Source organism: Cyrtonyx montezumae, unplaced genomic scaffold (genome assembly GCF_038088225.1).
Source record: "Cyrtonyx montezumae isolate F1298 unplaced genomic scaffold, pur_monq_1.0 scaffold_3, whole genome shotgun sequence".
NCBI classification, from domain to species: Eukaryota; Metazoa; Chordata; class Aves; order Galliformes; family Odontophoridae; genus Cyrtonyx; species Cyrtonyx montezumae.
Window position 1 is genome coordinate 91,053,921 of NW_027072034.1, and position 288,358 is coordinate 91,342,278.

The 288,358-nt window shown below is 39.9% G+C and overlaps 4 protein-coding genes across 9 annotated transcripts; 3 read left to right on the top strand and 1 right to left on the bottom strand.

The window, feature by feature from the left end:
• The first annotated feature begins 3,633 nt into the window (after nt 1-3,633).
• On the top strand, nt 3,634-65,470 carry DUSP16 (dual specificity phosphatase 16). Of its 4 annotated transcripts, none has more exons than XM_065742317.1 (8): nt 3,634-3,752; nt 32,524-32,601; nt 38,215-38,813; nt 39,946-40,084; nt 53,513-53,676; nt 59,410-59,569; nt 60,217-60,340; nt 63,598-65,470. In XM_065742317.1, the coding sequence occupies exons 3-8, from the start codon at nt 38,583-38,585 to the stop codon at nt 64,772-64,774; spliced, it is 1,995 nt and encodes a 664-aa protein (XP_065598389.1). In that variant the 5' UTR covers nt 3,634-3,752; nt 32,524-32,601; nt 38,215-38,582; the 3' UTR covers nt 64,775-65,470. The 4 variants fall into 4 exon arrangements, with proteins under 4 accessions (XP_065598389.1, XP_065598388.1, XP_065598390.1 ...); XM_065742316.1 differs by lacking the exon at nt 3,634-3,752 and adding an exon at nt 3,924-4,069; XM_065742318.1 differs by lacking the exons at nt 3,634-3,752; nt 32,524-32,601 and adding an exon at nt 3,925-4,069.
• A 4,344-nt stretch (nt 65,471-69,814) lies between these two features.
• On the bottom strand, nt 69,815-127,510 carry BORCS5 (BLOC-1 related complex subunit 5). 2 transcript variants are annotated; one of them, XM_065742382.1, is made up of 4 exons: nt 127,403-127,510; nt 126,277-126,420; nt 87,852-88,009; nt 69,815-72,526 (listed from the first exon to the last, which is right to left on the bottom strand). In XM_065742382.1, exons 1-4 carry the CDS (start codon nt 127,458-127,460, stop codon nt 72,296-72,298), a joined length of 591 nt encoding a protein of 196 aa, XP_065598454.1. In that variant the 5' UTR covers nt 127,461-127,510; the 3' UTR covers nt 69,815-72,295. The 2 variants fall into 2 exon arrangements, with proteins under 2 accessions (XP_065598454.1, XP_065598455.1); XM_065742383.1 differs by lacking the exon at nt 127,403-127,510 and adding an exon at nt 127,336-127,393.
• Nucleotides 127,511-131,353: 3,843 nt separating this feature from the next.
• Nucleotides 131,354-137,365, top strand: MANSC1 (MANSC domain containing 1). Its single transcript, XM_065742303.1, has 3 exons — nt 131,354-131,567; nt 132,395-132,535; nt 136,131-137,365. Exons 1-3 carry the CDS (start codon nt 131,354-131,356, stop codon nt 137,117-137,119), a joined length of 1,344 nt encoding a protein of 447 aa, XP_065598375.1. The 3' UTR covers nt 137,120-137,365.
• A 13,854-nt stretch (nt 137,366-151,219) lies between these two features.
• On the top strand, nt 151,220-272,621 carry LRP6 (LDL receptor related protein 6). Of its 2 annotated transcripts, XM_065742310.1 has the most exons (23): nt 151,220-151,575; nt 165,336-165,729; nt 203,225-203,422; nt 219,716-219,912; nt 220,635-220,766; nt 228,751-229,147; nt 229,649-229,820; nt 242,209-242,425; nt 243,713-244,002; nt 246,177-246,403; nt 248,967-249,151; nt 250,746-251,072; nt 254,643-254,845; nt 255,979-256,190; nt 256,379-256,569; nt 261,149-261,358; nt 262,818-262,943; nt 264,308-264,544; nt 266,057-266,167; nt 267,901-268,131; nt 269,137-269,273; nt 270,393-270,490; nt 272,037-272,621. In XM_065742310.1, exons 1-23 carry the CDS (start codon nt 151,521-151,523, stop codon nt 272,326-272,328), a joined length of 4,839 nt encoding a protein of 1,612 aa, XP_065598382.1. In that variant the 5' UTR covers nt 151,220-151,520; the 3' UTR covers nt 272,329-272,621. The 2 variants fall into 2 exon arrangements, with proteins under 2 accessions (XP_065598382.1, XP_065598383.1); XM_065742311.1 differs by lacking the exons at nt 151,220-151,575; nt 165,336-165,729; nt 203,225-203,422; ... (2 more) ...; nt 228,751-229,147; nt 229,649-229,820 and adding an exon at nt 204,326-204,331.
• The last annotated feature ends 15,737 nt before the right edge of the window (nt 272,622-288,358 follow it).

The window sequence follows — 288,358 nt, forward strand, 5'->3', positions numbered from 1 at the left end:
TTACCCTCAGTCATACATCTTCTATTCCTAATGGTTGCTGTTCTCCTAATTCTCACTCCTGTTGCTGCTTGCTGACAAATCTGCAGCTGCCATACCCTGTTCTGTATGCCAGTAGAGCTAGCGGTAGCTAAAAATGCTATGAATGTTTCAACGTAGGTATGTCGGCAACCCTTCTATTTTTAGATACTTTGAAGAGCTGTCTGTAGCAGATATGTCTGGTACAGCAGTCTGCTCTGAAAGCAGATTAGACCAAACTACCCAATGCCTCTGAAGCTGTCCATAAAAAGGTCATCACCTCACTTCCCATCTGCTGACTTGGGTTTCCCCTAACCCATTTCAGCCCAAACAAACCAGTTCAGCTGACACTAACTACTTAAAGTGTTTAAGCTACTCTAGCTGACTTTGGCCAAAAGAAGTCTGGGAGCAGGTTGCACGAGCAGCTTACAAAAAGGTAGGAGAGGCGGTAACCTCTGGCAGAAAATGTCTGTGACAGCTGCTGGGCAGCTGGCTGAGGTCTCTTCAACAGCCTCAGCCTGTGGGGGAAATAAGGACCCACACAGGGACCTTGAAGTGTGGTATACTCTGTGCTTTAAGTTTGATTCTCACTTATTTCACAAGAAGTGCCACTGAGAAGCCACTCCTTTCCACTGTGCAGAAAACATGATGACGTTATTCAGACTGTCAATCCTTATTCCCATGTTTAATCACTGATAACTGATTAACCAAGTGAACTGCCACAAAACAAAAGCAATAAAAATATTAGATGGAAAAGGAACAAGAAGTTGGGCGTGCTGGCTTGTACATGTAAATAAACAAAGTGTATAATTTCAAGTTCTCAAAAGTATACATCCATTTTTCCTCTCTGTTCCACAAACAACAGGGGCAGCATGCAGCTATGCACTTACAGTCACTCTTGACAGAAGCCAAATGTGAACTTCAGGGCACTGGGGAGTGTCGAAGTTCAAAAGCTGTGATAAAGTCTATTGGATAGCCATTATCATGTCTTTTGCCCTTGTTTCACCTCATGCTGTCATTTCAAGACTTCTTACCTTCCAAGCTAGATAACTAGATTCTAGAAATTACATTAACTCTTTCAGCACTGCTCTGCCAAATAAAAGGGGAAGAGAATGTGTGTTGAGACCAAAAAGTTCTTTGTCAGAGAATTAGTAAAACTTCAGAAAGCTGTGGAGGGAAAGTCAGCTGGGCAGTCCCACTCACAGATGGTTCAGGTGTGCATCTTGAATTGTTTACAGAACTAAGGCCCGATCTCTGTTTGTGAATGCGTTTCAACTCCTCTCCAGAAGCCTACTGTGCAAGCAGTTGAGAGGAAAGAAAATTTTCAATAAAAAATATCTAGGCTGAAGTTAGACCAACATGCAGACGAATTACTGCTTTCATGACTGACCACCTGCTGGCTGAGGCATGCTAACTACCAACATGTGCATGCTTAGCCTGCTGCAGAGATGAGGCAAAGACAGTGGCCCTTAACAAAGTAAGGGCAGATGCATTTGAGCCTGCCAGACTACTTGTTTGTGCACTACCTCAGCCTGCAGAAGTAAATTGTAGCAGTGGTTCAGTTGCACCTTCTACTACATTAGGAAAAGAAATCCTGTCTCTGCACTGGAAAAGCTTTACCTTGCTATCCAAGGTTTTTCTGTAAATATCATTTTCTAGCTACAAATGAAAATATTCCAAAAGACCACAAGTATTTTTTTATGCTTGTTGTCTTACAATCAGGAAACTTTCAGTTTCCCCATTAAGAACAAACTCCACATACATAACACATGACAGGTTCAGATGATAAAAGGGAAGAGAGAATTCAAACCTCTTTCTTTCTCAGCGTACAACGCTTTCTGGTGCCACAGCTATTTGTTAGGATAATGATACTGGAACTACTTGTTCTTGCACTGCTCTGATCTGAATGAGCTGGGGCACTGGCTTGAGTTTCCCTGGCACACTCTCGGCTCTCCTTCTTAGAAATGGGTCACTTGTAGATCCATTAGCCACTAGTTACTGTGCAGGGGCCTGCAAAAGGAATCTTTTGGGCTACTGGTTACTTGAGGCATGGAGGCAAAGATGCTCTTTAGCCACTGCAGTATAAATCCATACAAAATAGTAAATGCATCTATGCAAATTGCTTTATCACAGCTCCTTCACTGCCTCTGATCTTTCTTTGGTCAATGTCTTACGCAGATAGGGCTTCATTTTGGACTCATCTCTTCACCAAACATTCTGCACTCTATCGGAGAGGGTACTGCTGTTCAGTATGCTTGCAAGAGGAGTTCCTCTTGAGAAACAGCTTGTAACATCTTAATGTCAGACCCTTGTCAAGGTAGTTTTCAGTCAGTTCTTCCAGGACAAGGACTGTCAGAACATAATTCATTTGGAACAATTCAAAATACCAACCATCCAAAACACTTTCCCAGGAGTAATAAGCATAGGCCTTTCCAAAGGTGCTTTGTTTGACAAGACAGACACTGGAGTGTGTGAGAATCTGAATTAATCTTCTTTCTCCTGCTATCTTCTAAGGATTTGTGCCACAGGGATGCAAAAGCTGGCAACAAAGACTAACCAGAGCTTGAATTCTAACATGTAAGGTATCTCACGTACCCAGCAGAACTGACAGATGATTGTGATGAAGGTGGAGATATCTCAGGGCGCAGTCGGGCTGGACAGAGACCATCCATTTGCTAGTACTGAATGTAGGCACATTAGACAAATGTTTCTGTGTGTCTTGAGCCACAGTGGCACAGGCCACTTGACCGTGGGCAGAGCTCTCTGAGGGGACTCACGGCTTGTATCCATCCCTGCCGCGGGCTTGGGCCCAGAGGGGCCATGGGACCTTGTTGGTCGGGCACAGGGCCACAGGACGATAGGGCACGAATCCATGCCTTCCCTCCTCGCCTCGGAGACGGTCGGGGCGCAGCCCGCAGAGCACGCGACCGTCAGCAAAAAGCAGGGCCGGAACCGCACAGCGCGGATAAGACACTTCCATCCCAGCGCAGCGGGGCGGGCGCGGCACCGCTTTTGAATCACCCTGCTGCCCTGGCTCCTCCCAGGGGCCGGCTCGGGCAGCTCGAGGGGGAGCTCGAGGCGGAGGTCTATGTGCCGTCGCGGTCCCCTCGCGACTGGCGAGGCCTCGTGATGGGATCGTAACCGGAGCTCCCCGGCTCGGGTGCGCCCGCGCAGCGAAGCCGGCCGTGCGCGGCCGCGGCCGTCCGGGCTCCTGGCGAAGCACCGCTCCCCCTCTTCGCCTCTCTCCTCCCCGCTCCCTCCCCCCTCGACTGAGTTCATTCACTGGGATTGGTTTCAAGTGACGCCATCGCTTTATTTTTACACCGATGACCTCATCCCAGCAGCTTTAAGTTTACTGACCAGCAAAACTCACTGTTTCTCCCTTCCTCGTTCTCCTCCCTGTTTGCTCTGTACCCATTTAATAGTAATTGTTCGGATCCTTTTGGGAACTGAAAGCTTTGAAAAAGTAAATAACCAAAAACCTCCAAACTTCCTCCCCCCACCGTCCGTTTTTAATTCTCATCTAGGGAGACGGAGGAAGAAGGGGGGGAAAAAAGCTCCCAGTATTTCCTTTTTCTCCCTTCCTACCTTCACACTTCCTTCTCCTAACAAGACCGTTTGCTTCCATTTACGCATTTATCTTTAATTTCTGTTGCTTTTCGCATAAAAAGAAGGATGAATTTTGTATGGAAGAGGTGCTGGAAGGAGACGGAAAGTTGTTTTCCGGCGGCAGAGCGGTGAGAGCCCGTTCCCAGCTCTCATCCCTGCCGTGGGGACTGACTCGAGACACACAGACGGGAGCGTGGGGGGGAGGTGCCGCAGTAAGTGCTGGCAGAGGCCGCCGCCGGGACCCCGCCTGGGCCGGGGCTAGGGGCCGGGCCCGGGCGGGGAAGAAGAGGAGGAGGAGGAGGAGGAGGAGGAGGGAGGTGAGGGACGGCTCCTGCCGCCCGTCCTCCTCTGCCATGCCCTTCCTCGCCGCCCCCTCACCTCCGTAGGAGAGTCAGCAGCCGGCAGGTCGCTGCCCCGCACCGGCAGCTCCGACCGCCTCCTCCCGGTAAGGAGAGGGGCTGAGAGGGAGAGGGGGACAGCAGCTCTTCCCCGGCCTCCTAGCGCACCGCCCTGCTCACCTCCGACAGGGGACCGGCCACCTGCCTGCCGCGGGGCCGGGGAGGCCGGCGGCCTTGGAGCGGAGAGGGCCGTGTAGGGGTGCGTGAGAGACCGCTGCCTTCCGCAGGGCTTTGATTAGGGCGTCCGGGGTGCGCGTCGAGGAGCCTCGGTGCGAGCGGCTGCGTTTCGGAGCTCGGCGGGCAGCGCTGTCTCCGAGGACGGTTTTCGTGGCTCAGAGCGGTCGAGGATGCTTTTTACAGCCTCGCGGGACTCCCGGAGAAAAATAGGAATTCTGGATTGAACTTGGGAAACGTTTAAATTGAGTCAGTTGACAAAATGGAGGGCTGCTGCGGAATCAAAGAGCGAGGCAAATTGTTAACCTGACAGTGCGATCGCATAAACCAGCAGCTCCGTGACCGGTGCCGGGACACGGCCCGACAGATACCGTCCTCGGATCTTATTTTGCTTCTTTTGTAGAAGTCGTAGGGAGGGAACATGAGCTCGGCGCACATCAGCGCGTGCAGAACAAGGTGTATCGGACGTGCCTGTGCCAGAGCCTCACTGGCGGTAGGATTTTTCAGTGTCCGGATAAGTTGTGTTACATGTCAAGTGGAAGGGTGTATTTGAGAAAGCAAAACCAAGGAAGATTTAGTTTACTGTTGTTACAGTTGATAGAAGTAAAACTCGATCTTTTGGTTTTCCTTCGAGCAAAGGGTGTAGTCATAGTAAGCTGTATTGTCTGACCTATGACTTCTCTTTTTTGTTCAAACATTCCGTGTATATCCAGCAGAATAAATAGATCTGTCTGCACTTTTTAAACTAAAAGTAGTATGAACCATTCCTTCTAATAATGTGCTTGGGGGGAGGGTGGGTTCTTTCTGTAACCTTAAAAAAAATAATAATAATCCCAGACAGATTTTGTATTCGTTGCTTTAAGTTTAATGCTATTCCTGGCAGCGTGTGGCTTGCTAGATGCAGAACTTACAAAGTCACAACTGACCAAACAGGACTTTGTTTAGACTCTTGTGTTTTGAGGGAAGGTGGAAAAAATAGTAAGGCTTAATTTCTTTTTATGAGGTTCATCTTGCCACCCATTGGAAATTGAAGCATTGATCACGGTTGGTTATGTTGGTTGGCTGGGGTTTCTATTTGAATGTGGAGGAAGTATGCAACAGGACAGTTGTATAGGTATTTTTAGCTTTAGTTTTGTATCAGTAAAGATATAAAGAAAAACGATATTCAAAAGTAAATTATGTATTTGAGTATGCACTGTAACACTGTTAGGAATGAATCTAAAAAAATGTTATAAATTCTGGTCATTATACTTGTTTAATACAGTAGTGCTTCAGTATATCTTAATACACTGTTTCCATGTTCCTTTTAAATGAACAAACAAGGAAAAGCAGCAGAGAAGTTGTTGGTCCTCAGGCTGATTAGAGGTGGAAGTCGCAAAACACTGTATTGGTTTAATACATGTGCGAAGGTCCAGAACGTCCTACCAAGCACTAAAACTCTCATCCTATGTGTATAGATATATAAATACATTCCTGCTCTGGTTGATCTTGTTTTTTTCTTGCTACCTATTACCTAAGCAGATAGAATGGAACAGAATCAGCTTCAGTCACACCAAAACAACCTCTGGAGGAGAAAATGAGCTGAAGTTATTTTTGTTTCTCTAAAATGTATGCTCTTCTAAGTGAAGTCAGCTAGCCTAGCAGGGATGTTTCTTTTAGCAGGACTAGCTACAATTGACCATAGGAAGAGTCTTGGCTGTTTAGGAATGTGTTAAATAGATTTCTCCAGAAGCTCCCCCTGCCTAGCCAGTGCTCTCAAGATACTCTCAGGTTCACACTAGTCACCAGCTATGGCTGCAGTTGTGGGTGTGTGTCTCCGTGTGCCCTGCTCCTTTTTGGCCAGGTGGCCCTATGCCTGCCTCTTTGTGGTCAAAAGCTGCCAGTGTGGGGGAACGATAGTGTAGAGAATTGCTGGAGACTGCACAGTGGGAACTGATATGCTGCTCTGCTGCCTTCAAGAACAGTATGAGTGCTGCTCCAGAAGTAATGCCTCCTATTTTATTATGTCATCCCACAAGGCTGGAGGTAGATGTTGGTGGTACAGCAGCAGAGGCTGAACTTTTCCACCAGTATTCTGCTATGTTTTGTTGCTGTGTGACAAATGGCAGCAAAGGGCTAGAGATGGAAATGCACACAAAATCAGCGTGGGTCACTGAATTATACCACGTGGAAAAAATGGCACCCATTGACATTCATTGATGCTTTCTGACTGTTGATGGAAACTAAGCAGTGGATGTCATTGAGCCAGTGGGTGCTACATTTTAACACTGGCGTAGTGACAGTGGGTCAGCTCTACTGGTATAGAGTTTTACATGCAGGCTCTTGTTCATTGCTCATGAAAATGCATAGCTAATGGTTACTGTTGAAAAATAGTATTCTGGAGCTGATAATTTGCTCTATCATGTAGTGTTATTTTGCTCTTCATATTTGTTGTAGTTTCCATAGGAATAAATAGGAGGCATTAATTTCAGAATGACTTACTATAAAGGATCACAGGTAGGCCTGATGGAGCTATTGGAGGGCAAACACAGTCATGTTAGATTTTTCAGAGTTCATCTCCTTTCTCCCCAGGCCTATTCAGGAATAGCTGAAGTGTTTGCGAAATGACAAATTTTCCAAGAAATGCAGTAAGTACTCTCAAATCACTTTTTCCTCAAGGAAACCAAGTCAAGATGACAACTTTTACTTGTTAGCATGCCTGTTGAGTTTTCTAGGGCTATTCTTTCATATAAGAATTGTCAGGAAAGCATCATGGTTATTCTTGACATGCTGAGCATCTTTAATAGCCAGGTTTGTATTGCCAAAGGCCAAGTGGTGGGTGGACTGGCAAATCCTCTCCTTTTTTGTTCTTTTTAATATTTTTCTATAATATTTTCTTTTGCTTAACTTCCTGTAATAACATGGGGTTTCTAGTTTTCTTGTTATTTTATCAGCTTAACAACAAATTTCACGCAGTCTTGTAGAATTTTGTCTGTGGCTCTGTTACAGTATTCCTAGGTCTTATTTAAGAGGCTGGTTTTCTAGGTAGTAGAGAAGTATCCCTGATGCATCAAGTGATATATTCTCTCCCTGTGATTCTTTACAGATTGCTCCCAGGCTTAGTGTAGTGAGGTGGAGAGTTTCTGTAGAATATTTTAAATGTTTTAAATACCAGTGTCAGTAATATTTTTGTGATTTACTTTGTTTCTCTCTTTGTAAACCAAAGGTGGGTAATGCAGTACTCTTTGGACAGTGGGTTGCTTGTGCGTGTGGTCTCTGCTTTCTGAACAACTCAAAAAACGTGGATGATAGGTGGCCTGGCAATGTGCATCTGGGCTGGGCTAAGGCCAGTGTTACTGGAGTCTAGAAGTCCTTCATGTGAGGGAGAAGTGAGCAGTGCATTTTCAGACTGCTTCCTAGAGGTTACCTGAGGGCCTATCCTCAGATATGAGTGGGTTTTTTTTTGTTTTTTGTTTTTTGTTTTTTTTTCTCTTGTATCACCAGTACAGTGGCATCACTGCCCTAACGTAAAAGTAACGTAAAAGCCACGTGAGATAGAACTGTCTTTGGAGGCTGAGGAGGCAGAGGTATAAATGGAGATGCCTGAACTCCTACAGGGTTCCTGCTGGTCAAAGGATGCCAGTGGAACGGAAATGTTCTTGTTACTGCTTCTCTCCTTGATTTTATCACATATTTAGATTGGTACTCACTTGGTAGCTCCAAATAAGAAATCTCCGTTATAGTTGCTCTGTAGCTTCCCATAACACCTGAAAGAAGCAAAAAACGCACAATAATGGTAAAGTTTGGCATCTTACCTTCTTGGTTTGTGTAGTTTTAATAGAACACTTCTTGGTTTACTTATGTACAGGCAGCTATCATAATCTTCTGTAGAGGTAATGTTGATCACCTGTAAATTACAATTGCTCAGTGATCAAAGAAAATCTGCATACTGGATGTGTGTTTGGAGGGCAGGAGGGAACACAGGCATGAATTCGAGGCCTCGAGGTTCCTTTCACTGCTCTATGTGGTCTGCTGCTGAGCCAAGGCTGACCTACTCAGAGTTGGCTCTGAGAAGACTGGCGTCTTTCCATTTTGTGTCTCGATGAAATGCTTCTGCAGACAAAAAAAAAAAAAAGAATCATTGGGCAGGCTAGGGAAGAGGGGAGAGTGTGGTTCCTCAGTGACAGGCTGCAGGCATGTGAAAGAACCTGGTCTGAGACTAACTTGCCGGAGATCGTACATTGTGGCTGCTCTGTTCTTTTGCGGTGTGAAGCTGTAACATTGTGCTGCATTGATATACCATAGGAACTTCTGAAACAAGATCCTTTGCTTGGGGGAAGTTGGTTATCTCTGCTCCTTATTTGTCACAGTATGACCCATGTGTAAGGCAGTGTGCAGCTTCTCTGTGGTTTGTTCTTTTAACTGATTTTGCCCTATGTAATACAAGTTGTCAGAAACTGGGATCAGCTCCTTGCATAGACCTCCCCAAAAAGTTTATGCTTTCATTTTTTCTTAAGCTTGAGCTAGAAACTTCTACAAGTTTTCACCAAATAAAGATGCACAAGCAGAGGTGTTCAGAGGTTCTCATTATTTCAGAATACACATCATCTTTCTTTTGTAAGATTTTCTTACACGCCGCTCGGAGTGTTAACCTGCTACAAGGGTGAAATTCTTCTAATTTTCTTCACTGGATGCTCTGTTACACTTTTTCAGCAGAAAATCGTGGTAACAGATTTCCAATATTGAGACTAAAATAGAGTCATTTTTCATCTTCATTAGGCTTCCTGTTGTTTTGCTTTATTATAATTATGAAATAACCCTGTTGGACTAAATGACAGGCTTGTGGTTTGTGCAAGTGCTCTTTTTTAGGCATCCTTACCAGCTTGTCGTAGTGTCTTTGTCTTACTAAAGGCATTGTGGGAGGTAAGAAGATGGGAATGAATGTGTAATGTAGCAACACTGGAATGAGAAATTTACAGAGAGCATAAAATGAGGTGGACAGCAGAGACCAATTGTATGAAATTCCTTGTATGCACATGTTCTTGAGTTAGAATAGCTGGTATGTATTCAGCCTGCCAGATTAGAAAGCTTTGGCTCTGCATGTATAACATAGATGTTTCTCTCAAAATAGGAGAGCAGGTCTCTCTCCCCAACAGTATTCCAGATAAAACTGATTCATTACTGCATTTTGCTCCTACTGAGCTCCTAGTAAAGCATGTTTGAAGGCTGAATATTTCATAATGTTAGAGGCATAAACACCATGCTTTTAATAGCCCACATGGTGTTTTTGCTACTTGATTGCTTATGTGAGTAAGAATCATTCACTCCAGACTTTAAAGACACAAATGCCATGTCAGGACCTGTAAGATGATGCTTACAAGATAATTATTTTCTTGATAGTGTGTATTTTGCTGGGCCTTATGTAGTCCTTTAAGTATGGAAGCTATCTGTCTTCTAAACACTCTTCCAAATACATCCAAAGATTCTGACAGCTTTTCACAGCTTGCCATCCCACTGCTGAAATAAGCCTTAATTTCAAGCACTATATTAATGACATCTGGACTAAGTATAACACCTATTGTTCTTACGGTTCCTACAAGTATTTGGTTGCAGGTGAGAACGTGCCTTTAAGTGTTGGAGTTTCATACATTCTTTCTTCAAAAATGTTGCTTGGGAATACTCTTTTCCCTTGCTTTCTAGAATCTAAACTCCAGAAGAGCAGGAGGGAAGAGATCTGGTATGGGAATAGGCACTCTGATAAAGTCTGTCTTGTAACCCTATCATTCTTAGAATGATACCTTTCTGAAATAAGAGGAAGCAGAACATGAACTTCATCTTGGTCTTAATAAAGACTTATAAAGCTGTGCTAGATTACTGTGCTAGCTGTGCTGGATACAAGAAGGGCATGCTCCTAATCAAGGACAGGTTGTGGAAGTGTCTCTATCCATAGTCTATTCAGAGTTCTTTACTGATGGCAACCCTCTTCTCATTGTAGTGGGACCAAGTACCTTTTTCTGTTGGTACCAGACTAATCCTGCACTCTATCAGCTTCTTAGAACCTTGTGTGGTGAGTTGTCTGAGGTCTTACTGGAGAGATGTAATCAACAATAATTGGTCTCTATGTTCTATGCTTCTGGTCTCATGTTTCAGAAAGACACATCAGCTGAAGCAAAACAGGTAGTCTTTATGAGGGCTGAAGAATCTTATGTTCTTCTAGATAGGGCATCCCTTGCTACTTTGTTTGCTTCTTACCATTCCCTCCCCCCCCTTTTTTTTCCCCTTGCATGTAACTTTTCATCTGAATATGTATATTTATGTATTTTTTTTCTATCTTCTTCCTGTCAGTGGAGTGAACTCCCCTGCTCAACCCTTCTGTGGCATCACTGCTGAAAATACCACCCCTTTTTGTGGATGACACATTGAGAGCGTGCTGACAGCCTACCACTCTTCTGTTTTGTTTGTTAGGTGATCTCTGCCAGGATGCCATCCAATTGATGCAGCCTGTTTCCTCACTATAGCTTATTTAGCATGTTTGCTGTGATTTCCAGGTGGACATAATTGAAGACGTCTGAAAAAATCTCTTCCTCCAGCCCAGACATGATTATATGAAAAGTCCTTTTGTTGCCTGTTCCTTAGAATATTGCTGAAAGAAAGTTAACTTCTTCAAGCATAAAGTGGGTGAGAAAGAATAATAATACAAATAGACAAATAGCATGCAAATGTCTGAGCTACGAATCAGGACAGCAAAAAAAGTGTAATTAACCTGCACTGTTGCACATTTTGCCAAGAGACTCTTACCTTGACAAGAGCACATCTTTCTGCCCCCTCAAATATATGGGACTGGAATCTTTTTCCCTGGCTGACTTGGTGAAGTGGTGAGACTTTCCAGCTCACTTGCAGGTGTGACCAATGCTGGATGGAGGAAGTGTGCAGTATCATTACACCCCTCTGCCTTATGTGTGGTTAAACCTATAGAAAAACACTGAGGAAGCTTAGACATTCTGTTCTCTGACAGCCTTCTACAAATGCAAGCTATTAATGACCATTGCCTTTAATGGACAAAAACAGTACTGGCAATTCCTTTGTGCTCTTTATTTAATGGCGTAACAAGCAAGCACATTAGCTATTTTTATTCATACAGCCAGACATAGGCCAGTATGGCAGAACGGCTATGAAATGTCTGCATAGCTAAGTGGGAACACATCTGCTGCTGAGAACTAAATCTTTTTCTTTTAGTTACGGTATTTTGAGAGGGTTCCACCAGTGATTGTCTGATCTCTCTGTTTGAGCTGTGGTGTAGATTTTCAAGATTTTGCATTAAAATAGGCAGAACATTCTTTTCAGTTGAGAACTTTGTCAACTGTTTCAGTCAACAATGAAGATGTAATGCAATCAGAGAGGTAGGTGGGTGGGTGGTGAAGGGAGAGTCTGCTCAGGTTAAGGGTTTGGTTCTTGTCCTTTCAGGAAGCTTCTGGATTATCTGTTATGTGACAGGCGCACAGAAGGTGCTTAGTACAGTGAAACTGTTAGCAAATGCTAGTTTACAGAGGTGCCATGTTTATTTTGTGAATTTTTAAATGCTGTTGAGTCCTGCAATTATGATTTTTTCTTTTTTTTTCCTCCTTTTCCTTGAACAGGCTATGTACTTTAGAAGAAAAATGTCTTGTGTGGCTTAACAATGCAAAAAAAAATAAATCAAGTTTTCTGATAAATTAAGTCAGAATATTTCAAAGCCAAGAGTTGTTATGGGGGTAGAGGAAGGTGAAGCCAAGCACTTTCATTTTTTTGGGGTGTGTGCAAGCTGAACAAGTAGTTACACCACTGTACTGACATGTGATTATACAAAGTAAAAAACTTGATGCACGTGGCAGATGTTAGAGGTGCTAAGGAAAGAAAAAAGCCCAACAACAGTAAATAAATAAATAGATAGATATTATGTTTTCCCTGTTTGGAAGCTTGTCTGGCACTGAAGTAGATATCTTGTCGTCACACATTTGTGCATATCTTTACTTAAACAAATTATAAAGCATTCTTAGAAAAATCTTGTTTATATCCACTAAATTAAGGAGATTTTACTGAGTGCTTAATATTTGTTCCAGGTGATAGTACTGCTTTACACTGCAGCCAAACGTTTTCTTAGTTATTTTCTTAATTATCGCTTATTTACCTGTGGGGATTTTTTGTTTGCTTGTTTGTTTTCTGTTTATATTGCATGCAAGTGTAACTTCCTCCTTGAAAGGTCTCTCTCTTTTTCAGGTGTCAATTGTTATATATCAAAGCACAGCTGGAGAAGTGTACCTCTTGGTAGAAATTAGCTTTGCTTTTTCGAAGGGACGTGCGGGACACTTGTTGCATAGATCATCTGCTTTGTGATGTAATTAAACCACCACCATGTAACCACCTCTCTCAGCTTAGCCACAAGTGGTAAAATAGGCCAATTTACATTAAACTTTTAACTCAAAATGCAGTTGCATCTTCTGATGTATGCGAACAGAACTGTGACCCTTCTGCTATTACTCAAAATGCTGTTGAATTGCATTAGAGAAAAAATGTTCTGGCATCACTTTCTGGAGCTGAAGTTTCAAGCAGTGCGTTGAGTTGTGAAATCTCTGTGGTATCAGCATTTTTGTCACTGGAAAGAGAGTAAAATAAATAAATATATGTAAAGAGCACTAAAAAAAAGTGATATGTGCATGTCTCCGATATGTGTCATTTTCTCCTAGAGGAGGGAGACATGCGTATGGAACAGGGAATAATGAAAAAGAAGAGATATTGGTCATATATTGAAAGAATGCTCCACAGGGGCTAATAAAGGAAAAAAAGGAGGAAAATGATGGCAACAGAGATGAAAGTTATTATTAAAAAAAAAATAAAATCTGCATTGTACATAATGATGATCCTTTCAGGTCACAGGAAAAACACTTCTAATATGGCTACAGGATAAGACTTTTTCACTTTGGCTAGTAGTACAGAGCTTGTTCTACTACCTAATGGAAAAATTATTTTATGTATGAGGAAGAGCCATTTGACAGAAGATGGATGACAAGTTTTAGGAAGTATAGGGAAAAGTGCATCTTCAGCGAGGTCATAATAGTAAATACTGTTTGTCTGTCTAGAGAATACCTTCTGAAGATCTAAACGGTGATGAGTTGTGTATTTTGCCTTCCTGAATATGTATTTTAGATTTATATGTCATGTAACTGAAAATACATATTCAAAACTATAAATGCTGGTTTGGAATAAATATGTGGTAGCTGATGGGGTGTAATACTTCATGGATCTACTAGGCATTTATAAATATTTAAGAATGAGTCGATTCCAAAATGTTTTATCATACAAAGGTCACATTTTCTTTTTGGAAATTTGTAAGTTTTTGAGACCTAGTCCTTAAATAGTGCAGTCTTGAAAAGAAAGTCTTTCATTGTGACTGAGGGTGGGAAGGAGTGGGGAAAATTCTGTCTACAGATTTCTGTTGTGAAATGACTTCATACTGCTAGTGAATTAATGTTGTATATTATTTTTAATTAGATGTATATATAGGCAGTAATTCTAGATGGAAGACAAGCTCTTATTAAAACAAACAAACAAAAGAGGTTGGCTAACTTTGTGTGTTTCTAAAATGTGTCCAGTTCAAGAAGCTGGGGCTTTCTAACTATGCTCTAGGTACAAATGTACAAGTTTCCTCGTGTTCCTTAGGTTTGTTTTCTACCTCTTTTGGGTTCTGTTCTGTGCTCCCATTGGTGTGAAAACTGTGCAAGCACAAGCAGTAGGTGTCCCAGGGTGCTTTCATCTGAGTGCACAAAGTAGAGAAAAAGTAGTGGAAAGGCTGTTGTTGAAGTATCTTGATCCAGCTGCTCTGTTAGAAAAGGTTACCAAGTCAAGCTGCTTGTTGTAACTCCTCTGCCTCTGGTTGCTGCCCCAAGTGTGTTGCTAGCGTAGTTCTTGTGGCTGTTCATACTTCTCTTAGGGCTAGGTCAGAGGATGAACTTGTGAGAAGTCTGTTTTGCTTTATTAACTAATCTGTACATGTTCTGCTTGAAGCAACCCACAAACCTGCTGTGCAGTCATGGCCTCTAGATGGTCCTTCATGCCTATGGCAGACTTAAAATGATGTGCCTTTTGAATGCATTGAGAAGTCTTAGAAGCAAAATACATCAGTGCAGTTATGCCCATTGCATCCCATGGCAATCTGAAGAGGACTGTGGAAACTCAAAGAAATGCCTTCCCAAGCTTCTTTTTCTGCCAGGACAGCAGTATGTTTATTTGTGATGTGAATTTCCCTTTGCAGCTAAGACTGGAACCATTGGTTCAAGCTAAAATCATAATAACAGCTGTTCTTTTGAAACTGCATGCAGATGGGCTTGGCTTGGCTGCTGGGAGCTCTGTGCTCCAGTGCAATCTCTAGTTGTCTGTGAACTGGACAGTTAAGAAGTGAGCTCTAGGAGGATGCTCTTTCCTTAAAAGTGGTGGACACATGCATGCGTGCATATATGTTTGCTTAACATAAAATTCACACGTGTATATATATGTACATACATGTACAAACTGTGTATACACATGCACACAGATATATATGCACACTGTTCAGAACAGCTTATATTTTATAAAGCTTTCAGTGATTTATTGACGTTTTATATAATGAGAAAATTATATGAATTATATGAAAAGCAATGAATTAAATATCTGTAAGACTGCTTTTCTTCAATATGTCTTCCATAGCTATGTCACTGTATAACAAATCTAGAAGATACAGATGTGTGGTCTTCATGGAATGCTGAGTACGTAGCTTTGGTGGTTGTAGCTGTCTGAAGCCGGCAGATAAATTTTGCACATTCTGTAGCTTTTAGTGCATCTAATTGAATAAGCTTTTAATTTCTGATCGTTGCCTGTTCTTCAAAAGGGATTGGCATGAAAGCCTAATCCCTTTCTACTGAAAACTTGAAAGCATTTCTTTGATATTGTACTTTTTTTTTTCCATTTCAGCAAATTTTTCTGCTTTAAGAATGTCTGGCTAGTAATGCTTATTTATTTTCTACCTGTCTGATCTTTTTTTTTTGTCATTTTTTCCTCATGCTAGTAATTTAAACAGTACCAGTGTTTTCAGAGTTGATGTGGAGCTCTCAGTTTCAGCAGTTGTTGTTTTTATATGTCATCTCTGCCAGATGCTTTGGGAAGAGGTGTTGATTACACCTAGAACTCATTTTAGTGTTTCTGTTCCTCTTCAGGTGGTGTTCCTGACTTCTTTGTAATGATAGCACTGTATTTATATTGTGTATGCTTTCTCTCATTTTGTTTGTTTGTTTTTGTTTGTTTTGAGTGCTTTTTACATTTATTTTGAGAATGGTGGTAAACAGAATCAATGAGGTTGTGTCAAAATTGACAAGATTCTGCTGTTCAGAGCTCCTGTTGATGTATGGCTGCTTGCATTACTGTATTGCAGGGGCAAGCATTTTCTCTATCTTGTTTGTGGTAATGTTGTGTCAGCTACCAACTTCTGTCATTCAGGGAAGAGACGTTTGTAAAAAATTTTTTTTTTCAAATAACACAGACTGAGTTTTACTGACATGCAGCAAATTTACATGAGTTTGTTCACACAAGCTAACTGTAGTAGCCTTCTGTCTTTATGTCCATTCATCCAGGTGCAAAGATCTAGAATTTTTAAATATAAAAATTGCTTAATTGCCATTAAGTTCATCCAGTATTGTTTTTATAAACGTAGACTTCAATTTACCCTTGTTTTTCCCCCCTCTTTACTACTGCTCCTAATTTCTTCAATTTTTTCAGTTGTGAGGAATGGGTAGATGTGTGTGAATGTATAGCTGTGTTATATTTTTCCTGTAATCCAAGCCTTTGGAACTTCTTACTATAGACAACTACAAAGTGGACTTTCTAGAAAGTCTGCATGAGGTTTCTTTAAATAGTTGAGTTGATGTGCTTCAAGATACATGAAAATTTAATGGTGTAAATTTAATGGTGTAAATTTAATGGTGGCTTCAGGTGAGATTGAGAAGGGTGATTCTGTGTCTTCCTCCATTTCATACTGTGTGCTCATTTATGCCTATCTTGAGGTGATCCATGTGTTCTCTGTGGCTGCTTTATAATCAGCTGTTCTAATACTGAACTTTGCTGACTTAATTATTATGATTAATACTTATTACAGGAGAAATTAATGTTTCTACATACATTTCATACCTGTTCTGAAATAGTTCACTTCAGCTTCAGTAAGAATTATATATTTCTGTTATCTGCACAGCTATTACTTTCTGTAATTCCCTCATAAATATTAGGTACATGGTGACTTACTGTTAATTAATCATTTTTATCTTCTCTTCATTATACACGTCAGCCCTGGCAATAGATAATCTTAGTCTATCTTGAATTTATCTTTTGCTGGCATCCTGTGTGGGAGGGACTCTTGTGAAGAAATCTGTTTTTGCCTTTTCAGCTATTACTATCTACTGTTAGTACTGAATTTAATTGTACCCTTACATTTTGTGTACCAGTTCTTAAGATTTTTATTTTTATTTGATACATTTTCCTCCTGATACTCTTTGTTTTCTTAAGGATTTTTTTTTAACCTGTTCATACTTTCTGTACTTTGTGTTTCTTTACTCAGGCTTGGATTCACTTTTTTTTTCTGGGGTATACTTATTTGGCCTGTGTAATGTCATGAAAATGTTGCCATTTAGGCGTAATGACTCTTTTCTTCCCTGACTTCCCATGCCCTTTCCTTGTGAAGTGGCAGGTATAACTTCTATAACTTCTGACTCAGTTGGGACTTAAATGTGAAGCTTTTGATTTCCTCTCTTTTCTTGAATTGAGGATCTTGTGTGCTGACAATGTTTAAATCCTCATTTCTAAAACTTAACGGCATGGTACTTGTTGTGACAGGATTTCTTCCATGAGTATAGTGAACTCAGCTATATTATGGCCACTATTGTTTAGTGATGAACCAACACAAATGATAAGCTGGCTTTCTGACTTACTAAAATCACTGGAGGATGTGTAGAGGGAAGGCTTGGTTTCTCATTTCCAGGTGAAGGAAAAACAAGGAGTCCAAAATGTCCCTTGGCATGTCCTCTTGTGGTTCAAAGACTAAATTAAAATGTAGAATCTCTTGGTCAAATTCTTTTCTAAGCAGTGCTAACTGGACTTAAAGGGAAGGCCCCTTTTCCAGATTAACTCTGTGATTCCTGTTTGGTTTTTGAGAAGTGCAAAAGTTCAGAGATTTTCCTGGATTACAAATGCCAGATTCCTAGTGATTTCTTCCTTCTTTCTTGTGTTCTTCTCTTTCCAACAGCCACATACAGGCTTTTTGAGGCTTGTTAGATTTCATTTTCCCCTAGGAAAAAAGTATTTGTTCTCATTCTTTGGTGGCAACTTATGTTTCCTCATATACGGAGTGTTTCAGCCAACCTCAAAGATTTTGTAACTTCAGTGCCATTTTGCCAGCTCGAGGAGACAAGTAGTAATAGTGTCCTCTTGACTTCTGTGTCAGCTGTCTTCATCTGGGGAGCGTAATTCTCTTAAATTCCTTCCTGATAGGAATTTCTTTCCATTTTGAAAATACATCGTCTGGAATGACATGGCATGTCTGCTAGCATAAAATTGGTTTGAAACACTAAGCACCAGGAACTTGTTATCAAAATACTTGTTTCTTCTTTTTTTTTTTTTTCCTTCTTTTTTGCTAAGGTCATTGTTATGTAATGAAGTGATTGAGAAGTGTTACTCCATAAGTAGAGAAAAGGCATAAGAGACAGTGTCTTTCCTCTAAAAAACTCAGTGCTGTCCTGAGACCCAGTTACTCAAAAACAAGTTGTAATGAAAATACACTAAAATCCTAGGCTTTAGCTTGGTTGTATCAAATACTTGGTAGAACTCCAAAGTGGTAAATAACTTAGTTATTTTTTATGGAGTACTAATCTTGTTTGCTTTGGCATCTAAAACTGAAGTCACAGCTTATTTTTCCTAAATATACACTTTCTTTTAGAGTATCCCTTCTATGTAGTATTGGAGATATATATAACAGAGTCCAGGAGGCCAGTCGCAGAGCAAGGATTCTGCTGTGTTAGAACAATGCTAACTTCTGACTGATGTAACAAGCACCAGTTGGTCATACCACCAATGCCACAGTCTGTATGAACATTGTGGCAAAGTAGTAGATTTGAGGCAATATTCTGAAGGACTGTGAGGTCAGTGGACCCTCATGTACTCTTGTGCAGCTCAGGAAGGAAATAAAGAGTTGTTCATCTGGGCAAAGGGCGTGGTTTGGAGAATTACATCTGCTGCGGTGTTCTGAGTAGGTGTGAACAGCATAGTCAAGGCCAAACGAAATGCTGCTGTGCTATGAACGAAGAGATCTCTTGTCGAGGTGAGTGGTTTTCATCCATGTATGTTGTGAGAATTCTCTTAATACTGATCAGAAAAAAATGGGCAGGAGGCAACTCTAGCTTTGATATTGCATTCCAAGGAATCACAAAGTACTTTGATGGGAATGGGGAATGCAGAAAGGGGAGCTACCCAGCTGTAGCAGATTTTTTTAGTTCTTTCAGTAGTGAACTAGAAATGATTTAAACATGTGGTGACTTCATTTGTAGGTGAAGCTGTAAGCTAATGATATGTTATTCTAGACTGGCTATCTTTTTTTCTTTCTGTTGCCTTTTATATTACAGTGCACAGTGAATGAAGTCCTTAAGAAGCTGCAATGACACTGTAAGTTGTTTCCATTCACTTCTGTTAACAGAATTTATTTTTGTTAATAGCTGCCAACAAGTGGCATGCACAAAATAACATCTTCAAAGTAAGTCTTAAGCAAACAAACAAAACCACCGTTCTGTAACTTCTGGTGTTAATTCCTGTCTTTCTTCTTTTTCCTTTGAGACTGTTTCAAGTAGTGTCCATTTCCTTAATGTGTGATTAAGTTTGCTGTGGAGGTTTTAACAGATCTAAATTTTGAGACAGTAATTTAGCATAAGATGAGGTGTCAAAACTCATCAAACTACAAAATAGACTTTCAAGTGGTGGTTCCTGACATTCCCCAAAACATAGCGCATGTAAACTTATTTCTCTTTCAGGAAGGCAAATTCCTTTCACTACTGTTATCAGTGTGTTCTTTATGAACTTTCTGAAGTAGTGTACACATGTTAAACAGAAGCTTGCTTTCAGACCTTTAAAGATGTTTTTTGGAGAACAGAATTGACAAGTTTTCTGATTTAATTTTCAAATCTGTTATTATCTTTAAAAGGCCCATCAGTTGCTAGTATGTAGTGATGGATTTTAACTGAGATGTTTGTATAGGATGCCATAAACTCATTTATCTCTTAGTGTGGCCATCAACCTCAAAGGATTTAGCTATGCATATATTTTTATAGAGGATTAAGTAACTCGCCCCTGGATTCATAAATAAATAAAACAAAAAATTGTGATGATAATACAAATAAGGTAGCAAAATTGCCAGACCTCCCAAGAAGCCAAACTTATTTATGGTTCAGCTAAAGCTCATGACGCACAAAAGATGGCTCAGAGATGCTCCTTTCCATCATAATTATTCAACTTTCAGGTTTTCTTCATTACTGTGAGACAGTTGGAAGATGTCTGTTTATGTAAATGTGATGGAAGTGTTACGCCTTGGGTCTTCACATGCATGCTGCTCTCTTTGTAAAGTTGTCAGTGCTGTGGTGGTGCTACGCACAATCCCTGCTTGAGGCACCAGCAGTCTGCAGCTGGATTTTGCAAGTTTGTCAGTCTGAAAATATAGTGATCTAATATGATAATCTCATTGCTGGGTTCAGACATGAACTTGCTTATAAGAGAAGCTTTCTCATGGATAAATCTGAATGCATTTAAATGTCTGAAAAGAGGAAGGGATGAATGGGGGTATGATGGGAATTGCCTGTAGCCTTCCTTGATTGAAAGCAGCCTGTGGCAGGCTCTAGGAGTATTTGATTTCATCTTAAAAACATTAGTAGAAGGGTAACCATAGTGAGATTTTGAGCTAACCTGCTCCTTTCTAGTCTTATATTTCCCTTCCCCCAACTTCAAAACAAACAACAAGAAAAGAATATTAATTTCTAAGTTATTTTACCTTCAAAATAGAAGCATACTAAAAGAGTCTTACCTGGACTGTTGGTGGTGGCTTGTCAAGAGGCGCTGATTGAAGTCATGGGTATTACCTACTGCAGAAGGTACAGAATGCAGAGAATAGGAGGATGATTTGCTTGCCTATCTTTGAGTGGGGATGGCACAAGTGTTTTTTTCAGATGTTTTTCTAGGAGCTCATGAGTTTTCTGTTCACTCATTTTGGAATCATGCCTCAAACACCTTTAACTAGCTTGTGCAGGAGAGGATTGTACTTTCCTGTGATTATGAGGTCAAGTGGTGGTGGTAGCAGCGTTGTACACATGTAGGCATAAATAAAAGAAAAAACTGCCAGTTCCACGTTAGATCTCTACCTCTTAAAATGCTGTCTGCAATGGGGCAGTTTGTCCTGGGAGTCCTTTTTGGATTTGTGAGGGAGTAAAGTCCAGCAGGAGTGATTTTGTCCCCTGCTGTTTTCCTAGTTCCAGTCTACTTGAAGCAGAGGAACTACAGCTCCAAAGCTCTCACAAAGCTTCTTAAGAATACTTCTATTAACTGTAATTACCTGTGTAGTATAGTTTGACAGCATTAACAAAGCATGGAGAGCACTTCCTACTGTAAGGTTTAATGTTTTTTTTTAATGACAAAATTCTTTGGACTTGGCATGATCTATCGGCTGCAAATTACTGCAGTGCAAATAGTGATGAGCTGGCATGCAGCGTGGCACCGGTAAACGGATATTTGTGCCAAGGTTTCATAGCCAAACTCTTACCTTTCAGCATAAGATTTTCTTAAAAGAGTGCAAAGCAGATTTGATCTTGGTTAAATAATTACTCTTGTTTGAGTGCTGTCCCTAGGAATGTGGCTATGTGACCTACGATATGTGGTGTAGGAACAAGGAAGCTGCACATGAGCATGGCACGGGCAGTCTTCATGCTAGAGCTTTTTCATTCCGGAACAATCGGCTTTATGGTCTCTTGCTTGAAGGAGTTCTTAACCTGAGATTTTATCTTAAATGCACAACTACTGTAGCATGGCATGAGGGTCAGAGTGCTCTTTGAGCTGTGCCACGGGGGTTGGGATCATCAGAAGCAGGCAGCAGGCTCTGGCTGTTTGTAGCAAGAAAGCAGTGATTCTCTGTGTGGACAAGTCTTTTCACAAAATTACATAATTAACAGAAACTTAGGGGTTGGAAAGGAGTTTTGGAGATCATCTTGTCCATGAGTGTCCAACCTTTTGACTTTCCTGGGCCGCACTAAGTGAAGAGAAATTATTTTGTAAAATATATAATACAGCTAATTTAATAAGTAACAAAACCTCTCTTTTTTTAATATTATTATTACTAAATTTAGAAAAAAGAGAGCAAAAAAAAAAAACCCATAAAACTAGTGGCGTATTTGATCTTGTTTTTGTGAAAAGGCATCAATGTGCACTTCAGTGGAAGTGGTGAGTTCTCATGGTGTTCATCGGAGATTTTTGAGATTTTCCTCTTACTGTACTTCATGCTTGAAAATAGTTGTTCACAGGTGTACATATTACCAAAAAGTGAAGACGTGACTTGTGGTCATGAAGTGAGAGATATTTTTCTCTGATAAGATACATCTTACAAAAGTCTAGTAAAGAGAAATGATCAGTTTTTTGAGTTGAGTAGTTGATTGCCACTTGATACATTCAGTTTGAAAATGTGCAGGTAATGTATTTGTCAACTGAAAATAGAGTTGCAAACATATTAAAAAATAAAAAACCAGCAATCTTGAAGTCTATTCTCAAATTCCTTTATCAAAATTGCCATAATGTTTCATTAGAAATGCTGTTATGATTTGAAACATAACAAAGATGAGTATTTTCACCTTGAAGGTGTGTGCTTAACTCATGTGAGTTGTTCTTAATCTCTGTGTTCTGGCACAAATTTCCCTTTTGATTCCATAAATGACATGACTTAATTTTGCAAATCATAAAATCTTTTTAACATTTGACACTAACTTAGCCACCTTCCTTCAAATAAGTAAAAGATACATACTTCTAAGGAACTTCTGGAAGTGCCAATGATTCAATCCATTGGACTTCATGAAATTCACAGCTTTTATTATGATTTGCAAGGCATTATCCATTTTTAAAGCTTTTGTGCACAAATTTTCTTTATGTATGATGCAGCACTATTTCATCAAATGTGAGTTGATAGGCCACAGAACAGTCTTGGCTGAATCATGTGTGGTTAATCTAGTCAACCCCATGCTAAAGCAGATTCCCTATAGTAGGTTGCTCAGGAAAGTGTCTGGGTGGGTTTTGAAGATCTCTAGAGAAGGAGAGTCCATGACCAGTCTGGGTAGCTTGTTTCAATGCTCTGTCACCTTTTAAGTAAGGATGGTTTTTTGTTTTTTTTTCTCATGTTCATGAGGAACTTCCTGTGTTCCAGTTTGTGCCCATTATTCCTGTTGCTGGACATAACTGAAAAGAGGCTGGCCCCCCACTTCACACCCATCCTTTAGATATTTATAGACATTGATAAGACCACTCCTCGGTCTTCTCCAGGCTGAATAGATGCAGGTCTCTCAGCATTTCTTTGCAAGGGAGATGCTCCAGGACCCCAGTCAATTTTGTAGCGCTCAGCTAGACTTTTTCCAGTAGTCTTTTTTTCTTTCTTGAACTGGGAAGCACTGGAACTGGACACGGTATTGCAAATGTGGCCTTACCAGGGCAGAATAGAGGAGGAAGAATCACCTCCCTTGACCTTCTGCCTACACTCTTTTTTAATGTGCCCCCAAATACCACTGGCCTTCTTAACCACAAGGGCACGCTAGTGACTTATGGTCAACCTGTTGTCCACCAGAAAACCCAGGTACTTCTCCACAGAGTTCCTTTCCAGCAGATCAGCTCCTAACCTGTACATATGTTTGCAGTTATTCTTTCCTAGGTAGGTAGGAGCTTTGTTGAACCTCTTCAAGTTCCTCTCTACCCAACTTCCCAGCCTGTCCAGATCTCACTGAATCTTAGCACAGCCTTCTGATCCTTCTGGTGTGTTAACCACTCCTCCCAGTTTTGTTGTCATCAGTGAACATACTGAGTATGCACTTTATCCCTTCATCCAGGTCACTGGTGGAAAGCGTTAAACAAGACTGGACCCAGTATTGACCTCTGGGTAACACCACTAGCCTTCGGCCTCCAACTGGATTTTGTGCTATTGATCACAACCCTCTGAGGCTCTGCAAGTCATCCAGTTCTCATTCCGCCTCACTGTCTGTCTGCTCATATATCCTATACTTCCTAAGCTTACCCACAAGGGCATTATGGGAGACAGCTTTAAAGGCCTTGCTAAAGTTAAGGTAGACACTGCTCCCCCCTCATTCATCCAGCCATTCCTGACATCATATGAGGCTACCAGGTTGGGAAAGCATGACTTCCTTTTGGTGAATTCATATTGACTACTCCAGATAACCTTATTTTCTTCCAGTTTCTTAGAGATGACATCCAGAATAAGTTATTCTATCACCTTCCCAGGGACACAGGTGAGACTAACTGGCCTGTTGTTTCCCAGATCCTCTTCCTTGCCCTTGTGAAGTCTTGAATAACGTTGGCTTTTCTTCAGTCCAAAGGCACCTCTCCCATACTCCATGATCTTTCATCAATGATAAAGAGTGTTTCAGTAATCACTTCTGCCAGCTTCCTCAGCACCTATCAATGTCTGTGGATTTGTGTGCACTGAGTTTGCCTAGATAATCTCTGACCAGATCCTCCTCTGCCACAGAGAAGTCTTCCTTTACCCAGACTTTCTCTCTTACCTCCAGGGTTTGGAATTCTTGAGGGACAGTCTTAGCAGTAAGCAAAGGCGGCATTCAGTACCTCTGTATTGTCAGCCCTTCATTATCAGGGCACGCAATTCATTCAGAGGGCTCACTTTTTCCCTGGTCTTCCTTTTGCTATTGATATACTGTCAAAAGCCATTCTCATTGTCCTTGAAGTCCAGGGGAGCATTATTGAATTCCTTGTGAAGTCCAGGGGAGCATTAGCCTTCCTTGGTGCATCCCTGCATGCCCTGATAACATTTTTATATTTCTCCCAAGTAAGTACTTGGCATCTTTAAAGCCAAAACTTTATCAAAACCTGAGGACAACTGTGAGTTTTCTGGATTCATATCTGGTGATCACATTCATCTTTTGGGGGCGTTAGTGTCCATTTTTTCTCCTTCAGTGTACTTTTCACTCAATTTTGCGTACAGGCTACTGCTGCTATCTGCAGCAACTTCAGTGTACTGGTTGTAAGATTATTCTCCATTTCTTATTCCTATTCTGCATGTCTGAGCAGAAATAATAATACAAACTTAAGAGAGAGCCTGCTTTCTGTGGTGGTTGGTACTGAAGTTACACGCGGCAGTAATTGTAAAACAGATCATTCTTTACCTGGCCGTAGGCATCCCAAAAGGCAAAGCTTTGGTTGTAGATGTTCTGTTTTCCAAACATGTATGTTCTTTTCAGAAAGCTCTTCTGTTGTTATTCTTTCAGCACAGTGCCAGAATGTCGAACCTGGGCAAAATTATACTTTAGGAGGATAGTGAGAAAATGATTAGGAAGAATGTTTAAACCTGGATAAGCATTGTAGTTAAGTACAGGAAAACTAAGCACTGCATTTTCTTTTAGATCTAGGTCACATTTTTTTTTCTTTTGCTGGTTCCTTAGCAGTCTAAGATTAAATAAGATGCATACATTCTTTAAAAATATTTGTGTTTGTACTTCAGTTTTCCCACTTTCCAGGCTTTGAATGATTTAGTTTCAGAAGTGTATACCTGAAGGTTTATTGCTCTGAGACTTTGGGTTGTGGATGCAGAGGAAGAAGCATAAAGAGGAGGCAAGAATGATGCTACTTCCCCTCTTTCCTGGGGATAGTGAGTATGCTCTGTAGCTGCGTTAAGTTCTTCTCCTGTGTGTTTTGACCCGTGCTATAATCCTACCTGTGATTATTTTTTTTTTATTATTTTTTTTTCTGGAAGTGATTTCTCACCTGTGTCTGCATGAGAACACTCTTGGCATTCATTGGTAGAAAAACTGCATCACTGTAGGTGGCAAGATTTATTGCCAACATTTACTCACAAGCAAAACAGAATGGAAAAAAAACCCACGAAGTAAAATGGACAGTAACCACGTATTGCTATTGTATCTATATAAAGGTAATTGTCTATAATCTCACCTATCATCTTTGTTGCTGATATCTTTACATTAAATCTTAGAACTGAAGGAGAATTGGTGTTGTGTTAAAAGAGTATGGGTATTACCTTCTTTTAGCATTGAGAATGAAACTTCTAGTTCTTAATTTTTACTATAATGCAGTACATTTTATTTATAGCTGGAAATGGCCAAATCTTTTCAGCTACCCTTCCCCCCCCCCCCCAACCCCCCCCCAAAAAAAAAGAAAAGAAAGAAAAAGGAAACTGTCATTTTTATATGACAGTATATATATTTCTTTTGTGTGTTGGGAGGAAGGGTGGTTGTTTGGTTTGTTTTTCAAAATGGAAACTTAACAAACAGAGGCTGTAAGAGTTTTGTACAGTGAGGGATTTTTTTTTTGTTTGGTTAAAGCAGGTCAGTTTGAGGAAGATGGGCAATATTTTAGGATGATTTGGACTTTGAAATAAAAGCTGTGAATATAAAGGTAAACACAGGTCAAATTTTTATAAATAGTAAATACTTTAATAATTCAGAGAAAGGCTTACTTAGGAGGATTGTAGTAACATAGTTAACACCTGTATGGCAGAGGGGCCGGTAACTTTACGAATAGCAAATGATTAGTAGGAATCAAGTTGTGGCAAATATTTACCACAAATCTAGTAATTCTGTGATGAATACATGATTTTCTTGTTTTGATGTTCTGTCTTTTATTGTATATTTACAATGGTGTGACTTCAGCCAGACTGTTTTCATAAGGAATATGATTCATTGGGTAGCTTATGACATGTCTCGCAATGTACTTTGAACTTGTTGTTTTCCTGTTCAGGAAGAGGGACAAGTTGGATGTGGAGACGTTTTGGCAGTCTTGGCTTCTGTTGCTGTGTCACAGTTTGGTTCCATTTCACATCTGTGTGTGAGAGAAAGGGCATGAGCCTTCTAGAGGTTATTCCCTTTCTCTCCTTTCTTCATATTAACTAGTTATGTAAAAGATGTTCCCTCTCCTTATTAGACCTGTCTCTATTCTTGGGCAGTTGCAAATGCAACAGTGATAGTGGGAACTGGTTGGATGCTTGTCTTGTGAACCAACTCTAGCATTTTCTTTCACTGAACAGATAGAATTTAATGTGCTGGAAATGGCTGTGATAACGTGCTTTTTCCTGATGCAGAAAAAGATGCTTTCCTAAACATGTTAAAGAAATGCATGTTATAGTGTTGTTCCATTAAAAACCTGTGTAGTATACTTTTGAACATGCTGATGTAATGGTTTGTTTACTTGGTTTTGTTCTGTTTTTAAATCTCAATCTGTACTAGATGGGAAACACTGCATCATGAAGAGGAATATGTGAATCTGGGCTAATACTGCATCTGTCATAGCGTAGTCCCAAGAGGAATTAAACGTTTTTGCTTCTGCTTCAGCTGTGTTTGGAAGGGAGAGTTTCCTTGATGGGCTACAGCAGTGGGAAGAAAGCAGATTAACTGTAGTAAGGATGTATTTTATGTTAAGTATACATAATTAGTGATGGCTATAAACATGACTTAAACTGTGAGAATTATTGTGAGCTGATAAATGAGCTTGCAGATAGCCATTTTCAAATTATTTTATTTATTAATTCAACTTGATGTCATATTTATGATGGCCTTTGCCTTGTCCCACTTGAGGATTTTCTGTGCCCCCTTGTTAGAGAGTAACTACATAAAACGTTGAGGGAGACTGCCTGAGAGTGAGTAGTAGGGTGAACCTAGGAGTGAGTCTCCTACTGGAAGGTGAGAAGTCTTCTCCAGTGTCCGTAAGTCTGTCCGCCCATGATGCATGCTTCCTTGGCTGTGTTGCCTTCTGGGGCTTCCTTCTGTGCACTGGGGAATAGTGGGCTGAATTAGTTTAAAGCACCAGTTTCCCAGACCTTTTAATTACAGTTCTGGTTTGGTTGTTATCTAATAAAGTTGAAGCCTAGAACAATAACCAGGATATGGCTACTCTTTAGTTGGTAAAGTTTTTTGTTTGTTTGTTTGCTTATGTTTTAGAGAAAAAGCAAAAATAAAACCAACCTCCTGCAGAAAGCAAAACTGCAGTATTTAATGGAAAGCCAGTATTACTTGAAACTAGAGCGACATGCCTGAGTCAGTGAAGTATGAGCTAAGAATCTGGCAGAAGCCTTTAGCACAAAGGAAGGCTGAAAGTCTCTCAGGAAGCGTGTACGCTGCTAAATGTGGCACGTTTGAACATGAGACTGACATCATTGTGAGTTCATAGTAGTGAAAGAACTATCAGCCACAAATCAGACTGACCTAATTTTTAAGTCACTTCTAAAAACTTAATAACACAGTATGTTGCTTGTGCAAGCTGTTTATGTCTAGCTCAGTCTCTTGCTACTTAATTTAAACTATAAGTTAGCCCTCTAAAATGTCAAAGGAGTTGTTCAGGAAGGTGTTTGTGTTTGAGGGGTTCTGCAAACTTGCAAACTTCCTTCCTTGGCTCTTTTTCCACCCTGACCTCAGCCTTCAAATAAAGGAAGTGATTAAGGACCACCCATCATATACCTTTATCCTTTAGGATCAGTTTCCTGGAGGTACAAACTTAGGATTGCATACCAAAACCTAACTTAGTCATATGAGCTGCTCATGTGCAAATTTCTTAGTGCAACTCAGTCTGAAAATTGTCAGAACACTTGCCATAGGTATAAGCAGGAATGTATTTATGGTCAGTAAGATGTTAGAAGAGTGATCGGTATTACTTATAGGTGAATCCACGATCACTGAAAAGTAACTGGTGCTTCTTCCATTGCTGAATGCCTAATAAAAAGATCCTGCATTTTGAAGGTTGTATCTTTCCTTCTGTTTGTTAGATAACTCCAAGTGCACTGAAGTTTTTATCTGTCTTGTCAATATGTTGCTTCAGTTACCGCAGAAGAATATTGAACCCTCTTAGCTTGGGATTCCTTTGTCAAAAGTCAGTTCTTTTCTGGCTACTACTTGAAGGACTGTGTAAAACAGAGCATCTCTAGAAATTCTGGATAAATATAAAATGTTGTTTATATGTTTGTATGGAACTGTACATGCATGTAAGCACATTTCAAACAGGTATACTACAAATGCAACTTAAGTTTTTGTTTTTCTCTGCTTTTCAAAGTCCTGTAGGAGGCCAAGCAAGTTCTTGATGAAGTTGCTTGCAGCAGTTCTTGATGAAAACCTAAATCATATGGTAATGGCAGAGTTTACTCACCTTGTTCGGCATTGAAAGCATGTGCAATTTTAGATTTTAACACCCTACTCTCTCTTAATTCTTGCTAACTGAATGTGATGGTGGTCGTGTTTTGTCAGAAGTTTGTGAGGGGGATTAAAGTGCTTTGTGCTAGTATTGCTCTTCTCCCTTGCTTGAAAGGTAGTGTTTATAATGGTGTAAGAGCTGCAGCTCAGGAATGTAAGCCACCTTTTGCTTTCTCCTTCCCCTGTAAAAAAATCAGTATGGCCTCCCTTTTCAGTTATGGAGTTACTGTGCAAGAAGAGAATGTTTAAAAACACTTGTAGAAAGAAGCAGATTATAAGAGTTAGCTTTATGAGTACAAATAGTGTATGCAAGCGTGTTATGTTGCTGGTGTGTGCTATCAGAAGCATTTCACTGTGGCAGTCAGCTTGGTTCCCAATCCACATCTCGTTTGTATTCTGCACCTGATGTGCAGTTCTGCCTTCCTTATGTGTCTTCACCCTTTTCTGCCCCACACAGCCCATGGGCACTGATTGCTGGCAAGGACTCAAGGCTGGAAACAGTTCTGCCATGCTGGCTGTGAGCTGTCATCCTATGCCATGTATCTCTGGGGTCCTTCTCAGGAAGAAACCTGGTTAAGCTGATCTGCTTTACTGCATGGGGCTGAGCTCACGCCTGTATTTAGATGTTTTGTGTGGCCCAGAATCCCTGCCAGTGGTTTCCCCTTGGGAGCCACAAGTGCATGACTGCTGTGTTACATCTTGTAGGGTTCTTTTCTGTGTTTTTATCACTTAATAGCAAGCATTGTGCAAAATATTAATATGACTTTGAGCTGGCAGCGTTTTTTGGCGTGAAATTGAGAACAGTTTTAACACAGTGTGTAAACTTTGTAAACTGGTAGATGCTTCTCTATACAGCTGACAAGACACACGGGCATTTTCAGACACAGGCGGGAAGAAACAAAGTATTAATGTTGACAGTTTAAAAAAAAAAAAAAAAATCCTTCCAAACTTTCTCATGCCCTGATGTGAACGGGTTGAATGCGCATGTTGCCTTCCGGGAGAACTGGTGTCATTTCCTCAAATGGGTGAAAGGCCATTGCATTTTAACCCATAGCTTACCATAAAAGCAGTTTACATGGCTTGTGTCCTTACAGGAGGTTGACTCACTGTGAACTTTAGTCATTTGGTTTTAAGGAAGAGTCATTAAAAAGTCTGTTGTAAGAAACTCATCCTTGCCTTGCCCAGGAGCTGTTCTGATTTGTTTCCCCAATAAAATGCCATCATTATCCTCTGCCTTTAATCTGTCCTAGTATTTGTATGGAAGCTTCAGATCTGTCTTTCTGTTGAAGAGTTACCACTAAGCAGATCAGAACTGGATTTCATTTTATTTTTGGCTCTTTATTTACAGGTCTACCTTAGTTAATTGCCTGTGTTGGAACATCTCCCCCTTAATGCCTCTTGCTAGACAAAAGGCATTAAAATTAAAGGCTAACCATTATCTGAAGACGCTGAGGTCCTATCTTATCTTCTCTTACAGAAAGCTTTTTAAGGAAATAGCAAGGACTTTTAGAACTGCTAGGCTTGGTGTTTATTTAGCAGTACTCTTTGGAGCACTTTCAAAACTTTTTCTTAGCAAGCAGATGAGCCCACAAAGTACAGCGGCACTGCTTAAGTTGGTCTGTGTAGAGCAGAGAATGCTGCCAGGGATTCAGGGCATGCAGGTGGTGTAGGAGATGGAAACCTTGTTGTCCTGAAACTGGCTGCTGTAAACAAAGAGTAAGGGAACAGTGGGTTTTCAGCGACTTGAAAATTTCTGAAGTAGTTTAACCCTTTAGGGGATTGAGTTTGTATCTTTGAATTGCCCGCTAAACTCCAGCTGCTGCCAGAGACCAGCAGGTGTGGAATTTGCCACCTGCCGCTACTAAATGATGGATCCTGTGTGCAGGAACCAGATAGAGTTCATGGTACATTTTGTAAGAATAGGTGACTGTTCTCCCAGCTTGAGTACAGTTTGTAAAGTTTCACTCACATAGCTTTGAGTTGGATCTGTTCAGACTATACAGAGTAAAGCAGCTGAGTTTTAAAGCTTGGTAGCGCTTGCTGAACAGACTAACAGCTTTTATGCGAGGTGCTTCATACAAGATTAAACCTTCAGGGAAGAAGAGATACCAAGGTCCTTAGAAGGATGCTGTGGTGCTTGACTTCTTAGTCACTCCATGACTTTTGCCTATTTTTTTGAGAGCCACAGCTCTGTAGCTGTGGGAGGAATACGCTCTCCTTATGACTAAACTGGTTGGGTTAATTCAGCTGCAGCTTAGGGGAGGCCCTGAGCAAGAAAGGAAAAAAAAGCCTTCAACTTATAATTCTGGAAAAGAAAAAAAGGTATTTAAATAAGGCCTGGAGGACCATACTTGTCAGAAGTAAGTCAAAAGGCAGGTAATTCACTGTAATTTAAAGGATGTGTATTTCTTTTCCCAAAGTCAGCAGAAAAAAATCCTCCTCTCTAAATGATGAAAGACTTCTTTTTAAACTCTCTCCTAAGCATGAGTAGCTAAAGTTTCCCCCCTTAAACTTGGGTGGCTCATTCATATTTCATTCAATTATAATACAGCAACCTCTCTTTCCCTCCCCCCCTCTTACCACCAAGGCTAAGAAGGAGGAGGGGAGATATAAAATGTTTCCGAAAATTACAGGAAATGTCTGTTCCTTTAACAGCATTGCCAGGGAATTTCCAAATATGCTTAATGCTTATGGCTGAACTTGCAGCAGCTCAGTCTTCAATCATGAGTGGATTGTGTTCTAAAAATATGACACCTCATTCCAGTAAAATACACTGAAATGAAATGTATGCTTTTTTTCTCATCTACTCTTCAGAATTAATTCTGCCGTGTGGTGAAATGAGGGATTTGGGGGCTGCTTTAAATTCCTGATTTTTTTTTTCTATTCAATAAAGAGCGGAAAAGTATTCCATTATTGCTTGAGGTGGTAGTTAGCATGTAGGTCCCTCTCATGGCATGCATCCCATCGAGCCAGAGTCTGGGCAGCAAACTTCAGTTACCTGCCTGGAGGGCTCTGGCCCAGTGTTCTGCTGTTTGTGTTGGCAAAGCTTTTACAGCAGGTATCTGAAGACAGAAAGGTACTTCTTGTACCTTCTTTGTCACTGGTTTTGAATCTGCTCACCAGCTTTTATAACATGCTTTGCCCTGTGCAGCAGTGGCTCTGCACAGTTGTGATGTCACTTGCAGTGTGCTTGAGAGCCGCTCCAGGGTTTCATAATATGGCAGTGCTTGGCAATAGTTTGTTAGTGTGGTTCATATTACAGTGATTAAGAGAGGTTGTCATCTCTTGGTAGTAATGATTTGAATCTTGCTTAGCTGGCCAGGAAACAGTTTGGAATTGGCACTAATGTGTTTATTTTTACTTCCTCGTGTGAAGGTTGTAATTCAGTTTGTTCATGTAGGAACAGCAAGTGCTTTTCATGGAGTTTGTCTGGCTATGACTACATGAAACAATTGGTGACATCAGTGTTACCAGTTTCCAGTGCTGGCTTTTTAGTGTGTGGGGAGGTGGCGTTAACTAGCAAAGATATTCTGTTTTGTTAGACTTCGTTCATTCAAAATACAGCTGTAATTAGACTGACAGCAATCTCCATTGTTGCATACTGAGCAAGATTTTGTGAATTTGCTTGAATTCATGCAAATAACATCACCTATGAAGGCTAGTTACAAATTAGTTATCTAGCAGAGATGAACAAAATTTTTTATTTCAAATGTTTCCCTTTTAAATTAGCACTAGCAATTAGAGATCTCACCTAGGTTTTTATGTTTAGGGGATTTTTACAGCGACTGCACAGAGTATGATTTCCATTTTTTGACTTGTAATAAGGATTTTTCTTCTTCCTGTTTTAGGTGTTTCCCTCAGCTGGCCTTTGTGTGCAGGCTGCCCTTTGTTCTCTTCAGCCCATTTAGAATTTGTCAAAAGCATAGGTGAGTAGTTGCTTTTAACATGAAACAGTAATGAATTACAGGCTGCAATAAAAGCACTCCACATTTTCGGTTGATCTGACTTAGATGCTGTATGGGAGAATAGTCTTATAAATCCATTGAAAGTTTTCCTGGTTGTCCAGTGTCCCAGGTGATAGGAAATGAAAAGCATTACTTGTTATAGCACTTGTTTGAAATGAATTAGTTAAGCTTGTCTTCTAGATACCACAGAACTAAATGCTGTCAATCTACAACGGGAAAAAGTATTTTGAAATAGAGCTTCTTGCTTGAATGGGCAGAGAAGGCAGTCCCCACAAATAAAGCATTTGAGCTGTAGAACAGAGTGATGTAATGCATCAACGGCATGTTCTGACACTTCTCATGAGCGCATATTCTGTCAGGCAGGTTTCCCTGCTATAACATAAGTGTTTACTATTCCACAATGAATGTCAAACTTGTTGGCTTCTTGGTAAGTGCAGATGATTGTATTCTAGCTCATTGCTTTGAGCTGGTGATGATGCATGAGTGTATTGTGCAAGAGCATTGCACAAATTTGTGGAATATGTTGGGTAGGTCACCTAAACATAGTGGTGTGGGGATTTTTTCTTCTTTCTTCATTTATTTATTTAATTAATTGATTCTCAGAAGAACAGATTATCTTATTTCTATTACTATTATTTTATAAAAAGAAATAGCTCACTGTTTTCTATGTGGAAATTCTATTTATCTTGCTTAGCCTAGCTCTCTGAGAGTGCTGGTGCTGAAAATGTCATGGATAAATAGGTGTAGAAACAAAGAACTTAAAAATCTAAAGTGGAGATCTATTAATGTACCTTATTCTTGGGAAACTGATTACCTTTCTGCCTCCATCTGTTGATGTCTCAGTTCTCTGAGGTGATTGCAATTAAACTGAGTAACTTTACCGTAGAACTAGTAACCAAAACAGACTCAGTTAAGTCGGATGAAAGACAATAGACCACTGAACGGAAATTTTTTGTGCTTTTTTTCCAATTGATTATACTTACCTTATTCATGAAAGTAGAGTGCTTAACCTAAAACACATATGGATACTGTTTCTACAAGAAAATTATTACTGTCCTATTTTGGTTGTGTATACAGATCTGAAGAATAGATCCCTGGGAAGAAGGATGGGAGGGAGAAGCCATTCTGACCAAATAAAGAAAAGCAGGGTGATATTCTTAGCCATCTGTAGCTTTACAATGAGTTAAAGGTTTAATTTTCTTATTTAAAAGAGAAAGAGTGTTGAAAAGTGCTGTATGCCTTGATCCATCCTAAGGAGGAAGAAGCCACCCGGTACCACCAGTGTCTATGGGTAAATTCATTCTGTATTCTCATTGCTGGGCTGTGTTTCACTTTTTCTCAAAGCTGATTTCAGTGTAGAACATCCTGTGACTAGGATGATTTCCTAGTTTGAACATCAGCCACATAATGGCCAGGACATTATAATTCAGTGAAACATCATGATGTCAGTATGTACCATTGCAATCTAAATCACAAGCAGAACGAAGTAAGAAAACAGTCAAGAAATTGACTCTGGCCTTTTTACAAACAATGATTGAAATGAAGCAGATATTTCAACACCTCCTAACAGCTGGATGATAAAAGCACTTGCCAGGAAAGGGAGGAGATCTCTAGTGTTTACCTAAAGCAGGAGACTGCCAGTTTCTCTTGTTTAGATAGGTCCCAGGGAAGAGTCCAGAAGTCTGATAGTCCCAGAAACTGAAAGAGCGAAAACCTATAACTGAAGTACTGTTTTGACAGGATCAGCTCCATCGGGCAGGAGAGGAACAACATTTTTTATCAGTCACAGTAATTTGAGATGACATTACTGTTAAGTTTATTACTTTCAATCCATGAGGAGAGAAGCTTTCCACTGTGCTATTACATTGCTGAATGTTAAAGTAATAGCGTTATTCAAGAGGACTTTCAACTGGTAGCCCGCTTTCATTAAGAAGCATGTTCTTTTACCAAGTAACCAAGTTATGATTAAGTAATAGAATGGCGTAGGTCAGAAGGGACCTTAACAATTACATCTAGTTCCAACCCTCCTGCCATGGTCAGGATTGCCATCCTCTAGATCAGGTTACCCAGGGCCTTATCCAACCTGGACGACAACTCCAGGGATGAGGCCTCCAGACCTTCTCTAGACAACCTGTTCCAGGACCTCATCACTCTCTTGAGTAAAATCTCCTTAAAACATCTAATCTAAATCTCCCCTTTTTAGTTTAAAGCCATTCCCCCTTGTTCTGTCACTTACCAGACTGTGTAAAAAGTTGATCTAGCTCTTGTTTAGAAGCTCTCTTTAGGTACTGGAAGGACACAATGAGGTCTTCCTGGAACCTCCTTCAGACTGAACAAGCCCAGCTCCCTCAGATTTTCTTTGTAGGAGAGGTGCTCCAGCTGTCTGATAATCTTTGTGGCTTTCCTCTGGACACACTCCAGCAGCTCTACGTAATTATTGTGATGGGAGCCCCAGGCTAGGGTGCAGTACTGCAGGTGGGGCCTTATGAAGGCAGAACAGAGGTGTACAATCACTTCCCTCACCCTGCTGGCCACCCCTCTTCTGGTGCAGCCCAGGATGCAGTTTGCCTTGTAAGCTAGGAACGTACACTGCTTGCATCAGACTTTTCATCCATCAGCATACGCAAGTTATGATGGCAGGGCTGCTCTCAATTAGTTTTTATACCAGTCTGTATACTTATCTGGGATTGCCCTAACCCAAGTGCTGCTCCTTGCACTTGGCCTAGTTGAACCCCATTGGGTTCACGTGGGCCCACTTTTCAAGCCTGTCCATATCCCCCTGGTTAGCATTCCTTCCTTCTGTTGTATCAGTTGTGCCATTCAGTGTCACCAGCAAGGGTAAGGGTGCACCTGAGGGTGCACTCAGTCACTGTCTGTGGTAGAGATGTTGTAGAGCACCTGCCCTAGGGCAGACACCTAGGGAACACCAGTCATCACTAGCCTGCATCTGGACTTGAGTTCTTTTAAGGGATTTATGAAACAAACTGAAACTATCATCTAAGAGGGGAGAGTGTGGCAGCAAGCAAAAAGTGCTTAGGAGATTAAAGAATATACCCAAGCTGAAAGTTGCAAATTACAGATTACATATTTCTAATAGCCTCTATTTTGATATTCTGTGGTTTCTAAAGCCCCAGCTGCTTTATTTTCTTTTGTTACTTGAACTTTAAGTCAGCAGTTTACCCATCAAAACAAACTGTCTAGTTCATGAACAAACTGTCTAGCTCACAGAAGAGCTAGAGCCAATTCCCACTATAGCCAGTGGAAAAGTTTTCATTAATTTCAGTGGGTTTAGTATCTGGCAACTTCTGATGCAATAACCAACACCCCCAGAAAAAAATAATAATAAAATAAAAAGAAGGAAAAAAAAAAAGAGATTCAAAACTCATGACCGGACATGTTAAGGGAAATAAAAAAATGTAGAATGCTTTTTGTTTTTTCCTTAAAAAAATTACAACTATGGAGCTTCAAATCCCCCCCCCCACACACACACACACTATTGCATAATATGTAGTCTTCTGATATCTTTCAGCCTCTCTACAAAGAGCCTGAAGCTAGTAAATAATGGCTGCTCTTTGAGGAGGAGTATACTTGCCAATCAAGTTGTAAAGATCTTGTTGAAACATGGAATTAAGTTTGTTGTAATTTTGTTTAAAGTTTATTTATTTATCGTGAAAGTGAAGTATGCACTTATTATGAGTTTAATTCATTTAAGAATTTGTACATGTAGGTTTATATATTATACCTGCTGAATAAAATATGTGGTGACCTCTAATTTCTCACTGCTGAACACAACTTTCTTCTTGCCATAACAGGACTTTCAGTAAAAATTAAAATGAATGAAACCATTTTGAAGTGAAATAAGTCAACATTACAAATAAAATACAAAACTTTTTAACTGAGACTGTTAAAGTGAGAATGTAAAGTTCTGCATATTTAAAATATGTTTTAAAAAAATCTCCATGTGTACTTGTTTGTACTTTAGGAATCTAGGAAAATGTTTCTTCCCGATGTGCTACTGTTTCAAATGTGTAACTGCTTGAAGAAAGAGTGTCAGGGAGTCAGACTTATATCTTTGTGACAGTTGAGTTATTTTGGTTTGTTCGTGCCAGCAGAAGGCAAAGGTAGAAAGACTGCTTCTATCTCAGGCTGGATAGTGTGGGCCACCATTGATGTATGAGCTGCTGAGGTGTGTACTTTCTTGTGTGAGTGGTGATGCATAGTTTTGGTGACCTAAAATCAGTTCCCAAACAAGGAATGTTATGGTGTGAAACACACAAACTTGGGAAATGTAGTTTCTTGACTTTAGCCAGCTCTGACTTCAGTTCAGATTGTTCATTTCAAACCAAGCTGCTATACTAATGAGGTGAGGAGTTTTTACCAGGCTAGTGTGAGCTCCACCACCTCAACAGAAAAAGCCAGCACACCCAGTTTCAGCTTCCTCAGCTCCAGCAAAAGCAGACATGTGAGAGTTTGTGCTCTGGAGCTGCATTTTGCAGGCTTATATAGATGGCCATAAGTAGATGTGTGCAATTACGCTGAGAAACCAAGTGCTCCTGTACTGGAAGGGAAGCAAAGTGACTTCTGCTTTCTGTAGGTTTTATAGTTTCAGCACAAAATGCACTGAGCTGGAAGGTGAGCCACTCTGGTAGCTGTTAGTCAGATGTTTTCCTACATTTTCCTGCTGAGACAGATTCTGTCTAAGTATATCATGGGAGATTGAACAGCCCAACTCAGTACTGCTACTAGATGATAAAACATCTCAGTCTATTCACTGGTCTACGGCTGATGCCATTTAGGTCAGGATCTAATTTCACAAAACTATAGTTTGCTTCAGTTATTATTAGCATGTGTCAAAAATGCACTTCACATTATGATCCCATGGGCTCCAGAGGGGCTGGAGACAATCCTCAGTACCATACCTTGCAGCAGTGTGTTCAGAAGGCGTCTGTTTCAAGTTTGGTGATTAATTCAAATAAAACATACGTGTTCTGATGTAGCATCTTACTTTCTGGTTTATGTTTAACCATTTTCTCAGAGGAGAGAAGTGAATGTAAGCTTGTTGTCCTTTACTTTGGACATTAGTTTACATTTTACATTTACATTCAGTTCTCAGATTTGCAGTGCTGGTTTGTGAAATGCTTTCCAGGGCATTACATTTTAAAAGTGCATCGTAAGTTTTTACAACTTCTTACTTAAACGGTGAAGTGCTGAAATGCATCTAATTCATTTTGCTTTTGAAAGGAATAACAGATTTAGTGTAGTGTCTCTTAATTGCATTCTAACAAGTCTTGAGAAGAGGGAGAGCTAGTGGCAGCAAAAGTCTGCAATTAAGGCAGGGTATGTTGCCTGAAATACAATATAATTGTACAGGCAAGGTTGTTGGAATAGGTTCAAACACTGCAGTTGCAAATTCTCACTCTCATGTTTGAAATATTCAGAGGGCAACTTTTCGGGAGTGCATTTATTATGTGGTAGAGACTGCTGTGCAGTTAGCCTCAACGGTGAACATTTTGTTCTGCACGCTTCATAGCCTCATCTGGTTTGTGTTTTTTTTTTATCTTCCCCTTCTTGTAGGCTCTCAGTCCAGTGTAAAGATGATGGCTGGGAGCAAAGGTAAAGAATGATGTAATGCAGCAGCAGCCAGAAAGCATCTTTTGTGTGAATTGTGCAATGGCTACTCCAGTCATCTTCTGATGAATCAGATGTGAAGGGTTGCTCTGTGGAATGAGCCCTTTGTAACGACACATCAACTGGAAGCAGGAGGAGACATTCAGCTGAAGAGCTCTTTCTGAAAATGGGTTTAACTTTTCTTTTGCCAGTCACTACCAGCATGACCTCATACACTTCTAGTACAATGCTGTGGCTAAGCCTTTGAGTACACAGCCATTACATCATCGCTGCAAATTAGAGAGGGAGGTGGTGAAAGAGGCTTCATTGTTGTCATGGCCGATGAGATGATCAGCACTCAACTCATTGTCGCTGAGAAGTTGGTGGCTTTGCTGGAGAGTGGTACTGAAAAATTGCTGCTGATTGACAGCCGCCCCTTTGTGGAATACAATACATCCCACATCTTGGATGCCATCAACATCAACTGCTCAAAGCTTATGAAGCGGAGGCTGCAGCAGGACAAAGTTTTGATTACAGAGCTCATTCAGCATTCAGCAAAACACAAGGTAGGGCGCATTTTCCTGTTATTCTTTTGATTTTTTTTTTAGAAATGTGCCCTGAGATCAACTTATTTCACCTCAGGCATTTTGATTTGGAAAAAAAAAATAAATAAAATCGGGGGAGGTTGAGGTTTGCAAAGACTTTACTGGAATTTTGAGATGCTGCCATTTAATACTAAGTTTATCTTTGGTATACTTAGTAGCACTGCTCTCCTCTAAACGACAGGTGAACGTGTAGGGTTCTCCAAATTAACGAGAAATAGTATTTTTAGGGTTCTTGTAAATTGTGTAGTTCACAGTCCCTTAAATGTATGCAATGAATGCAGTAAAGGTTCATGTTCTAAACTTTGCTCTAGGACCTGTGGTGCTGAGGATTGCTGGCAAGTGGTCATGCAGTTCAGAAAAAAAGTGTAACTGTCAATCCTGGCTCTTGCTTCCAGTTTAAAGTGCTTTCAATCTTAATTGTTTGATGGATTTTTAAATAGATTTATGATTGAAAAGAAAATAACTAAGATGTTTAAACATAATAAGTATCTAGTGGGGTTTTCTATATCCTTAATCCATTGGTACTTGTTTCAGATACTTTGGGTGACAGAAAGATTTGGTTCTTGATTTCAGATACTAGAAGTTGAAGCCTTTTTCTTACTTTCTTAAGTGTATTTTATACATAAACTCCTACTGATGACTGAAATGCGTGTGGCTTTAGGCAGCTTAAGGTCTCTTTTGTATTTATAAATGAAAAATACTGAAGTAGAAAATGAGATTGGATCTTTAAAAAATAAAACGAAACTCATTCATTGTTGTTTTAAAAAATAAATCTAGCTGAAGGTAAAACATTTACAGATGGCATAAAGTTATCTAATGGTACAAACTACAAATCTGTAGTGTATGCTTCAACTTAAAGTAAATAATCAGTATGAAAACTCTTAAAGGAAGTACACTTGGTCAGGAATAAAAAATAACTAGCTAACTAAATAATACAAATTGTGCATACAGTCATATATGAAATCTATGTATATGAAGTGCTGCATTGCAAGCACATAGAAACCCTTAGCCTGACTTCATGCAGATGATAATGTGGTACTTTTTAAAAGTCATCTTCCTCCTCCCTATCTTACTCTTATTACTTATATTTCAGATTGAAATTGATTGCAAGCAGGAAGTGGTAGTATATGACCAAAGCTCTAAAGATGTGACCTCTCTCTCGCCTGACTGCTTTCTTACTGTGCTTCTGGGCAAACTGGAGAAGAATTTCATCTCTGTATATCTGCTTTCAGGTATGATGTACCATGAGAAAAAAAACCTCTTGAATAAGGAGGGTAAAAAAAAAAGCTATTGTTATAGCTGATATGTGACAAATTCATGGACTAACCACAGCATAATTTCCTTGGTGGAAAATAATCAGCTCTAATCAATACGATTTACACCCTAAAGCAGAAATCTCATCATAAAAGTTCCCTTTCTTCTTCTCCTGTACCTCTGTAGATTAGTGGCATGAAACACTAGTTTGGACGTCATCTGCTGGATCCAGTGATGAAGATGGTCAGTGTCTCCATCCTCATACAGTGGCTTCTGTAGAAAGAGAAGATACCAGAAAAGGAGTGTGTTGCAGCTCCTCAGTGTGTAGTCTGGGCAAACACCAATTGAGCATTTTATAATGATACTATAAGAACTCTTTTCTTATATCTAGTGCATGGTAGTTATCTGTTCAAACTGAAAATGCAGCTTACGCCACATAAAAGATTGTAATGTCTGTTAGGTAATGGGGGTGAATTTAGCCATGTGCAGCTGGTAAAGGTTTGGGTATTGGAGGGAAGACTAATATGTTAAAGGCCTCCTTATTTTTATTGTAACATTTCAAATATATTTCTCTTAACAAAGATTAGATCTTAGAGTTTCCTTTTAGGTTAAATAGATAGTGGAGGGGATGTTGATAAATACAGTAACAGCAGATTGCTAAAGCTCTAAAGAGCTGATGATAGAGAACAAAAGAAAAATGTAAAGAAGCTATTTACTACTAATTCATTACTGCTGAGTGCTTGTTTCAGGAAATACAACCAATTAAGATCAATTCACAGTAAAGTAACATAATGCAACAGAATGAAGTAACACATCTCTTTTTTTCTCTTACAATGATTTTATTCTGATCTTAATCCTTAGGTAATAAAGTAGCTTTCAGTGTCACTTTTTTTAATATAAATTAAAAAAACTAGCTACTTAAAACAAACAAAAGAGGCATTTTGGTGTATGGGGTGAAGGAGGAAGTGCTAGATTTTGTGTTGTACAATGGTCCTTGGAGTTTCTTTGCATGTGGCTAGAAAACCAGATAAAATGTGTTGTCTCAGTGACCTGATGACCAGTGCTCATAAACATTTATGGCTTAGAATGAGAGTAGGGGTCAGTGCACTGTGTAAAAAGAAAAAAAAAACCACCTTTGTACTTCAGTTTTCCCTAAGCCTCTTGATTAGGTTTATTTAAAGCAGTGACCATAAATAAATACTCTGTAGTAGGAAAATATTTTTTGTTGTTGAATAAGCAGCAATTAATAAATTTCTGAAATTCCTCCATCTGTTCTTCCTACCTCCTCCCCCCATTAGTGGGCATGCAGTAAGTTATTTTTTTATTATTATTTATTTAGGTTTCGCATAAAGGTATATTCAGCCCCGAAGGTAGTTTTCCATTGAAGTAACTGATGTAAAGACCTCAGGGGAACCTTTACCAATTAGTTTTAAGTCTTGATCTAACCTCATAAAAATATTTATCATCTGGTGAGAAACGTTCTCAGGAATTTAAATATTTGCTTTGGTTCTTAATTTTTAACTGTACACAAAATACTGAAATGTAGATACTGAAGGATTAACCTACTCCCATCACTGCATCTACTCTGCTGAGTTAAATAAGTCTTAAACGTGGAGATGTGACAATCTTAACAATATTTCAAAGCTGGATTTAGTTTTATGGAATCCTGTTCCGAGTTACATTATTTTTGTGATGTTTCTGCCTGCTCTGTAGAAACAGCTGAGAGGGATTACTGGCTCTCTTTTGATGAATTAGCATTATTAAGGCGGGAAACAGCAAGTCTTGCTTAAATCCTATTCCATTCTGCCGGTGGAAAACATTCACACTCTACTTTCCTATAATACTTGCTCTTCCCTTCTCTTAACCTGGTTTGCTCCTACTTGTGCAAGTACAAATATTAACGACATTTAACGACATTTAACGACAGATACCTTTCAAATGTTGCCAGTGATGAGAGTGGAGATATTTAGGAGTGTGTATCTGTGTGTGTAGAAAACTTACTCTAAAAAAGATTTCTGACCTTCCTCCCCACCACCCCCCAAAAAAAATGAGCAACAAAACAGAAATCCTTACCTTTCTATATTTCCAACCTAAGATTAAGTATTACAATAGCCTAATACAGAAACACTGCTGACTCTCAGTTAAAACTAAAAGCAAGGAACTCAGGCGGATGTGTAACAATGGTAAATGTCTAAGAGGGACCAGATAACTATTACAGGTAATTCAGGATCACTGAAAGAGTTTCACCAAACTGTGTAATAATTTACTGCTGCAAGAACGGCATATTTTGCCAGCAAGCCATAAAGAACATATTTTAATTTTTTCATCATAATTTTGCCACTTAGACTTGCTGTACCTCAGTATTCACTAGTACTGTGAACAGCCCATACAGAAAACGTATAAAATTATAAAGTGTGTGTGCAAAGGAGAGTTAAATAGACTTAGATGCCTTTTGTGAGCTTCTAGATCTGCCTGTTCTCTAGAGCCTGAAGGATGTGATATAGTTATGGCTAAATACTGTCTGTAGAAAGCTTAATTTGTGATCAGAGATGAAGCTTCTGTGCTTCAGTGGGTGAATCAAAGATTGCTGGGAAAGAACAGCTGATCTCACATCCAGGTCAGATGGGAGTTGTCTTGAAAAGGAGTCCATGGACTTCTGTGGACTTTACTGCTTACTATACAAATTATTTTTGTTGTTCAAAAAAAGTCAATAGCAAAGAATAGCAAGCTTCCAAGGTGTGCAGTGTGAAGGCCACATGTGACTCACAGATCACTTACTGAGTCAGGGAGCTGTTCACCACCATTCTGAAACCTCTGTTGGATGTGGGTACAATGACCACGTAGAAGAATTGCATTGAGTGGCAATAGAAATTCAGGAGGTGAATTGTCTACCAATCTCTGCTACAGTTCTGCTTTTGTAAACTGTGAGCAATTGAATGATTTAATGGATTTTGCTTTCACAAGACCTCTGATAAGCTTTTACAGCACACAAAGCTGCTGTGATAAGCAGAAAGGCATTAATTATTAATTATGTATTCAGCAATGAATGCTGGTGATATACAGTGGTAAGTGAATGAAGTCATAAATGCATGAGTATGAAAAAGAAAAAGCAAACAGAATGAGTTCAATGAGACTGGGCAAAGATCTTGGAAATAAAATAGCAAGAGATTAGCCCAGGACTGTTGCAAGAGGTGTTTTAGTTAAAACTCCAAATTGGTGTTTCCCTGTGACCTGTCTCTCACTAACAGTGTGCATATGAAGTGGTAGGCTTGCGTGAAGGACACAGAGAAGGAAACAAGTTGAAGAGCTCTTCTACAGTTCTGTTTATGCTGGTGTTTTTCTTAAAAATATTTGAAATCATAAGTTGATGTAAGGGAGTCTTAATGCAGGAATGTCAGTATCTGCAGAGTATATTTACTGTTGTATTTTCTCTACTTATCTAAAGCCAAGCTAAATGGAAAAGAAAGCAGAGTGCTCTCTGCCTGCTTTGTCACTAGAAAAACTGTCTTATGACAGAGGAGGAGGAAATCTTAAGGATATTCTTTTATAGGTAGGTTTTGTTATTTCCATCTCTTGATGGAAAAACTGAGCTTTTCTCCCTGCTTCCCATGTGCCAAGTAGGAGGATACCTCATGTGAACTAAAAGATGGTGTGAGTTAGTTGCAGTTTCTGCAACTGGTACATTTCTAACACCCTCACATCTATTAACGTTTGGAATCGGAGTTTGTAATAATCTTTGGTTATGGCTGAAGTTGTGAGCAAGTCTTTGGAGAGTGCCTTAAAGAGAAGAGCACATCCTCAATGATAGTTGTTAAAATATTGACATTATCTACAAGTTGGAATAATAATAGGGAGCACTAGCAGTTAAATGTCCTGCTGACCTTTGGAGGAGGAAGGGATGTCAGGTTTCCTTGTACCGTTGATACCTTTAGGAGCAAGTCTAACAAAAAAGGCAGAAATCTTGCAGAGGTGTTGCAGTATCCCTCAATGGATATAGAAAAGTGAGTACCCTTGGCTACAGCAACTCCTCTGCTAATATTCTCCCAACCCTTTTATTTTTAAAATGAAGCTTTGAGTGTTCACTTAGTGCCGAGATTGTTTTAAGCGCTTGAAAAATGGAAGTAGGGTTTATTACTTTCATATGTGTATTCTTTTGCTATCTTACAAGAGAGCAAAGTTTGGCTAACATGAAGCTCTTGTAAGATTTCTCAAACCCAAGAATAACTTGTTAACTTGGCTTTTGTTTGGGAAACCTCTGGATGTTTGTGAAACTTAAAGGACTGCAATCATAACTGAGATTTTTTTTTTATTATTATTTTTTTTTAATGCAGAATGGGTAACTGTGTGTGTCCAGTTTGTTCCCTGTGCTTGCTGTTAGTGTGACTCTACTAATGCTACATGCCACCTGGGTGGGTGGATGGGTCTGACTCCATTCTCATACCCCCAGCCTTGTTTGCTTAACCTGCCTATTAACCTTCTCTTACCAAACCCTCAGGGCAGAGAACTCCCTTCACTACTGTGCTTGTAAAACACTTAAGCACAACAGGGCTTCTTTCTAAACGTTGCCATAATAATAATAAGTTTTCTGAAGGTGAAACTTGAGTCTGTTGAACTAAGTACAGGCAGCGGATGAGAGGGAACTGGAAGGGAAGCGTGGAGGAGGAGGAGCACTGTCCATTGGGATGGCTGTGTTGCTGGTAGGGCTCTGAAGCCCCTGCTTGTGTAATGGAAAATGGCAAGCAGCCCTGCCAGCTGAGCTGGAATGCAGAAATTGTGATGGTCTGCAGAGCTCTGCAGCTTGTCTAAACAGCGTGGAAATGTTGGAGATTCCTAAAACTCTGAGTCAGAGAGCTCACATCTACTCATTATGTCAGGGAAAAATCTATAGTGTGGCGTTTAGTTAAATATTTTAATGTGCAATGGAAACGTGACTGTGAATGTGTTAAGTTATGGCATTAATCAGATCACATGCTCTTATACATTAGTGTTTTGTATATTTTCTATTTTTGCTGCAGTTCTGTTTACTTTTGATTTCTGCATCATTTTCAGTAACATTATACATTCTGTATTCCTGGCACTGATCAGTATAAACAGAATCGACTTCCAGATTGCTATGGGGTTGGAGTCAGGGGGAGAAGGCAGCTAAACATGAATGTACTCCATTGCATACCTTTGTTGTTTACAGTAGTTTGGTAAGGCTTACTTAAAGTTGGTCTAGACATTATGTTGCAGAAGTAGTTGCAAATTTTGTGATATTACTCATTTCTTTATTAGTTTATCAGTGTATAAAATTTATGATTACTGCCCGTAATTAAGAAGTAAATCCTGGATTTAAAGAAGATGGTGGAATATTCTGCCAAATAAGAAGGCTTTAAAATCTCTTTTTTGCAACTCTCTTCTAGTTCATGCATGTTGTCTTTTGTTTTTTGACTGGTCACTTGGGTTTTAGATCTTTTCCTCCACTCCCTGCTCTCTACTTTACTACTTCAGAATAACAGTTTGACACTGTTAACACTGATGAACTGGCAGACAGATCTTGTGGAAACAGGTCGCTCCTAGTCTGCTTTCAAGAGTTCATCGAAGAAGTCCAGCGTCTTTCTTTGGTGTTTTCTGAACTGTCAGAACCCAAAGGAGAAAGAAAAAGAAATGCCTAATTGGAATGAGTTAAGAGTAATGTCAGTGTTTTCACTGTTACCAGTGTGCACTGTCCTTAGGCTTTTCCAGCAGACTCTGTGACCTGTGAAAAACATGTTTGCTCTTTCATCTCTACATCAGGAACAAGAGACAAGATCTCCCTGTGCCACAGGGACAGCTGGACCTACTAGCATATTGTATAGAACGTTTTGTAGGCTCTTCTTGGTGCAGAGTTTTACACAGACTAATTTTGCAGGAGCTGCCATGTTGTCTGTCTCTCTGCTGTCACCAACAAAAGATGTTTTAAGCTTGTTGGTCAGCTTCAATAAGGCCTGACAAAAGGAGTAATTAAATGAGAAAAATGATGGAAGTTCTTGTAAGCCCTATGGAAATGAGCAAGACTGCAGTGGACAGCCTCAAATTAGTGTCTCCCTCTGAAAAGTAACTTCAGGTCAAGCTGCATTGGATTTCCAGCAGGACAAAGCAGAAGTAGTGTGTGGGTTGAGTGGCGCAAGAGGAGTCTTGGAACTTCGGCTGCAATAGCCAGATGAGGAAAACCTGTTCAATCAGTGGTAAAGTGGAACTCTGCGCATCTATCTGGTCGTTAGTCAGTCTTCATTAGTTTGACAATGTGGCCAGGTGCCCTTATCTCAGTTATCAGGCACTTCTCGAGCTGAGTCTCTTCTCCCCTGGTTGGCTTTGCTGCTAGGCTCTGGGTGTGAGAGGCAGAGGTGTGGGCTCTGTCAAGCTTTGCCTGACAAACACTCAAAAACTCAGTGGCAGCTAACAGGAACGTCTCCTGTTTTCCTGCTTCCCTTTCACTGGTGAGCTGTGGGCAGATCAGCTGTTGCACTTTTAATATCAGCCTTAATCTGCCTTATCTCTGGTCTACGGTCAGGTCTCTGTTTTGGCTGTGTTTTGTCAATATCCACTTACCAGATTAGTAAGAGAAACTATTTTTAGGTGATTAAAACCTCAGGGAAAGACCTCTGAAAACCTTTTGAGAGTGGTAAGGAATGATGTTATTGGTGGTTGAAACAGTAATTTTGAAGGCAAGATGTTGATTGTTTTTTCTGTATCTAACGTGTAGGTTGAGGCATAGGATGAATTTATGAGATAATATCTGTGATATATTCCACATGCATGCAAAGGAAAGAATATATATGTGGATGGGGGAAATGAATGTTACTGTAACAGGCACATTTGGCAGAAACATTAGGTGGCATACAGGGCTAACAGCCTTGGTTACTGCGGTATATATTGTGTAAGAACCAGTGAGCTGCTTGAGGTGATCTTTGAAAGGTAGTGGGAGGACAGTATGCGTTCTCTCTTTCCAGCAACATGTGGAAAACAAAGGTATTTAGTGTAGGGAGTGAAGGGGTCAGTGGCTGATGGATGAGGGAAACGTGCAAAGTAGATGCAGTAGCTGACCTGTACAATAACAGATGAAATTCCATTGGACCAGCCACAGTATCATAAAGCCAAAGATGAGTAACTCGTGTTAGTGTGAGGATGGGATGTGTGTTGATGGGAATGAAGAAAAATGCTTAAATTTTGAAAACTGAATTTTAGTATATTGGCATTCCTGCTCACATCTGAATTTTTACAGGTGAAGCCATGCTTCCACCAAGTGATGCAACCAGTGTGAAAGAACCATAAAAATGAGGGGGTTGGGAAAAGCAGTGTAATACGTAATAAACCAAGGAGACATCCTCCCTTCTCCTTCATGTCTCATGGCCTATTATGTTTTCATTTATCTTGAATGGTTTTATTGAGTATTGGATAAAACCATGAAATATTATTTGCACTTTACAACTCTGTATTAAAAGTATTCAAAAGAAAAAAAGAAAAAATTAAAAAATAAAGGAGTGGAGAGTTAACTAACCTTCCATTTGCAAACCATCTCTATTAGTTTTCCTAGCTACTGTTCTTGCAACTACAGTGTGGAAATTGGCAGTACTGTGGAGTGCTCTTCATCTGTTTCCATGTAAAATAAAACAGATGAACTGATAGAAATGCTTGTGGTTATTTCTCTTTACTAATTTAGAATTTGTCTTGAAGGTGGTTAAACTAAATAGTCATAAGTGTCTGGATGGGTTCCATTCCCTTAATGGAAGGTAGCTGTTCCCAAGTCAACAAAAGTTCTCTAGCCATCATTTCTTGCCACCCGATCCTGTTGTCTTTTCCCCTCCTCTTCCTTCTGCTGGCGATGTTAGGAGATTTATTTATACAAGGATTTATGCAATGAATATATAAGAAAGAGTAACATACATTATAGAAGTCTGCTAAAATCTTTTCATCTCTTATGGTTTTGTTCCTGTTTTGTTCCTAGCTGAGAAGGGAGCCAAAGCTTCAGATACTGAGTTTCCTTTAACAATCATACCTTGATGATCGTAATTTTAACACACGTATATAGTTAGGAAACTGCAGTGCCTTAATCATAGGAAGTCTAGTCACCAATTTGCAGAACCATAGCAACAGTGTACAGAACTTTGCAATCTTCTGATGGTTTCTATAAAATCAGAACAAAACTAAATAAGTTGACTTTTGTCAACTTATGTTTCTCAGAGACATAAAGGACAAGCAGCTGAATGTCACAGGCCATTTATCACTGCTACCTTGGTGTCTTGCTTCATGTTGGAAAATGTTTCAGATTATAATGTCTGAAAGTCACTTCTGTCTATTACTTTAAATGCTCCCATAGTGATGGAAGTCACCATTCCTAAAGAATTTTCCCTGAAACTTGGGTAGAGTCTATTGTACAAGACGGACTAAACAGTTCTACTCGCTACTTGCTACCAGCTGAAGAGTATGTGGACTTACACACTTCCGGTCATGGCAGAAGCAGCTGCCAATTTAAAAGTGAAGGAGATGCTCTGTGCTGCTAGTTTTGCTTGGCTGTTGGGGTTTTCTGGATATAACAGAACTATTGCATTAGTGAAAATGGAGGAGTCTTCCATTTAATTCATTGATATCAGGTGTTTTTGTGGAAGAAGAGTGAAAAACTTCACCATTAAGAATGCAAAAATTCTGTGTGATTTCAGATGCTGTGTAGCAGAGACTATTTCAGAGTGATTTGTTGGTCTTTTTTTTTTTTAAATATGCTTGGTAATTGAGCTGATTGTTAAGATAGAGAGAACAGCCTGCCAAGTGCTGTAAGCAGGGAGGGGATACTGTTCTGGTTGAGGCACAGCAAAGTGAATGAGATTTACTAGGTCTTATCCAGGAGATTAGGGCCAGGACTGAGTTACATTCATCAAAGATTGCAATGAAACTTCATCAAACCAGTAGCTCCATTAATGACTTGTAGTCGTTTTATTGTTTGTTTGTTTTCTTTTTTTCCCCACAGTTTCAGCATGCTCTTTTGATTGATTTCCCATTTGCAGAGGCTGCAGTAGTGGGAGAGAGAGGGTGTTGTTCAGAAACTTTCTGTGAAGAAGCACATTTTCTCTTACTAAATAAACAGCACAGTGTTGCCAATAGCCCTATTCCAAATGAGGCAATTAAGAAGGCTTGTAGATAAAATTTACCTTCATGCAAAAATCATCCTCAACCTATGAAATCTGAAGCTAAATCAATCTCATCTTTCTTTTAAGATTTGGCTTTCTACTATTCTGCATTCCCATCTTTACAGTAAATTCATTTTCCAAATGTTTAATTTTTTTTTATTTTTATTTTTTTAGAACTATATGCTCCATTTACAGTAGAAATGTAAAGGTAGTCTGCATGGGTAAGGTTCTTCTCTCATAAGAGGTTCCCTCATGTAGACTGTATGTTATTTCCTGCTTTTAGGGTTAATGGGGTTCATAATATGTCTTTTAAAGTAGAAATGTGAAGTCAGAATTTTTCAGTATGTATATAGGCGCCTTTAAAAAAAGAAAACATAACTATATGAGAGCTGATTTGAAAGTAATGCCTCCTATTCTATTATGTTGGCCCACGGCATCAGAGGCAGATGTTTGTCATATGGCAGTATAGGTTGAATCTCCCTGCCAGTATTCTATTACGTTTTGTTGCTGTGCAACTGATGGCAGCAGAAGGGCAGTCTGACGAAACGGTGTCTGACATGGAAGTAAATATGAAGCAAAGCTGTGTCACTGAATTCCACCATGTGGAAAAATCTGGCACCCATTGGCATTCATCAATGCTTGCTGAATGTTTATGGAGACCAAACTGGGCATGTGAGCAGTGAGGCAGTGGGTAACTTTTATGAAATGGATACAGAAGATGACGGAGAAGATGGATTAATGTTTGAAACAAGTCACCAATTGCTTGCTTTCTGAAGTCAGCGCATTATAGAACCTGCTTAGATTGGGTGCTAATCTGCAATACCAAGTTAAAACACATGCGGAGGAAATAAGGAGTTGCTTGAGAGCATGAGTAAGGATAGTCAGGTAACACACAGTGTCATAGGTACCTGATATGAAAATGTTGTGGTTGTATTTGGTGTTGTAAAGGTACTGGAGTAACATGTTACTGGGAAAGTGTGTGTAGAAAGGATGGCTATTTAGGGATCAGTGTCCCAGGCAAAGCACTGATGCATCTAATCTTGAATCACTTCAAGCTTGCAGTCTCTGTTTTTAGCATATCAATGTATTGCCTAATTTTATTTTATTTTATATTTTTAGTATCCATACAGAAGTGAGACTAATCTGTAGGTATTTGGAATAAATCTTAAAAGAAGCAAAAAACCACAACTTTGCCCATGTTGTCTTTACCAAGAAAGCACAAATGTAAAATTTCTTCTTTGCTTGTGCAATTTCTTAATAAGCAATAAGAGTCACTTCATTTTGGGAAAAGCTCAAGAGTTCCAAAGAGTTTTTAACTCTTTCCCAAGAGTTAAATAAAGAGCAAATTAAAACAAAGATTGATTTTATTTTTTTCTTTTCCCTTGGTTTTATTTCTTTCCATTCTTCAAAGGATTCAACCCTCCAAGCTCTTTAAGGAATTGCTGGGCTCTGCCACCATATATTCCCTAAAATTTATCTAAAAGTTGTGTAGTGACTAAAAATTCAAGGATTGCTTCCTGTAGCAGATGCAAATTATTTTGCTATACATAGGAGAATTTGTAAGTTCTGGAAACTTTCTGTACATTAAACAAGTAGTGTCCGTGTTCCTGAACAGAGAGACTGTAAAATAAGGAGTAAGCCTACTAACAAGAATAGAAGATGTCAGAGCTGAACTTTTACAGTGTCCCTGGTATATTTGCTTCATTTTAGGGTTATGGCTTGTGGTAGGCAGTGCCTTAGGATAGCATCCTCCAGTGAACTCACCAAAGTCCAACCTCACCCTTATGTTGCCTGACCCATTTCCCAGCTTGGAGTTTCTCCTGCCCACTTTCACTGGATTGTAAAACTTACCTGTGTGCCCATTGAACTCATTAACCTGGTAGAAACTACTTCAGCAAGAAATAAACATGTTTGAAAATGACAGGGAGGAGAAAGGATATACGTGTGTGTATATATATATATGCATATATATATATATATATACACACATACTAGTGCTTGTAACATCAGATCACAGAAGTACTTTTCATGGATTACACAGCCAGGAATGGAAGATGGAGCTGTAACAAAGGATAGTAAAGCTGTTGTATTTACTTAATGGCCTGTAAAACCAGTTGCAGATTGTTGTACTTGGAGCTGTGCTTTTGAGCTTTTTAAATCTAACTAGGTCCCAGACCTGTCCTTTTTCTCTGCTTTGAAGAGTGTAGGGCTCTCTTCTCTGGTGAGAAAAAACAGCTCACAGTTCAACTCCTGAAAGGCAGTAGAATCATAGAATCACCAAGGTTGGAAAAGACCTACAAGGTCATCCAGTCCAACCATCTGCCTATCACCAATAGTTTTCTGTAAGCTGTAAATGTACTGTGTTTTCTCTTTTCTACTTCCTAACAGATTGTACAGTAAAATGGAAACTATATGACATGACATGCAGATAGATTAAAAAAAATAAAAAGAAAACTTTGTAGAGTAAATTACAGCTATTTTGTCTTAGGATGATTCCAGAGATGAGCATTGTCCTAGTTGTCTAAAACTACTTATCTAACAATGTAGACAAGTAATTTTTTTCAGTCAGGGGACTGGCATTGCTGTTCAAAAAGCTTTTGTTCTGTAAACTGCTTGTTGGTTTCTTTGTTTATCAGATAAAATGGGCTGTTACACACATGCCTATTACCTTGTTTTGATCCTACACTTACTAAAGACAGAATTTAAAATCCAAAGAATAGAAAGAAGTTGGGCAATGGTAATGCAGGCCTTGACAGAACAGTACATACATTTTCTTATTGCTGAATAATTTTTATTCATGTCTTCAAATTAATAATACAGAACATTGCATTTGCCAGATTTAGCACATTAATACTTTACTTCCTTGATAATAAAACTGTGTCTTGTACTACACGTAATTACTCCTTCTTCTCTTGGAGTTCCACTTGTCTCTATATTTTTAATCTGAAAAAGTAGCTGGGAACTTTGACTTCCATTTGTGCCTCATCCTTACCAATTGGCTATTACATGGTGAAAACTGTCAAAAAAAAAAAAAAAAAAAAAGCCTGTAACTGCTGAGCTGAACAGCTGCCTGCAGTTCTTCTTTAGACAAAATTATATATGGGAATGAACTGAGCTTAGTGTTCATCTAGACTGTAATAAACCAGATAGTTTCTGAGTGAAAATGTTTAGCCAAAGTGTAGGTTGGTTGCTGGAAGTCTCGTTTTGTTCTTCAACAAATGGAGTAGGGCTTGTTGAAGCCCGGCTGGTAGCAGATGTATTATACAGCTCGTGCCATGGGAAGGAAACAGGGGCCTGGCAAGGCTAGAAAAGGAAATAGAACTTGAGCTGTGTGTTGTGTATTTGTGTCTGCAGTAGTCTCAGACTTGCTTTTAGAATCATAGAACTGTAGAACATGCCAAGCTGGAAGGGACCAACAAGGATCACCAAGTCCAGCTCCTGGCTTTGCACAGGACCACCCAAAATTCAAACCCTATGTCTGAGAGATTGTCCAGATGCTTCTTGAGCTTTCTTAGCTTGGGGCGGAGACCACTGCCCTAGAGAGCATGTTCCAGGGCCTGACCACCTTCTGGTGAAGAGCCTTTTCCTAATCCCTTTTCCCACCTACCAGAACCCCCAAATCCTTTTCAGCAGGGCTGTGCTCCGTCCTTGCACCCCTCCTGCTTCAACTCCCACTCATGAGATGGAGAAGTTTTGGCTGAGCATGGTTTTGAAGCATGAAGCTTGTTGCAGTGTGTTGGATGAAATATATTAATTTTGAAGCAGCATAGAAAATAATTATGCAAAATTCTAAAAGCAAATGTTGTCATACATTGATGCTTTTACTAATTGAGTAAACATAATGGCCTCTAAGAGCAGTCTAATTATAGACATAATATGAGTGAAAGAATTCTTCAGAAAACAGTTTGCTGGAGCAGAAAGGCAAAAGTATGTGTGCTTTTTGCACTGGGGTTTTGTTTGCTTTTAAAAGTCTCAGTTCCACGTATCTTTTTGAGAGGGAAGAAGCAACAAAAATCTGATGAATGAAGAGAGAAATAAATAAACTTTCCAACTAATGTTGTACAAAGCCAGGCCTTGCATTCTAATGAATGGTTGTGCACAGTCATGCTACCTATGGATGAGGTTTGCATACAGCTGTACAAGTTCCTCTGTTAAGGCTGCTGGCCCTTTATGCCTCTCCATCTTGTACAAAAAATACCACTTTTTGAGAATAGGTACAGGCACTGATGCATGTAAATAATATACATACTATGCCTCTCACAGGTGGATTTGCTGAATTCTCCAGCTCTTTCCCTGGTCTCTGCGAAGGAAAATCCACACTTGTCCCTACTTGCATTTCTCAGCCCTGTCTACCAGTCTCTAACACTGGCCCAACCAGGATTTTGCCTCATCTCTATCTGGGGTGTCAACGGGACGTCCTCAACAAGGTGAGCATTCTGGATGTTATGCTGATGAGTATATAATCTCCATGTGTCTGCCTGTGCCTCTGTCGTACTGCATCATGCAGCTCCAGAACATCTGAAGTAGATCTAGGTGATAGGAGTAAAGAACTTGCTGGGTAATTAACTGACTGGTTTGTGGGCCCAGAGAGTGGTGGTGAGTAGAGTTAAATCCAGCTGGCAAACAGTTACGAGCAGTATTCGCCAGGGGTCAGCACAGAGGCTTGTCCTCTTCAATATCATTATTGGTAACCTGGACGAGGGTATTGAGTGCACCCTTACTGAGGTAAGTTTGCAGATGACACTAAGCTGGCTGGATGTGTTTGTCTTCCTGAGGGTAGAAAGCCCCTACAGAGGGATCCAGACAGGCTGGATTGCAGAGCTGAGGCCAGTGGGGTTCAACAAGTCCAAGTGCTGGGTCTTGCACTTTGGCCACAACAACCCCAGGTGACACTACAGGCTTGGGGAAGAGTGGCTGGAAGACTGTGTGGAGGAAATGGACCTGGGGGTATTGGTCAGTGCTCATCTGAACATGAGACAGCAGCACGTCTACGTGGTCAAGAAGGCCAAAGGAATCCTGGCTTGTATCAGAAATAGTATTGCCATCAGGAACAGGGAAGTGATCATCCCTCTGTACTCAGCAGTGGTGAGGCCGCACCTCAAGTGCTGTGTTTAGTTTTGGAAGACACTGAGGCCCTGGAGCATGTTCAGAGAGGGGCAGTAAACCTGGTGAGGGGTCTGGAGCCACAGGCCTCATGAGGAGCTGCTGAGGAAGCTGGGATTATTTAGTCCAGGGAAGAGGAAGCTCAGGGGGGATGTTATTACTCTGTTACTACCTGAAGGGAGGTTGTGGTGAGATGGAGGTAGGCCTCTTAAGCAACTAGAGTTAGAACTAGAGGGAATGGCCTCAAGTTGTGCCAGGGGAGATTCAAGTTGGACATTAGGAAATAGTTCTTGTTGTAAAGAGAGGTCAGCTGCTGGAATCGGCTGCCTACTGAGGTGGTGGAGTCACTGACTCTGGAGGTGTTCAAGAAACATTTAAATGTTGCACTGAGGGACATAGTTTAGTGGGAAATACTGATGATAAGTTGACAGTTAGACTGGATGATCTTGGAGGTCTTTTCTAACCTTAGCGATTCTATGATTCTGTACCTTCCATGGCTTTCACACAGCAGTTCTCGATGAGAACAAATGATATACTGTCCACATAATTAAACCACACACCACACACTGTATTATGATACTTGGTCTCCTCTCTCTTTCCTCTTGAAGAAGGTGATGTCATACCTTCCTCAGTAACCTACCAACCAACAGCAAGCTATTAAATCTGCTGTTGCTGTAGGCCAGGTAGTTTATTGTGTATAGCACCAAGTAGTTCGTTTTGGAATGTGTTGGATATTGATACAACTGTATCAGTAGCTCTGGTGAGACAAAAATAAAGATAGTCTGTTTTTCAGTATTTTCTTGAAGTGCTTATATATGTGGGTTTTTTTATCCATGTATAAAGCTAAAGATTGGAACTATCATAATGGTCCTGTAATTGGATTGTTATCGTAAGATCCAATTAGTAAATGGACACCAAACTATTAGAAACTGCCCAAAGGAAGACTACAAAATGGCATAGAGTCTAGAGTGGAAGACATACGAGGAACAGCTGAAGTCCCTTGATTTGTTCAGCCCAGAGAATAAGAGACTGAGGGCAGACCTCATTACAGCCTATGACTTCCTCATGAGAGGACCGGAGGGGCAAAGTCTGATCTTCTCTTTCTGGTGACCAGTGATAGAACCCAAGGGAAAGGCGTAAAGTTGAAACAGAGGAATTTTGGGATGGATATCAGAAAAAAGTTCTTCACTGAGAAGGTTTTGGGCACTGGAACAGAATCTCCAGGGCAGTGGCCATGGCCCCAAGCTCCCAGAGTTCAAGAAATGTTTGGACAACACTCTCAGACAGATGGTCTGATTTTTGGTTGCTCCTGTGTGGAGCCAGGAATTGGACTCAACAATCCATGTAAGTCCCTTCCAACCTGGGATGTTCCATCAGCCTATGATATTCTTTTATCATATTTTTCATGCTTTCTTCTACTTCTCACTCCTTCCCAGTCTTGCCTTTAAAAGGCTATTTTTTGATATTCCACAATTTAAACAGGGTCTTTGACAAACAGGCAATCATTTAGAAGGTATATGTATTTTTAAAGAGCATACAGAAAAAATTTTAATAGAGGACCATTGGCAGTCTTTGTATATATCTCATGTTTTAAGATCTTCAGCATCTTTGATGTGAGGCAACAGGTCAGCAATTCAGACCTGATTCACTTAAGATGGATATCAAAGCAGCGTACTGTTGTTCTTGTCATCCTCAGACAAAAGACATCAGGTAAACTTAAACACCAAGTAAATTAAAAAAAAAAAAAAAAGAATACATTCTGCTTTAAGTGTAGAAAATCAGATGCTTCGGTGTTGTTTGTTTCAATACATGAATGGTAAGTGCTATCCTAGGTCTGGGAGAGTGGAGGGCCTTTATTTTCCAGCACAGCCAGGGACATGCCACAGCATCTGGGAGCATGACTGGAACTCTTGTGCTATGGCTCTTGATTGAATAATCCCGAGAGATGAAAGACAGTGTTCCCCTTACTTGCAGTAAATTGGTTCCTGTGAGTAGATGTTATGCACTAGCATGGTATGTGTGCCTCGTCAGGAAAGCAATCCAAGTCGTAGTGGTGGTCAGGAAATTCATTATAGAACTGGAAGAGTCCAAAACCACAACTGCCACTGGTAAGCCCTGAGTGTGGCAGAGCATTTTACTAGAGAGTGGACGCTTGAGGGTGTCTCCCATGTCTATCAGTTTACAACTTTAATATTATTTCAAGACGTGTCTGTCATAGCTGCAGCTGCAGATACTTTAGAATCATTGTAGGACCCCTGGGAGTTGGTCAGATTTGTACTTCTTCACCTCATAAGTTTCTTACCTGTTCTCAGGACAAATATACATTTTATGATTTCATATTTGCTTTCATTTACTGGGGACAATTGCATTGACCTTACTTTTGCTTTCAGATGCTACCTGTTAGTTCCTATTATCTCACTACTGACCAGACATGCTGATTTCTCTGAAATCTGAATGTCTAAAATACTTGGGAAAAAAAAACTATATTTGCAGTTCACTTCAGCACAATGATTTAAGGTGGAATTTTCAGCATGGTTTGTCAAGATGAGGTAAACTTTTCAGATGATTGCGTATGGGGAAGAATTTTTCTTGAACACATACTGTCTTGTGATGTCACCTTCTAGTAACTCAGATGCTGTTTCCACTACTGCCTCTATTATAATGATTTATGGATGGAAAACAAGCAAATGCAGATGTTTGGATTGTGTCTGTGAGGAAAATTAATGATCACTTCAGAAAATGATGTGGAGATTACTTAGACTTTTGCTTAAATTTATTTCTAAATGGTTAATTCTGAAAACATCTATACCGTTCTCTGCAGTGATGAAACACTAAGAGTGTTGTGGAGTTTCTGAACTAGCTTTTCAATGTGTTCTTTAATAATCTGGTGATCAGTGATATTGCTTTGCCCAAATTAGTGTATTTGCAAAAAGTGTACTTTTTTCACCATTATCAGCTCTCTTTTACTGTAGTAAAAGAGGACAGAGAAGCCCATTTCAGTTTCTGGGCCTCAGTCTGATATATTGTTGGCTATTGACATCAGATGGCATTGCAAGAGGGTACTTGTTTTGACAGAAGATCTTCGTTGATGTTCAGATTTGTGAAAGTAAGACAAACTAAGATCTAACCTATATGTGAGTGACAGTGTCTTTTCTGAAAATCAGGATAACAGAAAAGAAGCTCTGTTGGGAATGGGCCTGAACGACCCTCCCGCTCACATCGCATATTTTGTACCATCATTTCAGCTGTAAGAGGTTCTGCTTTGCCACTTACATAACCATGCTGTGGTGGTGGTGTTTTTTGTTTTTTTTTTTTTTTTCCAAACCTGGATTTTATTTCCTGGAATGAAGTAACATTGTAGGGTGCCATTAATTTTAAAATTAAACAAGTCATAAAATGTAAATAAGCTGATAAAAGAACATTTACCTTCTTTTCACAAAGTTGGTACAAGGATTTCTGGGTCTTCTTTCTATCATAATTCACTTCTTCCTCTTGGGTGCCTTACAATGAAGACACTGTTATGGTTATTGTATTATAGTGTGTTGCACAGGGAATGATTGATACTTTAGAACAGAAGGAAGCATAACTTCTTTCTTTAGCCTCAGGCTCAAAGATGAGTGTGAACACATTTTCGGGTGTCTTTTTGGCTCAACAATTTCAGAGTTGGTGTCTGCAGCCTTTTAATTCCTATTTGGATAATCAGTTCCACACACCAGAAACATCTTGGATAACCACAGAATTGCCATGGTTGGACTGTACAGCCCACCAGCACTTGTCCTCTATGTTTTCTTTTGTTTTTTTTTTTAATGAAGACTGTTCTATCCTTCTTCCAAATTCATTGTGTTTCCAGTGTTTCTCACTGAAGATTTAATTTATGCCTGTGTTATACATATGTGTGCATGTGTTCAGACCTTCTGTGTATAATTGATTTTCTTGCTATTGCTCCCGTGCTTTGGCATAATTTTACTTTTTAATATAATTTCTATAAAAGCTAAAAAATTAAGATCAGATTGTGTGTGTGTTACTTTAGTGTAAATAGAAATCTAGCAAAAAATTCCCCTTTTAATTATTTAATTATTATTATATAATAATTATTATTATAACTACTGTCACTGCTTGCCACATCACACCTGTAACAGAGTAGTGGTTTGATAATTATTACGTTAACTTGCTTACTTTTCTGTGGCAAGGTGCTTACTTGAAAGAGATGGGGTGGATGTTCTGCAGAAAATTATTCGTAGTACTCAGGCACCAAGGTGCCTGCTGCATCACAGACTTTTTTGTAGCACAATTCTAAGTACAAAGAACACAGCAAGGTGCAGCACGTGTTTGTTTTGCAGTCATGAAAATCATTTTACTTAAAAGGCCCCGTTTTGATCGTATGCTTTGAGTCTTTTCTTGTTCCTGTGACAATCTTGGAGGACTAAAGACTGAAAACTGAAATAGGGGCAATCTTAGGCCATAAAGCAGGCCTTAAAACTGCAGTTAGTGCTGCACAAAAACAGCCTACTTCAAGGCCTTAGTTTTGAATGAATTTTGCACCTTGCTTTAGAAACAAAGCAGCCTTGGGTACTTGAAGAGGCAATTGCAGTAGGCATCAGTTTCATGTCACGTTTCTGATTATCTGTGACAGGATAATCTCATCTGAGATAAGTGATCCTGAATGCATGTATTCTGATCAGCAAACTGCACGTGGGAAATGTTTGATTAAGTTGTCATCGTGCATGGGGAAAATTTAAACCAAAGTAGCAAGAAGATAAATTGATTCTCTTGGAAGTAATGCTTCGTAGTAACAGATGGTACTCTGCCATTATTTCTGTTGTTAAATTTGTTCTTATAGAATTTGCAGTTCATATGCTATTTGAACATTCTGGATGTCTCGTTAAAGGCTGTTTAAATAATCAAAAGTTTAACAGTGATCTTTTTCAAAAAACAGTGCCCCTTTTTGTAATAAAAAGTACATAAAAATACATAATTTACTTTTGAGTTCCTCATTTTTTTGTAGTGCACCAAAGGTATTTTTTTACTAATTTGCTTTTAATATTTCTCTTTCATAGGAGATGATCCAGCAGAATGATATTGGATATGTACTGAATGCCAGTAATACCTGTCCAAAGCCCGATTTCATTCCAGAATCCCATTTTTTGAGAGTGCCTGTGAATGACAGCTTTTGTGAGAAGATTTTGCCTTGGTTGGATAAATCAGTCGATTTTATAGGTGAGAAGAAACTTTATATTGGCTCTCCAAAACGCTTTCTGGATTATTCAGTGTGTCTGCCTTCTATTTTGTCTGGAGAACACCTGAATTCTTTCTGGGAAATACCCTAAGGATCTACATATACCATCACTGTCACTTCATAAGCACAGAAGCAAAGTAACAGGGAGATTCTGCCACTGTGTGTTCCAGCACTTACAGAACAAAGAGACTTTCTAAGAGCACAGCTCTGCTTTTTGGCAACCTGGTTGGTGCCTGTAATATGCCTGCAGAGAGAGTTAGAAAGTTAGACACACAGATCCTGTCTTTGGCTTTGAGCAGTGAGCTAACAGATTAACTGGCCGAATTGTTTCTAATTTTACATGCAAGTAAAAAGCAAGTGCTCGTGATGGAGCAGTCAGCTTTCCCAGAAATCTAGATGGGGTTGTTTATGTGCACGTTAAAGTAAATGCAGTGCATTTCCTGTGTAGTCACATGTTTCTTCTATACTGAATGCAGCGATTGAGAATGTAAATGATTGTTGTTCAAAGCTTCCATGAGATCTGTAATTAGCAGCTGATTTTGGAAGTTCTGAACAATTTCAAATGAACATTGCTTTCCTTACAAAGTTTTCATCATGATATAATGCTGCTGATTTCTTTGGTATGCAGAAAAAGCAAAAGCATCAAATGGCCGTGTGTTAGTGCACTGTTTAGCTGGAATATCTCGCTCTGCCACAATCGCTATTGCATACATCATGAAGAGAATGGATATGTCCTTAGATGAAGCTTACAGGTAAGCAGAAAGTTTCCCTTCATGTTAATCCTTGTGTCTGGCAGCCTGTTTTTAAGTGGTAAAAGGTTATACGACCAAGTGCAGAAGCAGACATGTTCCTTTATGCTTTAGTTCATTGGCCTGTAGGCATTCTTGCTTTAAATGTAGGCTTCCTCCGTAAACAAATTAGTGGTTGTGTGCAGACACTGTGTGCCTAATGTTCATTCAAAATGCTGATGCTGGCCTTTGCTCTGAGTAGGCAAATAAATGAAATCTAAACTGCATGTGTGCCTGTGTACACACTGATAGATCATTGCAAGCCAAAGAGAGAATGAAACGGGTAGGGTTAAACCTTGAGAAATGAGGATATTTATAATCCTGTTTGTGACAAATGTTAGCCTGGATTTATTGACTTCAGTTTGCTGTTTGGTAATGCTCTCAAAGAAGTGCCTGCAAGTAAAATGCGTGGGAATTAAGGAAACAACTTTGTTGCTATTAAACTCCAACAAAAACTCTTGGAGAAAGTATTTTGAAGAATCAGCACTATGTGGGATTAGAGAATTCCCCCACACACACTTTTTCTACCTTTCAGTCATAGTATTTCCGTACTTGTATCGTGAATGCTACATTCCACGTGACTCGATTGCAGTTTACCACAGCTTCTCTGTTTCACTTGACAAACTTCTTTTTGTTCCTGTGTAGCACAGGAAACATTGTCTTCCGTCTTGACAGACCTTGCAGGCTCACTGGCAGAGCTGACGCACCTCCAGTGCGTGCGTCATGCAGAAGCAATTTAACAATTGTGCTGGAGCAGCTTGAGAGGAGCACCTTCCAAATCACTACTGTCTCTGGAAACAGAGATGGGAACAGAAAGATGAACAGTTGATATTGTCCTGTGGGGGAGGATTTTCATGGGGCACTTTTAAGTTGCTGACAGGGTGTAAAAGAGGCCATCTCTTCCATGTAAGAGGTGCCAGCACTTGCAGATGTCTCCCATAGCATTTAACAGTCTGCAGAAGACTTCTGCCAGTGCTTGCTGACTGCTTGGTTTGTCAGGTATGATGAAGAAGGTTTGGCTTGTTAAGAAGCAGAGGTGAAACTTGACAGGGACACAGGGAGAGATAGAGGGATGAATTGCTGGATGTGGATGGTTGCTGTGCAAGGCTTAAGCTTCATGCACTAATCATCTTGTCTGATCGCAAGCTGCAGGTCTGGAGGTGGGAGCTGTATAGCACTGAATGCTTCTTAAGGGCACACGCCTCAGTGAACTTTCACTTACACTTCTTTATTCTTTCCATGACACTTTCTCTATGTTAAATTCATTTGTTTTTTAGCGGAAATGTGAACTGAGTGTGAGTGATTAATCATCCTCGACCTTTGTTGTTGTTTTTCTCTTTGCACTGTTGTAAGTGCTGAACAACAACTGTGAAAACTTTGATTTTATTTTACTGTATTTCCTTTGGTGTGATTTAGTGAGAAAGGTCTGCAGCACATTTCACTTACTGGTTTGGGATCTTTTGCTGGCAAAGCTTAAAAGAAAAATACTTTTTCTAGTTTAATGAAAGGTATTAGAAAAAAAGTTCACCTGGCCCTTTTAAAAAATAAAAGGTGACATTAAATGTTACTTGACATGAAAGATCCAGGGAAATGTGCTATTTTTATCTTTTGTTTAATTTGTTCAGTGGACTATACAAGGGAAACAAACATCAACGTTAGATATTTTGCATGCTTTTCAATTAGAAAAGGCATGCATTTTGAAATGAAAAGTTTTGCAAAGCCTTATAACATGGCAGAGGGGATCAAGGAGACTTGATGCCTTTTTTCTAGTTAAAAAAAGCTAGTTTTAATGTTAAAACTGCCTCATATTTTGGGGTGGGAGGAGGAAGAAGGTAAAAAGGAATGGATTTGCACTCCATAGTGGAAGTTTCCATCACTTTGTTCAATCTGATCTTGCAGGTCGTAACATCAGCTTGACTATTCCCTGCTATTCAGATGATGGGCAGAAAATATCAGTGCCTGTTGTGTTCACAAAGCTCGGTGTCTTTGAAGCTGTTGCAACCCCAACAACAAAAAACAATGACACTTGTTTTTGTTTTCTGTCACGTGCTTGCTTGCATTTATGTTTGTGTGTACGTATATGACTTCACATTAGAATTTTTCTCATGCCATTTTTAAAAACCACACACTCACTTTTTGTATGTGTCCCCAGAGAGATTTTCTGGCTTTAATAATAATTGATTTCCTCCTTATGTGTGTGTTTGCAGTAGGTTTAGCTCTTCAAGCTCTCTTCCCCTGTTAATTCCCTTGTCATCTGCTACCTTCATAGTTCCAGGAATGGGAAGGAAAAAAAAAAAAAAAGAGGAGGGATTTGGACAGCCTTCTCTTTTACAGCCAGTAAAAATACAAAGGTTTCTAGCTGCAGCACAAATCAGGCAAAGTCTGATGTCGTATTTAACTCTGAATTGCACGATGTGACTTCAGTGCTCAAGTTTTTCATTCATTGGAAGTCCTGATCAGGAGTACGTTTTCAAGTATGTGTTGCAGGTTGTTCATATTCAAAGTGCATGATTGCACATGTGTGAGAGTTGTAGAGGCTGTTTCCTTCAGGACTGGAGAGTAACTGTTATGTGGATTCAGTGATGCCGTTACTCTTTCACTGTTAACACAGGCAGAACTGTATCAAGTGATTCTGTAAATGCTGCATTTGCTCATGTTACCTTTTTGATGATCATATCAGTGGTCAATACCAGTGTATGGCAGAAATGACTGGCATTTGCTGTACAAGGTCGGCATTCATCAGAACAATCTCTTGACAAAGGGAGAATGGGATAGGAAGCACTAACGGCATGAAGGAGAGAGGAGAAAGGAGTATGGGATTCCTGTCGCTTGGATAATGGGAACAGGTGCTCTGCTTTCTGCTTTGATGCTGTTCACAGAACTTGAAGAGCTCTTAAATTCAGCCAGAGACCAAAGGTAGCAGTGGCACAGTAAAATAAACAATTTGTCAAACCTCCATGTAGGCATCATGAAGAGGTAAACTGAATGCTTTCGTTCCTCCCCCTTTAGCTGCCTTCAAGTAATAGAGTTGAGAGCATCCAGCATTATCTTGCATAAAAGCTGTCCTCTTTCCCATCCATAAGTTAATTGTGCTTGTTGGAACCTCAGGCTGAGCATCCTGACAAGTGAAGATTAGGCTGCTAACCGTAGGATGATTGTTGTGCATGTTATCTCAAGTCTGAGCAGCAAGTTCTTAAATTAATTTGTTTTTCCCTTTCCAGATTTGTGAAAGAAAAAAGGCCGACCATTTCTCCCAATTTCAACTTTCTGGGCCAGCTTTTGGACTTTGAGAAAAAGATCAAGAACCAGAGTGGTCAGCCTGGACACATCAGTAAGCTGAAACTTCTGCACTTGGAGAAAAGCAGTGAGCACGTGCTGGTGCCAGAGGGAGGGCAGAGCAGCCTTGCCACAAGTCAGCTCTGCATCACTGCTACCTCAGAGATATTGGAACCGAAGCCCACAGACCCTGGGAGCGTGCCATGCACACACTTGCCCTCACTGGAGGACAGCCCACTGGTACAGGGTATAAATGGGCTGCACGTCTCCGTAGATAAGGTGGAAGACAGTAACCGGCTGAAGCGCTCCTTTTCGTTGGACATCAAATCCGTGTCCTACTCTGCCACTAGCAGCTGTGTGACTGCATCGGTGCAGGGCTTCACCTCTTCCGAAGACACCTTGGAGTACTACAAACATGCGACAGCTTTAGAGGGAAGCAGCAAGCTATGTCAGTTCTCCCCCGTGCAGGAGGTCTCAGAGCAGACCCCAGAAGCCAGCCCTGATAAAGAGGAAGCAGACCCTCCGAAGAAGCCCCAGGGTGCCTGGCAGCTGGACAGCCAGAGCAAGCGGCAGCATGTAGGGAGAGCCAGCGGTGGTGCAGTCACCCAGCGGGCGCTCCTGTACCCGCTGCACCGGAGTGGGAGCGTGGAAGACAACTACCGAACGAACTTCTTGTTTGGGCTTTCCACCAGCCAGCAGCACTTGGCGAAGTCTGCGGCAGGGCTGGGCCTCAAAGGCTGGCACTCGGACATCTTGGCTCCTCAGACGTCGGCCCCATCCCTTACCAACAGCTGGTACTTTGCAGCTGAGTCCTCACATTTCTACTCTGCCTCCACCCTCTATGGGAGCAGTGCTGCCTACTCTGCCTACAGCTGCAGCCAACTGCCCACGGGCTGCGAGCAAGCCTGTGCTGTGCGCAGGAGGACGAAGCAGGGCAACCGTGGTGACTCCAGGCGGAGCTGGCACGAGGAGAGTTCTTTTGAAAAGCAGTTTAAGCGCAGAAGCTGCCAGATGGAGTTTGGAGAGAGCATCATATCGGACAACAGATCCAGAGAAGAGCTGGGGAAGGTGGGCAGTCAGTCGAGCTTTTCAGGCAGCATGGAAATCATTGAAGTGTCCTGAGGAGCAGTGGACGAGTGTGACTGTAGCGGAGGCGCTCCCATTCCAGGTCCCTGCAAGCCTGAAAAGGACAAACCCCATGCAGAAGAGGGAGGGAGGAGACACGGAGCTTTGGTAGGAGTGCAGTGACTAGATGGGTAGAGCGAGGCCACAAGAGAGCATCTGCATGAGGAGCCTGAGCCTACTATTGGGGTTTTCTCCTCCCATCCTGGAGAAGTGCAGAACATTTCGAAAATTTTTCCCTGACACAGGAAGCACTTATGTGCAAAGAATTGCATGTCCTTTCAGTGTTTTCAGAAAGGAAAGAAACTCTTGGTATCAGACCATTTATCTGGTTCCACTGAAACACACTCCTACCCATCAAAGCTAGTTTTACTCCCCCCTCCTCAAGCCCCAAGTCCTCACCAGTGCACCTTAGCTCTGACACTGAGCCAACCTCTGTAAGGAGACCTGAGGAGAAAGGAGACTGGGAGTGATTCCAAAGGAACTAGGGACTGGTTACAGCAAGGCTGGTCTGAAAAGATAATTCAGACAAATGTAAATACTGGTGTAACTATTGTTCCAATGGGTAGGCTTTAGGTGATTTTCTAGAGAGCTGCTTCACAGAAAAAACCAGTACCTCAAAAATATAACAAATAAACTAGGGCTTTATGGCTGCCGGATGCCGGTAGTCAGTCGGTAAGCAATGTGAACAAGTAACGACTCGCCACGTGGGATTTTTTTAAAGCTGTCTACGCACAAGTGTTTCAGTTGGCCTAGCAGTAATTCGAAAGGCAAAGGAGCCGTATTTGTGGCCATTTCCCCCATTCTTTTGGAACATAAAATGAGCAGTATTTGTATTTCTGCTGTTAGGCTGGCTTCTGGAAGAGGTACAGTTTGCCTTCTAAGCTGTAGTGGAGCTGTTAACACTTAGCATGTAATCTCTTGATTACATGCAAGAGAAGTGGTGTGCAGTGCCACAAAGCCTTCTTCTTGGCAATTGACAGTTCAGTAGATGGCTTTAGAAAAAAGGAGTTGTAAGCTCTGGTGCTCTGAACTGAGCAGTACCTTTAGGGGCCTGCTTTTCACACCCAGCTCCCATCGCTAGTGGGATGAGAGTGATTTGTGGTTTTGGTTGTTTTCCTCCCCAACCATCCTCACCCAGACTGAGTACCCTGAGGCAGATGCCCATTTTAGATTTGCTGACTTCATCTGAGAAAGAAAGGTCTGTTTAGCTGTCCAGGGAAGACAAAAGGGGAAACTCCAAAGTCCCATCTCATAAAATGTGGTGTGAAAGAAACCAGAGTTTGAGAAGACACAGCCTTAATGGAAAGCCTGCTCACCTCCTGCACTTGCAGAACCAAAGGAACTTCAGTTTTGGCTGTTGTCCTCTGTCCCAGCTTAGAGTCCTGGTTTCCCAGCGTGCTGATGTAGGATTTGGCTGCAGTTGCTTCTAGCTGTGCTGCCACTGGCCAGCGTTCTACTTTCTGATCTTCACCAACCAAGAATGTGCCAGTGTGAGGTGTTGTTTCCCCACTGACAGCGAGGTGTTTCATGGGAGATGAGGCACAGCCTCCCCGTGTTGTTTTTGACACAGCACCAGCTGCTTCCCCTGCCGAGTGCCATTCTTGCGGTATGTCAGCTGCTGCTGTGCATGTGCAATGCTGTGAGGAGCTGGCAGTGGGCGAGGAGTGTGACCAGCCGTGCAGCACAGGGCTTCGTCCTCTCCCTGGTGCTGGGATGGAAGCTGCATGTGTGTTAGTTCAGGCTTCCCCGGGGCCCCACAGAACACAGATATGGGGGAAAATGTGTTCGTTTGTCCAATTTCAGTGCAGGCGGCTGGAAATTGTAAATCAAATTTAACAAAAACTTACCCCCGGCCAACAGCTTTTTAAAAAAAAAAGGTCTGCGGCAAACTGAAGCCCTAATTCAAGTCAGCAGCTTTGGGTTATTATTATTTTTTTTTTACTGTAAGTGTAGCTAGTTTGTGACTCAAATCTCAGGTTTTACTATACTGAAAAGCAGAGAACATTTCGTCTTTGTTGTGCGGCTAGGATGTGACATGTTCCTACAGCGGATTGTATGAAATAGCACTGAAAGCTACAGCGTTGATTAACTTGATCCTAAAACTTGCAGAAGACACACGGAGAGGCAGCGAGAGAAGGGGCTGAACCCAGAGCTGTGTTGGTGACGTGTGCCAAGAGCCGGAAGAAGGGCGGTGCGGGCACGGGCAGGCCAGGGCTGTCTGTTCCACATAGTGCCACTTGGCTGTGTTTACATATCAAGTGAAAGCAATTACGTGATGACTGATTCCAGCCTATATACACACTGCGAGTGTGTATATATACATGGAAACCATTCAGTTGCGCTCCTCTCAGGCAGATTTCAGTGAAGACCCTCGGCTTTCTTTGACTTATATCAGTTAATGGGGGTAAGCACACACAAATCCCCGCAGGCAGGAACACACGCACGCATAGGTATGCTTGAGTTTCATTGGGTGACTCCTTCTGAGGGACTGAATTCAGGCTCTTCAGGATTTCCAGTGTGCTGCAGTCACTGCAGGCGTCAAAGTTGTAGGCTTAGAATGTTCCTGTCAGAGGAAGCCTGAAATCCATACCCTGTGCAGAGTGTTGTCCTGACTCACTTCTACAGTAGCGTCCTGTACCTGAACGATGCTGGAAATGGTTTCTAGAAGGGTGGCAAGCGAAATGGAGGGTGTATGGGGGGGGAATGTGTACATGTTCAATATGAATATAATGTTCTTTGGTGTATGGAAGGTGTTGAAATGGTTCAGAGAGATGTGAGTTTCTCATCTTGTGTCATGAGCATTACCTGTATGTTATGATGAAATAAAATCAGAAATGGTACCTGTTTATATAGAACAGCTGCGGAAGGAGCCTGTGTGTCCGTGGCTGTGGAGCACATGCCCCCTGCCTGCACCACAAGTGCTGCCAGCAGACAGGGCTGGCAGGGCACATCCCTACTGTGTGCAGCCTCTGCAGCAGTGCCCGTTCACAGCACAGAACAGGGGACTGTGGCTGCTCCTCCCAGGCTGCTCATTTCACAGCTCTGGCCTCTCGCCTGTCCCTGCCCACCCCTTTGCTCTTTCCCTTCACTTTCCCTTGCCATTTGTAATGCTGGAGAACACAACAGCAGTTGTCATTACACTGACTACTCACAAAACAGCAGTGCTCGCTTTTCAGGAGCGTGTATTTCGGCTTCGCCACATTTTTCTTGCCTCCCATACTTCTTACGTGAACGGTGTAATTACACTCCCGCCTGTGATGGATTCTGCCAGTTCTGAAGCATTCAGAACAAACTTCCAAACACTGAGGGAGGGCTGTGACCCTCACTGCTCCTTCAGAGAGCAGCCAGTATGAAAGTAGTAGACATTAAAACACAAGTCCTGCAGCAGACTGCAGATTCCAAGGCTGTATCCCTAAATGGCATCAGTTTGCTGTCCTACAAAATAGCCCTCCCCTCTCACCCTGCCAGCAGACAGCTCTTCACAGAGACAATCTTAAGACCAACTCCAGTCAGAACTTCAGAGGCAAGTGAAATTTGCTGTTCAGTAAGATTTTATTTTTTTTTTTCACAGACTGTGAAAGGGGCCTTGAAGTCACTCTGTTCTTGATTTAACTATCACAGTTAAATTCCTGCATGGACAGAAAACATGGGTTGGGCTACCTTGCTTTTTTGGGGGGTTATACCAAAGAGCAGAAAATGCAGTACCAGTGTGAGATGCTGATCTTACTAACTGCAAGTTCAACTACTGGCTGCTCTTATACTTGGACTCACTGCATGAGCTTTTACTCATTCCTGCCAAAACATGGCATATTAAGAGCCCAGCACAGCAGACCTGGCCATTCTCTTGAGTTCTAATAAGGCTCCTAAATAAGGCTAATAAGGAAAGGAAGCCAGTTCAGCCTTCTGGAGTACCTGATGCTATGAGTGCTGCTTTCCTAGCTCAGAAGACGTTATAAAGCAGGATTTTAGAGGACTCTCCTGCTGGAGGGGAGTGCTCATTTTGACCTGCAGACATCAGCTTCAGCTGGACACCTGTGCCAACCCCAGCTGGGATTGCATCCAAAGAAACCAGCTGGTTCATTCTTGGACACACCACACATCTCCTTACCATCACCAGGCCATCTCTGGGGCACAAACGGAGCAGGAAAGCTGACGATTGCAGTCCCCAGCCATCATGGCAAGAAGTGCTGTAAATGAAGAACAAGCAAGGCACTTGGAGAAACAACACACTTGGAAAACAGCAATACCAAATGTTTTAATGTTGGAGCTGGAACGTGTAGCACACGCGCAGTTATGTACAAAGCAAGTCAGTGAAGAGGATGATAACTGCACACACCAAGGAGCAGCAGCAGAGCACAAGGCTCGCAGTCGGATCGCACGCTGCTAGCACAGGATGCAGACTGAAAGGGCAAGGGATGTGAATGTGCCTATTTCTGCTCACTCTGTGTAGAAGCCTAAAGGAGGGGACAGACATTTTAAATATTTAAATATATTTATGTATATATATATAATTTAAAATACATTTATTGGAAAAAATATTCTGTCCCCTTCCCTGGATTTTCACAGAAACTGACCAGCAGATAGGTTGCAGTACAGTCACAAGAGAAACCTGAGCTTTCTTCACCACTGATTGGCTTGGAAGGGAAACATATAGGCAGAAAGGGAACTGCAGTCACATCTCACATCCCTGCTGCATGGAGTGAGAGAATAAAGTAAGGTCTCACCTTGAGCATCACTCACACCCAAGGTGAATCCAAAGCAGCACATGGAGCAAAGCAAGGAGCAGCTAAGCAATAGCAACATGAAGCAGAAAAGGTCTTCCCTTCAGCAAGAGGTCTAAGATTTACAGGTAATAAAGCTACTGACACTGTTTTAAAAAGAACTGTAAACTATCCCTTGAGAACAGTTAGATGGTACAGGAATTTTGCAGGACACGTACAAGACTATCACCTGAAAATGGAAGCGATGGAGCTGTGTTCTTTGGAAGAGGTTGACATTTCAGCTCTGATTTCCTTCTGGTTAAGCTATCACATTTGTTACAACTTATCCTTGCTGTTGAGGATTCACTAGATGGGAGGCCCAGCAGCATACACCAGAAGCTTAAAAGGCAGTAAGTACATAGGAATACACATTTTCTCCTATTATCAGCCTAATACCTAGGCAAATAAGGAACTGATTTGCAGCCTCTGCTCCTGCATGTTCTGGACAGGAGCACTACTCTCTCATCTGCATCAGCACTGCAAAGAACAATGCTTTGATCTGATGCTTAACAGAGTGAGGACAAATATCCAAAGCTTTACAGGAGAGAGCATCCACAACCCTGCCCCTTCTGGCAGATCTGGTATCTAGATCTACTCCTGGCCTAAGCTGCCTGCACTCCAGGGCTAAGGGACCCTCATACTGTCTGAAGACAACAGCTGAATGCTATGCTTTGTGTGCTTCCAAGCAGACTGGCCTGCACAAGGAGGACAAAACACCTGTACAGCTATTCCAATTTATTGACTACTCAACTGTGTCTGGTGGCAGAAGGCAAATAATGTCTCCAGGAAGGATGATAAGGATACTCTTAGCATGATCATGGGAAGGAGGTTGTCACGGGTTCCTCAGTCTCCTGTAAGCATCAACATTTTTTTACAAACCAAGCGTAAAATACTGCAAAATACAGGAGCATATATGGGAGTCTGCTCTTCACACTGTTATACTCTGTGTATATACTTGTGTATGCACAACTATGTACCAGCTCTGCAGTGAGAGTAGTAAAGAAATGGGCCCACTGCTGCCCTTCCCAGAAAATGTTCTGTTCACATTTTTGCCAATTTTCCCTGGGCATGATGTAGAGGGCCCTTGCTATGGGACTCCATTCTCAGCGATGCTCAGCAGGCCCCACAATCGAGTTTCAAACACAGACCTGTGCAGGCTGCACTGCGCATTGCAAGAAGTCACTCTGTGCTGTATGGACTCCAGTAGTGAAGCAAAATGAACTCCCTTCCAGCAGGAGTCATTCACACTATCAGAAACCTATGATGCTCTCACACCCAAATGTCTGGAGACAATCTTTTGCTCATTAGGCACACTCACATACTAAGAGGAAGTCCCCCTGCCTGTACTGGGTTGTCACAGGGACTCTGTGAAAGACTGGGATGACCACCTCTGAAATAAAACAACCATTCAAGTTCTTCTCACCAGCAACAGTATTCTGGAAGGTCTGTACTGAACACAGATCTGCCACTGGTGCAGCAAGCCCGGGCTCCTTGCTTCTGCTTTCACGCTCTCTGTTGGGGTAAGAGCTGCTGTGCAACTGCAGTGCAGGCTGTTTGAACACCGTTTCTAGATGTGTAAATATTTCACAGCAGCATGTAAAATGGGGAGAAACCAAAGCCTGTGGCAGCAGCCCAGTAGCAGAGCTGGCAGCGTGGGGTCCCCCAAGTCCCAGAGCAGTGCCTCGGCCCCATGAGCAGGCTGCCGGCCATCCAGATGGGGCTCAGTTTGCAGGAACACAGGAACATCCTGTTGCCTTTGGAGCAGTTTGCAGAGTGTGATCCCAAAGGGCCGTGTGGTTTCAGTCATAAAACACCATGCTCAGGCAAGCTCTCAGCATGATGGCAGTTCAGCCAGCACAGATGCTGAAGGGCTTTTCAAGTCTCCCCTCCAAGTCCATCCCTCTGGTATAAAAGAGCACCAAGATAAATGGCGTAGCCCAATAAATAAATAAAAAAATACACAAGATTCAATCCCTTGTGTCCAACTTTAGGGTGCCAAGTAAACAGGCAGGTACCAGTGTCTGTTAGAATCGCTGTGCAAAGTAAGGGACATGAACAACCATCAGCTAGGGCGTGGGACACTGCCAGGACAAGGGGAGAGGAACATGAAGGCTGCTCAGCAATAACAGACATACATATCTGGAACTGTTATTCCTTCACAGCCTCATAAATGAGTGAGCCCATAAAAACAAGGAGCCTCAAGAAAGGACATGCCAAAACCCTGCTGTGCGAGCTGTGTTAATTATGATAAGAGGCAGATTTTAATAAGCCAGTTCCTGGCTCCCACACTTCCACCTATAGAACGTACATATTTCCAAAGGCAGAGGATCTCAGAAATACTCATCAGCCATCTAATTCACTAAACCCTAGCAGCATGGAAAGCACGTTACAGGTTTGTCACACCCTATATCCAATTGAATTCTTTCAGTAAAAAGAACAGATGAAATAACTCCTCTGCAAACCCACATCTAGTTACAGCAGTGAAACAAATGTCTCAACACAGGTGGTGGCAGTGGAAGAGGAGAGAGCAGGGCAGAAGGAGGAAGATGAAAGCACAATAAGTGTTCCTCTCCAAACAATGAGGGCAGGGGAGCTCCTGGATTCCTGGCTGCACAGCCCTGGAACAGCTGGAGCTGCTCCTCCTCTGGTGCCCTAGAAGAAAATCAGGCACCGCGGCTGTCTGCTCCCAGCATCGGCCAGTCTGGAGGTACACCTGTGCCAAGCACTGGGGTGCAGGAGGTGGAAGGAGCTGGAGCAGCTAGGACTTTATCTCCCGGTCAGGTTTCATGCTGAAGGGCTCCAGTTGCTCACTCTCAGGCAGCATGCTGTTCAGCCTCTCCATCAGCGGGACAGTCTGGTCGATGCCCATCTGAATGCGGCGGAGGATGGCAGACATCTCATTGACCTTCTGGATCTGCTCTGCATACTTGGCGTACTTCTTCTGGCGCTCCTGCATGAAGCTGTAAAGAGTTTCCACTGAGAGGTCCATCTGTTTAAAAACAAGCAGAGGAGCCAGCCACATTAGGCCAGCTGTTATATGGCCTTTTCAGCACACCACCTCCCAAACAAGTGTCAGACACCCTGCTGGAGCTACTGGCCCAGTGCAGGAGCTCCTCTGCTGGAGCTCAGACAGTTTGCCATGAAATGGGATAAATCATAGCTGTATGTAGAAGACACGCAACCATCTACACGCCAATCATTGGATCTGAAAGTTATTTATTTACAGGGTTGAATGACAACAGGTGCTGCCAGGGATTTCCCAGTGCACATTGGGCACACTGTGCCACTGTGCATATTATCCAAACACAAGGAAATCACGGCCTCTGCCCACACCTGTGTGTTTTCAGTAGCACTTGTTCAGTTTCAAGCATTAAGCTTTCTTCATTTGCCACCAGTAACATCACTGGCTTCAGCAGGTTGCTCTGTGACTGAGCCACTGCTGTTACTGCTATCATCAGCTGGAAAACTCCTGTCTTGAGAAAGAATCACAACAGTTTACTAAGTGTCCCTAATTTCCCTGAATCCTAAAAATAAAAGTGTTATGAATGATCCCAGGAGAGACATTAGGTAAATCAGTCATGCAATTAAGCACAGTAAGTACCTAAACACAGCCAGAGCATTACTACAATGACAGGAACTGCAGTGCTATTCCTGCCATTGAACCACAAAGGTAGCTTTTGTAGTTCACAGCTCAACTTTCCCTGCAGTTAGACTGTAAGCTCTAAGGAGGATTCAGCTGCTGGCACCACACCACACGCACACCAGACAACTCCAATTGTTTAAGCTGCTCAACACTCTGTGAGATATGCCATGTATACAGAGAGCCTGGTATGTAACAGATCCATTCTCTAAAAGCACACTGAAAGCTCAGGTACTTCAACTCACTGTAGCTGTGTTCAGCAACCCCACCCACCCCATAGCTGGTATCTCTGAGCTGCAGGCATACCTCTCAGAACCACGAGAAGAGGAAGAGCTCTCAGCACAGACAAATTCATCAGTGCAGTACTATTAAAAATCCCACTGCTGACCAGACCTGCCCTGGACTGCATTTAATCAGCAGGTGTAACTGCGACCCAGCAGCGACATGGGGATGCAAGGGGCATTTGGCAGCAAGGGGAAGAAGTTGAGGGAGCAGCAGAGGGCTGGAGAGGGAGCTGTAATGCTGACAAACATCACACTCAGGCCTTGGGGAAGGAGCCGAGACAAAAAATAGTCAGGCAAGAAACTTCTATTGAGGAACCAAAGCTACAAATAGCATTAAAAAACAAACAGACAAATTCCTGCTAAATTGTCATGGGGATCAGGATGACTTTTTTTCTATTACCTCCACCAGAGCTGGATACAGCACCAATTAACTCTTCTCTATGTTCTAGCACTCTCAGGCTGAATTCTTCCTCTTTGCTTCTGCGCCTTCCTGTGAATTCCTCCCTCCACACTTCCATGCATGGAAAAACATAAACCCAGCAGTGCAGGAAACTCCAAATGGAGTGGAAACAATTTAAGCCTACATAGGGGTTTCTATTAAAACCCTAGCTTAATAATTTAGTAGCTTGGCACTAGCACTATAAATCAGAGCGTGTAAAAGCAGACCACCAGCAGGTCTGCACAGGATGGAAATAAATCCAATCCAGTGCCTAAAAATGTCCTACCTAACAAAAGCCAATGAGAAGCAGCAGCTAGTGCAGTGCAGCAGCCAGCTAAACAGCAGCATGGGGATAGGAGCAGAAACCTCCCTTGCTTCAAAGCCTTCCTCTCCAATCAGGTTCCTCACATGGCCCCACAGCTCTATGCAAGGGCAAAGCCAACATCCATGGAGCTCTGGAATAACAAAGCTCTTTTTCTCACCTCCAGCAATTTCATTTGGTGACTTTTAGCCTCCTTGTGTAAATCCCAGTAATACCCACCTGCAGAGGGGAGCATGGAAAGAAGCTGGAGGAGACCGGTGAAATAAGAAATGCAGAGTGGTCTTCCAAGCTACCTTTGGACATGTTCACAGTGCCTCTTTAAAAGCTGCCTCACAAAATAGAGAAAGGCTGGAAGTGAGCACTTCCTATGGCTTCCCTACACCTAGCATTACAGCTTGGTCCACTGTAAGAGGCCATGGCAACTGCAAAGCCTGAGACACTGCAAGTTGAGTAATAGTGAGGAAAAGCTAAGTTATACTCAGGCTGAATTTGGTCTTTTTAAATAGTAGAAGAAAAAAAAAATGTGGTGCGCTAACTCTTGCATCTAAACTCCAGTGGCTGTTTGCAGCCCTCCTTGAGGCAGGCATAAAAACACATCAACATTCTTCCTCTGCCTCCTGCTGGAAGCAGGCTCCCTCCAGGACCAAGCCTTGTACTGTCACCTCTCTTGCATGCAGTGCTGCTTCCCATCTCCTTAATTCCATATGTTAGCAATGAAAAGCACCTGGAGAGAGGGAGCTGAGGCAGGAGCCTATTCCCAGTCCACACTCACCAAGACACCCCAGGGCCAAGGTGAAGGTGCTGCCTTCTCCAAGCACCCCCAACCATTTCCCACAGCCCAGACCTCAGGCCCTGCTGCAGGTCTGACAGGGGCCGAGGTCCCCATCTCTTTGCCCACTCCAGGCTCAGCAGTGCTCTGGGAAGCCCAGCAAGATGCTCCAGGGCCAGTGGCTCTTTCCCCGCCCCATGGCAGTCTAATATACATGCTATACTCTTTTTGCACAGCCGGTGACACTTTGTAACATAAACAGATCCAAATCGTAAACCCATGACTCATTCATGGACAGACTCATTCACACTGCCGCCAGGAAGGGCTAAGAGACTGTGCTACACAGGCCTGTTTGTAGCACACTGCTGGAACAAGAGCCAGTTGAGATTACTTTCAGACATCTTAAACACCACAAATTCCTTCATTTCTTTCAGAATTCTTCCTGGCCCACACTGCTGAGCAGAATAAAGATATGAATTTAAGCTCATGAAAGACTGCACTGGGCACCAATCAGTTCTTTTTCAGACATGATACCAAGAACAAAACCTTGCCCTATGTGCACCTCTTACCTAGCGTGGTTTCACACTGCCCCTGTCATGAACATTAAGTGTTCTGAGCTTTGGGAAACTGTGGTGCCATCTTGTAAGCTCAATGACTGAAATGGTATTTAGAGCAAGATCCTTGTTGCAGAAATTTCTCAGGCTAGAGCCATGCTCTCCTGCACAAGCAGCCCTTCCCTCTGTATTGGCAGGTGCCTGGTGGGCTTGAAATGAACATCTTCTTGCAGCTGCACAGCCATACCTGAAAATGACAGGCATGAACTTGACTGCACAGAACATTAGTCATGATGCACTGGTGTGAAAATGCTTCTCAGTCAGTGCACTTAAATCTGAAGACAGTTTGTCTTCCCATGCTGGCCAAAAAACCTAATCTGACCTACCAAAATGTTCCCTTTGCTCCTTTTGTAATTTGCCACTGCTGTAAACAACTGCTAAAGAGTTACTCAGAATGAACACTGTGCAGATCACAGTCAAGTTAGAGAATGAAGAGTTGCCATTTTAACTGGCTCTAACACCAAGCTTTTGTAACTTTATCAAAAACACCATGACCCAGTGAGCACAGCCACAGAAATCTACTCACTTCCACAAATCTTCTACAGCTAAATCCATCACAGGTCTCTTAGCACTACCACAGATAAACCTTAATCTTGATGTTACAGATGTATACTACCTGTTCTGGGAGGTCTTGGGTTGCCTCCCAAAATGAAAAGGAATTCAGAATTGCAAAGAATCAGAAGGTTCATTCTTGAAATGAGCTTTTCCACCTTTATGTAAGCCCTTTCTTGCCTGTTGTGTATAGGACAAGCCTGCTGCTGCCCCACATGCTGACCTGCACAGCCCACAGTCCAGCTCAAGCCATCTCTGCTTGACACCTACCAGCACCCCACTACCAGCTGGCTGACCCCCAGACTTGAGCTGTGGCTGCTACTGCTAATCATTGCCATAAAAAAACTCAGAGTCACGGGGTAAGGGACCTCTGGAGAACATCTAGTCCTACCCCCTCCTAAAAGGGGTTACCTAGAGTAGGTTGCATAGGAAAGCATCCTATGTGCAAAAAGAGTATTGCATCCATACCAGAACAGGCAAAAAAGCCCAGCACAGCTTAGGGCCATGGAGGTGGCATCAGACTAGACCTGCCCTGCCTGTTGGGCCATAGTCAGGACCGTACTGCCTTCATGATCCCCTGTTTCCAACAATTTTGCTACAGTTGTGCATTCTGATGAGCAAAGAAGCAGCTGAGTTGTGCCATGTGCAGGCACAATATAAAGACAATCTGATACTTGAGGAGGTTGAACAACTATCTTGAGTGTTTTGATCTGCAGCTGAAAAACATTTAGGTTCTGGCCGGCAGAGCCAGTGCGCCTGGCTCCAGGGAACAACTTCCCACCCAAGGTCTGGGCTGCCAGAAGACTGTGAACCCTCGTTCCACTAGCTCCAATGAGAGATTGAGAGGATCTACAGCAACAAGCAGTGGGAGGTGCTTGCTTGCACTCTTGACGGCTTCTTGTGAATGGACATGCTGAATGTGGTGGTCCTGTTGAGGGTACTGCAGTCGTGCCTCAAAGACCTCACAGCGCTTCATTATGTGATGGGGCTCATCACCACAGTCACAGCCCTGTATGGCCCAGAGATCTGCTGCCAGCAGGCCCACTGGGACCTCCAGTACTGCAGGACAACCCCCCAGCCACCCCCCAGCCCTGCCACTTCCCATTAGGGGTCTCCTGCCTCTGGTCCCCTCCTGTCACAGGCCACAGTACTGAGGAGCTCCACAGTGTCCTGCATGTGGATCCAGGGCACCCCATTGCCACCGTGTCCTCAGAGGAGCCACAGCAGGCAATGGCAGCAGGCCCTTTCTCCCAGGGCAAGCACTGCTTCTGTGCAGGGCCCTGCTGAGCCCAGAAAGAGGAAGGCCCACAGCAGCCCCCAGGACTCATCCCTCACACCCTCCACCATGTAAGTTGTATCAATCACAAGGCCCTGTTCTATGATGAAATACAAAGGCATAAGGGATAAAAGAGGCCAGGTTTGGTCATGGATCAGAGGAGGACTTCTACCTATTAATTTCCTCCATGGCTGTTTTGCACTGCTGCTACATACTCACGCTATTCCTGCCTCTCACATCATTGGCTAACTGTGTCACTGCTGGATGAAAATATGGAGAACACTGAAGAAAAGGTTTTGCACCTGCAAATTCAACTGCCTGTTCTGTGATGAGGGAAATTGTAACCTAATGGGAAAAACACATCTGCAAAACAAAACAGTCTTTAAAAATTAACAAAATACATTTCAGTGGCAGTCCACTTCATTCAAGTATGACTGGAAATGTGAGAACACTAGGTCAGTATGAATACAATACAGCTTGAACTTGTAGAACACCTTCAGAACCTCCCTGATGCTCATAGCCCCTTCAGTCTTCTTGCCTTGGCGGTGGGAAGATTTAGAGGAGAGAGATACCAGCAGGACTGATGCTTTTAAATACACAAAAGGGAAAAAATAAACACACTGATTTTATCAGCAAGTTTTCTGAAGCGTCACCCTGAAAAGGGTACAGTGATTTCTAACTCACTGACTTAAACTAGTATAAACATTTTTTAGAGCTTTCAATTGCTGCTTTCATTAAATAATCTACATCCACCTAAAAATAATCTACATTCATCTCAGAAAGATTAGTCATACACAAGGACACATCAGTATGCTCAGCCTAGCAGTGCTACCTTAAATCTACTTTGGTTTTTCACCAAAAGGGCACTCAAATCACAGAATCACAGAATTGTAGGCTCCAAGTTGCACAGGCAGGAGTTCAGGGGGGTCTTGAACGTCTCCAGAGAAGGAGACTCCACCACCTCTCTGTGCAGTCTGTGCCAGTGCTCCATCACTGCACTGTGAAGAAATTCCCACACACGTTTGTGTGGAACTTCCTATGCATCAGTTTGTGGCCATTTCCCCTTGTCCTATCATCATACACTGTAGATAAGAGTCCAGCCTCATCCGTTTGCCTCAAATATATAGTTGTTCTGGTGTATCAGGATCTGCACTGCTGCTCATTTATTCCTATATGGAAGTTAAAGAGAGATGGGTTTGATCTCAAAGAGAAAAAGCTTTTGACAGTATTGGAACTCCATAAAGCTAGGAGAATTTTATCAAGACTAAAGATATTATGTTCCAAAATACAAAAAATACTTATATACCACTCCTGAATGACGGAAGACGGAAGGGAACAAAAAAAAACAAAAACAAAACAAACAAACAAACAAAAAAACAACCCCAAAAACAAATCACCCAGAAAATAAGTATATAAGATAAATGAACAACATTCTATGTCCACAGAACTCCTCTTTTGTGGAGCAGAAAAAGGAATCAGAACACCCTAGTCTGCATTTAATTAGTTGTTCCTAGAGAAAATAAAAATCTGTATCCGTTACAGACTGATTTATTGCTTAAGTGATAACCTGCACAACTTTTATTTAAGACATCCTAATAATTCTTCTACGAAACACAGCATTCAATTTCTTCATTTCACACTGCTCTCTTACTACTCACTCCTATTGCTATATCCAGCCAGAGCTACTATATTAATTGGCAAGTTACAAGTACTTGCACATGTTATTTACCATTATTGTCTTAATTTATTATAAATCTCAGTCTTTATTTTCAGTGTGTCAGAATGATCAGTTAGAAGCAAGTTGTTTATCCTACAAAGAAAAAGATTCAGTTTGAAAGATAACAGGTATCATTAATGAGACATTTTTCAAGAACCAATACTGCTGTCGTTTTAGAAAGAAGTGCTGAAAGTGTCTAAAGAACAGTTGACATGCTTACATTTCCAAGCCATCTGACCTAATAGTATTGCCAGCAGCTCTACACTTGGCACCCAATAGTCATAGCTCCTCTTTTCTATAAGTACTATAGAAGGTCTTTAAAAATTATCCAAAAATGGATGATAAACTTTGCTGTATTTAATTAGATACACTAGCAGAAAAGTAGCATTTCTCTTCTAGAAAACGCTAAGAAAAAGCTCCCAATTCTGTTATTAGAGAATGCAAGGGAGCTGAGTTTTAAGCATTTCCTGCAGCTTGTAAAGTGTTTTGTGGTTGTTTTTTCCCACCAAGGAATCTGCAGATAAGGATTGTCTCAATCACCATGCTGCACTTGCAGCAGGCCAGCACATCCCCAGCCCTACCTCCCACGTGCTCTGCAGACATCTGGTACATGTGCACAAAGGCTAAAGTGTGACATATGCAGCAGCACAAGCCCAAGCAGCCAGGAATCAGGGATTTCTGGGCATATGACAGATGAAGCTTTTGCTGTATCCTTCACATAGTTGTCACTGTTCTCCAAATCAGCCTCTCACCAGGGACACTCGAGTACTTATCAGCTTTAACAGTGTTAGGCATTAATAATCCAGTAGATTTTTGAAAGATGTTTTTGAACCTCTACATCAGCTCTTTCATAGTCAAGCTGAACATAAAATGAGCCAGTAACATCCCAGTGACGATGGGGAGGGAAGAATTCATTCTTTCATCTTCAGAAGAGCCAGTCACCTTTCATGAACCCATCATCCATGTTAATTGCACTAAGCCTCAAGTTTCAGGAAAGGGTGAGTATTTCTATTCCTCTGTTCATGTCTACAGACAGATCCCTAGAACAAATCAAAAGTGATAAGGCATTTGAAATTTACACTGACATGGTAGGAAAAATTTTTAAAACGAAAGTAAGTAATTGTCTGCAGTTTCCATGTAGCTTGGTTGAGGCATAATCAGTAATTAAATATTATGGACTGAGTTGCACAAAAGGAAAGGTTACAACTCAAGAATCCCTTCTGACCTTAAAATTCCTTACCCTATATTGCCGCTACACTGACTTGCTGCACAAATGCCTGAGAACCTTCTTGCTGAAATTCATCTGATTTGAGATTTCATCATATGGATAATTTGCTAGTCCCAGTAATTGCTCCTCAGGTAAACTACTGCCTCTTTCGGTAAAGAAACCTTATTTCTTGTCCCCTATGCCACAGTCTGGATTGATTACAGGATATTCTGCTATACTCTATTTCAGTATTTTAAATAGGCTTATAGAGGTTGATAAAGCATCCTGTAAGGAACAACACACACAAGAATTAATTACTACTAAATGTTATGTTTCTTATTTCTAAAGTAGTGTTTAAATAATACCGAATAGTCTTCTCATACAGAAACATTCATGCCCCAATGGCAAACAAGCACAAAGGAAACCCTACCCCTCACATAAAAAAGCAAGAGGGACAGATTACCTGCACTAAGACTTCGTAATGCTTTCAACATGAAGTCACTCTTGCAGTTCAGAATGTTAATTATAGGGCTGCTAACACAAGGTCAACCCTGCTCCACCAACCTACCACTAGTACAACTCCAAATACAGCCAATGCTACTGGCTAACCTGTCTATAATGAATGTCAAATTGCTGAACTGTTTGTTAGCTTATTTGTGTCCAACAAAAAAAAAAAACATATAATTCTTACTTAGGGGTAGAGTTGACACCTTAAAAGTTTCAGCTGAACATTGAAACAGGAAGTACTTGTTAAAAACAGTCTGTAAAGGGGCTCTTCCTATCCAACAGATTCCAGCAGGGAGGGAGTAAAGCATCTTCAGCCTAAGTTAAATCCAAACTTAATTAGAAAAAGAAATCGTACTATTCTTGGTGTTCACTTGCTTTACCAAGTAAAGCATTTCCAGTTGCTTCCCAGAGGTTCACCAGTCCCCAGGCATCCTTATATCTCCCCTGCTGTACTGTGAACTCTCTTTCAGTGAAATAGCTGCTTCATGCTGCCAAATGAGATTGTCTCATTGGAATACCTTGCATGATAGACCTCCAGGCTGAGATTTGTATCTTTCTTCTCATAAATCTGTTCCATGCGCAAGTTCAGTACCAAGACTAACTCTGGAATGAACTTTAATACCTCTTATTCCTATTTGAAGCTCTGCAATGTTTTTAGTTTGTTTTCCTACCTTGGGAAATAAAGCTCAAATAAGAAACCCAAAATCCTAGTTTAAGCAAGGTGTAAGAAGAAACTGCATTCTATTCCTCATGGTACTCTATAATCCTAAACTCCAGGCACTAATACTGATGAAAGAATAAATACAGCTTATAATAAGAATAGATGAAAGAATAAATACATCAGACTTCTGATCTTTACCACTAGTCTCTTAAAACTCTGCATTTCTATAATAACACAAATCCTTCTGTCTGCAAGACAGTTGGTTAAGCCGAACTTTACCAAGGTGGAAAGGATTTCTGTTTACAACTTTTCACAAACAGGCACAAGAAAGCAAAGCACAAGGAACATGATGGAAATGATTTCATACACACGCTCTGGGAATAAGGGACTGGTCTGTTTTATGAAACAAATGAAGCTGTGTATGTTAACACAACAGATTTCAATGTCGTAACCACTCGATCACTTCATAAAGTTCACATACAACACAGCACTGGCCATCTGCCTGTAGCACACACAGCAAGATGTTTGTTCTATATATTAAAATAACAACTGCAAAGCTTTTTTAAAAGCAATTTCTCATTTTGCTGTTGGCTAGTTAGGACATCATCCCACCATTTGAGAATTCTAGCTAAAATTGCATTAGGCTGGAGAAAGAAAAGCAAGATCAGCTAAAGGGCATGAAGGCTTCCATCTTAACAGCACTACGCAGTTAGTTCTGCATGATGGCGTCTGCTCCATTAAAATTCCAGTGTTTATAAATAACACTTCATCAAAGGAGAAGGAAGAAAGAAAGAGCCTGATAGACTGCCACAGACTTCAACCTCATAATTTCAGGATGCCAAAGATTATATTTAATGTACTGGTTTCTTCACAGAACACTATGTTCCCTAGCACAGCTTTTATAAAAAGCATGGCAGCATGGCATTAAAACTCCCTGAAAATGCATGTGGCATTTCAAGATCCACGTTTCAGGAACATTATATCCCAAGGAACTCTCATCCTTTTTTCCCCCTGGATTTTGGACACTGTTTAAGTCTGTGAACCAGAAGGTTTCTGCTTGAAAACTTTCAACAAGGCATCATCTGGGAAGTCTTCGTAATACAGAGTCCTAGAATATCCTGGGATGAAAAAGATGCACAGGGATCACCAAGTCCAACTCCCGGATCCACACATGACCATCCAAAATCCAAATCCTGTCTGAGAGTGTTGCACAAATATTTGAACGTTGGCAGCTTGGGGCTACAACCACTGTCCTTGGGAGCCTGTTTTAGAGCCCAATCACTCTGTGGTCCAGACCCTGTCCCTAACCCTCACCTATCCCTCCCCTGACACCGCTCCCTGCCAATCTCTCAGGGCCCATCACTGTTCACGGAGAGCAGATGAGGAGCTGCAGCCACCATGAGGCCTCCCCTCCGCTCCTCTGCTTGGGCTGAACAGACAATGGGACTTCAGCCACTCCTCATAAACCTTGTTATCAGACCCTTCACCATCTTCACAGCCCTCCTTCAGAAGCCCTGTAATAGCTTAAGGTACTTTTTGTGTTGCAGCATCCAAACCTGCACACAGTGCTCGAGGTGAGGCTGCCCCAGGCAGAGCAGAGTGGGACAATCCTCCCCCTCACCTGTCTGGCAGTGCTGGGCCTAAAGCACCCCAGGGTACAGTTGGACTTTTTGGCAGCCAGGGCACACTGCTGACTCAGATTCAACTTGCCAACAAGCAAAACCCCACTGGGTGTTCCATCAAGAGTAAACATCTCCACTTTCACTTTTGCTTTATTTAACTCACTTGTTTTCAGTCCTCTGAGTCCTTCTCTTAAATGGGAAGGGATAAAACTAGCAGTCTGAGTCATGTGAGCACACAGACCTTTAAGAAAAGTCTTGGACCTTTGGACTTGCTGAGGTCATTCATGTTTTGTTAGTGTAATTCAGTTTAGCGAGGTGTTATTCTCAAAGCATAAAAAAAAAAACAGGCTTTGTTTTTAGAAACTCAGTTGATACCACTTACATGAAAACTGTAACTACAGCCAGTAACGGCAAATATTTCACACTGATGAGAATGCTGAAGAAAGTGCCCAAAGCAAGAACAAAAAGCAAACTAAAACTAACCCCACAAAACTGTCCCAACATTTCAGTCCATCCCCTTAAGGGACACTAATTGTGATGGAGCATGGCATGGTTCACGTCCTTCTGCTCAAACAAAGTACTTCAAGAAATATGAGGTACAAGCCACATGTGAATGCAGCAGATGTGCATCCCAGGTCCTGTTGCTGCTGCAGTTAATGGGATACTGTGCTGCTTCGACCTAGTTTCCTGCCATGCAGTGTCCTACAGTCTGCGATTCTTACAGCAACAGAGCTACAAATACAGCACATCAATATTTGCTCTTAGGGAAAAGCATGAGAGCCCTCCTAGCAATCCGGCTTCAAATACATTTTATGCACACATTCTCATGCCTTTAAGGATAATACAGGATACTTTGAGCAGTATGCCCCCTTTGCCAATAAAGGAAGTCTAATAATAAATGCCAATGGTGTTTTTATTTCAAAGCATCTTTGAAAGGAACTTAGATGGTCTTTTAGTTTCCATTTTGCTTTCATAGAAAGAAGCTCAGCTTACATTTTCAAATATGATGTGTAACTTTTGGATAGTCAGCTTAAGATATTTAGTAAGATGTCATATTTAACAAGCTTAGAGACTAACACACAGAAAATCGTCTTTAAGACACTGAAACCAAAAAGTTTTGAAAGCATACAAAATCACAGCACCTTCTGAAAATTGAGTTGATTTCCCCAGCATTTACTTATTTGTTTGCCATTCCCTGTTATTTCCCATCAAATGACTTGCCAGATTCTCTCCCTGCCATTCAGATCAGATACTCTCTGCAATTAATCACTTAAACTGAAGTATCATTCTCCTTGCTCGCTTGTTTTCCTCCTGCAGGCACACCTAACAGTTAGTGCTGGTCAATATTAACCTCCAAATTGATCTTGGCAGAAGTCTCCCTTTTTACAGATCACAAAACTGAGGCAGAGTCCTGGTGAGGGAAGCACATGCTGATCTCAAGCCTAGAAGTAGCTGGAGTTGCTCCAAGTATTTTAGTAGTTCTAACACAGACCTACAGCGCTGTCATGGCAGAAGTAGGATGCAGCAGGACCTCCTGGCTACAGTGGAAATTTTTTTTGCCTGAATCATCACGTTCTGTGTAAGTTGAGTCTACACAGGTTCAATATGCCACCAGCAGACAAGTAAGAGTCCATCATTGCATTTCCAGTCCCACTTGAACACTCTGCCCCCAGAAGCCAATAACACAGTGGTCAATCCAACAAGCTAAGGCTATTCATCATACAAAATACCGAAGAGTAGATATGCTGCCCAGAAAAAAACTACTCATAGGCTCTTTTCCCAAAAACTGACAATTTTTTTATCAGATGCCATGACTCCGAATTAACACATGTATAAGTCCCTAACTGCTGTTCTTCAAACCATTACAGGGGAAAAAAATAGAAAGAATTCTAAATATTTCAATGGTTCTGGGATTAATGCAGTATTGTAACAGATGGTGAGGCAGTTGCCAAAACTTTATATGAAACACGATAGTTAATGCATACTGGTTATTTTATCCTAGCCCACTGTGACACATTCAAACCATTCTGAAACCAGACAGTTCAGATACCGGTACTAACTGGTTAACTGCTGAAGATGGGCAGATGAGCAGTTGAGTCAACTGCCTTCAATTACATCTTCAATTCTTTCCTCAAGGAAATGCTTGGGTAGATATCATTTGAGAAAGAACAACCTAGAAAGAGCACAGATTTTATGTTTCAGAGATCTAGCCAACATTCTGCAAACTGGCTAACCCAGAAAATGAGACGTACAGCAACACTAGACTGTTTTGGTCCCCAGAGCAAAGAAACATACTGATGGGTTAGCTTAGATCTGCAGTAACAACTGGCATGTGAGATTTTTATTTTCCTTAAATTATTCTCTTTTCAATTAAGAACCATTTTAATTTAGATTGTGTGCTGATTTACAAACCACTACAGTCAATTATGAATTATCAAGGGCCACTAAACTTACAACAGTACTTACGAGTTTTGCCAGAAATTGGGAAACTTTTTTTCCAGACACATAATAAGCACAAGATACTTACCCAGAGACATTTTGTCAAGGGAAAACTAAGATCTAGCTGCAGCTTGTATGACTACAACATGTTGTATAGCAGGGCTGTGGCTATACTGAATAAAGACAGTTAAAGTCTGAGCAGTAAACAGACCTCAGATAATCAGGGACTAAAGTTCATCAGTGTTTTGCAGTAAAGTTAAGAGCATAGAAGACTTTTCTGGTGAATTATAAGAGGAAAAAAATATTTCAATACTTTTCATGTTACAGAGAAAAAAAAGGGAACTAATGACTACTAAAGAAAGAATATAAAAGTTTACTCTACAGCTCGTGCATACATTATGCTTTTCACAATGCTTTTATTCTATTTCATTTTTTACTCCTTATCAATGGTCAAAAATCTGTCTACATTGTAAAGCAAAGTCACTGCTGACAAATGTTTGCAGACAAATACGATTTCCTATGTCTATACTTATAAGAGACAAACCCTGTCCTAGTTCAGCTGCACCCTTTGTTGTCATCAGCTGTCAGCAGAGGTTCAATTTAATGCACTAAAGAGAGTTCTAACAATTTGAAAAGAATGATTTAAGCAGAGTGGGTCCCACCCAGCTCTTTCAGAACACACATGCAGAACAGCCAATGCAATAAAAACATTTAAAAATTATTAGGAAAACTGACAGTAAAAAAACATCAGATCTGGCAGTGGGATTCAAAGCATCTGAAGTTACTAAAGTGTCATGACCAAAAAAAAATCCCAGAAAAAATCCAACAAAACAAAAACATGACTTGTCAGTTGCCCAAGTTAGATTCACCCATTTCTCCTGCACTTTGTGATAGAGGAGTCTGTGATAAAGAATGCAGCAGCAATATCAGTATCACATCATATCATCAGAGGCCTTATGAACCGTAAGAAAGTAACATCACTGGTAATTTGAAAGGCAGCCTGTAACTTCTCTATAGAAGGTAAATCTAAGTAATGCAGATTGCATTGGTGGAGCCTACTGTGACTTTAAATCATGTTGATAGTCACTCTCCAATAGCCAAAATAATTACAGTCTGCTAGATTAATGCTGTACACTGTCATCAGGCTAGCAATTAAATCCCATTTCTGAGATGGTGTGATCTGAGTTACCAACATCTGCAAATATCTTTACATCTTGTGTAACAGCTGGCCACAGATCATGATACACCAAAGCAAAAAGGCCTTTTTAATGGCTCCCACATTACTTTGGACTTAAAACTTCATGATGACAGCAGCTTCTCAAGACAGTCCATGAATCAAATTTATTATCCAGTTTGTCACGTGGGATTTCTCAGCTCTAAGCCAATATAGCAATATAGAATCAAGGTCATTGTTTACTATACATGAATAAAAATTAACCACCTGCTCAAAGTTTTACCTTTTGACACTGAATGCTATCTGGAGTCAGAGACTTTGGATATCTACAGTACTTACCAGTTCTGTGAACATGTGAGAAATCACTCTCAAATAGTATCTCTACTCACACCTGTCTGTCTCAACTTTAGAAAATGGTAAGCCATTCTACTTCCAACATCAGTAGCTATACACAATGAGATGGGCAATTCAATTGCAGGATGCTCACACAAGGAATTAATTTCCTTCCCAATGGTATCATTGAATAGCTAAGCAGATCAGTGATTTCCAAGTGATCATTTAGTGACAGGAACAGCAGTACAGGAAGATCTTTAACAGCCATACAGAACAGAGACTTTGAAAACAAAGGTATGGCTCTACAAATCCACTGAAGAAAGAAAGAAATATTACCTGCAACCACAAAAGCTGTTATCCTAGGCACTCCTTTCCTTAGAGCTTAATTATAAGGCCTAATAAAATGCTAAACACAGAGATCTGAATAAGGAACAATACTTTTAAGAATCCTGATCTTTTACTTCTTTAACAATTATTTTTAGTACTCACAATAACAGAGGAACATAAAATGTTTGCAGCCGAGAAACACAGAGCATAACCAATAAATACACCATGTAAGAAAACAAAATAAGGTAGTCGTGGGACTTCACTTGAAATGCACAGACCAAGAGTTTCTCCAGAGTGTTTTCTCTGAGGCAGACTGCCTCAAGCAACTACAGATCACTCAAAGCAAGCACTGGCACTCGCAGCTCACTAGGGACTAGAGACATGCAGAGACCAAGGCCCTCCCTCCCAGAGCAGAGCACAATGGGCAGTACCTCCTTGATGCGCTTCACCAAAGCATTCTGGTCAAAGGCAACAGCCTCTGCACACTGGTGGAGATGGTCCTGGTATCGGAGACACAGTTGCAGCACTTGATGTGGGTCCAGCTTCTCAAGTTTGGTGTTGGTTGGAGACGTCTGCCCGCTGAGAAGTCCTGCAAGGCAAGGGGAGTAGTAGAGTTAATTTAGCTGTTCACACCAGCAGCCCAGCTGCAGGCAGAAGCAGCACAACATGTCCAGAAGAAATACTTTTAAAGGAACAATTAAAAGCTAATTCAGGCTCCAAGGCTACTGAACAGACTTTAGCAACACAAATGTCCAGGGAGGCCAGAAGTGAGAAGGGCATGCATGGATTGGAGATTTTCGAATATTTAGGTTTCACTGCAGTGTGAAGAACAGTTTGCCATACAGCTCAGCCCTCCTTGACAGAGCTTAAACACATATTGTAAATGCAGTAACATAAGGCATGACAGCTTCGTTTACACTGGTAAGCTGTGTGATGCAAGTCCTGCTTCTTCTTTGTTACAAACCATTCTGAACTCCAAAAATGACAGTCCTTCTCATTTAAGTGTGCCAGAATGAGAAGTTCAGTTCTGTGCTCCCCTAAGGGAATGAGACTCAAACCACTTTTTAAAAATCATTAAAAATTCACTGGTTATCCCAAGCAAAGCTGAATAAAAAAGGTCCCACCTGAGCTAAATGGGATAAAATGTCCAGGCTTTGCCTACCTTGCTTTTTAGAAGTTCCAGAATCCTTTCATGCTGTAATAATGCTTTTCATTACAATCATGCTTTTCTTTACAATCTCAAAGGCCAGCTACATATATTTAAGTTCTTAATGAAATTAAGATCCTCACCTACATGACTCCATTTATCAAAATGCTTATAGATAGATAGATAGATAGATAGATAGATAGATAGATAGATAGATAGATAGCACGAGACTTAAAAGTAGGCCAGTGGGCCACTGCAAATATCCAGGGGAACAAATGACAAAATCATCCAGAGAATATCTCCTGCTCATTCCATGCTGCTTGCATAGTGCAACTTGAGAACCGCTGCCGAGCCCAAGGATACGTGCATCACACTGTCAATTTTCTCCACAGCTTCTGGAAAAAGTGACGTTAAATTCTAAGACCAACCTGCTTCTGGTTGTTTTTTGTTGTTGTTGTTGTTTCTGTTGTTTTTTTGTTTGTTTGTTTTGTTTCTAATAGTTCTATTTCCTTTATTTAATTTCATTTCATTTTGCTCCAGCATTAGCAGAACGTTTTCCTAGCTGCAACACCATCTGTGACAAGCAGGACACACACACACACACACACACAAAATGCTTTTTCCAACTCATCCATCAGGCTACATAAGTTGAATTCAGCATCCGCACCCACGTGCCCTTTGGGGCTCTCCATTTACTGACAGGAAAGGACATTAAAACAGCAAATGCAAGAAGGTATCACACTAAGCTAGTAATAATTTAAAAGAAGTAATAAATGTAAGTTATCGAGACTGGAAAAGTTCTTCTAAGAATGTAACTCACTGGGAAATGGAAATTATTTGTTTGGCCCCTGTGCATGCTGGAAGCTACAAACAAGTTGTGACATCAAGTTCTTGCCAAAACACTCATAAACAAGACAGAAAGCAAGACTGAGGTTGAATATCTTATTAATTTGAGAAAGTTAAACCTCTTCAAAAACATTTCCAGACAGAAGTGAAAACAAAACTAGGACAGAAATCTCATCAAATATGATGAAGTGGGTTTACTCTGCATCAACAGTCAACATTTCATTCTCTCAGGATGCTCTCAATTACCCTTTAGACAAATCCCTTTTTTTACCCCCTCATCTTCAGAGTAAAAAAGATAGTTTCATTTTGCTGTCTTGTTGCCCACTACAACAGCAAAACCTGAGTCTAGAGGTCAGGAGAAGAAATACAGTTAACTGTTCGATCTCAACACAAAGTATTTTTTACATTCTATAAAGAACCACGTGCAATAAAATCTTAGGTCCAGCAACATTAACTGCAAATCTTTCTGCAAAGATTGCTCTCAGATGAAGTGCAATGCTTTAATGAGAGCAGACCCACTGAAGGAAATTAGACTTTTCTTTTTAAATGTTTACATGATATGTTTCAGTATTTCATCACTTTCTTAGTTCTGATCCCCTGTAACTTGTCAGGGTATATGTTCAGATAACATGCTCAACTTTTACTATGCTGAATGTTCACAAAATAACAGAGTTCACCATACACCTGAGGGCACTACCCTGTTTTCTCACTGATTTAAATACATGATGCTATCAACTAACTAATTTTCTTTGGTTGTTAACCTCTCATCATCTTCAAGAGGAGAAAAAGAATTATGCTCTATTTAATAGTTTTAAATAAAATGAAGTGTGCATTTGGGCTAACTTAAGCTGCTTTTAAGAGTTTCAAGGAGGAATAGGCCAAGGCCAAGGACAGAAAAATGAGCTACAAAGGACTATGCTGCTTAAACGTACAGTATGTACTTAAAACCATGTACAGGCTATATAATGCTAAAAGCAAAATGAATAAATTGCAAGTAGCCTCTAACTCACCATCAAACAAAACATGAGCTCAAGTGAAGGCAGACACTGAAGATGGAATACCTTCATAAGAAGACAGAAGTTCAAATACAACCCAGTACAAATATTTGAAGTAGAAATAAAAAACAATGAACATACATTGTTCAAATAGAGAGCATAGCATAATTCAGGGTGATGCAGCAGGTTGAAGCTACGGCAATTAGCTTCTCTCCAGATCTCTGGGTTCATGCTGCCAATGTCAGAGAACAATTTAGCTCAGAATTCCAATGCATAGGAAAAGAAAAATTGGAGTAAGAAACAGAATGAGAAAGACGATGTACCTTTCTATCTGGCAAAAATTCCTCTCAACAAAAAATCAGTCTCTATTTTTTTTCTTGTTCGCAGTGACTACTTACTATCCACACTGTAAATATTAACATTTTATTAATTCACAGCTATTGATTTTCCAGCAAGTCGGTAGCTTTACTCCAAAAGAGCAGATGGCAGCAATAAGTCAACTTGACACATAATGGAAGAGACTGCAAACAATTAGAAAGTTGGGGAGCCCAGGAGGAACCAAAAGACGTAGTGCTGCAACCCATTGTTCCCACTGTTTCACAACTCTCCCCTTCATCCTCTCCTCATAACAGGCAGCAGTGATCCTAGAAGGCTATCATGTACTATCCACATGCTCTGCCCTACAAGATAGCAGAGCAGCATGCTGCCCTACAACCACAAAAAGCTTAAGATTCACAGGAAAAAAACAAAACAAAACAAAAAAAAAAACCAACAACCAAGAGACATGGAGAGAAAGGGCAGGAGGTTAAAAAGGGTGTTGCTGGTATCCTTTGTTCCTGTACAACAGAGAGCTGAGGAGATAAAGTACAAGCCTCCAGCGATTCAGCATTGAGACGGCTTCATTTCTGGAGAACTGTGAACTTCCAGGTATTATTAAATAACTTTCTTCTTGAAAATCACTGCTTCCTTCTCCAAGCTCTGTCCCACACTTTGAACTCTTCACTGAATAGGCCCATCCTATGGGATGGAAGTAGAGCTGGCCAATATGCAGGTTTTAAAAGGATATGAGATCATATCTGGTGTAACAAAATATTTATTAGGTCAGTCTCTCAAGTGCCAAAAGGTGGAGAGGACAGAAGTCCCCAGTGGCCCAGTGCCTCCTGAAGCAGACAGCATGTGAACTTGCTCATCAGCATGCCAGACCTAACTGCTCTCCTCACAATTTCATTCGCATGATTACTGCTTTACTTTCCCTGCCCCCTTCCAGAGCACGTTTGTACTCTTAGATTGTAAGAAAAAGCAATCTAAAACTTCTATTTCTTAATAAACTAGATACTCATTTTTCAAGCTGTTGGTTCTCTTTCAAAGAGAGAAGTACACCAGAAATCACTACTATGCTGTCTGAAACCTGGAGAATAGATTGCTCAGCATGAGTGATGCACGTTATCCCAGTGTGACAAGGGAAGGTGGCACAGAGGCAAACTGACTGTAGACAAACTGAACAGCTATTATGTGAGCAAAGAACATATTTGTATTGTGGTAAGGAATGTTGGCTGTAGCAGCAAATTTTCTTCTATTTTGGAGCCCATGCCGTGTGATCTTTTATTTCTGCATGGGTGACAGAGGGGCTGAAAACTCTTGTCCTGTCACATCATTTAAAGGCAACTTTTCTGACTGAAGAGCCCAAATATTCTCTCAGTGTGAATAATGTGCTTCAGTTTCCCAACACTGAGCTACTGCCTGTAAGACAATACTCACAAAGATACAAAAATTACCCACATCTCCACACTTCCTTTATATGAAGAAAACCAACATAATTTAAGGAGATCTGAGACACTTAAGTTTCTTTAAAAATGCAGTTTCCTATGACACAGACAAAAAAAAAATCTCTTATGAATCTCTACCTAAAGGCACAGATCTTACATTAGAAAAAAATCTGATTCAGAAGAGTTTTTGTTAATATTAAATTACACAAACAGAATTTGTAAAATTTTTTACTGAGTTTCATTTTTATTTAAGCTTAGATCCTGCATACCATTAAAACTTCCTCCTGTCACATAGGAATGGCTATACATAATCAGTAAGATGCACATTTTGTTTTGCACCACTGAAGTTTGCAATGTCTCTGAAGCAGTACCTTTTGCCCCATATTTTAAAAAATCTGTGAATTGGTTAGCATGATGGAGCCTGATACTGACTGAGACTTTGAAGACTGCTGCAAAACAAACAAACAAACAAAAAAAAACCAAATGTGTTGAATGATGCAAAAGATTTCTAAATGAAGATCTCTATTTTAAAAGAAACAAACCACAAGCAAATCAGAAACACTTCCTCATTTGGATTTTTAGAAACCTGAATACCCAAAAGGGGAAAGCATTTCCCAAGTTCATATGCACTGAATGTTACTTGGATACACTTCTTTGTAACCTCAAGGCTTGAGCCTTGGAGAAGTTGCTAGTGGCTGCCAGACACTTCGAAACTTCAGTAGGGAAAAAGGTATGCAATGTGCTCTGAAGAAAAGCAAAGAGCTGCACCACAGCAAATAAAAGCAACCAAGATCCTACCAAGTGTGTCTGTTCACTGATTTATTTATTTATTTTGATTTCTGGAGCATAGAAGTAAAATATGACGAGGCATTTGTCTAGTTGTGTAGTCCACTTCCTCTCACTGACCTGAAAGGAGAAAAACAAGGACAAAACTGGGAAAATGGATGGCATAATTCACAGGAATGTGAGAGCAGTGGTTCTGTGTCATGCAACAAACTGCATTTCCTCCACAGCTACTTCTTTTCTTTGTGGCAAACACATCAAGAGACCTAAGACCTACCATCACTTGCTTATGTAAGCAGATGATATCTGCAGGCTACAACAGACCTCATTATCGCAAGCAGTATGCACGTACAAAGGGCAGAATACTAACGTCATTTTACAAGATGAGGAATAGTGGCACTGAGAGGTTAAGTGATTTATCTGAGACCTCTGAGACCACATGGAAGCTGTTGTCCCACAGCCTGATGACCGCACTACCAGAACATCCCTCCCCTTCTCTCACCCTCACGTAACACATTCCAGCAGTGCAGGAAGCAGCAGAGCCTGTTTTCCTGTGCAACTGACAGTATTAAACACATTTATGCAGTCACTCCCACGCAGCTTCTCAGACATCTAATAAAACTTTGTGAGACAACCACAGCCAAATTAAGATTCTTCACTCCAGACCCCCACATACATGCTCCTTTAAAGGGAAAGTCCAACTCCCATTTTTATCATGCTCACCGCAAACCAGCACCGACACGCAGTTATTACACATAACGATACACTTCACTAAAGCAGCAGAGAACTAATACTGTGCTTTAGTTTGTGTGGTCTTTTTTTTCTTCTCTAGGGTTGAAAAAGGAGTCAGCTTACAAGGAGATTGAAACCTAGGGCTAGTTTTGGAGAGGCTGAATGGAGGGAAGGACAGGACAGAGGGGACCCTCTGTCTGAGCAACAGCCAAGCTGCTACTTCAAGAATTTCTACATGTAAAACATATAAAGAATCTCAAGTAAGATAGGTGGACAGGTAAAGTTGAAACAACAAGACCTTAACTAGCTTTCCTATCTCTCTCACACTGCAAAACTTGGTTAACATTTGCCTGCAGATAAAAAGTTTTCTAAGCTGCAGATGAAAGAGCAGGAGCAAATTACAAGCTAAAACTCATTTAATTGATTACATTACTAAGGCTAACCTTTATTTTAGGTAAAAGAGTATAGATATTTATCCATATGGGGTAGCACATAGTAGCAGGAAAACAAAACAAAACCACGATGTGGACTTGTTTGTAGAGGAAAGGCGACATCTGAAGTCACCTCTGAGCAAAAGGGCAGCCACGTGAAGCTGGGGCAAGTTTGCTGTTCCACAATAACCAGCTTGTGTCTAAACTACCTCAGGTAAATGAAGAGGGAGCAGAGTACACCGTGCTGCTTTTACCAGGAGACAAAAGCACATGCACACACAGTAACTACAGCACAAGCCCAAATGCTGCATGTCTGAGTTCACAACCCAGTTTTCTCCATGGCAACTTATTCATATGCGTGTATCTCAGACCACTTTAAGATTATTTAAAGCAAAATGAGCTGCCACTTCAGGTTTACAGAATCTGATTATGTCTACATATTGTCAGTAAACAAGGAATGGCTTTTCAACAAGTAAAATAAGCATTAGATTAATTACCATTTACTTATTTTCTTCTCACTTTTGTGCATCTTCTTCAATGTCAGTGTTTGAATGTCAGCTTCAGAATATTGTGATAGCAATTTATGGCCAAGGCGTGACACAGAGCAAGAATGGTGAACAGGCCGCTTATCTACAGAGCCAGTGGCAGAGAAATGTTCAGAGACTGAAACAGAAAGAATTCCTTTTAAATAACAGGGTCTATAGGTAAAATTTTTATTGACGTTTTGTAACTGTGAAGAAAGCACAGCACTGATTGTGATACAAGGGCCATTTATTTACATGAAATACATAGTTTCTATTTGGTGTGTAGCAATACTTCTAATGTACTTTCTATCTTTTTTGTAGCACTGCTTTTTTGTATCTGCTTTTTGTAATGATATTTTTTCCATTTTTCCTTAATTTTTGTTTCAGAGCAATGTATAGTTGAGAGCTAGGACTACAACTATTCACGTCTGCTCTGACAAAAACTGGCCTCAACTACCACTGCAGCCCCACATCCTAAGGGCTTGAGCCAAGGCACACTGCTATAGTAAAAATAACGTCACAACAGAAGAGTTACAGCCATGTTATGGCCTTTGTCCAAGTTTCCAAAAGCACTATTTAAAATATACCTGGCCACAGGACCTGGGAACAGTAATTTCTGACTATTACATGCATTCAGAAAAATATACCAAAAACCATGAAAGATTTGTAAACGCTATAGAGCTGACATTTTCACTTTATTTTCTTTTCTTACATGCAACCTAATTTATCACTCAACCATTCTGCTAGCAGTGTGGGCTGCCATTTCACATAAGTTTTCATTTGGCTGATACTTATTTCCAAAACTAGCTAGCTTCTCTTTTTCCTATGTACTGTAGTAACATGATATGAAAGTTTTCAGTTGGTAAGCCCCTTATTTTTAAGAAATCTGTACAAAGGTAGTCTCTGAAGGCTTCAGCATGCCTTGGAAGCTGCACTACTCTGATAATTGCTCGGTCTGTTTTTATTCCTTTCCTGCATCTACTAGAACTCATTTTAGAAAAAAATTTAAGAGTGCCTCCATTTCAGCTGGGACAGAATTATTTTCTTCAGTGGCTGGTATGATGTTTTGCTTTGGTAATAGGAGAAAAAACAATGTTGATAACACACCAGTGTTTATAGTTGCTACTAAGCAGTGCTGTGCAGAGCCAAGGCCATTCACAGCAAAGGGCCTAAGGAGCTGCGAGGGAACAGAATTAGGACAGCTGACTTCAACTGGCCAAATGGATATTCTATACTATATGACATCAAGCAGAAAGAGTTTTGAAGGGGATGGGAGTTCATCTTACTCTCTTCCATTGCTCGGGGGGTGAGTTGGGCATAGGCTGGGGGGTGTTGAGCAGCTGCTTGAGCATCACTTGCTTTGTATTTAAATATAGGTGTGTATATATATATATATATATATATATATATATATATAATAAAACAAGTTATATGCACATAGTATATATATAACTATATATATAACTTACATATAACATATACATATTTAAAGCTATTTTCCCTTTGTCTATCTTAGTAAATAATTTTATCTCAACTCACAAGTTCTACCTTTTTTATTTTTATTATTCTCTCCCCCATTTCACTCAGAAGAGGGGTCAGCAAGTGAATGACTGTGTGGTGCTGAGCCACCTGGCAGGTTAAACCACAACAAAAGAATACAATATATGCAATTTTCCCAGAAGTATCTGAACAACTGCAACACAAAGGTATTTTTCCAAGCCCCGAAGGAGACACTGAGCTAGAACTGACATGAAATAGTGGCAGTTAAACTGAGGATACTGAAACACTCAAAAGCTGAGCTGGAGAGGGAAGGAGGAAAGCAACTCACAGTATTTACCTTTGACAAAGTGTTTAAAAACTAATCACTCAGCGTTGTGTGGCTTCCTAGGGCACCTAAAGCATTCAACAGCTACTCTGAAATAAGTGGCCTACTACACTCTGTATTACATCCATGTTTATAATCTACTGTTAAATATTGTCAAGTACCCTGCAGAAAGACAAAATACAATAAGTAATCCCCAGCATAAAGTGTCTTACAATCCCAGGGAAAAAAAAAAAATATATATATATATATAAATAAAGAAAATTCTACCTCCTCTGCAGTAGATAGTTTACATGTTTACACATTCCTTCTTCACTTCAGTAAATGAAGTCACTAGAAAAATACTATGAAAAAGCATCACCTTACTATTATAATAAGCTGCTACTTATGCAAGCATTATTGTGAGCATTAATGACAGTACTTGTGTGATCCTGTCCTTGCAAGCAGACAATAAGGGCAGCCCAGTTTCCAGCAGCTGTACACACAGCATCTGTGGTCAGCAGGCTGAGAGTCTCTCAAACCCTGTCTCCTCATACTCCCAGCCAAAGGCCTTGGTTCCAGCATAGCCATAAACCTGGCAGGAAACAGCTCAGGGAAAGAGTTGGCAAATTCCACATTTCAGCATTGATGTCACCTGTGTCACTCCCCCTGCAGGAAGATGTACCCAGGACGTAACAGCTCATTGCTGCCTCCACTTAACCTCCACCTCAGACAGTGAAGCTGTGAAAACACACACCTTTCCCAATGCTGATTCTTTAAGTTATTAACATACACTCTGCTTACGACACACTCACACACAGCACAAATCTATTTCCTAAACCCACCATAGAAAGTATCAGTCATGTCACAGCAAGACTTTACTTCCTCACCATAGCATTTCTACTAGCTACCTTTCCACTTACTCAGAGCAGAGTTTTACCCACGCAAATCATCTCTTCCTCACAGCACTTAGGATGGCTGTCACTACAAGCAGCCTTGTAGCAGGAACAGGAAGCTTCCAGCTGAGAAGGGGCAGTGAGGCAGGTATTCTTCCAGCCGGGGGCAGAGCCTGGCAAGTAGTACAAGACTACAGCATGCACAAGAGTAACTCTCAGCATCCTCTGACTACGTTAAGATGCACACACAAAAGTTAGAAAAATACAGCATGTAATGGACACACAAAGCATCAGTGTAAAACCTTTTACGGTAAGGGTGACAGAGCACTAGAACAAGTTGCCCCGAGAGGTTGTGGAGTCTCCTTCTACAGAGATATTCAAGAGCTATCTGGATGCGTACCTGTGTGACCTACTGTACGATACCTGCTTTAGCAGGGGGGTTGGACTCAATGATCTCTTGAAGCCCTTCCAACCCTTGCAATTCTGTAATAGCTGTTAGTGTAATTGCTGGTACATCATCTCCTTCTGCTCATTACACATTAAAAAACAAACAAACAAACCCAGACCATCTGACTTACTTGACTAGAAGTAAAACTTAACAGCATTTCAACTACCACATCCCCACTGAGTTCTTTGCTTGTGCACAAAGCCACAGATCTCAGAAAGGATATGGCACTGGAACCTTCAAAATGCTTAACAAGTACCTGAATTGGAACACAGAGCTGCAGTGCACTGTCACTAAGGCAATGCTCAAAGGAGGAAGGCTCACTGCCAGTCCAGGCCCCCAGCCTTGCACCATCTCCTTCACCCCCTCCCCCCAACACACCCATTTGACAGCTCTGTTTTCCACCACCCCCTGGCCCTTCAGGACCCCAAGCAGCAAGCCTGGATAGGCAGCCACAGCAGGATGTAAGGTGCAAGTTGTTCAGAAGCCACTGGTAAACCCATGGATTGTGGCAGAGGACCAGGACAAAAAGAAAACACAAACATTAAAAAAAAAATCACATTACTGTTTATTAATATATTAAAAATGCACATAAAGCAGTATTTCTCTTAACTCACTAGCTAAAACTACCGCTTTGCTTGAGACATAGTCAGTTACTAACTCTTACATTCTGTACAGAAGGTTCTGACTTCAGATAAGGAATAAAATAGCAGGAAGGGATGAGCTCTGAAGCCAAAGAGCTTTTCTGCCAGGCAAATCTTCATTGCTACCAAAATAGGGATGGGAAAATAAAAATTAAAAAAAAAAAAATAAAAAATTGAGGCTTCATTCCAAATTAGGTTTTCAAGATTATTCATGAAAACAAATGAACGTTAAGCATTTGGCAGGGAAAATCTGTGTTTATTCCTATTTTACAGTGAGACAGGTGAGAAAGTTATTTTCAGTATTTCTAGCATCTTTCTAGATCTTAGCAGTTACACCATTCTAGCATATCTCAGCACCTAAGAGGTTGAACTTTATAGATCAGTCAAGACTTAAGACTAGAGAAAGCTCTGATGCTTGCAAGCAGTTGCTTGGCACTGCACCAGTGGCCAGACACAGGCTCAGCTGCTCCTTCTGCACAAACATATGCAGGATGAGCCAGCTGCACAGCTCAAAGTGTCTAAGCAGCCTGAAAATTAAGCAGGCACTGCAGAACAGCTCACCTGCTGAAATACCTTACACTCCAGCTACTTGTTCTTGTGCTGTCTAGAGACCAGGCAACTTCAGCATCATTTTTAGGAAAGCCTCCATCAGGCCCAATCACACTAAACCCAGCAAAATACTTAAGTCAGTACATCCAGATGTAAGTGACCTCAACCTATTGCATCTAACCATGACCTGGAAGTTGATTTTGACATTAGGTTTTTCCACTTTAAGGATGCAATCTATACTTCCTTAGACTTCTTAGAAAGCTAACAGACCTTGCTTGCTTAGTACCTGTGTTGACCTCACTGTTAACATCAGCATGGCTGTGCAAACTGCAGCTGTTAACAGAAAGCAGCTGTTCCAGGCACTGTTTTCATACGAGTCTTACGTAAATGTATATCCACTTCTGCAATGATCTTTGCACTACTTTTTGAACCACATTAAAATAGGTCGAAAGGAAGATTTGAGACAAGGCATACAGAAAGTGATTAGACTTTCTTTTTATACTGTCATTTTTAGACAAGTGAAGAATTCTGATTATCTTTGAATTTGTAGGCACAGAGGCAATGACAAGAGCACCACCATATATTCCAGTATCTCAGAACAAAATTTGTTTCCACTGAAGTAAATACATAGAAACACATTGAATCCACACTTCCATTCTAACAGAAATACTTAAAAGCAGTATGAGAACAAACAAACCACAGCAGTAAGACGTACACTTCTTTTCTTGGATCAGGGGAAAAAGAGAATAGGAAAACTAACTCTGCATAAGTATTAGTGACAGTAACATAAAACAGCATCTAAATCTTTCAGTGACTTAAAAGAACAAGATATTTAGGATGTGTTGGAACTTAAATTTAACACTGAATCTTAAGACTCTTTTAGAAATGCATTGGTACCTTAAATGTTTTTATTCAACAGCCCAGTTAATAAATATGTAACTACCTTTAGTTCTGTCGTTATTTACAAAGTCCTCTTTATAGAGGACTGTGATGCAGGAGCAGATAAAAGACTCATCAGACTCAGGCAGCTTTCAGCAATGAGCAGAACACACAAACAACTATTCCTCCTCCTGCACAAAAGCGACAGCTTTTCTTCATCCAGCCTGTCTTGAAGTCAGATGAGCTCTTTTTCACTTACACCCAGTGCTGAGTCATTGCAGAAGAGGTCAGAAGGGTGCATGTGTCTAGTAAGGTCATTTAGCAGATGAGAACACTTAAATCTATTCAATCTGAATGAGCAGGCTTTTTTTGAATGAGATAGTGTGGTCTAGCAGGAAGTCATCAAATCCAAAAGCTTCCGGAGAGCTGTATACACCTGAGGGAACCGCATGCTGAGTGGGTGAGATGCAAAGCTTTGCCTCTTCCCCAAAGCAGGAGCTTTGAATGCCTTGTGATGACAGCTTGCTGAATGTTAAGTTATAACTGAAAACTGATTTGTAAAGTTTGTGCTTGCTGCCCCCATAAAAGTCCAGTTTTTAAATTCTAATTTCTTTTTTATTTTGAAAAAATAATACCCAGTTTTCTGCTCAGTATCATGAAAGGCTGTTTGTTAACTAAACAAATACCAGTAAATATGTGGGTGGCTGCAAGGAGGGTTGCTCTTAACAGTTTGGGTACTTGATGGAATGAGGAAAGGAGCCTGATGGGATACAACTACCTGCTATAATGTTTGGCACTGATGCTTATTCCAGTACAGGAGAGCTCTTGTCCAGTTTAACTTCTGCCACTCCACAAGAGGACTGCTCTGAGCTAGAATACAAGAGCACAGAGCAAAACCCCACAACTCCTGTAGGTAAAGCAATATACAGATATTAGATCAAGTTATACATATAAGAAGCAGTAATAATTAAAAGAAGCAGTGTTGCTTCTATGCTGTACTAGAGCACTTACACATATGATGACAGCCAGGAGATGATCCAGAGCTGATGGGTCTTTGATTAGATGATGTTAACAATTTCTTATGCTTTCATTTGTTTTTAAAAGAGTGGACTCCTAGAGTTCATCAGAAAAAGTCTGCTCTACCACAGCACACATTCAGCATATCTACAACTTTTCTGAGTCACTTTCCAACACTGCTCACTTGCAAGTTCACCAGATACAGCTTGTTAGTTCCTAGCTTCAGATGCTACCTGGTTTTGCTACTCTGTTGCCTGCCTGATGCAAATCTCTTTCAGCAGTTAGCATTTCACGTTATTTGAAGTATAAAACAAGATGAAGCTTTAAAAACAGGGCATGTAGCGCTGAGGGAGGGGAGACCCTCCTATTAACTGACCAGGAACTGAAGCTACCAGAGGTCACAAAAGCTGAACTTTGTTACTCAAGTGAAAATTCACATTAAAACCAAATGAGTTCTCATTGAATAAGGACCACAGAAACAAGCCTATAGTACACTGTCTACTTGGAGCAAGTCAAAGCAAATTATGCAAGGGCTGTCAGGAATCTGTATGCAGCTCTTCAAGGACACAGTGTAGGAGGAGCCCAGAAGCATCCTTAACCTTTGTCTATTTACATCCTTGCACTAGGACTCCTTCCACCAAAACAAACCATGTCTTAATATATTTTTATTAGTTCAATTTATATCAAACAGCTCTCCTCCTCTCTTCCTCTTTCCCCTCCCCTCCTTTCTGTTCTTCCCTCTGCTTTCTCCTTGCTATGTTGTGCTGTTTGTGTGGAAAAAAACGAGCTCCTGCTCTTGCCAAGTGTGACATCAGCTCATTCTTATTCAGTGATGTCCAGCAGAATCTTACTCTGATAAACATTTGCTCAGTTTCAGAGCCCCAAGGTTACTGACTGAATTTTATTTTCATTGTCACTTGTATTCTGAGACTTTGCTGCTTGTTATACATTAAAACCCCCACATGTCAGACCTGGAGCCAGAGAGAGACACTAAAAAGGACATTCCACTGTGCTTACACGTTTCTTCCCTCCTCCCCCTGCCCTGGAACAAGAGTCTGTCTGTCTCCTTGTGAACAATAAAAGGCTGATACTGTGGAGAAGCAAATAAAAAAGAAAAAGAAAAAAGTGTAAAAAGAGGAACAAAGTACACACAAAAAGCAACTCAGAAGTCCACACCTATGGAATTCTGACATTTATCTTCTCCTTTGTGCACACATTATTCCTCCTTCACGTGCTCAGAAGTTCGCACTCAGGCATAGCTGTTAATGAGCAAATGGATTTTCTCTCCTTGCAGCAGCAGCAGCACTCAAGAAAACTCAGCAATACTTGCTCACATTTGGCACTCATGCTGTCTCTCATGCTTCTAGCGCTCACCCTTTTCTGGTAATGTACCTTGGATTCTTTCTTCTTTTGCTCTCCCTCCTCTTCCAGTCCTCTCCTCAAAAAAAGCCAGCTTTCTGGAGCACATGAAAGCAGCTGATCCTCGTTTCTCACTCCTTCATTGTTTTACCCAAGCTGACATTTACCCAAAGTACATCAAATTGCATCTCTAGGCAAAGAATTCTCAACAAAATTCATTATTGTTTGTTCACCAACGTGGGAGTCTCAGACAAAGTACTAAAGCAAGGAGAGTAGATTTCAACATAAACAAAATGGCTTAGTAGAAGTCAAGAATCAGCCCTGAACGTGAACAAAGAAAGAGAAGAGCCATCTTCAGGCTTGTGATGACTCTACTTACACCACCTCTGATGAGGAAGACCCATGGAAATTCCAGTTCAAAGAAGGAAGAATACACTTTGTTCACAACTGTGTTCTCAGCTCAAGAGAAAAAGGAAAAATTGATTTACAGAGTTCTTCATAAGGAAAAGCCTGTTGTAATTGGAAAGAGATGTCCTGGTAGCATCAACCTGCAGAATCCTGCTTTTCTAGAAAACTAGACCTAAAACCTCCACTATTTTTCATCAGAGGGTTGCAGCTGTTTGGAACAGCTTGTAAAAATAACATCCTTCCAGCTTACACGCAGAAGAACTGAGGTCAGTTACCTCAGAAGGCAAATGAAAAAAAAAATTACTTTCAAATGTCATCATTAATACATACTAACTGTGGTAAACCTCTAGAAGTACTGAGAAAACTCCACCCTGACACCATCACCTAGGGATGTTCACTAGAAGATATTAAAACAAAGCATAGGATTCAAGCGTTCAGCTTCTCAACATCCCCACTTCTCAGGAGGTACAGGTAGCATTGTTTGGATCCTGCTGCTCCTGCAGACTCACAAGTTGTTACCGATACTGCCGCCAAAGGACACAACATCCTATCACAAAGTAGCAAACAATTTTTTCCAGTGTAGAACCTGTTCTTTATTCTTTCTTACTGCAGTTTTCTGTTTCAGACAGATAATGTTAACAAACAGGACATGTCCTCAACTCACAGCCCTATTTTCTAAAAGCCTTGGCTACTCCCACAAAATTTTCACTATTCAGTATCCTAAACAAGTAGGTACAGAGTAAAGGTAATATCTGTAATCGAGGGCAGGCAAGAAACATGTTCCAAAAAAACAAACAAACAAACAAGAAAGCCCACAAAGGCAGACCATGCAAGCTCCCAAACATACTTTTAACATCAAACAAGACATTTTAAAATCATGTTTTCCAACGGGAAGCATGCTTATCTTTTGAAAAGGTATTTGGGAAGATCAAGGTCTTGCTTGCTCTTTACATAAAAACTTTTTCAAACCTACAATATTAGTAATTTTAAATATTAATTCATTAGCTCAGCTGTTAAATACATACTTCATCAAATCAAGTCTAGTAGTTGAGTCCTAGATGTGCTAATTACAGAATTACTAATTACAGAAAGAGAGATGGTGCTAATAAGACAGTTGTTTAAAGAAACTGAAATTGTAATGACTGGTAACATGCCATGTCACTACTGCAACAGTCCATCCTCCCAGCTGACCTATCCCTTTGCACAATCAAACAGACATCAGGATGTACCAATGCTGCACTGAGAAACAACACCATCAATCTTTAAACAAATATGTAATATCCTTTCAGGGAAGCATGCATTAAAAACAAAACAAAACAAAAAAACTACTCAGAAACAACACATATCAATCTTAAACAGCAAGTAAGAAGTAAGCAAAGTGATTTCTCCAGAAGGCTCAGACTTTTTGAACAGCTTTTTGAGATCTCAAAACCAGACTGCAAACTTCTCCTTCTTAGAATTTTGACTTATTTTCCTTCAAAAATAATAATAATTAAAAAAAATTAGTCCAGAGTTCCAAAGAAGGTAGACAATGGAAAAATTAAGCCATAGACAATTAGCAGAACTCCCTATCCACTCCAAACTGTACTTGTACCTCCCTTTCCCTCCCAGTAATTTTGTGGTTGTTTTTCCATTATTCTGTAGCGTTATTCTCTTCTCTTCAGCAATATTTACACAAATTTTTGGACTAGTAATAGTTCAACAGATCCTTCTCAGATTCTAGCATCATACAACCTCTAAATGGATTACGATGAAACACACTGGGCCCAATATCATTTAACATGGTTATTACTTGACCTAGGCTATGGTACCTTCAGCCAATATTCATATCATACAAAGCTAGGAATGGCTGATAACACCAGAAGGCTTTGCTGCCAAGCAGAAAGACCTTGACAGGCTGCAGAAACGTGCTGATAGTAATCTCACACAGTTCAGCACCAGCAAATGAAATCTATACCTTGCAAGGAATCAGACCATGTACCAGTACATACTGGGGGCCAACTAACTGGAAGGCAGCTTCACAGAAAGGAAGGGACAGACACGGAGGTCCCTGCAAACAAGTCAAATACTGCAGCAAATAAGGCCAACAACACCCTAGGCTGCATTTGGAAGAGCAACCAGCAGACAGATCCTTCCTCTCTGCTGAGCACCACTGGAACTACCTCTGCAGTACTCCATCCAGAACTAAGATTCCCAGTGTAAGACAGACATGGACATAACAGCAAGTTCAGCATTGGAGCACAATGATCTGCCGTACAAGAGAAGACAAAGCTAGGACTGTTCAGCTTCAGGAAGCAAAGAATGTGGGAGGAAGCTGATTTGTAAATGCACAAAGATGGAGTCAGACTCCTCCTAAGAGTCACGTGACAAGAAATAATAGAAAAAACAGAAATACTGAAAATACCACAAAGATTTTGCTTTGCATTTTTATTGTGAAACAAATTACCCAGAGAGAGTACGAAGTCTCTCATCCTCATAGGTGCTCAAAAACACAACTGGACATGGTCCTTGGCAATGTGCACTGATGGATCCTGCTCTGAGCCTCAGCTATTCTGCAATTTTCAGAGGCACAGGCAGACAAAAATGAGGTTTCTGAACAGTACCAATGTCTCGTAAACAGTACTTATATATACCTACTGCTATCAAAGAATATTATAAAGCTACTCTGCACATCACTGTTTTGAAGTGGGCTCATCCCATGCGATTTTGATGGAATTTTAAATTGCTACCAGAAGGGATTTTTCATTTTATTTTTTTAAACTTAGTCCCAGCTCTAATTCAGCACATGCACCATGTCTCTTGACCCCACTTGGTTAATACAAGCTACTCTAGTCTGAGCTGAACACAAAATGCACATGGTTCTTATAAGAGGAAGGAATGCTTCTGGATCATTCAGTCCAACTGAGAGCGTTTCAAATTCATTCACTGGGCCAAATTCCTTTCTTAGTTACTGAAAAATGGAGCAGCATAATTGTGGCTGGGACATGAAGTGTAATTGCTGTTGTATGTGTGAGCACCCCACATGCTTAGACTCAGTGCTACTCCCACAATGGCTCCATAAGTTTCACAATATTTAGCAATTTTTCTTACAGCTTTAGCAAAGTTACAGCACTATTCACTGTACTTCTAGACATCCTGGCTGCAGAGAACTTGAAAACATATGTTCTTCACATAGTTCTTCATTTGCCTATTGAATTTATTTTCTGTACACAAAGTAACAATTTTTTATGTTAGCATCCAAATCTTCAGTGCCTGGGGCTGATAAAGACAGCTGTCACTCATTCACAACACCTCGATTCACAAAGCCTTTATTTAGAGATAACCAGAGTAAACACAGATGTTCCCACTTAAGTGAGCCTCGCAGGAACTGTAAGTTCTTAAAAATCAGGCATGCTCATAAGGCAGGGTTGCAGCACACAAAAATGCCCCCTGATGTCACACAGGAAGTAACGACCGACTCCACCAGTTCAGCAAGTCACCTATAGCTACTTTCTTTAACAACCATGCTGCATGCACATTTCTCTTTTGCCACATTTATCCCAACCTCAACCCCTACTGAGTACTCTAAACTTTCATTTATCTCCAGTCTTCAGTCCGTAAAAGTATACTCACTTCTCTCCCAGTCCAATAAAACAGAACATGTTTTGCAGGATCTACTAGTTTTAAGACTGGAGCACCCTGATTTCTCTGTACTCTGAAACAGTTTGTTCAATTACAACCACATGTTTTAAGTAGTATGTCTTGTTTTAACCATGTGGAGCATGAATTGATGCATAAGGCTTGCAGCAGGGTGCATCCCTCAGGTTTCACTGCAAGAGTCCTATTAGAGGAAGGGTGATCTCTATTGCACTCCGCTCCTTAGAGAGCCTGCAAATTGCAACCCAGATGTCAATTAACCTTCACCTGATCACTGCCAGATACCTAGATAAATCCAAAATAGAAGAAAACACAATGCAGAAGTAAAAAACAAAACCCACACCGATCTTTGCTCTGGAGAAGCTAATCACCTCTCAGCTATGGCTGAAAAAGAAAAAAACCTACAATACAAACAGACTACATTACCTGCCATTAACTATGCTTTATTGCTGTCTTTCATTAATGTCATGAAAACAATTAACCAATGGTGAGTTCCCCTACAAATAAATGCCAGCTTCTCTACAGTCAGACTACACATTGCAAGATTTCACAGTTCTGCATATATTGCAATCCCAAAAGTTTAGGAAATGACAACAGGGTAGAAGTAAATGTTAAAAATAAATAAATAAATACACAAGCCAGTGGGGTATAGCACAAGGTCCTACCATTCAAATATCAAAAAATTATGCTGTTGCTAAAGAAAAGGAACATTAATCAGAATTCCTACACAATATCACTACTCGTCTTCACAACAGGTTTTTCCAACAAATACAGGAATAGGATGAAAACCATGTCCTTTTCAGTTTTATCCAAACACACTGGAATTAACCTATAGGATAACTTCAGTGTTCAGTTGGCATTTTTTACCTTTTTTTTTTTTTTTTTTTTCAATCTTAAAATTGACAGCAAAATAAACTCTTGCAGATAAAATCAGTTCATGAAGGTCTAAGTTCAAAGACCAGAAGTTTTGTTTTTAAGAAAGGGAGAAAACACACTTGTTTCTGTTTTGTATATGGTTTTAGGATCGCAGTATCTCAACATACAGTTTAAGACAATTTAAGTCCTATCTGCCATCCTACTTTTCTATTATTACCTTGCCAGGTACATCGACCCCTTCACATTGCCACCAGCGCTCTTACAGCTAGGTGGACAGTTACATCAGGAAATTGAGCTTCAGGAAAATCAATGTTAATTTTAGAGAGGTTATGGTTAACTTCTCAGCTGGATCAGCTCCCTGTCTGGGCTGCATGCAAGGCATGGATAACACAAGGGAGTAGGGAAAACATGACTACAGCAATTTAAGATCAAACTGAATTTGGCAAGCCATCTGGAAAAATCAGATATGCCACTGCTCCCCAACAATCACTTCATCGCTTGAGGTATGTACAATGTGTATGCAAGGCAAACATTGGAAAACAAAATGGTTTGTGAAGAGATACTAGTGATTTTGAATGAGTCGGCACAGCTACAAAGCCTAGTGTAGTCCCAAGCAAAAACTACAGACTTAGGTCTGAGGGGATGTACAGCCTAAGCCCAGGGATGTGCTTAATAGTAATTAATAGCAATTAACAGTGAGGAGATGCTCCATTTTTAATCCGAGAGCATCTGATTTATAAAGATTTGCTCTTGTTACACAGCAGTCCCTAGAAACAGCAAGTGTGTCAGGCACATAAGCAGTCTGGTGTTGTAGCATCTCCTCCTTTGCATCCTATATACATCAGCGAGCCCAACTGTACTGGCCAGCTCCCAGAATGAAATCATATGGTCTGCTATCAACACTATGGATTTATATTTCCAGAAATCCTGATGTCATAGCCTGAGAGCAATTATCAACAAGGAATTACTGACTTTAATGTCAAGTTGTGCAACCACTCGAGAAGAGGAAGAATAGAAGAAAAGAGCCAAGAATGATTAGGCTACCCAATGAATTAGAAAAAAAAACAAATACAAAAACATGAAGAATTAATACGAGTTTGATATCCAAAACTACTGCAGTCCTTTCCAAAAAAAAAAAACAAAAAAAAAACAACCAACTAATTTTATTCCATTAGAGAGTTAGCACTGGATCCAAAATTCTTACTGTAGAAGTGGAAAATTGAACAGTTCAGCTGATATGATTAATATATGTCTCATAGTACTTTTGCCGTTTATATTGTCAGTGTAAACATTAGAGCAATTTTACCTAGCAAATGCTGCAGTCAGGCATGGACTTGGGAACAGTAGAGTTTGATGGCAACTTGGATGCTGATGTTCCTCATGCAGCAAGCTCCAGAAGCAGACACGGGCAAGGTGGGAAGGACTGTTCAGCACAAAGCAAATGCCTGAAACATCACAAAAATGAAGCCTTGGCATTGTGCCAGCTCATCCTTAATGATCCATCATTGTCTGGAACAGAAGGTGCTGCCTCTGACTTTACTATGCCAATATTGACATTTGTCTGACAGAACACTAAGTTAACTGAGCTTATTAGCACTAGAAAACTCCAGTGGCACAAAGAGCTTCCTGCTAGGTCACCATAGCAAATGGGCTTTATACACTATCCAATCGGATTCAGACTACGAGGATGAGCACAAGGTGAACAGCATGCAGAGGATGAGTGAAGGGGTGTATTCTCCTTTGCTGGACAGGAGCAAACTATTACATCAGCTTGGACTACATTGCATAAGCTGACCCCAAGGAGCCAGCCTGTCTCACTGTGCCTTGGAGAGGATACCAGCATTACTCCATCAGCCTCTGTATTCAGTTTTCCAGTTGTATACAGCATCACTTTAATGTTCTCCCGCTCATCAGGATAGTCAAGCACAGTACAATGATCTCATGTTCAATCTGCAAAGAGACAAGTAATAATCCCCAATGGCACTAATCCTACAGGTAAGGCCTGATCCAAGCACTTTGCTATCACAAGCCAGAAAAATCCTGCCTTCCACAAGCTTTCAGAGCAAGCATCCTTTAAACCTGCAGTTCTTCAGGGATTGCCTCCCTTTAATACAACAGGGTTATACAAACTCAAGGCAACACACTATTTTGATAGGAATCAAATGCTCACTTAAGGAGAAAAAAAGAAGTGTATTTCCTTATTTTACTTTTCCAAATCCTATATGAGGTGCAAGTTTGCTAAACGCAGCCAAAAAAATAAACTATGGCATCAGTCTGTTCCCAAGGCATCTAGAACATTTCTGAAGTGCATTCCAGGCATCTGCTCTACATAAGAGCTGACCAGTGTTTCAAATGGGCCCTGAACTGATATCCATAGCAGACAGATTGTGCCCTCTGTGCAGAAAGTTTCCTTTCAAAGGCATCGGGAAACAGTTAAGTGATGAGGTTTTTTTTGCATTTGAAGCAAGAGACAATGAAAAACTAACTTTGTAATCACATTTTTAATATTAAACAAAAAAAGATCACAGGAATAGAATTTATGTGCCTCAGCGTACAGTCACTGGGTTTATTTTTACATGACAGCAAAAGCTGACAAGTGAGCAATTTTAACAGACAACTGCCACAAAAAGCATGCTCATCTCCAATCCCATCTTGTCTGTTTTGGTGGCATCTTCACTAGTGGTACACTTATAGGTTCATAGGTTCATAAGGTTGGAAAGGACCTACAAGATCATCTAGTCCAACCATCCTCCTATCACTATCCCTACTCAACTACTAAATCCCTCAGCACCTCATCTAAACGCTTCTTGAACAGCGTTAGGGACGGTGCCTCAACCACCTCCCTAGGCAGGCCATTCCAGTGCCTGACCACTCTTTCAGAGAAAAAATGTTTCCTCAGGTCTAATCTAAATCTTCCCCGGCACAACTTGTGGCCATTCCCTCTCGTCCTGTCATTATTTATCAGGGAGGAGAGGCCCACCCCCTCCTCACCACAACCCCCCTTCAGGAAGTGGTAGAGTGCAATAAGGTCTCCTCTGAGCCTCCTCTTCTCCAGACTAAACAATCCCAGCTCCCTCAGCCGCTCCTCATAAGACTTGTGCTCCAGACCCCTCACCAGTTTTGTTGCCCTTCTCTGAACACGCTCCAGGGCCTCAATGTCCTTCTTGTAGTGAGAGGCCCAAAACTGAACACAATACTCAAGGTGCAGCCGTACCAGAGCTGAGTACGGGGGGATGATCACCTCCCTGCTCCTGCTGGCTACACTATTTCTAATACAGGCCAGGATGCCGTTGGCCTTCTTGGCCACCTGGGCACACTGCCGGCTCATGTTAAGCCGAGCATCAACCAACACCCCCAGGTCCTTTTCCTCTCTACATTCTTCAAGCCATTCTGCCCCAAGCCTATAGCATTGCATGGGGTTATTGTGGCCAAAGTGCAGGACCCGGCACTTGGTCTTATTGAACCTCATCCCATTGAGCTCAGCCCAGCTATTCAGCCTATCCAAATCCCTCTGAAGGGCCTCCCTACCCTCAGGCAGTTTGACACATCCTCCCAACTTGGTGTCATCTGCAAACTTGCTGAGGGTACACTCAATTCCCTCGTCTAGGTCATCAATAAAGATATTAAACAAGATGGGCCCCAAAACTGACCCTTGGGGGACACCACTCGTAACAGGACGCCAGCTGGACTTAACTCCATTAACCACTACCCTCTGGGCACGGCCCTCCAGCCAGTTCTCCACCCAGAGAAGAGTGAACCTGTCCACAGCACGGGCTGCCAGTTTCCTCAGGAGAATACTGTGGGAGACCGTGTCAAAGGCCTTGCTGAAGTCCAGGTAGACTACATCAACAGCCTTTCCCTCATCTGCCTGTCTGGTCACCCAGCCATAGAAGGAGATGAGGTTGGACAAGCACGACCTGCCCTTGGTGAACCCGTGCTGGCTGGGTCTGATCCCCTTGTTGCCATGCACGTGTCGTGTGATCTCCTTCAAGATCATCTGCTCCATAACTTTCCCTGATACCGAGGTCAGGCTAACAGGTCTGTAGTTCCCCGGGTCTTCCTTACGGCCTTTCTTGTAGATGGGAGTCACATCGGCAAGCCTCCAATCTTGTGGGACCTCTCCAGATAACCAGGAATGCTGATAGATGGCAGAAAGCGGCTTGGCAATCACCTCTGCTAGCTCCCTCAGCACCCTTGGGTGGATCCCTTCTGGCCCCATGGACTTGTGGCAGTTCAGATGGAGGAGCAGGTCTCTGACCGTCTCTGCTTGGATCACAGGGGGTGCATTATGCGCCCCATCCCGGACTTCCAGGTCAGGGCAAGTACCCTGTGCACAACTGCTCTGTCTATTAAAGACAGATGTGAAGAAGGCATTGAGAACCTCAGCCTTTTCCTTATCATCTGTGGTTACATTCCCTGCCTCATCAAGTAAAGGAGAGAAATTTTCCTTCGTTTTTCTCTTGCTGTTAACATATTTGTAAAAGGGTTTCCTGTTCTCCTTTACAGCAGTATCCAGTCTAAGTTCAAGCTGGGCTTTAGCATTTCTAACTTTCTGCCTGCAAATCTTGGCCAGTTCTCTGTAGTCACCCCAAGTAGCCTGTACCATCTTCCAGAGGACATAGACTCTCTTTTTCTCTTGGAGTCTCAACAAAAGTTCCCGGTTCATCCACACTGGTCTTTTTCTCCTCCGGCTCAACTTACGGGACTCCGGAACAGCCTGCTCCTGTGCCTTTAAGATTTCCATCTTGAGGAGCATCCAGGCTTCCTGGGCCCCTTTACCCCTCAGGAGCAAGTCCCAAGGGACCCTTGCAACAAGCATCCTGAACAGGTCAAAGTCTGCCCTCCGGAAGTCCAAGGTAGCAGTTTTGCTAGTCACCCTCTTGACGTCACCAAGAATAGCAAACTCCACCATTTCATGGTCACTCTGGCCAAGACAATCTCCAACCTTCAAATCTCCTACTAGTCCTTTCCTGTTAGTGAAGAGCAGGTCTAGCAAGGCACCTCCCCTGGTAGGCTCTTGCACCAGCTGTGTCAGGAAGCAATCATCCACACATTCTAGAAATCTCATGGACCAATGCATATCCCCAGTGCAAAAGCAACTCCATCTACTCTCATTTAAACGTGAACATTTCCATAGTCATAAGACTAGAGCTGGACTTGATCCTGAGGGTCTTTTTCAATCTAAACATTGCATAAAGATCTCTTTTGTTAAATCTTCTACAAGGAAGGTATGCATCCAGCTAGCAACAAGGTTTACTTCTATCAACAACTTCTATCAACATCTAAAACAAAGCCAGAACTAGATAAAGCTAATGACTCTTGTTCCTTCTGCTTTAGAGAGGAACATTATCTGATTCTTTAGACCAGCAATCAGTAATGTTTTAGCTAACCTACTCCAGACATTAGAAGCATGTATAACATGGCACACAGACTGCTGTGTGTGTATATACAGACACAAGACACGTAAAAACCCCAAATATTCAACATCACAAAATAAGACATTAACAAGAGATCTGTCAAATTATTTCAGTTGAGTAACGTTTGTCAGTACCGACTGAACAGCTTTCTGTGCTGGTGATAATCTATGGTGATTATCTCAGAGCAGAGGATGAGAATACTAACGTTATTTTCCCCATCTCAACTTCAAATCAAGAGCTACTATGGTGTGACTTGTGGCAATTTTGAATATTATTGTCCATTTTTAAGTGGGCCTGCTTTTTGCTTCATAGGTGTCATGGGGATATATAATTAGAGGATAAGGCAGAAAAAAAAATGTTGGTATTGACATTTGTCTGCCTTGTAACATGCAGAAGTGCTGATGATCCGTTACTACTTAACAACAAACAAAATCAGCTGTTTGACTTCTTTGTACTGGCCTATATAAACCAGCACTTCTAAAAAAAAGCTTATCTCCATTCCCTAGACCATTTTACATTAGTGGTATCTGTGCAGATACCACCAGATCACCAGAGAGCAGTCCAGGAGAACAACAATTGGCTCCCTCAGCAGCAGCCCTAGCTTTAAGTGTCTGCTGGTCTACAGGAAAGATCCATATGCAGAGCAGCCACTCTTCAGCCACTATGCACCTTATTAAAAAGTATTATTTTAAGGACAACACTCTTTAAGCAGACAGAGCCCAAAATGTCTTCATAAAGAAAACGTAGAATGAAAAAAAAAAACCCATAAACTAGAGTCTTCAGCTCACTGATGGTTGCAAGTTCAGAGAACATTTACTTTGGAAGAAAAAAAAAGTTTGGTACAAATATGAGGTAAGACTATTTTAAGGTCATTTATTACATTTCCTGTGAAAGAAAATTTTCTTTCAAAGAACTTTTTTTATCCTCATGCTTCATGACTGACATCTGCTTGAACCACTTCAACATCTTAAATGAAAAAAAATTAGATATAAATTAGGCACAGTGGATTCCAAACTCGGATAACTGAGACTCAAGGGAGGAAAAGGCATTTGCACACAGTTTTGTGCATTCTGGTTTTGTTTCAGGAGAAAAAAAAATTCCCACAGTTGAGAATGTAAGAAGCAGGACACCAATAGCTCTGAGCAAAATTCCCAACATTTAATGAAGTATCACTTAAGCTCCTACCAGCAGCCCTCTTGCTCCTCCCTTAAGCTACACTGACCATTTTGAGCAGACAATACATGCAGTAAGTGTGTGACTCAAGAGATTAACTTACTTTGCTATTACATATGCAGACTGGAAACATGCTTACAGCTGACACTGATATTTTAAGACAATGTATTATAGCAAGAACTTTGGTGCAAATCCTTTCCCTCACACTCAAAAGAGAAAGGATTCAATCCCTTTTTGCACTGAGCACCAAACTACTTTTTTCTTATACTCAACCCAACAGGGCCCAGTGTAACCAGTAAACACTGCTGGAAGGAGACCTTAGCTTATCTTTTCTGCAGGGAGTTGAAGAAAATAGGATCAGTGGGGTGGGAAAGCAGCTATGTCACAGACAGTCTCCAGAAGCTACCATCTTAATGAGAAGGGTGAAGAAAGACGGTGAGAGCGGAGGGCAGGGAAAGAGACATTAAACGTAAATATTACTGTTGAATAGAAGTGGTCAAAGCAAATGAATGAATATACACACTGAATTTGCTCACATCTGAGCAACCCCACCACTTCTGAGAATTTGCATACTAGAAAATCTTTTTTGTTTTATATTTAAACCCACAGTCAGAAATCCAAATCCCTTCTATTTCATATAAGGATGTATTCATGACTCCATTTTGTAAAGAAATATTTAAAAGAGGAAGTAACTGTCATGGTGCGTCAGAGGAAAAAAAGCAATTAACAAGAAGTCACATTTACTTGCACAATGGTTGACAGAGACTTCAGCCAAAAAGCAGGAACACACACACAATATAGGTTTAATTTAAGAAATGGTTCTAGACTAGAAAGTAGAGAAAGGCTCAAGAAGAGGGAGGTATTTGTGTTTTTTCACTGCACAACAATATTTATTTAAGCCTAACAAAATAAGTGGAATAATATAACAACACACTTGATTTCACTTTACCTTATTTTGGTAACCTAACAAGAGTTTGTTTAGTACAGTATATTTTGTATAGTATAATCTGAAAAACTTTAGTACAGTGAAAAGTTAAGAGAAAGAGGACAAAGTGACCAACATTGCATTTTCCTGTTTAGCCTCAATATTTAAGGGCTAAGGGGAAACAAAAAAAATAAAGAAAAAAAATAAAAGACATCAAAGTAGGTAGCATCCGAACAGTTTCTAAGCAAAAGGTTTGTGAACAGGGTCAGCACTTTGTTTACTTTTTAAACCACAGTTCCCGCTGATGACCGCTTTCCTGAGAAGTGAGCGATCCACCTTGTTGTTTTAAGGAATTAACTTCCAAACCATTAGTTTTAACCTGTTCTCTTCACACGTGCTTTCAGCAACTAGATCCAAGAATGAATCGGAGCAGAATACCAAATCTTTGTATAAAAACACATTGAGACAGTGGGCTTTCCACTCCTGCTGTTGCAGCAACACCCAGAACTGCTGGTAGGCACCCTACTGCTCGAGCAGCATTCCCATGGTGATACACTCACCTCTCAGCAAGCAGAGAGGAAAGTCTAAGGGACCCAACAGACCTTGAGAAAGATGCCTGAATGCTTTCCACCAGTGGATGTGCAAGGCAGGGCTCAGCATTAGGAAGCACAGGAGTGCAGCAGTCTCAGATACACTGCTCTGGCAATCATGATGGGGTAGAACAGAACTGGAAAAAAGATGGTCAGAAGTGACCCAAAAAGCTCATCACAAACTCTACAGGAAACTCAGGACAGTTCCCATCTGAAGTAGTTATACCATTTCTTGCTTACACAAATCACCCTGTTTTTCCTTGATGTTAAACCACATTTTCAAGGAACAGATAACAGAGATGAGGTATGTATGAGTACTGGTTAAATATTAATTGATTACAGGTTGGAAAACAAACTGCCTCATTTTCTCCTGTTTCCAAAAGCATATCTGATCTGTCAATATTTAACAATTTCTCCTTCCTCTTTTGTGCTGTGCATACTAACCTTATCCTTCCCTGTTGCACATTGACCATAATGGCAAACACAAGCACAGCTCATTTTTAGCCAACTCGCTTAACCAGTTCTGCCTCTTTATTCAGAGACCAAGCTGATCACAGAAGCCCAACTACTAAGGTACGCAGCCTCTGTATCTAAATCACCCTTGATTCACTGAACAGGAAAACTATTTCAATAGATGGATGCAACCAAAACATCAATGCAACTTTGCAGTCTGTAGATGCATGCAGAAGAGGCACTAAAGTAGACATAGCACCGTAAGGAACAAGAGGTTATTAGACAAAAATGATTTGTGTACACAAGTAATAACAGCTACAATGCCATGCAATGGTTGCATGGTACCCAACTTCAATCAACCCACCATGGGTTCATGGTTTTCAATCAGACATTTTTTAAACTTTTTTGGAGAAACATACATGAAGCCTTAAACAAGTTGGAGACAAGGAACTGGGAGTGTGGGGAAGGCTGTAGTTTTTGTTTGTTTTTACACTTTTTGGTCAAAGTATCTTAAGATGAGAAAACCTGTCTTTTTAAAACAAAAATATTAGAGGCAAGCTAAAAGCTGATTTGGAGAAACTCAAAGGCAACCTCTGCCTTCAGGCTGAGTAAATATTGTCTCTCTCTCTGCTACTGCAAAAAGTCAGGTATAACATTGTTTAAAACTGAAGAATCGTGTAAAACAACAGACTTCCCACACTTTCTGAAACAAGTCAAAAACCATTCTTGTAACTAACAGCTCTTGTCAATCTCTGTGCTACACCAGAAGAATCTGCCTGTTTTCCATCACATCTGTTAATTATTACTTTTGCTACAGTGCCTTTGACATCTAATATGTTAGCTTATTAATATGCTAGCCTTCACTAAATGTAGTGTTATGACATCCATTTCAGTACTGATAACATGCCATATTTACTACAGTTGTAATAATTACAACCCAGTGAATATAATATTTAGACTTCTATCAAGTTCCTTAACAACCTCTTGATGTTTGAAGTTTCAGTGAAGTCTCTTAAATTCTTTATTCTTCCATTTCAACATTCAGTGAGTCAAATCCTCCCTACTTATATCAAAAATGAACCTCTATACGTCTATAAAGTTGTTATACAAACAGGCATGTATGAACTTTATTTTTACTTCCTAACTTAAAATAAAAACAAAAACCCACAGCAGATGCTCCAGGCATTAAAGACATTTCACTTGACAACAAAGCAAGAATAGACTGAAGCATGCACATTTATCTCCTAACAGAGGACAGCACTATAGGCAGCGAATATCTTTTGAATACACAATATACACACACTACTGCTTCACTGGCAACACTAGTCCTTATGAAGGATTAAAATTTCTTTTTTATTGGTCATCAAATAAGAAGCTATAATCATTTCATAACATCTGCACACAATTTGTCCAAGCCAGGTTCACAGTCAGTTTTAATTAAGACTCTCACTGTGAAAAAATGCCACTCCTCAAAACAGCTATCTGGACCCCTTCCCCCTCCCCCAAAATGATTGCAGCTTGAGTCCAACTTAAAAATTAGACTTTAGTTCACATCTAATCTTCTGTTATCTTAACTATGAAATAATAATTAAAAAAAAAAAAAGTAAATGCCAACTGCCTGCGCTGAAACTTACTCTAAGGACACACTGCACTTGTTATTGCCCTTTGTTTTACCATTATCAAAGACAACCCAGACTGAAAAAACTCAGCTGTGGATTTGTACCTCTTGCAACTTCTGGGCAGCCAGGTTCAAGCAGTATACCAAACTTTCAATAGAACTCCAAGATACAGTTGAATTTCCTTCATCTTTGATCCTGCAGCATCCTACATTGCTAGTTAGGGTGACTAGAGCAGGTACTCTAAGTCATCCAGTTCATGCAAATGTATAAACACAAGTATCTGTACTGCTCCAGCCAAGCATTCCAACCCCTTCCTTGCAAATTTATCAGTCACCATCAAAAGTATCACTAATCCTTTCTGATCATTTTATTTGTAACTGGTATACCAAAAGAAACCATTTACTAGCAATTGAAATAAATGTTTTACTAAACAATTTCATTTCAAAATTGTGAAACATCACTGGGTTGCAGCACCCACCTCCTGCTTCTTGGAGTTCATTGCATCACCTCTTTGGGCTCACCCAGAAAAACTAAAAGCAAAGGGTTTACATAATGACACAGCCAAATGAAAGTTACTAGCTTTTTCAAAATCTCTTGATTGCTATCATTTACAGTGCACTGCTCATGCTTTCCAGGGAGCTCTCTGGACACATCCCAATTATGCCACCACAACTGCGAGTTGTACCTGCCATGTAAGCGTCTCTGGGTCAGATCATGTCTAATGACATACTAGGCGCAGAGCATGTATAGCTGCATTGGCCAGGGCCAGTTGCAATATTGTCTTGTCCTTGAAAGGTTGTCCAAGCACATAGAAAGAAAAGAAAGAACCACAACAAAAACAAAAGCATAGCATGATGCGATGATCACTTGTCTGGGACAGATAGCATTTGAAAAAGAAAGGAACACCCAGAAGAAAGGTCTTTCTCTGCACTCTGTTTCCATTTCAAGTTGAAACATGCCAACTAAAAAGGGATGGGAAACAACGCAAGTTGAAAAAGTTTAGAGAAGCAACGAATTTTAAGAGAGGAAGATTAGATTGTGGTAGAACTGTACCACAGTTTGAGTTCTGAAGAGGCATGTGGGGGTTGTGGTGAGGAGGGGCTGGGCCTCTTCTCCCTGATAAATAATGACAGGATGAGAGGGAATGGCCACAAGTTGCGCCGTGGAAGATTTAGATTAGATTTGAGGAAACATTTTATCTCTGAAAGAGTGGTCAGGCACTGGAATGGCCTGCCTAGGGAGGTGGTTGAGGCACCATCCCTAGCGCTGTTCAAGAAGCGTTTAGATGAAGTGCTAAGGGATTTGATTTAGTAGTTCAATGGGTAGAGATGGTGTTAGGAGGATGGTTGGACTAGATGATCTTGTAGGTCCTTTCCAACCTAATGTACCTATGAACCTATGAGCCAGCAATCTCACTCTAAACACTGAGATCAGAGGGTGCATACACAAGCAATTCTGCATGGTGACTCACTGAAAACAAGTTCAGGCACGTATTTAAAGTTGTATTTTAAAACCTGATTAGATGCAAATGAGGTTACAGTTTTGAGTTTCTGATAAATTGCAACACCTCCTCGAGTACCAAAAGGACATTATTCTCCTGTTGATGTCCAGATGTTTTGGTACACAGAACACTGATGAATAGAGAACAAAATCAATCCTTTGCAAAGTTAAAGGACTCTTACTGGCACAATGGATTCCAGAAAAAAATATCTTGATGACATTTCCAAGGCAATAGAGATGAAGGTTTAAGAAATTCCCCTTCTGCTCACTCTCCCCACTGAAATTACTTGGGAATCAGCAAAGCACTGGCTTTTAAGCTGAGCAGACACATCTGGTCAATACTAACATCCACCCCAAACATACATATTCACTTAAGTGAGACTAGCTCAAGGAAGGTGGGGCAAAAATAAAAAGAACCAAACCAAAAAGCAGAATTTTAGACCATCACTTAAAAGTCATGATTTCATACCCTTCTTTTTCCCTTTCCTCTCTCTCATTTCTTCTGACCCTCTTTGCCCAATTGCCAGAGGGTCTCAATTCATACTGTTGCATACTCTGATGGTAGCAACATTCTGTAGGGCCAGTGAGGAACTGGAGAGAAGATTTGACTGAGCTGAACATTTAGGGGTTGAGCTTGTTACAATCATTTCCTTTACACATAAGTTCCCCAGTTCTACTCCCTGTGCTGGAAAAAACATCTTTCCCAGCACAATTGGCCTCTAGAGAAAAAACTTAACTATGCAACAATTTCAGTCTTTAACACACCTGTGATCAGATCAGACTTGCCAAGAAAACACTATTAAACTGTGTTACAAATGGCATACTTAGGATCAATAATTTTTTCTTACCATACACGCTTCACTTCATCTTGGACCAACAGAAAATAGGCATCACCCAGATTTTTACTTTCTAAGATCATAAAGATTTCTGAAAGGCTTTCAACTAAAGAACTAGACATCTATAGTATTTCTCCTTACAGATCCAGTTGTTTGTTTTTTTTTTTTTTTTTTTGGTCTATAGTCATCTCTCAGTTATATGTGGCTCTTACAGTTCCAGTTGGTATCAAATCCAGTCTGCCATCTAGGCTGCCAACTCCCAGGTTATTTGCGCCAATGAATGTAATTAGAACACAAATGGAAGTCCAAAAATTAAATAAGTAAAAAGGCAGTTTTCAACAGGCTGTTACAAAAAGGCTTCCAGCTGTTTTCAAAGAAATCTACCAATATTTGTGTATTGCAGTGGCATCTAGTGGCAGCTGCCCTGACTGCAGTCTTTTCTAATCCATATTAACAGGGAAAAAATAAAGAGCAGCTCAGCAGGAAGACTCTAAGGCATCACTCCACCTACTATTACGCCACTGCACTTCACTTTCAGGTGCACACATCACTGCCATGTTGATGTAACATGGTGAAAAAACTGTTTGATTGAGGTGCTCAGGTCCTTCACTATAACACTAGTCTGTGCTCTGGAGTCCACACAGATTACGCAAGCGGCTTCTACACAACATCCCCACTTCAAGTAGACAACTGCAGCCTGCAATCAGAAAGTCCCTATTTTCTGATCGCAGAAGAGTGACTGCATTACAACATACTTTTGAAATGTTAGATGAGTCTAATTTCTATACATTCAAGCTACAGAGAAAGAAAAAAACAAAACAGAAAGGCATTCAAACAGCAGCTGACTGTTTGCTCTTCACCTCCCAAGAAGTACTTGTTAACAACACATGCACTTCAACTCTTTACCAAGTGAAAAGCCACACTGATACAGAGACACAGATGAGCTTAAAGTGGAGGTCCAATACAATAGTCTATCAGGCAGGCACTACTGCCCCACAGTGACATTTTACCATTCATGAGCACATCGAGGCCAACCAGGGCACATTCACATGTCACCACGGAAACTACATGATAGAATTACAGTCAGTAAACATTCTGGAATATGAGAGATGTAGATTTGTACAATAAAGGTAAAAGTATCAAGGAAACTCAACTACCTGCATGCACAAAAGAAAAGCTGGAACAAAAATGATCTGCAAGCATCCAAACATCAGTATATATAAGGTGCTCACAACACTAATAACTTCTAATAACTCCACTCTAACTTCTTGTCCTTCCTTACTGCAGTTTCTTCTTTGACAGCCACCTCAGGGTGACATAGGCTTCAAAGTAAAACGTGCCACTACGACACGCACAAATTATACTTGCTATGCAACAGAACCACTAATAACTTTTTCTTTAGTCCTTCAAATTAAAAAGCAGCATCTTCAGCAGATGAACTGGATTTCGGAATTCTACCCACAACTCAGAATTCAATACGTAATAGCATATCTCCTGTTCATGTGTGAAAGAGCGCTCACAACATAGTCAAGTATACCACGACAAGGTGCACAGAGAAAACAGAGGGAATATTACAAAATTCAGTATGTCAGACTTCACTGTTCAAGCCACATGAACCATGAAACTCATGGAATTTTCCTTTCCTGTTAAGCTTCCCTAAGAGAGGAATAAAGGCATATCAAATTTGTTTCTAAACTTCAAGGTTTTGTAACTGTGAGCCTGCTGACCTCTGCTTTATTACTTGCAGATCTCAACTTACATAATCACACAGGGAGAACACAGCAACGATAAGCTCGCAATAGTGCTTTGATAACATGACTTAGGGTTTGAGCAGACTTGGGTTTTTTACCAACATTAATGCCTTTTTATTTTAGTATAATTTTAATATTTTGTAATAATTTTACTATAATCAAACCCTTAATTAAAAGGGAGGTTAAAATCTGCATTTGACTTCTTGGAATCCATTTTTTATTTCAACATCAGCATTCACACAAATAAAGAGGACACCTCTTGAACGACACTGTTACAGAAAAAGCATTAATGGGTGGACAGTGGATACTGTATCCACTAACGATTCATCTTGACCATGCTTATTTAACTGAATCAGCACTTGTAACAAATAAAAATAACAAAATCAAGAACTATGGGCTTACAGAGTAACAGTTTACATTCCGCTGGTCAGTTAACTCCATCCTTTCTTAATAAATCGACTAGCCTAAAAATCAAATAATCTTCTGGACTTAAACAGACTGATAAAATCCAGTGAGGCAGAAAGTGTTTACAAATATTAAGAAGAAACAAAAATAAAATTATTTTTAAAAGCAGTCCATTGTGACAGTGTTGCCTGACTAGCAGCAAGACACCAAGCATTCCAAGAACAGCCACTAATCTGGCAATGGAAAATTAAAAGGGGGGCAAGCACAAGTTAAAATTGAACTGTATGTACACTTTGTATGCATAGTTTTACATCTGTATATAATTTGTACAGCATATGTACGCAAATACAGACCAGTACTGTGAGTAAAGCTCTTCTGCATGAAGAAGTAAGCAGAGAGGTTAGCGCTGCCATGTCTTTGCAGTGAATGAGTGTCAGAATCTTTCTTACGTTGATGTGCTCCTACTTTGTCCCCCAGGATTATGTGATCAGCTTGCTCTCCAGTCAAATGGAATGATACTTATAATTACCTTGGTTGTACTGAATGTTTGTGATTTACTAGCTCTGACAAAAGCTGTCAAAAAGGTATTGATTTTCTGCTTCTGTTGGCAAAGCTCAGTTGTTAATTTTGAGTCACATATGTATTTTGTCATTTCCAAATCCTCCTAGCCATCAGAACAGCTAATGGTAATGGGATACCCACATCTAATAAGATGTTTGCAGAATTCTCATTTCTAGCTTTTAATGAGAATGTCCTAGCAAATGGTCTCTGCACATTATTGAGAGATAGCTCTGGCAAATCTGAAAACCAAACTTCAGGCATCCAGTTGCTTATGTAATACTGACAGTTCTTTTGCTCTGAGTTGTCTTCTTCTTTTCTTCCTCATTTGGAGGAAGCTGTTGCCAATGTCTTTATGTTTGCACAAAGGCCTTGCTGGCCATTGCACAAGATAGGAATTACACCTGTATTTGGATGACTAGCTCTTGAGCATTTTCTCTTATGTTGCTAACATGCATCAACATGTTCTTTACATCTACCTGCCTTTTTAGTTTTAATGTAACACTGCACTGCTACCAGAAAGACAGATCTCATCCTTCTCTGAACTTTGAGAAAGATGATGATGCCCTCCAGAAGAATGAAGTAAGAGGTTTGCTTCCATAGCACAAAAAAATTAAACCCTCTCCTCCAGAGCTTTGGGAAGTCTGCAACAATAAATCATTACTGTGCTCAACTTATTCCACCAAGAAAATCTGCATAAGCAAAACAAACTAACAAACAAACAACAACAACAACAACAACAAAAACCCACAGAGTATTCCATGTAAAAAATATCCACTTTTATCTGGAATTTACTGATGAAGACTTTTATACACAGCTGGTTATGACTTTATGCTATAAACAGGCTGTAAGAATCAGGGACACTAAACAGAAGCAGCTTCATTTTTGTGTACATATCTCCAGGAAGCAGCATAAAGGAAAGAAACAGCATATCATATTTCATTCTGTATAACAAAGTAGTTCCTACAAGGAATGACTGACTCAAAGGAGAATTCTCACTGAAGACTGTTGCTCTCAGGAATTCAGATTCTGTATTTTCTTCACCACTCAGAAGTGAATAAAAAAGCTGTCAAATAGATAAGTTCTCGGCTAGTATTTCTACTAAAGTAGTATTTTTTTTCCACACTCAACCTCTCTGTACCCCAAATATACAGCAGTTAATATGGAAAAAAGAGAAAGTACACCTGGGAGTTGCCTGACTAAAAAGATGCTTTCCTCTGTTTGAGTAGGATTGTTATCCACTGGAATGCTTTCCTAACCACATCTGGTAGCACTCACCCCTTTCTGTCTACATGAACACAGCACTGAAGAAGATATGAAGATATTCCCTGGCATATAGAAGAACTATACTCCAGTCTTTGACCCACCTACCATTCCAGGAGCTATACCACCACTTCAAGATAGTAGTATCTAGCCCCCTGAATGACTGTCTGACAGGTTCTCACACTGGAATCAGCAAATGCTTAAACTCCGACCTCTCAAACACTGCTTATTATACACGCTCAGTAACTATCACAGAAGTTTGAAAAAGACAAATGCAACTAGGAAGAATCTTACAACATCTCTTACAACATCATAGCTGATAAGACTCCAGTGTGCAGATTTTTCCAAAGAAATAAAAGTAAATCCAGTACAAAAGATGAAACAGACATGACATTATCATTTTCCTATAAGTTTGGGTGTACAGTTGTAGAAGACCTTTAGCTTCGCTGGCCACAAGAAGATCAATTCAAAATGTCTAGGAGAGCCAAGTGCTTTGGCTCTTGCAAAAATGCAGTCTCTTGTTGATAACATGCTTTCCTGATCAATTAACTTCAACATTGGGCTTCTTTTGAGACTTTAAAATAAAACCCCTTGACTTCGCTTAGCCAAGGGCAAACTGAAATATTTAACTGAGCCCAAAAGAGCTATCAATTCATGCTTCAAGCTCTCCAAGTACATTGCTCATGAGATACAAGTTTTAGGTAAAATCCTAAGAGAGCTCTAGTATCCTTCTTTATCCATTCCAGGAACATGGCACACGAAGAACAGAAAAGAGAACAATCCAAAACAGAACAGGTTCTCCATCATGCCTGTGGCACACCCGGGATCTCTAAAGACTCAGCTCAGATTACACTACATTCTGTAGTGAATGGAAACATCACAGCTCTGTTGTTCAAGCAATAGTGTATTTGAGGATGGAAAATCTTGTCATGCTAGTCGACACAATTAAGCATGCAATGCTCATAAGCAGTCACCAGATGTCCCCACATCTTAAGGGACTCATAGTACATCAAGTTATTGAAAAGGAATGGAAGCTTTCTTTTACATACAGTTTCAGGTCCAAAACATGATCAGGAAAAGGAACTAAGCAACAAAGACAACAGACCATTAAATATCTTAACACATGCATATTTACTAGTTAAAGGGTCTGGACTGGTGACCTTCCAATTTGTCTCCCTCAGCCAGATTGTTGCTGCTACCTCCCCTTTCTCATCTCCCATCTCAAGCCACCTTGCTTCTCAGCACCGACACAGGAACCATGTTTTGCTTCTGAGAACTTGAGCAGTTTCTGCAAGTATATATATGCAATACATTCAAATCCAGCACTGAGGTTGTGTACCTTGTAAGTTTCATCTCTCAAATTAAAGCTTCCTTATTCTCTTTGTGGATCTGGATTTCAGCACTTACATTGCAAGCTGTCACGGGTGAGATCTTGTTTTTCCTTTAGTGCAAGGCAGGACACAAGCAAACAACATTCTGCCTAAAGTCTGCAGTACCAACTTCAGCAAGCTCAGAGCCAGTTCTAAAATGGTAGTAGAAGTGTTGGGAATATATCAAAAAACAGATTTCCACAACATTACTCTCTGTAAAGTAAAAAAAAAAAAATATAGGAAATATACACTCTCCTTAGTTAAGGCAAACAGCAAAAGGAGCAAAACATCAGTGGTTGCTTTTCTGGTAGTCAGCTGGCATCCCCTCTTTCAACTCATTCTGCTGGAAAGAGTACTGTCAGTGTCACACAGATCCACATTCCACTCCAGCAGTACCCAATAAAATGCCAGACATCTTTCTTCTAGCAGCAAGAATGGCTAGCAGCCCAGCATCTCTTCATTGTCACAAGAGCCCTATAAAGGCATGCACAAGAAATTCAGCCAATGCACATATGTACACTATAATTCAAACTTATAAAGCCATTCATTCATTAAAGTGTTTGCTACATGATGCATTCACACAGGTTTGCTGACCCACATTGCTCCAGGAAGAGGAGATCAGGACTTCGCGGCTGCTATCAGCTCAATTTATGCAGGCTGCTCCATACGTTTTTCTTCCCAAGAGACTTTCACATAACAGTAGAGATGCACTGCACAGCCCTCAGAGCAAGAGATAGACAGGGATAGGCCACAAGTTGCACTGTTAGTTTTCCCCCTTCCTAAACAAGGACAAAATCTGATCTAGACTAGAAACTTCAAGAATAAATCCTAATTTCAAGCACCTGAATCAAAGCACGTGCAGTTTTAGATTGAGATAGTAACACACAGATGTTGCTACGAACCTAGAGCAAAACTGGAGATCGTAGTCTACAGCATATTAGAACATAATGTAACATCTTTATTGAACATCCTTTCTACCAAGTAGCCCTGGACAAACTGAGAAACTTGGAGCGGTTCTGTTTGCACAGTAGATGGTTCCTCTTCAAAGATCATTGCTAGAACACTTCTAGTCCACACATCATGTAGAAGGTTGGAAATAATTATGAAAGGCAAAAAATTAAGGTTTAAAACAACAGTAAGGGAGTGAAAAAACATGGATGGAAAGGTAAACTTCAGCAGGAACCACGGGACACAGAAAGCACACACCCAATTTGGCACAAAAGAAAAGGGCCATTAAAAATAGAGAAGAAACAATCACTTACCTTTTAAAAGGGGCTGGAACGTTGGAATTTCCTGCAGTTTTATGACATCTGGATCATTACTCACATTCCGTGAGGACTGCGTTCCTGGGGCTACCACCACTATGTCATCCATTTTCGCTCGTTGTTTAGCTGGGGACGGAGATGCTGGAAGGGCAAACGGAGGGAGGATAAGGAAGAATCAAGTTAGTAAGCAGATTCCATCAGGATTTAACCCTATGAGAATGTTACCACATTTAACGCTGTGGAATTATGTTTTCTATAACATCAATAGATCTCTGAAACCACTAACTGTACCCTGCCTTCTTGTCCTCTCCGGTAACACACAGAGTTGAACAAAGTTTTCAGAAGGTAGTAACCAAATGCTGATTAAGGCTGTGTTGCCTCCTCATTCTAGGGATAATCTGACATGCTTTCAACGAAGGTAGAAGGCAAAAACTAACAAACATTTTATTTGTCAGCATTATGCTAGAGCTGTAATGCTCTCTTATAGTCGTATATACCTTTATATGAAAGATTCAGCTCAATAGCTCAAATTTGGATACATCTGGGGCTCTTACTGTAATGTTATACATGCCTTATAATTCACATTCAGCTTGCTTCAAACTACCCCCCCCCCCCCCCCACACACACACACACAAATCAGAGGGTGCTGAGGCACTAGCACAGGCTGCCTACAGAAGTTGTGAATTCCCCGTCCCTGGAGGCACTCAAGGCCAGGTTAGATAGGGCCCTGGGCAACTTGATCTAGTGGGTGCCAACTCTGCCAACAAGAGGGGTGAAACTTGATGATCTTTAAGGTCACTTCCAACCCAAGCCGTTCTGTGATTCCACGACACCTCCAACTTCTCCCCGCCGAGCTCAGCATTCGCACACCCACCGGACAGACACTCCGGCTGACACTGAGGCTCCCACTCGCCATGCCCGCCGCACCTCCCTCCCCAGCACACGTCTACCAGTCAGTGCCCACCCGCGCCTCGCCCTACAGCGGCTCCAGCACCCCAACCCTTCCCCACCGCTTCCTCCGCCCTCGTAGCACCGCAGAGCCCCTCCCGCACGTACCCGGCCCCGCAGCTTCCCTACAGCCCCGCGGCGCGGCTAGGGGCGATCAGCCGCCGCCGCCACCGACCTGAGGCGCCAGGCTCGCCCGGGCGGCTCTCGGCCTCCGCGCTCTGCTCCGCTCCCATGGCGATGCCAACCGCGCCCGTAACGCAGCGCGGTACGCCGGCTCCGCTCCCGCCCGCCACCCTGCAGCTCAGGGCCACGCTGCTCCCGCGGCCGCCCAGGCTTCCGGCTGGGCCGGCCAGCCTCCTGCTACAGTCAGGGGCAGGTCCCACACGGCGCAGCGTTCAGGCGGGGCTCCGTTTAAAGGAGCCCGGCGAGGCGTTGCGGCCTGCACGCCTTGCTCAGATGCTGGGGAGTGACGCGGAGTTACTGGCTTTGCTGCCCTCACTTAGAGTGAAGAGTCGGGAAGATAGCGCTAATCTAGGTTTTTTAACTGTCAGCACTGATATTTCTGGCCGCACAATCGAAGGGAAGACTGCAAAGCATCACAGTGTGATATCCCAAACGCTCATCGGGGTCACGCTGTTCTCCCATGCCTTTCTTTTTTCACCTTTTGAAAGCTAAAGCGTGTTTGTCAATGCTAGGTGACCAACCAGCTAGCAACGTGCAAGGAACAGCCACCGCCAGCTGTGTTTGTCATGGGCAGCAGACTAAAACTTCACAGATGATTTAGATTAAACAACAACAACAAAAAACAATAAAGAAGTCAAAGGGTGAAATAAAGCTTCTTTGACATTTCTGACTTGTTATGTTCACGTCTGACAATCAAATCAGCAAAGAAGCCACTCTCTCTGACGTTAGAATTGCTCATAAATAAGTTCTGGTGCATGCTAACTTCTAAACATGTCTGATCTCTGCTCATGAACAATGCACATCTGTGAAAGTTTTTCCCTCAACCTCATTCAGCATTACCTCTCCTGACTGCCTTTACTAATTCTTGCCAAGATTTAATCTAATACAAAAATAACCCTCCTGTCTTGTAAGAACCTGTTGTAACCTCACAAAACACCTTTTAACTACAACAACTGCTTAATTCCTGCCAAATCAACAACCAAATATTTCCAAGTAAATGTACTTATTAGGGAGGAGAACAAACTATTGTTGGCACAACTCCGTTTTGAAAGCTGAGTTCTGAACCTGCAGTATTCAGACACATTATTAAAGTGAGTAGCTTCAGTGGTTTTCACGGAAGAACTTGCAGTATTCAAAGACACCATGTCATATCTGTAGAGCTGTACCCCAGCCAGTGCTTGCCATAAAACCACCCAAAGTTATCCATCATGCTCAGAGAAATTTTAAAATTAGCTAAATTTAATACAGCATATTTTCCCGCAGTTAGCTTCATTCCCACTTTTACATTACAGGCTTCTGAATGGTTTGTAAAGTATGCTTTGCAGATCCTCTGTGATGTGTTTACAATTATTATTGTAGATGTTGTGAATATGTAGTATCCCACCACCCCTGGAAAATATTTTTGATTCTACAATTCTGTGACTTAGCTTACCTATCAAATAATGTGTGTTTCTACCACAATGAGTTTCATTATTGAAAACATTATTACAGAAAAGTTATATTTGAATGTGGTTGTTATGCAAGTGAACGATTTTGCCTCTACTGTGGACATACCACAAATCCTCTGTGATGTGTACATATAGTTTCTTGTCAGTTTTGTTTTTCCTTTACTACCTTATATCACAGAATCACAAAACTGCAGGGGTTGGAAGGGACCTCTAGAGATCCCTGAGTCCAACTTCCCTGTCAAAGCAGCTCCCTAGCCCAGGTTGCACAGGTAGGCGTCCAGGTGGGTCTTAAGCATATCCAGAGAAGGAGACTCTGCAACCTCTGTGGGCAGCCTGTGCCAGTGCTCTATCACCTACACTGTGAAGAATATTGATTTGAAGCCATAATTTCATGTGTTCTGGAATGAAATTTTATTGAAGCTTCAGAATTAGTGATGTATCTTATGAATTTCTTTCCAGACCAGATTTTAAGAAAGAGAAGTACAAAATGCAAGTGATCCAAATAAATACAACCTTGGAAACATCGTTAATACATATCAATGCAGAAATTACTTTGCAATAAAAATTTAAATTAAAAACAAACAAACAAAAACAAAAAACAGTGAGAATACAATGGAATGCAACTACATCTTTCACAGCCTGCATGCTGGGACCAGGCCACAGGATGAAACGTTCTGATGAAGAACACTGTAACAACAGGGGAGGATGTGTTCAAAACACAGCTCAAGCTCTACATGGACATAGTTTGACCTGTGCTCTCTTACTCTATCACATATACCAGCCTGAATTCATCAGCATTTCCAACATTAGTTTGCTTCTCTTAGCAGAAGACTGCATCTTCCCTTTGTAGCAGCAGACTCTATCCTTTTCCCTCTGTGGTGTTTGATACAGGAAATCTTTAGACAAGAATAACACTGAGTCAGTGATGATTTGCAAAGAATTAATTACAGCTTCAAGGTAAAGCAGCATTTTATGTATCAATTCAGTATCAGACAAGTCCTCCAATTTTACAAATAAGAAAAGCTTAAATAGAAACCAACCCCACAACCCGAACACCCAACTTGTGTCTCTAAGCAGAAGAAATCTGGTCTAAAAGGATAAAAGGCAGTATATGGATATGATCCACTTACAAATAAATACCACTGTCTGATGTGAATCTCCAAAAAAAGTTTCTGCACAATATAAAAGTCAACCAGGAAAATTCTAGTAAGGCAAGAATGCCATTTCTGCTTATGATTCTAAGCAACAATATAAAACAAGTCAGTGGCAACCACTTACGGTTTCTCATTTTCTGTGTTTAAAACACTGCAGGAATTAGATTCAAGCTGCACTTATAAATCAGGACTATGTGCATCTGTGTTTTCCTATCCCAGTGCCACTCTTCACAATGCCATATTCAGTATTGGACAGCAGTGGATTACTTAAAACTATCTGAATGGTGTTTTAAATACATAGCTATCAGAAGTGTCACTTTTAACATATATGCACCTATACAACCCAACTCCCAGTGGAATGAGTGAAGAATAAAGTTGCTGACCATTCCCTGACAGAGGCCCTGGTTTGGAAACAAAACAGAAGCCAGAAGGTCAGCGTGAAGCAGGATGTGCTGCTGCTGCCAGCACACCTTCTCCAAGCGATGATCTCAAACATGTTTTGGAGAAGCAAAAAATCACAATTGAATTTCACAGATGTTCAACCAGAGGTTTTAAGTTTATTGTATTAAAGCATAGAGCAGGTGACCAAAAGAAGAACAATCAGACTTTGTTATCATTTTGTTTCATGATAACCACTGCACTGTGTGAAATAACCTGCCCTCTGGTAACTGATCATGAAATAGACTGCCTTAAAAGGAAAATTTATTCTATGTACAATCATAGCCATGCTATTGTAGGTATGATGAAGGATGAGATACCTGAAAAAGAAGGAATATGTGGCACAGTCATTCTGTTCCTTTCGTTCCTTACTCTCTGGTCCACTTGTATGCCTAAACACTGCCTGGAAGGAGATGAGAGCCGAGGGAACGCAAGAGGGGAAAAAAGAGGAACCAAAGAAGTCAAACATGAGTTAAGCAAGCACTAGCACTAAGGCTGTCCAGGAAGGAGCACTGCACTAGTCAGCCCACACTGCCAGCAGGAAGCCCTTGGTGCACGGCTCCCGTTCAGCAAACGCTACAATTGGAACAGGGTGACTCAGGTAGCAAGGACAGTCGTACACAGGCACCGAAGTACGCACGAATACGTTTAGACCACGATACGCATATTAATTGCTTTTGTTACAGCCGTGTCTGAGTGTGAGGACACGTACGGCTTTGAGTAAATACCGACCGACACCCAACTAGTTTGACCCGCTGTGTTCTACGGGTCCACCGCCCGGACTCAGCGAGAGCCACCGCGACTGGCGGGAGCCGCCGCGAGCCCCGGGCAGAAGAGGCGGTGCCGGGCCGCCCCGCCCTACGTCCCGGACGGCCGAGGAGCAGGCGGGCGGTGCGGGCGGCCATGGCTGTGCGCGGGTTCCCGCTCTGTCTGCTGGCCGTCACCTGCGCGATGCCTGCGCCGAGCCTGGGCCAGGGCTGTGCCGCGCAGCGAATGGACGACGCCATCATCGATATAAACTTGTCTCTCCCCATGGGTATCCGAGGTGCGGAACCGGTACACATTTCAACACCAGAGGCTTGCATACGTGCCTGCTGCTTGGGAAAAATGCTGTCAGGTAACCGAATTGTCTCTGCCCTTTTCATATCCTGCTTATGAACACTGAGGAAATTACTTACGGAATTGCCAGGGCTTGCAGAGGATCTCACCAGGAAGGGACAAGGGAGTTTGCTGTGTCCAGGTCCAAAATGTTCATTTATCTGCTATTTATGCTGCTACTAGTTGTGGCATGCGGCTGCTGCCTGTCCCAGCCTAATGTGGTGCCCGAGTGTTGATACCAAAGTGTTCCAGAAAGTCACTGGCAAAGAAACGGAGGAAGCTTTGAATACAGACCTAGATGCATCACTTCAGCAGACGCACTACAAAGTAACACCGTTTTTAGCCAGAAATGAAAATGCTTTCAGTGCCCTGGAACTGCTGACTTTCGTCAGGCTTTTGGATTGGTAGGAGGTACAGCAGCAAGCAGAGATGACAATGTGTAAAAGGGACTCATATCTGGATGGAAAAAAGTGCATATCCACAGCTACACTGAGGAAATCTTCAGATTTATCAGGATTTGTGTTAAAACAAAACAAAACAAACAAACAAACAAACAAAAAAAACATTATATATGCTGCTAACATGGTATGGGTGAGGGGAGAATGAGAGATTAGACTCATTATTTCCACATATTCATTTGTACAGGAAGAGGAAGGTGTAATCTTTCATGTGTTGGCTTTCAGCCATTCTTTTGCAGTCCCGTGTTGTTTTTCCCATAGGAATGTAAGTTGTAGGTAGTTTTCCTCTTACTGGTGGGAGGAAAACTTAATTTTTATCAAACCAGAATTTATTTTCAAGATGCAATAAAAGTTCTTGTTACTGAAATGTATATACGTTCTTTTGCAGGAGACAAGAAATGTAACTTTGTGATTTTTGATGCTCAAAGGGCAAGCACACAGCCAAACTGCTACTTGTTTCATTGTCCTAGCACAGAGGCTTGCCCAATGAAACCTGCAGTGGGACTCGTGAGCTACAAGATAGCTGAAGGTAAGTATGTGTAACATTAAAAGTGGTAGATCCCCACACTGGATGATCCCCCATAACTTTTCATCAGCGACTACTGTTTGGGAGTTGCATCCTTAGCAAAATGTTTTAAACCAAGAGCTCTAATTTGAAAATGCTATTCTTTTGCTTGGTGGGAGGTGGATAGGTAAGTGTTTTGTGAGTATCTACATGGGCCTAAAAATTATGAAATTCCTTCACATAAGATTCAGAACTCTTCATAGTTTTCCTTTGTTTAAAACAAAAGAAGAAGCTTTATCCATCTCAGTGTATTCTGTTCAAGGAAAATTTCTAGTACATAACGTGTAAGGGAATAGCAATAGAAATATGATGCCCTTGTAGCTATCTGCGTATTCAAAGGATTCATACAACACTGATGAATACCATATATACACAGATGTTAGGCAAGGCTCAGAGCAACACTGGGATGTTAGTGAGTAATTGATAGTAATCGTTATTTTCTGTTTTCAGTTACAGAACCTGAGGCACAAATTCAAACTTTCTAATCTCAAAGCTTTATGGCTTTACAGTCACAAATTTCTTACTATCTGTCATGTACTGTAGGATTTTTAATAGTAAGACTTACTTGCTCACCGGCATTGACTTGCACCAGTCCTGTTTGAACATAAAGAATGAAAAGAAAGAAGACAGTTGTGCTTATGTTTTTGTCCTGTATTTAGTGTAATGTTCAATTAATGCTAATTATAAAGATGATGTTAGCTTATTTTCCTTAGGTTGCTGGTAAGCTTTCAAAGGTAGAACCTGAGTGGTTTTGGTACTGGCAAACATTTAAAGCTTTGTGTTGTGTTTTTTTTTGTTTTTTTTTTTTAATGAGGATCTTCATGCAATTACAAAGAAACTCAAACTAAAAGGATACAAACATTCTGTTGACAATAAAGTAAATTGAAATACTGAAACTGTGTTAGTAACAAAGTCATTTTTGTTGTTGGTTGGTTTGGGTTTGGTTTTGTTTGTTTGATTTTAAAACATTCTTGTAGCTTGTTAACTACTGGAAACAGCCTCTGTCTTGGGAAGTAAAACATTTCCTGATTCCAGTTGCAAATACCTATTGCTGAAAAAGGAATAACATGTCTGGTTTTCTGCTGTACTTTTATAGACTTAACTTTTTCTACTGTACTGAGGTAGCCACATGGGACTGATGAATACAATCCAAGTATGCTCAGGAGGTGTTAATTTAGTTTTTAAGATTGCCAAATTTGGGTTTTGTTTCTAATGCAGTTTATTGGATTTGAGATATCATCAAGACTACTTTGTGTTTTACATTTCTTTTTAATAGTTATCTTCCGTGGTGCCCTTGTTCTTTCTTGCCAGCAAGTGTATCTGTTCTAGTGCCACAGCTGCACCTAGCACAGTAGTTCTGGGCAATTGTGTTTAGGGGGTTTATAGTCTAAAATGAAGATAAAGAAGACTATACAGTCAGTGTTTAATGCTGAAAATGAAGTAGCATTAGTAAACATAGACAGTTATGTTAATTAATCTGAGCAATGATATTTAACTCCTGTATAGAACTCATCACTGTGCTGTCTCCACACTTTGTCCTTTGAATGCTGCATGAATACTCTGCAGTTTCATAGCTGTAGCTGAGGCAAGTGAGCTGAAAATGACATGGCATGCTTCAAATGCTTTGTGGTTGTCACACTGCATCCATTATTTATTTAGATGCATGGAAGAGGCTATCAGAGTGCACTGTGAACAGCGAGAAACATGTTGGTGACTGACTCAGTGGTTGTGACAGGCCATTTCCTCACTGGCGTGGAAATGTGTTCGGAACTGCAGATCACAGCTGAAAGTTTGGCTGTCTTTGGCAATACAGCTTCTGATAAATAACAAAATGCGTGAACATTTTGTTATTTATCAACCTCTTCCTTTACTTTGCTAACAAACTAGTGCCTGAAAGGTTGGGATAAAAATTGGTGTCTATAGTTCAAGTTAAGTTGCTGTACATTTCTTTAAATTCCAGTGCAGTTAACAAACCTCTTTGTTTCTGTAAAATAGGAATGAGAGCACCATCTTCAGTGTTTTGGGTGGCTACTGAACGGTAACAACAAGAATGCAACCTGTCTCAATTAGCCAGTTTTTCCAAGAGTTCATGCTCAACAAAGATATTTCTCTAATATCTGTACAGAATCACATAACTGCTAGGATTATCTATTGTATGACATTTCTACCACAGAAAGCTGTTTTCTTTCTTCCAAATTCTTTTAACTGACATTCCCCCACTTGGTTTGCAAGCAGTAGGTATCAAGTTTTGGAGAATATGAAGTGTAACTGCTTCAGATACGTCAGAGACTCCTGAAGCAGTGTCTTTCTTCTAGCATGACAGTAGAAGCTCAAGGCTTTCCTACAAATCAGGATGTGTACTGTCTTGGGGGAAGTGGAATAATGGACATTTGATCAATCTGGTAACAAGAAAAAATTAGTTGACTGTTCATTCTTTGCCAGTGAGTGATATAGTTGTGACTTCTGTAACTCTCCATTTGCCAGGACAGACTGGACTAGTAAACTCTTGGACTAAAGCTGGCTCTATATAGAAAAGTACGTTTTACCATGACACTGAAAAAATTTAGTTCAGTGTCACTACCACACACACTTAGAGTACTTCTGCAATAGTTGTTTGCACTTACATTAATACCTTTGAATTCTTTCTACTGGCGATATTCATTTAATGTATTGATTACACAGAAACATACAATCTTATATTCTTTGGCTAAGTACAGATGCTCTACTCTGTATGGTACATTTGCAGGAATACTAACAATTTCTTACAGTTGAGAAAGAAAATCTCCCCCAAATTAGGAACTCTTTCTACCTTCTCTGTAAATAGATGCCCCAAGGACACCTCATCTGCATAGTAAAATATCAGAATGTTGCAGTCATGTGAATGAAATCTAAGTGGAGTAGAGCACTTGCAGATGCTAATGCCAGGAGGTTCTGGACCTTAACAAACTTGTCATCAATATGTCTAAACTGACCCTGTTTTCTTAAGCAATTCTGGAAAAGTCACTTAGTCTCCCTCTGCTCAGGTGGGAATACTATTACCACCTGCTATCATAAGGCAATTCTTATATGTGAAGTGAATCATATTAAGCAGCCATAGGCTGTTTGTTTATAACGATAAAGGGAATTATATAAGTATTTTGAGTATATGGAAATATGTATATCTGACAGAAGTAAAGTTGATTTTATCTTCTTAATTGACAGACTGGAATAGTTTAAAGTCAAAGGGCATACTTTACTTTTCACCTCTAAATAAACGTATGCATGTGATGTGAGTACAAAACAGATAGGAATGATTGCTCTGCACATGTGAATTCTCTTAAGAAGCTGCAGTCAGGATCTAATGTGTTCCAGCTTGATATTAATAAGTCTTCGTACACAGACAACATAAAAGTCACTGTGCATTTTAAATAAAGATCTTGATGCCACTGTTCATTTACTCATTACTTTCTGAAGCCCCCTGATATTGCTATTCCTATGAAATAGAAATAATTAGAGTAAGACCATGATAATTAAAAATAGATTCAGCAATTAAATACTGGTATTTCCTTTTTGTTTGCAGACACACATGCCCTGGAGGACACATCCTTCAAAAATGAGGACTTTCATTCAAATGAACACTCTATGCCTTCAGATACCAGAGCTTTTATCTCACAAAGTCAGGCTAGCCATCAAAATCATACCACTGCTTTGCAACAATCTGTTTTTCATCAAGCATCTGAACCCCTGAACCATATGACCAAACATGTAGACAAGGCTGAATTTCATACAGTTTTTCCAGAATCACAGAGGCCAGACAATCTCAAGAGCTTAGACCCCTTGCTAAAGCAGAAAGTAATTAATCCACCACCAAATGTATCATCTGCTGTTCAAATTGGAAACCCTTCTGCTTTGTTCCCCACCACTCAGTCTAGTGTTCCCAGTCCCAGCAGTACTACTGTTATTCCTCTGCCTGCAAATACTGTCAGACTGAAATCTCATACAACTTTTTTGCTTACAGGTGGTGCCAAACCTAGTACTGTCACCACAACAAACACGTTTATGCTTACTGAAATTGATAGAGCTGAACCTGGTATCCCTGCTGCCAGTATTGCTGTTACTCACATTCTTCTTTCCAGTCCCACAACTTCTGCTTCTATGACCAAGTGGGTGACCTCAAATCCCATAACAGACACCAGCTCAGTAGAGCTCAGAACTTCACCCATCCCTCCTGAGCCAACATCTGTCTCTGCCATTTATACCAGCCATGTTACCCTGGTCTCTTTTTCAAGTTCTGCTCTGTCTACTAGTGCTTCCCCCATGGCTTCCCAAAACAACCATCAGGATTATGACCCATCTAATTCAGAAGACAACTTCTCAGAGAATGTTCAGAGAAGAAAAGGCTTGGTTCAGCTGGAAGACAAAAGCAGACTTACAGTGGCTTTACTTTTTGGTGTGATATTCTTGTTGTTAGTTATTGCACTCACAGGGAAGAAAATGCATGAATCTCTTCAGAAGAGACAATATACCAGGTTGGATTACTTGATCAATGGAATGTATGCTGATGTATGATGGGGCATAGGGAATAGACTGTTAGGAATATTTATCATCTATGAGAGAACTACTCTGAAAGAGAAGAACAGATATGAGATCTCAAAAGAGGATGTATTCCTTTTTTGGTCACCAATGGACAGATGATTTTGGTGGGGAAGAGAACTGTTATTTCTATGTTGAATTATATTGCCTATCACCTGATTTAGTATCAAATCCTAAATATATACACTCAAGCTAAGCAAAGAAGTTCTCGTATTTAAGGGAAAAAATCATTTAAAGAGTATATTCTGTGCCTAGATTAACAGAATATAATTCAACTTTATTAATAGAGTACCTGTGCAGCACATGAACACTTTCAATGCTATTTGTTTCCAAATACATCAGTGTCATACAAGTCTGGCATCATGTACATACGGCATCCTATATACTCTATCTGAGCCTTATATGATTTTTAGGTATATAGCATCCAAATGGTTTTAGGTACAAGGAGTAAACTGTAATATTTGTTACACACTTAGCTTAACTTTCCTTAGCTGCATTGTGTTTACTGATATTTATCTTGAATGCTTTCATGTGCATACATCATAAGCTATATTTAAAACCACATGCTGCAAATTTTAGTTTGCCTTTTCTGAAGAGAATACCACCCTCTAGCACACTGATTTTTGCAGGACATGTCAAGTAGTTTTTATCATATTTAGTAAACAAAGCTGGAATCTTTTTATTGTGACAAATAGCACGACTAAGTAACTTGGCGTATACACAAGAATCTGTTCTAATAAACTTAAACCTCTAACAGCTGAAACTTAACACTTCATTGTAGAACAGATGGAAACTTGTGAAGGAAGTGAGCAAAGACAACCACTGTATTATCAGCAGAAGACACAGAAAAAGTATGGTTTCCTGTTTGTGAACACCTAGATGCATTGAAGGGAGTTAAGAAAGTATTAAGTAACATTGATGGATGTGTTGTACAAGAGTCCCAAACTCACTGATATTTCCTACAGTCAGAGAAGCATTATTTTCAAACAACTTCACATTATCTTTCTGCTTCTAGCATTCATTCACTTCGCTCACCAGGCTCTGAAAAGCACTGCTTGCAACAGGACTAGAGTTGATAGAAACACATGCACAATCACAAGTTCTCAATAGATCATAGAATCCAATCCTCCTGATAAAGCAGGTTCCCAGTAGAACACACAGGTAGGCATCTGGATGGGTCTGGAATATCTCCATAGAAGGAGAGTCCAGAACGTCAGGGGAACCTGTTCCAATCCTCCATCACTCTTACTGTACAGAAGTTCTGTATGTTTGTATGGAACTTCCTATGTACAAGTTTTAGGCCATTTCTCCTTGTTCTATCACTACACACCTGTGAAAAGTCCCTGGTCTCATCCATTTGCCTCCCACCTCCCTTTAGATATTTATAAACATTAATCAGAGCTCTAGAACTCTGGGTAGATCTCTACAAGCTCTCAAAGCATATCTTTTTTACTTCTGGATCATGTTGATGTGGTTGGGAATAAGTACAGCTGCTCTGTATGTTTCCCTGCCTCTGGAATGAGAGGCGAGAGTGCCTGTAAGCATCCACTGTTTGAACCTCCAGTTCATGTTGCTCACATTTTTCCACACCATCGCCAGTCTTAACCCGTTTCTAGAATGAGACCCTGTCTGTGGCAGGCGGCATAATCAACTACAAACATCAAGATAAAGAAGGAAAGGTGCCTTATGAATAGAAGCAAATAATTATTACAAAATATGAAAAGTAACTTACGTCCAAGAGGTTCTTAGATCTGTCAAACAGTGCAGTGGGAAGCAGTCATGCTCCAAAAATGGCCTCAAGGCAAGTTTTCTGGGAGCTCTAACAATAACTTTATGCAGAAAATTCTCTGAAAATTCTATTATTCAGTGATCAAAGACAAGTCAGTGTTCCTTATGTCAAGAAGTTGAATTATTGCTATATGGAGGCTGTAAGTTACTTTGTAGATACAAAACAGTTGGAATTCTATATGACTTTTATCTGATAATGCTTACATGAAAAACACTCTGGATAACATCTTAGAATTGAACAAATTTGCAAAAGTATCTCAAGTTCAGCTTGTCTGTTGACTGCACAACTGCACTTTATTTAGCCTTTGCTTCTTTTTATTTTATTTTATTTTATTTTATTTTATTTTATTTTATTTTATTTTATTTTATTTTATTTTATTTTATTTTAATCAGCTAGTTTCAAAGGTTTGTGGTCAAGGAATATGAAAGATGGAAAATATTTCTGGGAAGTAAGTTAAAGAAATTATAAGTACGAGGTCCAGTTGTGGGCTGTAAAATGCAGGTCTAAATCTGAGATTGACTGTAGTCTTATCTAAAGATTCACAACTGAGTGAGAGGCCTTCTATGTTGCCTGTGCCATTGTAGCAACTTACTACAGGAGAGATATTGAGAAAATCTTCTGGATCTTCACTGTGCATTTCTACTAGAGTAAAGCATTTGTTGGAGATAGAGATGGTTGATAGTAACTAAGATAGCACAGATTCAAGATAAGAAGGGCAGACACACTGTAGGGTCATTCAGAGCACAGGGCATGTATTTGGCTAATACCACTGTACATATGTCATACACTGTGAGTGCCAGAAGTAAACCAATGAGTTGCATGTGTATCATGACTAACATAGTGAGAAAGCTGAGCTTTGTGGTCTTTTAATAATTTTTGAGTGGAACATACAACTTTAAAAGTTAATACGTAAATAAAAAATAAATACAGAATTATAGAATTGTTTGAGTTGGAAGGAACCTTAAAGATCACCTGGTTCCAACCTCTCTGCCACACGCAGGGATAGTTTGCAGTACACCAGGTTGGTCAAAGCCCCATCCAGCCTGGCCTTGAACACTTCCAGGCATGGAGAATCAACAGCTTCTCCTAACATTACACATACAGGGATATACGTCTCCCCATCCATTTGCCTTGCTAGAGCAAAAGAGATTACTAAGCGACCTCCCTGGAACGTTCTGAGGGGAATTTCTAGGCTATGTTTGAACACTAGAGGGCAACAACAGTTCATCAAATAGAATTAACAAGTTTGAGGATGTCAATGTAAAAATGTTTTGGTTTTTTTTTGCTTAGTTTTTAACTTTCCAGTCAGTGGCTATTTCACTGCAAAATATGTTCTATGACAAAAATGTTTTGTTTATTGGAGGGCTTTTGGTGGAAGATTATACACATACACTTCTTAAGCTTTTTACTTAAGTTTCTTACTATATCATGTAGCACTAGTGGAGCACGGTAGAAGACAGCAGAACACTAAGTATATAATCGTCTACATTTTAATAATGTGAAATCAGATTGCATTTTTAGTCACAAATTGGAACAATCAGTAAAAAGAACAGGAGAGAGAGATTTCCTATAATACCTTCAACAGTGGTGCTTAATTAAGCATATTTTATGAGCACAGTTATTCATAAGAATAATGGTGTTGCATTATGAAAGAGAATAGACAGAATAAAGGCAAAAAAAATCCACCTGGTGTATTATGCTTTTACTTACCTAAACACTGACAGCTCTTATGGTCTTTAGTGTGCACCAGTGTATACCACACTGGTGACAACACTGGAGTGACTGAATACAACCATATACGTGAGGGCATAAGGCCAAAAGCTGATTGACTTTAATCACCTGGAGAGAGTAATAAATTCCTTAGCTGCTTGTTTCATGTAGTTCTTTCATAGTACTGAGTAAACACGAAGTGTGTAAATATAGACTGTCATGAGCAAAACTCTTTTGTGGTATTAAACCTTCAGGCAAATAGCTAGTGCAATTTTTATGACTCCTGCTAACAATCATAAAGAAATAAACTTGAAGACCTATGTGAGGTGTATGAGAAAAGCACATAGTTCCTACCATAAGGAACTTCATGCAAACCCTTTATGGCATGTTCTCTTCAAAAGAGTGCTTCAGTTTATAGTTAATTCCTTTAGGAATAGGAAATGCTTATACTCTTGATTTTTTTTTAGTTGATTACTAACCCACAATCAAGTAATAGCTAACCAACCAAATAAAGAGAATTTGAATCTGATGACACCATTAGATATTGGCTTGCACCCATCATTCCACACTTCATGCTGATAAAAAGATTGAGTTTACAGTGCCATTACTGTTGTCAACAGTTTTCACCTAGAACCTCTTACAGAAGAGCTATACTTTGCACTTTGGCATACACTCAAAATTGGCCTAGACTGTTGGGCACTTCCTATGCACTACTCATTCCCATACAGGAAGTATAATTCCTTACCTGTCTCATCACAGATGGTTATAAGACGGCTATACCCCTTCATCTTTCGTAAGTTTTACATGTCCTTTGTACACGACATTCCCTTGATGGATAGGTCCCCTGAAGTGTTTGGATATATTGAAAATTTTTGTTCATCATGAGGAAACCTGCACTCTGAATCTCACCGTTTAAATTTGCTTTTTTTTCCTCCTTTTTTTTTTCCTTTTTTTGTAGTCTTTCAAGTGACAGAGCACTGGCACAGGTTGTGGAATCTCCTCCTTGGACATCTTCATAAGCTGCCTGGACATTGGCCTGAGCATATTCCTCTGGATGGCCCTGCTTGAGCAGGGGTAGGACCAAATGGATCCAGATGTCCTGCCAACCTCAGTGATTCTGTGATGCAGAAGAAAAGCATAGTACTTCTGCTCTTAAGATCAGATTCCATGGGAAGCTGTCCTTAGGGACAAAGGAAAGGAACAGAACTGGCAGCTTTTTAAGGACATCCTTCTGAGAGCAAGAGCTTTCTATCCCACAGCATAAGAAATGAAGCAGAGGAAGCAGGAAACCAGCATGACTGAGCAAATACCTGATGGTTAAACTGATGGAAAAGAAAGAAAGAAAAGTCTATACAGTAGAAGCAGGCTGGCTTAGGGAGGATACAGGTGTCTGGATGTGCAGAGATAGGACCAGAAAAAACAAGGCATAGATGGAACTGATCTTGATAAGGTATGTGAAAAATACTAATAATGGATTCTTTGGGTACATTGGTCAGAAGAGAAGGACCAAGGAGGGTATATATCCCCTGAGAAATGAGAAGACAAAAATGGTAACCACAAGGACAGGGTTGAGGTACTCAACAAGTTCTTTGCCTCAGTCTTCACTGGCTTTATCAGGCTTCCCATGTCTCTCATATCCCTGAACCTCTAGGCAGGGGTAGGACAAGAAAAATCCCTCTCCCTGTAAGCGAAGAATAAATTTGAGACCAGCTGATGAGATTGAATTGCATCCAAGGGACAAGCTTGCAAAGTAGACCCATGTGAACCTAATCATGTTCATAGAGGCTAAGTGCAATTTACTGCATTTGGGTCAGGGCAATCCCAGGTATTTGTGAAGAGTGGAAGAAGAATTCCTTAAGAGCAGCCACGTGGAGAAGGACTTTGGGATTTTGCCAGATGAAAAACTTCATGTAATCCAAGAGTATGCATTTACAGCCCAGAAGACTAACTTTATCTTAGGATGCATTAAAAGAGGGATGGCCACCAGAGCGAGGGAGGTGATTATTCCCCTTTACTCTGCCCTTTTGAGGCCCCCCTGCAGTTCTGTGTCCATGCCTGTGTCCTCCAACACCAGAAAGATGTAGTGATGAGGACCTGGAATGGGTTTCCTGGAGAAGTTGTGGATATCCCAGCCCCAGAGGCATTCAAGACCAGTTTGGTTGGGGCCCTGGCCAGCCTGATTTAGTGGTTGACAATCCTGCTCACAGCAGAGGAAATGGAACTGGGTGGGTTTTAGGCCCTCTTTCCAACCCAAGCAATTCTATGATTTGCTCATCTGAGCTGAAAATCATGAGAATGTTTCTTCAAAAAGCTAAGATGATAAGAATAGGTATATGCTCTTTTTAAACTGGTTTATTCATAATTAATGGAGTGATAATTTTTGTTATAGGCCTGAGTTCGGACTCAGTCATGATTTAACTGTTATTATTTATTTTTTTTTGTACAGACGCTACCAGAAGTAGCTTAAGCTTCATGAAGAGGCCGCCTGTTTATGAGGATCAATTGAGTTTTGCAGGAGCAGTTTGGTATTTGCCACATCAGATAAGCAGCTCAGTTTCATGAATAGAGTTTCTAGCTGAACACTCAAAAGCTGCAGGGAGCACCACCACATTTGCTCTGTGCACCCTATTTAGACAGGGATAATTATGCTATATTGGTGGTTAGGCTTTGATATCGTGACTTTTGCAGCTCTTCCCAACAACAAATCAAAAATTTGCATGAACTTCAAACATTTATTCTTATGCTGGAAAGACGGTAAAGAAACACAACACAGACTTCCTATGAGCTTGCCTGCTGTTTTCTTAATTTTTCAGTATGTTTTTCAGTTTGGCTCTGTGAATGAGCCTTTTTTTCCTCCCCTACTCCTAAACCCAAATTCTACTGACAGTTCTGAATTTTTCCCATGTAGCCCAGTAAGTTATGAATGAGATGATCTTTGTACTTCAGTGGCTACGCACTACTCTGTCCTTGTGCATGCTGTTCCCATTTATATCTGTGTGAGGTCCTCCTGTACGTGCTTTATGGCTGTCAGTCAAGTTCTCCCACTTAGTGGCTTATATCTTTTCAAAACAATTGCCTTGTAAGATGACATGACTTTTCAGTCCAGAGGTAAAATTTATGATAGAATCTGAAGACAATTTTCCCAGCTGCTTCAGATTATTTGACTATGACAATGTTTTCCTTGTTTTGTTCCAGGGCATGAAATAAGGAGTTCAAATGTTTCTCTGTCATGTGATATCTCAGACACAATTTCCAGAAAGAATCCATTTCTGGTGCATGCTATATGTTGCCTTTAGAGAACCAGAACACTATTTTAGAAAGGACAAAATAATTTACTTGGGAGGTATAGCTTTAAACAAGTGAGAACAGTTCACACTATCCTACTTGCTACTAAACAAGATACACATGTGGCTTTCCTACACAGATATGTAAAACAAGAGTATGCCTTATTCAAGTGAGCTCTGTAAAGGATGATGTGTTTTGAAAAGTGACAGGTTTGAACACTGAAGTTTATCCATGTGTTATGCCTAGCAGAGAATGTAAGCTTTTCCAGATATCTGTTGGAGACTTCATCTCAAGGGTAAGTTTGAGGGCAGGTCAAATGTCATAATGTTTTTGCAGCTGCCAAAATCAGGTACTACTAAGTGACAACAGTGATACTTCTCCAGTGGTTACCCTATTTTTTGGTAACTGAAGTGATTTCCAGGAGCTCTTTCTGCATATGTTATCAGCAAGACAAAAAGTGATAAAAAAAAACTGTGTGCGCTATAAGCACTTCAAGTGCAGCTTCCTTTCTCACGTTTAGAATGTCTCTTGAGTCTGTAGGATATCAGGCATTTGAAGCATTGAAGGTTATCCCGGGGAACACTTCTGTTGAAAAGAACATTACAAAAAGTACCTGTTAGGTGCATAGCTAAGTACTCAAAATTTTGCGCACATAAACTATGAGGGCTACTAGAGCAATAAATAAGATGAATAGCTGTATCTCTTCTGCTTGTGATCACTGTGTATGGTAAAACAGAGAACTAGTGGGGTTTACCCAAACCTTGCTGTTTCATAATAGCTATAGTATGTACAAAAGTGAGGAGTGGTAGTTAAAGTGGAAGCAACAAACTGAATAACTGGTATATACAATGCACTGCAAAGACTTTTTTTCTACTATTTTTGGAGAAGAATAGGATCCAACCAAAGCTTGGATCTTTGGTTCCCATACTGTATGGGAACTGTGGAATCACGGCCTGAGCCACTGATGGATCACCTGAGGTGAGCACTGAGGCAGCTGCAGGAGCACAGGTGAAGGCAATGCACTGTGTGAACAGAAGGGGTGGAATTTGGCTCCACCTCTCCCAGACCCCATTTAAGGGCTTACCAGCACTGGGGAAGGGTCTCTTGTTGGAGATCCCTCCTGTGTGGAGTTTCAGGTGAACCTCGACCTTTGGTGATATGTGAGCCCTTCCTAATTTACTGGTTGTTTTTATACCATCTGAATAATCCATCCAGAAATATATTGTCCATCTTCATTATACTGTGTGGGTACTTATCTTTCAGGGTATTCACCCTACACCATGGTCTATTTTTTTATTATTTTTTTTAATTGTTATTACTTTTTTTAACATGGTGATCAGCATACCTTTACTATGTTGGGTTCACAATTTATTGCCACAGAACACCACAAGAAGCACATACGCATCCTTGCTAATATTTTCTCTGCCAAAATTCCTAAACCACAAATGCAGATAGTACTCTAAACTGTCAGTTCGTACAACTCCTCAAGCTTTTCATATTAAAAGAAAAAAATGTTTTGGGGAAAAATATCATTTTATATATAATGTTCAAAGAAAAGATTTCTTAATATACCAAGATTAAATAGGGATTTTATTCTGTGCAAGCCCTTTTAATATCATTCTAGAGGTATTAGATTTTTCACAATTGTACTAATTTTTTCTCACAAGTTACATTACCTGCGAAGATCTGACACTTAAAAGGGCATTGGAAGGAGCTTTATGTGTTAGGCTTGTGCGAACACAATTTGCTCTTTTATTCAAAGATCCATGTGACAAAATACTGTCACTGTGGCACTGGTTGGAGAGGTGAGGGAATGAAAGGAAAATGAATTGTTTAGATAGCTTCACTTATTATTTTTTTTAATGGGAAAAGAGAATCAATTTAATTCATAACTGAGTATGATGATTCTTAATATCTTTGTAGCAGGCACAACTGTTTTAGTAAGTATATTTGAGGCACACATCTTTCTCTGTGCTTTTCTTTGTCACTTATCTGCATGAATTGTCAGTTGATAAAGAATTTTGTATCTAAGTCCATGTTGTAAGAATATTACTTGAAGAACTATGGAAAAACAGCAAATAAGACTTCGTACATGATTATCTTTTCTATCCCCTCATTGCATGAAGGCTGAGCTACAGGCCATAATACACAAAAATCTTTATATACAGAACCAGAGCGATTTTAAGGACCCACACTTGTTCCTGTTCTAACAGGCAATGAAATCAGTGCGACATATTTAGCCAACGACAAGGGGTTTTGTGTACAGAGCTTTTTGCTATTCTGGGCCTGTATTTCAAGTATCTTCTGTGGAGACATAGGTGTTTACCTTTATAGTACTTAGTGGGAAAGTGAGAGAACATGGTATTTGGCTTTTGCTTCAGCAATTATAAAATATATTGATTATAAAATATCATATATTATCATATATTATATATATAATCTTATATATATAATCGTATATTATATATATAATATCAACATATATATCCTTTATATCCATTATAAAATGGGCAGACTGCAGAATCAGCCACTGACGATTATCTTTGGACTTCATGCAGAAGCATGAAGTGAGCAAGGACTAATAGAAACTATTCTAAGCATTGCTATTAATTGAGTTCAAGATTTAACAGTGGGGAAAAAAAAGGGCAAGTTTACTCATTGAAGAATGGTGTCACACTCTAGGACATTGACAAACATTTCTATCATTCTGCAATAAACTGAGGATTCAGGAACTCACACGTGCTCTATGTGCTATTTTTCCAAGCTTTGAAACAAGTTTATCGCGTTAAAACAAAACTTAGATAAGTGAGTACATACCTGAAACAGTTCTGAACTATCAAAGGCATTAATTTTTCTCTTAGAAAAACTGGCTAATATTAATTTAATGAAAAAATTAAGAACGTACCACCACCCCTGTTTTTAACTACTATCAATAAATAAGTCAAGATCATTTTTGTTTCTTGATAAAATGAGCTTGCATTTTTCTGATTTTGCTTTTTGAATCTCATACATGGAGGTTGATGTTAACATCGTAGATATTAAACCTAAAAGGTTAGCCATCAGAGGGCACTCTTTTCTGCTCTAGGGAAGAGTACGACTAACTCATCCTGCTTTTCTGAAGCAGTTTGGGAACTTCTTTAACAGCTAATAAGAACAACCCCCCTGAAGTTGTATCTTAGTTAATGATACATAGCCGTTTTCTTGAGGCACTAGGTCTCTTGGCTGAATTGTGGGCTAAATAAATATAAATCTATAAAAATATAGATGTAAATAAATATAATCATAAATCTTCTCCCCAGATTTTGAACTGGAGAAGGATGATTCTCTTTGCAGCTTTCCCATGTGCACCTCTATTACTGCATTTTAGTACATGCCATAATAAGGCATACATTTTAGTAACTTATCCCTATGACTAAAATAGTGCTAACAAATGCGCAATCCTTTACCAGTAACTAATTTTTAAACTTCAAAGGCTACAGTGTGAAGCATAATTGGTAAATACTACAGATGTGTATTGCAAAATGCTGAGCTCCCATGAAAGTGCTCTTAAAATGAAGCATTCTTAAATTGTTGTTGTTCAAAATGCATGCATGTTGTGGTTAATAGAGCCCAGATGCTGTCTGTTTCTGAAAATCTTTGCAAACTAAAATAGTGTTTTGGTATCTGTCAGCCTGAAATGCAATCTCTTTTGAACGGATGTTTTAGCTGTATTAACCTAGCATGACCACTTTTTACAAATTTTAGAACTCTAACTTTCTAAAATGACTTTTTATAATTTAGCTTTGAAATGTAGCCATGGCTATGTGGCTCTCATAAGGAAAGTATTGGACTGTGCCTGGTGGGCAGTACCAAATTAAAATCAGAATCCTATCAGAATCAGTTCACGCTGAAAGTACTATAGCTGAAGAAGCATATCCTGAGGCAGTGTTGTTTTCAACTCCCTGGGAGTTGGAAGAGGAGAAAAGAAGCAGTAGATAAACAGCCTGATCTTGGATATACCATCAGCAGGAGTCCAAACACTCCTCAAAAGGTATAAAGAAAAAGCCCAAGCCTATAGGGTCATCTATTTTATTTTTCCCTTCAGGTTATCACTGGAATCCTATTGGACTAGCTTATCCCTATGCTCTGCTGAACTCAAGGACCTTCTCTGTGAAGTTTTTGTTGTAAGGATTTTTTCAGTCACAAAGAAATGCAGTTCTCATCCTGGACACCAGGCAGCATCTTCTGAAAGAGGAGATGGTTAAAAAAAAAAAAAAAGAATAAATATTACATGTATTGGCAAAAAAATAAGGTAGAAGAGCAAGGAGAAGAGGCAACTCTGAATATGATAATAAATAAATAAAACTTAACTGATTGGTGGGAATGCTAGCTGTTGCTATGGTTTGACATACCGTGGGGAACCCTACAGACATTAAGCGAAGATAAGCAGTCTACCACCCTTGAGAAAATTTCTGAACTAGAGGAATGGCTATCAGTCCAAGGAAATCTGCTCGTTGAAAAGAAGCAGTTGATATGGCTTTAATTTTAATAGTAAAAGTGAGAGAAAAATATTTCTGCTTATTACTAATTTTTAAGAAGGGATAGATGATCTAATGTTCTGTCCTTTAAAGAAGGAACACCATGGTGTCCCATTGCTCTTTTGAACAGGATAAATCTTGTAAGGTCTACCTGCCATATTTCTTAGAGCTCATCTTGTTTTGGAAAAGAAATAGACAAAGGTTTTTTGTTTGAGCATCAACTATACAACTTGGGCAAAGTAGCAAGGTGATGACCCATGGAGTTGGGGTTTTGTATTTTATCTGTGAAATTGTTTTAACAGACATCACTGATGAAGTCATCCCTACTTCACATCCCATCTTCTATGCTACTTTGCTGCAGTCTTTCCTGATGGATGCAAGAGAGGACCTGAGATAGAGTTTCAGTATGAAACTTGACCCTTTTGAAGTTGGTCAGAGTTTTGCTATTGACTTCAGAGGGACCAGGATTTCACCATGCTATGCCCATTAACTCCTGTTGAGACATTCAGCAAGGGAGCTAATTATGGTAGTGGTTTCTGTGATGTGGGCAGCCACAAATTCATTTGCTGAGCAGCTATCTTCTGCTAACAGCTTTTGCTCATTAGGGGCTTCAGTCCCCATTTTACAAAGGATCCCACTGACTTTACTACAACCCAGAGCACTGTTCAAAAATACAGAGACTTGGGCAGTTGCTACTGGTTTCAGGAGCTGCCACTCCTCTGTCCTCTGTGCTGACACAAACACTTGTGAAGCTGTGTTATGAACCAAACCAGGGAACTAAACTGAGTACAATGAAATTTTTGTGAAAGCTCTTCTATCACTGAATCACCAACCGAGTCCAGAGGTAAGGATAAGGCTGGACAGATTTCTTGATAGTCAAAATCTCTGACTGGACTTGAATTAGCAAATTAATACTTCTGAATACTCTCTAGCTGAGTTCATCCTGTATGTATGAATTAGCAGTAAAGTTGGGAAACAGTTACAACATAGGTTTAGTCTTGAATCTTAAGCATTGAAAACTGTTTTTAAAAAGGTTACCTAGGCTTGAGTAGAGAGATGACTATCTCTATGAAGCACGTGGAGAAAAGGGGATACGCAAGCAAAGCAACTAATCGCTAAATGACTTGGAGGAAATCCAATCAGGAAAGAAAAGGTCTTGAAATATAGAAAAATGGTCAAATTCATTACAGGTGACAGCATGTAATGTTTGTAAACTAAAAAGAAAGCCAAGTCAGATGGGATGGTAGGGAAGATGTGAGAGCCAACAGGCAGAGGATCCAGCTCTCAAGAGAGACAGTGACACCAGAGTGTTTCCAGCAAAAATAATAATAATAATAAAATAATTAATAAAGAAAAAGACTACAAAGTGCAAGAGGGAACAGTACATAGAGAAATGCGTCATTCAGGCTTGAGATTTCTCTCAGCTGTGCATTGTGTTATTAAGATATGAAGAACTCGTTTTGGACTTGCAATACTTCATAAGAGGTTAATCACTGATCATGCAACGTTATGAGTTACTGTTTTCTTTGATTCCAATTACTCAGTGAAAATAAATGGAATGCTGTGCCGTTCCCACAAAATCCAGTTGTGACAAGGGTATGCTGAGGTTTATCCACATTCTGGTATGTTTTTTTGGGAGAAACTCTTCCCTTCCACCACCCTCATGGATCTTGCTTGAATTCGCTCTTCCTCCTGGCTGTTGTGATAGCAACAAAGGCTATTTCACCTGGCAGAGTCAAAGACATTTTAACGCAGATCTGCCCTCAGGCAACGATTGCTGTTGAGCTGTTCACATTTTCAATATATATGTATATATATATATTTTCCTTTCTTAAACAACTTTTAAAGTTGGATACATACTTCTTTCTCTAAAAAGTTTTGGCTTGTGGTTTTTCTCCACTAGAATCTGAAAGTGTGGTATCATCACATGACTGTTGGAGTCTTGATGTCAAAGCTGGTCTGCAATGCCTGGGCCTTTAATCTGGCCCAGATGTTATCTCCTACTGTAATCACAAAAAAAGCTATGAAAATATATGTTCAACAGATATGAAATTAAAAGTTAAATGTTTCCATAAGTTTCTAATAACCCTGAAAATAATACAGACTTCTGAACGCGAGGATCTCGAATTCTGATTTAGTCGTTCTGTTCGTAGCCTTATCCCACGGAACAGCCGCCACGTTCCGGGAGGGAAGGAGGGATGCCCAGGGAGATTCGGCGTTCCTTGGCGAAATACTTAAGTAGCTTTGCCCACGGGGCAGCTCCGCAGAAATCCCCGAGGAAAGGCTGCGGACCCACAGCCCGCCCCACGCTCGGGAACCGCCGCAGGGCAGCGGCGGACACGAACGGGGGGGGAAACCGGACCGGGCAGCCCTCACCTGCGGGCGGAGGAGAGCGGCCGCCTTTGTGCAGCCGCCGTCGCTCCGTGGCTGAAAGTAGTTCCGTCCCTCCCGGGCCGGTGTTGCTCCGACGACCGCATCGCTCCCAAAACGCGGCGGAGGCGCGCGTGTGAAACAACACGGAATATAGTCCCGCTGGAATGCGACGGCCGGCTCCCCCCGTCCGACCCCTCGCCCTGCCCACGGGCGCCCGTGGGCCGCGCGCGCCCGCCCTCGCCCCGCCCGAGGCGGAGCCGCCCGCCGGGCCGTGAAGCGCTCGACCGCCGCCGCCTGTGTGCGCGCCGCCCTTTGCCCGCTCGTTCGCTCCCCGCTGGAGGAGGCGGGCGGTGCGGCGGGAGCGCGGAGCCGGGCGGGCGCGGCGCGGGGCGGGGGAGGAGGAAAGGAGGAGGGCTGTATCCCTGCGCCTGTGCGCGCCCGGCGGAGGCGGAGGCCGAGCGAGCGAGCGGAGAGCGGATGGCGAGCGGCCGCGGCGGCGGCGCGGAGGCCGGCATGCGGGGGAGCGCTCGGTGCCGCTGCTGCGCGCCGGGGCCGGCGGCCTGCTAGGGGGGCTCGGCGGTCGCCCTTCGCCGCTGCCCGGCCTTCCTCCCCCCGCCTCCCCGCCCGCCGGGCAGCATGAAGTGGCAGCGGAGGTACTGCTCCTCGCCGCCGCCCCGCCGGTGAGAGCGCGGAGCGAGGGAAGATGGGGGCCGTCCTGCGGAGCCTGCTCGCCTGCAGTTTTTGTTCCCTGATGCGAGGTGAGCTGGGGGCGGGAGGAGGAGGAGGCGGAGGAGGAGACGGCGGGGAAAAGTTGACGGCCGTGCTGCGAGGGGCCATGTTTGCCCGGGCGGGAGGGAAGCGGCCTGCTTGCCGGCGGGGCCGGCCCATTGTTGCTGCCTTCAAGTTTGGCTTTTTAATAAAAAGAGAGTGAAAGGGCACCGAACGGCCCCAGCTCCCCCCGCAGCCCCGGCCCTGCCGGCGGCAGCGCGCCTCGAGAGCGAGTGCTTCGGCTCGCCCCGCCGCTCTCCCTGTCCGCACCAAAGCTGTTCGTTTTCCCGTCTTTTTTTCTCTTTTTGCTTTTCTCCTTTGCCACTGCGTCTCGTGGGTTTTCCGAGTAGTTGGGTTCCCGCTGCCGGGGCGGCTCCGGGTCGGCTCCCGGTGCCTGGCAAGGGGCTGTTGCCGTTCCCCCAGGACACCTGGGTTCCGCTTCCCTCCCCCCCCCCCCCCCCCCCCCTTGATTGCTGCTTCTGGAGGGTTTCTGTCGCGGCGTGGAAACCGGGTTTCTCTGTGTGTTGCGAACTTAACTCCTGTGTAGGTTTCTCTCTGTCTGCTCTTCTTGGGAAGAAATCACCTGTGATGTTTGCGTTCAGTCATCTTGCTGTTTTCTCATCGTTTTCTATGCTAGAGGATGTGAGAGGTTAAAAACTAATAGTTAATCAGTCACATTTTGATATAGAAAATTAGTGTTCTCAACATTCGTGGCTTTTCCGTGAAAGATGGAGTAAAGGTGTTTCAGTCTGAAGGAACTGCTCAGAAGCCGGTTGCTTGGTACTCAGCAAAACAGAAAATTTCCACTCTTCCATACCCCCTGCCCTTCTCTCTCTCTCTTTTCTTTTTTTTCTTTCCTATGCATCTGTTTGCCATATTGTATCCTGTTTGTAAGGATGCAAGTATACTCGTTTAAATGGACTGTGTAACAGTTTGCTTTCAATTGGAGCAGCCAGTTTTCTAAAGTAAGGTTGGATCCAGAGGTTGGAGAGGAATTGATTCCTCATTAGTTAGCTTTATTATGGAAGGACCATACCTGTTCTTAATAAACCATTCATTTGGTTCTCCATTGCTGTTCAGTTCGAATGGCAGCACCACTGGGGTGCATGCTATTGGATGATATCGGTGCTGTGAAAGTCACATCTTCAAATGAATTTCAAAATAGTGACATGTCCTACTGCACTTTTTAGCATACCCAGTGATGCTTAATGATAAACTTTGAAGAAATGTTCAGTTTGTAAACTATTTAGACTGTCATTTCTTCACGTCTGTCATCTTTATCTATTGGCAAGGACATTTGTATCCAAGCAGTCTTTCTTCTGTATTCACGCATTCCTTCTGTTTGATTTCCCACCTAAATTCATAACCTTCTATTTGTGACATGATAGTAATTTCCTTAATTGTTGCTGATGATGATATAAACAGCAGGATCAGCTGAAGTCCGAAGAAACAAAAAACAAATTTTGATGGATGCATCCTTGTTAATAAAAACATCAACACAGGCAGAATTGGTTTGAGTAAGATGTGTTGAGTTCATAAGAGGTGTCAGCTGTTCTTTAATGAGGCAGAGGCAGTGCCAGCATGGGTATGAATAAGTTTATACATGAAAGCAGAGGTGAAGTTATGACATTCACTACTTAGTTTGTGAATTTGTTCCTATGAAGGGTGCTAAGTCAACAACACTGGAGATTGAAACCTGGGAAATAATATGTTTGTGAATTGCAGCATCCTTAGAGAGCTTGCTTCCTTATTCTTACTGACTTAACAACAGCGAAAACGCAACAGAAGTGGACAGAGGTTTACAACTGATCTGTGATTATAAGTGCAAGGAAACTGTCTTACCAATCTGGAAGGGGGCAAAATTGGTAGCCTGGAAGTGGGGTGCCTTATAAACTAGGAAGGACTTGGAGAAGTACTGGACCATACAGTCATTACAGTAGTGACTGGAAGCACACCCCAAGGCACCTTTCTGTTGAGTAATCTGGGAACTATGATAAGCAGACCATACTGACTTTTCAAAGGCAGCTATTTAGATTTGTAGGAGATGAGCTGATATCATAACAGCTTGCTGCGGAGGTTTGTGTGTGTGTTTTGTTTTTTCTTAATTCTGTTTTTCCATCATGCCATACTCAGGCTGATGGAAGAAAGGGGTTGCTTTTGTGGAATCTACCCAGAGTCTCACCAGTCCAGCCTTTGTGCTCCTCTCTTGGTCTTTGGTTTGATTTGGGGAACTCTGAACATTAGCAGTGCCTTCTGGAAGCTAGTAGGATAGCTGTAGGATTTGCACAGACAAGTGAGTAAGGCCTGACCTCTGGTCACTTTGCATGTTCTTTGTAGCAGCTGTGAAACCAGCCAAGCTCTTGTTAGGTAACTAGCAGTTGCAAAGAGGCAATAGCAGTAGCATCACATCTGTCAGGGAACTGCAGATAAGTGTGAAACAGGTTTCAACTTATTAAAAAGTGTTAAGGACGTAGTTCTACCTTCTCAAGTATTCTTGGCTTGCTTTTGTCCCAGAAATATCTCTAGTCATCATGCAATTGCTGTTTGATTTTTGAAAAACCCTGATTGTGCAGAAAGTGCATAAAGCTCTTGTTTGAGTAGAGATCTTATCAGTGATATTTGTGCAGACTGTACTGGATGTTGCAGACCTTTGTGCTGATTAAGAAATCAGTTAGTGAAGAACTGAAAATGTCTGTTCAGTATTGAGCATTTTAAAACCCCTTTATAGATTCAGAAGAGATCTTGAATCTGTTGTTGTGAATAACTTCCTTTTGGTAAGTGGAACATCTTTGCCTTTTTCGTATATTTTTAGAAAAAAAAATGCATTTTTCCTCTTTCATCTCTACATGAACTTTCTAAAATTAGTGTGATCTAAGATGTTACAAAATATCCAGTATTGCTTTAATAGTTTTTGCAATTGCATCTCTGATAGCTTGCTCTCATCAGACTGCTTTAACATTCTTTTTTTGTTTGTTTGTTTTGACAGAAAAATTATGACAGGAAGAAGTGTTTATGGCAAGGTGTGCTAAATATTTGAGGAAGTTGTGGGTATATGGATCTTGTCATAGATGTATAAAGATGATGGGTTCCTTGTGTCCTTCAGTGGAAGTTCTGTACAGATATTTGGGTCAGAATCCTTACTGTTGTTTCTCAGAAACACAGTGGTTAGAGGAGCATTAATTGGGTTCCTTTTTTTTCCCTCATGAATGGATTGCATCTGCATTTGAGTTCTACGTAATAGAGGGATTTGTCTGGAATTAGTAGAATGGATGGAGAGATTTTTGGAGAAAGATAGCTCAGGAGCTGGAGCATAAGAATGTTTTAAACTCTACCATTGGGAACTGAAGAAACCTGATTCCTTTGGACATATGTAACTACCTTTATGATGATGTCACATGTCAAAAATGCCAACTTCAAAATTTCAGCAACACTGCATATATAATGGGAGCACTTTTAGTATTTTTCCTTCTGAGGGAATAGAGTAGGGGAAGAAATCAGAGAGAAGCAGCTCTCAGCTTCTGATCTGTCACCATTCACCTCTTGTGGCAGCCAGTCTTCAGGTTTAGACATTGTATTCTTTGTCCTCAGCATACTTAACCTCATTAATTTCCTATGAAATGCTAGCTGCTTGGGTTGCTTCGCTGGTGGCTTCTTCAAGAAGTCCTTATCCTTGTACAACAGTATGTGCTGTTTTTGAGTGGCACCAGGGATGCGGTTTTTCCTGGAGCTTTGTTGCGTCCTGCTACTTCTTGCAGGGCCAGCTGCTCTGTCAGACCTGGGTGCCAGATCTGCTGCTGGGGAGCCCTCACTCATCTGCAAGCTCACCTAAGACAGGATTAGTTCATAAAATGTATGTGGCTGGTGGAACTCCGTGCTGCCACCCACTTCTTTGATGACACATGGAAGGCTATTTGTACCTTGAAAGGAGCTGTTGCCTGTGAAACACAGTTTATCTTGGTAAGGAACGTTCCACAGATGGACTTAATTCCAAGTGGTGTAGGCTGCTTAGAAAGATGTGTTGAGAGTGGCTTCAGGAATGGTCAGATGCGATCATAGAAAGCAACTGGCATTGCTCATATGAGAGATGAGCCATTGAACTTAAACAGTGTGTCTCGTTGGCTTGTGGAAGAGATGAATTTGCAGTGACTGCACAGGAGTTAATTATCTATGATATACTATTGCAGTTATGGCTCTTACAATGGGGAAGTGCTAGTGCCTCTTTTTATTAGGTGAAAAAAGTTAATTCCCTTCTAATAACCTTGTCTTAACAAACTTACACCTGGCTTGTGCAGTTTCAGAGTTTAACACTTTGGAGCATTTCTGTGCTGTAAACCAAAGCAGCTGGCATGATTCTTTTGCAGTAATTGTCCAAGGCTAGGAAGGAGAAAGCATTGTGTTGTGTCTCTAATGGACTGCATGTAAGCACTGGTTATTGACCCTAAACATTGATCAACTTTTTCCTATTTATATTTGTCAGGCATATTTAGAGAGCCTTTATCAAGCCCTGTAGATATACTTGCAGTTTATAAATACTCATGGAAAGAGATTCACAGTGTGATCAGGCTCCATATTTGCTCTGCTTGGACAGAAGAACTTGGTCTGCTTGGTCTGACTGCAGTGATGGTGTTCGCAAGCAGACATGAACTTGTTTCTCTCTCTCTCTCTCTCTCTCTCTCTCTCTCCCCCCCCTCTCTTTTTTTTTTAATATTTCCCTGTGCTGTGGCTATGAAAATAGTTTTCTTTGTCTCCTTGTGACTGTTGTGCTATGGATAGTAGCCATCAACTGTGCCAGTTTCAAAGCATTTGGCACATTTGCCTACCTGTTCTGAAATGGAGTCAAATCTACTGACCTGTGAATACAATGTGAATGCTGTAATACCTTTTTTCATTTGAGGTACAGTATACTTTTAAGAATGTACTGCTCAAAGTATAGCTTAAGATGTTCTGTGGATTAGTAATATTTTGTTTTCTTTGCTAACTGTTACAAAGTCTGGAGAAAACGTGTCAGCTTAAGAAGATGGAATGTTTTTTGAGCTTCGTTATTTATATGAATAGAACAATAAGAAAATGTTTTAAATATAAACAGACATGGAAAATGGCAACATTCATGCCGATTTTTTTGGTATCTTGTTACAGGATCACATTACCTAAATAGAACTACTCCCTTGTGATATAATAAATGTGGCAGAAATGGGATTATAGCTTTAATTCAGCTTATAAGAGCCATGTGTGAGCTCTTGATGTTGGATTTGAATAGTAATCGTATCTGAGACAGAAAAATCTTAATCAACTAACTATATGATTTTGCTTGATCAAAAATCATTTCATTCTCTGATACTCTAATATACTTTTGCCCTTTCTTCTCCTGCTTTTTTTTCCTACTTGATCCATTCCTACAGGAAAAACACATTTTTTTCTTTATTTTTTAAAAATGCTTATGGTTCCAAAATAGTTCAATAATAAGCATTCTTCTCTATCTGTTGTCAAACAGTTTTAGAATGTGACAGATGTGTTTCCTTGAATTCAGGAAGTTGAGAATACGTGGAAAGTGACTTAGAATATCAGATATTTTTCCTCTGATTATCATTCTGTCAAAGCAGTGAATATAATTTTTGCTTGTACTCACAGTGTTAATGTTACTTAAAATGTTAACACTGTCGAAATTGGAGAGTCCTCTGTCCCACACAAACAGTAAAAGAGTAGAAATATTAAAATTAAGAACAATGGAAGAGTAGGAAAAAGTAATTAGTAAATCTTTTACTGACTCTTCTTTTGTCTGTTTGGAATGCGTTGCTGTTCTAGTAAGTCAGAAACTTAAGTGAGTCTCACCCTTACCCCCTTTACCTATAAAGAATAATTGTTAATGTTCCAAGGATTTTTTGTTGTTAATCTTCTTTGTGTTTATGGATTCTTGCTGGTTTTTGTTTGTTTCTGTTGTTGTTTTTCCCCTTTTGGATTACCAGAATTAAGTCAGAATTAAGTTACATTCAATACAAAATAGACCAGACCATTCATGTTTTTCAAACAGTGTTTGTCTACGTATACTTTTCTAATTTTGTAATGCAAGTCTCGCTGAAGAGAAACACAGAATGCAGAAAGCACTCTGAGACGTGAGTTTTTCTGAGAGTTTAAGAAATGAACAAAAATCATGCAGGTCCAACTGTGTTTCAGAAGACAAATGAAAAGTGCAATAATTTTCAAAATCCTGGAAGTATATGTGCATCATTCCTTACTCTTTCCGAAATAGCTATTAACTATTTGAACTGGAATTGTTATTAAATAGTCTGTAGTGAAATTGATGTGCTCTTAAGACTGTTTAAAATGCACTTTTGGTTTGAATTTCTTTTGGCTGATGGAAGTTTTAAGTTCAGGCTTGTACTGGAAGTACTTTGTTTCAATTTTCTTCTAATTCTATTTTCTATTTCAGTGTATCCTTCCATTTTTGCAGTTTTTGGTACTGTTTTCTCTGGAGCTGTAACTGTGTAAATATAAGCATCTGTTGACTTGTATGGACAAAAACCATTTTGTTAGTGGGGCTGATAGATTTATTTTTCATTTATTCTCAGTATTACATTATGACAGATGCACTGTTAGAGCTGCTGTTCACCAAGCTTGACCTGGGAAGCACACTGTAAAGTATCATCAGATAGCAAATCCATTTTTTTGATGAAAACTTGCAGAAGAACAGCAATGGCAATGTGACAAACCTGTGAGGCAGCAATGCTGCCTTCCCTCTTCCATCAGTTGTACATTTGTGGCACAGCTGAGATGCTGCTTACTCTTGCACTGCGCTTAGTAGTGCTGACAACTTTTCTGGTCATTCAGACCTCCTATTTGGGGTCTTCTCTGCTAAATTCTGAGGTCATACTTCACAGCAGCTTCCTGATAGCACTTCAAAAATCTTTAAAAAACAAAAAATTAAGGAGTATTTTGTTTTAATATTTTTAACTTTGTGAAACATACCACAAGAAACATTAACACCATATATGCTGGGCATGCCAGCTGAGATAAATTTCTGATAAAGGTGTCTAAGTGTAGCTCAATGACTGTGAACTTTGTGTTGGTGGGGAAAATGTTGATTTGAAGGTAGACCAGTGATGCTGCTTAGTTTGTGGGTTTTTATCTCTATAGGAATTGTCATCAGTCTGGATGAGACCCCCAATGTTCCCAGGCTGCTCTCAGCTGGATGTGTATTCCCAGACATCTGTGCTGTCCAGGTTGGACAGCCCCATAGACTGCAATCATTCCAGGCTAGCAGCAGGATTTGGAGTATTCTTGTCAACCTGGTAGGTGTTTCCAGGCATATCTTATGGCCCTTGGTGCTGGGAAATGCACTGCCTCTGCTACCCATCACTGCTTAGTGTCTCTGGGGTCTAATTCACTGGAGGGGTCACAGCCTTTCAGCAGCATCAGGAGTGATTTGATAGAAGCTTCTTGATTATTTTCTTACTGTTAAAAGCTCTTTAGGAAATAATGATGCCATAAGGTGTAAGGGATAGTATTTTATTTCAGTATTATCTGTTCATATTATTTGTCATCACATGCCTTCAAGTTTGAACTGCAAAATATAATCCCTATTCAGATGTAGGGCTCTAATTGTTAGAATTTGGCAAAATAAGGTTGTTGGTTTTTTTTCTCTGTGATCAGAGATGCACGCAGAAATATGACTTGCAAGGAGGAGATGCTTTGCAGCTGTATATTTGTGGGTTAACTTTTTTTATTAAACAGTTGGTATTGGGGTGTTTCCAGTAAACTAGAGGAGTTTACTTCTGCAGCCTCATGTGTTGTTCTGGAAACTGCTAGAGAAACTGGAAGAGTGGTGAAGGGGGGTTATGAGGATGCTTGAGGAAATGGGAAGCATAATGATGCGGATCTTCAAATGTTAGTATGGATTGTGGTGCTACATGGTCATACATCTCTATGAACCTTTCTCCTTTCTAGAATCTTCTTTAGCCCAAGGAAAGTGTGCTGTGCCACCTTTATTTTCTTGCCACTTTGGGTCCCCTTTTAAAAATCAATAGAAGCTCATAGCTTTATACATGGCTGCAGGCAAAGGCCTGGCCACCAGGTAGCATAGCTTTGTGTTCATACTGGGCTGTCAGCTATATGTCAACTGCCAGCCAAAGTGGCATTTGAAAAGTCTTTTGTCCCCATGGGATTGCAGTGCTCAGAGTAGGAGAGTGAGTGTTACAGGAAGATGAGCTGAGATGCCTTCTGCTTCCTGAGATGGGCAATCAATGCGAATGTACTGCTAAACACTGGAACTCTGATTTGGAAATCATCAGTGGTGGGTTTATTGCCAACAAAGTATTTCATGAGTTATGTTTGCTATTCCAAAAGTTATTTACATTTTATGCGCTAGAGTTCATTACTTGAGTGTGCTTTTGCTGTACTATACCAAGTCTGCTGGCTTTGTATGCTTGGACCTGATGTTTCTGTCCTTCCCTCTGCTTTTTTTCCCTAATTCTCTTACCTCCCACGTTCTTCTGATCCTTTGGTAAGGAAAGCTTTTTTCCCAGCTATAAAGCAGGTTGAGGGGTTACTTACTGTCCTTGTACCATCCATGCAAATCTTACATGGATGCCTTGATCTCTCAACAGCTCCTGTTGGCCAGGGTTCTGCAAAATTAACAGTAGAGACTTGTTGCAGAATCCAAGTGCCATTGCTACTGTTTGGTGTCTTTGCTTTGGCACTGGTGTTTTCACTCTTCTCACTCACTGGTAAGCCTGCCTGTTCCTTTGACCTTTGGAGATGTCACTTGAACAATCATTGGATGGCTTTAGGATGTCAAATATGCTTTAGGTCTTCTAAAGAGAAGAGGACTCCTCCAACAAACTTGGACTGCCTCAGATTAACTTCCTCAAGTCTGGCTGCCTGCAGTGTCTTGGAGGTGTATTTGTGAGAGTAAGGAGGTTCAGATAGAAGAGAGCACTCTATTCACAGTGAAGATGGAGTAGGGGCTACTGTTAAGTCAGTTTCTTTGTGTAAGAGCAGTTGTGTGTGTTAAATTGGTGCAGCTGTTGTGATGGAGCATTTAGTGCAAAATTCTGGTACTAGCAGTGCTGAAATTCCTATGTGTTTCCTGGAGATTTCTTGTTTGTTTGAAAATATAAATCATCACTGTATATGTTTCTTTACAACTTATGAGGAGCAGGACGTAGAAGTTAAAACTTGCAGTACCTTTTCCAGGCTGAGCAGCAGAACTTGGAGATTCACATAAACCAAATATACAGAATTGCTAAGTGTAAGCAGTAATGAAGAAATTTGAAACCTGGGAAATGAGGAGAGACTGTACCTAAATGCTCACCTCCAAGAGAATTTGTCTTATGTTCTCTTGTTGATTATCTGTGGGACATCTTGGGAAAGGGGAGAACTGTAATACAACAAAGAGTTTTCTGTATACTGTGGATTTGAGGAGGTTGCAACTAATGATCTTTGCTGGTTATCTGTACCTATTTCCTTGCTTTTCTTTCCCGTGTGGTCTGGTTATGGGTGCATGTTTTTCCATCAAGATGTTTGGCAAATTCCTTATGCTTCCTTTGCCTCATCCAGGAAAGTGTATGGCTATTTGGTGTGTCTCATCTCTGTCTCCCTGCTTTTCCAGTTGTCACACTTACTATCCTCAGTCAACTTGACAGTGTTAAGTACCTTCAAGTGCTCAGACTTCTTCACCAATATGTCCAAGAGAGGGATTTTTGTCTTTCCAATTTAAAGACATCTTTTTCCACTGTAACAATTATTAGCAGTCTGTCTGCCTGAATGCTTCTTTCCATATGTGAACAACCTCTGCAGACTACAGTGGACGCCTCTAGTCTGGAAGGTCCTGTTCCTGAGTTGGAGGTTCGCAAGTAACTGGTTCAGCTAATTTGTCGAAGATTGTATTGTCCTGCCTCACCCTGCTGCATTTACATCTATCTGATTTTGTTTGAGCTAATAACTGGCTAAAAACTACTTTCTGGCAAATGAGGAAGGAGTAAGGTGGCTTTCTGCTAGTTTAGCTCTCTGCATTATCTTGCTGTGCTGTCGTCTGAGTGCTAGTGCCAATACAGAAGGGAGGCTGAAGACCTGCAATGAGAAGTGGAGCTGAGAAGGCTGTTGCTGCAGTCCCATCTGGAGCGGGGCTACCAGCAGGAGAGGGTAGCTGCTTCCCCCCCAGCACCCTGCTGTTTGCCTCACTTCAGAGATTGCTGGAACTCTTCTGAGCTAGTTCAACTCGGTAATCAAGGCAAATGTTTTGCTGATTTATTAAATCAGCTTGGGAGTGGGCCTGTAGCTGTGTGAGGGGGTAGAGCAGCATTGCCGAGGTTTGGAAATGCATTAAAAAGGGGTTGGGGAAAATGAGGTGATGTTAATTGCCGCAACCATGCTGAATTCCCTCAAGTACAGGAGAATGAGCCTGTTGAAGGTAACATTCACCTCATGACATCTGGAGGTGTCACAGATTACTGGAAGCAGAAAAAGAGTGAGCAGGAGCTTGTGGAACAGGCAACTGACAAGTTAAAAGTATGACAAATTCTGACAGGCTTAAAATTGCCTTTTAAGTGGAAAAAAAAATTAAAATGTTTTTATCTGATTTTTTTTTAATTGGTTCACCACTTTTCATCCTATGGGCTGTGGTATTTTTAAGCCTCAGTTTTTGTTGCAGTTCAGATGTAACTTTTTGTGGTCTCTGAGCAAACATTGTTCTTGCTGGCTGATACAAAAAAAAAAAAAAAGCTGTTTTGAAACTCTGGGGACTTTTCTCCAGTTAGTAGAATAAACTACAGGTAGGCCTCCCTGGTGGTAGGTAAAATGGGAACTTTCACTATGATTTCCATTGCTGATTTCTAGGATGTTTTTTCTTTTCCTTTAAGGGAGTGTAAGTACTTCTTTTCAGCGTCTTATTGTTTGATGCAATTACATCATAATTATGCATTTTATATAGAAAGGAAAATAGAAACGTATTAAAAGACTTCTTTTAAAGGAAGTAAATTTGAATTACATCTCTACCCCATCATAGCTTAAACTGTAAAATAGTTGCCTTGCTTTGAAAGGAGTTTCTCTTGGATTTCTTCCCTTAGGATACTAGTATAGTTCCTAAGTGCTATTCGAGAAAGCTTCTCTGGGTCCTATACTTCATTTAAAGTGAGTTATGTGGAGCAGGATGGAATCTTCTGCAGTAGTTCTTGCTTTGGCATTGCTATTTGAGTCAAGTAAAAAGCAGAGAATGAAACTTGGTACTAATCCTGCCTGAAACTTGGTACTAATGCTGTCATCTTCAAATATTAGCTTTTCTAGGAAGGGTTGGACAGGGTGGAGGAACAAACCTGTTTGTTATTATTTTGGTGATACATTCTTAATTCCTGAATGTCGCAACAAATTGGAAAGCTTAATATCCTCATCTGCCAGCCCTGTGGAATGTGCTGCAAGTGCTGCAAGTTGTGGCTTTGAATCAATCTGCGTGAAGCTGCTCATCTGATGTGTAGCCGTGCTTCTTCTGAGCTGCCATTCAAATCACTGCTATCATTCATGAAAAGGACGTTTTCTCTGGCTGCTCCTCAGCTAGCTCTGAGCACCAGCAAGGAGTGAATAACCTATGCGAGGCAGCTGTGTTAGGCTCAGCGGTGCCTTCAGGCCTCAGTGATTACACTTGACATGCCTGGTGTTCCAATTCATTGCATGCTGTGTGCATGGGGACTCTTGCTCCGTGTTGTACATAATAATGGAGCCTGTACTCATTTGTGTGTGGATTTACCTTTTTTCAAATGCTGGGCATGCTGTCTTATTAGAGCAAGCTCTGCCAGTTGGCTGCATGCAGTGTACGGTGCGCTGGGTGATACTGAGCTGGCTATTAACTAGATGTTTCGACTTACAGTTGTATGCAAGGTTTAAAAAGTGGGTGTTTATATTGCTTATCTGTTTGTTTGGTTTTTTTTACCACTTTCAATTTACCAAGTTGTGTTTTTGTTTGTATTTTCCCTGCAAATGCAGTCTTTGTAAGCAACCTACACTTAAGGAAACTAATGTGATTTGTTTCAAATCTTTAGGGGATGGGAAATTATGCAAGGAAGGGAAGGTGATAGCAAAGTAAGGTAATAAACACACTTAATGAAAGGTTTCTTCTCCTTCTTTTAAAATTGTCTACTCCTTTTTCATAATCGTTACACTGAGTATTTTGCTGTGCACTAAATACTTGCTTTCTGGAGAAGGGAATCCAAATATTTTTATAAAAGCTCCTCCCTCAAGCTATTCAGGTAGCTTTCTATCTCAAGCTTCTAAAATTTGGCATGAATCAATTTATATTCAGTGTTTCTAAATTTAGGCAGACAGCCTGAAAAATTTAGTTTTCAAAAGGAAGAAAAAAGAAAGAAAATAGCTTCCAAACATATAGCAGCATTTGTGTAATTTTTATAGTTAGAGGTAGATTAAGGAGCTTTTAAGTTGACTCAACTACTCCCAATACACATGGCAGTGTCTTTGATAAACAGTTTCGTGGTAATGAGGGTAATAGTCTGATGTTGGAAACTCACTTTTGAGTTTTCTGAAGCATGCATTTGTTAGATATCAGTATTTCTAATTTCACTGTGAGTTTTTCATACAGGAAGCGTATCTGCTGTGGCAATGTAGCCATGTTTGACATTTGTTTGTACACATCACTGGCTATGTAAATGCAGGCCTTTCTGTTAGGACGTGCATCCTTCTAGGAACTGAAATGATTACCTATACTGATGAATAAATCTGGAGGGTAGTGACAGCTAGACAAGCATACAACAAGCCAACCTTAGTGTGTGTCTAGGTAATGCTGTGTGACTGCTATTACAGTGCCTGGGTAAATGTAGGGAATGGTTGGTTTGCTTACTGATAGTGGTAAAAACTCTATTTACCTTTTATTGAAGTAGGAAATAGTGGAATTTTTGTAATGTTATAGCCTGTGGTTAAGGACATGCTTAATTAAAAGAGTATGTTACGTTTTAAAAATGGATCTTTTTCATAGTTACTTCTTTCCATTAACCATTCATGTTGGGTATTATATATGAAAAATGTACAGACTACACAAACTGACACAGGAGGCAAGTAAGTGTGGTAGAGCCTAATTCTAAAGTACTTGCCATAGTCTGTTTCTATAGGTGTATTTTTGTACCTACCTCTTCATATCACTATTGATGCACAAAAACATCATTCCTCTCATGCTGCATGCTCAGTGTGTATTTGTAGATCATATGTGAAATACCTAAGATATACAATTTCGGAGTATTAACACACAGATGTCTGTGGCTTGATGTGTGTTGTATTTTTATTGAAGATTGTGGGAAGCATATTAGTAAATTCTAGACAAAAAATATTGAATCTTTGATGGGCAAGACCGAGTGCTTATAAAGCTACTATAGCTTCATCTTTCATATCCTAGTTTAAGCACCCTCCTTTGCAGAGTAGTGTCATTTGGGCACTAAAGACCTCCATTTTCTTTGTTCTCTGCCTTCTCCTTTAATCTAATTTTAATAATGCAGAGCCCAGAATAATGAGCTGTGCATTACAAAGTTACCTTCTTGAGTTGTAGTACTGTTGAAAGGCTTGAAGTCTTCGCTTTTCAGTTAAACTTCAAAATGTCTCCCCCCTTCTTTTTTTTTTTATTTTTATTTTTTGCTCCCCCCCCCAAAAAAAAAAATTTCCAGTTTCACTACAGTGGTACATCAGGCCATAAGTTGTCCTTAACAAGAGTGTTGTTAATGTGTCTGTCTGTCTCCCCACCCCTTATTTCTCCCACTTCAAGCTGCTCCGCTGTTGCTGTATGCAAACCGCCGTGACCTGAGGCTGGTGGATGCTGCCAATGGGAAGGAGAATGCCACAGTAATCGTGGGTGGCCTCGAGGACGCAGCGGCAGTGGACTTTGTGTTCATAAAGGGGTTGATATACTGGAGTGACGTGAGTGAAGAAGCCATTAAACGAACAGAATTTAATAAATCTGGGAGTGTACAAAATGTGGTCATTTCTGGACTTATGTCACCTGATGGGCTGGCATGTGACTGGCTGGGAGAGAAATTATATTGGACGGATTCTGAAACAAATCGGATTGAAGTTTCTAATTTAGATGGATCATTGAGAAAAGTTTTATTTTGGCAAGAATTGGATCAACCCAGAGCAATTGCCTTAGATCCTGCAAGAGGGTAAGTTTTTGTTAAAATGAAATGACAATTTTTTCTGCTATTTACATGTGGTATGATTTTAAATAATCGGTGGTACTGTTATTGAAATTATTCTAATCCATTTCGCATTATTTGTTCCTATATTACTGTGATTTGAAAATAATTTTTACTTCTGAAATTATGTTCTCTTGGTGAACAACTAGAAGTCATCAGATGTTCAAAAAGAATACTAGAGGAAATTTATTTTAGCAGTAGTGCAGATGATGAACATAAATGTGGAAATTCTAAGGTGAAAACTGCTTGAAAAAATCATCAGGCTGTCAGACTTGTGTCTCACTGTAGCATGAAGTGGGGGGTCTTTGTTCACTGTTAATATATATGCTTCTTGGAAACAGTGGGAAAAAAAATGCTGTATTAATAAGACTTTGAGGCATATTTTGACATGTTTTATCATTTAACCTGAGTTTATAGAGAAGTTGCTCTTCTCACTCTACAGGGAGCTTCTGTTTAGGAAAAAAACCTGTATTTTGTTTTAGCCCATTCTAGAGCAGTTTGATTCCTCCAATTTCAGTCTCTGGATGTGACTTAGTGTCATCCTTTTGCTTTGGTCTTGAGACTGAGCTGTGGTTGCCAGGATTGCTAAATTCAGTGGTGTTTTTGATGGTGCTTTGTAAATGGCTACCTTGAGGTTACCCAGTGTGTGTCTATCTGTTGTGAGGTGACTGGCTCAGGAGAGTAAAAAGCTAATGAAATATCCTTGATGCTGTGTAATCTTCTGGTAGTGTTTTGTATAGATAATTATACTATCCTTGGGTTTTTTTTTTTCCTCCTTAACAAGATAATGAATCTGTTTTATTGCTTTGTTGGGGGGGCTGGGAGTAAATCAATGCACTTTTTTCTTTACAGAGATGAGGGCTGTTTTAGATGCTGGTGTAAAAATTGCGTCTGGGTCTTTCCTTCATGAAGGAAAGATGTCTTTTTGTTCAATAGGGTTTCTTTCCTGAACCTTGTAGGAACACTCTAATCTGAATATTTTCTTCCAAAGTTTTAGCAGGCCTTTGACAATACATTAAAAAATGTTTCATTTGCATTAATTATATTTTTTAGCCTTGTGAATATAGGGAGAATGGTTTTATTCTCTTATCTCTTTACTATTTATAAATCAGAGGTACTGATGGCATGGGTTCTACTGGATTCTAGGACTGTTTAAGGATATAAGAAAAGATGTAACACATTCATGCTCATTCCACCAACCATCCCAGAACTGGGAGAGATGGGAGGAAAAATACAGTAAAATGTTTTTGATTTAGCTTGCAACCTCAGAGACAGTGGTTCTTATTAGTTATGAATGACACTGTTGTCAAGCCAGTTGGTCTTTTTGAGTATTTGTATTTTCCACATACACATGGTAATATGTTTAATGATCAAAACTAGGTGATTGTGTACTCTTGCCCTCTTTCAAAATACTTAAAAAGAAACTCCTTGGAGAAGAGTGAAATAGATCAAAGCTAAAGAGAGCTCATAAGTTTTCTTTTTCCATACTGATGATCTGTTAAATCAATAGGCATAAACATTTCAAGATGACTGTGGGTTTTTTGGTTTTGTTTTGATTGTTTGCTTTTATATATATATATAGATGTGTGTGTGTGTATGTGTGTGTATACACATACGTGTAAAGTTGTAATTGAAGGAAAAGATTTTGTTTTCTTCTAGATCTTTTTAGAAGTCAGTTTGTTAGCTGTTACTTGAGAAGTATGTTTTAGTGATACAGGATAGTTATCCAGTGATATATCTACTTTGTCTTACCATGCATTGTATGATTAAAAAAAAAAAAAAAACAAAAAAAAAACCCAACTGTGATTCCTCTGCATAGCTTTATGGGCAGAAAGCATTTCTGCTTTTTAGAAATATGGTGTAACTGCAGAATTTCCTCCAAACTTTGTCATTACAAAGATAACCTCGGTACAGGGTTGTTTTTTTGGTTAAATTATTAAAGCACCAAACTGTACTTAAGTGTATGCACCTCTAATATTTACACTTTTGTTTTTAGCCCCATAAACATATTTTGATTGCACATTGTTGCCTGGCAGACAGTAGCAGGAATAGGCCATAAAAATAGCTAACAAAATCTGAAGCTTGGGAAAGTAAAACTTCTTTCATTTTCCTACAGTTTAGTCCATCTCCTTTTATTAATTATTCCAAATAAAGATTTATGAGGTCTTACAAGTCATTAGTTATTTAGCCACAAATTTTACAGTAAGATGATTGTTAAAAGTTCAGTTTTTCTTTAAAGTTCATTTGACAAATATAGTTCATCTAAAGTATGACATGATCCAGTTGAATTAAATACCAGAATCTACTTATGTATGCAGGACTTGCTTACATGTGCATATTATATATATCTATCTTACTGGAAATGGAGGAGCCTACTTTGAAATAAAGTGTTAGTAGCGCTATTAGCTAGCACAAATACGCAGTCATGAATAATATGCTCTCTAGGCAGTGTCCTATGTGGGAAAAACTAGGTCTTTTCAGCAAGTTGTGTGTTGTATGATACTCAGCTGTCATTCTCTTGAAGTCCCTGCTTAGGGCTGTTGTGGTAGTTCTGAGGAACACAGTCATTCTCTTTCAGAGCATGCTTACAGCAATGATAATGGTATTAAAGAGTAACTGGTGTGGGTAACCTTTGCTGCCACTGCTAAACCTTCTGTTAACTGTGTATGAGGTTGTGTGTGTAACTGTGAAATACCAGAGTAGAAATTAGACTTGGTGCCTATGTCTGTTAACAATAACTAATACATTTACTAATGGAAAACATTTCTTAATTCATAGCTGTGACACAGCCCTCAAGTCTAACTTTTTATTCTGATCAGAATCTGAAGTGTCTGGAGTCTCCTTACTGACGATCTTCTGTGTATGTTTTAAAGCCTAAGCTTCTTATTTTTCTTTTTCATACACCATAATTTATTTTACATTTTCTGGTTTTGTTGTCTTGATAGTCAATGAAACACTGCGTGTGCACTGAGGAGAGAAGCAACCTTAGATGAAGTAGGATTGGGGTGCTTCTTCAGCCTTCCTTTGAAGTGGATTGAGGATTTTCAGGGCTGTCTCAGGAAGGCTTCTGGGTTCTAGTCATCCTTTCTGAAAGCTGTATTTTACTGACTACTGGTAAACACAGTACCCTGATAATAAGATCAGTAACTGTGAATAACACATTCACTTTGTTGTTAACTTTTGCCAGGGGAAAACCAGGTGGTAAACCACCCCATGTGCAAAAAAGAAGCATATTACGAATTTCTTGCATGAAAGTAGACCAAATGGAAAAGAGGTTTTTCTACTTTTTTGTCTTTATAAATAAAAAAAAAAAAACAACACATGGCGAATGTATTCAGATTCTCCTGCAAGTACTGCTTGAAAATGCAGTACTGTAAATTTGTTCTGCTGTTTTTCTTACTTTATTTACCTTTACAGCCCTTTTGTTCTCAGGGAAAAGTCTTCATTGCCATCATGAAAGTTGCCCCCAAATTACTCTTTAGACAACTAGATCAGCTTTCTTCTTAGGCAGCACTATCAAAACTGTTTTTTTTTCTTATTTCTATGTGTATTGTTCACCACAAAATGGAATTCTAAGTGCCTTCTAGAAGTGCTGACTAATTGCTTACTTTTCAGGACATGTTTTAAATCAAGTGACTGTAGAGTTAATTTAATTGTTCAACTCTTGTAAAGCTTTCAGGTTGTAAAGGTTTTAAGTTAGTGAATGGAATTAAGAGTATAAAGCGACACAATACTTTTTATGACAGTTGATTTCTGGAGTGAAGTACTTTGTATGTTTGGTAAGATCTTCAGATTCAACATGCAGTCCTTCCCAGCAGACCTTTCTTATCTTTTCATCTAAAACATTTTCAGAGAATATATATGCTTCTCTCTATTTATGGACCTGCTTATTTTTTTTTCCTTTGAAATCTGGAAGCTTGCACCTAAGTGCATCAAGCTCCCCCAAAAATTCTTGTGGTTGCCATGAAGGTTTTACATCAGTGCATCATAACCAGATTCATGGGAACAGGTAGTATTTGTTGCTAAGCAAGGAAATGAAAGTGAGTGATTCTGATATCAGTTATAGTGTCTTGGATATTATGGAAAAAAACTGTATTTAATCTTCTCATAAATAAGCATTTTTTATCAGAATATGATGGTTGTAAATACAGCACACTTAATGGATTTGTTCATTTTGTATGAATGTTATTGTGAGGATATTGAGGCTGTTAAGGTGGATTTTTTGTGTTTTTTTTTTTTTTAAAGATTGGATGAAAAGTAAATTATGCTAACAGCTAGGAGGTTAAAGAAACCAGAGTTGTATATTTCGGTGACTTAAAAAATGAAGCTAACACAAAAGCTTGAAAAATGGTAGTGCACAGGTTGTTGACATTACATCAGGAGCGTCTTGCCTTGGCTCTTGAGTTGTATGTAACTCAGAAAAGATCTAAAATGCAGCCCCAGCGTCACTAGATAATTGGATGATCCAAGTGCTGGTGCTGCTGGGCTTGTGTTGCGAAGCCTAACAGCACATGGTGCCTTCAGAAAGTCCAACACAGCTGCTGGAATGGCATCGCTGGCTTCTCTGGAACTACTACAGCTCTGTCTGCTTCTAAAGCCTGAGGTGGCCAGGTTTTAGCTCATGGTCTTAGGAAGGTATTTATGGCATTCTGGAATGAAATGGGACAATATTTGCTTATGGTAGAGCTGTTGAATGCTAATGCATTCAACATAAGGTTGGAGTTTTTTTTGTTTTGTTTTTTGTTTTTGTTTTTAGTTTGAGCGCCCTTGACTGTCCATTACTGAACAGTTCTTTCACAAGACTTTACAAGGCTTGTTGGAGATTTGGTGCATGACATGCTGTCCTCCAGTTGATGACTTCCTGCACAGTTCAAAATATGCATTTTGTTCTCCTCTTCTCTTCTGGCCTCCTATGAAGGAGTAGGTGAGGGAAGGTAACCAGAAACCCACGTATGTAAAGCAGTGTGGAGGCATAGAGGTGACCTCCCTTGTAAATCTTGCTGTGCAGGTTTTGGATGTTGCTGTCACTGATTGCCTAGTGTCATTCTACTGACAGGGGTTTCCAAGAACTTGAGAACATAATCATCAGGATGTTTTCCTTTTCAGGCATTTTACTTAATTTTCTCTATTTGTGCAAGGAGATGGGAGAGATTTGGCTTGTCAGAAATCAAACTAGATTTGTTTTTTAGAGGATATTCATCTTTTTCTTATAGGCTGAAATACCTTAAAATTGCATATGCTTTTAGCTCTAGGCAAGTTTGAAAATACTCTTTCATCCCTACCTCCTTTGTTCAGTGCTCAGGCTAGAAAACAAGATTATGGACTGGGTCACTTGAGGGCTGGGCTTTAGTTTGCCTTCTGCCAACACTGCTGTGAATAAACTAGTAGCATCCTGAACCACTGTTGAATTTGTCAAAACCGTGAACTCATTGGCTTTCTTTTTTTCACTTAGTGTCTTTTGATTTGCACTTGTGCCTGTGAGACATGTAAATATGGTGTTAACGATACTCTCTTAATGGTTTATTATGGTCATATTCACAAAGATGATTTAGCCCACTAATGGATACCTCAACTTTAGAGTAATAATGGTGATAAAAATCAGTAAAGTTTGTGAGCTGGCCTGAACTATCAATGCATACTTCAGATGTCTACATGCAGTGTTAGTTTAGTAAGTTAGAACCGAGCATTTAAACCAAGGTAGTAATTTCTGGTCTGTATGAATAACCTCTGGTAATGGGTCCTTGGGCATGCTTCTGTTTATCTGCATTTTCAATCTCCACAATTATGACTTAGCATCTAAGTCTAGACTATAAAGACCTGTTGTATTGGAAAATGCATATAAAAATTGTGAGCAAGCAAGTTTTCACCAACAACATTTTGAATGAAGTTTTACGTCAAGAGAACATAGGGCAATTTATTTTTAAAATTTTCAATTTTATACTTCAAGCATTTCTAGCTATCATGTTAATTAAAATGTTTGTTCACACACCTTTAAAAATTAAAATGATCCTAAGATGTCTTTTAATAACTATTAACAGGAACTCAAAGGGGCCATGTTAATTTGCAGCAGAAGGCTGTAATCTGGAATCTTGTTCATTTTATGTTCTAGTGTTTAAGAAGTTCAAAACACTGTTATTGATGGGGAAGCAGAATGTCTTGAAAGAGACATCCCTGCAATTTCTAGGGAAGGGTCCAGTATAAAAATATTTGTCTCTAGCTCCCGGCCTCTTAAATACAATTGGCATAACTTGGAGGTGTTGATCAGGAAATTGTTAATTTAGAGCAGAATCTTAGTCTACCATGATTGTGGGAGGTAACAGGAGTGTAGTAGTTTCTCAGCTTACAGCTAATGTAAACTAAGCTTTTTCATAGGGTTGTGGGGTATTAGAGAGAGGAGGAGAAATGCTGGAGGAAAAAGTCACAAGTTCTCTTCATTTAAAATCGGTGCAAGATTGTTGTGCTTTTTCATTCCTTACAGCATTTAGGAGGGACTGAAACGTGTCCATGTGTGAAGTTTGGTCCAAAATTTAGACCAAGGGATTTGACTTGTATTGTAGAAAATGGAGGAGAAACTCAGCTTTCTTTTTATTTTTAGGTCGCAGCTTTTTGTTGAAGGTGATGATTATTGGATTTATCTCATTGACAAAAAAGATTGATTTATTGCTCATTTCTTGAAAATAGCTGATAAATTCTCTTGCTAGCATGATTTGAGTCAGATTGTTTTTTAAATAAACTATGGATTAACTTTGTCATTAAAAAAAATCATAGCACTCCGCTGTATAAAAATTCAGCATGATTAACAAAGAAAAAAATGTAGAAGAATCATCTTTATTTGGCTATGTTCCTGGACTATCCCTGGGGAGAAGTATATTTCTGTACTGTCTTCTGTGTAAAATGGTCATACAGAATGTCATGGGATTATGCGCTGTGTTGAGGATGTTGAGCAAATCCAGCTTTTTACAGTGCAGCTAGTAAGAAAGGAATATATACTGGAGATGTAAAATTTCAGTGAACCTAATAAATTACCTGAGTTAATGTTCATAGAATTTCTGCTTATAGATCCAAGGGTATGAGAAGATGGTGACATTAGTCTGCATGCCAGAGTGTTCAACTGGGCCTGTGTTTGAAGAAGTGCATTTCCATTGCTTCACTATCTGTCTATAAAAGACCTGAAAATGTGCCAAGCAAAGCAGAAGTTAGTGCTTTGGGTTTCTGCGTGATGCACAGAGAAGGAATGATTGTTTTTAACTCCTTGGTGCGCTGCCGTAGCCTACCTGGTGGATTTCCAGTCTGTCAGTTTCTTCAGTAGATTGAGTTGTGGGTGTGTAATAATTAAGCTGTAGGAAAACCTAAGCCTTGTTTGAAAGGAGTCCCTTCAGACGGGGTCAGTGATGCTATGCTGTCAATCCAGTTTTTAAGTGGTCTATTTTAAGTGCATGTGTCTGGGTGAGAATGCATGTATAGTATGTATTTGGGATGTCTGTCTAGTTACTTGTATCTGATAATTGAAACATGTTAGGTGTGATGTATCTTAAAACTTAGAGGGAAAGAAAAAAGAATACAGCACAATCAGAATTGTTAAATTCTGGAATTAATTCTTTGAAACTGCCAGCATTCATTCTGGATCTCTATGTCTTTCTCTCTCTGCTCCCCCCCCCCCCAACACACACCTCCATTCTTTCCCTAGAGTTGTTCAACACATACTTTAAATTTTTATTTCTCATGGGAGCCTTGTCATTTCTCATTTTTACATCTTAATTCCATGTTTCAACATAAAGTATTACTTGCATTAGGTTTTCTCTGTCACTTCAAGCAAGAAATGGTAAAGATAAGATTATGCAACTGAGAGCACTGTTGAGTCTGAGCTCTTTTCTGAATAAATCTTTGCAAGTGTGAAATTTATTTTCCTTATTTAAAGGATAAGTATTATCTCTGCTCTAGCAGGTTGTTAAATTACACTGAAATAAAACAAATCTGACTTGCAAACTATGCTCATGCGATTTCTTGCTGTGTATTGTAGCGATGCATATCTGTTTCATTCTTAAGTACAAGATTCTTTCACTGAATGTTTCCATTTGTTGTAAATAAAACTATCTCCTGTGGTTGTCTTCATTCAGTGTTAAACTCCAGACTTCTCAGATCTTTCTAGCTGTAAGTGCTTGAAAAGTAATGGAGCTCATGGAGCTGGTAATAATCCTGAGTTGTCTATTTTTGTTGCTTTGGGGAAAAGGAGGTGAGCAACTGCTTCAGCTGGCCATAAGATCTTTAGCAGATGTTCTGTTAGCTGTATAATGATGCGTGTTGATTGTACTGTGTTTTCCTGATGAAACAATTTGTTGTGTTGTTGTGTTAGTCTGACGTGTTATTTTAAACAGTATTCAGTTCCACGCTTATTGCAGCCAGAAATGATCTTCAGAGGCTCTGACTGCGGATTTCTATTGCCCCCCTTGGCACACATACATGAGATTTCTTAAACTGAGCTCTCTATGTAAATATATTTGTTTTAGCTTCATTGAAATCTCTGAAATTTCATCAGTTAATGTAAGCAGACTGTTCTGCCCACCGTTTGGAAAGCAGCTGAAGTCTTGGTTAACTGTGAAACAGGATCTTTTTGCTCAGTGTCCCATGCTGCCTGGCTTGAAGCATACGTTCTGTGAACCACAACCCTATAGTTGCACGTTCTGTATTGTCCTTATATAATTTTTTTATCTGTCAATCTCACACAGGTGATTAACTAATGGAGATTAAGAAAGGAGAATCCAGGTTAAAAGAAAATAGATCTGTGTATGTCAGCTCTGTATATGTCATTGTCTATTAGGACAAAGTGCCTTAACTGGAGCCAAGTAGTGTCTGGGAGGAAGGCTTAGTGATTTGGAGTTTTGGTGGCTTTATGGTCATCCAGGGGCTATACAGAGCCTGAGATGGAAGTCTTCCTGTTTTCTTCAGTGAGAATAGGATTATGGATGTCAAAGGGCTACCCCTGCAACAGGATGGGAAGATTAAGGTTGTTTTTTTTTTTTTTTTTTATCTCTGTTCATTATTTAAGTTCTTTGTCACTCTTCTTCTTTTGAAGCCTGGCCCTAAGCAATGATCTGCTAGTAATCTGAAGTTGAATTTCTCATTGGTGGCTGTGAATGTATTAGTTGTCTTCTCTAGCTCTTCCAAACACAGAATGAGAGATAAGATACTGCGTTTGTGTGGTTTCCGGCCACCTGCATGACTTGTAAAATCTCTCAACAATCTCATTCATTCCCTTCGTCTTCTATATGAACCTCACATCAGAGTCTCTAAGGGAGCTTTTGTAATGCTGTACCCTTGAAATGCATCACCTCATCCAAAGCTTGAATAAAGAGAAGAGGCTTTGTGAAGAGGGTAGGCTGCATTATGTTTGCACATGCATGTGCGTAGCTGCTGATGTAGGTGAGTGTATGCATATTTTATCTACAGAGTTCACTAGTGTGAATATTAACAGTACATATACCAAGCCACCTATAAATTGAAGGTTTCTGCAGTCTGCTACAGCTGTTGTTTAGTTAAAAACTGAACAGAGCAGTGGGAAAAACTATGTTAAGATATGGGTATTTCAGATGCTAAACCCTTTCTATTGTATTTGGTGAACTTTCGTCCTGGTTTCAGCTGAAACAGCATTAATCAAGTGCCAGTGTTGGATCGTTGGTGAGTGATGGGGAAGAGCTGTTACAATGATGGTGTGGGGCAGGGGAGGAGTGGAGCTGGGACAGGGCCTGAATGAGGCTTGGGGCATTCCGTACTGTGTGGACCATGCAGATGGCCACAGCACTGCGGGGAGGTGGCAGGATGGGGGCGAGTGGTTGCGTTGCAGCTATCTATGCTGCTATTGTTAGTTTTGTTTCAGTTTTCCTCTTCTGTCTCAGTAAATAGTTTGTCTCAACCCAAAAGTTCTGTTCCATCTATCTCCCTCATGCTGCTGGGTGTGGAGTGAGTGAACAGCTGCATAGTGCCGAGCTGCTGTTGAGGTAAACCACAGCAACCTCTTAGTTATATGCTACATAACTGCTCAGATGATCTTGACAGCGCTGGTAATTCAAAATTTAAAGTGTACTTGAGTGCATTTCAGCACTCTGGCTGAATGCTGAGCCGTTTTTTGTCCTGTAGCTTGGAGATGGAAGTAGCTGTCAGCTTTCTGGAAGGATGAAAAGATGAAGAAAAGACAAACTTCTTAGTCTTCAACAATGAAGTAGTTAGGCTAAGAAGGAACTTTATGAAGATTAAATGCAAGATTTGTCATATTGGAGAAAACCTGTCTTGACATCTCTTCAGCAGGCTACCAGAAGTCCTGTATTTAAAACTATATGAGAAAGAAGGTGACCCTGAAATATTAAATAAGCTTAAAGATAATGTTTTAGGAATCAAGCGGAAAGTAATCTGTAGTAGTTAGTTGATATTTAAACCTTGATTTGAGTTCTGCCTGCTGTATTGCAGATTAAGAAATCTCATTTTAGACTCCTGCTTATGATTGATGTAAGAATTCGGGGATGCTCCCTGATTTCACATTTGGCTGCTCAAGTAAGAAAAGTAAATTATTTTGTGCAAATGAAAGAACTTGCAGCAACAATTAGCTATGAAGTACACTTATGGAGAGACTGCAAAACACATTTTTAAATACTATATTTGAAAAGTCTGTGTTATAAAAATAGTTGTAATCCAAAAAATCCTTCTAGAAAGGATAGTTATTGCAAATATTTTCATCTTGAAGTAGAAAAAGATGAGTGGTTTTAATACATACATTTCTCAAGATTATCTAATTGTATATTTTTGTTTTTCCTCTCTCACTCTGCCACATTTCCTCCCACCACATATGCTATCCACATCCCGGACTGAACCATTCAGTTTTCAAAGTATGCTTTACATACAACTTTTTGAGGGAGTGTATATTTTTAACACATACTGTGGGATGGTGGCTTTTAAAGTGAAGCTGTTAGGTTTTGGTTGCTGTTGTGGCTGGTTGGTTTCTTTGTGTGTGTTGTTTTTTTTTTTTTTCTTTTTGATGAAGTTCCAGTTCACAAAGGATCTTAAAGACAGATCATAGAAACTGTGTTGGAAACTGCCTAGCATGTAAGACTTGCTTGTTGTGGTAGACTATGAGGGTAGGATGGATAAAATCACAGCATTAGTAGATATTTTGTCACAGCAGTGCTGATTGTGCTGCTTTGATAGAGAGCAGTGTGTTTCCACAAAGAGACTTAGTGACATTCCAGTATTGAGACTTAAATGATTGTTTCCCTATTGCAGTACCTAGATGCTATGTGAAACTTCTTTTCATTAACTGCTGAATATTAACTTCAAATATTTTCCCTTGAGATGGTTTAGAATAGCTTTAGGCATAATCTGTGTGATTTTCTATTAAATGAGGGAAGATCAAAATATCATTTAAAACAGTGAAAGGGGTAACTGCTCTCCCCTATTTCACTGCAAACCAAATCTGGCTAATAAAATGTAGTTTTGGTGAGAATTTTGGAAGTGAAAAAGCTAGGTGGTGAGAATAAATACCAGAGTAACTATATGCTTCATAATTTTTATTGGTGGTTAAAAATGTGAACTGTTATCTCTTGCACGTGCATTTTTGCAAATATGTGCTAGTGAACCATGAGACTTACATTGTTCTCATTCTCTATTGCTTCTAAATAAATTTCGTTTGGTGTGGCTATGGGAAAGTTTACAGAAACACGTAAGAGACAGTTTGTCAAACATGTGTTCAGTGACTGCTTGACTAATGTTTTTCTGATGGAAAAGTTCTGGCTTCTCTTTTAGAAACAATAAGAAAAATCTATGGGAATGGCTAGCCTTTTTATGAGTGACTTTGAAGCAGCTACATGACTTGTCTCTCCATTTCAGGCCATCCCTCTGGAATTGTGATGTCATTGTGTTCTGGCATCTATTTTCTCAGTGCTGTTGAGAGCTGCGCATCAGTCTTAACAAAGATAGTTTGTTGTTCTCTGTTATGCGGCTGACTACAAAGTTGTCAGTCTTTAAAAATAAATAACAAATGATGTTTCCAAAATCACAAAGTGATGTGAATAGTCACTGTTTCCAGGGAGCCAAAAAAAAAAAACCCAAACCAAAAACAATTGCAGTTAAGCTATATACAGAACAAGTCTTTTGACCTTAAGTCATTTTATTATTTTTTTCCACCTGGAGTTACCCTATTTGCACAACTAAAGACAAAACTGTTTCAAGGTGGTTGTGTTTCACATGATTTCTTGTCACTGCTTAGAATTAATAAAACAGTCATTTCTGGCCTGGTGCAATCTCCTGCTAAACACAGTCTGTGTTATGCAATTCTTGTGCCCTGTTATATAGTTGATTTGAACAACTTATTTGGTATGTAAGCAATAGAAAATGATGACAAGAATGGCCATGCCCAACTTTGTTTCAGAGCTTCCATGTCTTATTCATCCATGACTTTTTTTTATGCCTTTTCAGCAGTGGAGGTGCTTCAGTTTCTTACCAAAAAACAATTTTTTTGTGGTCAGTTGGTGAACTCAGAGGCAGTAGTGGGTATGGGTAGCATTATGATTTGGAACAAGAGCAACAGGTTTAACAGTAGCAGTGTTCTGGTGGTTGTTCTTTTTCCATCCTTCCCCTCCACCCCCACCAAAAAAACAAACAAACAATGTTTTAGTCTTGAACTCTCCTTCACAAGTTTGACAACATCTGTGTATCGTGCTATTCATGCTAACTGTTGAAACTGGGAAGTACGAAAGCAGAGTGAAAGGATAAAGGAGGATCTAATTTAAGTTTAAAAAATAAAAAACTATAGTGAGGAAAATTTGAATTGATAAAGTATTTTCCAGAAAAACGTAAACACAAAATATCTGTATTTCTACCTATCACCTTTTGGATCCCAAAATGATTTGCTAGAATTTCTTTTATCAAAAGTAGAGTTGACTTCACATATCATAAAATGAGGCGTTGTTTTTTTTTCTTTCGCCCATCAGCTTTTCGAGTGTTCCTTTGCTTTTTAAGCCTTTAATCTGCATTGTAGTGTCTGTGTCAGACTTGACATGTTTCAGAGCACACTGGGAGAGTTTGTTTAGAGAAACTGCTCTTTTGTTTGTCTTCATGTTTCTTCAGAACCACAAAAGTGGGCAATATGTGCCAGCAGTAATAAGCTGACAAACTCCTGTCACTACAAGAAGAAAAACACCATTCAGTGGGGCTGGTGTTTTAATGGTGACAGTGTATGTATTCAGTTAAGTAGTCTTTCCAAATCTGCAGGAATTTTCAAGGTGGCTGTGACTAGACTGAAAGTGCTGTACTGGGATACTTGTTCATAAATATAGACTTGGACTTTATTTTGTAGGAGTTTTCTTCTTTTTCCTTACAAGCACTCCAGTAAAATACTTCAGCCTGTGTTTTCTGGATTGATTGTGGGAATAATACATACAACAACATGCTGAACAGAAGTGCTTGACTGATTCTTTCCGGCTGCATGGAACTGATTGAACAACTCACAAAAGAGGTGGCCAGGTTTGCTCAGTGTACAGTGCTGCTGCCTATAGGCTCAGGTTGAAGCCAGCATGGTTTGGAGACTTGATGGTCAAGTGGGACTCCTTTCATTGAGGTCTTGTATGTTCTGAGATTCTTAGCCTTTTATTGGAGATGGCAAAAACAATTTCAGTCAAGCAGATGATACTTTGTTTTTTTCCTCATATAGTGCTGAGAAAATTCCTCAGGCACTGTAACTGAGTGAATAGTACTAGAAGACCTGGGGTCTGTGAGGGTATTAATGTAGAGTTATATTTCTTAACTGTACTTGTATTCTGAACCAGGCCATAGTAAGAGCTGTGTGGTGCGAAAGGGACATTTTTTCTATGAAAATTAGGTTGTAGAGCAAAAATGTGGTTAAGTATGTATGGCTCTGTTTATAAGGAAAATATTTATTCTCCATTTACACATCTATATGATATTATAAAAATCACAGAGCCTAAAGAGGGTTATCACTCAGGTGATGGTTTGTCATCTGTAAGAGCATGAACTATAAAAGTTTCAACATAATAAAGGTCTAAACATAGCCTTGGGAATAGTGAAAACAGGGAGTTGGGAAGCCTGGCACCTGGATATTTTAGTTGAAGATCAGCTGGTAAAAAAAAACAAAAAAACAACAACAACAAAAAAAAGCCAGGAAGTTAGAAGCTGTCAAACCACTTGCAGAGATCTCAAAAAGGAAGGTTACTTTGTGTTACCCTTTGTGTAACGAAAGCATGATTCCTGTTCTTAGAAGCAAATCAGATCATGATATGAAATAACAGGAATCCAGACTTACAGTCATCATTCTTAAAGCATCAACAGATTTTATTTTATTTTTTAACATGAATAAGATCAGCACGTAGAATAACTCTTTGTATATGAGATGGGTGAGGAAAGATTTTGTTTCTCCATTGATTTTTTTAGAGGGGAAAAAATCATTAAAGAAGGAACTTGTGGTGGGAATAGAGTTGTATCTTGATAAAATCAATTTACTTTTTCCAAACATTTGCAGTTATTTAGATGATTTGCGAGCATAGCATTGTTCTCTTTGCCTCCTTTCCTCCTCTGCCACTCTTACAGATGCCTGCTGAAGCAGGAATGGAAATTGAGTGGCTGAGGCCGATGCTATGCCAAGCTCTTGTGATTGTATTTTAACACATGGAGCAGCAGCTGTGCTGTTTCATGTTCATTGTAACAGTGTTGCTTATCAAAAAATTTGGATCAATTGAGAAATGAAAAAGCAAAAACGGGTTACAAGACCTCAAATAAGTATAAACACCTTTGTAAACACTTTGTGGGGATTGAGACATTTAAAATGTTTGTGAAACAAGCACTTCTTTTTATTGTTGCACTCCCAAATATAAAAATGATGCTGAAGAGCCACTGAACTGTTTATAAAGACACAGAGGTGCTGATCTGTCTTCCTAGTCTGAGAATGTGAAGTGAATTAAGAGCTGAAGCTTTTATAAAATTTTTTCATACCAACTTTACCAAACTGAATTTAATGGCCATTTGTTACTGTTGGAAGATGCTGATTCATGAAAACTGAAATGTGCTTTGGCAATGCTTGTTTTGGCAACTTTTCATTAAGACTTTATCATGGTTCACATAATTAGAACCTTGAGTTTCCAGCACTTGCAGTCATATCACACTAGCTAGTTGGAAGCTAGTGGAACAGGGATTTTCAGCTGTGGTAGCCTTGTGATCTTCTTTCTGCTGCTTTTCAGGTATATCTTTCTTTCAAGTGCTGCTGTACTTCAGTGATATCTTATGAGCTTTGTGTTTATTTCATAGATTACAGCAAGGATTAGATTAAAGAAAAACACTTTCTGCAGAAAAGAAAAAATATTGCTTATTCAAAATAGTTGGTTCTGTAGTACACTAGGTATTGCCTACAGAGAAGATAGGAGTAATGTTCCCATGGGTCACCAGAATTTCAATACCCATTTTGCAGATTTGAGAAGATAAGGGAAGGATAAAAATAGGAGAAAGGGAGTGAGTACCTATATATACATAGGTCCCTCAGAAAGTAATGCCTTCTATGTATTTCCGTGGAAACTACAACAGGTACAAAGAGCACAATAACTCTATTTGGCCACAACATGTAGAAGAACATTGATGGGAAGGTTCAGCCCCTACTGCCATACCACCAACATCTGCCTCTGACTTGGGCCAACGTAATAAAATGGGAAGCATTACTTTTGGAGCAGCCCCTGTGCGTGTGTATGTATATGTGCTTTAGTAGACAAACAGCAGCTGAAGAGAGATGGGATCTATTCGCTTTGATGGAAATTTCATTCTAAGCTATATGCTTCGTAATATCTTCTCACTGGTGTTTTTTCTCTCAAGTTACTGAAAATTGTAAGGTGATTGGAAAGGTCTGTGTCACAACCACTAAAGGTCTGATCTTCGTGGTAGTAAATCAAGTCATCACCGTGCAAAACAAAGATATTTATTACTTGTCAAAAGTGATGTCACTAAATTGCAGCTAGCAACCTTCTGATTCATCTTGTAACTTGTTCAACTTTTGTCTGAAAACTGACCAACTAACTTTGTGAAAGTCACATTGTCTTAAATATATCAGCAGGAGCAAAGAAGGAAATACACATGATTTCTTAACAGAAGCTTGCTACCGCTTGATAGATATTCTTGCTTGGTTGTCTTCCAGCACAGGTTGCATTTTTTCCTTCTAAGGGTGAGACTGGAGAATAGAGAACAAAATAAATAATTTATGGGTCTCTTCATAGAAACACTGAATTATTTGAGTTGGAAGGAGCCTTTGAAAAGGTCATCTAGTCCAGCTCCCCTGCAGTGAGTAAGAACAGCTACAGCTAGATCAGGTTGCTCAGAGCCTCGTCTATCCTGATCTTGAATATCTTCAGGGATGAATGGGCCATCCACCATCCCTGTGGACAACTTTTTCCAGTGCTTCACTACCCATATTGTATTTAAAAAAAAAACAAACAAGCCCACAAAAAAAAAAAACAAACCTTTTTTCTGATATCCTGTTAAATCTCTTCTGTTTTAGTTTGAAACCTTCTCTTGTCCTATCACAACAGACCTTGCTAAAGAGTACATTGGATCATTTTTGTGCCCTTCCTTTGGACACACTCAAACAGGTCAATGTCTCACGTGAAGTGAGCGCTCTATATCCAGACGCAGTATTCCAAAAGAGGTCTTGCCAGCAGAGTACAGTGACAGGATCAGCTCCATCGACCTGCTGGCTGTGCTTCTTTTGATGCAGCCCAGGATATGATTGGTTTTCTGGGCTGCAAGAGCACACTGCTGGTTCATGTCCAGCTTCGTGAGTCTACCTGTATGTCCAAGTTCTTTTTGACAGGACTGTGCTCATGACCTTCAGTGGCACAAAGGTGAGGCTGACTGATCAGCAGTTCTCTACATCATCCTTTCTACCCTTCTAAAGAAATGAGTGTGGTGTTGTATTTTTTTCAGGCACCAGGGTCTTCTTCACCTGACTGCCATGACTTGTCAAACATTGAGAGTGGCTTAACAACTACATCAGCTGATTTTTTCAGAACTTTAATTCTGCCACTCTGGTCTCATAAGGGCAACTGTTAACCAAATGTTTGGCCTGCTTAATGGTTTGCAATTTGGGTACTGTTTTGGCGGGACTGTGTAATTAGTGATAGGCGAGGCTGCAAACTAGTACTTGATTTCTCTGTTAATTTTGACTAATATGTACAGTTAAAATGTTAAACAAACAAACAAAAAAACAAACCAATCCTGGCACAGGCTGATGTTTCCAGTGTGGGATTTAACCAAAGAAACAGTTAGCCATTCCCTTCAGTGGTAGTATGAGAGCTAATATTAATTTGTATACGCACCTTTAGCAAGAGTTCTGTTAAGCGTCTCTCTTTCAACAGATTTTATGCCCCAGATGATAACCTTGCTGGTGTGATTAGAAGTTAAAATGCATTACAGGTGTTGGTGATGAGGTAGTGGGTGGCAATTTCCACTCTGGACCTTGGGCCACAGGCTTGTATGTCTGGGCTTTGTGCAGCTGAGGATGCCAATGCACAATTCTCTAAGAGAGTTTTTACTCCTTTTATGTTGTGCTAGTAGTGACTACACACAGAAGTCTGAAGGACTGGGAGCTGATAATACTCTAGCAAAAAGTACAAACAGCATTTGTAGCTAATGCGTCCAGCATGTGTGTATAAATACTGCAGGTATGCAAAAATATGTCCTAATCAAATATATGAAATTTGTTGCCCAATTTCAGACAAGTCAAGGCCCCAGGGTTCTCCTCCCAGTGGGTCAGGTTGGATAGGGCCCTGGGCAACCTGATCTAGTGGGTGTCAACCCTGCTCAAAGAAGAGGGTTGGAACCAGTTGGGCTTTAAGATCCCTTCCAACCTAAGCCATTCTATGATTCTACAATCTTAGTGGCTGTAAGGTAGGTTCCTGTTCTCTAACAGTATCCACACAGGATACACCCACTCTGCATGCCTTAGTGCCTCTGTTTTAGTTAGACTTCAAGGAGTCCAGTCATGGCATGCTTATAACTAGAAGACAAAATATTTTTAATTTCAGGGTTGGCAGAGAAACTTAGATTGTTAGTGGTTTGTTTGTTTGTTTTTCCAGAGGCTTTGCCCATTGCTGAACTTTAGAGTGGTAGTGTCTTTTCCTAGAAATAAGGCAAATGGAGATGATTCTGGGTGCCAGTTCATCTCAGAGCATTGTGACAGGAAAAAACAGCTCTTAAATCTCTGATATGATTTTTAGTGGAACGGATAGTCAGTTTGTGTAAACTATAGAAATCACCTCAAAAAAGCTTTCTCATTCCTCACTCTGAAGTGAATAATTTTCTACTCTGACAGCAGCTCCATATCCCTGTAGGAGCTATCTGTAGATCAGGGAGATGACTTCTCTGCTAAAAGCTGATACCTTCATTCAGTGCCAGCTATAACTACTTCATTGACGTCAGTTTGGGCTGGACACTCTTTGCTTCTGTAAAGAATAAAAAAAAGCACATAGTAACCTCTCTTATTAAGAGATGAGTCCTTGCTGAAATGAGCAAGCTCATTTCTTTCACTGCTATCTCAGACCACAGAGGAGAAAAAGATCTTTGAGGGGTGATATTCACATGGCTGCCTTGGGTACCTAGCCTGCTGAGTTAAGTTAGCCAGCTCTGCCCTGTGCGGGCCCTGCAGGAAAGGTTGCTTTTCTCCTCCTCACTCAAGGAGCCGAGCAGGCTGGCTCACCCTGCTGATTTGGGTTCTAAAGCTGACTTGATTAATGCCACTCCCCCCTGCCGACATTGATTGTTTAATAATAATGCATTCTAGTGCCAGCCCTGGTGAGTGTGATTGCTTTTATCAACAATAAAAGAAAAGGAGCCAAAAGTATGTATTCTTCTTTTGAAAAATGACTACAGTTTAACAATCGAGTTTAAAAACAAAAAAGCCCCTAAAATAAATCTTGCACTGTAAATGTGAGTTTTACTGGATAGCTTGTTAATATGATGTAAAAGGCTGAGCAAAAAAGTTGTCTCACTGTCCTACTCAAGAAACTAGAGCTCCATAGTAATTCCAGCATTGAAGGCTTCCTAATGGACACTGACCTTGAGTCAGTAATGCAAGGCTGACTTGCATATATTTTAAACTCTTACAGTCATTAAAGCACTGTTCCTGATAAAACTGCGATGAAAGTGAGAGTCTTTATATTTTATCTCCATTAAAATAATTGTTTTATCTCTGGAGCAAAGAGAAGCATAATCTTTTTTCCCTTATAATAGGAAGCCTCATAGTTGTTACAGCATTCATTTCCAAACCAAATTCAGACAATCTGTTATACATTGTAGCCTGATGCAGAGGGGCACAGGAGAGCTCTGTTTAAAGATTTTTGTACTGAGTCTTAATGCAGTAATACGACCATCAGTATGTCCAGCTCTCTAATTCTGTGTTACTTGGAACTTGGGCTTCTTTATTTCCCTGAGTACAGAGACTAGTATGCAGTATTTGTGACACATGGCTTAAGCTCCTGTCCTTGAAAATGGCTATTAGAAAAACTAAATTACAGAATGAATTCTCGCTTGCTTGTTAAAGCCCTGTCTCTGATGGTTACCTCAGCTCTTTTAATTGATCCTGGAGATGCTGGACAACTGGAAGTAGAAAAAATACTTCAAAAGCCCCCTTTTTCTGATTTATGAACTTTCAACTAGGAATGGTGATATTAGTAACGTATGGAGTTGCTCAGAAGGAGCTTCAGCATCTGAAGCTATCCCTGGCTAAGTGGATTTTCCTAATGTCCACTGTGAAAAAGCTGCAGTGCCTGTTTTCTTGGTTTGTTAATTAGACAAGATAAGGTAAATAATGCACATGGTTCTCTATTCCAGTAACAGAATGCATCCTTCTGGTGAAGCTGTTCCTTTTGTGCAACTGGCCTGATTCTATCAAACTGTCAATGTCACATGCCATTGAATCACAGTCTTCCCTTGCTGCCTGTATCAGCATGCAAACCCAAGCTGATCTGACAGCTTCACAGGGCAGTTGACAAAAAAAAACAAACAAGAGCAAGGTTAGGAAAAGTTAAAACTTCTCTGAATAAATTCACTATCTATATTTCATACACACTTGAGGAGAAGTCTTAACCATTGACATGACTGTTGTGTATTATCAGTATAACTCTGTCCTGTAATTTCTTCATATAGTTCATTTCCAAACATATTTTTGTCCTCAGTGTTAATTCCAAACTAATTTTTTGTCATTTCCATATCTTTTACAGTTTGAGTAACATTTACAATTAAATTCAGTTCAGGGAAAAGTGGTTAAACAGTAATCATCAGTAAAGCAGATAAAAGCCTTTGGTAAAACTGGTTAACAAGCATGAAGGGATTACTGTTCATGACATATAACAAAAGAAAGCATTTTATCTGAAGCGGACCATGGAATGGTGGACAGGCTAAATGGGACCTGGTATGAAAGGAATAAATTAAATATTGAATTTAAAAATATTTGTCTGGTAGGTGATTATATTCAGGTAGTTTCCAAACATTATATTGCATTTGACGTTTGAGTGCATCTCTGATGTGCATAAACTCAACTCTTGGGGAAAAGAATATACGTATACACATACATTTGCATACATAAGCTGTAACTTTACTTTCTCGTATTTTGAGAGCATTCTCTTAAGTGCTGGCTTGTTTAAAACTTCAAGGGTTCATGTTATACAAGCATGTTTCTTCATTTCCATGGAAAATCAAAGCTTAAAGGAAAGCCCGAAATCTAGATGAATGAATTAATTGCACTTTGCCTTGGGACAGGATTCACGTATAGTGAAACCTGTAAATTATGCATGGCTTGGACACAAATCTCAAGCTGTCAGTATTTGTGTTCAGTGCTGCCATTATTAATGAAGCTGTCTTTCTAGCCTAATCTTTTTCACCCTCAAGATTGTAACTGGGACTCGTAGAAGTGTTTTAGAGAAGAAAAACTGTGGGTTTTTTTTAGGGATGGCAGCCTTAACTTGCTTCAGGATTTGCTATTGATTAGTAAACTTGGTTTCAGTGTGATGGAGAGTGGTTGCAGTGTTCAGTCAACCTGAGGAAATGTTAATGGAAGTTACAGTTAAATAATACTCACGAAGGATAAATAAAATTACATAAAGATCCTCTGCCTTTGGGTGTAACAGAGGTACAGAGTTTCAGTGCGAACAGTAAGAGAACTTTGAGAGTGCAGGAAGTTTGACCAAAAAAGAAAAGTATCTTTATGATCTACCTACTAGAACAATTCCTACAGCAGGAACAAGTCTAAAATCCCTATGTTGAATATCAGTGGTCAGGAAGAACAGACCAGTGTGGCAGCTGAAAATACCAGCATCTCTTATGCATTGCAGGTCCCAACCCTGGAAATTCAGTCATGCACTAGAGAAAGGTAGATCTTATCTACTGTAAAGACGACGTTCTGACCTGAGTTTACATATTAGAGAATAATTTTAAATGCATTTTTTTTGTGTGTGTGAATTTGCTTAGTAATTCTAAATTAGTAATTACAGTTGATGTTGCTTCTGCTTAGCTGTAGCTTATTCTTGAAGTGCAGTTGTGCTGGGGCTATGCCAGGGTACTTTACCTTTTTCAATTTGGTACCGAATCTGGTTTCCTGTTCACTGTTCTTGACTTGATTCGGATAAAAACTCCTTCAGATCTGCTTTCCCAGCTGTTAACATCAGTTCTGCATACTGGGCTTATATTTAAAATATGTATCAGAGTTTGAGCAGCATATTTTATAATTCAGAACAGAGTATACTCTCCACTTATCCAGTTCTAGGTTTTTGCTTACAAATTCCATTGCCCTGTCCTGTGTATTGGCGGGGTGAGCTCAAAAGACACTTGTAGAGTGGCGTAGAAGACCTGTTGTAACAAAGTAAAATGAGCCTTAAAGGTAAGAGAGCATCACAGCGCCAGAAAATTTAGAAAATGAACGCTGCAAGCAGCTTCAAGATGCCAGAGCAGTGCAGTTCCCAGCTGTGTATCAGCACATGCATCACTTGCTCTTTTGTGGCATTGAACATTGCAGCTTTTAAAGCATTTCAGGCCTGAGTGTCTCACTTGTCTGTTCACACATTTTTAAATTATTCTTTGAAATGTTTATTCTCAACTTAGCTGTATACATTTTATTTTTGTTGAATGAAGCAGTAAGTCGGTCCCTAGAGCAAAATCAAAACTAAAAAATCTGTCTATAATACTGATAAATATATATGTGTGTATGCATATATATACACACAAAGAAGTGTTTTTTCATGTGTTACTCTGGCTTAGATGCTGTTAAATATGAGTGACCTGATAATGATACTGTCACCAATGTGATGTTTTGAAGAACAAATATATAATGCTTAGTAAAATGAATTTACCATTCCTATGCCGAGTACTGAAAATAAAGATGTATAAGGAGCTATTTTTTTTTTTTTTTTTTTTCAGAAATGTTGCATCTTGGTGGACTTTATTTTTCTGTACCTTTCTTTCTTTTTTTTTCTTTATTATTTTCTAAAAGCCTTAAAGTATAGGGTCAGAAAAGAGTGATATGGAGAAGTATTTCCTCTAAAACTTCCCTCCTCCCTTTTTGCAGACTGCCAAAGCTTCTTTTGTGTTCCTGGATTCCTGTCAGCAGAATTCCTGCTGATTCAGGGTGCCTTCCACACCCGTGTATGCTGGCTTTTGCTATCCTCAACTATTATGTTCACCAGCTCTTTTTCTCCATGCCGTTTCCACAGAATTTATCTAAAGAAGTGTAGTGAATGAAAGTACAGCAGCAAATATTACATCAGATTACATCACATGTTTAAAGTCGGCATTTTGTATTCATACATGCTAAATTTAGTTGGATAAGAAAGACTCCCAAATTTCTAATATTTTGTAATTATATACTAGAAGGATTTTATACGTAACAGCGAGTTTCTAAAAATCTGGACTCTTAAGTTCACGATATAATTAAATATAGAAAATGTCTATTTGTTTTTGAGGTTTATCTTTCCTTGTTTTACATATATAAACATATAATTTCCTTTATATGTGGTTAGTATTCTGTTTACTGGGACATCTGTTTTTGCAAGTTAAATGTGAAGGATGATTTTATTGCTCTTTAAAAAGATATATTCTGAAGTATTCATATGCTGTATTTCTGTAAAACCACTCAAATAACAGCAGAAAATAAAATTCCTGTAATATTTTCACAGAATCATAGTGGTTGGAAGGGACCTCTGGAGATCACCTAGCCAATTCCTTCTGCTAAAGAAGGTTCCCTACAGTGGATTGCACAGGAAAAAGTGTCCAGGCAGATTTTGAGTATCTCCAGAGAAGGAGACTCCACAACTTCTCAGGGCACTTTGTTCCAGGGCTTTGTCACCTTTGAAGTATAGAAGTTCTTTCTCATGTTCGTATGGAACATGCTGTGCTCCAGTTTGTGCTCCTTGTCCTGTTGCTAGGCACCACTGAAAAGAGGCTGGCTCCAGCTACTTGTCACCTGCCCTTCAGATATTTATAGGAGCTGATATAATCCCCTCTGTCTTCTCCAGGCTGAACAGTCCCAGGTCTCTCAGCTTTTCTTCATAAGGGAGATGTTCCAGGCCCCTATTCATCTTTGTAGGCCTCTGTTGGACTCTTTCCAGTAGTTCCCTATCTTTCTTGAGCTGAGGAGCCCAGAAGTGGACAGAGCACTCCAGATATGGCCTCACCATGGCTGAGTAGAAAGGGAAAAGAACCTCCCTTGACCTGCTGGCCATGTTCTTTTTAATGCACTCTAGGACACGAGGGCACCCTGCTGGCTCATGGTCAGCCAGCTGTCCATCAGGACTCCCAGGTCTTTCTTAGCAGAGATGCTTTCCAGCAGGTCAGCTAAGTTGCTTGCTAGTTTTTTTGTTTGTTTGTTTGTTTGTTTGTTTGTTTTTCCCAGTATGTAAATGAAGGGCTGCTTGTTTCATCTGATTGTAAAGCCATAAACCTGTATTCTGATCACGTGTAGCATGGCTTTCTAAATGTTCTGTGGAAACGTTCCTCCTCAACAATGGCAAAGCTTACCTAGTGTTGTATCTCCAGAATTAGGGCTCAAAATAAATCTCTGGTGGAATGTAGCCTGTCTCATTATGCATTAATTACCCTGATTTCTTTTGTTTCTGTTCTTTTTATCTTCCATAGGATGATCTCTTTTTTTTTTTTTTTTTTTTGTTTATTTGTTCATAGGCTTCTTGCAGCTTTTGATGGGTTAAAAATAAGACCTTATTTTTGGTAATTCTGTATTATGAAAAGACTAATTTCTGTACGTTGCATTCTTACAAGAGAGTAAGTGGGTCTAGTGGATGACCAAAGTATAGAAGGAAAAAAAAACATTTAAGGCAAACAAGGACATTTCAGGAAAGCTGAAATGAATGGTTTGCCTGCACGTTGCTTACAAGTTGGTTTATCAAGAAAATAATAAAAATTATGAGAACAGAAACTGCACTGAAAATATATTGAACTCCTAATTGTCATTCCCAATTCATTTAAAAAAAAATAAAATCTATGGAATGATGGTTACATATAAGGAAGCCTGATTTTCTTACCAAGCATTATGCTGGAAACTATAGAAAGAGAATCAACAGACTGATAGAAATGTGATATTAAAAGTCCAAGGCACTTGGTTTGGTAATTAAATCATGATTGGCTTGGGTTGGAAGAGACCACAAGGATCATCTAGTTCTAATCACCTTGCCATGGGAAGGGTTGCCAACCACTAGTTCAAGCACTAGATCAGGTTGCCCTGGACTCCATCTAGCCCGGCCTTAAACACCTCCAGTGATGCGGTATCCACAGAATCTCTGGGCAGCCTGTTGCATCATATCACATCACTATGTTCTCTGTGACACTTTCCCCTGACATCTAATCTAAATCTTTTAGTTTAAAACAATTAATTTGTTCTTGTCCTGTCACTGTCTACCTGTATAAAAAAAAAAAAAAAAAGTTGTTTTCCCTCCTGCTCATAAGCTCCCTTTAAATATTAGAAGGCCATTATGAGTCCTCCTCAGAGCCTTCTCTTCTCCAGGCTGGACTCAGCTGCCTCAGCCTACCTTCAGCCTATGATCCCGGCACCTCATCCTTTTGATCATTTTTGTGGCCCTCCTCTGGACCTACTCCAACAACTCCACGTCTTCCTTGTTCTGGGCACCCCAGAACTGGATGCAGTACTCCAGGTAAGGTCTTGCAAAAGCAGAGTAGAGAGGGACAGTTGTCTCCCTCTCCCTGCTACCTACCCCTGTTCTGATGCAGCCCTAGGATACCGTTCGCCTTCTGGGCTGGCAAGGGCACACTCCAGGCTCATGCTGAGGTTTTGATCTACTAGGACCTCTAAGTCCTTCTAGGCAGGAAATAATAATACTGCATAGTGATGTACAGTGGTATGACTTTTTGCTGTAAAGAAACAGCAGAGAATGCAAAACGTCAGGTTTCTTCCTCTCGCTCTTGTGCACCAGCCAACACAGGCAAAGTTTTTGACTCCCTTCTGTAGCATAGTAGATGTGTTCCTAGTGCTTCGATCTCAGATACATACATAGGGAAAAAAATTCTGCTTCATCTGAAAAACTTGCAACACAAATCTTTCTCCGCTTCCTATATTAAGGATTCATAAAGATATGAGGAAATTTATCCTTGTTTTATATTGAAAGATTCTTGTACTTTTCAAAGCAGAGGCTGAAAAATTAACAGTAGCAGCTGATTTGTGTATATTCAGTTTCAGCTTAAGGCTCTTTGAAAAAATGAATTCTGAATTATCATTTACGAATTAAATATTCTATGGTGCAAATATTTGTTTGTTTAATACAAAACATCTTAAAGAAACAAATTATTTTTCATTGTGCAAAGTAGTTCACTATTTTCTTGGAAATACTGAAAAATAATCCTAGCAGTTTCTTGCTGCTCTCCACCACTTGTCATTTCAGTATAGCTAAATATTCTCTTATGCTTGCTGACAGAGTTTTGTTCAGTTCACAGGTGTGGGCATCTGTATCTTTTAATAGGATCTTGAAGAGCTGTTTAAAACCAGGTGTTCTGTGTACACAGTCTCCTCTTAGGCAATGCTCAGCTAGCTATGAAGACTGAGAGAAGCAAAAATTCGTGAAACTCAGTTTCCAGAACTGTGCAACAGCAGCGTGAGGTCTTGGCCCTGCTTCTTTGCTAGCTTCTCTAGAGACTGTGGTATGGTTGTTTTGGGTGTATGTGTTGGAAATCTGTCAAGACTGCCAACTTGTTTACTTTCCTCTGCTATTTTTTTGAAAATTTGAAGAAGTAAGATATGTTGGAAGACAAGTGACTTTTCTCAGTTTGTTCATCTCCTGTTACATTAGCTTATGTTTCAATTTTCTGTTGGCTTACCTGCAGCTAAAAAGCTGGCTGAACTTCGCAGGGTCTGGTGTATAGTGTCAGGGCCAATTCTTGCAGAAAGGGCTGACTGAGGCATTCCAGCCCGCATCTGCTTTTCACTTCTTTGTTGCAGTCAGCTAGGGTCTAGTGGTGGTGGTAAATAGATGACAGAGAGGGGAAGTTCTTTCTTTATGTATTTATTTGGCTAAAACTGGGGCAATTTTTGTTTAATTTTTTTATTATTGTGATTTAATGTGGCTGAGTTCTGACAAGCTTAATTTCCTGCTTGCTTGGTAATCAAGAGAATGGCTTCTGTTCTATAACTGTAGAAGGCATATTGTTAGACCTTTTGTGTCTGGAGATAGGAAAGGTTAATTTACAAGTTCATAGAGGGAAAGACCTTTCCACCTGCTCAACTGAAATTCTTCCTTTCTGCGCATTCAGCAAAACTAGCTTATTGTTTTTTGATGAACTTCTTTTTCTTGTTTCCTCGGGATCTGTGTCCAAGAGGACAATTGCATGCATGCGATTCTACGGTGTATAAGCACGTTTGACAGTTCAGTCAAATGTTGCTTCCTATGGACTCCCAGAAATGTCTGGATGAAAATGAAAAACAATCTCCCCTTTGTGCTTTTTTTGTCAGCTTGCCCAGAATATTTCTCAAATTGGAAACTTGAAAACAGCCAGCATTTTGGCTGAGAGATACTTTTGCACTTTAAGTCATTATTCCTGCATTAAAAAAAAAAAAGAATATCATGTAAGCTTGTGCTTCCATTTTGATTTCTTATAAATATCTTTCAGTATATTCTTTTTAGAAAACAATCTCCAAAAACTCATTCTAGTTTTATAATGTATTGTTGATAGTGAGTTGGAGTCAAAGCATCAGCTTCTGATAGCTTCACCAAAAGATATCTTCTTTCCGAAGTGGAAGTGTTTGCATTCATCCCTCATTCTAAAAATGAATTAAAGAAAAGATCAAATGAAAATGTTCTTTCTCCTGCTGGATAGGATTTATATAGGAAACAAAAGTCAACTCTTATGAGAAAGTCCTCATATTGCCATACTGATTATAGGTGGGTTTTTGCCCGATGAGTATACTGCTCAAGGTGCTAGGATAAATGCAGTAAATTTCTGCAGAAGTACTGTCACTAGGGTAGGCTAGTTCTTTTGAGGAACCAGTGTAGAGTATACCAGGAACAGTATTCGTATGCCTCACAAAATACACGTTTCAGTCGACTCTTTCTATTATATGGTAGGTGTACACAGGGATGGAATTTAGCACATTGATTTCCACATTTGTTTAGTCTTTTAAGATTGCTGGGAGATGAGCTGTGAAGGCTGCAGTAGTTCATCATTGATTTCTGATGCTTCAAGAGGTCACTGCTTTGTTGGCAGCCATAGCAGAATGAGGCATCTCTGCTTTGGGTCATCACGCTTAAGTCACTGAACAGATTCCTCTGTAGTTTTGGTGATGTGACCAATAATCTGGGCTGTGAAGTGAAAGAACAGACGTGGAGGTATGCCAGGCCTCCAGCCTTTACCAACATTCATGGGATGGGATGGAAATTAGGGGACAGAGAGGGCAGGGAGTTAAAAAGCTGCAGCATTTTGAGCATTTCTGGGTTTTCTAGTAATTTGGTAGATGTATTTGAGGACAATGAAATACAAAAGACTTGGTTTTCAGTGAAATGTGTTTTTGTCCAGTATATAAGCCAGCTGTGAGTAGCCAAAAATGAAGAACTGCAGTTTTGGTAGGAGCCTGTGGACTCCTAAACCAGGAAATTTAAGGGAAAGAAGTTCAGTGTAGTAGGATGTTAATAGCTCATGCCTGTTCCCCATATAGCTGCTCTAAGCGCATTCAAGAGTAATAGTACAAAGGCAATTGAAAACCTGTGTAGGGTATGTTAACTTGCACAGAAATGGTTCCTGAGTGCAGAGTGATAACATAAGAAATTATTGCAGAAGATCTCTGAAAATGTTGTTCAGCTAACGCCTGTACATATTTATAGAGACAAACTACTATGAAGAACTGCAGTTCTCAACTAGCTAAGAACATATCTCTTGTATTTATTATGATCATATCCTGAAGGAATATTTATTCCTCTCTCCTGAAGAATTAGTCTGTATTTGGTTGATTGTGTACGTTTTTTGTTTCTTTTGAAGGACTGACAGTATTTCTTGAATTTTGAAATCAGTTGAGAAACTTCATGCTAAAACCTTCTGGTGGTACTTAGAGTCCATTTGAAAACTCATTTTCTGCTTAATTTGACACTTTAAGTCTTTCTGGATTGCAGTTCCTTGCCTACATAAACCTTCCTCAAGAAGTTTCTATTAAGGACGCTTGAAGGATTGCTTATTCAGGCTGTTTTTTCTTAAAGTTCTGAAGGACTACAGATATTTCTTCTTCTAAAGTCAAGAACTATTTTAGGCAGCCAAATGCATATATATGATATACTTTTTTCATGAACTATTTGTGTTTCATATTAAATTTCATTTTTCCACATCGGAAGTGCGGCAGCCCTCCACACTCCTCCTTGAGTACTCCTCAAGTACCAAGCTCTTCAGGGAGTACTGCAGAGCTGATGAGCTCCAGGGGATGCTGCTCTTGAATCCTATCCTGTCTCTGAGGCTGGGTGGCTCTTTGGGTCCTTGTGGAGTTTAGAGGTTCTCAGGGACTCAAACGAGCATAATTGGAAAGTTGGTGCATCCGTTGTGAAGGGATTAACCAAATAATTGGCTGTCCCAATTAGGCAGCTGTTCTTCCCACAGAATAATGTTCATGAAGGTAAATGATTGCCTGCCCTGTAAGGTGTCCCAATTAACTGCCTTAAAATCAGCTAAGTGCTGTTTATGGTATCCCTGCTCAATGAGTGAAACAGCTGTTGGCCGGGGCTTTAATGATGCTCCTGGCAGGGGCCTGCCTTCATGCGGGATAGTGGGGCTGAAAGGATTCTTATCTGTGCCGGAGAGCATCACAGATCAGAGGACTGCAAAGCCAGTAGGTGCTGGAGATGAATTTATGTCTCAGTGTGCGTACTGTTGGAAATCACTGCTGAATTGTAACATTTAATCTCAGCATTTGTACTCTGCAACCTTTTTTTCTGTGTATATGAAATTTTTTCCCCTAAGTGCACCTAGACATTGAACTTCGTTGGAAAATAAACCCTGTTCTTTACCGTATTTGTTCATCTCACAGAGTGGAATCAAGAAGCACTGTCTCCTTTCTTTTTCCATGGCAAAAATTTTTAATTTGGAGCAAATTTGGTTGCAAGTTACAGCTGTACAGTGCAGAGTGACTTCTGACTCTTTTTGAAGATGAATTTTTTTATAGCCTGCTTGACTTCACTTACAGAAGATGCCAAAATTCAAAAACAAATGAACAAGCAACAAAAAAAAACTTGATGAGTTTAAGGATGCATAGGAAAATCTTTGTAGGAGAAAGCAACCAAGCCTTTTCTTCTCATTGTTCATAACATTTGTATGTGGTGCAACTGTTTCTTGGTTTCAGCTGAGACAGAATTGTTTTCTTAAGAGTGTGTGGTATGATGCTTTATTTTGGTTCTAGGAGAAAAAACTGTTGATAACACTCTGATGTTTATAGTTGCTGCTAAGCGGTGTTGTGCAGAGCCAAGCCTGTTCTCAGCAAAGGGTCCAAAGAGCTGGAAGGGAACAGAATTAGAACAGCTGACTTAAAATGGTCAAAGGGATATTCCATACTATAAGACATCATGGAAGGGGGTAGGAGTTCATTGCTCTCTTCTGCTGCTTGAGGGGCTAGCTAGGCATTGGTTGATGGGAGTAAGGAATTGCTTGTGCATCACGTGTACATGTGTGTGTATAGTCATAATTATATTTTCCTTTTGTCTGTCTTACTAAATAGTTTTATCTCTACCCACAAATCGTACTTATTTTTTTCCCTGTTTCCCTTCCCCAGTCCATTGGGAAGGAGTGAGCAAATGACTGTGTGGTGCTGAGCCACCCACCTAGTCAAAATGCAACAGTCATTTTGGCATCCAACGTGGGGCACAAAATGTTGAGATAACTGGAGCATGTTAATGCAGGATTTTGTGGTAGTTTGATAATTGCTAGTCACTATGTTAATTGCTTCCCTATTTATGGAGATCTCTGTGAGTCTTCTCATGGATCTATATTCTGTAGCACCTTGCATGCTGTTAATTTTCCCTGCTGCATTGTTTGTCAACTCCGGGGGTTGGATTAAGTTTTTTATTTTGCTTGCTGTGTGGCCTTGGCTTATATCTGATAAAATTGGCAGCTGAGAAATTACTGTTTTGTGTGCAATCAGCGTTGCAGTCATCTTTACACTTTGGAAGGCATATTGTTGATTCTGTTAGTAATTACACCCTTTGCTTTGTCTTTTGGGGAGTCTGGCTATGGAGGAGATAGAGGAGGACACTTTCCAGCAGTTCCTCAGCCTCTCTTTTGCTTTTCCTTCTTTCACTAGAGCTCAAGAGCTAGTTACAGTAATTCCTGAGAGTTTTCAATATCTATGGTTCTGAGTGTCAGGGAGTGTGGGATGCTTTGGGTAGGTGCCTAAAGCAGTGGGTACCCCCAGTGGTTTAGAACTTCACCCCTGAACAACTGTAGAATCCTGACAAACTAGTAGAATATTCAGGAAAGGTCTGCTGTTGCCCTGGCAGTCCTAAAAGGCACAGATCACTGCAGTGTGCTGGATCTGGACTATGCCTACTGAGCTCTTTTCAATACTATTCAGCATTCTCAAGAAGAGAACGCTTCTGGATCTGATGTCAATGCAACAGACCCTCCAACTCCTGTGATAGATGCTGTGGCAGCTCCAATTCTTGCAAAAGGCCCTGCAGTTGCACCAAGCATTGTGACAGAACCTACTGTCACTCTAGCCCTTGTGCAAAGTCCTGCAGTTGATCCTGCTATGGGTCCAATGTCTGTTTCAAGTACTGTGACAAGAAAAAGAAAAAAATTCCTCCCAAGTTAGGTACACCACGCGCAGAAATACAGTCCTGGGGCTTCTTCAGCCCTCACAATGGGACAACCAGAGAATGAACCAGTGCAAGTATCAGTTGCCCCTATAAGAAAGACCTAAAAGGTCTATAAAAGTCAGAACGTTTACCAAAGAGAGAAGCTTATAATTTGGGAAAAGAAGATGAAGATGAAGATGGAGCAGAGCCATCACAAAAGCAAGAGGAAGTGAGAAACCATCCAACTCCTAACTTTGAGCTGCGATATTTTTGAAAAGATTAGGACCTTTGGCCAGGAGAGAACATTGCCACCTGGCTGCTTTGGTGCTGGGATGATGCCAGTATCCTAAACTTAATAGGGAGTGAAACCAAGCAGTTGAGAACTCTTTCTAGAGAAAGTGGCATTGACAAAGCCATTGAAAAAGGGACAAAGTCTTTCACCCTATGGAGGCAAATCTTATCAGATGTGAGGGAATTATATCCATTGAAGAACAATCTGATATTTAACCCAGGCAAATGGACCACCATGGAAAAAGGTATCCAGTACTTGAAGGAACTAGCCATGGTAGATCTGATGTATGGAATTAACTTGGACAATAATACCAACTTTCAAGATCCAGATGATATGTATGCAGCCTAAGTGGTAGAGAGTTGTATGGGAATACACCATAATCATATGTCAGCACCCTGGAAGGAATGAACTGGAAAGATAACAAAAAAAAATGGCAGATGAAGTGGCTAGCATGCCACTGTCTTACTCTCTATGGACCTGTGTCTCAGCTATGGAGAAACTGGTTCAACAGCAGAAAGAAAAAGAAACTAGTTCAACTGCTCCTCCACCTGTACAAACCAGTATTTCATCCATTAGAAGTATGCGTTCCTCTGCTTGAGAGAGAGGATATAGTGAATACACATCACTTATCCTATGGTTTAACATGCATGATCATGGAGAGGATATGAGGAAGTGGAATGGAAAGCCGACCTTGATCCTACAAGCATGAGTATAACGTATGACAGTCACAAGAGTGGGTCCTGCCAGAAAAATAGTGGCTCCAGTTTCCAGCAGGCAGTTCTCCAGATGGAAAGGATGGTCTGATCTTATTTCTGAGGTTGACAGTGAGCCTTCTAATTTTCATACATGAGAGATGAGTAATGAATACAATAACTAGAACTAGAGAGGCCCTGACTTCAGCCAAGTAGAGGAAAGAGACAGTTGGGTTTATTAGACTCCGTGAATTAGATGTCTTGACACATCAGAATCAATATCAGAAATATGAAGCTCTAGCGGACACCAGTGTACAGTGTACTCTAATGCCATCAAGTTATAAAGGGGCAAAACCCATTTGAATACCTGGAGTTACAGGTGGATCCCAACCGTTAATTGGGAGTATTGGAGGCCAGAGTGAGACTAACCAGAAATGAGTGGCAGAAGCACCCCATTGCTACTGACCCAGAGACTTCATGCAGCGTTGTTATAGATTATCTCAGGAGAGGGTACCTGAAGGATGCTTTAATTGTTTGGTATCAGTATAGCCGCCTTGGAAATGGAAGACATTAAGCAGCTGTCTACCTTGCCTTGTCTCTCAAGGGACCCTTTTTTGTGGGGTTGCTAAGAGTAAAACAACTAGTACTGATTGCTACTAGAGCAGTGCATTGGCAGCAATATTACACCAACTGGGGTTTCCTAATTCAAATTCATCAGCTGATAGGCAACAAGGAGTTACCACTAAGACTTCTTACTCTTCAGTAGTCAAGTTTGGCCAGTGTGAAAGTCTGGTAAAGTGGAGGCTGAAAGTTGACTACTGTAACCTGAATAAAGTCACACCACTGCTAAGCACTGCTGTGCCAGACGTGCCATATGAACTCCAATATGAACTGCAGTCAAAGGCAGACAAGTGGTATGCCACAACTGGCATTGCTAATCCATTCTTCTTAATCTCTCTGGCACCAGAGTGCAGGACACAGTTTGTTTTTACTTGGAGGGGCACCCAGTGCATCTAGAATTGACTATCCAAGAGGTAGAAGCACAGTCCATACCATTTGCCGTGGGCTTATCTAGACTGCATTGGAACGGGGGGGGCTGCTCCTGAACACTTGAAATACATTGAGGACACAATTGTGTGAGGCAACATCGCAAAAGTTTTTGAGAAATGGAAGAAAATAATCTAAAATCCTTCTGAAAGCCTCTTTTGGCATAAAGCAAAGTAAGGTCAAGGGGCCTGAACAGGAAATACAGTTCTGAGAAGTAAAATGGCGAGACAGACATTGTCAGGTCTCTAGGAATGTGATCAAGAAAATAATTGCTATGTCCCCACCAGCTAACAAAAAGGAAACAAACATTCACAGGTGTTGTGGAATTCTGTTGTGGTTTTTGGATTCAGGAATACTGAAGATACAAGACCTGCTACGCTCCCTCTGAAAAAGATACTGGCAGCATATGAAGGGGCTTTGAGCTACGTTGAAAGCGGTTGGTACTAAAGCACAGCTCCTCTTGGCACCCTGACTGCCTGTGCTGGATGTTCAACTGAAACATCACGGAGTAAGTGTTTTGCACTGATCATGCAACAAGCTCTAATGGGAAATCCCACCCACCCAGGAAACTTAAAATTTATCAGGGACTGGCCCAAAGGCAAAGATTTGGAATATTGCCAGAAGAGGAAGTGACTCTTGCTGAAGAGGCTCCACTGGTATAATAAACTGCCAGGAAATGAGAGGAAATATGCCCTGCTCTCTGCTGGGTCCTGTTGCACTGTGGAAAAGCATCACAGGAAGGCTGTTGTATGGAGTCCTTCCCAACCAGTTGCAGCAACTACTGAAGGAAAAGGTGAATCGAGCCAATTTGCAGAAGTTTTTTGAAATCCAGCTGCTTTAGACATTGTTGAATGAGAGGAGTGGGCAGTGTACTGACTCCTGGACAGTGGCAAATGCCCTAACAGTGCAGTTACAGCAATGGCAGCAGAAGAGCTGGCAGTGCAGAGGCAAATCCGTCTGGACCACTTCCCTGTGGAAAGGTTTTTCTGCCTGAGTAGACAACATGGTTGTAAAGGTATGTCACATAGATAGATGCTCAAGTAACCAACAGTCATACCACTGAAGAGCATCAATACAACCAGCAGGTGAAGTGAGCTGCTGAGATTGAATTGAAAATTACTCAGGTAGATCTGGTCTGGAGACATAAGGATGAATTATTTGTAGCTTAGTGGGTCCCGTGACACTTCAGGCCATCAAGGAAGAGTGATGCAACCTATAAATGGGCTCAAGATTGAGGGGTGGCCATGACTATGGACACTATTGCACAGGTTATCCATGAAAGTAAAACATATGCTGTAGTTAAGCAACCCAAGTGGAATAAAACCTCATTGGTATGGAGGATGGTAGCTGAAATACAAATATATTTTATTTAAATACGTTTGAAGGGGAGGGAGAATGATCCTTAGCTTCCCTGTATAGCTGGTTTACCATCATTTACTGAGTCTGTGCACTGTTTCTGTGTGGCTCACTTACCAACCATTATGTAATCCTATGAGAATCTGAGACGTCCAGAGGAGAGGAATTGGCACAAGGCAGATGTGAGCAGTTTGATGTTACTTGCAAAAACGATTTGAAATCTCTGTAGAAAAATGTGCAGATACCTCTGCATTAATAGGATTTTACAGCTGCGTCCATCTGTATTCTCCCTGGCTGTTAGCCAGGTCTCCTTGTCCTAATCATGGGTAACTTCAAGCACGGTTGAGGGGTGGGGGTGCATTTCGTACAGCTGTTTTAAGCAGTTCTTCCCAACTCCTCCTGCTTCCACACCCTGTGCCACTTGCTCAGCTGTTGTGGGGAAGTGCTTAAGAGTATCTTCTGAATGAGAAATTGAAATTGGGAGCTTAGTGAGTGTTGCTGGCACCTGGTTTGAGCAGCTATAGAAACCTGCAGTCTGCGTACAAGTGGAAGTGTTTGTAGAGCACTGGAGTTCGTTTGGATTGATAACTTAAGCTCAAACCTGTTACTTGAATCCTTTTTGCTCTGGAGGACTGATGATCTGCAGGAAGTTGCTTAAAGCAGCTGTTACTGAAAAAAAATAGTTTTCTAACTATAACCTGAATTACTTTGGCAGTGACAAAAAACCTAGCTTCCCGAGTAAAACACAGCCTTGATGCCATCAGCTGGAGCATGATCAGTTCCAAAGGTTTTTCATGTACATATTAAAACCTGCGGGCTCTTAAACAGAGTGACAGTAAACAAAAAGATGATAGTAGAAAAAGCTGCTGCAGAAATGGAGCAGAGGCAATCAGAGCAGTTTGGAAGCACTGCAGAATCCTAAAGCAAATGCTATGTGCATGTGTCCGCCTCTGACAAATGAAACGAAGCTGGTTATGAAGTTTGGGAAGGCTTTACTTTGTGTCTAGACTTCCCTTACCTGTTTTCCTCTTCAATAATTGTACTGTGCATGAGAGGTGAGAGAGAGACAGAGAAGAAGGCAAAGCTATACAGCAATTAATGAGCTCTCTGTTTCAGCCTGAGAATTCGCTTTTCCAGGGCAGCCAGGACTTGGAACCTATTAATCTTGATGAAGTATTCAGAAGTCTGGGACATGACAAGTTGGGGTAAAGAAGAGTCTTCTTTTAAAAGAAGTTTAAAAATATTTTTTTCTTGATCTCTCTTCTTCCTCACACGTGTTATTCGGAGAAGTGCTGTGTGACTTCTAAAACTTTTTTTGAGTCTGTATTTTTTTTTCAGCACACCTTGACCAGGTGACTCGTTACTGTGCTACCTATCTGAAGATTATTTGTTTTTTTCCTCTTCATGGCAGGAAAATAGTTTCTCTTTAGCACTCATTCATGTCTGCAGCAGTCTCATTTGTTCTCTATGGTCTGTGTTTAAGACAGGTATAAAGAATAACTCACTTGGGATTGAATAGGACAATATTTGTATTCATCAGCTGCATTTCTGTCCACAGATGGTGTGTTTGTTTTAATGCACAGCTGTAGACATGAATTAAGGGGAAAAAGATGACATGGAATTTCCTGACTTTTTATAAAAAAAAAAAATAAATCTTTGCCAAGAATAACTTCATCTGCAAATGTTTCTTAAATGTGTTGCACATTTGCTTTTCTTTAAATGATGGGTGGCCAGGCCTTTTCACATGTGGGCACCAAATAGTTGACATGTGGTTGTGTGATGATCTGGGTTAGTTTAAAGGCTTCAGATCTTTCCAAGTCTGGCTTGTTTTGACTGAGCCAGGTTAGGGAGCACAGATATGAACAAGTATGCTGGCAGATGTCATAGGGTAAAGAAAAACAACTTAGGACAGTAGACTTTTCATCTGCCCAGCAGCAACAGTGCATAGAAAGCTTCACTGGCACACTTCATCTAATCTGTTCATATTACAAATTATTTCTGCTTAGTGTTGCATTATGTTTACAACTTAGAAGTTAATCAGTCTTCTACCACCTGCAGAAAAAGAAGGAATTTTCTTCTTCCTCCATAGTGTGCAGTCTTAATAAAGAGGTTTCCCATGCTTCACCTCAGTCTTAAATACAACTAGCTAAATTCCCTCCCATCATAACTTCCCAGGTAATGACCCTTACACAATCTTGAAAAATTTTACAGTGCTTTTGTGTATTCATTGCATAAAAACTATACTTCTAAATGTGTTAATTTAGCTGCCTTTCTGTGAATTTCTTTATGAAAAAAGAGAATGATGTGAGTTGTCTTCATCAGATTCACTTAACTGTTTACATACATCTGCTATGTTGGCTACAAATCCTTCTTTGCCACCTCCCCTCCCCTGACCATGCTCTGACTCATGTTAGAAAGGTTATTTCATGATAGCCTGCAATATCCATCTTTTCTGTTTAGTGTTGATTATTGTCAAGATCTGTTGGAAATCCCCAACTATCTTAAATGACTCGAGGAAAGAAAGAGATGTTTGGAAGCATAATATATAGTAGTACTGTGGATTTGTATCTTTTTTTCGTCATTTAAAAAACTAATAGGGTTTTTTGGGTTTATTTTGTGTTCCCAGGTCATATGTACCTTACCGAGTAAAAGAGAGCTTCAGAAACTTTGACTCTGTAGAATAGAGAGAACCTTTGCCTTACGTTCCAATAGTAGATAACATACGCTTGCTTTCCTTATTTTTTCTGTTTTTAAAATAATTACAGGTTCATGTATTGGACAGACTGGGGAGAAGTGCCAAAGATAGAACGTGCTGGGATGGATGGTTCAAGCCGCTCCATTATAGTCAACACAGACATTTATTGGCCAAATGGACTCACGCTGGATTATGAGGAACAGAAACTTTATTGGGCAGATGCTAAACTGAATTTCATCCACAAATCAAATCTCGATGGAAGTCATCGGTAAGAAGATTTTGTTTGATCTATGTAATTCTGCTTAAGCAATGTTTTTTAAGAAAAGCACGACTTCATAAGCTCTGTTGCAAAGAACTGGCCCATTAACACTTGCTAAATTTTAAGCTAGCTAGTGCTATCAGATGCTTTTATACTTCCCCAGACTCCCCTTTCTGTTGAAAACCATGATGTTGAATATGTGATCCTCTTTGATGCATCCTGTAACTCACTCTCTTCTCAGACCTAGTTCCATAAAGGAATCAGTGAATGCTATTCTTAATTAGGTAAGACTATTAGCAGAAAATCATGTTTTTCTTAAGCTTTCTGTTTGTCTTTCTTTTCCTTTGTTACTGTGGTATTCAGAAATGCAAAGAATAATATGAAAAAGTAGATCACCATATATAAATATTTTACTTTAATCCTAGGATTTGGGAAATACATGGAAAACAATCTTTACAGAGAACTATGCTAGAATGACTTGTTTATATATATATATATATATATATATATATATATATATATATAAATGTATATATATTATTTTCTTTTCCCACTAATACTTTCATAAATATGGCATAATCCTTTCTGATCCAGTCATGGCTACTTATTAATTAAGATGCAATTGGTGCCTGATGTATATACATCTATCCTTAATTTGGAGGATAACCCTCTTAATTACACAAGACCTCTGTCAGTACTGTTTGCATGCATGAATGAATCGTAGTTTGTGCCCAGTTATCATGGGTATATGATATTTTATATTATCCTTTACAAATTCTCATGTTGCTTCAGCTGCTTTATCTAAACATTAAATAATATTGCACTTCAATCTGACATCTTAGTGACTTCTTTTTTGCAGACGTTAATCTGCCACAAGAAATTAGGCTTCCTCAAAACCCTTTTATTGACAAGATAGGTGTTTTGTTGGTGGGTTGACTTGTTTGTGGGAACATAGGCAACATGCACTGCATTTATGTGGCATTTACTTTAAACTCTTGTAGCACTTGAAAAATTGAGTTGTTTTCTTCCTAACTTCTGCCTGTTAAGAGAACAAAAATTCATGCAGTAGTTTTGTAATTGTTTTTGGTTAGACAAAGTAGCAGGAATTGGATGCAGTTTTAAATGTATGTACATGGGTATAAAAATTTCAACTAGCTTTTTCCATTCTAAACATGGAGCCATGTCTATATGGAAGGTGTTGAAGAGATTGGGAGCGCAGGTAGTGTTCTTCTCAGTCCTCCCAGTTGGAGACTGGTTCCAGGCAAAGGAGGAGAAAGGATCATTTGAATGACTGGCAGCATGGGTGGTGTCATGCCAAAGGCTATGATTTCTATGATCTAGGACACACCTTTGACAAACTAGAAATGTTGACATGGGATGGAATGCAAATGACCAGGAAGCACAAGAATATACTAGGCAGCAGGCTGACTAGGCTCATCACCAGGGCTTTAAACTAGAGCTGCTGGGGGACTGAGAGCCAGGGAACACTGTCACTTTAGGAAGCAGCAGAGAAAGAGCTCTAATTTGTCCCGAAGATTTGTAGGAGTGCTCCTCTAGGAAGGCAGCACATTTGAAGGCCCAGCTGAACTGCCTGTGTTCCAATGCACACAGTGTGGGAAATAAGCAGGAGGAGTTGGAAACTATGGTCACCTGGAAAACTGTGATCTCACTGCTGTCACAGAAACGTGGTGGGAAAATTCACATAACTGGAATACCACCGTTGAGGGCTATAAGCTTTTTTGAAGTTATAGGCAGGGAAGGAAGGGTGGGGGAGTTGCCCTCTGTGTTAAAAACTAAATAGACTGCTGAGGAGCTCCCTCTGAGAAACAGTCAGGAACAGGTTGAGAACCTGTGGGTTAAGATTAGATAGAGGACCAATAAAGTACAGCTGGTATTTGGGGTCTACTACAGACCACTTTATCAAGGGAAGCCTGTTGACAAGGCCTTCTTCAGCTACAAGAAGTATCATGCTTGCTGACTCTCATCCTGACGAGGGACTCAAATCAAGTAAATATCTACTGGGAAAACAGTATGGTGTGCTGCAAGCAATCCAAGAGACTCCTGGAGTCCATCAGTGGTAACTTTCTGGTTCAGGTATTGGACGGATTGAGCAGAGGTGAAGTGTTTTTGGACCTGGAGCTCACCGAGGCTGAGGAGATTGTTTAAGACATTAAGATCGGAGGCAACCTGGGCTGCAGTGACAATGCTTGTTGTATTTGTGATTTTGAGGAATGTGGGCCTGGCGAAGAGTGAAGTCAGGACTCTGAACTTGAGTGAACTTCAGGGCTGTTTAAGGAATTGTTGGATGAGATCTTTTGGGAAGATGTCTTTAGAGACAAAGGAGTGGAGCAGAGCTGGTTGCTCTTTAAGGATGCCCTTCTAAGAGCACAAGAGCTCTCCATCCCTCAGAAAGGAAAAGGAGGCAGGAAACTGACATGGCTTGGCAAGGCCCTGCTGGTTCACTTCCTAAGGGAAAAGAAGGCTGTGAAAACAGTGATGTGTGACCTGAGAAGATTACAAGATGTTGTCAGGACATGCAGAAGATGGGATCAGGTAAGCCAAAGCACAGGTGGAACTGAACTTAGCATGGGATGTGAAAAGTACCAAGAAAGGATTCTACAGGTACATTGGTCAGAAGAGAAAGACCAAGGAGAGTGTACCCCCAAAGAAATGAGAAGGGAGAACTGGCTACAACTATATGGAGAAGGGTGAGGTACTCAATGAATTCTTTGCCTCAGTCTTCACTAACAACCAGGATTTTTGTATTTCTTACGTCCCTGAACCTCTTAGTGGAAACTGGGGGAAGAAACTTCCCCTCAGTGTAAGAGCAGAGCAAGTTTGACACCACCTCATGAGACTGAATTTGTACAAGTTTATGGAGCTAGATGACATGCATCCCAGGATCCTAAGGGAGCTGGCTGAAGTGGTTGCTGACATGAAAATCATCTCCATTGTATTTGAAAAATTGTGTATGTCAGGCAAAGTCCCTGATGACTGGAAAAAGGGAAATACCACTTCCATTTATAAGAAAGGGAATAAGGAGGACCTGATGAGCCTCACGTCTGTGCCTGGGAAGATCATGCAACAGATCCTCCTGGTTACCATGTTAGGGCACATGAGGGACGACCAGATAATCCAAGACAATCAGCATGGCTTCACTAAGGGAAGGTTGTGCATGACCAGTTTAGTGGCCTATGGTAGAGTGATGGCATTGATGGACAAAGGGAAGGTAACTGGACTTCTTCAAGGCCTTTGACATGGTCCCCTACCACGTCCTTATCACTAAATTGGAGAAATGGATTTGAAGGGTGAACTATTTAGTGGATAAGGAATTGGTTGGAAGGTCACAGCCAGAGGGTTGTGGTCAATGGCTCGGTGTTCAGGAGAACGGTGGTGGTGGGCAGTGTACCCCAGGGGTCAGTCATGGGTTTGGTACACTTTAATATCTTTGTAAGTGACATAGATGATGGGATTGAGTGCACCCTCAGCAAGTTGTATGATGACACAAAGCTGAATGATGTGTTTGATACAGCAGATGGTAGGGATACCATCCAAAGAGATCTTGATAAACTCAAAAGGTGGGCCCATGTGAAGCTAATGAAGTTCAAAAAAACTAAGTACAAGGTGTTGTACTTGGGTTGGGGTAATTCCCAGGTGTGTAAACCAATTGGGAAAATAACTCCTTGAGAATACCCTTGCTGAGAAAGACTTTAGGGGTCCTAGTAGATGAAAAACATCGCATGAACCAGGAGTGTGCATATGGTTTCTTGGTCTGCATCAGAAAAGGGAGAAGGGACGTGATTGTCCCTCTCTACTTTGTCCTTGTGAGGCTTCACTGGGAATATTGCATCCAGATCGGGAGCTCGCAGCACAAGAAAGATGTAAGGCTTTTGGAGAAGGTCCAGAGGAGAGCCACAAAAATGATTGAAGGGCTGGAGCACCTCTCCTTTGAGAACAGGATGAAGGAACTGTGCTTGTTCAGTCTGGAGACAAGAAGGCCTCAGGAGGATATTATTAAAGCCTTCCAATATTTAAAGGGAGGTTATAAGCAGGAGAGACTGGTGAGGTGCTGGAACAGACTGCCCAGAGAGGTTGTGGATACCCTGTCCCTGGAAGTGCTCCAAGCCAGGCTAGATGGGGCACTGGTCAACCTGATCTAGCGTTTGAGTTCATGTTTGGCAACCATGCCCATGGCAGAGGGGTTAGAACTAGATGATCCTTGAGAACTCTTCCAATCCAAGCTATTCTGTGGTTCTACATTTTGAAATAGTCTTCCATTTGTTACTTATTTCACAAGAAAACAAACTTAATAATACTAGAAGAACGAGATATTTTGTGGTGTTACAATCTTTTAGAAAGGAGGACAGTCATTTAAGGTTTCATGCAATTGAGAAAATGGGATAGAAATTGTCATGTACAGTAGTAACGACATTGTTCTTGGTGTTTTTATTGATTGTTTTAAATTGGTGCTGGTTAACAGAAAGATTTCAAAGTGTTCCAGATAAAAATGGTTTGAGGCTAAAAACGTAATGTGTACCTCCTTTCAATAAGAATGAAGAATGAAGTGATTACGAGACTAGACACGTATCAGAACTTTAAAAAGACTCAACTGAAATGGTTGCGTGTAGGGCTCAGAGTGACTGCTTGCCACCTGAAAAATCACAGGCCAAATGTGGGTTCCTCACAGAAATAAGAAATACTTAAGTTGGTGCACAAGCAAAATAAACAAAACCAAAACAACCACAAACTCCAAACAGTAACAATGAGAAGAAAATTCAACTCCAAAATAACCGCCTATATGATCATACCTGATGAAACCACATTATAGATTTGTCCCACAAAATAATTAGGTGGCTTGTTTCCTTACCGAGTAACCCTTTTCGTGCTTTCCTATTTATTGGTGGGGGAAGGACCATTTTATTATAACAACATGCTGCTGTAGTTTGGCTGCCACCCTTTCCAATAGTGTGTGCGTATCAGGCTCTGCAATAAATTGTACTGTTGTTGCTAGCGCCTGCTGGAAAACGGTTCATGATATAGAAATGATTTTTGAAATGGTAATTATGTAAAAAGCACCCACTGATCAAAATTGACACTACCACCATCCAAATCTATATTTATGCTTTTCCCACAAAGCTCAAACTTTCCTGTATTATCTAGGGTCTCCAGTCTTTCCGATCCATAGCTATCTCAGTATTTCCTGCAATCCCTGCTGCATTTTCAGTCTTTTACTTCAGACTCCTTTGTAGTTCTTCCTTCAACTATAGTCTGTTGCACAACAGAATAAACATACTTTTGGTATTTTGTTGTTATTGTAAAAATGTTTATTATATTCCATATCTTTGGATAACCTTGAGGTAATTCTTTCTAAAAATGAGGGCGTTAAAGCACTGATCTTCTTTGGAGTAAGGGGCTGCACAACCATGTCTGTCTGCTTGGAGCTATATCTAATAGTTATGCCTCATGACACAGCTGTAAAGTCACCTGGATCATTTATCTCACTCTGGAGTGAATTCTGTGGAATGAGTAAATAAATAATAAAGACCTGTATAGACAAGTAATTTAGATTTTAGATATACTAATTCTTTTTTATGTATTTATTCAGAACAAAATAATTTGGGATCATGCAAGTATGTTATCATTTGAGAAAGAGAATATAGTCTTTAGAGAGGAAAGTGCATGTGACTTCCCTTAAGCACTCAGAAGCGCGCACCACTTCTAACAGCATCTATTTTTCCCTAGGCATCTGAGAAAGTTCTGAAGATTCAGAAAACTATCAACATCTGTATCCAGGCTTTTCTTTTTTTTTCTTTGCAGTTATGTCATTGGGAAAAATGGAAAGAATTGCAGAAGTTAAGCCGTTCTACAATGTGTTTTTATGTGCTATTTTTTTTCTCTGCTGTGACCTCTTAGCCTCTGTCTATCATGAGGAGGGAAGAAAAAGAGATCTTCTGGGGCTGTTGAAGTGATTCTGTTTTGTTACATATTGCCTTTTAGTTACCTAATTAAAAATACCTTTTCCAGTATGATATTTTACAACAACTAATTCTGTATTTTGGCTCTTAATTCATTACTTTAATCAACTTTGTCAGTAACTGATTATCTAACATTAAAGAAGAATTTTTCTTTTTTTTACATCTGCCAACAAAACAACAACTCTTGAGATCTTCCTTCTGAGCTTCATAAGAAAAAAAATAACCCAAAGCCAAAAGCCACCGCACAATACCCTTTCAATCTATTCTCTTAGTTATCCTCACACCCCAGAAAGCTGAGATTCTTTTTAATCCCACGAACACAGGAACTAAGGAGCTTTTATAAGGATTTATATCTATCCCTCTACCACAACAGCAGTCCATGTAGTTTCTATATGCATTCCCTGTGCATATATGCACATGCTTATTTTTGCTCCCTTCTATCCATCCCTCAGTACACCCATGACTCCCTGTATTGCTTCACCCAGTGCTATCCTTTGCTTCCTGGCTGTTTTCCCTATGCACTCCTGCTGACAGCTGGACACAGTGCTTTTGGGCAGCTTATTTCAGCTCTTCCTGTGTTCAGGTGTGTCAAATATAGTGGATTAAGATCCCTTGCATTTACAGCCACGTGTGAAGGAATGCTTTGTAAAAATTATATTAAAGAACAAACTAAAAAAGTAGGTTTTTGATTCTCACTGTTCCTTAGGGATTGACCAAGAGATGCAAAACATATTGGATAGGGATGTGGAGGAGATGGATGCTTAACAACCACACTCAAAATGATCACGTAGTCTTATTTTCATATGAAAGGATATCATAATGATTTTAAGCCTGTTTTATTTCCCACCACCACCTTTAAAATCCCTTTTTAAGAGGGCTATCCCTTAAAGTCTCTTTACTTAAGAGTGGTTAATGACAGGAACACCATCACTTACTGTGCAGTTTAACTTGAAACATATGTTTTGATTTCCTAGCTTATCTTAGAGATGTTGAACTTCATTTTTAACCCATTATTCTAGCTGATGTTCCTGCATTTATAATTAATCTGTATGTGTGTGTTTCTAGCAAAATTACTCCTGATTAAAACAGATATTTTTTTTGTTTGTTTTAATATTTTTGAAGTGTCAGTAGTTATTTTTCTGCTTTACCTTCTATTAACATGTCAGGGAAAATATATTTCTGGAAGATGGAGCCACTGAAAAATAAAAACAATTGTTATTAAAAAAATGTATAATTTCATAAGATGTACAGTGTTCTGGATCTGACTAGATTTGGTAACTTAGCAAAGGAAGCAGATGAGTAAAGATGAGTTTCAAGTTGTTCATACTATTGCTCAGCGTGAGGTGGGAGTCTGTAGTAGATGCAATCATAAAAGCTTCATGTAGAGCAGTATAATGTGAGTTTTAATTGCCTTTGTGGAAGTGGGAAAGTTAGCAGTGAATAACATCTTTATATCAAAAAAAGAATTTCAAGCAGTTCAAAGAAAATTGCTTTTGTGATTTGGATAGTGAAAGAAAATATGATGTAAATAGGTAAGGATTTTATTCAGTGTCACTGAGATAAATTTTGAAGTATTGAGATTCAGACAGTGTTCTAATATTTGGAATGAGTGAAAAGGAAATATTCTTGACGTACTTCTATGCCTGTGAGAAATAAACTTTTTTTTTCTTATTATTCCTGTAGTCTGACTGTCATGTCTCTACACCTGGTGCTACACAAGAATTAAAATTTAAAGATGTATGTGTCAGTGAAGGCCATTTTATATGCATGGATGCTTGGCTTGTAGTGTGCAGAGGTCTGGATAGTGGAAGTGCAAAGTAGGTAGGTGGTAGGAATATGCAGGGGGGGCAAACAAAGAAGCCTTCATTTTTGTCACTTCTTTGGACAGGACCTTGGTAATCTTTTTCTAGAGCTTGTGAGCTACTGCATCAAAATGAAGAGGCACCATGACAGTGCAGAGTGTGCAGCAGCACACAGCAAATGTGTGGTAGGATTGTAAATTTGTGAAGAAATCTGCACAGCAAATTTTACAGTGATTTGTGCTAGCCCTAGGACTTACTAACGTGGCTTCTCATGTGGCGGACTCATTAGAGCAAGGAGGAAGAACACAGAGGCTGATGACTAATACTCTTGGTTTGCCAGCAAGAAAAAGGAGCAAGCAGTTTTCATGTCAGAATGTAATTAAAAAATGAAATTGGTGCATACAGGAGATGTGGGGGTTTTTTTCTTAGTTTTTTTTTTTCTTTTTCTTTTTTTCCTCCTGCTCTTGCCCTGCTCTTATCAGAGTGGACAGTTGCTTTTTGTGGGACTAATTAAACAAAACTGGATTGCAGATAGCTCTCCTGTGAGTAGAGTACCCAAGATATGTTGGCCTGCTAAGGCAGCTCTTGAATTAATTTCTTTTCCTTTACCCTGCAGCAGCAGTTCTAATTAATAAGTTAACACATTACTGGCTGAAGGGAAATGCATTTACAAGGTCCCCCAGGAAGCGTTTGTGCTAATGAGATGGGTTTTGAGGCCACTATAAGAAAACATAACTTACAAAGACTGTTAGAGAACTGGGGAACTTTTGCAAGGAGGTGAATGTTAAGTTTGCACTCAAGCACTGATATTTTTTTCTTGTTTTCAAGCATCAGATCAAATCCATATGCCAGGTGATTAGTTGCAAATTTGATGAAAAGCTGAAAACATTGTGTCCCTGAATTTAGAAGGATTTCTTTTTTGTTATGTATAATGTGTGCAGTATATGACAGTGTGTGCAGGGAATAAAATACTGTGTTCTGTTTATATCTTTATGAAGGCTTCTGTGAGACAAAAGTGTATGATACCTTCAGTCATCAGGGAGAAACCAGTCTTATGGTGAAAAGTCTGTCTGTTTCAGTACCTCATCACTGCAGGACAGTGCAGAAAACAAATAGTGCTCTAATTTAAGCTGCTAGAGAAGCCTGCCTAGGCAGAAGTAATTAAACTGTTTGGATACAGTGAAAGGGTAAATTTCTTCATTCTTTTCCAAGACACTTTTGAAATAAAATACTGGTAAGATGGAGCTTCAAAACATCTGTAACTGGCTGTGTGCATGTAGGGATAGGTTACGTGTGTGCTGTATATAGCTGCAGTCACTTCGTAAGGGTCTGTGTATTTGTAGACAATTAAAATACATAGCTCAAGGGGATTAGCCACAGTTCATTGGTGCTGCTTCTAGGATGTGGGACAGCGCATTCAGTGTTAGCTCAGGATCACAGCAGTTTCAGGTTTATGCAGCCCATATAGCACCCTGTAGCCAGTGGATCTACCCTGAACTGTCTCCCAGACTCCATCACCTCATCCCTCACTTGACAGTCCTCTCTCCAAGGCCTTTCAACTACACTGCATGTCATGAAGGTATTTGACTGAAAAATGACCCACACAATTGACTCAACCACAGTCTTACATCTCATTCACTTCTTTAAACTTCATGGACAACAGGGGTTTGAAGTTAGACTTATTTGCTATGAGTTAAGCAATTTCAGTATAGAGAAGTGGCAAAAGAGAAAGTATTTTTTTAAGATATTTTTGTACCCCACAAGTAATGTTTTTTGTCTATTTTCTTAGGTAATGAGAACCAGGCTTGTATTTTGGTAGGAATATTTAAGCAAGGATTCATGTTGAAATTCTAGCTTAATTTTCCAAGTTTGTTTTTGTTCAGTTGGCAGAAGAGGAAACCTTGTACTTCTAAGAGAATTGGATCTCCTTGCCCTGCCTTGTGGCAGCTGTGGTGGTGGGATGTTTGGTTCTCTGTTGGGTGTCCATCCTGCCTCACCTGATGGTGTGCGGGATTCATCCTCCAAGCGCTTTGTCCACTTGCTATTATTTCCCACTGTTAAAAATGATAGCTTTGTAATTCTTGGCATTTCCTGTATGCTCTGATGTTAAGTAATCTCTAGATGGAGAGAAACATTTTTTGCAAAACGTTATATTCTGCATCACTCAAACATGTTTGTCCATAATGTGCTTTCTTTTAATGTATAACTAATGTTAAAAGCAAAGTTCAGAAAACAAGCTTTTCTTTTTATATTTCCCTATGAAAGAAGGTAGGATGGAAATTCCAGTGTAACAGCTATTTTTCCTAAGAATAAGCCCACAGATACTTTTAACTACAAATTGACCTGGCATAGCATAAGAAGAAAAATAAATGAAAACTTAGTCAATGTAGATTTGAGCATCTCTAAAAGCTTTTTCAACAATATGTAGATTAATATATAAACTTTTACCTGTAGGTTGTTTAAAATTCCATCTTTTCATATTGTATTGCTATTGAATGTCAGTATGGTAAATATTGTGGGAAAAAAGTTATGTTAGATATCATTTGTCCTTATTTTTAGAAATTTAGTGTTCAACACATGTAGGTGCCAGCAGGGATGTGTCCTGCCTGAATAAAACTGGCTTAAGAAAACTCAGTGGGAAAAGTTAAACAGTACAAATGCTTCCTCTGCTCATTTTACTGCTATTAGCACATCATACTATGAGCCACAGATGAAAATTTAAGTGTTTGCTTAATTTTATGCTCCTGTCCCAGTTCTTCAGTGCTTAAAACTCTGATCGTCAGTAATTATAGGGACTGCGTAGTACATTTCATTAATATATTTCTTAATTTTGCAGACAATCTGTTGCAAATCTTTTAGCAAATAGTATGGAAGTATACTTATGTTAGTAATATATTTGGTCCTTCTTTATTTCCCTCACTTAGTATGGGGGAAATGCCTGATAACCTGAAAAGCATTAATTCTGCAGGTTACTGAAATGGAGTTGTTTAGGTAACATATGTAGTGAAGGATGTGTGTATGTATATATATGTTAATCTATATAGTTATATGAGACATGGAAAATGTAAGTATATAAATATTTGTTAGTGCACCTGTGCATATGTATTAAGGAATAGTTATATATTTGCTTGTGTTTTCTATTTAAGCCTCTCACTGTACTGTTGGAGGATTGGATAGCTTTTATGAAATTAAAGTATCTCAGATGAGTGGAAATGCTTAAACAAACTTCAAACATTTCTGCTCTCTTTGAATAGCCCATTTGGCATGATGGCTGATCTTCTCTGTCTCAAGCTGTGGATATGCTTACCATTACAGAACTTGTCCCACACTGTGGCAAGCCTGCCCTCAGATGCTCAGCAGCATCTTTTGACCAGGTGCTATTGTATTCTTGGGCTGCATAACTGAATTGACCACGTGCACAGGATCTCATTGCTTGATTCATTTATTTTTTTCATTTAATCTTAACATCTTTATGAACCATGCTCATTTTTAATGAAAGAAATGTAAAAGAGAATTCTATAATACAGATTTCTCTCTTATTCTCACACTTCAGCATTGAGAATATAGCAGTAAGGTTAACTGCCTTAATATTTTCTGGTCTTCCCAATTGTATTTGGAATTGCTATATGACTCTGTGCAATCCAATAGATTTTTCTTATGTCTGATAACTGAGGAGATAGAAATAGGTATGAGATCCTCTAAGAGAGAAACTGGAGAATGGATTCAAACATAAATGTGAAAATTCTTGCTCCCTGTCACAAAGATTAAGTACAAGTAGGCTCAGAGGTGAACAGAAAGAAATGCAGGTAGGCTGCACGTGACTTCTGTGCGTATCTGTCTGTCACTAAAACTACACTGAGCAAGGCTGTAATAAACCAATGGTTGCATGCAGCATTGGACAGTAGACTCTAGTTATAACAGATCTGAACTGTGCAGATTTTCAAACTTTACCTTTATATATTAATTTTTAATGGTTTTGTTTTGGTGTGAATGATTCTTAGATTTCATAGCTCTAATCAAACTTACAATTTGAATTGTACTATTATTTGCAAAATAACAGAAAAGGGGGGTGGGGTGAGCCGAGGAAATTCTGGTTTTGATGAACAGTATAAATTTGAAGTCTCTATTTCTAATGAGTTTATTACTTGTATGAAATATACATTATCCTGAAGTGGAAGCTTTTGTTACTATCTTTACTCTTCAGACATGGTCTTAATTTTCTTGTATTTGTTACATTTGAGAGTTCAGTAGCATATTTTGTAATTTCTACTTTAACTTGTTTATTTGTTTTCTTTTTCATAAACTTCACCAAGTATTTCACAGGTCTCTATAACAGAGTAAGAACAGAACAGAGGTGAATGTATTCAATTTGGTTCTATGTTTTCTTCAGGCAACAGAAAAGACTTTAGTATAATAGGTTTTTATTTTACTTACCGTGATGATGCTATAAATAGTTGTATTTAGGAAATCGTGATCTACAATACAGATAGAATTTAATTACTGTGGAAACATCTTGCTTTCTCTCTTTTCCCAACTTCCTTTTCACAGGATCATAGAGGATGGAAGGGACCTCTGGAGATCACCTAGCCAATTCCTTCTACTAAAGAAGGTTCCCTACAGTGGATTGCACAGGACAAAGTGTCCAGGCAGATTTTGAATATCTCCAGAGAAGGAGACTCCACAACTTCTCTGGGCAATTTGTTCCAGAGCTCTGTCACCTTTGAAGTATAGAAGTTCTATCTCGCATTCGTATGGAACTTGCTGTGCTCCAGTTTGTGCTCCTTGTCCTGTTGCTAGGCACCACTGAAAAGAGGCTGGCTCCAGCTATTTGACACCCTCCCTTCAGATTTATAGGAGCTGATATAATCCCCTCTCAGCCTTCTCTTCTCCAGGCTGAACAGTCCCAGGTCTCTCAGCCTTTCTTCGTAAGGGAGATGTTCCAGGCCCCTATTCATCTTTGTAGGCCTCTGTTGGACTCTCTCCAGTAGTTCCCTATCTTTCTTGAGCTGAGGAGCCCAGAAGTGGACAGAGCACTCCAGATATGGCCTCACCAGGGCCAAGTAGAATGGGAAAAGAACCTCCCTTGACCTGCTGGCCATGTTCTTTTTAATGCACTCTAGGGATACCATTGGCCTTCTTGGGCACGAGGGCACTCTGCTGGCTCATGGTCAGCCAGCTGTCCACCAGGACGCCTACTTCCTTTTCCAGGAGGTCAGCCTGTACTGATGCATTCTTCTCCATTTCCTTCCCATCCAACTAAACTGACTAGAAATTGTGATATTTTAAATGTCAATCTCCATCAAAATTTTTAAGGTAAATATGTGGATTTCTATCCCTGGCTCAGGGAAGATTATTAAAGTTACTGTCTGTTTAGTGCCATCTAATATATAGGCAATTTGCATACTGCTGAATCCCTAGAGATGTTCCCTGAGCTTATAACATTACTTCTTCTCTCACACTTTCTCCTCATCTCTGGTGTATCTCATTATCAGCGCTAATAGGACAAGTGCAGCAGTTTGAAGGAGCTGGACAGCTCAGAGAAGGATAATAGAACACTGTGCTTTTTGCTTTTGTGTCACTCATTGAAATCAGGCCCAAGCTGGTAACATAAGGGCTGAAGATGTGCCAGCACAGAGCTGACAGGTTGCATTGGCCCAATTTCACCCTAAGTGCCTCAGCTGGTAGGTTGGCCAGTGTCTTCATTAGTGAGTCTGAAACCATGGAGACCTGGCAGATCTTTGATCCTGCATGGGTGCTTGTGCTGGTGAATATCAGCCGTACTCGGCAGTCAGATGCTACAGGTGGCATTCTTTTCCTGTTTGTTCACTCAGGTATATTTAATAATGCTAAGGCAGAAGTCCTTTCCCCTTTCCTCACCCACCAGAAAGAAAGCCTTGCAAATCATAATGCAGGCCATAGTAAAGTGGCCTTTACTTTACTTTACTACAATAGTCTTTTGTAGCTTCACAGCAGCTGTAGGAAGGACTTTCCTTGCTCTCTTCTGTTACCCTCTTGTTACCTCCTTCTCTCTCCAGCCCTTCCCCCTCTCCTCTATGTCCTGGTTAGGCTGTGGAGCCATCATGCCGGGGAAGGCGTACACGGCAAAAAACAGCTTCCACTTCCTTGCTGATACATACGCTCTGTGTCTGCTTCTAAGCAGACTGCTTGTGGCTGTTGTGTTTGTTCAGAAGCAAAAAAACACTTCAAATTTTCTTAATAGGAAGTAAGCAATCACCTTGATGAAAACTGTGTGAGTTACATTAGTAGTAAACCTCATCTTAATTAAGTGAGAGCAATATATGCTGTTGTATTTAGGCCCAAAGTCATTTTTATGTGATGGTTCCTTACAGCTACTAACAAGAATGTCGTAAGTGATTGCTTCAAGGTAGTGCCATCACCTGTCTGATACTCCTGAATCTGCAGACCAGGGCTGGTTTAAATAAGGTTCCTTAATGCATTGCTATGAGGATAGATGGTTGCCCAAAGGTTAGGCACATCTAGCAGCATTTATTGTAATCAAAATGTTTATTCTCACTAGGAACTGGTGGGTACTAATAACATGTAAAATTTTTAAATTTTGGAATGAATAGCAAGATATGACTCAGAAAAAATGTGGCATCTCTTGTTGGTGGAAGTGCTGTCTTTGGTGAAGGTTTGGTCATTAGAGGGTTTGGTCCAGAGCTCCGGACCTTTATTGCTTTTATCCCACATGACAGTCATCATAAAGACTTAGATACTCACCAGTCCTGCTCTAAAGTGAAATTATTCAAATTTGAAGGCATTTAGGGTTTGGGGGTAGAGTTGGTAAAAATGTTTACTGAATTTGAATGCCTTTATTATTGGTGCTGGAGTGTGCTTTGTCACTATGGCTTCACTGTTTGGCAGGTAGATTTCAGCTGTAAATTATGTTACAATAGTCTTTTGTAAGATGCTTAGCTCGTGCATTTAATTAGGAGCAAATATATACCTGACTCCAGACAGAGATAAGAAATAAAATATATGTCCTACTTTCTAGTCTGAAATATCGTCTGAAATTTTGCTTGGTGTAGAATTGGAACACTGGAGTGACAAGTAATGGAACGTATGTGTTTTTCTCCAGAGTAGAAAAAAATAGAAGCTTTAAAGACAGTGTATCCTTTTGCAGCAGCTAAGGTGAAAGAGCTGAAATGACTGCAGTCTCTTTGTACTTGGAATCACTGGCAGATTATACCTTCAAGTTTCTTGTTTTAATATACTCTTCTGTTATATTTTAGCAGAAAATAGTTGGAAAATAAGACTATTTTGCCCTCTACTAAACCAGTTCAGTTACTGACTTCTTGTCAAAAAAGATGTAGATAGTGTGTGGGTGTTATCTCAGTAAATATACAGATAATGACCTTCTTCCCTGCAAGAAGAAAACTGTGGGAGGATGGTGATCATAGTATTCCCCATACTTGAAGAAGTAGTAGGGCTGCATGTCAGTCCATTAAGGTTTTAGTCCAGGAGTTGATGGCTGGAGCCATTGTTCAGTGTGAACTTTTTCTTGTGTGAATGCCTGTGCACCCACACAATTGAGAAGGATGATGGAAGAAGCACTTGTCTAAATGGTACTTCTGTGCAGGATGTTGGTCCAGATGTTCTCCAGTGCCCTTTCCATCCTCAATTTGTCTATGGTTCTAAAAAAAAAAAAACACACAAAAACTACCATGTGAGAATCGAGCTACTTAATTCCATTCTAAGGTATAGCCTGGGTATAGTTAATTAGTTTCTGTATTACAAGAACCTGGAAAAAATTGTCTTCAGCAACATGTATGCTGCATTTTTGTGATGGCTAATGAGCATGTATGTGTATATATATAAAATATATAGATACACTCTTTAATTTTGTTTATCAACTTTGAGACAGGGAGTGACCCACTTTTCCTCAGAAATGATACCATTACTAGGGCAAACCATCAGTAGAACTTTATTTAATAGCACTACTTGTAATAAAAACAATAGCTTAATAATTATCATAATAATGAATCGTGAAAAATAGCATTCTGGATGTCTTCACAGTGAAACTATTTGTCAAGTGAATTAATGGAAAAAATATGGAAGAGATTAATGGATTGCTAACTGATTAAACACTGTCTCAGTTTAAAATCTGCCAAGGCTGGCAGTGATAGACATGGTGTATCAATAGATTGCAGTCAGATTTGCATAAATCCAGCTGGTGTTCTCTCCTGTTGCACGTGGTGATTTATAGCCCTGCAGGTATAAGGAGTTAAAAGAGTGCTAAGAAATAGCCACTGACAACCTAGGCAGGGCTTTCAGGTAGTGTTCTCTTTGACTTAGCATGAGAAGGCAGCTTGAAAATAGGACTCCTGTGTTATTTCCCCAGATCATTCTTCAAAATGGTTATTCTGAATTTGCTTCCCCCAAAGAAGAGAAAAGTTTTGATAAATCATACTTACACTGTAAACTTCTCTTCATAAAGGCTGTTTGAACGAAACCGTAGTGTGAACTGTGTTTAAGCATTTGTTTTCTTCCTTGTACTCTGTTAGGCAAGCAGTGGTTAAAGGCTCCCTTCCACATCCTTTTGCTTTGACGCTGTTTGGGGACACATTGTACTGGACGGACTGGAACACGCATTCCATTTTGGCCTGCAGCAAGTACTCTGGGGAGGACCTGCGTGAAATACATTCCAACATCTTCTCACCCATGGATATCCATGCTTTCAGCCAGAAGAGGCAGCCAAATGGTAAGCTGTCTTGCTTTGTATTTTTTAATGCAAGTTGGAACTGATTTGATCTTAACTACTCCTTCTGTATGGTAGCTGGTGGCTTTACTTCCATTGTGATGCAGTTTCTCCAATGCAGAGATTGGGGGGGAAAAAAGCAGAGAAACCAAATATTCTCCACATTGTTACATTTTTTTAATGTGAAAAATAATCTCTTGCTTTTACTCTTTTACACGTTTATGCTGTTGTCATACTCCTTTTTCTCTTTAATGTGCCCTAACTTTATGTAGCACGATATTCTTGTTTTTTTCCAAGTAGTAGTTCCTAAATGAAATGCAGTATTAATTTTGCAGCTCTGTGTAATAACCACTGTCTTAACTATATTGTTAATTTACTGTGTTGGCATTTTTTTTAATATGTATGCAACTTACTGTACATTCAGCACCAACAGGATGAATAGTTTATGAAAATGAGAAGAGCAGAGATGAAACAAGGCTCTTGTTTAGAGCTAAAAGCTGCTTCCTCGGGAAAGGAAATATTCAACATCCGTGCACTTCTGTACCATAAATACCCCACTACTCAACACTTGGAATTAATTTTTACTTGTTTTATATTTATCATTTCCTTCTTTAATGTGTGTTGCTGCCACCGATTCCACTACTCAAACGCCGTATGTGTCTTGACACATGAGATGAGGTCATTCATTATCAGAAGCATTAATCTGTGTGATTTATGTTTAACAGCTACAAACCCATGTGGAATTAATAATGGTGGCTGCTCCCACTTATGTCTGATGTCTCCTACCAAGCCCTCTTATCAGTGTGCATGTCCCACTGGTGTGAAACTTCTTGAGAATGGAAAGACCTGCAAAGATGGTAGGCTTTATTTTTAAAGGTTAAGCGTGAAGTAATTTGTTGAAGGGAAAAGGGGTTCTAGCTTCACTACATAACGCACGTTAAGGGTGGCAAATTGTGTAAAAATCTATGATTTTGCAGCACAAGTAGAAGTGATCAGAAAAATGCTTTCTACTTTTCAAAGAGGAAGCAGTCTCATAGCTGAAGAGCAGTTTATCTTCAGACACAACATTTAGTTTATAAATTTCTGTCTGACTAATTCCCTGAAAGTTTTTTGGGTGTTCTATTGTTCCGTTTTCTTAAAGAAAATATAAAGCTTCTGTGTTGTCTTTAAATTGTTTCTGATGTTATTTTTCATGCATTAATATTTGTCTAATAGGATTGTACAAGTAAAACATTTTACTTTTTAAGATCTGATTTCCATTTATACACACATATTTATTTCTGTTCTTGTGCATAAAATTAGGGTCTATAGGAACTGAACAGAAAGGTGTGGTTTTAGAGGTATTAGAAGTACTTCAACCTTAAAATCCAAGATGTAATCAAGAGGGGCTGCTGATCCTCACCCAAAGCTACTTTTAGTGTTTCACTGTGGTCTGATGTATATGATTTCAGGTCATTTTATTTTATCCGGATAGGTTTTGTGACATTGTGCTGTGACTGCTGTAATACATCAATGGTATCAAAATAAACATTGTGAGACTAATTAGCTCTCATAAATAATCATCTTTATGCAGATTGTCTCTATGAAAAATGTACAGCAGAACATAAAGATACAGCAGAATTTACTGTAAAAACACTAAAAAGTATATACAGAAATAATTCTTAAATTTTCATTTTATATTTTTAAAATTTCTAAGCTTGTTCTCTACCATTCAGCGTTTCTTTTAATTTCATGCTACTTCGTGCTCTCTGTTGATTATTTTTGTCTGGCTATTTCTGACTGTGTGAATCTTATTAAAATAAATTGCTGTTTGTATGTGAAAAATTCAAAAGCATCTCCCAAATTAGCCTTGCAAGATTGTTGTAAAAACTTACCAGTGCATGCACAACATGTTTTTCTCCCATTTCTGCCAGTATAATGAATAAGCTTTAATAGTAATGCTCTGGATGGGTTAAATTTAGTCAGAATATGATGCAAATTCATGTACTTAAAAATAAACAATAACAACAACAAAAACATAATATGCATAAACTCTTCATTTGGACAAACTTTTTGTGGAAGCAGATAGCTAAAGCAGTTGTTTCCCAGTACATATTTCCAAAAGCAGAGCTGTGTGAAAATTCCACACAGGGGAATGGGGATTTGCAAAAATTTGGTCTCTGACCAAGCAGTGTTTGAAAGACTAAGGACAACTGCAGTAACAAGTCTTGGAGAGAGAAATGGTTTCCTTTTGCCCCCCTGCTGATAGGAAATGGGGATTTTCAGAAGAGGGGCTGTCTTTCTGCTTCACTTCTGCCCTGTTCCAAAGACTGAGTAAATGTATCACAGAAGTGACTGTTTCCCTGTCCAGGTCCAGCCTCATATCCTTGTCAAGGCAACTTTCCCTCAGGTTAAGAGTCTAGTGGCACCTTTATAGTGCGCCAAAGGAAATTCCCAAAGGCATGTAGAGGAACGGCCTATTAAAACAAACAACCAAACAAAAAAAAAAAAACCCTACAAAAAGCTTTGAACTTCTCATGTAGAGATACTCAGATCATCAGCTTACGTTCTCAACTATTCCTTTTGTCTCAGAACACAAGGATTTTGTTTCTCTTCTCGCACTCCCTGAAAATATGACAAGCCAAATTGCATGTTCTCGTTCAGCCATAAAGCATACTTGGCTCACAAAACACTGCTCCTATTTTACCAGAAATTTTGTTAAGCAGATTGCTGAGACATTGATGTATTACGGCATGCTGTCTGTCACTATACAAAAAGCATCATAAAAGAGCCGTTATCATATGCTTATCAACGTGATGTTCTATTTTCAACAACCATTCTGCTGTTGTATATGTTTTTCCAAAAAAACCCAACCTCGCACTGTTCATTTTTAAGAAGTAAAATGCGTGGGGGAGAGAAAATCGTCTGCACTTAGTCAGCTCAGTGAGCGTTATGTTCCATTGCTTACTAGAGTTAGGACCAAATTAATCCATATGCAAGGTGCTCTAGCTATGCATCAGATCCATTGGTTTCACATAACTGACAGTCCTGCACAGAGCCAACTTCTAGGAGTGTAAGGGCTAAGGGAGTGCTGTAGGCTTGTTGCTTGCTGTGTTTCAGCATTTAGAGCTTATGTGTGCCCAAAAAGAATGCAAATTTTTTGGACCATTGTCTCACTCCTTTCACTGAAGAAAGGTTCAGGTAGCATACCTAGGCCTTTTGCGGGTGACCTGTAATTTGACAGGCCTTCAAGTCAGGGCTTCACTGTGATTTCTGCTCATTGTTGCAAAGGCTGCAATGACTGATTTGGGGAAGGGAAGAGGGAATGGTGGGCAAGCAGAGCTAGCCCTGCCGCAGACCACATTTTGCATATTAATCTAGTGTTTGCATTGACTTCCTTTCTTAGGCTGCTTAGCGATAACAGGTGAAGGAAATGTATTTTCCCTTTTTTTCTATAACTTTTGAAACTCGTGTGACAAGTAGTATGTACTGGGGAGGAACAGTGGTGTGCTTTTGGTTTCTTGCTGTTGGTTTTTGTGTAGGCTTCTTTTTTTCCTCTTTATACTTGCCTGTTTACTGCAGGTGATGTGAGAGTGGAGCTGAGCCCTGAGAACTGAATATTTTCACCTCAGTTTATTTCAGTATATATCTGTTGTGCTGATACCCCGAAATGTTAATGAGTAATTACAGCTCAGCTTGGAATTAGAACATTAGAACTATGGGGGAAGAAAGAGGAATGACAAACAGGTAAAAAAAAAAAGTGAAAATGAGGCTAAGGCAAATTCATTTCTTGAAGACAGTTTTGTCTTCAAGCAGTAGGCTAAAATCTGAATAGTTACTAAACTAAATTATTTCATGCTGCAAGGAGCCTCTTTGAGAAGCAAACTTGTTAACAGTGTCAATGAGCACTGGCTAGGATCTGCAGGAATTTGATGAGTGAATTTTGAGTGCCTGTTTGTGCTGTTTGCAGTGGTTTGGCTTTGACAGATGATCCTTACAGCCAAAGGTGAGGCTGGCTGACCCTCCCTGAGCAGTTTCCATGACAACCTAGCATTTTTGAATAATCTTGGTTTATAGGAAATCTTTTCCTCCCTCTTCTTTCCCCTCAGTGTTGGTTTCTTGGCTTTTTGTCTTTTCTTTTTCCATTGCATCTTAATAATAATAATATTATTACTGGTTTTGTGAGAGTTCTGGACAATAAACACCTACCCTCTGTTTATAAACACTTTTCCATCCTATTTCAGAAAAGAGTGATGATTGGGAATAAAATCACCCATATTCCCAACAGCTGATAGCTCTGATAATACAAATGCATATAACACTGATAACTTCAAACTGTCAATTTAGATGTGGGCTTGCAGCAGACAGATCCCCTATTTTCTAGGTGAGATTTTAAAAACCTCCATCCCTCAAGGTGGGAGAAAGAACATCTAGTTGTCATGGCCACCCCTTCCTCTGTCAATAATGTCCAGAAAATACAGTCTCTTCTGAGCACACAGTGGGGTACTCTTACCTATGCTGGCATTGTATTCATAGTCATTTAGCTTGTTCTTCTGTATTCACATTTTTATAGAATAGAACAGTTCAGTTGGAAAATTCCCACAAAGACCATCAAGTCTAACTGCCTGACTTATTTAGGGCTCACTAAATGTTCAAGCACATTAATGAGTGCATTATGCAAGTGCCTCTTGAACACTGACATGCATGAGGTATCAACCACCTCTCCAGGAAATCTGTTCCTATATTTGAACACTCCCACAATAAAGACTTTTTCCCAGTTTCACCCTTTTCTGGTGCAGCTCTGGGCTATTTCTGTATTGCCATTGGTGAGCAGAAGCAAAGCCCGGTGCCTCCTTCTGCTTTCCCTCCTATTAGGACGTAACTGAGACTTCTTTTTTTGAGGTTTTACAGGCACCACTGTCCTTCTCCCTTCCGTTTGCTACATTTAAATGACCCCTTCAATAGTCTTATTTATTTAAATAAATAAAAAGGTTTAGCTTCCAAGTCTGTCTTAGGAATTATATTCATGTTAGTATCTGAACAATTCTCTGTCCCAGTGCTACTTTGCCTGTGGTAAATTTTACTTCTTTATTTTTTGCACTTGTTATTACAAGTTCAGATCTATAATGTGTGCTGAGGAAAAAAAGCTGAGTTAGGAGGTACAAACTTATTTATGAATGGTCAAAAAAAAGAGAAAACCAAAATCCCACTGCTTTAGACTTTCATTGAAACCTTGCTGTTTTCAATGAAACTGGTGGTCATCCTGCTCTCTTTGAGGAAGAGAGTCTTTATTTTGCCCATTGGTGCTTACATCGTGCTTACCTTGAACGCCTGGGAAAGGAAGTAGAAGTTTGCACTGGGCAGACCTAAATTGCAATAATAAATTTTCTTTGTCTGAAATAGCCAAGATACTGATATCAGTGGACAGGTCAATATGTTAATTTAATACCCAAGCTCTTCTGTTTCTGTTAAGGGAGAGGGAGAAAAAATAATTTCAGATGTATGTCCTCTTACCTTTCTTGTTTTTCTTGGTACTGGTGGTGTTTTTTGGTTGATTGGTTTTTAAGACTGAGGCCATCTGTCTGTTTGCAGGAGCTCTCTGGCAGTAGTATCTTTCTAACTGGGGAAAGACATTTAGGAAGTAAATTTTTCTTAGTCAAATATATGATAACAGTAATGAGGTTTTATTGATGATTTTGATTTAGCAAGTACAGAAAGATTGCTATATATGTTCTAGCTCTAGCATTTCTTATACATAAGTTCCTGACTGTGCATCTGTGTAGTATTACTGGCATCAACAACCATTGGTGGTTTTAAAGTTCAGTAACTTATAAATGACTGCAGACTTACATCCTTGGGAAGATGTAATTAATTGTAAAGGTTAGCAGGGCATTAGACATTGAGCTTAAAAGCTATGTCACTGCATATGTCTGTACACTTGCTCTGTTTCTCTTTTTGTCCCTCTTTTCCCCCTGCACTTCAGCTAGCATAAAGATTTAAACTGTTTTGATTTTAATAGTGACTTTTTGAAGGAAGTATTAGTTCTAGGACTAATGTAATGCACCATCCGTGAGCTTGTAATCCCTGCTTTCAAAGTACTTAATAAAAGTAGGCTAAAGCTCTCAAATATTAGAATCTAGAGTAAAGCTTTTATGTCCGTATTTAGATGCCTTAAGTAAGGGGCTTGTTTTCAGAAAAATTGCTAACCGTCTGAATACCTTCTGTCTTGAGGCACTTCAAAAAGAATCCTGGTCCCCAGCAGGAATGGGATGTAAAAGATGTGGGGTTTTTTTTGTTTGTCTGTTTGTTTGTTTGTTATTTTAGTTTTTGTGTTAAATAATTGATGGGTTGCTAAGATCACTTAGGATTGATTGTCTAGATCAGAAAAGGGGGTAAGCATAAGGGCCTGGCTTTGAGTATGGTACAACCATATGCATGAGGCAGAGTGGAGAAGTATGGAGATCCTTCTATCACATTTCAGCTTTTGCATCCTAATGTGCTTTGGAGTAGAGATGAACAAAACCAATCGATTCTGTCACGTTCTTTCAGCTTCGGGTGCCTTGCACAGTCTTGTGGCTGGGTTCTTATCAGTGTCAAACTCTTCTTTGCAGCTGGTGTTTTGCACAAGTTCTGATTGTTTTTCCTGGACTGCCTTTTTTTCTTTTTTTTCTTTTTTTTTTCTTTTTTCACTGTGATAGTGATGGTAAGATGATCATACCATAAATGTGCCCAGCTCTTGCATTTGCCTTTCATGCCACTGTCAGGACAAGCCAGAATCTATTTGAAGTGCTTTTCACCTAACCAACCTCTTTCCCTTTTCTGAATGGAATGACTGATGATCTGACTAAGCAGCTGAGATATCAGTTTGCTAAAGGCTGGATAATAGCTGTAAAGAAAACTAAACTTTTTATTGCTTGATTGGAATTTCATGGAAGAATGTTAGAAGATACAGATCTTTATATACAGACCACTTCTAGTTCAGGAATCCCCTGTGTAACATAGGTTGGCTGAAATGCAGTAATTTCCTGATGCTGAATTAAGGCCTATTGCACCAAACAAAACTGTTGTAACCTGGAAGCAGGATCCTGAAACTTCTGAAATGGCTCTTCTTTGAGAACAATTGGAGGGTCAGCTGGTTGATTTTAAGGTTGAGTTTTTGCCAAAGCATAGTTGTACTCAAGCCAGTCTTTCTGGGGAGCACTGGTCTTCAAAATGACTCTCAACTTCAACATACAAATTATTTTTAAATTATGCCTTAGACTATATATATATACATACGTATATAATAGTATATATAGCTTCCTAACTGTTTGGAAATCTGAGGTTAGTGTATCAACTTTAATTTTGTTAGATAAAGCAATTTATTATTATTAATATATTCACAGATTTGTTTAAAAGAATAAGTTGGGTAAATGACTGTGTAATTGGTAAGGAAGGAAGTGCTGAAGATTTCTTACTGAACCTTAATAGTTGTGCTTGGTTATATTTTTAATACCTCATATGACCATAATACAGGTTAATGTTTGGATCTCAATGATTCCTTGTCTGATAGAGTTGGTAGCAACAAATACAGATGCAAATATAGACTGATGTGACAAGATTAGTTGCTTTTATAATCATGAAAATCTTCTTAGCATGCTTGTTTTTCATTTACTCTGTCATATGCTTTAAATTATTTTGAAAGATGCTTAGACATGTAATTACAGATTCCCTTTTCCTGATATTAGTTATTGTGTAAGAGTTATTCACCAGAAGAACAATTGAGTAGTGTATGCATGTGTTTTTGAATGGAACGTATTTTAGGACATAGTATCCAAAAGGACATAGTATCATAAAGCTGATCTTAATCTATTCTAGTCTACTAATCAGGAACACTTGTAAGAATAATCTGAACTTCAGCTGTTGAAATGTACTGTTTCTTGCAGCACTGTGATAGCATTTTAAATATTTTTAAAATATTCTAATATTCTAAATGAAGCAATGGCAGCTTTGGCATCTGTCCAGAGTTTGATATTCCGTGACGTTTCATCATTCCTTATGTTAAAAATAAATAAATAAATTTGGCACCCAACACTAAATGCATATATATTTAAATTAGCTACCTAATTATTTTAGTAGTTGCTCTTTTAGTATTCTAGTCCTTATTTATACCTTTGTAAGATCAAGGAACAGAAGCATGAACAGCATGTAGCTTTGTAATGGTTCTTTTTCATTGTGATGTTTTTACATTTTACTTAAACCTTCCTCTCCCCCATGCGTGCTCTTGTTTCCCTCTAATCTTGCACTTAGGTCACTGCCTGCCAAACCTTTCCCATCGCTATTTGAGGAGAGCTGTCACAACATACTTTCTCTGCATTTGGGCTGCATGCATTTTTTTTTACTTCAGCTCAGAGTTCCCCAAGGCCTAAACTGCTCTTATCTCCCTGAGACTCCAAACAGATAAGCCAGTTTAATTGGAATGGGGCGTGGTGGTTGTTTAGCCTTCATTAGACTGAAATTTAGCAAGATAGAATTTAAAACAAAACAAGAATAAGATAGAATAGACAGTAAGCTCTTTACCAGTCAGGTGCCCAGCAATGTACTGCTAAACAGCTTGTACTGTCCTGTGTGAAAGCATCTTTTGCAGTGCAAGCTGATCTTAGCTATTTATTAGGATTCTGACTTCTGACCTAAAAAAAACCAGAAAGGCATTTGAAGCTTTAGAGTGGTATTCTCTGTTGGTGCCCATCAGTTTGGGTAGACACTGTTGAAATCAAGGCAGCTAGACTAGCTTGCAGCAAATGATGAAGAGTCAGGTTCACCACCTATGGGCTTACTGTACTCTGTTTGTAAGATGGTTGTGTTTTTGACTTACACATGTAGGTGCCACTGAGTTGCTCCTTCTAGCCCGCCGGACAGATTTGAGGCGCATTTCCTTAGACACTCCAGATTTTACAGACATCGTTTTGCCACTGGAAGATATCCGTCATGCCATCGCCATTGACTTTGATCCTCTGGAAGGGTACATCTATTGGACTGACGATGAAGTTAGGGCCATCCGTCGCTCATTCGTTGATGGGTCAGGTAGTCAGTTTGTTGTCACAGCACAAATTGCTCATCCCGATGGCATTGCTGTGGACTGGGTTGCCCGAAATCTGTATTGGACTGACACTGGCACAGACCGTATAGAAGTTACAAGGCTTAATGGGACCATGAGAAAAATCTTGATATCAGAAGACCTGGAAGAACCTAGAGCTATTGTTCTGGATCCTATGGTAGGGTAAGGAGCTGTTCATGAGCACTTTTTAAGTTTTAGTCATAGAGAAGATACTTCTGTTTATACGCATGCAGATAATGGGATGCCGTTCTAGGTCTTCAAAATGAAAATACTGTCCTCCTCTGAAAGTTCATATTCTGAGGCTTAGGGACAACTGCTTCCTTTAGCTATTTAAATTCTGTGTCATTAGGCTTTATTCTTCTCTTTAAAACTGTTTTTGGGACTGTGTGGACCCATTTGTTGATTCTAGCTAATATAACTTGTTATGTAACTTGCTCAGCAGATTGATATAGGAGTAAAAGTATATAAAGTATCAGTCTGCTTACACATCAATGCTATTTTGGATGTGTTAGGCATTGTTATTTAGATAAGAAAATATATTTGGCTTTGAAATGTATTTTTCTATGTGGTGTGTGGCTTCAGGAAATTGTAGTCCAAAAGCAGCCACATACATATTGAAAGTTTGGTTTAATAAGACTCCTTAAGATTTTATTTCCATTGCAGGTTCATGTACTGGACTGACTGGGGAGAAATTCCGAAGATCGAGAGGGCGGCATTAGATGGCTCAGACAGGATTGTGCTGGTGAATACCTCACTTGGGTGGCCAAATGGACTGGCGTTGGATTATGCAGAAAGCAAAATATACTGGGGAGATGCAAAAACTGACAAAATAGAGGTTTGTAATTGCACCTGCATTTTTAATTCCTTGGAGTTACAGAACATTGTTACTCTATTTTTCTAAGTGTTTAAATTGTGATATGATTCAAAAATGCAATGGTTGATTCTGCTATAAGAAACAGTTCAGTTTTTTTCTTTGAGTTTGGGCAGGTTGCTCGCTAGCCTTCCTGATTTTTTCCATCTGTAAAATAGAAATAGTATCCATGTAGTAGATCTCTCTTTTTTAATATATGATAAGAATTTGTTACATAATTTTCTTCTTAGATCATTAATAAAACTTTTTCTCAAGTGTAATGTTTGTAGGTTAAACTAATTTTTCAATTGTGCTGTGTGCTGCTTAGCTTAGGTACAAGTAGATAAATACATTTTAGAGAATTAAATTTTACAGAAATAAATTTCAGGTAGAAAAATTTTGTTTTACATAGAATTACCTGTACTCCCAAAAATCTTCTGTACTTTGTATCTCCCTTGTTTTATTAGGGCTCCCGAAAGAGGATAGATTTTGCTTTCCTTCTGATATGCTGTATTTGTTCGTTTTATTATCAAAAGGCAAAATGCTTTCTTGAAGCAGGAGACTTGGCTACTACTTGGGCATAGTAACAATACTGAGTTTTCCTGTATTCTGAGAGACTTGCCTTCCCTTTGTTGGGTTACAACCATCCATAGTGAATCTTTAATACCCTAAGTATTTTTTATCACTTATCACATTAGACACTGTATTTTCTCTAGTCTTCTGAAATTGTTTTACTTATATATAACTTCAAGTACGTCAATTGGAACTCATGATCTTGTGCTGGAAGATTGTGTAACTGCTCTCCTAGAGTCAAAGTAACTTCAGGTTTCCAATGTGACTTGCTTCCAAGCACTCTGTGAGAGAGCCTCAGTGAGCATTGTTTTCTTTGTCCCGAAAATAAGACTTACAGTCTATTATACACCTAACTTTTTAGCATATCCAGGGAAAGAAGGTACAGGAGACTAAGCTGTGCTTAGAGATTTATTTATAATGGATTGAGCACTTCAGCCCTGATACTGTCTTGAATTTGAATGTATTTTGCAAAAGGAAAGCTAGGCATTCTACAAATTTATGCTTACCAAAACAGATTTTTTTCACACATTTCTGACTTAATTCAGACCAGAATTCTGTATTCATTGCTAATGATTCTGTTTAGTGCTGGATCAGTTTGTGGTGGAAATTTTCAACTAGATTAAGTGTGAGTTCACTGCTGGAGTTCCATCAAATTGGCTAGAATACATGATATAATGTTAATGCCAGCATTATGATGTATGTGACATGAAAGAAGATACCTGTTCTGGTACAACAACTTGCTGGGACACAATTTACATTTCATTGTTTTTAAGCTAATATAAGCTGATAAATGAATTTGATCCAGGTTTTCATGTAGCATGTGTGGCACATCTGGAAAAGATTTGTAATCTTATTAGTTATTTTTTCCCATGAAGTTTCAAGGGTTAGACTTTTCCTGCTTTTGCTTTTTATAAAACATTAGTATTTCTAACTGTTGAGGTTTTCCCCAGTAGATAGGTAAGCACCACACAACATTCAGTCACTGTCCACTCCCCTCAATGTGCTGAAGGGAGAGAACTAAAAAAGGTAAATGTGTTAGAGCTGGTGGGTTGAGATAAAGACAGTTTAGTGAGAGAGGGGAAAAAAATTAAATCACACACACAAAAGGAAAAACAGCAAACAAACAAAAACAAATGTACAATGCTCACCAGCAGCTGACTGGTGCCCATTTAATCCCTGAGCAATGGCAGGCCTTTCACCACCCAGTTCCTGCCTTCCTCCCTCCCCCTCCCATCGTTATCATTTCAGCATGATGCCATGTGGAATGGAATATTCCTTTAGCCAGTTTGAATCAGCTGTCCTGGTTCTGTCCCCTCCTAGCTTCTTGTGTACCTTCAGCATTCTCACTCTGTCAGGGCAGTGTGAGAAGCTGAGACATCTTTGGCTCTATGTAAACACTGCTCGTTAACAACTGAAATATATATTGGTGTTTAATCACCTCTATTTTCATCATAAATCCAAAACACAGCACAGTACCAGATATAGTGAAGAAAATTGTCCCAGCTGAAACCAGGGCATTAGCCAGGACTTAATATTCAGAAAATCTTAAAAAAGCCTGGGTAAAACCTTTAAAACAAGAGAAGAAATTCTCCCACACTTGTGATTTGGAGTTTCTGGATTTTAGTTTTCTTTTGGTTTGAGGTTTTTTTGGTTGTATGGTTTTGTTTGTTTGTTTAATAATTTATTATTACATCTTTATTGCAGAAATTGTCAGTTTAGGGGAGTTGATAAAATCATGAGAAGTATGTAGAAAGTGTCAAGAACTCTTTTGCTCCCAAAAAGCAATTTTTAACAGAAGCATATGGAATTGATATGAGAAGGCAATGGGTGGGGAAAAAAGGAAAAAAAAAAAAAAAAGGTGTTTCTTCAAACCATGTAAGCGTTGGAAATGCTTGGGGATGTTTCAAGCTTATTTGTTTTATTAGGAAGAATAAATGCCCATGGAATTCCACTGAAGTTTGCTATTACATAAAATTGTGTTTTGAACCACAAATCACTGAACTGTAAATTTATGGAGAATCAAAGAGTCTCTATTATTCTTCTGTTCAGTAGGTAAAATTTGTTATTTATTCTTCTCAGAGATGAGATACCAGGATGGGTGGACCATTGGAGTGATACCTTACAGCCTCTTTTTTCCCATTTTGAGACCATTCTTCTATCTGTTGAATGGGAAATCCTTATTTAGTTTGCTATATTAACTTAGGAAAACCTCATGTTTTTCTCTAGACATGGGATTGCTGCTTTTAAGTCACATTTCAAAAGGGCAGAAATGGATTGAACGTTGATGATCTCTGATAATGGTAGATTGGAGTGCCAGTTCAGTACAGCTTCTGTAATTAGAAAAGCATGGGAAGGCTCTATAGAGTGAAGAAGGGCTGTTCATCTGAAAGAATGATTCAGTCTTAAATGGATTGTTTTTTCTTTATTGTGCAAAGTAATGTAAATACAGTGGAGAGCCTTGTTACCGATGAATCTTAGTGAATTTTCCCCAGGATTTTGTGTGGTCTGTGTATTTTTTTATATTAGATTGATTGTGCTATGGTAAGCTGCAGAAATCTCAGGCAATAATGTCATTATCTATAATAGCCGAAATATTACTGACATTTCAAGTCTCCCCTTTTCCTCCCTCTTCCTTTCTCTCCTATGGCAAACATGAATTCCAAGATTGGTAACATTTTCCCTGCCCTCCTCATCCTTATTTTTTTTTTAAATAACTATTTACTAGAAGATGGTTTGACCTTCAGTAAATTTTTTAAGGTTCTATTTTCAGAGAAGGTAGTGTAGGAGGTGCAACAGAGAAGGTATTTGTGACAGGGTCGAAATAAGAAACTTAATTTGGACATGAAGATATCTAGTATATGCCTGGTGTGTCTGCTTTGCTTCTATGTGACTGTATATGTTTGGGATGGGAAGTAGGGATAAAAGCAGCAGAAATGTGTTTGAATGCTTACTCTTTTGCATTTAAGTATTATTTCATACATGGTTTTAAATGAAGTGTACCTTTTCCCTTTTCAGTATGTGGAATTCTTCAGCAACATTATTTCATAATGTCAGCACAACTGACATTAATATATCTTGCAAGCTATGTTTCTGGTTTGTTTGTGCCGCATAGAAGCTTTTATTATTTATATTTTATGCACTGTTTCATGCTATGCTGTTCTGGAGCCCCGAGATGATAATAAAGCATCAGCAGGGGTTAATGGAGACTGGCAGGGGGTACAGCAGGGAGCTTTTGTTCCCATTTTATCTGGCAGCCTGCAGCAGGCAGAAGCAGGCTGTGGCTCAACAGCTTCGTCATTTATCTCGGTCAGGTTTCACTGCTGATAAACTTCTATTGAAATGGATGGCTGCTATTGTGCTTACCAGTAGGGAAGATTTCTCATTGACTTGCTACAGGTTTAAAGCATTTTCCTGCCGTGCTATGAGGTTAAAAATGTATGATCTGCTCTGCTGAATTGGTCTTATGTTTTCCTGCTCAAGTGAATATTTGTCTTCTGAGCACGTACGCTACCTGTTTTAAGGCGTAGGTTGGATTTTAAATGGTCAGCAAATCTTGTATTGATAAAGCAATTATGAATGGATGTGTACGTGTGGCTGGGTGCATTAAGAAGAAATAATAATGATATGGTTGATTTCTCACAGTTTTTCAGTCTATGTTTCGTTTTTCTTTATTTATCTTCTATCCTATTCTTCATTCTCAGAGCTAGAGATGACGCCCACTTACACCTACTAGTGGTGAATTTAAAGAAAGAACTGCCTCCTATACAATGCAACCATTCTTTAGCAATCTTTGAGTGCAGCTCTAACTTGAAGTGTTTCTGCATTCCCAAATTTATTAGCCGTGCCTAGCATTACTGTCTCTAATCCTCATGATTAGTATTGAAAATCTTACATCCTGCTGTTTTTCAACATAAGAACACACAACCTTTCAGAACTCCCCCTTGCCAGACAGCAGAAAGTGAATGCCACTAAGATATTTTGAGTACAAAATTCTTGAACAGGGAAGACCTTTTTGTCTTTGACCCAGGAGCTAATAGCTTGGCATCTAGAGAATGCTCTAATTCACATCCTAATCCTGAAATTGCAGGCCTGCATTTTCCTCTGATGACAGCTCCCTCAATTTTACTACCAGTCTAATAAGGAAATTTTGTTTTCTAAGCATTCGCTATTTATTCTCTGACTGCAAAGCTGTCATGTAGCATATTTTTATATTGTGAAATCCTGATGTCTTGAAATGCTGATTATTGATCTGACCCATCCACCACACTTTGAAACAGACACTGGAAAATGGAGAGGCAGAAACAGGTCTGCATTCTAAAACAAGTGTTGAACATTTCTGTTTTTGTAAAATTGCATTACGCTTTTCATAGGTATTAGAAGTAGTTTAAGTTGATTTGGTTCCTAATTTTGTTGGGAAATTTTCTGCTCCAATAGGCTTGCTCAATCATCTTTATCCCAAAAAGAGAGGGAGGAGTTTTTAGCTTTCTTTATTGGAATCAAGAGTCTACTGAGGGTGTTTCCTGGAAGTGTCTCTCAGCTTGTCAGAGGTCACAGCCTCTTTTATCCTCATAACTTGATGCTATAGTGAGTGCTCCCCCTTTCCCCATTGGCTAAGGTACACAGGGTTCACAATCTTCTTGATTTGCCTACCACGCACTCATTCCTCTCCCATAGGTAACCCCACTTCATTTCCTTTGTTTATACTTACGTTGTAATCTGGATTCAGAGTTTGTTGTTTTGCCCAACTAGAGCTATGTTTGTATCCTGTTTGACAAAGTCCATTTCTCTTTGTCCTGTCAAGCAAGCAAGATTTATGAGCTGGTGTGAATCTAGCATCTCCTGCTATGTATCTGCAAAATAGGTTTGTTTAACCAGTTCCATATTTAGATTGTCATCTTAGATTGTTCTTTACAAATGTAGTATTCCTTTGTTTGTGTGTCTGTCTTGTGTGAAATTTCAGCCACTGCTAATTGTCACACTGGTTACAGATGCGCTCTCTTCCCTGTCTGCTATCGCCTTACCTGACTTGGTCAGTTTCATTGAAAACTCAGCCAATTTTTTTCTAAAATTATATTCCATCATTGAGAAAACAATTCTGTTGTTGGCACTGATTGATCAGTGAGCTAGGGCAGTTTTCCTTTTGTGAAAATAATGAGCTTATACAGCGTGTGTAGTATGATTATAAGGGCTATTTGTAAAGATAATCTCTTCTGTTTCTACATATTTATCTTCTCTGCATTCCTATTATGAACATTATCCATGCTCAGGAAAAATATTAATTTGAATTCTCTGGGAAAGTGATTAGAGCTCAAAAGGAAACGGGTTGCTGGGAACTGTTAAACTAGAAAATATAATAGCTATTATGAAACAATCAATAGTAAGAAATTGTAGAGTTAGCTGGAGACACTTGGGTTCTGAATCAAATATGGAAGGTTCCAGGTATCTCTTCTGCTTAATCCTTTTCCCTGCAGTAAAATTATGAATTGTCTTCCCATTTCATACCTGAAACATTCCTTACCATTTTGGAATTGAGAGAGAATGTTGTTGACAGTATATTAGTAACAATGACAGAATGATTTCCTTAAGACAATTTCAATGTTTTGATGAATCACTCAAAGAGAGTGCAGTTGATCAAGATATTTTTATTTTATTTTATTTTGATGGGAAGATAAATAAAATATTTTAATTGTGTGATATTACTGCAGCCACAACAGAAAAATCATTCTGTTCTGTACATATTGCTTCAAAAAGCAAGCTAAAAATATATAGTTCACTTAATCAGTCTGAAAAAAAAAAGTCATTGTAACATTCAGAAGGCATTCTAGCTATCTTTCCAATTTATTTCTACGAAAGATGCTGCCCCAGTTTTCTTTTTTTCCTTTATCAAATAGGTTTAACAAGTTAGTGTTTTTTATTTCTCTGATACGCTAAGATTCATGTACCTTTAGGGCATGGGTGTCCAACCTTTTGGCTTGCCTGATCCATATTTAGTGAATAGAAATTGTCTTGGGACCCGTATAAGTAGGTCGCTCCAAATGTAATGCTTCCTATTTATTTCACTGGAAGCCACAACAAATGCAAGGAACACAATAACACTATTGGATAGAGAAAATTCTTAGCTACAAAACACTATTTTTCAACATAGTCACTGCCGTTAGCTATGCATTTTCCCCAGTAATGAACAAGAGTCTGTATGCTCTGCTCATAACAGTCTGACCCACTGTCACCATTGCTGAGACACAACACCCACTGCCTCACTGTGCTCACATTCATTGTTTGGTCTTAATTACAATTAAGAAAGCTTTGGTGGATGTCAGTGGGTGCAATTTTTTCCACATGGAGGAATTCAATGACACACCATTCCTTCATAGGCACTTCCATGTCAGATGGCTTCTTTGCTGCCATCTGTCAGACAGCAACAAAATGTAACAGAATATTGGTGGGAAGGTTCAACCTTTATTGCCACATCACCAGTATCAACCTCTGATATTATGGGCCAACATAATAAAACAGAAGGCGTAGCTTTTGGAGCTGTCTTTGCGAAATATACAATATCATTAATGTTGTATGTAAGTAACAAAACATTTTAATTCTTAATATTTTTCTTAAAACATTAAAAAAGAGAGAGCGAGAAGAACAAAAACATAAAACTTATGGAATATTTGACCTTGTGAAACTAACACACCAGTCTGGTTCAATGGTAGTGGTTGCAACTATCAGTGAGAGTTCTCAAGGTGTTCCTCAGAGATTTCTGATGAAATTTTACTCTTGACAGTCATTGTTCAAAATGTGTGTACTGCCAAAAGGCAAATACATGAATAAGGTGTGATTGTGAAGCGAAGGATATTTTTCTTTCCTAAGATAGGGATTATGAAAGTGAGACATGATCGGATTTTTGTGTGGAGTATCTGATTGCTACTCTACATTCCATTTGAAATTTTGCAGACCATGTATTTATATCAACTGAAAATGGTCTTGCAGATGTAAATTAATAATATTGATAATTGATAATGAGGTGAACCTCATGAGGTTCAACAAAGCCAAGTGCAAGACCTTGCACCTGGGTTGCCTCACTACCAATACAAGCTGGGGGATGAAAAGGCCTGCTTAAAAGAACTTGGGGGCACTGGTGGATAGCAAGCTGGATGTGATCCAGCAATGTGCTCTCACAGCCCAGAAATCCAACTGTATGCCAGGCTGCATCCAAAAAGTGTGGCAAACAGGGCAAAGGATGTAATCCTGACCCTCTGTGCTGATGAGACAGACCTCACCTGGAGTTGTGAGTCCTGATTTGGAGTCTTCAGTACAGGAGAGACATGGAGCTGTCAGTGCATGTCCAGAGGAAGGCCACAAAAAGAATCCAAGGGGTGGAACACCTCACCAACAAGGACAGGTTGAGAGAACTAGTGCTTTTCAGGTAGAATGCCCATCCCAGCACACTTTCAGTGCCAGGCAGGACCAGACTCTGCGCACCTGACCTAGCTGTGGTTGTCTCTGTTCATTTCAGAGGAGTTGGACTAGATGACCTTTAAAGGTCCCTACCAATGCTTATGATTCTATGCTAGTATTTTCAAATTATTTTACCAAAACAGAGAATATGACTTTGTTGTTCAGAGCCCTGTGTCTAGCCAAAGTGCACACAGTTATGTTCCAACGCAGCATTAATGGTGCACTGATGGTTTGGCTGTTGCTGAGCAATGGGTGTCTGCCCGTGGCTGCTCCATAGAGAAGAGCTGCTGCTTAAATGGTGGGGTGGGAAGTGGGCTGCATTGTGAGACCTGCTGGTCCATGAGTTGAACACACCTGCTTTAGGTGAAAAATGAACAAAATGACTAGCAGTGTCATGAACTGAGTTGATATGAGTTGCATTGAAGAAACAGTGCATATAAGTATTTAAAATTGAATAATCAAGGCTGTAATACCTAAACTTAAATCTTGTATGTTCCTAAACTATTTCAGGTATAACCTGGGCCTTGTTCAAGAACTTCTTCCGTGTTATTTTGAAATATCTGGGATATGTGGATTGAATTCAGTATTTTACAACTGTATGTACTTTATGTTATTTTTGTAGATGAGGTTTGTGCAATGACTGAGTGCTAGTCTTAGACAAATGAAATGACAAGTGTAAATTACCGAAAGTTCAAATCCCTGATTAGCAGAAAGGTGAGCATATTTATCACAGTTACTACTGGTATTCAGAAGTGAATTGAATCCAAGGTATCTGTCAGCAAGAAAGACCCTTAGAGCATATCACTTTCCAATCTAGTCTGTAGTTGTAATATTGAAATAACCCTTCAAAAATAAGTGTGGATTTTTTTTAATTGTTCATCTTGACCTCTGAATACAGGATCTTAAAATATACACTCATTTTCAGCACTAATTTATTTGTTTTGAATAAGTCTGTAGTTTTGCTTTCATTACTGCTTTACAATAAGCAAAATACTTATACTACAGGCAGGACATCTGACATTTTTTTGAGGCCATTTAATTTTTGTACTTGGTTTTATTTTTTTTGTGGAACCTCTCATTCTTTGAGTCAAGGTAGTGTTTGTGGTTACGCTGCATCTGTTCCCTGTTGTGTATATTCTTACTGTGGCTAGCAGCATTCAGTATGGCCTCAGAATGTGAAACCCACACCACACTGTGGTTAAAGCAGCATAGACCACTGGAGACATCACCTCATAGTAGAAGTTGGGTTTCACATATGGGGAATTTAGTTGTGCTAGTCTTCACTGTGGTCAGCTGATCCGAATCCAGAGAAAGAGTATGAATGCAAAAAGCAGGATCAGCTGGAACTCAGTTCTGCAAATTAATTTCAGTGGAAGCTTTTGGAAATGGTTGATTATTAATTCTTTTTATTTGCATCATATATTTTCTATGTGTGTTACATCCCTTGCTACTTTCCTTACTCTAGACTATTTGATACTTTAGCCTGATGAGATTCTATTCAAATCTCCTAAAGTGTGGCCAAAGTGAGGACAGACCTTTGTGGACCCATGGAACAATTCCTGTGGTGATACCCGCTTGGCAGAATTATTACATTAAGTAATATCACACAGATGTGTGATATCAGAAATGATTGCAGTGGGAGTGGAGTGACAGGTGTGTGTAAGCACTTCAATAGGCATCTGTTTTGTCTAGCTGGCATAAAACTGGCTTTCATAATAGCCAGTATGTGGCAAAATAGAAATAAACTAGAAGCAGATATTAATATTTAAGTCCTGTCTCTTCTCCTGATTTTCTTTCAGAATAAGACAAAGCTTATTTGAATCTGTTTTAAGTTTGCTGGAGAAGGTCACATCACACAATACATCTTCCAACTAATACTTTTTGCCAGTAGTTAATCACCCCTAAGTGCAACAGTTTCTTTCTTTTATAAATACAAGTTAAAAACTGTAGTATCTTAAGATAGTTCTTTGTGCTTGTTATGTTTTGCTGACTACTACTGTGTGTGTTGAGTTGATCAACTTCCCTACATCTGCCTGTTCCACATATATCTATTTTGTTCACATAGCAAGCACTAATTACCATATATTAATCCATTGCAAGTAATTGGCTTATCTCAGTAGTTTTATGAGGAGGGGGAAAGTCATCCCAGAAGTTTAAGATGTGTGTTATGGTTAGAAAGAGGTGGTAGGCAAAGGGATGAGCAGTTTTCTTTCACAATAGATATGTTTTCTTAAAGAGATGGTGGTGTTAAGGTCTGTAACTCATGGGTTATAATTATTATGGATGTTAAATCTGTGTCCCCAGTTTTAGATGTAACCATTACTCTTATCAAAACAGAATGTAGAAGGCATGCTGCTCGGTATTGAAAGTCAGCAGATGCTGGAAATTTCTGAAGCAGAATAAAAATGGAAAGGCAGAGTTTGTTTTCAAAAGGAAGCCTGGAAATTAGGCAATTATGCTCAGCTCTGAGCTTACCTAAACAATCTGTGGTAGGAAAAGCTATGTTTGGAACTGGTTATCAGTATAAAGGACATAAGTTGTAGCTTTAGAATGGTAAATCCACTTTAGCACAAAGTGTATCTGCAAGTAGTATGCTTGACTCTCAGAAGAATCTTGGTGGGATCACAGGAAAAAGCATTCCATTAAGTAATGCCTATCTTATTTTTGTGAAATGTATGTATTTATTATGCAGAAGTTTGCTGCATATGCTAGTAGACTGGAGATCTGTATTTTTGGTAAGCCAGTTCCACAAACTAGTTGACTTTAAGGAAAAAAAAATAGAGCTTATTCCTAGAAACCAGAGAGTATGCTGAGCCCCTTTCATATTAATATAGGAATTGTGCTTATAATGATTTGGTTCCTCTTCTAACATACAGAGAGTAAATATGACAGTGTCTAGAGGTTTATAACTAAGAACAGATGTAAAGTAGAATTTAATTATTCTGAAGAGTGTAGCATTTTCTTACATTTTTTGAGTGAACTTAAAAATAGTTTATTTTACTAACTTGCACATTATACCACATGCTGAGAAAGGTATGAATTCCAGTTCTGTTTCTCTGTGCCTTTCCTCTCTCCCTCTCTGTTCTTTGGTAGGCAAAGGGTAGGAGTTGCTCCAGACCAGCGTTTTCATTTCACATGTGCCAGGGCATTCTTCTGAACACAAAAAATATCATCCATCTAGCAGAGTTATGATTCTGACTGCACAAGTCTTTGAGTTTGAGCCATGGGAAGAGTGGGAAATCATACAGACTTGTCGATGGCTATCTTGTTCCTCCAAGGCAAGACCAAGAGAGATATCTGAAAACAGTAGTTTATTAAGTCACCTTTTACAATCTTGGAATATCTGTGAGTAATGGGAAGGATATTTTAAAGTGTCAGGAATTAGTTTGCTACTTGCATTTTTTTGTTAGAATTTTGTGAGAGCTTTAGGAAGTTTTTACACTAAGTAACATACACGCATGGATGTTAAAATGATTCTATAAAATTAGGCAGAAAAGTAGAAATATTTTGGAAGGAACTTTTCTAATTTTATAAAATCACAGTGCTGAAACAATTTTAAGGTATTCTTAAAACGTAAATCTTCACTTATTCACTATGATGCTTATGTAATGAAATTTGGTATTCATAAGGTATTTGATCACTTGAACATGTATAAATATGTTTAATTAATCCTTTCAGTGATTCCTCTTTGAGGAATTTAGGTATTACTTCTTTCTAGCACAAGAGGAAGTGAATTTAAGTATCGTGATGAGAGATGTGCAATTATTTGCGGACCAGTAGTGTTCCAGTCTAGTATGAAAAATACTGAACTTGTGAAGGAATTTAATCTGGTTCTTTGCTCAAATTTGGGAATATGAACATACTCTATAGATCTTCTTGAATATTTGCCTCCCAGAATATTTGAGGCCTAACTTGGGATGGACTGTGAGCTACAACAAGAAAAGATGAGGATTTCTTGACATTGTAATCTTGTTTTATTTCATGTAAAATGCAGCAGATCCTGTTTAAAATTGAATACACCTCTGACATTGTGGGATAGTGTAATGAAACAGGAGGCATTGCTTTCATGGCAGCTCTCTTATAAGGAGGGTTGTGTTATAATTTTACATTATGGTCCACTTATGAGAATAATCTTACATATGAGGAATCCTCCATGGCTTTTAGAATGGTAAGTACCTGTTGAAATAGTTTTGTTCTATTAGACTGCTGTGTAACAATAATAGTACTTAAGTGGGTAGTAGATTATTTCTTAGTTTCAAGTCTAAACATGGAGCACGTAATAATCTCTGATAAATATTGAGAGAATTATTCTGCATACATGATTTTTTTTTGTGTTCATGTATATTCATAGGTCATGAATGCTGATGGAACTGGGAGAAGAGTTCTTGTAGAGGACAAACTTCCTCATATCTTTGGATTCACATTATTGGGAGACTATGTTTATTGGACAGATTGGCAAAGACGCAGTATTGAACGTGTGCATAAGCGGACAGCAGAAAGAGAGATCATCATAGATCAGCTGCCTGATCTAATGGGCCTCAAAGCTACAAATGTACACCAGATAATTGGTGAGTCATGCTACAAATCATGCTAGTAAAATAAAATTGAAAGTTCCACCAGTGTTCTTTTGAAAGGATCACTTTATACTAAGTCAGATTTTTAGAATGAGGCAGAATTCACTTTCTTGTCTGACAACTGTGGGCTGCAGTTTGTAGGAGTGAGGTAGGTCTTTTGTGTGGTGCTTCAGTTCTGTAACATGGAAGAATAGTAAGACAAAAGAACAGACACCTCCAGTGTGGCACTCCCATCCATTCTCCTGCTTAGGTAATTGGAGCACCTCATAGGTGTGAACGACCCTGGATTGAGTAAGGAGAGAAGGATCAGGGAAAATGAGAAGAGCTGGCTCTCAAGTTAGTCCAGCTGTTTTTGGAGCTGCAGTTGTAGCAGGTGTTCATCCTGCAATCTGAACGTGTGCTCTTGATGAGCAAGAGCTAAGAATTAGCTGATTTTAGTCTGTTCAGTGTTTTTCAAATGAATACTGCAAAATCATCTTTAAAAACAACAAGAAGTACATTGTACTCTCTGGTATTTATGGAATGAAAACACAGGCTCTAGTTTAAATTGATTTTCAAAACACTGGTAGCAGTTGGCATCACAGAACTTGTCATGTTGCCTGAATAACCTGCTATGTGGACAGGGCTTTCAGTTTGTTGGTGCCACATCTGTATTGTAGCCCAGGGAATTAGTTATTTGTAGTTGAGGTGTATTTTTACACTGCTACTACATGAAGATGCTTGACAATACATGTGTTAGAAATACAGCCCTATTTTCAGCTGCTTAGTTAATTGAGCTTGGTAATGGAGGGTGGATTTCTAGCATGTGCAGATGCATGCACTAATATTGCAAAGAACTGCTTTGCTAGCATCCTGGAGAGAAGAGGCCATTAAATGGATGTGAAAATAATCTCAGAATTTTCCATCCCTAGGAATGCAAATGGGGTACAGAACTGGGCCGGCATACTGTGAAAAGTGACAGGACTTGTACTTGCTTTCTTACATATTTGCCTTCCCTTCTGTGCTAATGCTGTGAATTAGTATTATCAGTCCTTGAGTCCTGATCTCATCCTGTATTGCTATGCTTGTTTCACAGTGTCATGAAAAGAAGTGCTGCCTTTCTAACCATGTAGATTAACATCCCTCTAAAATACAAAAATAAATTCCTTCGGGACAAAAGGTGGAAAACTACCTGTATTTCTTAAAGGGCTCGTACTATTGTTGATACTTGTGAGGTCTGAAATTGTCTTCCAGATGAAGACAGTTTGTAATGCTTGCTCTTCCTTGTGTTGTGCGCTTTAGGTACAAACCCTTGTGCAGAGGATAATGGCGGTTGCAGCCATCTTTGTCTGTACAGACCTCAAGGCCTTCGCTGCGCATGTCCCATAGGCTTGGAGCTCATCAACGATATGAAGACCTGCATTGTCCCTGAAGCTTTCCTGCTGTTTTCTCGGAGAGCAGATATTAGGCGAATCTCTTTAGAAACCAACAACAACAATGTTGCTATTCCACTTACTGGAGTTAAGGAAGCTTCCGCTCTGGATTTTGATGTGACAGACAATCGAATTTATTGGACTGACATTTCATTGAAGGTAGAGACAGAAGATCTTCTGAATTGGCTACTAATTTGCTACAAGATTTCTGAAATAGATAAGGATGGATTGACAAATATGTTTCACAAAATTCAAGGGATAGTTAGGAGAGCTGGTTCTTACTAGGAAAGCGTTCCCTCATATAATCATTTAAATCTAATGTGCACGTTTCATATAAAGGATAAGTTTGCAGAAATGAAGTTTTATGGCAGACAGCTGAGATGAGTACCAAACAGCAGGAGGTCTTGGGGATTAAAGGTTTTTTGTCAAATGCATAGATTGCTCTGAAAGTAATGCCTCCTATTTATTTCCATTGAAACTACAATTGATACAAAGACCACACTCTTCGATAGAGCAAACTTTCTGCTACAAAACACTGTCTTGCAACGTAGTCTCCACCATTAGCTATTTGTTTTCACTGATAATGACTAAGAGCCTGCTGCTAGGCATAAAAATATGCACCAGCAGAAGTAACTCGCTATTACCAGAGCTGAAACACTCAACACCACGCTGTGCTAACATTCACTATTTGGTTTCCAGGAACATCCAGCAAGCATGCCATTTTTCTTCACAGAGTTCAGTGACACACCTTTGCTTCATATGCATTTTCTTCATGTCAGATGCCAGTTTTTCAGACTGTTTGTCTGCTGCCATCTGTCACACAACAACAAAACATAAGAGAATATTGGTGGGAAGATTCAGCCTCTTCTGCCACGTTACCAACGTCTGCCCCTGATATCAGAGGACAACATAATAAAATAGGAAGCATTACTTTTGGAGCTGCCCTCATATATTTAATGGGAGGAGGTCCTGTTTTGAGTCAGAAAGTGAAAATAGGTCTTACCTGCTTATTAACTCACATACCTACTGCACATGAAACATGTTACAAGCTTAGTAAATCAAGGCTAGGATCTAGACCAACAAATCAAAAAAAGGTTGAGGGTAGCTGTTTAAATGTGGTGGCTAATGGAGTGACAGAAGTCAGTGTATTATCTGTCTGCTATCTCTAGTTTTATAAAGTCTAGTTATTTACGTTGTTTTTCAAGGTTGTAGATGTAGTCAGAACTGTAAGCAGCAAAAGTCTTTTTTTTTTTTAATGAAAGTAAGTTTTTCACACTTGGATTGAGACCCATGCAAATGATATCTTGTGGGTCTTTACAACAGAAGAATCATAAAAGCTAAAAGCCATAGTGCTTAAACTAGTTTGAGAGAGAAAACTTGGCTGAACTATTCAGGTATGGTATTCATTTAGAGTGTGTTTGAAATGAAAGTAAAACCAAGGTCCCAAGTTATTTTTTATAGGTGATAAAAGTGAAAACTGAGAAACATTTCCCTAATGTGTGCAGTCACAAACTGTACAATTAGCATATAGCATCTGAACTTATAAGTAAACCAAAAATCAAACTTTTTCTTAACTTCTGGTGTGTTAGAAGTATAAGAAGTGTGCGCACACAGGAATACAAAGGATAAAAAAAATGGGAGTCTGTGTTTGCAAAGTGTGGTTATATACTGTACTAACATTATTCCTTTACTTTCAGGCTTATACTTGGTCGTAGTAAATTATGGAAGGCCTAAACTCCTAAACATAATTCTGGCTTTATTTGCTGTTGTAGGCTGATCGATTATGGTGAAAATTATAAGAAATCTTTTGAGTAAAAGACCAGAAGAAATCATGCTTTAGTGAAATTAAATTAAACCATCAGTACTAAAGCATTTACACTGCCAAGCTAGTCAGCCATTATCTTGTTTTCTTCTGTTTGCTATTCTGTCCTGAACTTTCTCATTAGGCTGCTTTAAGTATTGTTCTGTGCTGTAACATTGGTGCTTTTGTATTCTCCTGGGAGAGCCAAAATATTTCCCCCCTCAAAGCTGGCGCTAAGTTAAGGTCACTTTGGCGTGTAGACTGCTTAATTGATCTATACTAGTTTTCCCATTTATTTCCCCAGTGGATCGCTATTGTAATTGATACAGAATACTTTCATAGAGTATAGTAAATCTTTACTTCTGAATAGCAGCATTGTTTGCCTTGCAAATAAGTAGCATATTGTGTTGATCCTCTTTCCTATGAGATGCCTAAGATCTGAAAAGGTTTAAAATGCAACAAAGAGAACAACCAGCCCAGTGACAGACTGGTAAAATTTCTAATTTGCCTGTGTATCTTTACATCCCCAAAGACCATCAGCAGGGCGTTTATGAATGGCAGCGCGCTGGAACATGTTGTAGAGTTTGGCTTGGATTACCCTGAAGGCATGGCTGTAGATTGGCTGGGGAAAAACTTGTATTGGGCTGATACTGGAACAAATCGCATTGAAGTGTCAAAGTTGGATGGCCAGCATCGCCAAGTATTGGTGTGGAAAGATCTTGACAGTCCCCGGGCACTGGCATTGGATCCTGCAGAGGGGTAACTTGTTAATTTAATTTATGTTTATGAACATTGAAAAACAGCATCCGAACACTTCCTCTAAGGCATGATAGTTAGGCATTGCATATAAATCCTAAGAGAATTGAGCTGAGGAATGTAACCTGGTAATTTAAAGTATGAGAGCTGAAGGAGTATGTTCTTAATGTCCTGAATAGTCATTAAGAATATTACACAAAAATCAGGGAAGCTCATTAAAAAGGGATTTATATTTAGTTTTTTAATTAACCACAGAATCAAAGTAGACTTAGGTTTATGGAACTCATTAACTAGAAAAGGGCTGTAGTGTTGAAAAGAAAATATTTGTCCTTTTTAAAAATGAGGATCCTTTTAAATTTTAGTTTTTTGTTTTTTTACAAGTTAAGATCCAAAAAAGGTTCGAAGGGGTTTAACTTGACGGTAAACAAGTGAAACTTAAAGTCTGAGAATAAGGAAAGAATTTGCTTCTTCAGATAAGGGATCCTTTTTTGTCAATATGGCCAAGAGAAGCAAAGGTAGATAAAAAGTACATACAATTATATACCTGCCTTTCATTGAAGTGAAGACTTCCTGTGAAGAAATTTCTCAGTTGTATTTAAGTATAACAGTAAAAGTGAGGCAATAAACCAGGGGAGGAGGAGGAGGGGAAGGAGCAAGGCAAGGCAAAATTATTTAGCTTCTGAAATAAGAATTCTACCATAAAATGCTCATTTGACATTAACTAATTACCACAAATCCTTTTTGAGATTATACCAGCGTTGTATTATTCTTATTTCACAAATGAGGGAACTTATTTTTGACATTATTTTACTAATGAAGGAATTCCATTTTCAGGTGCTGTCAATTTGTCTTTTTTTAGTGACACTGTCAGAATTATAGCGATACAGAAAACTCAGTACCCTGCAAACATATCCCTCCTGCTTAATTTTAACAAAGTAGTAGCAACTGTCTTCATGCTTAGTTGAACCAGGTTCTGCAGTTACCTCAGCAGGATACAGAGATGAGATTCAGCCCCAGTATGCCATAGGCTGCCTTAACTGGATGTCAGAGATCATCCAAAGCTGGATTGCTAGGTCTGGTTACTTGGTACAAGGGTTTACTACAGTTGATTCAGTTTCTTAGAAAACACTGCTCTCAGCATAGAATTAGTAGTATAATTCATTGATTTGTCTTTTCACCACAGTCAGTACAATTTATTTTAATTTTAGACCAGTGTCTTCTCTTGTTCTTGAGCCCAGCTATGTAATTGTAGTTTATATAGAAGTTTTCTTGGCATTGCTACAGTGGAGGTAATTCTGACAAACGAGTTCACGCTGTCCACAACTTGCAAAGTTTTTAAATATTAGCAAGGAAAGTGTGTAAGTATTCCTGGTGTCATGAGAACGTACTTGACAGTCAGTGTCAAAGTAACATTTCCCACTGTTTATTGGTTTAAATTAAAATAATTTCACAGATGCTTATTACTAAGGGCATTAAAGATGTTAAGACTGACTAGTTACGCCTCATTTTAAAAGTGATATTGGCTTTACATTTTGGAAGATGTGACTAACTGCCTGATGCCAGATGTTGAATATACAGCCCTTTCTACTGTTCAGTGAACAAAGAAAGCGTCAACACACATAAGCCTGTGCTTCTGCCAAATGACATAAATTGGCGTGTGAATACATAGCTACACTGTGTTGTTTGAGTCTGCATTCAGCAGAAATGCAGCAAAATCCTAACCTAATCTTTTAGATTTTGCATGCATCCTTGTACGATTGGTTTTCTGTGGCGAGGCCAGACTCTTTTCAGCAGTGTGTGGAGACAGGACAAGGGGAAACAGACAGAAACTGCAGCACAGGAGGTTCTGCACAAATGTGCACAAGAACTTCTTTACGGTGAGGGTGATGGAGCAGTGGCACAGCTGCACAGGGGGGTTGTGGAGTCTCCTTCTCTGGAGATATTCAAGACCCGCCTGGACGCCTACCTGTGCCACCTGATGTAGGGAACCTGCTTTGGCAGGGGGGTTGGACTCAATGATCTCTAGAGGTCCCTTCCAACCACTACGATTCTGTGATTCTATGAGACTGTTAAATAGCTGATTGACTTAGTTGTGAGCAGATGAGCTCATTAACAGAAGTACCATGCATTTCTTCCTTTTTTAAATTCCTGTGTGTGATATACAAGGGGATAAAAAGAGAAGGTGAGTGCTATGGAAAGCTTGGCATTAAATAAGCCGATAAAGATAGATGAACATGCCCAAGTGCCAGCCTTTTGCCTCCTAACTGATATGCATGAATTAGTTAAAACTGAACTATTTTCATGCAAACCTTGCTGGTGAAAATTCATCTCCAAGTGGAAAAAATAATGCTGGAAGCATTTTGAGAGAACCTGACTAATTTCCTTGTTTGTATTTTGAAAAAAATGTTTAGTGTAGTGGGGCCTATTAAATACTCAGATTTACAAGTCATGTTTTCTTTTACTCTTTCTAAGGATTTTTGTTTAGTTTGGTCTCTTCCCTTGAGATGTTGGATTTTTTTTGTTAAACACTGCTGTTTTTTTTTTTTTTTCTTGGCATTTCAATCAGGTTTATGTACTGGACTGAATGGGGAGGTAAACCAAAGATTGATAGAGCTTCTATGGATGGCAGTGAGAGGACTACTCTGGTACCAAATGTGGGACGTGCCAACGGCCTAACTATTGATTATGCTAAAAGACGACTGTACTGGACAGACCTCGATACCAACCTGATAGAATCCTCCAACATGCTAGGTGAGCTCCAGAGACCTGGACAGCCTCACAGGGATGCTGTTTTTCTTTTACACCTCCCCATGACAATTTTTTGCTTGATAAATGTCTTAAGACAAAAATAGATTTTCCCAAACCCACACATCTTCAGTATTTACTTCTAAAATTAATGCATACACAACAAAATAGTTAGTGGTGCTTCTGTATCCTTGAAAGTAATACAGTTGCTCACAATGTTTAAATTGTACGAACTGTATGTTTTTTCAGTTATATAACATATGTAGGACAAAGCTGTCAACTTTGTGTTTTGGAGTCTTGTTTTTCTGCTCTGAGGAATGTTGTCAAATACATACCAAACACTTAATCATCTGTAGAAAGTCAGAGAAAAAGTTAAGATAACTTAAGTAATTCAATACAATTTGTTTTTTAATCTTTGTTGGTATCCCCAGGGTTTAGTATTTTTTTCCTAAAATCCTGCACGCTAGAGTGTTCCTAGGTAGTACAGGGTGTTCTTTCTCATACGAGGGGTCTGTGTAATTGTTTTTTAAACTGTTTCTTGTAGCTAAAAGGAGGTGGAATATTTTATTCTTTCATTATCCCAGGGTACTCTACTATGGACCCACATCCTATCAGTTTTGCCCATATCATGTTTTTAACACCTGCATCCATGGGAGCAGACTGCTTTGTGTATCAGATTAATCTGATTATTTTTATCACTAACCATTACTTAAGGTTTAGGGAATTTGTCTACTTTAAATAGTATGGTAGCAACAGTGGGACAAAGCTAGAAAAAAATCAAAACAGGGAAATACATCACTAGGAATTACATGTAATATAAATGCGTTCCTTCAACCTTTCATGAATTTTGGTGTGCTGTTGAGGTTGAATTAGTGCTCCCCAGTGTACTGTGGAACTGGACATAGAATTTCACCTTTCCTGTGGCTAATTACAGCAAAATGCAGGACTGTACATCCTCTGTGTAGAGGGAATGACTTCCTGTTAATAGTCTCCCATTCATTTTCTGTGACTATATAACAGGAGACTCTGTGGTAATAAAATGGTTGAAATCAGTGTGGTGGAAATCTTGCCACCCAATACCCTATTTCTTAAGGTCTCAGTCTTCCTACAGTGAACACTATTAACTATTTGTTACCTTGAGTTTCTGAGTGTTCTTAATACAATGTAGAATTGTACTGAGCTCATAACAGTTCTGTCTCTGTAAGCAGTGGGCAGAGAGATACAAGTGTGGTGCCAGAGACGTTGAAGTGGGAGTACAGTGCTGCCTTCAGTGGGATGCTGTTCGTTTTAGGGAGGAGGGAAAGGATAGATTCTTTCTGAGAGCCCTGGTAGTTTTTAAGACTGAAACTTATTTCTTTAGTAGAACGTATTCTGTTCTGTGAATTACAAGCAGGATTAGCACATTTCTGTGATAGAGGCTCTGAGACTTCAGTATGGCCTTTTGAATACTGTATATTGCTTTATAATTTACTTTTATAACAATGGAGTAGTAACTATGTTTTAACCTTTCTGTGCACATGACGTGTCTAAAGCTTTAACTATCATCCATTTTGTTTCAAAATAATAATGCTTTTTTTCCTCTCTTCATTTTTGTAAACAGGCCTTGATCGTGAGATTATAGCTGATGACTTGCCTCACCCATTCGGCTTGACTCAGTATCAGGATTACATTTACTGGACAGACTGGAGCCGGCGTAGCATTGAACGAGCCAACAAGACAAGTGGCCAGAACAGAACTATCATCCAAGGGCATTTGGATTATGTTATGGATATCCTGGTCTTCCATTCCTCCAGGCAGGCAGGCTGGAATGAGTGTGCATCTAGTAACGGCCATTGCTCTCATCTCTGCTTAGCAGTCCCTGTTGGTGGCTTTGTCTGTGGGTGCCCAGCTCACTACTCTCTGAACTCTGACAACAGGACTTGCAGTGGTAAGCCATGATGAACGAAAATGAAATACAGTGGCAGATGTGTTTACTAATGGATACAAGCATGGTACTTGCAGGAAAGAAGAGTTTTACTTTCAGGTGAAATGATCAAGCTAGCCTACATGATAGGCCAAAGTTAAGTCTAGTTTCTAATAGCAGTTGTGTATTCGAAAAAGTTTTTATTCCCCCTCTACCTTTATACAGAGCAGAGTATATGACTGGATAAAGCTGGCAATAAAAGTATGCATTTTTTAAGTATAATTTTTTAATACTGAAATCCTTCTGAATTGAGAGGATAGGGAAAAAACTTAAAAGGAAAAAGAAAATGTAGGCACACACCAGTGTCTCAGTAAAAAAGAGAAAAATGGCTCAAGTGAAACTTTTCAGTGACTCAGTAAACTAAATTTGTGTAAGTGGGAAAGCTAGACATGCTTTTGTTTTCATAACTGTCTGTCAGACCTTATCAAGTGCTTACCTGCTTTTTTATTTTTCTTTTTTTCTTTCTAATCTTGTCTGTTATTAAAAATGTGTGGTAGTTTGGTGTGTGTACTCTGGACTTTGCATAGCCTTAATGTGGGTTAGGATTTAATTCTGTAGCACTTCTGTTTGCTGGTTGATGAGATGCGGTGGTGGGTCACTCATACCCCCAGAAGTGAGTTCCTTCCCTGATGAGGAGAGGCTCAGCCCCAGTCCCGGTGCAGCACATCACATTTCTCATCTCAGTGCAGCCATGTCCCATTTTTCTTCATTGTTGTGCTGAATATGAGCCACAAGGCCCCTCAGGCTGAGCGTAATTAGTTTCTAACCAAATAATTTATCCATCTCTCAATAACTGGCTGCCAAGTGAAGCACTCACTATTTTGGCCGGCATGCTGGATGGCTAATTTCCACTGATGTCATTCAGATTAGTTAGTGGGTTAAGAGATTCGTGGTACAGAGAGACAGATTGTATCTCGTCTGCGTTATGCCTGAGTAGAGAGATCCAACTGATGTTTTAAAGCCAAAAGCAAGGAAGCCTGTTCCATGAATGCCACCTCATAAATTTTTTGGAAAATCATGCTCCTTTCCTTCTCCTAGAGAAGCCTGCTTTATCCCCCAGTGTGTTCTACGCTCCTTCTTTCCTTTTCAGTTACAAGAGGTGCTTGCCTGACAGCTGGATTTTTGTACTTGAGCATTCTCTCATCTTCTTTCAAGTTAGAAGCACTGCTGACATCATTCCGGTAGTTGTTGTGATGTTATAGGTGGAAGAATTAGACTACCAGTGGAAAATAAATAGCAAAATATTTTCTTGTGAAAGCTCTCTCAATGTGAAAAAAGTAGGAAAGGAAGAAAGAAAATAAAGGAAATAGTTGTGAACAAACAGAACTGTCTCCCTGCAGAATAGCTCAGTCTTTCATAATGTATTAGGAGTACTCCTATTGCCAGGTTCAAATCTGGTAACTTTCCAGCTTCTCATTTGTAGGTAATTGAAGTCTTAGGCTTCTCTGCTTATAATTTAATTTTACTCTTGGCCATTATAATTGGAGCATGAATCCTTTTAACTTTCCCTTGACTGTTTTACTTGCTTACATATTCCTGAACATTATTATTATTATCCCTAGCTCTGTCTAGAGGCAGTCCCTCCATTCTGGATCACCCTGTTCATGTGTGCATAGATTCTTTTAATTATGGGAAGGACACTCTTAGCTCATTAGATATGGTATCTCATCACAGAATTGTAGGGGTTGGAAGGGACCTAGAGATCATCAAGTCCAACCCCCCTGCTAAAGCAGGCTCTCTAGACCAGGTTGCACAGATAGGCGTCCACGCAGGTCTTGAACGCAGACCTACTGTGTGCTGTGAAGTTTGAATGCGGCATTACGCAAGAGATATGCTCATTGCACTCCATTTGCCTTCCAAAAATATAGTTAAATTATGTCACAATTGGGAGGGAAAATGATGAAAACTGGAGAGTAATTCTGAAATGGTTACTGCTTCAGGGATGTGGGGGCTCAAGGAGGAGAGTTTACTGTTAGTCTTTATAATGAGTCAATATAAAGTTGGAAGCTGGACATTCTTAGACAGTGGGAGGAACACTGGGGAAAAAAATAGAAGATATTAGGTTCTTATGATGGTACACTTGCCTGTACTGTTTTATCTTAAGCTTTTTTTCCTTAGCATTAATCTCTTAGCTGCTTGATGAGAGTCGTGATGTCTTCTCAATCTACTATTTTGCTCTACACATTCAGTATGAAGTTTTGTTTGCTTTTTGTGTATTTTATTCTACAGTTTACAGCTAAGAGGAAAAAGGCTTAAATTATTGCAGAAACATTGGAGGAGAAAGACAAATTTTTCAGAATGCAAAAATACCTTGTAATTAGGTCTAGTTATTGTAGGAAGTTAGGATTAAGTGTTAGTTACCAAGGAAACTTTCCCATGCACTCTTTTATTTATTTATTTTTTTTTCACGGTAGCAGATAAGTGTATATGCCTAAAATAACAAAGAAAAGTTATGATGTTCTCTGGAAGGCTTTTGCTTACCTTTCCTTGCCAAGGTATTGCCTTACCTGTTTTACAGGCAAGATTGAATGAGCAGTATCCCACTGCTAATCTCTCCACTCTTGTGCTGTAACAAATTATACAGATTTCTGTATAAGGATGCTGCAAGCTATATTTCTGGCTGCTGGCTCTTGTGCTGTCTTGCATAGCAGTGGTTCCAGGTAGACCATTGTTGAAAAGAGCGCTATGTAAAAGGGGAGATGTTTTAACTACATCTACATGTTTCTGACCCAGTTATGTAATAAAAGGATAATTTATTTTTGATAGTAATAAATGGCTATGCCTTAGATGCTTACTGCTAGATACAGCTGTTAAACTAAAGAGGATGAGTACTGATGTTTGGTGGTATTTATAAGAATAAGTGTCATCTATCCTAGAAATTTTTGCTAGGCATCTGGAATGCCAGAGCAGAGCCTTTCCTTCAAAAACCCAACCTGCACACAGGCTATGAATTGTTTGTTGTTCCATTCTGGTGCTGATAGTAAGGGTTTGTACTAACAAGATTGGGTCATCAAAAGGCAATCTCAGATCTCTCTGACCTCTAAATAAGGAGCTGTTTCCGGGTTTTACTCAGCTTCCTCTGCATATAGAAGCATACCTAGCAAAAAGTTTACGTTCAAAATAGTAGAGCTGTGTTTTCCTGGAATCCCTTTAGAAAGAAAACTATCACTTCCTTGAGAAGGCATAGCTGACCATTATTGAGGTAATTTTGACAGAAATCTTCACATTTACTAGTCTTGCAACTTACAAAATTATCTTTGCTAGTCACATCTACATTCAGATTTTCATAGTAGAGATTACTTAAAAGGCTTTTCAAACTAGTTAGGGTTTGTTTTTTTTGTGTTGTGTTTTGGATATGATTGGGTAGTTTGGGTTTTCATTTGGTTTTGGTTTTGTTTGTTTTCAAAGGAGGAAAAGAGGAATGAAATCTTTGACACTGTATTTTTTAAAGTAATTTTTATTGTGCATAAAAATATTCAACATCATTGCTGTGTGTAACTCTTTCCTTCTTTTATTTTTTTTTAACCCATCAAGCTCCTACAACCTTTCTTTTGTTCAGTCAGAAGAATGCAATTAATCGCATGGTGATAGATGAGCAGCAGAGTCCAGATATCATACTTCCTATCCATAGTCTCCGAAACGTTCGAGCTATCGATTATGACCCACTGGATAAGCAATTGTATTGGATTGATTCACGGCAGAACATCATTCGGAAGGCACAGGAAGATGGCAGCCAGGTATCCTGTGGGCAGTGGAATTTCTAAAAGATGCTCTGTACCCAAAAATGTATGGTAATACATAAACAATTTACATCTACAGATTTCTTATAGGTTGCCAGCTGGCACTTAGCAAAACAAGTGGCATCTGGAGTTTCTGGAGTCTTTAGTCAGTAAACTGGGAGATGCAGCAGGAAATGAAACATGGAAAATTGATGTTGGCCTAAAGATACTCTGGTCCTTAGTGCAGTATTTGTTCAGCTGTCTTTTGGCTGGGGGCAGTTGGTCACTCCTGTGTGAGGGTCATGAGGCATAGAAGAGAAGATTCTTGGTAGAAAATGAGCACATCAAGAGGGTGACAGAAGAGGTACAAATGAGAAGGGCACAGAAACATCGACTCCTAAATAAAGAGGCTGGGTCTGTCAGCATATGGCTGTGTTTAAAGTCTCCTAGGTTCTTATGGGAATAGGAGGAGAGCTGTTGTCAACCACAGAGGCACTATCTGGGAAGGTTGAAACTCAAGGCCTATAAGAGATGTAGCAGGCCAGCAGCTTTAGCAGGATAAACAAATACAGGACTTTAGGACAGGATGCTAGCTGGTATCTTTTCTGTCTCTTAGCAATTTCCTTCCGGTTTATGGTTCATCCTTATATCTCTCAAGTGTGGTAGCAGTGATGGTGGAGTAGAGTGAAACAGGAATTTCAAGGACTGTCTGGCCTCACTTTGCCAGTATTTTTTATCTGCTTAGCTGCAGCTTTGGGAATTAGACATGATGCAAGTGTTCCTGTTGTAGTGTGTCATACATTCTGGATTTAGGTCTGTCTGCACTAAACTTTGGGTTGTCAAGAAAGGGGAGGAGGCAGGGAAGTTCAACCTCAACATAGAGGCTATTTGGACTTGTTGGTTAAATTTGCTGAGTCTTGTGTGTTGCAACCACTTGATTGCCATTAAAACAAACTGTCAGGAGTGACTAAATCTAATCAGAAGTGTTAATGGGACAACTGGTCCTGTGTGTCTCCTACTTTATGATAATATTTTGGTGGCCTTTCTTCTTCTTGGCAATATTTTGATGTAGTAAATCCATAGGAGATATAATGGCCTGCATTGAATCTGTTTAAGTGTTCTTCTGTGGGTTGTTTTTCTCTCCTTTTTAGAGTCTCACTGTTGTGACAAGTCCAGTTCCCAATCAGAACCTAGACATGCAGCCTTATGACCTGAGCATTGACATCTACAGCCGCTATATATACTGGACCTGTGAAGCTACTAATGTCATCAATGTGACACGCCTGGATGGGAGACCAATGGGAGTAGTGCTCAAAGGAGACCAAGACAGACCCAGGGCCATTGTGGTGAATCCAGAGAAAGGGTAAGTAACAGAAATAGTGATATGGCAAAATTCAAGCTGAAGGTTTCAAGAATCAAACTGTTTTCTTGCTGCTGTTTTCTGGTTATCTGAATAAAAGCAATTGTAACATTTGTTAAAATGTCTTGGTCATATAGCAAAAGTACGAAAAGGTCGAGTAAACTGTTTTCCTCTAATGATTCCTATTCCAGATACATGTATTTCACCAACCTGCAGGAAAGGTCTCCTAAAATTGAGAGAGCAGCATTGGATGGAACTGAACGAGAAGTCCTTTTTTTTGGTGGTTTAAGCAAGCCCATAGCCTTAGCTATTGACAGCCAGCTAGGCAAGTTGTTCTGGGCTGATTCAGACCTGCGGAGAATTGAAAGCAGTGACCTTTCAGGTAGAGTAGCACTTTAATTCAGTGATTCATTTGTGTGGGGTGGGTGTGGGGGAATGTAGAGAAAGGTGTTGGCTTTTCCTTCCTGCTATAGACAGTCTGTACTGTGATTCTAATTGCTCCCTAAATTCTCAGCCAGGGAATGCGCGTGATTCATTCAACATGCCTTTACAGTCTTGTGCCTCTATCTATGTTTTGCATTGTTAATTGCTACACTTGCTATTTACTTCAGTTTCTCACTGCAAGACCTTTGTGTGGTTTCACAAAGTTAACTCACAAATAAATTGCAGCAGTTTGGGAAAGGGGAGGGGAGAAGTGTTGTTTTTATAGGCATTGGTTTTGGTGCAGTTATCTGTAAATCAGGAGTTTCTTGTTAATGGAGAAGTCTTTCCTGCAGAGTTCAAGCAGCAGGTGTGAGGATCAATTATCTGTCTGTTATTTAGGGGCATAATGTGAGAAGAGTAAAGTGAGATTTAATGCTTTCTTGTTCTCAAAAGGCAAAAAAAGTCCTTCCACACATATCTTCCTCACATATAATTCTCTCTGCCTGTTTCTTAATGTTGGTTATGCTGCTTGTCTGCGGTAAGTTGATTTAGCTCTCTTTCCTATGTAAACAAAGCTATCAGCTAACAAGAGTATAGAAAAGGAGAAATAGATAACAGATTTCTGTTGATATGGAAAACTGAGTTGGTCCAGGAAGCAACCAGAACTGGAGCAAGAGAAGAGGCAAAATTGTGCAGTTAGATTAGGTGAGAGAGACACAGGCATCTATTTACTGGTTGGATGCAGCTAGTTGCTGGATTATCTCAACTGTCTTTTGTGACTCAGGTTCATTGTGATACGAGTTGCCTTGAATGGTGCTGAACACATACCTACCCATCTCTTTATTACATGTTGAGGTATAAACCCCCTCATACTGTTGCCTGTGGGCATCAGCAGCAGAATGTCTCCTTCCCCTGGAGTAGGTCCAGCCCTGGTCTGAGTAGCACACTTTAGCTGAGTGCTATTCAGCTATTGCTGGATGCATAAGGAAGTAAGGATGTATTTTGCAATCTGAAACTGAAAAGTTAGCAAGACCATGGTAGTTTAGAGTATTCCACGGATCATGTGATACTTTCATTCAAAGTGGAGGCATACAATTCCATTGACACCAGTGTGATTTTCAGCCTTTTATTAAACTGCAAGAATAAGCTTTGTTTTGGAAATTGTTTCAGGATTTCATGTTTGTTGGCTTAGCAAGACATTACTTTTTTTTTCCAATGATTTTCATGACATGTCACTGGAAGGTTCAAGATCACTTATGAACTGTAATACACTGATTGTTTACTATTTTAAAATACAAGACATAAACTGACTTAGTGAACTGTTTAAAAAAAAGTAATCACAGAATCATAGAATGGCGGAGTTTGAAAAATAATTCATCTTGTCCCACCTCTGCCCAGAGCAGGTTGCCTAGGCCTACATCCAGGTGGCTTTTGAACATCTCAAAGGAGGACATTCCACAGCCTCTGGGCTGCTTTCCAGCTGGGTACCCCCAGCATATTCTAGTGTATGGGATTGTTCCTAGTCAGGTCCAGGACTTTATACTCCATTTTAAACTTCATGATGTTCCTGTCAGTCCATTTCTCCACCTTCCCATTCTCTCTGGATGACAGCACGACCATCTGGTGTAGTTCATAAGTTCATAAGGTTGGAAAGGACCTATAAGATCATCTAGTCCAACCATCCTCCTATCACTATCTCTACCCAACTACTAAATTAAGTCCTTTAGCACCTCATCTAAACGCTTCTTGAACAGCGCTAGGGATGGTGCCTCAACCACCTCCCTAGGCAGGCCATTCCAGTGCCTGACCACTCTTTCAGAGAAGAAATGCTTCCTCAGGTCTAATCTAAATCTTCCCCGGCGCAACTTGTGGCCATTCCCTCTCGTCCTGTCATTACTTATCAGGGAGAAGAGGCCTAAAGGTGTATCAGCCGCTTCCCCCATGTTTGTTTTGTTTTAAGATCACTGTTGGATTACTGATGTCATGAAGTAAGAGCTCCCCATATTGATGAATATGAAGGAAAATCTTTCCAAAACCCTGCTTGTCTTTTGGCATTTGCACCACAAATGGTTTGCTATAATCACCACGATAAATTGTTAGGAATACTGACTAATAGGGTCTTTGGACTGGCAAAGTAATTTTTTACGTGTGTTATCTTCTTTAAAATGCACACAATGTCCTGTCTGTTGGCTCTGTAGATGCCAGTACACGTAAAGGAGAAGTAGAATGCCCCTTATGTGATACAGTCTTTCTTTTGCTTACTGTTCTCCAGGCATGCAGTTAGGTCTCAGTAGTGCTGCCCAAATCAGAGATCCTACTGAAGCTAACCAGGTTCCTCACATGGTTAAGTGTTGTTTACAAAGAATGACTGAAATCACAGTTCCTGACCATGGAAACTATTTGGAAATTAGTTTTTCTATTTCAGAATAATATGTGTGATTTGGAAATGTCTAATGATTCTGGAATTAAGTCTTTTTGTATTTGGAAATAGAATGTACTAAGGGTGTGTCCTGATTTTTGTATTTATTTGTTTGTTTTTAAGTCTTTAAAGATATTGCTGGAAAGAGAATAGTGATGCCAGGAGACAAAACTCTTCTTAATAACATCTCCCTTTCATCTGATATTCCTAATAAATGGGGCTAGCATCCCAATGATCTACGTTCAGATACTATTGTTGGTTTATGGAAAGAGGGATTTCAGCGTGTCAGTTTATTCAGAAATAGTCAGCTACACTTGGTCACAAACGTTAAAAAGAATGAATAAAACAATAATATAAATAAATATAAATAAAATTTTAAACTTTAAAGCTTTAGGAGCATTTTGTCATGTTGATTTACATGAGCATAGTAGAGCAGGGTATGTGTAGACTCCATTTGGATAGGTCAAGCTCATAGTTTAAATTATATTCTTTCCTGTCTTCTTTGCATATTCCCCACTTCCCAGCTTAGCTTTTCTTCTCTTAAGAATTCAGTTTGCTGCTTCTAACTTTTTACCTATAACTCTATATTCATGAGGTTTAATAGACTGTTGCAGATCTTTAGTTTGACTTGCATCACTCAATCTGCCAATTTCTTCATCGGTCTGGATATAGCCTCCTTCAGAGTTCATCAACATTATTTCTTAATCAAATCATTGCTAGTGTTATTCAAAATTGATGGATCAGAGCCCTGTGTAGCTGAGGACTAAAATCTCCAAGATCTACTTAAGACGTTACTACTTACTAAATGATTAAAAATTCAGTATGCATTTAGTAAAAGTGAGGTAAATACATTTTTTGTAGCTTAATTTGCTTGCAGTTCCTGGCATAGTGTTAAGGTTCTCAACAAGCCAAAGATGTTCTTGCTTCTAATCAAAATGGACAGGTAGAACATGAGAAAATTATAAAATCATAGAAAAGGTGTCTTTTGTCTCACAGCAGCATCTTCTGTGAGTATGGTACAGACTTTTCTGTGGTATTCAGTTATACTAGTATATTTTTCCAGGAAAAAATATTAAAACGTTATGAAAAAGATATTGTAGAAGATCATATGCAAAACTATTATCTGCTGTGTTAAAAATAAAAATAAGCACAGCAAGGATACCCTAGAATAACTGGATTTGGATGTGTATTTTCAAGCTCCGGTATAATTTTGAACTATGTAATATTGCTATAGGGATTCAAAACTGAAGCAAAATCTGTATGTTTGTGAGTAATTTTGTGCTCAGAATCTGATAAACGTGAATGAATATTTGAGTGTTTATGACCATTGCATGTGAGTTACAAAGTCTTCACTGTGTTTGAACAATCCTTAATGTTACTTGTGAAATAGTTGTGGGTTGTCTTCTGCTTATAAGGACTGTTACCTATGAAATGTGACAGTTGCTGAGTAATCTAGCATAAAAGTCAGCAAATACTTTCAGAGGTGTCAATGTTCTTGGCGGCTACTGATGTTTGCTGAGGGAACTGAAGAAAGTAAGTCTTTACTAGAAAGAATGGAATGTTCTTATTTTAGCATGAAAACATTTGTGAAGATAATGCAGTTGAAATAAAAGAATATGAGGAAGTTGAAAGTCAAATATGTATATGTCAGATATGTCTCAGAATTCATGTGAAAAGTACGAGCTACCTTGTCTTCACTTGTATTTAATCTCACATTAGTTAACTCAAGCTAATCATCTGTCATCTTATTCCCTGCTGAATGCCAAGACAAAGTTAAAAAAAGAGTAGATGAGTGAAAAAAATAGCACTTATCGTCATACTGATGCTATGAGTAGTCTCATGAGAGTTGGGCACCCAACTCTGTACACTTTCTATATACAGTATATGTATCTGAAGCACAAAAACTGTCTTATGATGAAAATAATTTAAAAAAATAGTTGGATCATGAATCTGCAACTATCAGTCTTATATCAGAGGATCCAAGATTGCATGTATTTTTATTGTTGGCTATAACTAGTAGTGTAAAAGTAGTAGAAAATGATGGTGTAAACACTATAGAAAATATCTGTGATATTTTAGTTGATTCTAGTTGAGCTAAACCTCTATTTTCCTTCTTCAGGTGCTAACCGAGTTGTTTTGGAAGACTCCAATATCTTGCAACCTGTAGGACTAACTGTATTTGAGAACTGGCTGTATTGGATTGACAGACAACAGCAGATGATTGAAAAGATTGATATGACTGGTCGAGAAGGACGTACAAAGGTCCAAGCTCGTATTGCACAACTCAGTGACATTCATGCTGTGAAAGAGCTTAATGTTCAGGAATACAGTAAGTGCAATTCCTGTTTACAAGTGACAGCAGTGCCTGTGGGACTGGAGGCAGGTAACAGCTAAGAGAGATTAAGCCTGCTTTTCCTTGTCCCTGATCAATATCAGTGTGATTCAAAGGGGACAGAGGTATCATTTTGTATGTTATATTGCTAGGATTGTATTATTTGACTCCTTAGTGTAGTTGGCAATGGAAATGAAAACAACCACAAACCCAGCATCGTATTTTGTTGCTCTGATGACTTTGTTGGTACTCCCATATAAGCGCCTGGGATTTGAGTGTATACAGGCACAGTGGGAATGTTCACTTACCTCTAGTAGAGAATTTTCCAGATTATAGATATGGTGGACTACTGATGCAGAGTATCAAAGCTGTCACTATTAGGACTTCACTCCTTTTGGAGTTTTGAGGACCCTTTACTAGCAGTAAACATTTCAGTGGACTAGCTGCCCTGCCTGCCCAGCCTTAAAAGGACAGTGAAGAATTTTTGTTAGTATCAATTCATACTGAAACTAAATGGTGGACACTGCATTGCACAAAGGAAGTAAAAGCAGTTTGTGTTGATGTGCTTGCACTTCAAAAAGTTTTCTGCTTACCAGGATATAGCTTTCCCTGCACATACTCACTTGAAATGAAGGCAGCTAGGTGGTTAAAGCAGTGGAGCTGCTGTCTTCATGGACAAAATAGGCTTGGTTAATAGGCTGTGGTATATGCCTTCAAGAAATATGTAGAAAGATGTCTGGGAATGTTTAATTAAAGCATCAGCACAGACTACTACTAGTTTTGTTTGCTATTAATCTCAGTAAATCTGTCAGGAGTTCCAAGGGAAGAATGTTGTCCTTATTAAACATTAAAATGAAGTGACATATTTATCTAGAGCACGTTAATTTGAGTTTTGGAGATAGTGTGAAAGCTTCACAATTCATTAATTAGGAAAGTTTACTTTTTAAATGATTTTTGATAGGAAAAAAATAAAGTAGTACCCAAGGCACGTTTTTATTACTAATGTTGCCCTTTTTGCTGAAGAACTTATTCTGCCTCACACAAGAGCAAGCGTTTTGAGTATTGTTTACTAGTTTAAAAGGCCACATGGTGTGATTCTCAGTGTTTTAGACTACAGATAAATAATTGTTTGTGTAAAGGAAAAAAATACAATGAAACATAACTTTTTCAGAGTTGATTTTAGAAATCCCTTCCACATTGAGAAGGGAGTAATGAAGAGAGTCCTGAGAGATCACTGAAAGGTTTGGAAAGAGGTGGGGATTTCTTGTCACAGGACTTGTCAAATTATTAGAAAGTAAATCTGAATTGGCTTTTTTCAGATTCCACTGATTACTGTAAGGTACCTGAAGAAGAGGAAATTGAAAAAGAGCAGGGAATAAAACACAATCTCATGTACTTATCCTCACAAGTGTGATTGCAGTTGTACTACCTATTTGTCTCATTCTTAAAATCACAGGACAACACCCTTGTTCTCAAGATAATGGTGGTTGCTCACACATTTGCATTGTGAAAGGCGATGGCACCACGCGCTGCTCTTGTCCAGTCCACCTTGTTTTGCTGCAGGATGAGCTGTCCTGTGGAGGTAGGTCTTTCCCATGCTCTGGGTTACTGAGCTTGCAGGTTCTGGGTGGGGAGGTCTCCAGCTTTAGGGTCAGCTTCTGAGCAGAAAGAATGTGACATTGTACCAGGAATTGTAACATACTTTTCCATGTTCTCTTTGCTTCAATCCACTGAGGTAAATCTGCAAGTTTTGAGGTGTAAAAGAGTAGTAGAATTTCCTTAGCTGACTGCAGAATAAGGTTTTCTGTTCCCCCTTTCTACTTAAGTCAATTGAGATATTTCAATTTGATTTTTTTTTTTAATTGTACGATTCTATTACTTTTTGTATCACTCTGCATGTTCTTGTTTTTCACCTAATGGTAGCCTCTCACATTCTGGCATATTCCACCCCATCTGTGCAATTTCATTCCTCCCTTTTTTCCTCCTGAAATGTACCTTCTGCGTGGCTTTCTGAACTGCAGCCTCAGAAGAGCGAGTTGCCCCCTCCATGGTGACATGACCACTGTAGCTTACGTGCTGGTGTATCCAAGGTTGTAGTTGAAATGTGGGAGAGGAAAGGCATTTTGGTACTTCAGTCTCTTTGTGCCAACATACTGAATGGGTTTATTATGCAGTCTTCTTGGCATCAAGGCAGTGTGTGGTCTCACAATAGAACAAGAGCTAACATAATCCAGATATTTTCTCAAGTTTAGTGAAAGAACAATTTTAATACCAGGCCAAAAAGGGGAGAGTAAAAAAAGGGAGTTAAAAAAAAATAAAAAGAATACATGCTTAATTACTGCATTAACAGTTACAGTAGTGTATGTTAAATAACAGCTAACAGCTGTGTAGAGATAGCGAGGCAACTAGACGGAGCGTTTTTTGTCATTTTAGAAGAATTTGACTCAACAGAGCTGTCGAGGGCACATAACTAGACATTGAGTCACAGCACATCCATCTGTAGCACATTACATCCTCTTAATGTTTTCTGTACAATGACTGTTGAGCATTAAGAATGTGAGCAATCAACTGTGTGTGCAGTGGTGCTGCAGGAAAGGAGGAATAGAAAAAAAGCATGTTGACTTTAAAAGAAGACTTTGAATATCTATTGAGAAGGATGTAAGAGACTGAAGTGGAAAGAAAAGAACTGTGTTTTGAGTGTTCATGTTTCTCTGTTCCTTTTTGTCTAAGGAGACTCCATTGACATGAACTTGCATCTGTCATATGAGGTTCAAGACCTGCTCAAATGACTGTAGTGGCAGAGGGAGTGGAAATTACCTTATGATGCTGCATGTTTACCAGCTGCTTGATATCAAAGTAGCTGAGTTATTCTTGTCCTTAACTGTTGCAATCTGCTAATTGTTCACCTGAATTTTCACTTTTTGTTTGTTTGCTTGATTTTTAAAGAACCTCCAACATGCTCCCCTCAGCAGTTCACCTGTTTCACAGGTGAGATTGACTGCATCCCCGTGGCCTGGCGCTGTGATGGTTTCACTGAATGTGAAGACCACAGTGATGAAAAAAACTGCCCAGTGTGCTCAGACACTCAGTTCCAGTGTGAAAGCGGACAGTGCATAGACAGTGCCCTCCGGTGCAATGGAGAAGCAAATTGCCAGGACAACTCAGATGAGAAGAACTGTGAAGGTACAGAGGATTTTTCAAAGTATGATGGAAACAGGGCAGTCCAAGGGATGCTATGAAAGATACCAAAGTTATTGCAGAGTGTAGAGTTTGAAAGGATTTGAATTTCTGCTGTTATGTCACAGGTTTATTGAGTGGGAAATTATTTCACAGCTTCATTCCTTTGTTTTTCCACATGCTCATGTCCTGCACAATGGTTTAAGCTCTGTTTGTGAAAAGTACTATTAAAAATGTTTTGTTTCAAGCTCTGAAACCTGGTAGCTTTGGAGTAAACTTCTTTGAGTAAGTGGAAGTGAGAGACAGATGAGATTTTTGGAGATGTCCTCTTATTGCAGAGTACAGCAAAAGAGAACAGTTAAACTATACTCATGTAGAGAAGTGCCATTGCCAACACAGTGAGATTAGGGATTTTTTGTTGTTTTGGAAAGGACAGGTAATGCTGAACTACCCTAGTACTATACCAAATGAAACATTAGAATACTTGATCTTCTTTTCCTCACTGCACAAGTAGTGAGGAATTGTAAGCTTGAAAGGATGCCTCTTCCATATATTCTTTCAGTACAATTTATTTGAAGAGACTGTCTAAGAGTCTTTGAATCAAGGCTGAAATTCTTTCCAAAAGATATGCTCCAACTCAAAGAAAAATATAGAGACGGATTCAGAAATTCCTCTGTGATGAAGGATGATTTTTAGCCAGATGCATGCTGACATCTGAAAATGTTTTGTGCAGGTTAGTTACCATCCAGTGACTAGAGATATTGGAACAGGAGCTGTTATTGTCTTCAAAGTGTCCCTGTTATTCAGGGTATTCAGATTGAGAACAGATCAGAAAGGCCTATAGTTTAACTTCTTAATTCAACTGAAATCAGAAAGAATTTAAAATTTATGTGAAACAGTAGGCAAAAGTATGTGTAAACAACAGCAGCCAGTACCTTGCCTGCAGCACCTTTTTTTCCCAAAGCAGTAGTTTATTTCTTGAGTGTAACGGCAAAGATACAGATTTGTCTTCTGTCTTTCATTTCAGTTTTAAAACATAATGTCAAGTGAAATATCTTGTTGTCTGATCAAGGAGTCTTCTGTTTTACAAGAAAAGCACAAGGGGATTGATAAACCACATTTATCTTTCTAAAACAATTTTAACATTGTGGTTTGACAGATTTATATTTAATAACTTAATTTTTCTTGCTTATATTATAGTGTATGTTTAGAGTTGGGGATTCTTAAAGTAATTTTGCAATAAGCGTGTCCTTTGATAAATGCCTGTGTCCTGAATGGCCTTCTGCATCTGACCTGTATCAGTTGAGGTGACTTTTTCTTGGAAGGTCTAGAGTTTTGTTTTTGTTTTTTTTTTGTATGCTTGGCACAAGGGACTTTTATGTGCCACTTAACTACTTAAGAAATGAAGCTAATAGCAGACTCCTGATTGTATGCCTTGGTGTCTACTTTCCTTAATCATTTTAAAGAGTACAAGTCTTTGATCCTGACTCTTGGTTTATGGGGTGGTTCTCTTTCCAGTGCTTTGTTTAACCAGTCAGTTCCGGTGTGCCAGCGGGCAGTGCATTGGTAAAAGCAAGAAATGTGATCACAACCTGGACTGTAGTGACAGCTCAGATGAGCAAGGATGCTGTAAGTATAAAACCTGAGACTTGACTGCATTATCTGAAATTTATTTCTTACCTTCTCAGTGAGTTAATTTTAATCTGAATTGTACCCAAAATGGCTGTTGTTATGCAATTAATGCATAAATGTAATAGAACAGGAATCAAAGATGTAACTAGTATTTTTAATTAATTCTCTGAGGCAGAACAGGCTGGTTAAATTTTCTACATACCTCTATGAAACTTCTAAAAGAAATCAGAGGCTTGTTTTACTATAATGAGTTTGTATGCTGAGATAGTGGATCATTAGTAATCTTCTTCTATCAGGCTTTTATATAGAACTGTTATGTTTCATGGTTTTCCCATAAGGAGATTAATAGCAGGTGCTTTTAGAATCAGATCAGCACTCTGTTTACAGAAAAATCCTTTTAAAATTTCCTTTACATCTCAAAAAAATGTAATTTTGAGCTTGATTTATGATTTTAACGTGATATTCTCTATCCTGAAATCTCCAGGGTTCTGCAAGAAAAACACTGCCTTTAAAATTCCAGCTTGAAAGTTCACTTTCACTGTTGTTTTTTTGAAAGAAATTGTAAATAGGGGACGTCTTTTCTTGTGTTGAAGATCCATATATCATAGGTGACACACAACTTGAAAATACAAAGCCTTGATCTTAAGAAGGAGTAATAAGAGATGTATGATCATGTTGGAAAGTTATTAGCAACTTTATCACAGTCATATATCATTATCTTTGTTATGGGTCAGATATTTTTTGTTTTCATAATATAAAATTAACCCCTCTGGAGTATGGTTGCAGTTGTTACTGTCCTTCCAGTAAGATCAGAAGTCCGTGTACTTATCTCTGTAGACTGTAACAGGTTGGTTAGAGTGTGGAATTGGTTTTCACAGGAAAGGAAATACGCTGAGGAGAAGATTTTCAGTAATGGTTAAGATGTAAAATACCAAGTAGAACAGGAATATTCTTTTAAGTTTGCTTTTCTTGTCAAATTCATGAAGCACAGTTAGGGAGTTGTCAGTTATTCCCATAAGTGTCATTGGTTAGAATTGGTATTGTAGGGAAAGATGAACATTTTATCTGTTGAATAATTACTTCAGATACAGATTCCTTACAAAGTGGTACTTCTGAAGCTGATGTGAAGATGTATCTGTAGTCTTTAGTATGGGTCAGATGTAGAGTGGGTTGGGTAATTCAATAAATAGCAGCAAACCCAAAATTCATTACTGATGTATCATCTCTACTACTCAGCATGAGTGAATGTTATGCAGTTCAGAACAGGGAGTGCTAATCTGTTAAGCAGACTGATAACCTAGGTGTTATGTGACAAAGTTAAGGAATAAGTAGTTGTCACTGTTGTTAATGACAGCACGGTGCAATCTGAAGTCATGGCTGCAGGTTTTGTTCACCTAGCTCAAAGGCTATCCCTGTCTGTCAGCAGGTAGCAAGTTCAGGACCTGGTTCACAAGCCTGCCTGCACATGGGTATACTTATTCATCTCCTGACATATGATTCTAAAACCTCTGCACATGTGGAACTATTCGTGTGCACAAGTGACTATACTGGCTTCCCAGAGTCTTCAGACAGACCTGTTGCAGTGTGTGTTTGTTCCTAACATACATTCATTTGCAAGCTGTTATCTGCTTATGGAAGTGGAGGCTGTTGAATGATTTTGTGAAAACTCATGTTGGTATGTGAAGCTGTTGTATTACTTTCTACAGTATAATTTTACTTTTTCCTTCTAGACACAACAGAGGAGCCCGCACCACAGCCCAACAACACAATAGGCTCCATCATTGGTGTAATCCTCACACTTTTTGTGGTTGGAGCAATGTATTTCATCTGCCAGAGGGTGCTCTGCCCACGCATGAAGGGAGATGGAGAGACAATGACCAATGATTATGTGGTGCATGGACCGGCCTCTGTACCTCTTGGTTATGTGCCTCACCCAAGCTCTTTGTCAGGGTCTCTACCTGGTGAGGAAACAGCATGTTCCTTGTTTTGCTGGTTGGCATCACATAGTTGTAGCTGAGGATACTGTGTATGTATGCACAGGAGACATCCATTCCAGAAGCATTATTCTTCATGCCTGGCTACTGAGACAGTTGAGGATTGTTGCTGTCTATTCCAATAAATTTCTGTTTTTTCCATGCCACCCACAAGCGTTCAGATTATTAGCAGAACCAGAAGCTCGAATAAATATACCTACCATGGGAGTTCTCTTTTTTTTGCTGCAAAAGAAACCTCTTTTTCTGGAATTATAGCATTGGCAAGGTGTCGTGACAGAAATTAAATATGAACTGAACTTGATTAAATATAAACAGTAATTTATGGCTCAGAATCCAACATGTTCCAGTTAGGACATGGAAGGCTAGTATAGGGTTACAAGAATTCACCAAATTTCTTTACTTTTTGTAGTAACCTGCTTTCATTATAGAGCCATTAAGGAGAATTTGCATTATTTCAAGCACAATTGCATACCTGTCTGTTTCTCACTTGAACTCTGCCAGCATGATCCAGTCCAGCAGCAAAATCTTACTTAACTGTGTAGAAATGAAAGAACAAAGTCTTTCTTATCCTGAACAAATTTCAGTTGCTCAGTTGTCATGGTCAGATTCAGTTTTGTGCTTTATTCCAAGACGTAGAAATAATGCCTGAATGCCTGTTCTCTCAAGTCTTTTACAGCTGTTCAAGTGAAAGGAATCTGGTTCTCTTCATGCAGCTTCAATGCAGCCGAATGCCAGATCCTGCAGTTCAGTAGTTATACACAAAACTGACATGCTTATCCCCGACAGTCTATTTCTCAGTTGAAGAGCACTGAATTTGTTCTTAATACTGAAAAGATTAGTTTTCCTTTTAGGAGTTGCACTGATACCACTATACCACTGTTATCCTTTCAGCCCTTTTTTTCTTTTTAATCTTTCTTTTCTCTTCTTGCTTTGAAGAATTGAATATTGACATACATCTTTGCTCTTCTTTAGGGATGTCTCGAGGAAAATCTGTGATCAGCTCCCTCAGCATTATGGGAGGGAGCAGTGGGCCGCCCTATGACAGGGCCCATGTCACTGGAGCATCTTCCAGTAGTTCTTCAAGTACTAAAGGCACTTACTTTCCTCCAGTAAGTTATTCTGTTATTCATAGACTTTTACTAACTTTCAGGGAGGCTCCTGGAGATAATTAGTTGACAGATTAATATTTTGTTTTACCTTTCTAGACTAAGATTTGTTTGAATATGGAGTAAGTGATTTTGGAAGGAAAGAAAAGGGAGAAGAGGTTGTCTTTTTCTAAAACCATGTAGGAGTTTTTTTAGTAATTTTTAAAGTTTTATAGATATTTCCTGCCAGAAAAAAATTCCCATTTTTTGCCAAAGGGCAATGGTATCACTAGTGGCAATCTAGTATTGAACAGCTAGCTTCCACTTTCCTTTTTCAGCACTGGGTATGTCAAAATACCCAACAGTCAACAGCAGTCAGCATTTTTGAGAATAGCATAGTAACCTCTATGGAAATGATAACAAGCAGGATTTCCAGGATATGTTAAAGAACTGGGGAATAAACAAAAGAAAAATCCTCTTTCTTGGGAGGAGCTATACATATTGTTCTTCAACTAAGGATACTAAAATAAAGGTTGTAACACTGATGTTTTCTTGATTCACATTTTGTCTTAGTTTCAGCTGGGATGGAATTGTTTTCTTCAAAGTGTCGGGTAGGATGTTATGCTAGTTCTTGGAGAAAAACAGTGTTGTAGCACACTGATGTTTATAGCTGCTGCTAAGCAGTGTTTATGGAGTGAAGACCATTTTCAGCAAAGGGCCCAAGGAGCTGAGAGGGAACAGAGTTAGTACAGCTGACTTAAACTGGCCAAAGGGATATTCCGTACCATATGTCATCATGTGGAAGGAGTTTTGAAGGGAGTGGAAATTCATCTCACTCTCTTTTGCTGCTTGGGGTCAAGTTGGATATTGGTTGGTGGGTGGAGAGCAATTACTTATGCATCTCTTGTTATATACATTTATATATACTTATAGTCGTAACTATTATCCTTTTCCTTTTCTCTATCTTAGTAAATAGTTTTATCTCAACCCAAGAGTTCTGCTTTGCTTTTTGGATTCTCTCCCACATCCCACTGGGAAGGGTGAGGAGTGACTGAAAAATTGTGTGATGCTGAGCCACCAACCAGGTTAAACCACAGCAGCATTCATATCTTAACTGCAGTTTTTTTCTTAATTTTTCCTTAGATTTTGAACCCACCACCATCACCAGCTACTGAACGTTCACATTATACCATGGAATTTGGTTATTCTTCAAACAGCCCATCCACTCATAGATCTTACAGGTAATTATTATTACAATAGCATCTGTCAGGATCAAAGCAGTTACTGTAGAAACGTGGAATTAAGACAGACCCTGCTCCATAAGAATTGTAATCAAAGGCCTTAATTCTGCAAGTGCTAAAACAGATGCTTAAATTGTTTTACATGTCACTACAGCAGACGTTTAAGTGTAGCATCTTTTGTGGTTAATCATACAGTAAGTGGGTTAGTGGTACATCCCTTGAGTATATTATTTGCTTTAGGGGAAATAACAACACTAACTCCTTCTCACCATTTTAGTTAAATGCAAACTTGGCTTCGTGATAACTTAGAGCCAAAAATACATACACTGGAATGAACCCTGCTATAAATAATAACTGTTATAAATAATATGTTATGTAATCATAAAAAAATGATAGTCAAACACATAGAGAAGTGAAGTTGGCAGTATAAAGGCTAGTATTTCACAAGTAAGATTGTATTAATGGCCTTGATAAAGTACAAGGGTATGTCAGATTAAAATCTGAAAGAGGCTGCTAACCTCTTGCTTATGTTCTCTAATATATGAAACGTGAAAGCTTTATCTTCCTTTTTTTGAATATATCCTTCTCACCTTCATTTAGAGTTCATTGTCATTTTATTACTAATTACAAAAAAAAAAAACCAACAAAACGACGGAGCAGGAAGAGATCTACTACCCAAGAGTGTAAATATTCCCCTCTCAAATCACTGGTAGATCTAGTCAATGAGAAGAGAGACTGCACTTATCTCATGAAAGAAATGCCTCCCTAGAACAGAGCTTTTAGGAGCTTTTTATGTAATGAGGTCTCCAGGGCTGAAAAGAAAAATCCAGTAGCAAAAAATACGACCTATGTTGTGCAGAAGGTTTATATGTTTATAATGGTCCCTTCCAGACATATGAAAAATCCTTCAAAATTATTTGTAATTTAATAATAGCATAAAATGCAATTGTAGCACCGGCATGAATCCTGCTGATCATTGGTCAGCTGGTGTGACTTTTTGTATTATACATGCTATAGAGGTGTAGTGTTTACCAACCACCTCCCTTTCTAGTCTGTTATCTTTTATATAATCATAGAATGGCTTAGGTTGGAAAAAACCTTACATCTCATTTAGTTCAGTGGGCAGGATTGTCAACCACTCAATCAGTGAAGAATTTCCTCCTAATATCTAATCAATATTTCCCATCTTAGATAAAACCATTCCACCTTATCCTATCAGACCTTGTAAAACGTCAGCCTCCATCTTGCTTATAAGCTCCTTTTTCAATAATGAAAGGCTGAAATGAGGTCTCTCCGAGAAGCAGAATATAGGTTTCTTTAAATGATCTTGGGTTCATTGTTTGGGAATTGCCTCGCACTTTACTGCTCCGGCAGGTGATTCTCCTGAGTGCTACAAAAGTGCCAGTTGATTTTTGGTCTCTGTCTCAACTTAGAGAGCCTTTTTCCACCTTGACTTACTTGCCTCTCACTTGTTCACGGTTGCATCACCCAAAACGTACAGTCTTCCTATATGCTGACACTTTTCCCAAAAATCTCCCTGCCACAGCTACAGGCCTTACAGCTACCGCCACTTTGCACCTCCCACAACACCCTGTAGCACGGATGTCTGTGACAGTGACTATGCCCCGAGCCGAAGGGTCACGGCCGCAATGGCCAAGGGCTACACCAGTGACTTGAACTATGATTCAGAGCCCGTCCCACCGCCTCCGACCCCGCGCAGCCAGTACCTGTCAGCGGAGGAGAACTACGAGAGCTGCCCGCCTTCTCCATACACGGAGCGGAGCTACTCCCACCACCTCTACCCACCGCCACCGTCCCCCTGCACAGACTCCTCATGAGGGGCAGCCCCCCCTCCGTTATCTGCCTCTGCCATGGAAGTGTAAATACAAAGCGTTCTACCAGGGAGGGGGGAGTTCTTGGCAAGGGATGAGGTAGGACGGTGTACAGTTAAATGTTATTAAGTTGGGTGGAGGAATACTGGACATATTTGTACAGAAGAGAAAAAAAAAAAAGGATATTTATATATTTTCTTAAAGAGCAACTGCTGCTTGTGCCATAAGAAAAATTTTTGTATAAAAGAACCCAGACATTTGTACAAAAAGTTTTTATTTTTGCAAATTGAATACAAAAACATGCCTTAATCCAGTGAAGTGACTGAGCACATTGCGAAATGGAAGGATCGGGTATGTGTCACTTGTCCAGCGAGGTGAGATGTGGGGTTTGTCAATACCAAAAATGTTTAAAGTAGTTAATAATAAAGAAGTCCATCTCAGAGCAGCATACCATAGATACTTGGAAGTAGCCAAATAACCTCTGTATTAGCTACAGAGGGCCAGAAACTAAGTTAAAACTTGAAAATGCAGTCAGGACAGATATTATTAACCTTATACAAAGGGCTTTGTTTTCTACAGGAATACAGCAATCGTAGCAGTGAATCCAGAAGAATAATCACACACTTTTCTAAAGAATACATCTCTGTTTTTCTTTGATACGTTTACCAAACTCGAGCGTTTTGAGCTCTCTCCTTGCTTCTGGAATTTCAATGATTTTTGCTGGGTATATTTTAAAGTTTGGTTTTTTTTTAATACTGTTTTGCTTTTCTCATCTCTTCTGTGCCCTTTCTTCCTTCCCATGTCACTTTAAATCATATTTTCCTTATTTAAAGTACTGCTAGAACTGAGCTGCTGTAAATTTGTTTTGTTTTGTTTTTTCCCCTCCTAATTATCCTTGTCGTGCAATGAGTGTCATGCTATACATTACTTCATTAATTTTGCCAACATGAGGATTCTGTTTAGTACCGGGTCAGTGTGATTTTCACATGATTGACAAGGGTAATATGCATATACCTGAATGATTTTTAGTCCCTGAAAAAAGAAAAACTTATTTTGACTTAGTGCCCACAAAATGTCAAATATTTTTTTACCACATATAATAGAGACAGTGTATTTATAAACTATAATTTTAACCATGAATTGTTAGTTTTACTGTAAATGAATAATATATCCTTGCAGTACATTCAGTGTATATTGATACCACAGTACGCAAATCAGATATATAAAATGTTTATATATTATTTTTTTCCTAGTAAGGAAGCATTTAACTTTCAGTGGAGCAATTGTCCATAAGAAATAAATGTTTTGATCATTGGAAGGAGTTCCTTTGCTGTATTAACTGCTCGTGATTTGAGTTAGGTAAAGCCAGTTTTCTCCGTATGATTTTGACATACCTCCTCTTATGTGTGGTGTGAGTTTAATGCTTTAGTATTAACCGCTGCGAATATCAAATTAAGATATTCTTAACCAAACCATTTTTTATTCACATCTCTATTTTTGTATGTTACCTTATTTAGCCCCTTCTCCCTTTAGCCTCAGCATGAGGATTTTGAAAGGGATAGTATATAATCAAGTGAAAGCATTATTTGTGTAGGTCGAGGGACAACCTAGGATATTATGATTTCCTCTCTTACTCCAGTGCAGTGTTCTGAATTTGCTTTGTCTGTAGCAGAGCTCACAGTATACCTGATTGTAGACGGCATTATGCATTTGCACCTTCTGTTCACATTAAATCCATGTTGAAGGTGCTGATGCCTTCAAAGATTGGATCTCTGAATCTTTTCCCTCAAAACAAAGGCTTCTGCCTTCTAAGCCTTTGGGGCTTTGTATGGCTGGAATAACTATTCAGAGGTACTATTTGGCTTGCGTTGTTCTCTGTTGTTCATTTCCCATCCAGTTTCAACTGAGCAAAATAGTCTGAAAATGTGGTATAGACTTTGATTCGTACTGTTGACACAGCAAGTGACAACTCTTGCTAGTGCTGCCACTTGTCTTGGGCACTGGAGCTTTGTTTCATTTCAGCTCCAAGGAAAACCACGCATTTAAAATCCCAGCTGTAACAAAGAATCTTTCTCACAGTAAAAGATACCTGAGAAAACATTAAAGAACCTGGACAGTCTCCAGGCTACTACAATTGATCTCTGGATCTTGTGTGCTGAGAGTTTGCTCAGCTTCATTCTAGGTATCTGGAAACTGTGATAGCTGTTCTTTAGGCTCTTCCTTTGTTGTTGAAGAAGCTTGTGCTCTCCAGCAGGATTGGTGTGGAGGGTATTGTGAACTGTAAGGGAACTCAAAGGCGTTTATATGAAGGGGGGGGAGGGCGGGTGTGCTGGGGCAGGTGTTGAGGCTGGCATGCCAATGAGAATAGAACCTTTTCTGTTGTTTACATTTTGTCAAGTGCAGCATTCCATGTGGGGTTCACACGTGGAAACTTGCACTAATGAACTCAGAAGAATATTGCATTGTTATATCTCAGTCCAAGTGTTTGTACTGCGATGGCAATGGTCTCTTCTTGCAAAATACTTTTTTCAGCATGCCAATTTCTGTTTGAAAAGCTCCAAAGGTAGTTAAGCTTAAGGAATGGTATCCTCTCTCAGGTGCAGTTGCACTGCTTTGCTGAAGGTTACTTTTTGAGGGAACTTCCTGGCAGTAAATTTGTAAATGTGTTTGTTATAATGAGGGTTAATTATAAATGAAAGTTCTCTTCATGCGAACTGTGCTGCTTGAGTTCTGTGCTGGTTTACATCCATGCATACTTGAGTTGAAATCAACTGGATGGTGGATGTGTAATTTAGTGTAGAACTTGATCAAGTTTACATCTTACATTGTACATCAGATATTTTGAGTGATCTCTCTCTGGGATATGAAGAGCAGGAAAGTGGACAGGAAAATGTTTTTTCCACTGAAGATGACCAGCGTACGGACTTGCTTGTCTGGAGTATCCAAAGAATTTATTTGTGGGAAATTATGATCTGCCTTTGTGTGTACATGTATTTTTCCAGTAAATCTAGAGTAAATTTTAAAATGAATTGATGATCTGTGAAATTCCTCTTGGCTAGCTGTCCAAATTACAGAAGCATTGTTGTGGATAATATATGCACCTGACTTAATCACAGTGCACAAACCACAGACATGATGGACATTACAGTGTAAAGTTTGATGAAAACTAACCTTTACATGATCAGCAGGACCTTTACGTGTTTAAATGGCAATATAAATGAGACCTAATATTGCCTTTTAAAATTATGCCTGCCAAGTGGTGCTGTGTGTCAGCCTAAGGAACACTCATCATTTTTCCACTGGTTTCAGAACCAAGATATTTGTTTGAAAAGAACTTAAATTGGTTGAAAAGAACATGCAAATAACATGAAATTAAGAATGTTTCCCATGTATTCATGCAACTCATGTTTACATTAAATTAAAGCGTTTAGATGGAGTGCTAAGGGATTTGATTTAGTGGTTTAGTGGGTAGGGATGGTGTTAGGAGGATGGTTGGACTAGATGATCTTGTAGGTCCTTTCCAACCTAATGTATCTATGAACCTATGAAATGGAATATTCACAGTAATGCAAACCATGCAAATGAGCCAGTTTATAATCAAAGGATTCTTTTTGCTGTGAGTTGCAACTTTCAGTGTTGTACATTCCAAATTACTACCATAACGTTGCCCCATGAACATGTTCAAGTATATATAATGTGTTTATATATATATATATATATATATGCAGGTACGCATACATTTGATAATGTGAGTTTACCCAAAGCTGATAATTTTCTCATGCATACATACATATTCACACACCCACAATGGCACATTTGGCCTTGTTGTCTTTCAGAGTGCTAATGCTGAGTACTGTCATGCTGGCTCTTGTGAGGTGGACTTCTTTTGTCTAGGTTACAGGATAGACAGCAGACAGTTTGCTACTTCAACCTGAATAATTAGTGCTCTGTCATGCAAGGCAGGAGAGAAAGCACATTTTTGGTGCTGTTGCATTATTTCTGGCATCCAGTTTGCAGATGGGTAAAAGCTCTTCTGTTCCAAGTATACAAAAATTAATCTGTTGTAGCAGTTAGGAAGAAGAATTCATCCAAACTGCCTGACATGGCAGGTGACACTATCCACCACAAGTGAAGGAATATGCACAAAGTCCCTTTGTTGCATTAATGGATTTTATTGGTGTTCTGGTCTCTGGTTTGTGCATTGCTTCTCAACTTGTTATGTCCGAGTCTCTAGAAATAGTTTGATTTGTGAGTCTTTAAAAACAGATTCATTCATTCTACTTTAAACCAGTTAAGTCTGTCTTAAGACAAAGAAAAGGCCACTTTCTTGAGTATTGAGTATTTCCATCCTTTACTGCTTGGGAATCTCCTTGAACTGATTACCATTCTAGAGGGAAATGTTTGAACTACAGCACTCCCTGGTCACACTTGCTGCTGAACCAGATGACTTCTTCAGAATATCACTAAAACATTATCAGCCACTCTGTGTCTGACAAATTTGTCTCGAGTATGTTTGACACATAACAGTATTATGCACAGAATCTGCTTTGGAATATGTACTGTGCATGTAGCATATTATTATTTTCACAACAAAAAATAGTTGGCTCATTGGGTGCACAAATAATTCCCGCACTGTTTCTGAGAAATTGCTTTCCTAGCTGTTCTGTTTAGGTTTCTGTTCAATGTAATTGGCAGTTGACAAATGCACCTTTGAAAATAAGTTAGGAATGACCTCACAGCTTGAAAATGGCTACAAAGCAGAATCACAGAATCATAGGGGCTGTAAGGGACCTCTGGAGATCATAAAGTCCAACCCAAACATTTCATTTATTCAAAATCATTCAATTTATTTCTAAAGGAAGTAAAATAAAAAGCCATAGTGATCCAAATGAGCGATTTTCTTTCATTTTTACAAAGGCAGATCAATGGTTGATAATAACCTGATATTTATAGGGACTGGGCTATCCTCTCCAAAGCGATGCAAAGCAGAGTAAGAAAACTGTCCATATTAGAAATGTCCTAATGGCATGCAGGATTGTTCAGATGAAACTGTTGGAGAGCAGTCATGTTCCCCTCTTTTCAATGAACAAGGAATATCTTTGAAGTCCCGATTAAAATGTCTGTAGCCTTAAGCCAGGCAGTTGAGAATCAGCCAGGGAAAATGAAAGTGTCTTTTGTAAAGGGGATACCACCAGGCTTAAGCTGAACTAGCCTTGTTTGCAAATGAAGGATCTGGTGCTGCTTTCAGACTTCTAATCTTGTTTTTGTTTTGTTTGTTCTTTTTTTATAAGCTTTAATCGCTGTTTGTCATTGTCTTAAAGCCAGCTGGTGTTTCTTGTTCATCAACTTTGGTAAGATGGTGCTTCGCAAGGATGTATTTATATTATAATGACCAACATTTGGTCAACCCTATTCACTCATTCACTAATTTTTTTTTTTTTTTTTTTTTGTAAAATAAAGTGCTTTACTTATAAGGTGTATATAAACCTTGTACAAAAATCCTTTCCAATAATTACTATAAACTGAGTTGTAACAAATGAAAAGTTGATTTTTATAATAAAACTAAGAGTGAAAAAACGAGAGATATGCCTCATTTCATTTCAGCATCTGAAGGAAAGGTGACTAAAGGTAAAGTCCCACGAGTGTGTTTGTTCAGCTCTTACAAAAGCCAGAAGGTGCTCAGCTCTCTGATCCTGTAGGCAGACTCTGCAAACACAGATGCATTTGCGTGAAATACACAGTTGCCTTCAAACAGTTCTATTCATTTCCATTATTCTATATGACAAGTTGATTCATTTTACAGCTGAAAGTCTTCATTATTCATCACTTGGTTTATGAGATAATACAAACTTGAGAAGCTTACCAAGGTGATCCTTGCCAAAGAGATACGCGACAGTTATTTTGAGACTGCTGATCTCTAAATCTGTATCTAAATGTTTGCAAGGAGAACTGGATTATTTTTCAGTGTACAACAAAGTGAACACCCAAAACACAATCCTTCTACTATCATGAGTAATCAGGTAGGAAACAGGTTTGAATGTATAGTTTCAGCATAGAAGTTCCTACTCCACTTGCAACCACTAGTGGAGACCACAACGTAACTTTATATAGGAAAGGATAAGACTTGTGCAGAGTGTTACATCATCCGTTCTTCTACCCAGAGGCATAGGCAAGCCACATATCACTGCTACACATTCTCAAATAACATGCCATAAGGTTCTGTATTCATTCAACCTTGGGAAGCGAGCTGTTCTATTAGAGCAGGTGGGAGCCGTGCTACTCTGTCAGTATGCCAGCTGTGAGTTGCCCTGGAGCTGCAGAAGGCTCACCAACATTCTTTTTTCTTCAAGCAGCAGCCGCTACCTTTCTGCAGAGTCAATGTTGTTATATCAACCTGGAAGTCTGAATAGCATTCACATTGCTGAGGATTTACTGAATCTCAGTCTTTGCCAGATGGTACAGCTGTTAAACATCAGAGTGCATCTCACATTTAGTAATCCACAGTGCAACAGTGAGACAGTATGGACAGACACCAGAAGAAGGAGCAGCCCTATCACTGAGCCACTTGTGTTAAGTCTTGAAAAAACAGTAGCTTCTAGAGGAAGAATGCAGTCAGGAAACACAAGCACATTGTGTTCCAGCTGCAGCTCTACCATGTGTCTTCTCCATGCCAATTCCAAAGGCTCCAGAGATTGCAGAGCTGCTGAGGCTGTTTTTACTGCGCAGTAATGCACAGCAAGGGATGCTGAGGTGTTCTTCATTTAAAAAATGTTTGCCTTAGAAAGGACCGCTTGGAAGTAAATTATTTCTTTTGCGTGATCGTGTCTTCCCTTGTGCATGTATGTACTAGCAGAGATGAATACAAGTGCTGGAATCCTGCCATTCATTTTATATTAGAGGAAGGCTAAAACACTGCAGCTTTGTTGTGGTAGGGGTTGGAGGAAGAATGTCACTTTAGAAGCGTAACAGATGAGATTTTTTTGGATCCACCAGCACTGGCAGTTCTTCCCCATGGAGTAGGTGAGGACATAAAATCAGATGCTTGCTCCTGGAGGGTAACTGCTGAATGTGTATAACCTGTTTTCACAGAGGAAATTTTGTCTGAGCGCATGAGGTGAATATCTATTGTGTCTGAGACAATGTTTTCAAAGGGTGAGTGTTCTCTGTACGACGGTCTTGCTGGGCTGAGCTCAATGGGATGAGGTTCAATAAGGCCAAGTGCCGGGTCCTGCACTTTGGCCACAATAACCCCATGCAATGCTATAGGCTTGGGGCAGAATGGCTTGCAGAATGTAGAGAGGAAAATGACCTGGGGGTGTTGGTTGATGCTCGGCTCAACATGAGCCGGCAGTGTGCCCAGGTGGCCAAGAAGGCCAACAGCATCCTGGCCTGTATTAGAAATAGTGTAGCCAGCAGGAGCAGGGAGGTGATCATCCCCCTGTACTCAGCTCTGGTACGGCCGCACCTCGAGTACTGTGTTCAGTTTTGGGCCCCTCACTACAAGAAGGACATTGAGGCCCTGGAGCGTGTTCAGAGAAGGACAACAAAACTGGTGAGGGGTCTGGAGCACAAGTCTTATGAGGAGCGGCTGAGGGAGCTGGCATTGTTTAGTCTGGAGAAGAGGAGGCTCAGAGGAGACCTTATTGCACTCTACCACTTCCTGAAGGGGGGTTGTGGTGAGGAAGGGGTGGGCCTCTTCTCCCTGATAAATAATGACAGGACGAGAGGGAATGGCCACAAGTTGCGCCGGGGAAGATTTAGATTAGACCTGAGGAAACATTTTTTCTCTGAAAGAGTGGTCAGGCACTGGAATGGCCTGCCTAGGGAGGTGGTTGAGGCACCATCCCTAGCGCTGTTCAAGAAGCATTTAGATGAGGTGCTAAGGGATTTGATTTAGTAGTTGGGTAGGGATAGTGATAGGAGGATGGTTGGACTAGATAATCTTGTAGGTCCTTTCCAACCTAATGAACCTATGAACCTATGAAATTACTTGCACTCTCCCCTTGCAAAGAAGCTGATGGCCATCTTAACCTGCAGAGCAGGTGGCTGGGGAGACACAGATAAGTTACCCACTACCATCTCTCCTGCATCACCCAAAGCAGTGTTTTCCAAACAGCTGATGATTCCTGCCACTGGTTTGTTGAATGAAGGGATATGGGTAGCTTTGATGCCCCTTTGGGTGCTTCTCCAGGGACATGCATGAAGGGAAGTTAGGAACACAGAGCATGGAAAAGGTGAATTAATGATGCTTTGAGACGAGCTTTGTTTCTCTGCATCTCCATTCGGACTTTAAAGCAGGAAGAGTAGTCCCCAGAAATAGAGAGGCTCTTCTAAAATGAAGGCAGAGACAGTACCCCCATGCCACAGGCTGATTAGGCACTGGCATAGGCTGCCCTGAGAAACTGAATGCCTCATCACTGATGGTTGAGTTATTCGGGGTCATAAGCAGTGATGTAATGGGAGGCAACCCTGCCCACAGCAGGGGGGTTGGAACTGGATGGATTTTAAGATCCCCTCTAACCCAAGCCATTCTAGGGTTCTATCAGATGAGCATCATAGTTTGATGAAGTAAAAAACACTACAACTCTGGGCTATTTTGCCTTCCTCTTCTGATGTGAGACTAAAAACCTCCTGATGGGAAGAGCCCTTTTTGTGAAGTGTCCTGACTACATTTTGGGGGATGAAACGCTCAAGGCGCTTCTGTGATACCAAGAGAGATCTGTTTCCAGGATCTGGGGCTGGCTGGAGGGCAGCAGGTGATGACTTCATGCTGGGGAATTTGAGCAGGGTGTTAAGAAACAGCTCCAGCATCCTTGCCTGTAAAAGGGCCACCCCTCCGACAGCCACATCTTGCTCAGACTCATTGACACTTATGGGAAGTGTTATAAGAAATTTCATATGAGTTGCATGTATGCATTGCCTGCTTCCTATCCTTTGCTTCCCCTGGTTCTTATTATGTAGAGTACCTAATGAAAAACAGATCAATGCCTCCTAGAGCGTTTAATGCGCTTCTGTGGCTCAGTCCTTAACTGAGGCAGCCGGTGTCCCTTCCATAAAAACCCATTGGGCTGCTTTAGGAGCAGGCACCACATTACTGACATGTTTACTTGGCTTTAGGTGGGAAGTGAGCAGCTGGTGAACCCTTGAGATAAAGATCTAGATCATGTGCAAATACACCCAGCACTGAAAAGCTCAGGAAGAAAGGAGCAGAAAGCATCTCCTACAGTGGACAGGAATAAGTGTGTAAATTATTTTTATTTTTAATTAAAATTTGTCGTGAGGCAATAGACACCTGAAAAAATATTCTGTATTTTTCCTAACTGCTTTTTCCAAGCATTCTCTGTTTGTTGGAAACAAAGTCTCTGTAGCAAACACAGGACCATCTCTCAGCACAGGGGGAGTGCAAACAGGAAGGGTTTTTTTTTGTGCTGCTTCGAGACTCTTGGCTCCTTTTATAAGTCGATGTTTTCTCTCTTCTCATGTGATGTTTGGATCGTCCTCCAGCTTTACGTGGCTCCAAAAACAGAGAACCAAGAAGACAGATGAGATGTGATCCTCGTGTCCCCATTGTTTATTTCCTTCATTTGATTTTATGATAGTAATAAAACCCATCTCTTCCCATGACTGTAAAAAGCAACTGGCGAAGCACCTGTAAGACTAACAGAGCTTAGTGATTCACATTCATAAGTTACTGCAGGCTCTCTGAGGCCTCTAACATTTGTTTTCAATTACCTGGCATTTGTCTTGCTGGTGTGCGCTGTAACCAGAAATGGAGGGACTGGGTCTCCTGACTGCAGCATGCCACTGGGAGCCAACTTGGAGCAATGAGAAAGAACGCTGTAGAGGTGGCTTTTGGTTTTTCACTCGGATTGTATTGCTTTTTGTTTGTTTGTTTGTTTGCATGACATTTTTTCCTATTATGTAGGTAAAGACCACTTCATATTTGAAATGATTCCTGGTCTGTTTCACTCCTGCATTATTTTGTGAAATATAATTGGGGAAAAATAAAAAAGCGACACTAATAAGGGTTGTATTAAATTTGGAGATCCCACCCTTCCAGCTTAAGGTCCCTCATAAGTCTAAAAATCCTCAGGAAGAACTCAATTCCACACGCACCATCAAGAGTAAGAACCTACCTCCCTCTCTTCTTGTTATTGCTGCATTACAACTGCCATATTAATTTTATATTTAATGATTTCTACATCTTTTTCTTCCAAACGGAATAATCAACAGTCTGATACATCTTTTATATCTTTACATTCTTATGCAATCTTGGAAGTGCTTGATGCTCCTATTCGCAATTGCAAGTGCCACTACTATATTTGTAGTAATTTTTTGTCAAGAAAAAAAGACACACACAGTGGATTTTCGTTTTTCTGAGTGGTTTTATTTCTGTATGCACATAAAGAAGCTGAACAACCATCATTTTTGCCTTCTTGGGAACAGCTACAGCTAAATGCTCCGTACTGTAGTACCTTGGGCTGCTAGAAAGGGAGACTCTGGGGCCAGAAGGTAATTAGCTGACCTGTTCTGGAGCTGAGAGGCTTGATAATGTCTGTACCAAGTCCTCCCAAAAGGAAGGGAAATTTCATGTGCATACTGTAAATAGCACATTCGTTGCCATAGTCGTTTTCAGCTTGCCCTAGAGAAGATAAAATAAAATGATCCTTCCCTACCTTCTCTTTCGAAAACCACTAGTAGTGGGGGAAACGGGACATTTGATGATAGTAATTACTTTGGTTTTCACATTTCCCTGTTCATTTTTCCCATATGAGATACCATGGACCCTGATCTACACATCCACTTGGCTGTATCTTCACAGGTCTACTGCTGTGTCCAAGAGAAAGCAGTCGCCACCCAAAGTTGCCAGTAACTTGCTTTTCATGCTACTGGGTACACGGACATTACTCAGTATGAGATGCTGAACATCACTGTTCTGATGAGTAAATGAAGAGGATAAGATCTTTGCTTGGTAGCATTTGAGAGAGCAAAGTGTAGATGGGCATCCTAGCCCTCCCCCATCCAAGGGAAAATACAGTTTGTAAATCCCAAAGCCTTTTTCAAAAGCAGAGAGTAAATAGCAAACTTAGTCTTCAAAGTGATTGTGAGTCAGTCCCCTTCAAAGCATTTTCATGGATTTCTTGAAGTTCCTTTCCAGAGTGTATTCCAAACGTTTTTGTGGGGATGATAAATTCTTCCTGCGTCACATTTAATTTTGGTCCATCAGACTGGCTCTCATTCTGGTTTTTCTTCTGGCACTAAAGGCTAATTTGCCTCCTTTAATTGAATGCAGAAACTGCATCCAACATGACAGCCACTGCCCACTTAATAATGGGATACTGTCTTTCCCAACTTGCACTCGCTTTTATTAAAAGCAGAGGGCTGACCCCAGCACTGAACTCTGCACTATCCCTCACTAATACTTTTACACATCACTTACCACTGAGGCCCAGCAAAGCACATGTGAGGCCTTGGATGACCAACTCTGTTTGTTTGCTTGAGGCTGCAGCAAGAGCTGGTGTCACCTCATCTGCTATAGCACCCTGGCCAGTGACACGGGGACAGATGCTGGTGGTAGCTCTGCAAGCTGAACAGGAGCAGATATGGGCTGGAAAATATTTCCATCAGCACTCACGTTTCAAGATGGTTGGAATCAGGTGTAGAAACTTCTAGTTTTTGTTGTTGTTTTAACTCATGGGTTTTGTTGTTGTCGTTGTTGTTGTTTTTTCTGTGGTTAAGTCTGGGATTCTGACATGAGCACCAGGTCCTCATCATTTGGCCCGCACAGGACCTCTTTTGGTCAGCAAGCTTTATGAGCTCCCATTGTACGCTGGTAGAGCACAGCAACAGCCACTCAGAACAAATTCTGTCCATATTTCCATAATAAATAACTCTAAACTGAAGGGGTTAATATTCCATGATTCTTCTGGGGGATGTAGAGGAGCTCACTCAGGGCTTTTTAATGATGGGATTGGCTACAAAAAGCAGAGAATTCAGCTGCTGCTAATGGCTTTCTGCATCTTTTCCAGGGGAAGTCCATCATGCCGTCCTCACCTTTGATACATAAAATGATGATAATGGCTTAAGCATTTCTTGCGTCCTGTATGCCACAGAAAATCTTTGCTGATGATTAGTGCTAAAAAGATAAAGCTAGAGAGCAGTACTTGCTTCATTTTCCTCCTACCTTGTCTTCTTAGTCACTTGCTTAAAAGCATGGCTGCACTGTGATGCTTTTCCTTACCGTAGCTTTCCTGTATTCTTGTACAGTCCACCCCTGCCACTGGTTCTAGAGCCTCAACTCACTGAAAGATTTTAATATTATGGCAAACATCCACACGATATACTTAGTCACTACTGGCACCATCAGAGACTTCCTTCTGGCCTTGTTTAGCACAAAAAGTCTCATGTTTACCTACATCTCTGCCACTGTACAGAGTGCTTAGTCTGAGTGGTTGAAAACCTTTTGGTATGCCTCTTCTCTTGAAGTCTAGAAAACAGGACCAACCTGGGTCATAGAACTAGAGAATCATTAAGGATGGAAAAGACCTCTAAGATCATCCAAGGCAAACTGTCAATCCATCACCACCATGCATACTGAACTGTGTCCTAAAGTGACACATGTGCTCTATGAGGAGCGACCAAGTGAACTGGGGCTGTCTGGAGAAGAGGTCCCTTCCAATCTTTTTGCTATGCAGCTTTCCAGCTATTCCATCCCAAGCCTGCAAAATTGCATGGGGTTGTTGTGACTAAAGAGCAGGATCTGGCACTTGGTCTTGTTGAAGCTAACAACCAGAACAGAGGCTGTGGATGCCCCGACCTCAGAGACACGGCTGGATGTGGCTCTGGGTAGCTTGGTCTAGTTTTTTGGCAACCATGCTCGTGGTAGAGGGTTGAAACTAGGTGATCTTTGAGGTCCTTTTCAACCCAGAACATTCTGTGATTCTATGAACAGGCCTCAGCCCAGTGATGCAGCCTGTCCAGACCCATCTGGAGGCCTTTCCTGCCATCAAGCAGATCAACATTTCCTCCCAACTTGGTGTCATCTGCAAACTTGCCAGGGGTGCACTCAATCCCCTTGTCCAGCTTATCAGTAAAGATATTAAACAGAATAGACCGCAGTACTGACCCCTGAGGAACACCACTCCTCTGGATACACCATTTCCAGCTTTGCAGCAGGGGGAGTATAGAGGACAGAAAAACACCTTCACACCTACAGCGGTCAGATCAGCTAACTGTCATGCAAGCAAATGCAGGTTCAGATCCCTAGCAAAGAGTATAACTCAAATTTTCTACTGCTGCACTGTGTGTAAAGTGTATTTAAGGTAGAAACTTTGCAGGGGTAGACAGGAATCTCCATTTATAGTGTTTAGCTTCCAGAAGCATAGATTCCATCTCTCCAGCATCTCTCCATGATGAACAGGGCTGGATTTGCATTAGCATGTTGACTTTGCCTGGGAAGCATCTCTGCCTCCTGCTGTAACAGAGATAAGAGCCAAGTTTTGCATGTTTCTGCCAAAGGTGACCCTGGGACAGGAAGGTGAAGAGAAGGTTATCTTGGAAGTTAAAACAGAAATCATATCAGTCAGCAATGATGCTGACTCCAGCAAGAAATCCTTTTGCAACTCATGATTTCCATCAACCTAGGCAGGAAAATGCATTGTTTGTTCATCTGACTAGAAAAATTGTTTTTTGCTTTGGCTATAGCACACGCACAGTGGAGCAAGTCATGGGACACAGGAGGAAAGTTCTCTGTTGGTTGATGAGAATGAGTTGCAGTAGTTACAACTCAAGGACTTCTCCTAACCCACCCACAACCTGCTGTACTCGGTATTATGCAACTTCTCTACAATTTCTGTCTCTCTTTTGGAGTTTGTACCACCCCTGGCTAGCACAATGTATAAGCTGGGCTTTAATGTTTTCTGCTCAGTTCTCACTCTTCGCTTACACTTCAGTGCCCTAGCTGTGAACTTCTCACCCTGAACTTCTTCTGGGTTTTGAGACTTTGCAGCAGATAAATCTTAGAACATAAATCCACATTTCAGACAGTGGTATCTCTGGGCTATTCCCCCCATTATTCCACTGCCAATTCACTTTCTGTCAACTCGATGACTACTGAAATCCGTGTTCACCCTTCTCCTGTGGGAAAAAAAAAAAAAAATCAGCATCAGGGACAGATTCCACTTGCAGTTAGAGCTCTGGCTCATGCGGGTTGAGTTAGGCTGGAACAGCAGATCCTGGGTACTAAGATGGCAGCTGAGTTTTACGTAGTGTAGAAGGCATCTCCAGAATGAGACAAATCATGGCACTGCTTGCAGAGGGCTGAACTCTGAGGTCTTCGAAACCTCAGAGCACAGTAAAATAAGCTCATTTTAAAATAGAGATAGCTGATAAAACAAACAGCTTAGGTATACAGTAATTATATATAAATATAGCAGAGGGGTTGAAACTAGATGATCTTAAAGGTCCCTTCCAACCTAAACTATTCTGTGATTCTATAATAGAAGTCCCAAGCAACAATCTGCTTTAACAGTAGGTTATCTTTACAGTTAACACCACAGATTGTCACCACAGGTTCCTTCAGTGATACAGGGAGAAATATTTCCTGTGAAACATTAAAGTAAAATGAAGGCATGGATAGGCACTGTCCTTCACAACGTTCCCTCTACTCTCATACACATCCCAAACTCACACATTCGTCTACCACTGGTATAGTCACCACTGATTAAAAAAAGAAAACAAGGTAAGATTGGTTGAGCCAGTAGTAGAATTTGGCTAATTAATACCAGCCAGCAGCAGGGACAGCAACTTGGTGCTCAGCCTTGCTGACTGCTCCCACAATAAACCAAAACAGTCATTCCAGCAAGAAGGTTACCACAGATCTCAGCCATAAAAGGAGTAGTTTGCTCTTAAAATCTAACTGATGTGGATGATAAATGTAAGAGTGTCTAAATAAGAAACAGCTCACTTGGCTGATTATCTATGCTGGCCCCTTCTGCTACTGAAAAAGTCCCTCTGAACTACCCAGAGAAAATAAAAACCAGCTGAGCATCTTTTCTTAGATGGTTAGTATTCACATTCACATCCAAGACTGTCTGTTTTGCTGCTGGCTCTGTTCTTGGCATGAAACTGACCCTGAGGTACCAGACTGAGGAGATCCAAGTGTGGGTTCAGAGCTGCTAAACCTTCAGCTTAAAAATCACACTCACAATGCAAAATTTTCGCCTTCCTAAACAGCAGGCTATTATTCAAGCAGAAGTAAAATAAAGTAAAATAGGGACTTCCACAGGCTGGCACCTAACAAATGGCAAACTGGTGTGTGCCAGAAGACCAAGTCTGGTCTGCCTGTAATTAAAGTGGAATTACTTCTAGTTCTTCAGTGCCAACATCTAGCTAATAAGGTTGCTCTTGAAACCAATCAAATTTATAATAAATAAAACAGCAGCCTCTAGTGTGAGGAAGAGCACAGCACCACACAACTTCTTCCTTTTCAAATGAAAAAAAGATGTCAGACAAAGGGAAGGATGTTTTTCTCCTTAGAAAAATAACATTTTGAACTTCTGGGTAAGTGCTTGTCCCTCTCCCCAAATTATGCTGCCCCCTTCCCTGCCCCACCCCCCATTTTGGGACATCTGAAGTGATCAGAAAGACTGAATGTCCTTAACAACTAAGAGAATCCTAGATTTACAGTCTAGAGATATATCAAGTGTTTCCAAAGTCCTTTGAAGTAGGGAAACAAAGCTCACTCCATCATCTCTGTCTTGTTTCACACATACATGTCCAAATAGCAGCAGCTTGCTACATGTAAGTTGAAAGTTTAAGGTTTATTAGAAAAATACTTTGTCTTTTATGGTATTGCATATTTTATATACCCAGTTAAAATGCTTTCTATCACCTTCATTCAAATTCATAATTTGTTACTAAGTACCTCATGCAATTTCAACATTTAACATACTTGTACAGACAGAATGAGTACCTGTAGCAGAACAACTTAATGAGGGGCAGAGAGTATTTTCAGGAAACGTTAACTCTTTGTACT

What these genes read in the sequence shown, in the direction of transcription:
- DUSP16 (XM_065742317.1), top strand. Translation starts at nt 38,583, where the DNA reads ATGGCCGATGAGATGATCAGCACTCAACTCATTGTCGCTGAGAAGTTG. An exon ending in CTCTGTATATCTGCTTTCAG is followed by an intron (nt 40,085 to 53,512) that starts GTATGATGTACC and finishes TGCCTCTCACAG; the next exon opens with GTGGATTTGCTGAATTCTCC. An exon ending in TCCTTAGATGAAGCTTACAG is followed by an intron (nt 60,341 to 63,597) that starts GTAAGCAGAAAG and finishes TTCCCTTTCCAG; the next exon opens with ATTTGTGAAAGAAAAAAGGC.
- BORCS5 (XM_065742382.1), bottom strand. Translation starts at nt 127,460, where the DNA reads ATGGGAGCGGAGCAGAGCGCGGAGGCCGAGAGCCGCCCGGGCGAGCCT. An exon ending in GGGCGAGCCTGGCGCCTCAG is followed by an intron (nt 126,421 to 127,402) that starts GTCGGTGGCGGC and finishes TTGCCCTTCCAG; the next exon opens with CATCTCCGTCCCCAGCTAAA. An exon ending in TGGTGAAGCGCATCAAGGAG is followed by an intron (nt 72,527 to 87,851) that starts GTACTGCCCATT and finishes GTTTTTAAACAG; the next exon opens with ATGGACCTCTCAGTGGAAAC.
- MANSC1 (XM_065742303.1), top strand. Translation starts at nt 131,354, where the DNA reads ATGGCTGTGCGCGGGTTCCCGCTCTGTCTGCTGGCCGTCACCTGCGCG. An exon ending in CTTGGGAAAAATGCTGTCAG is followed by an intron (nt 131,568 to 132,394) that starts GTAACCGAATTG and finishes GTTCTTTTGCAG; the next exon opens with GAGACAAGAAATGTAACTTT. An exon ending in GAGCTACAAGATAGCTGAAG is followed by an intron (nt 132,536 to 136,130) that starts GTAAGTATGTGT and finishes TTTTGTTTGCAG; the next exon opens with ACACACATGCCCTGGAGGAC.
- LRP6 (XM_065742310.1), top strand. Translation starts at nt 151,521, where the DNA reads ATGGGGGCCGTCCTGCGGAGCCTGCTCGCCTGCAGTTTTTGTTCCCTG. An exon ending in TTTTTGTTCCCTGATGCGAG is followed by an intron (nt 151,576 to 165,335) that starts GTGAGCTGGGGG and finishes TCCCACTTCAAG; the next exon opens with CTGCTCCGCTGTTGCTGTAT. An exon ending in CACAGGAAGATGGCAGCCAG is followed by an intron (nt 254,846 to 255,978) that starts GTATCCTGTGGG and finishes TCTCCTTTTTAG; the next exon opens with AGTCTCACTGTTGTGACAAG.